This window comes from Salvelinus namaycush, chromosome 6 (genome assembly GCF_016432855.1).
Source record: "Salvelinus namaycush isolate Seneca chromosome 6, SaNama_1.0, whole genome shotgun sequence".
Lineage (NCBI taxonomy): Eukaryota > Metazoa > Chordata > Actinopteri > Salmoniformes > Salmonidae > Salvelinus > Salvelinus namaycush.
The window spans coordinates 43,080,620-43,333,006 of record NC_052312.1 but is presented as its reverse complement, the minus strand read 5'-3'; the positions used below and the strand labels follow the sequence as shown (position 1 = coordinate 43,333,006).

Sequence of the window (252,387 nt, the reverse complement as noted above, 5' to 3'; positions counted from 1 at the left end):
GTTTAACAGTAAGGGGCATTGACTACCAGTGTAGAGCAGAATTATTCGTATTTTATTTTTCCAAAGAATCTATCTCTTGTTATACCACAGACAAATGGAGAGAGAGAAAGAGATATAGAGAGACCTTTCCCATGTCCTACACCATAAGAGTACGTCATAGGACATTTTTCATAACAATAGCATGACTAATGAACAACAGAAGAAATGGATATGAAACTGCCAGCGCAGTACTGTGTTTACGCATGGCATTGGCTGTAGTAGGGGAGTCACACAGACCAGCCTGGCTATCTCTCTTATCTCCTATCTCCGGACTCAGAGACTGACTGGGCTGAACACGCAGGCTGGAGAGAGTGGGAGAACTGGTTTGCATGACTAACAGGCTGACAGGCTGGGCGGAAGACAACTAACAGTCATTTGTACCAGTGATAGAATAGCCTTCTTTCAAGTGTTTTTGTCAAGTAAAAGACAACATTGAAATATATCTAAAACCTCATATTTACACCCCCCCATAACTCCCACTCCACACCCACGTGGTTTAAGTATCTGCATCCAGATATTAGGCATTGTGGATAATGTGTTGTGCTTTCGCCAGACACACCATTTACTCCATAGTCAAGTATCGCCATCTAGTGGATGCAGCTGACATGCACGATATGAGTAGAATTAACACAATTGCAGCTGGGATGGGAATTTGAGCAGTTCAACAGCTGCGGGACAGCTGGATTATAGTCCATCTTCCAATGACCCTTTACTGTTGAACCTTTTCTGGCGTGATAGCCTACCCCTGGTTTTCGGGAATTTTCCTTCCCAATTATAAACTGATCGACGGGGTATGTTTCTACAAACACTGGTAGTAAATCGGACGAGCCTGAGTGGGGGGAGTTCAGGATCTGAAAAGACTCTGACTTTTTGGGATATTCAACCATAGATGCACAACGAATTATTCCGCATTGCGGAAATCAATTCCAGCCTACCTGTGCTTTGCACACCTGTAATACCACTTCCCTCCACATGGGGGCATCATTGAATTCTTCATTAATTAATCCGATTTATAGTAAATGGGCGTTACCTTGATTTCTGCGGTGGTGCTGCTGGTGGTAAAATAGAGGTGCACTTATTCTGATCATTGGTGCCTCCGCAAGGCCACTTCGACACAGTTATTACAAAACTCTGAAGCAGCAAGATCGACATTAGCTTTAAATGAACCGCAACACCAAAGAAGTTGTGTTTTGTAGTTTGACCTTTAAAGGTAGGCATGCATTTATTCCGTTATGCCTATTCATCATTTGCATATGGATTTCCAGTCTGTAATAGAAGAGAACATTGTATATTTATTTTTGATTTATTTGGGTATTTTGATCATTCCACTAGTCTGAAATATAGGCTACTGCATAAATTAAAAGACAATTTAATTTTTTTTAAATCCTGATTGACATGCACTTATAACCTTCCCATCCATGCACCAACTACACCAGAGACTTCAAAAGGAGGTAGGCCTATAGTCAATGGTAGAGAACGATGAATGAAATATGAATGATATGCTGCATCGTAGCCTAATATGCATATGTGTGGAGTAGAGTTGAGTAATAGGATTAGTAGCCTACCATAGGCACTTATTTGCTGACATAATTGTCATGTTTCACGTATTCAGTGCTGTAAAACTTACTATGTTTCTAAATGTAAGCCAGGAATTAGTTAAGTAGTTGTACTTATGGACAAAGCTCTCCTCGGTTTTACTTGTACTCCATTGATGTGATCACTCAATGTTATTATGAGGTACACCTCAAGGGTCAAAGCCACATTCTTAGAATTAGACGTTTATCCATGTTTTTCAATCATCAAATTTCAAAGTTTTTCCAAAAAATGTGTAAGTGTTTACGGTTAAGTTTAAGCATTAACTCCGAATTTTTAAGGTTAGGATTAAGTTAAGGCATTAACTCTGATTGGTTGAGGTAAGGGTTAAGGTTTGGGATAGGATAGGATTAAAACCCACATTTCAAAAACAACTTTCAACCTATCCACCATCCCTGTCCATAACACCCTAGCCAAACAGAAACCTACTTGAAGGTAACAGCGCTAACTGTTGCCCCAGTTGCCAGTTTTAACGTCATCTCCCAACAGCCTCAGACATGGATGGACGTTGAATACTGTCTTATATCATGGGTGACCTGGCTGCGCACGCACGCACGCACGCACGCACGCACGCACGCACGCACGCACGCACGCACGCACGCACGCACGCACGCACGCACGCACGCACGCACGCACGCACGCACGCACGCACGCACGCACACACGCACACGCACACGCACACGCACACGCACACACACACACACACACACACACACACACACACACACACACACACACACACACACACACACTCTCCTCTCTGATGGTGGAGCCTACAGAAGAAGGTTTGATGGGAGGCTCTTTGACCCTCATGAAAGGTCCACTAAAGGTCAAACTGAGGAAAAAGTTGTTCATATGGAATGGTCACTGTGTTTGATCTCCAGTGTGTGTGTGTGTGTGTGTGTGTGTGTGTGTGTGTGTGTGTGTGTGTGTGTGTGTGTGTGTGTGTGTGTGTGTGTGTGTGTGTGTGCGCGCGCGTGCGTGTGTGGCGGTCAGGATGAAAGAGATCGCTAGCCTTTTATGAGGGCTTGTGGGGAGACATGCATACACACACACACACAGTTGAGTAGTTCAGGGAAACAGTATTGAAAGAGTTCATCTTGTGTTAAACCTCTATGACCCTTAAGGTGTCCACAGAGCATCATAGCCAACACATAACTATACAGGACATGAAGTGATTGTGTTTACAACAGAAATACTGGGGTTGCTAATCTGATGTAAGAACATCTGGGTGTAACAAGGCCCATTGTTGTTGTTCCAGCATAAATACATGGGAATTAGGGCCACTTATAACACAGTAGAGAGAGAGAGAGAGGGAGAGATTATTTTGAAACTTGTGAGTGTAATATTTACTGTTCACTTTTTATTGTTTATTTCACTTTTTTTATCCATTTCAGTTAGTTTGGCAATAAAGCCCCTTGAATTGAGAGAGAGAGAGAGAGAGAGAGAGAGAGAGAGAGAGAGAGAGAGACAGACAGACAGACATGCTCAATATGAGCTCCTGATATATTTCATATTTTTTTAGTTTTTAGAATGAGATAAACACTCTAATCGAAAAAGAATTCCAGACAAGTGATCAACAACAACTCTACTCATTCAGACTAGAAAAAAAGTAACTTTGCACCTCAAGTTAAGAAGTTTTGACTCTAGCTAGCTAACGTTAGCTACACAACAAAAACCTAGCCAACAGACTAACAAGCTAGCCAGAAGAAATGAGCTGGAACAAACCTAGCAAGGGGAGCTAATACAATTACATCAAACGACCAAACTGAGTGAGTAAACCAAAAAGGATTACGGACTAACTTTAAACATATCTTCTGTTTTTTTTGGTAAAGATTTGTCACTCTTTTTGCTGTTTTTTAAAAACTAAATTAGAGCTAGCTAGCAACAGCAGCAAACAAACAAACCGGTTGCTATGGCAACAGAGCAGCAAAACAGAGCCCACAGGCACCATGTCCCCACTTCCCCTCAGCACTGAATCCATTCTCTACCCTCCAGAGGTCAAAAATGACACAACGAGGAAAGCTTTTAAACAGAAACTACTAAAGGGGAGGCCAGAAACCCTTTTCACAGACCTCTACAAACACGTGATGTGAGTAATCTCATCTTTCTCACTGACAAGCCAAATGCATGGCGCTCAGCAGTCTGCTCTCACTACCCATCCATAAAGAAAAAGGGAATCTGTAATGGGTGGAAGCTGAAAGTCAAAGAGAAAGACGACCCTGACAGCACCATGATAACAATCAACCTCTACAAGACTGGGACTGTCATGGTGCAAGGTAATCTTAGGCTGTTTGAAACAGACTTTCAGACCATTAAGGAGAGAGCGGAGAGAGAGAAGGACACCACCAGTGACATGCCCTCCCACAAGACAAACTCCACCAGTACCACCCTCACCCCTACTAGCCCCACCCAAAAAGGCACATCCAGCACCTCTCTTCCCACCATAGAGGAGGACACGCCCCAGGAGGAGAGCGACCCCCTCAGTGCAGAGCAGGCTCAGGCCCTCCTCACCCCCATGGCTGCCATGAGGGATGAGTTCACCAAACTGGAGGGGGAGGTGGTCCTGCTCAGGGAGAGCGTGAGCAAACAGCAACCAGACAACCACACCTTAGAGGAGCTCCTAACCAAGGTGCGGATAGAGCAGGACAGCAGCCTTGCAACACAACTGAAAGAGGTTCAGCAAGAGAGAGACGGACTAAAGAGAAAGCTGGCTGATCTAACACAGGAGGTGAAAGAGCTCCAAAAAGACAGGCAGAACAGTAATAACGATCTGACCACACTAAGAGAGGAGCTACAGGAGAGAAAGAGAACAGAGGACAGGCTGCAGGAGCAGCTAGATCACCACCCTATGACCTGCCCTCACACAGCAGAGGAGGTCACCTCAACCAGCCAGGCCTCCCCAGCCCTGCTTGCTGCATGCCTCCTCCCCAGCCCACAGAACAGCCTCCCACTGACAGTGGCACCGGCACAGACCAGCCACACCCCAGCTCCAACACCCACGAGCCCCCCCTCTACCCCCTCCAGTCCAGAATAAACACTGGCTGACATCGTCCTGTTGATGGACTCAAATGGGAAGTTTGTTCAGGAGAAGAAACTTTTCCCTAGACACAAAACGAGAAAGGTGTGGTGCCCAACCAACAACGCAGGAGGACACGCCCCAGGAGGAGAGCGACCCCCTCAGTGCAGAGCAGGCTCAGGCCCTCCTCACCACAGGCCCCACCAATGAAATGAGTGACATTAAACAAATGCTGAGTCTACTATGCTCACATGTGATAGGCCGAGGGTCATGGTAAGATGAGCACAAGATCTCCACCATCCTCACACTACATCCACCCACGTGGCATGACACAAATGCTATCTTAAATGATAAACAAATCACATTTGCATAATAAGAGTTTACGTTAATTGAAAAATCCTATTCTAACAGTTCTTGTTGGATTGTGAGTGTTTGTCTCATTTTTTGAAGGTAAAGAAAAAAAAGTTATGAAATCTTTTTACGTTGCATGTTGGAATTTACAAGGATTGAAGTCCTCTGCTTTTGGGCTAAAGAGCAGAAACCCAGACTTCCTGAAAGAAATTGATGATATTGATATTGTAGTACTACAGGAAACATGGTGCAGAGGTGATGTTTCCACTGGCTGTCCACTAGGTTATAGGGAGATAATCATACAATCCACTAAATTAAACGGAATCAGACAGGGCAGAGACTCAGGGGGAGTGCTAATATGGTATAAATCTGAACTAATTAATTCAATCGAATTGATCAAAACAGGAGAATTCTTTATCTGGTTAAAAATCAACAAGGAGGCTATCTTGACAGACAAAAACGTCTTCCTCTGTGCCACATACATTCCCCTCTCAGTCACCCTACTTCAATGAAGAGAGTTTCTCCATTCTAGAGGGGGAAATTAGTCACTTTCAGGCCCAAGGCAACGTACTGGTCTGTGGAGACCTGAATGCTAGAACAGCAGAAGAACAAGACACTATTAACAGTCATGGGGATAAACACCTACCAGGAAGCAACAACCTTTCCCTCCCCACATACCCCCACAGAAACAACTATGACAAATTGAAAAACAAAAATGGAGTACAGCTCGTGAAGCTCTGTCGAACACTGGGTCTGTACATAGTCAATGGTAGGCTGAACAAAAAAGGAACAGCACATTAGAAATCAGCTGGATGGAATTGAGGAACCCATAGAATCAAACCACTTCTGGGAGAATTGGAATAAATTAAACAAACCTCATCAGGAGGAATTGGCTATCAAAAATGGGGATATATTGAGAAATCACTTTGCAAACCTCTACAGCAATATAACAAAGAGCCCAGAACAAAAAGATATACAAGAAAAATGACAAATCCTTGAATCAGCAGTCAAAGACTATCAGAATCCTGTGGATACCCCAATTGCAGAAGAAGTATTATTGGAAAAACTATGCACTCTCCAACCCAAAAAGGCCTGTGGTGCTGAGGGTATTTTAAATGAAATGATCAAATATACAGACCACAAATTCAAATTGGCTTTACTCAAACTCTTCAACATTATCCTCACTTTATCCTCACAAACATTATCCTCACAAATTATCGTACAACAGGCCACATTTACACCCTCCACACTCAAGTAAACCAAAACAAAGGCAAAATCTACTCGTGTTTTGTATATTTCAAGAAAGCATTTGATTCAATTTGGCACAAAGGTCTTTTTTATAAACTAATAGAAAGTGGTATTGGAGGGAAAACATATGATGTTATTAAATCAATGTACACTAAAAATAAATGTGCGGTTAAAATTGGCAACAAGCAAACAGACTTCTTCTCTCAGGGACGGGGAGTGAAACAGGGCTGCCCAATAAGTCCAACACTATTTAACATCTACATTCATGAATTGGCAAAAACATTAGAAGAATCGGCAGCACCTGGTATCACCCTACACAACACTGAAATCAACAGCATTCTATGCCATTATAAGGATCTGTAACGGTCGTCATATTTTTCCTCCTCCTCAGATGAGGAGAGGCGAGAAGGATTGGACCAAAATGTAGCGTAGGTGGAATACATGATGATTTTAATAATAATAACGAAGACGAAAATATACTTGAGCAAACTACAAAACAATAAACGAAGTCAACAGACCTGAACAAACGAACTTACATAATAACACGAAGAACGCACGAACAGGAACAGACTACATACACGAACGAAAACGAAACAGTCCCGTGTGGTGCGACATACACAGACACGGAAGACAATCACCCACAAACAAACAGTGAGAACAGCCTACCTTAATATGGTTCTCAATCAGAGGAAACGTCAAACACCTGTCTCTAATTGAGAATCATATCAGGCAACACATTAAACCCAACATAGAAACACAATACATAGAATGCCCACCCCAACTCACGCCCTGACCAACTAAACACATACAAAAACAAGGAAAACAGGTCAGGAACGTGACAGAACCCCCCCCCTCAAGGTGCGAACTCCGGGCGCACCACCTAAAGTCTAGGGGAGGGTCTGGGTGGGCATCTGTCCACGGTGGCGGCTCCGGCTCCGGACGTGGTCCCCACCCCACCATAGTCAAACCCCGCTTCCGTAGCCTCCTCCAAATGGCCACCCTCCAAATTAACCCCACTGGATTAAGGGGCAGCACCGGACTAAGGGGCAACACCGGAATGAGGGGCAACACCGGAATGAGGGGCAACACCGGAATGAGGGGCAACACCGGAATGAGGGGCAACACCAGACTGAGGGGCAGATCCTGGCTGGCTGGCTCTGGCGGATCCTGGCTGGCTGGCTCTGGCGGATCCTGGCTGGCTGGCTCTGGCGGATCCTGGCTGGCTGGCTCTGGCGGATCCTGGCTGGCTGGCTCTGGCGGATCCTGGCCGGCTGGCGGCTCTTGCTGCTCATGGCTGGCTGGCGGCTCTTGCTGCTCATGGCTGGCTGGCGGCTCTTGCTGCTCATGGCTGGCTGGCGGCTCTTGCTGCTCATGGCTGGCTGGCGGCTCTTGCTCCTCATGGCTGGCTGGCGGCTCTTGCTGCTCATGGCTGGCTGGCGGCTCTTGCTGCTCATGGCTGGCTGGCGGCTCTGGCTGCTCATGGCTGGCTGGCGGCTCTGGCTGCTCATGGCTGGCTGGCGGCTCTGGCTGCTCATGGCTGGCTGGCGGCTCTGGCTGCTCATGGCTGGCTGGCGGCTCTGGCTGCTCATGGCTGGCTGGCGGCTCTGGCTGCTCATGGCTGGCTGGCGGCTCTGGCTGCTCATGGCTGGCGGAAGGCTCTGGCTGCTCCTGTCTGGCGGAAGGCTCTGGCTGCTCCTGTCTGGCGGAAGGCTCTGGCTGCTCCTGTCTGGCGGAAGGCTCTGGCTGCTCCTGTCTGGCGGAAGGCTCTGGCTGCTCCTGTCTGGCTGGCGGCTCTTGCTGCTCATGGCTGGCTGGCGGCTCTGGCTGCTCATGGCTGGCTGGCGGCTCTGGCTGCTCATGGCTGGCTGGCGGCTCTGGCTGCTCATGGCTGGCTGGCGGCTCTGGCTGCTCATGGCTGGCTGGCGGCTCTGGCTGCTCATGGCTGGCTGGCGGCTCTGGCTGCTCATGGCTGGCGGACGGCTCTGGCTGCTCCTGTCTGGCGGACGGCTCTAGCGGCTCCTGTCTGGCGGACGGCTCTAGCGGCTCCTGTCTGGCGGACGGCTCTAGCGGCTCCTGTCTGGCGGACGGCTCTAGCGGCTCCTGTCTGGCGGACGGCTCTAGCGGCTCCTGTCTGGCGGATGGCTCTGAAGGCTCATGACAGACGGGCGGCTTTGAAGGCTCAGTATAGACGGGCGGCTTTGAAGGCTCAGTACAGACGGGCAGTTCATGCGGCGCTTGGCAGACGGACAGTTCAGACGGCGTTGGGCAGACGGGCAGTTCAGGCGCCGTTGGACAGACGGGCAGTTCAGACGGCGTTGGGCAGACGGGCAGTTCAGGCGCCGCTGGGCAGACGGCAGACTCTGGCCGGCTGAGACGCACTGTAGGCCTGGTGCGTGGTGCCGGAACTGGAGGTACCGGGCTAAGGACACGCACCTTCAGGCTAGTGCGGGGAGCAGCAACAGGACGCACAGGACTCTGGAGGCGCACAGGAGGCTTGGTGCGTGGTGTAGGCACTGGTGGTAATGGGCTGGAGACACGCACCACAGGGCTAGTGCGTGGAGGAGGAACAGGGCTCTGGAGACGCACAGGAAGCCTGGTGCGTGGTGTAAGCACTGGTGGTACTGGGCTGGGGCAAGGAGGTGGCGCCGGATATACCGGACCATGCAGGCGTACTGGCTCCCTTGAGCACTGAGCCTGCCCAACCTTACCTGATTGTATGCTCCCCGTAGCCCGACCAGTGCGGGGAGGTGGAATAACCCGCACTGGGCTATGTAGGCGAACCGGGGACACCATGCGTAAGGCTGGTGCCATGTATGCCGGCCCGAGGAGACGCACTGGTGGCCAGATGCGTTGGGCCGGCTTCATGACATCCGGCTCAATACTCAATCTAGCCCTGCCAGTGCGGGGAGGTGGAATAACCCGCACCTTGGCTAAGCACACGTACAGGAGACACCGTGCGCTCTACCGCATAACACGGTGTCTGCCCGTACTCTCGCTCTCCACGGTAAGCTCGGGGAGTTGGCGCAGGTCTCCTACCTGACTTCGCCACACTCCCTTGTAGCCACCCCCCAAGAAATTTTTGGGCTTGACTCACAGGCTTCCGTGCTAGTCGTGTACCCTCATAACTCCGGTTCCTCTCTCCGGTTGCCTCTGCTCTCCTAATCGCCTCCAGCTGTTCCCATGGGAGGCGATCCCTTCCAGCCAGGATCTCCTCCCATGTGTAGCAACCCTTGCCGTCCAAAACATCCTCCCATGTCCATTCCTCCTTCGTGCGCTGTTGCTTTCTCCCACGCCGCTTGGTCCTTGGTTGGTGGGTGATTCTGTAACGGTCGTCATATTTTTCCTCCTCCTCGAATGAGGAGAGGCGAGAAGGATTGGACCAAAATGCAGCGTAGGTGGAATACATGATGATTTTAATAATAATAACGAAGACGAAAATATACTTGAGCAAACTACAAAACAATAAACGAAGTCAACAGACCTGAACAAACGAACTTACATAATAACACGAAGAACGCACGAACAGGAACAGACTACATACACGAACGAAAACGAAACAGTCCCGTGTGGTGCGACATACACAGACACGGAAGACAATCACCCACAAACAAACAGTGAGAACAGCCTACCTTAATATGGTTCTCAATCAGAGGAAACGTCAAACACCTGCCTCTAATTGAGAACCATATCAGGCAACACATTAAACCCAACATAGAAACACAATACATAGAATGCCCACCCCAACTCACGCCCTGACCAACTAAACACATACAAAAACAAGGAAAACAGGTCAGGAACGTGACAGGATCATTAAATTTCAATTAGAATCTGGCTCAAAATTTTCCAATCAGTTATAGAACCAATTGCTAACAACGAATTTACCAAATGGGACAAACATCCAATTGAAATATTGCATGCAGAGTTTTGCAAGACTGTATTGCAAGTGCAAAGAAAAACTCCAAATAACGCAAGTAGAACAGAATTTGGCCAATACCCCCTTCTCATTCGAATAGAAAAAAAGAGTCATCGAATTTTACAACCATCTAAAAACAAGTGACCCCAAAACATTCCATCACACAGCTCTACAATGTCAAGAGATGAAACAAGAGAAGAGTCCCCTCAGCCAGCTGGTTCTGAGGCTCAGTTCATTAACCCAAACCAACCCCATCGAGCCTCAGGGCAGCACTCAGAAAATCTGGCCAAACCAAATCATCACAAAACAAAAAGAAAAATATATCACCTATTGGAAAGACACCACAAAAAATCAAAGTAAACTTCAATGCTATTTGGCTCTAAACAGACAGTACATGGTGGCAGACTATCTGACCACTGTGACTGATAGAAAACTGAGGAAAACACTGACCAGGTACAGACACAGTGAGCACAGTCTGGCTATAGAGACCGGTCGTCACAGACAAACATGGCTGCCCAGAGAAGACAGGCTGTGCTCACTCTGCTCCAGGGGAGAGGTACAGACAGAGCTACATTTCCTATTACACTGTGACAAATACTCAGACCTAAGAGAACATTTATTTCTCAAAATTATAATTCAATACAAAGAATTTGAAACTATAAAAGATGAAGAAAAAATCTAATATTTATTGGGTGAAAAGCCAAAATGTGCATTTTTGGCAGCCAAATATGTGTCCTCCTGCCACAACCTGAGGGACAGCCAGTGAAAGTGCAATGTAATGTCAATAATATTTCCCATTTTGTTTTGTTTTGTCTTTCATACCATGTCATGTGTCTTCTCAGTCATGCTGACACTGGTCTACTACCATTGCTTTAATGTATTGTTGTTCTCATTAATATTGTTGTTGTAGTTGTTATTAATGGTAATCCCATGTCCACTACTACTATTATTATTATTGCTGTTGGTCCCACCATTTATTTATATATATATATTTTATATATATATAAATAAATATATATTTCTTCTATATGTACTGTATACTTTGACAATGTAAGTAATAATGAACTTGCCATGCCAATTGAATTGAGAGAGAGAGAGAGAGAGAGAGAGAGAGAGAGAGAGAGAGAGAGAGAGAGAGAGAGAGAGAGAGAGAGAGAGAGAGAGACACAGACAGACAGACAGACAGACAGACAGACAGACAGACAGACAGACAGACAGACAGACAGACAGACAGACAGACAGACAGACAGACAGACAGACAGACAGACAGACAGACAGACAGACAGACAGACAGACAGACAGAGAGAGAGAGAGAGAAAGAGGGAGAGAGAAAGAGGGAGAGAGAAAGAGGGAGAGAGATAGATAGATAGAGAATTCAATAGATAGATAGAGAGAAAGAGAGAGTGATGGAGAGAGAAGGAGAGAGAGACAGAAAGAGTGTAACGGCTTTCTTCCTGGGATGAAGGAGAGGACCAAAAGGCAGCGCAGTTAGTGTTCAACATGTTTAATCAGACGATAAACGGTGAACATTAACAAATAACAAAATAACAAAACGTGAAAGCCGAGACAGTCCTAACTGGTGCAGAACACAAACACAGAGACAGGAAACAACCACCCACAATCCCCAACACAAAACAAGCCACCTATATATGATTCTCAATCAGGGACAACGATTGACAGCTGTCTCTGATTGAGAACCATATTAGGCTGAACACAGAAACAGACGCACTAGACACACAACATAGAATTCCCACCCAGCTCACGTCCTGACCAACACTAAACAAGCAAAACACATAAGAACTATGGTCAGGACGTGACAAAGAGAGAGAGAGAGAGAGACAGAAAGAGAGAGAGAGGCAGAGGTAGAGAGACAGACAGAGAGAGAGAGAGGGACAGACAGAGAGAGACGAGAGGGACAGACAGAGGTAGAGAGAGAGGGACAGACAGAGAGAGAGTGGGAGAGAGTCAGAGATATGAGAGAGATGATGGCTAATGAGAGAGATGGGGTGAGGAAGTTGTGTGGATAGATAGGGAAATGTTCATTAGAGTGTAACCGAACGACAATATGCCCTGAGGTGGTCCTCACCTATCGTTCTCTTACTGTTACAGAACAACCAAAGCAGCTGAACTCTCCATGTTCTGACCGTGACTGAACATTTCCCTATCCAACAATCTCTCACACAGGCTCTCTAGTGTCACTTTAAGTCATGTTGGTACATGGTAGGTACATTTCAGTGTTTTTCTCTCTCTTGTTTGTCAGAGAGAGAGACCCACCTGTGTGACTTCACAGAACAGCTCAGAAACAGGAAGTGTGGTTAACGAGTCAGACTACAGGAAGTCCCATCATGTTAACGAGAGCTTTGTGTAACATGCAGAGAGGTGGTGGGTGCTAATGACAGCTACAAGGAGCTTGGTGGTGCAGAATCACAGTTTGGGAGGTATGGCTGTGTGTGTGTGTGTGTGTGTGTGTGTGTGTGTGTGTGTGTGTGTGTGTGTGTGTGTGTGTGTGTGTGTGTGTGTGTGTGTGTGTGTGTGTGTGTGTGTCAATGCTCGTTAATTATTGAGACTGAGCACTTTATATTGTTGTATGGTATTATAGACGTGTTCCTAATAGTTACCGAGAACAGAAGAGCTTTGTATCTATCCTGTAGCACAACTGAACTTTGTGTGTATATCAATAGTTGTGTTGATGCTTATGTACTCCTCAGCCGGAAGTGTCGCCACTTGCTCTGACTGGTTGGTCAGGAGGGCAGTCACGTGTGCTAGCAGGGCAGAGGTCCTAGGTTCGAGCCTCGGTGTGAGACGAATCAAGAAGAAGCAGGCAGCGTGATGTCCAGTATACTTAGTTGTTGATCCTTCTGCACAAATCACACCTGTTAACAGTAATGGGGACATCACACACAACATTTGGCACTGTGTGTGTGTGTGTGTGTGTGCGAGCGCACCTGCGTGGGTATGGGGAGTTTACGGGAGGTATGTTTGTGGGTGACCCAGGCCCGGGTTGGGCTGGAAGTTCTTCCCTGTGTATTCCCGATCAGAGTTTAGCATTACACGTCTATTACTAGGGCCTTCCCAGTCTCCTCTCTGACAACCTGGCCTCAAATATCACTCTGACGCTCAGTCTCTTTCTCCTCCATCAGCACTGCCACCTAGCTAACCACAGACAGCTCACTGGTGTTGGGAGCACCGCAGCTTAGAGCTAGCTGGTAGCACCTGAGTTGTGCAGTGACTGATACTCAGGGATTATACTGGACTCCAAGGTGCCTGGGGAAATAGGCTAGCTGAGGTTTACTAGCCCCTGGAGGTATGAGCTGTTTTTGATACCCAGAGAGTGCTGGTTTGTTCGGTCTTTAGTGCTAAATATATGGTGTTTTGCTTTAGGTACTAAGAGGGCTGATTAGTTTGTTTGTGATGTAAACGAGGGGTACTGGTTTTGTATTTGTTTGGCGTACAATGTACTGGTCTGGTGGAATTCATTCTAGAGAATTGGTATAACTAATGCTGACTTGTGACTTTCTCATCCTTTCTCCCCCTCTCTCTCTCTTTCCCTCTCCCTTTCTCTCTCTTTCTCTCTCTCTCCCTCTCTCTCTTCCTTTCTCAGGGTGACGGACAGCTCTTATCAGTACCAGAGGAGCGAGGCGTCAAGGGCGGAACTGCCGCTGCGAGCCAAAGAGCCCTACTCTCCTCTCTCTCTCCCTCCCTCGCCAACCCATCTCTCATCTGGAGGAAAAGGCCAGTCAGCGTGAGGGGGACTGTGTCAGAGAGGGGGCTGACATCCACACAAAGACTACTCTCCCCACGGCTGTTTCCGTGGCGAGGGAGGTTCTCTGAAGGTTTTCTGGAGGTTGTGTGACTATTGAGTTGAGGTCTTTGTCTGGAGGTCAGTGAGTGAGTGGTACCTGCAGCCATGTCTCCGTTCCTGCGTATCGGCTTCTCCAGCTTCGAGATGGACCCAGGTCTGGCCTACCATGAAGAGATGATCAACCCGTACTGTGCTGTCTACATGAAGGAGGCTATAGACACAGGTCAGTTTGAGCGTGTGCGTACGTGTCGGAGAGATGTGATGGGGGAACCATGGGAACCTCTATGATTTTCTGTAGGACTGTTGTGTCGCATGGAGGAGGAAGGAGGAAGTTGTGCCCAGTGAGTAGGTCCCTGTTTACTCCATCTACAGTGTCTATGCATTAAAGAGGGCAGATCTATTTATAGACAGACATTTAATAGAACAGACCTTTCTTCTCCAGGGGTTCCATTAGTGTAAATGGGCTTATGATTCATGTCAGTATTACCTCTAAATAGCAGTACTTCAGAGTGCTAATGGACAGTTTTGTTTCCTTGCTGACTATATTTAACCGTTGGTAAAGATGACAGTTACAGGGCTAAAAACAGAGAGAGACGTGGGGAGGAAAGAGGAGGGATCTACGTATTTTTCCCCCATTTCTTTCTCACTTCAACCACAGAGCTGTTCTGGTAGCTGGACAGAGATAAAGTGGTAGAGAAACGCTGTGTGTGTGTGTTTGTGCTTGTGCGTGTGTGTGTGTGTGTGTGTGTGTGTGTGTGTGTGTGTGTGTGTGTGTGTGTGTGTGTGTGTGTGTGTGTGTGTGTGTGTGTCTGTGTGTGTGCGTGTGCGTGTGTGTGTGTGCATGTGTGTGTGTGTCTGCATGTGTGTGTCTGCATGTGTCTGCGTGTGTGTGTGTGTGTGCATGTGTGTGTGTGTGTCTGCATGTGGATGTCTGCATGTGTGTGTCTACATGTGTCTGCATGTGTCTGCGTGTGTGTGTGTGTGTGTGTGTGTGTGTGTGTGTGTGTGCGAGAGATGTGTGCGTGGGTGTATTAGTTCACAGGAAGACCTGTGTTATTCAGTTTCATTTCAAATCAATTTGATTTCTGTACTGCTTTTTGCCATGCCATCAAAAGGCCCAGATGAAAGTACATAGCAGTACAGTATGATGTTTACCACTAATATTCCACTGTTGGTCTAGCTAGCCTACAAGCAGCTGCAAACTGATTGCATTCAGTTGTGCCAATAGAGCGATTGGAAATTGAACGGAACACCTTACTGAGGAGGAGTGTTTCGGGTCTGGAGTCAGAGTAGTTTAAGGGAGTCCTTACTACAGAGCTGTGACTGGCTCAGACTCGTTTCTTAACTCCACTGTGGCTGAAGCACCTAACAGAAAAATGAAAGCAACACCTCAGTCAAATGTCACTTAACCGCTACAGAGAGAAAAACAGAGGAACTGATCGTGACTTGGGCCGACAAAAGCCTACTCAGTGCTGCGTGGGACTTCTAAAGCAAAAAGTATCGCCCTCTCATGCCAAAGGCGGATTGGAAACATGATGAAACATATGAGCTGTCTGTCTGGGGAGAATTTGACAGTTTTTCCCTGTCAGAGGGAAATTATTTTCAGTATAGACAACAGCTGGTAGCCTTGTCTCTGTCCAGAGCAGACAGTGATAGAATTAGCATTCTATGGCAGGAACATGCATTTCTGGAATGGAATGCCTGTCAAATGACTAGTTAAATAAAGGTTACATTTAAATGGCAGAAGGAAAATACTTTGCAGTGAAAGTGAAAGTTATACATCACAGGAGGCTGCTGAGGGGAGGACGGCTTATAACAATGTCCCGTAACTGAGCTAATGGTATGGCATCAAACACATGGAAACCAGCCGTTACCACCAGCCTGTCCTCCCAAATTAAGATGCCACCAACCTCCTGTGGTAGAGACAGACCACTCTTTGCTCCTGGTCAGGTCACATGTCAGGAAAAATGTAGGACCAATGACAGATAGACTAATGTCAAAATTCTTGTCTGTTTCTACCTGTCTTTCTCCCCTCTTTACATACACACCCTTACCCCTCCAGAGAAGGGCCAGGTGTACAAGCAGAAGAAGCCCACCATGTACCCCCCCTGGAGCAGCACGTTTGACGCTCATGTCCACCGGGGCCGTGTCATGCATGTGGTGGTGAAGGACAAAACCGCTGAGCTAAAGTCTGAAGCCATGGTGCAGCTGGACACCCTGGCCTCACGCTGCAAAAAGGAGAACGGCAAGCTGGAGATCTGGGTAAGACAACAGGGGGGGAGGTCCACTGCCTTAGGGTTGGAGAGATGGGAATGTGTTGTGTCCACACAATTTGATATGGGGATATATCTGTCTCATATTCTCTGTCTCATATTCTCTCTCTCTCTCTCTCTCTCTCTGTCTCATATTCTCTCTCTCTCTCTCTCTCTCTCTCTCTCTCTCAGGTGGAGCTGAAGCCACAGGGTCGTCTACTCATGGAGGCCAGATACTACTTGGAGAAGAGTGGTGAGGGTTCAGAACCATTGTAGACTTCCTAATGTCTGCGTATGTCTGTTCCTGTGTGGTTACAACCATTCCAGAACCCCATCTTTTCCCCATAGTTTCTGTCAGTGCCCTCTCTTGTTGGGGTCTTATTAACACGCTCTGAAGGGTTATAAAGTCATGTTGTAACAGGCGTGAGGAAACCTCTCAGACGTCTGTCTATATATAAAGTCTACAACTACTAGCCCTTTCAATTACGTTACTCACAAATATAAAGAAATTCACCTTTACCCTTTCTCTCTCTATCTCTCTGTCGTTGCACACACACACACACACACACACACACACACACACACACACTCGCACGCACACAGACTGGCAGAGGGACATTCCTATCATGCGTTCACAGAGGAGCGTGCAAATATTTCTCTTTCTCTTTCTCTTTCTCTTCCTCTGTCTTTTAACTGTGACAAGACTATGCGCTGTACATAACTTTCATGTGTGTGTGCCTGTTTCCCAGACGCCACAGGTTCAGGTGAGGGAGATGGATTTGGAGAGAGAGACAGGGATCCGGGAGTCTTTGCCCTCCATGCACGACGCGGAGCCATTAAACAGGCCAAGGTCCACGAGGTCAAATGTCACGAGTTCAGCGCCACTTTCTTCCCCCAGCCCACCTTCTGCTCCGTCTGTAAAGAGTTTGTCTGGTACGTCCACTGAGCCAAAACACTATACACTGAGTATACCAAACATTAAGAACACCTTCCTAATATTGAGTTGCACCCACTTTTGCCCTCAGAACTGCATCAATTAGTCGGGGCATGGACTCTACAAGGTGTCGAAAGCGTTCCACAGGGAAGCTGGCCCATTTTGACTCCAATGCTTCCCACAGTTGTGTCAAGTTGACTGAATGTCCTTTGGGTGGAGGACCATTCTTGATACACACAGAAAACTGTTGAGGGTGAAAAACCCAGCAGCGTTGCAGTTCTCGACACAAACCGGTGATCCTGGCAACTACTACCATACCTAATTTTTGTCTTGCACACTCACCCTCTGAATGGCACATACCGTACACAATTCACGTCTCAATTGTCTCAAGGCTTAAAAATACTTCTTTATCCTGTCTCCTCCCCTTCATCTACACGGATTGAAGTGGATTTAACGGTTGACATCAATAAGGGATCGTAGCTTTTACCTGGATTCACCTGGTCACCTGGTCAGTCTATACACTACATTACCAAAAGTATGTGGACAACTGAACATCTCATTCCAAAACAATGGGCATTAATATGGAGTTGGTCCCCCCTTTGGTGCTATGACAGCATCCACTTTTCTGGGAAGGCTTTCCACTAGATGTTGGAACATTGCTTCCATTCAGCCACAAGAGCATTAGTGAGGTCGAGCACTGATGTTGGGCGATTAGGCACTGCTCGTAGTCGCCGTTCGAATTCATCCCAAAGGTGTTCGATGGGGTTGAAGTCAGGGCTCTGTGTAGGCCAGTCAAGTTCTTCCACACCAATCTCGACAAACCATTTCTGTATGGACCTCACTTTGTGCACGGGGCACTGTCATGCTGAAACAGGAAAGGGCCTTCCCCAAACTGTTGCCACAAAGTTGGAAGCACAGAATCGTCTAGAATGTAGTTGTATGCTGTAGTGTTGATGCTGCTCGGCCATAGAAACCCATTTCAAAACCTAGTACCTTTTCTGTCTGTACAGGATGTATATCACAACCTAACTTGATTTAAAACCAAGTACACCTTCCGTCTGTACAGTATGTATATCACAACCTAACTTTATTTAAAACCAAGTACACCTTCTGTCTGTACAGTATGTATATCACAACCTAACTTTATTTAAAACCAAGTACACCTTCCGTCTGTACAGGATGTATATCACAACCTAACTTTATTTAAAACCAAGTACACCTTCCGTCTGTACAGGATGTATATCACAACCTAACTTTATTTAAAACCAAGTACACCTTCTGTCTGTACAGGATGTATATCACAACCTAACTTTATTTAAAACCTATTCAATTGGAGTGCAAATAGTATATCGTAATGACATCATTCACATAGATCCTCTCTATTTTTTTCATTGTCCCTCTGAAACAAACACGACAGTATTTCTATTGAAACATTATCCACATCATCCAGTGTTGGTTTCCTGGTTCCTGGTCATGTTGTGTTTCTTTTCCCCACAGGGGTCTGAATAAGCAGGGTTATCAGTGTCGACGTGAGTATCTCTGCTCTCTCTTTCCCCTCATCTTCTACCTATTCCATATTCTATCCCTACACTCCTCCGTCCTCTCTCCTGTCTACACTCTCATCCCCCCATCCTTGGTCTTTCAGAGTGCAACGCAGCCATCCACAAGAAATGCATTGACAAAATCATCGCCAAGTGCACTGGGTCGGCCATCAACAGCAAAGAGACCATGGTAGGCCTGTACATTGTAGTCCGTTTCTATACAACGATGACAATAAGTGATCTTGAGCATTTTGGAGCATCTTGGATTTGTCATTATATTTAGTTGCAAGGGTTCCAATAATAGTGGCAGTAAACTGTGATGTGTCCACTTAGTCTTGTTGTTTGTGACATGAGGAGCCTCAATTTAAATGACTGGAGGTCCTCTTAGACTGCATGCAGACAGACTGGCATGCAGTGTATCTGGGCTTCTGGGCTATCTGGGCTTCTGGTGACTGTGGTTTAGCTCATAGGTAACACACTTGTTTATTGTTGGTTAAAGTCAACCGCATACACACTGACTGTAACTTCTTCTCTCTCACAGTACACATTGACTAACTCACACTCTCTCACAGTACACACTGAGATAGTGGGTTGGTTCTTCGAAGCAGACAGCTCTGTGGTTACCGTACTCACTGTTTACTTGATTTACCAGTACTCACCGATCCTAGACAGAGAAAAAAAGTACAGTTTTATCCCAGGGATTTTACTTCCCTAAAACGTCCAAAGCAGTTGTTGCCTACTTCCTGTGTCATATTTCCGTGGCAACAAAGGGTTGTAGTGCGGCGTGTTCAGGTGACCGAGTGTGTTTGCTGTGTGTTGCAGATCCACAAGGAGCGCTTTAAGATCGACATGCCCCACAGGTTTAAGGTGTACAACTACAAGAGCCCCACGTTCTGTGAACACTGTGGCACGCTGCTGTGGGGGCTGGCCAAGCAGGGACTCAAGTGTGAGGGTGAGAGGACAGTCCACAGGAGGATGCTGAGGGGAGGACGGCTCATAATAATGGCTGGAGCGGAGCAAATGGAATGGCATCAAATACATGGAAAACATGTGTATGATGTATTTGATACCATTCCACCTATTCCGCTCCAGCCATTACCACAAGCCCATCCTCCCCAATTAAGGTTCCACCAACCTCCTGTGGAAGAGACCCTGATCACATTATAACATCACATTACTGTCATTACACAATCACATCATACCATTGCCAACTCAAATTATAACAGTACCCTATCAAACCATTATATTGCACCATACCTTTTCACATAATTCCCTATTTCACTATTACAGGAGCCCACATATCAAAATGTATTGATTTCATCATCCCATTCATCTGTGTCTGTATACTGTGTAACCACGTGTGTTGCCCATGCAGATTGCGGTATGAACGTTCATCACAAGTGCCAGAAAAAGGTGGCCAACCTGTGTGGAGTCAACCAGAAACTGATGGCTGAAGCCCTGGCCACGATCGAGACTAAACAGCAGGTCAGAGTTCAGGGGTCGAGGGGTTAGGAAGTCAGTGCTGTCCGACAGATCCACAATAGCTCCAAAGTGCTTTGCATAAAAAAATATTACAAAAATGTATGTTGATTGTAAATAAGGAATCTATCCCTGCCCGTTATACAGATACTGTAGCATTGTGTTATGTTATTAATTGTTACATGTGTCTATGCATTTACCTATAGGCCAGGGGCTCCAGAGAGAGTGAGATCTATAGTCGAGGCGGGCCGGTAGGTGTGGGCCAGGCAGGGGTGGTGCGGGAACCTTCAGGTTTAGTGGCAGGTCTCCCCCCGATCGCAGCCACCGCTGGGCGAAAAGGTAAGGAGACCACACATGGTCAACCTGGTCATTCATGCAACTGTGAGGACTTTGTAGTCAACTTGAGACTTAATAGGACTAAATTACTATCTCCCCTTCTCCACCTCTCCCCCCCTCTCCAGAGCAGCAGGGGATATCGTGGGACACCCCAGCGGAGGGGGACATGCCTGCCCCTGTGATGGAGGAGCCTGAGACGCTGTACGCCGTCCCCAGAAAAGAACACCTTCACAAGTTCACCCTGGACAACTTCATCCTGCACAAGATGCTTGGCAAAGGCAGCTTCGGCAAGGTACCAGAGAGAGGGAAACCACTGCACCTAGTGAGCCCTGGGGGTATACGTTGTCTATCTGGGCTTAAGACATATCACCAACATGGGTCTAGTGTTTCTATAACATACAATGAGTTTACATTGACGTTTAGATTTTAGTCATTTAGCAGACGCTCTTATCCAGAGCGAGTACATAGATTTTCATTTTTTATTTGACGTACTGGTCCCTCGTGGGAATTGAACCCACAACCAGTTTCTCAGTCCATTGATAACTAGGACATTTATCAAGCCCAAGTCTTGTCTCAGTTTATGGTGATGTGTCTCTAACTGATGGAAACCGTGCAGATGAAAGTGTACTTTATTATTTACAGGGATTGCATTGTGAACAAACATACACTGAGTGTACAAAACATTAGGTGGAGACGGGTTAAATAAGGATTTTTAAGCCTTGATAGAATTGAGACATGGATTGTGTCTGTGTGCCATTCAGAGGGTGAATGGGCAAGAAAAAAGATTGAAGTGCCTTTGAACGGGGTATGGTAGTAGGTGCCAGGCGCACCGGTTTGAGTGTGTCAAGAACTGCAACGCTGCTGGGTTTTTCACGCTCAACAGTTTACCGTGTGTATCAAGAATCGTCCACCACCCAGAGGACATCCAGCCAACTTGACACAACTGTGGGAAGCATTGGAGTCAAAATGGGCCAGCATCCCTGTGGAACGCTTTTGACACGTTGTAGAGTTTCATGACCCGACGAATTGACGCTGTTCTGAGGGCAAAAAGTGGTGCAACTCAATATTAGGAAGGTGTTCTTAATGTTTGTTATACTCAGTGTATATTCTGTTATTATACTCAAGCCTGTGAGCCTGGGTCAGCATGACCTAAGCAGAAGTTTCTAGCAGGGGGAGAGGGCCTGCTTGCCATCTTGACCCTGCTTGTGGGAGTGTATTGTGATAGGAAGAGAGCCTACCCTTGAGGAGTAAGATAACCTTAATACTAATATGTTGGTGTTGTGATGATTATGTTTGGACCTGTAAACATGCTGGTCAGAATGTTCCAGATCCAGAATGTACTAGAACTTTGCTAGAATGGACGCCAATAGGGTAGTGTTTTGGACACTGATTGGCCACTACCTGAGTGTTACCAATAATGTTTAGTCATAGTTAGGGTTACAAAGGGAAACCACCAGAATTTTGAAAATTTTCTGGATTTTAAAATAATCAATTAAGACGATTTGAATAAACAAACTAGAATGACAAAGCTTTAAAACATTATCCTAAATATAACCCATCAACTTAGTGAATACCATTGGTGTTAAATATGAGTGTTTCAGTAGAATATATCCTTTACATTTTTACACACTTTTATTTATTTTACTCTGTCAATATGTTTTTATTGCAAATGTGTTGGTGCCAAACTGTTGGCAATTGTGAAAAAAGTCAATAGTTGGAAGAGTTGCAGAGTCAATTTGAAATTATGTCATTGTTGATTAGATGCTTTTTTCATGAATCAGGCTGTTTTCTCTTGAATCATTCGGTCTATCCACTAGAAACTCATGGACAACATGGACACAGATATTAAGCTAAAGAAAAAACAAATATTGTGAGTGAAAACATTTTAGAAAAATTATTCCGGTGTAAACTACCAAAATTACCATAGATTACCAGCAAATATACTTAGATAAATTAACTGTAGTTTTTCAAATCAAATCAAATCAAGACAAATACAATTTGATTTGATTTGAAAAACTACCGTTAATTTATCTAAGTATATTTGCTGGTAATCTATGGTAATTTTGGTAATTTATACCGGAATAATTTTTCTAAAATGTCATAGTCATGGTGATGTGATGCTATGAAACCGAAAAATATAAAAGTGTGATTTGTGTTGCTTGGTCTTTGAACATGTTCTAGCCATGCTCTGTGTTCCTGGATCCAGTGTACTGAAGAGACTTCTTGATTGTACTTAGACGTTGCCTGACGGATCTTTCACCTCCATTTGACAAGCCTGAATAGCTGAAGACAGTGATTTCCTACATGTACGTATCATCTGTGTGTGTTGCTAGGTGTTTTTGGCCGAGCTGAAGAGCAGTAGAGAGTTCTTTGCGGTGAAGGCTCTGAAGAAGGACGTGGTTCTGCTGGATGATGATGTGGAGTGTACCATGGTGGAGAGGAGAGTACTCTCCCTGGCCTGGGAACACCCCTTCCTCACACACCTCCACTGCACCTTCCAGACCACGGTAACACACACACACACGCACTCAACACACACACACACAAACAAACCACAGGTTTTGTTGATATGACTGTGTTGTGTGTGTGACAGGAGAACCTGTTCTTTGTGATGGAGTATCTGAACGGAGGTGACCTCATGTTCCACATCCAGAACTGTCACAAGTTTGACGTGCAGAGATCTACGTAAGTTAATCCTTACACACAACTAGGCTATGTCTACCACACACACACACACACACACACACACACACACACACACACACACACACACACACACACACACACACCTCCCAATCCCTCTCTCCTCACATCACCTCTCTCCTCCCCCTGGCTGTAGGTTCTATGCTGCTGAGATTATCTGTGGGCTCCAGTTCCTCCACTCCAAAGGCATTGTCTATAGGGATCTGAAGCTGGACAACGTGTTGTTAGACTCAGAAGGCCATATAAAGATAGCAGACTTTGGGATGTGTAAGGAGAACATGGAGGGAGAAACGCGGACCTGCACCTTCTGTGGAACACCTGATTACATCGCCCCAGAGGTGACTGCATGTTCACCATCACTATAGGAATCTACACTCTTACTATCAGCATTGCAACCCTTAAAAGGTGTACAACCAATAGAAATGTTCCCTTAGGGAACTAATGTTTCTCACACTCAATTCTGATCTCATTGATTTGTATCATTAATCAATTACATACCATCTCCGTCTAATGTACTGGTTTTAGATAAACAACATGAAGTGATGATGATGATGATGAAGAGATGTTGTCATGTTGAACTGAACGGTCATGGTTTTATAGATTCTGCTGGGGCAGAAGTACGGCAGCTCAGTGGACTGGTGGTCGTTCGGGGTCTTGCTGTACGAGATGCTGATTGGACAGTCTCCATTCCATGGTCACGATGAGGAGGAACTGTTCCAGTCCATCAGGACAGATGACCCCTGTTACCCCCAATGGCTGGCCAAGGACGCACGAGACATCCTCATCAAGGTCTCACTCAATGCAACAACTTGGTCCACTCACTGCAATACCACAACGAATGAACTACGGCAACGTTGTCCACTATGCACCAGATTACATACATCAACATGAATGATTGACGGTTGGGATGGATGTGACCTGTACTGTGTGTGTCTGCGTGTGATTGGTTACCTTTCATGAGGGTGCTCTGATGTCTTTTTCCCATTGGAGTGGAGGTTGTGACCTATGCGTCCTCTGTCCTGATGTGTGTGTGTGTGTGTGTGTGTGTGTGTGTGTAGTTGAAGTCAGAAGTCTACATACACCTTAACCAAATACATTTAAAATCATTTTTTTCACAATTCCTGACATCTAATCCTAGTAAAAATTATTATCTGTCTTAGGTCAGTTAGGATCACCACTTTATTTTAAGAATGTGAAATGTCAGAATAATAGTAGAGACAATGATTTATTTCAACTTTAATTTCTTTCATCACATTCCCAGTGTGTCAGAAGTTTACATACACTCAATTAGTATTTGGTAGCATTGCCTTTAAATTGTTTAACTTGGGTCAAACGTTTCGGGTAACCTTCCACAAGCTTCCCACAATACGTTGAGTGAATTTTGGCCCATTCCTCCTGACAGAGCTGGTGTAACTGAGTCAGGTTTGTAGGCCTCCTTGCTTGTACACGCTTTTTCAGTTCTGCCCACAAATGTTCTATGGGGTTAAGGTCAGTGCTTTGTAATGGCCACTCCAATACCTTGACTTTGTTGTTCTTAATCCATTTTGCCACAACTTTGGAAATATGCTTGGGGTCATTGTCCATTTGGAAGACCCATTTGCGACCAAGCTTTAACTTCCTGACTGATGTCTTGAGATGTTGCTTCAATATATCCACATAATTTCCCTCCCTTATGATGCCATCTATTTTGTGAAGTGCACCAGTCCCTCCTGCAGCAAAGCACCCCCACAACATGATGCTGCCACCCCCGTGCTTCACAGTTGGGATTGTGTTCTTCGGCTTGCAAGCCTCACCCTTTTTCCTCCAAACATAACGATGGTCATTATGGCCAAACAGTTCTGTTTTTGTTTCATCAGACCAGAGGACATTTCTCCAAAAAGTACGATCTTTGTCCCCATGTGCAATTGCAAACCGTAGTCTGGCTTTTTTATGGCGGTTTTGGAGCAGTGGCTTCTTCCTTGCTGAGCGGCGTTTCAGGTTATGTCGATATAGGACTCATTTTAATGTGGATATAGATACTTTTGTACCTGTTTCCTGCAGCATCTTCACAAGGTCCTTTTCTGTTGTTCTGGAATTGATTTGCACTTTTCGCACCAAAATACGTTCATCTCTAGGAGACAGAACGCGTCTCCTTCCTGAGCAGTATGACGGCTGCGTGGTCCCATGGTGTTTATACTTGCGTACTATTGTTTGTACAGATGAACGTAGTACCTTCAGGCATTTGGAAATTGCTCCCAAGGATGAAACAGACTTGTGGATGTCTACAATTTTTTTTCTGAGGTCTTGGCTGATTTCTTTAGATTTTCCCATGATGTCAAGCAAAGAGGCACTAAGTTTAAAGGTAGGCCTTGAAATACATCCACAGGTACACCTCCAATTGACTCAAATTATGTCAATTAGCCTATCAGAAGCTTCTAAAGCCATGACATCGTTTTCTGGAATTTTCCAAGCTGTTTAAAGGCACAGTCAACTTAGTGTATGTAAACTTCTGACCCACTGGAATTGTGATACAGTGAATTATAGGTGAAATAATGTCTGTAAACAATTGTTGGAGAACTTACTTGTGTCATGCACAAAGTAGATGTCCCTTCCGACTTGCCAAAACTATAGTTTGTTAACAAGAAATATGTAGAGTGGTTGAAAAACGAGTTTTAATGACTCCAACCTAAGTGTATGTAAACTTCCGACTTCAACTTTATGGTGTGTTTGTTTTATAGCTGTTTGTGAGGGAGCCGGAGAGGAGGCTGGGTGTGAAGGGGAACATCCGTCAACACTCCTTCTTCAAAGACACAGACTGGAACGCTCTGGAGAAACGAGAGGTGGCGCCGCCCTTCAGGCCAACTGTGGTACGTACATCCTCAGACTGCGAGTGTGTTTGTTTACGTCTGCATTTGTATGCATGTGTGTGTGCTCGCTGTGTGGGTGTGCGTTGTAACCTCTCCCCTCTCTCCTGTCCATGCAGAAATCCCCAAGTGACGTCAGTAACTTTGACAAGGAGTTTATCAATGAGAAACCCATGTTGTCGTGTGCAGATCGTACCCTCATGAACAGTGTGGACCAAACCATGTTTAACAACTTCTCCTTCGTCAACCCAGCTATGGGCCACATCAAAGGCCCCTGACCTGCAATAAATAACCTTACAACAACCTACCAGCAACATATTCACAATCCATCAACAACCCACTGTACCAGCAACATATTCACAACCCATCTATTACCTTCTGACAACCTATTCACAACGCATCAATGACTCATTACGACAACACATCACAGACAGGAGTCAAGGACACTTACCTAACAGATCAATAACGTATCCACAACCTGTCAATAACATCTCAGCTCTTTTATACAGCCAAGGTGTACAGCAGTGGAGGCTGATGAGGGGAGGACGGCTCATAATAATGGCCGGAACAGAGCAAATGGAATGGCATCAAACACCTGGAAACCATGTGTTTGATGTATTTGATACCATCCCACTGATTCCACTCCAGTCATTCCCACGAGCCCATCCTCCCCAATTAAGGTGCCACCAACCTCCTGTTGGTGTACAGACTACTTTAGGAGTCACTACCCGATTGCCCAGATTGTGTGGAATACTGAGAATGTTGTATTGTACTCATAACCTGTTATTCAATAGTGTCTGTTTTATCCCTGCACATAAGTGTCTGTTCAATCAACTTTAACCATTTACTGAGACATTTTATATTTAATTCTGAGTGTATCTGTAGTTTTATTTAAAAAAGCCACGGTTAGGCAGTTAGCGTAGTATATTAAAATGTGTTGTTTTTCCATTGGTATTGCTCAGATCCAGGTAGATTGTCACACTATCGGACGGTGGAGTGGTTGGTTTCAATGTACATGGATAAATGAATGGTTTATGTTTACATGATACTGTGTTTTATAATTGCACTTCAGAGGCATGTGATCGCTGTGACTAAATTATGATAGATGCCTAGATTCAGCAGTAATTATTTGTTTTTTATCCTGTACATTAAAATAGGATTTTTGTAAATACATGTCCCATTACGTATTTACATTCAAGCATGAGTTTATGTCACAGAGATCGAGGAGAATGAGAATTTAGTTGAAATACTAAAACCGCTATCTTCCTGCCTCTCTCTCCCACTCTTTCCTTCCTGTGCCTTACCCTCTCAGAGACTGACAAACAGGTCAAAGTTACTATTGCTCTTTCCATCTGCAACAGGGATCCTGGTGTTACACTGTGATAGAATGTACTATCATCTCACCAGCTATAAAGGTCATTTATGATTAATCTGTGATTAGATACAGTACTTCCTTGATAGATAGATACAGTACCACAACAGTTCTGTGCATTCACCGGGCAGATCAATAGCAGTGCCTTTTCTCTCCAGTGGAGGGCAGCATAGTGGAAGACTGACTCATTAATTCCCTCACTCACCCACCTGTAACCTACTGTCTATGCATATATGGCTCTATCCTCCCTCCCTTGCTTTCTTCCCCCCCCAGAAGCTGGACTATAAATGTAGATTTGAAATGTTTAGAAAGGTCTGCCCTTTGAAATAGTTTGATAAGATACTGTTTTTATAAAGGTGATCAAACTGTCTGTATCTTCTGGTGCAGTGTTTCACAAACCTCTCCTGGAGTACCCACAGCCTGTCCATGTATTTGACGAATCCCAGAACTAACACAGCTGATTTAACTAATGAGGGGTCTGATGATTAGGTGACCATTTGAATCAGGTGTTTTAGTTCTGGAATACATTAATGAAGTGCACTGGCTGGGGCTACTCGAGGAGAGGTTTGGGCTAGAGGAGACCATTTGACTACGTTCCCTGATAATTAAATCAACACAGATGCATTTACACCCAGTGACCACCGGGGAACAGTGTACTACACCATATCCCCTCATTTCCTTACAGGAAACCCACAAGTCATGCGGCTAGCTGAGCTCACATTATGGATGCTGTGACTCAGTAAGTGACTCATAGCTGGAATGTTTTGAATGTTTGATGTTATCAGTGGACAGGACTACATGCTTTCACTGTCTGACATCATGTATGTAATCTATAAATATGGAGTTATGGAAGTGGACGTCATTATTAGATGGCATTATGAATGATGTATTATTTTGAAGGCATAATGGATTGAGTGTCCTATATCTATAATGTGACTGCCAGTCAGACAGAACGTTTACTGTCTCATCACCACACAGGTCAAAGTTCATCTCTATACATCTGTGTGCACACACACACACACACACACACACACAGCGTTTCACTACACTCACATTAACATCTGCTAACCATGTCTATGTGACCAATTAAATTTGATTTGATACGTACAGGTGGACTCTCACCTCTAGACAGGTGACACTGTCTGTCTGACAGTCTGTCCATCTGTCTGAGTGACAGTCTCTTATCTAAGGTAACCTCATGTGCACCTGCATTATGCCAACAGATTAGATCACTTACAACAGCGTCATTGTGGCAATATAATCTGACCTACATGAGATGGTCATGGCCTATATAAAGCAGGGAATGTCTATAATCGGCAGTGAATCAGACTGTGTTACCCCACCTGAAGATACATGTGTTAAGTAGTAGTGGACCGTGCCTATCTGACTGAATGTGTGAGTTCTGACTCATTCCCGGACTTACTGTAAGCACAGACAGGTCTGCTGCCTGGACGTTTACAGCTAATGGAAGTTAATAATTCAACATACACACCCCAACCACACACACACACACACACGAATATGTGCACACACGTGCTAAACATTGAGCCATTTAAAACTGGATTCCCCTGGTTTACCGTTGAAGCTCCTTGAGTGTGTGTGTGTGTGTGTTCATGTTGTAAACAATGATTGTGCTCTGCTCTCTACAACCTGTTGACCTCCCAGAATGTAAGGCGCTTTAGTGTTACCTAACTTTACATGACAGGAACTGAGGAAGAGGTATTGTGTAGTTAGGAGTTACATGAGTCAGGGTTACTTGGTGGGGGAGACATTTAGAGTCAAGATAAAATGACAGAAGAGAGAGGTGGCACGAACACAGACCCCAAGGGCTAAACGAGAGACAGACAGATGTCCTAACATTTCACTACACTGTCATGAGATGGGTTTGCAAACATGTTTGATCACACACACACACACACACACACACACACACATGCGTACAGGCAGAGGACTTGATATTCTGGGATGATGTAACTTCAGTCCATACGGTAGTAATCAGGCTGTTTGAGAATGTGATGAAACTTCAGGACATCAGTATTGTCTAAATCCCCTCTACTCTAGCTAACACAGCCTCATGGGAACATGGTGAAACAGCACTGCAAACAACACTGAGGGAACAGTCAGAAATTCGGCAAGACCTCAGAACACACACATCAGCGCGCACACGCAAAAACGCTGGCGTCAAATCACATCAAATCAATCAAATGAAATTGTATTTGTCACATGCGCCTAATACAACCAGCCAGGTCACCCGGGACACAAGTCAGTATTCAACGTCCATCCATGTCTGAGAACATCAGGAGATGTGGAAACCGGCCACTAGGGGCAACAGTGAGTGCTTTAAGCTTCAAGTAGGTTTCCGTTTTGCTAGGGTGTTGTGGACGGGGATGGTGGACGGTTGTACGCATCTGGTGGAAAAGGTTGCATGTTCAAATCCCTTGATCGAAAGTTATTTTTGAGATTTTAGTTTTAAGTCTATCCCAAACCTTAACCCTTACCTTAAGCATTCGGAGTTGCCTAACCTTAAGATTTCAGAGTTAATGCCTAAACTTAAGCTTAAACACTTCGAAATATTATGTTTGGAACAACTTCGAAATGTGATGCTTGAGAAACATAGATGAACGTCTAATTCCGACGTGAGACTGTGAGAGCTTGTTGAATACAACGGCTGTAGACTTTACCATGAAATGCTTGCTTACGAGCCCTTCCCAAACGCTGTGGAGTTTAAAAAATAATAATAATACAAATATTAAACACAATATACACACTGTGAAGCTGGATACAGGAAGTACCAGTACCACATCAATGTGCAGAGTTATAAGGTATTTGAGGTAGAGACTGTCTGTACATGAAGGCAGAGTAAAATGACAAGGCAACAGGATAGATAAACAATAATAGTAAAATAAAGAACAGAGTAGCAGCAGCAAAGGATGAGTGTGCAAGTGTGTGTGTGTGTCAGTGGAGACTGGTGGGAGGAGCTATAGGAGGACGGAGTCAAACGTGGCTGGAATGGAATCAAACATCTGTTTTTTAAATGTATTTTTTATTGTAATTGGTCATAAAAATGGTGTATATTCAATACATATATAACAATACTAACCAAACTAACAGAATTACCTATGAGACATGTCTCATGAGTCATACTAGACAGAGAAAATGAATAAATAATAATAATGGAGAAAAGGACAAGGCAGTAATGTCAGCAATAGTTACAATTGAGAAGTAAGTAATAATAATCATCATGATAAAAATGTCATTATAAACTGGGTGGTTCGAGCCCTGAATGCTGATTGGCTGACAGCCGTGGTATATCAGACCGTGTACCACAGGTATGACAAAACATTTATTTTTACTGCTCTAATTACGTTGGTATCCAATTTATAATAAAAATAAGGTACCTCAGGGGTTTGTGATGTATGGTCAATATACCACGTCCAGGCACTCCGTGTGGCGTCGTGCAAAAGAACAGCCCATAGCCGTGGTATATAGGTGTAACGTTCGTCGTTAGGAGAAAGAGAGGAGGACCAAGATGCAGCGTGGTGAGTATTCATAATGCCTTTCAATGAAAACGAATACTCGAACAAAACAACAAAATAACGATAAACGAGAATAACACGAAACAGTCCAGTCTGGTGACATACACAAAGACACAGGAACAATCACCCACAACCCACAATACAAAACAGGCTACCTAAATATGGTTCCCAATCAGAGACAACGAGAAACACCTGCTTCTGATTGAGAAACATATCAGGCCAAACACATAGAAACAGACAAATTAGACATACAACATAGAATGCCCACTCATATCACACCCTGACCAAACAAAACATAGAAACAAACAACGCAAACTATGGTCAGTGCGTGACAATAGGCCATATACCACACCTCTTCGGGCCGTATTGCATAAATGAAGCAGAGACACAGGACAGTAATATAAAAAGGAAGAAGAAAAAAGGAGATGGGGGGGTATCAGAAAAAAGGGGGATTTCTATAGGTGACCATTTATAAATAAATAACAGCTGCGGTTAGCAGAATGTGTAACAAATAAATACTTTTCCTGCCTATGATACCAGCAGGTATAACACCCAATACAGCAGTCTTAAAATCTGGCGGGATTATTGCCTCAAACTTTGCACAGGTCCCCTGTACACCAAGTCCCAGAAGTTGCTCAACCTTGGACAGGCGCAGAATATATGATGGTGGTTACCTTTTTGTTCTCCACACTACCTCGAGCACTCGCTGGTGGTGGTGATTCCAGCTTTTGCTGTAAGTTTGGGGGTTCTGAAAAATCTAGAAGTCACTTTCCACTTAAATTCTCTCCCAGAGTTGTAGTGTTTCCAGGTACTGGATGATAGCCCAATCTTTATGCTTCTCTAGAACGTGTCTGGGTTTGTTAGAATCTATAAAAATCGGTCCTAGGTAGGCCGAACTCTTCTGTAAGCTGCTGGAATGACTTTAATTGGTCTCCATGGAAAAGTTGGTGTATGAAAGACAGATTAAATGCAGACCACAGAGACGGTCCAAGGCGCTGAATAAAACCCATAGAGCTAAGTTGAGACTGATGTGTGTATATGGAATGTTTTCTGAGCCGTTCAAGGAAAAGGCTAATTCTAGGGGGTTTAAGGTTAAGGTTAGATTTAGTGATAGGGTTAGAGTTAAGGGTTAGGTTTAGGGTTAAGTTTTGGGGTTAGGTAAAATATAATTGTGAATGGGAATAAATTGTGTCCCCCCACAAAGTTAGTTAAACAAGACTGTGTGGTTGTGTGTGTGTTGTGTTTGTATGCATGTGTGTGTATGTAGTGTATGTGAATGTGTATGGGTTTTGTGTGAGTGTGTCAGTATAGTGTGTGAGACTGAGTGTATATACTATACACTGTGTATATAAACGTATATAGTCTGGTGAGGGTCCATAGAGTCAGCGCAAGATAGGGTCAATGCAGATAATCTGGGTAACCATTTATTTTACTATTTAGCAGTATTATGGCTATTTTAGCCAGCCAGATCGCTCAAGACTAACTTTGAAATTGGATGTGTAAACACACAGGCACACACATACCAGTAACTATGTTATTCCGTTGTGGTAATGTGAAATCTAGAATTAGGAGGAAGTTGAGTAAGAGGTACGTTTTTTCTTAGAGTGATATAAAGTTACTGTGGCAACATGGGATTTTACTTCACAGTACTGTACCCATCTATGCACTTTGTTGCTTAAATTCATTGCAAAACATGTGTTCTGTTTTAATCTAAGTAACCTGAGATGTGTATGCAATAAAGGGTTAGGTTGATGAATTACACGGTCAATGGAGAGCTTCATGTTAAACATAAGGGCAGGGAGGTGTCTAAATATATACCGAGTGGACCAAACATTAGGTACGCCTGCTCTTTCCATGACATAGACTGACCAGGTGAGCAATATGATCCCTTATGTCACCTGTCAAATCCACTTCAATCAGTGTCGATGAAGGGGAGGAGAAGGTTTAAAGAAGGATTTTTAAGACTTAAGACAACTGAGACATGGATTGCGTATGTATGCCATTCAGTGCCTTTGGACAGGGTATGGTAGTAGGTGCCAGGCACACCGGTTTGAGTGTCAAGAACTGCAACGCCGCTGGGTTTTTCACGTTCAACAGTTTCCCTTGTGTATCAGTAATGGTCCACCACCCAAAGGACATCCAGCCAATGCAGGCCAGTGGTCAAAAACGAGTCATTGATGAAAGAGGACAAAAGAGCCTGACACGAATTGTGCAGAGCAACAGAATGGCTACAGTTAGTCAACTGACAGTCCAGTACAATATTGCTGCCCAAAGACCCATAAAAGAATGCACATCTCGTACCTTGATACGAATGGGGTATGGCAGCCGACGACCTTACAGTGTTCCACTTCTATCAGCATAAAACAAGAAACTGCGGTTGCAGTGGGCTAAGGAATAAAAACACTGGAGAATTGGATATTCGTTTTTCTGGTTTTACTATTTATAAGTATGTGTTTGGGAAAAATGAACATTTTTGTTTTATTCTATAAACTGACAAAATTTCTCCCAAATCAAAATATTGTAATTTGGAGCACTTTTTTGCTTTGGTCAAAATAACAAAAAAGATGCAGTGTTATCAGACCTCGAATAATGCAAAGAAAATAAGTTCATTCATTTGTAAACACAATACTTGATGTTTTAACTTAGGAAGAGTTCAGAAATCAATATTTGATGGCATAACCCTGATTTTCAATCACAGCTTTCATGCGTCTTGGCATGCTCTCCACCAGTCTTTCACATTGTTGGGTGACTTTATGCCACTCCTGGCGCAAAAATTCAAGCAGCTCGGCTTTGTTTGATGGCTTGTGACCATCCGTCTTCCTCTTGATCACATTCCAGAGGTTTTCAGTGGGGTTCAGGTCTGGAGATTAGGCTGGCCATGACAGGGTCTTGATCTGGTGGTCCTCAATCCACACCTTGATTGACCTGGCTGTGTGGCATGGAGCATTGTCCTGCTGGAAAAACCAATCCTCAGTTGGGGAACATTGTCAGAGCAGAAGGAAGCAGGTTTTCTTCCAGGACTACCTTGTACGTGGCTTGATACATTAGTATTGTGTTTAAAAATGAATATTAACTTTTTTTTTGTGCATTATTCTTGGTCTGACAACACTGCATCCTTTTTTGTTATTTTGACCAGTTGTCATTTTCTACAAATAAATGCTCTAAATGACAATATTTTTATTTGGAATTTGGGAGAAATGTCAGTTTATAGAATAAAACATTTCATTTTACCCAACGATACCTATAAATAGTAAAACCAGAGAAACTGATAATTTTGCAGTGGTCTCAATTATTTCCAGAGCTGTATGTGGAACTTCCACAAACGTACTGCAAAGTCATCATCTGAACTGTGTTATTCAGGACAATGTCTGTAAGGTCAAATATGGGTCAAGGAGGACAGAAGGAGACATTTTATTATTGCATATTATAAAAGTGATATAACACCATATTACTTATTGTCCTTGATCATTGTCACTTATAAAACAGATAGTTCAAATTACAGCTGATAGTTTAAATCAATCATCTGAAAACTAGTCACATAACACAGTCAGTCATAATTGTGACCTGGCCCCTCTGGGGCTATCCAAGCATAGATGCCCAGCGCAGAGATCTTGTGATGTCAGTGATGGAAGAGATTCATTTGCTGTTGTCACATTCCTGACCTGTTTTCTCTTGTTTTTGTATGTGTTTAGTTGGTCAGGGCGTGAGTTGGGGTGGGCATTCTATGTTATGTGTTTCTATGTTTAGGTCGTTTGTAATTAGCCTTATATGGTTCTCAATCAGGGACAGGTGTTTGACGTTTCCTCTGATTGAGAACCATATAAAAGGTAGGCTGTTCACACTGTTTGTTTGTGGGTGGTTGTCTTCCGTGTCTGTGTATGTGCACCACACGGGACTGTTTCGTTTTGTCGTTCGTGTATGTAGTCTGTTCCTGTTCGTGCGTTCTTCGTCATTTTGTAAGTTCTCAGGTCCAGGTCTGTCTACATCGTTTATTTGTTTTGTAGTGTGTTACAGAGTTTTCGTGTTTCGTCTTTTCTTTAATAAACGTTATTATGGATTCAACATACGCTGCGCTTTGGTCCAATCCCTACTCCTCCTCTTCTTCCGAAGAGGAGGAGGACGACCGTTACAGCTGTGATCCACTGGGACCAAACCTGCTGGGCACTGATACAGTTGAAGTTGGAAGTTTACATACAACTTAGCCAAATACATTTAAAAACTCAGTTTTTCACAATTCCTGACATTTAATCAAAGTAAAAATTCCCTGTCTTAGGTCAGTTAGGATCAACACTTTGTTTTAAGAATGTGAAATGTCAGAATAAGAGAGAGAATTATTTATTTCAGCTTTTATTTCTTTCATCACATTCCCAGTGGGTCAGAAGTTTACATTTGGTAGCATTGCCTTTAAATTGTTTAACTTGGGTCAAACGTTTCAGGTAGCCTTCCACAAGCTTCCCACAATAAGTTGGGTGAATTTTGGCCCATTCCTCCTGACAGAGCTGGTGTAACCAAGTCAGGTTTGTAGGCCTCCTTGCTCGCACACGCTCTTTCAGTTCTACCCACAAATGTTCTATAGGATTGAGGTCAAAGCTTTGTGTTGGCCACTCCAATACCTTAACTTTGTTGTCCTTAAGCCATTTTGCCACAACTTTGTAAGTGTGCTTGGGGTCATTGTCCATTTGGAAGACCCATTTGCAACCAAGCTTTAACTTCCTGACTGATGTTTTGAGATGTTGCTTCAATATATCCACAATATTTTCTTCCCTCATGATGCCATCTATTTTGTGAAGTGCACCAGTCCCTCCTGCAGAAAAGCACCCCCACAACATGACACTGCCACCCTGTGCTTGACGGTTGGGATTGTGTTCTTCGGCTTGCAAGCCTCCCCCTTTTTCCTCCAAACATAATGATGGTCATTATGGCCAAACAGTTCTGTTTTTGTTTCATCAGACGAGAGAACATTTCTCCAAAAAGTACAATCTTTGTTCCCATGTGCAGTTGCAAACCGTAGTCTGGCTTTTTATGGCGGATTTGGAGCAGTGGCTTCTTCCTTGCTGAGCGGCCTTTCAGGTTGTCGATATAGGACTCATTTTTACTGTGGATATAGATACTTTTGTACCCGTCTCCTGCAGCATCTTCACAAGGTCCTTTACTGTTGTTCTGGGATTGATTTGAACATATTTTGGTACAAAAAGTGCATCTCCAGGAGACAGAATGCGTCTCCTTCTTGAGCAGTATGACGGCTGCGTGGTCCTATGGTGTTTATACTTGCGTACTATTGTTTGTACAGATGAACGTGGTACCTTCAGGCGTTTGGAAATTGCTCCCAAGGATGAACCAGACTTGTGGAGGTCTACCATTTTTTTCTGAGGTCTTGGCTGATTCCTTCTGATTCTCCCATGATGTCAAGCAAAGAGGCACAGAGTTTGAAGGTAGGCCTTGAGATACATCCACAGGTACACCTCCAATTGACTCAAATCAGAAGCTTCTAAAGCCATAACATCATTTTCTGGAATTCTCCAAGCTGTTTAAAAGGCACAGTTAACTTAGTGTATGTAAACTTCTGACCCACTGGAATTGTGATACAGTGAATTATAAGTGAAATAATCTGTCTGTAAACAATTGTTGGAAAAATTACTTGTGTCATGCACAAAGAAGATGTCCTAACCGACTTGCCAAAACTATAGTTTGTTAACAAGACATTTGTGGAGTGGTTGAAAAACGAGTTTTAATGACTCCAACCTAAGTGTATGTAAACTTCCGGCTTCAACTGTATGTTCTCTAGCTGTACTTCCAGTTCAACTCTCGTCAGCTCATCTCCTCTTTCTGAATACTGTCCAGAGGGTCTACACACACTGAAGTTTAGCTCCCACTTATTTCCTCTATCTCCTCCTGCTTTTTAGAAAACAACTCTTCACATTTCTTCCTCTCTCTTTCTTTCTATACTTGGACCACACATGTACAAATAGTCTGTTTTAGTCCCTCTTCCATCCACTTGTTCTGACATAGTGTCTGAGTGAGACACCAAGCTTTGTAGCAGGTAGACAGTGGGTGTGAATTGTGTGTGCGCGCGCATGTTTGGGAGACATGACTCCACACCAGATGCACACAGTACAATGCAGCCTTGTTACCAGAGGACTAAACTCAGGGGAAATCTCCATAGCTGTTACTGCTGGGCCTCTGACCACTGCTGCTGCTATAATCACACACACGCGCTAGAGACCATTCAGAGAGCTCAGAGGAAATTTTATAATTTTTTGCGGGCAACTGGGGACCAGGGTCAGCTATGAGAACACGGTTTTGAAAGGAGAAACAGTGTCCTTCTATGTCTGTCTGTCCCACATGTTCACTGGGAAAATACTCACTCCTACCGCTCTTCTCATATGAAACATTGATTCACAGTGTTGTAACAGTATGGAGCTGTGCCCAATGTTATTATTCTCATTCTGAACCAGAGTCTCGCTGACTGGACAGTATGAAAGCTCACATCCCTACTGGACAGTATGAAAGCTCACATCCCTACTGGACAGTATGAAAGCTCACATCCCTGCTGGACAGTATGAAAGCTCACATCCCTGCTGGACAGTATGAAAGCTCACATCACTGCTGGACAGTATGAAAGCTCACATCCGTAACGGACAGTATGAAAGCTCACATCCGTAACGGACAGTATGAAAGCTCACATCCGTAACGGACAGTATGAAAGCTCACATCCGTAACGGACAGTATGAAAGCTCACATCCCTACTGGACAGTATGAAAGCTCACATCCCTACTGGACAGTATGAAAGCTCACATCCCTACTGGACAGTATGAAAGCTCACATCCCTACTGGACAGTATGAAAGCTCACATCCCTACTGGACAGTATGAAAGCTCACATCCCTACTGGACAGTATGAAAGCTCACATCCCCACTGGACAGTATGAAAGCTCACATCCCCACTGGACAGTATGAAAGCTCACATCCCCACTGGACAGTATGAAAGCTCACATCCCCGCTGGACAGTATGAAAGCTCACATCCCCGCTGGACAGTATGAACGCTCACATCCCTGCTGGACAGTATGAACGCTCACATCCCTACTGGACAGTATGAAAGCTCACATCCCTACTGGACAGTATGAAAGCTCACATCCCTACTGGACAGTATGAAAGCTCACATCCCTACTGGACAGTATGAAAGCTCACATCCCTACTGGACAGTATGAAAGCTCACATCCCTACTGGACAGTATGAAAGCTCACATCCCTACTGGACAGTATGAACGCTCACATCCCTACTGGACAGTATGAACGCTCACATCCCTACTGGACAGTATGAAAGCTCACATCCATACAAGGCCTTGTAGACCCAGCAAAAGGGAGGGTTAACTCTATCGTAACCTTTCTTCTACTCAATCATCTGATCTGTGTAGTTTACCTTAGAAGAGCAATGTAGTTACCTTACAATGGTAATATAATATACCAGAGGTCAGACGATGACGCCACATAGACAGGGTGGATCAGATTCAATGGGTGAAGGTGCAAACACGCCTGCATATTCAACAGATGAGGGTATACAGGTCACCTTACGTGAGTAAGTGTGTCAGTTAACCATTAATGTGGATGAACGGTGACTGTGTGTGTGTACAGTAGGTGTATGTGTGTGAAGGTGCAGGTCACTTATGGGAGATATGGGTCATATGTTGATCCTGTTGCTGGGTAAATGGTAACTGGGGATACTGGTCTCTGTCCACCAACCCCATTCCATATGTCACTGGGGAGTGAAGTGGAACAGAGAGAACGAGAGGCTGGGGGCAGCCTGGATCATGAGTCTGACTGGTTTCTCATGGTACTGAGGCCAGACAGGCTGAAGGAGTCTGAAGCTGTAATGCTCAGATACAGCTGTGAGAGAGAAGATACTACACTGTTAGCCAGCCTATTGGAACAGTAGTGTTGGAACGTGCTTTCACACAGCCATCCTGATTCAAGCCCCTCAATGGGATGTGAATGAACTCACGTCCACCTAAATGACCCCACCCTCCTAATCCTCTGCCTCTCTCCCTCTCTTTCTATGCCCCAATTCTCTTCTTTCCTCATCCTCTCTCTCCCCCTCCCTCGTGACTTTATAATTGATCCCAGAGAGTGATGTGAAGTGATGTGTGGAGGCTCACGTACCCTTGAGTGGGTTAGGCTCAATAGTGGAGAGAGGAGGAAAGAGGGAGAGAGGAGAGAGATGTAAATGAGAATGATTGAGGCTGAAAAGGGGAGTGGTGGAGACTTGAGTGTATTTCCTGGAGAGGAAATGAACATGCACACACAGGGTGATGCCATCTGTACCAGTGCCAGTTGGCATTGCTGTGTCCTCCGCAGCAATCTTGTTAGCCCACAGCAAGCTTTAACCCATTTACTGTAGTCAGGGAGGCCCAGATTTTACCTCCATTTTATAACCCCCTTAAGCTTGTACACCAAATATCTCCGACCGAATGTTACTCTAACTTCCCCTCGACAGCAATCCTTCCCAGCCCATCTGGCAGTTTCAGCTGGGTCATCATGGCTAGAGGCTGTCCTAACTAGAAATACTGTTTTTAGTTTCTTTAGTGGAAATACAAAAACAGTCACAGGAAATACTGAAACAGTTGGAACCAATTCTGGGAACCAATTCTTATACAACAGAAACGCCTGTCTATCTGCCTATTCATCTGTATTTTCTTGTCAACGTTTGGACTCCAATATTGTCCAACGAGGGAAAAAATAAAGTGACACCAGAAAGAGACAATTCCTCAGTTTGCACTTAATAAGCCTATTCGTAGGGCCTCCCGAGTGGCGCAGCGGTCTAAGGCACTGCATCGCTGTGCTTGAGGTATCACTACAGACCCATGTTCGATCCCAGGCTGTGTCACAGCCAGCCGTGACCGGGAGACCCATGAGGTGGTGTACAATTGGCCCAGCATTGTCCAGGTTAGGGGAGAGAGGGATGGAATCTCCCCATCAATGACCCCCAGACAAAGAGAGAGGGATGGAAAGAGGAGTGGCTCTGAAACTGTCTGTCGTTTCATTTCCTTTTAGGGTTACAAACAGGTTTGACAAACACAGGCCTTGTAAGTGAGTGTCTTGTGATTGATGCAGCAGTAATAAAGCCATTTAGGACTGTTTACAACATGATTAATGGTCACAAGGTCGCATCATGATTACATTTTCCAGGTTTGTGTGTGTATATGTGAGTGTACATGTACAGTGCATTCAGAAAGTAATTCATACCCCTTGACTTACTCAACATTTTGTTGTGTTACAGCCTGAAAAATGTTAAAATGTGGCAAAGCAATTTTTGCAGTATTACATTAGTGCCTTGTTCGATGAGTGCGATGGGACAAGGATATCCCAGCCGGCCAAATACTCCCCTAACCCGGACGACACTGGGCCAATTGTGCACAGCCTCATAGGTCTCCCAATCACAGCCGGCTGGGATCGAACCTGGGTCTGTAGTGATGCCTCAAGCACAGTGATGCAGTGCTTTAGACCGCTGCGCCACTCCAGAGGCCCTAAGAATAGACTTGTCTCTTTCTGGTGTCACTGTATTTTCCCCTCATTGGACAATACTGGAGTCCAAACAGGAAAATACAGATGAATAGGCAGATAGATAGACAAGCTGTTCTGTTGTATAATAATTGGTTCTAACTGTTTCAGTATTTCCTGTGACTGTTTTTGTATTTCCACTAAAGAAACTAAAAACAGTATTTCTAGTTAGGACAGCCTCTAGCCATGATGACCCAGCTGAAACTGCCAGATGGGCTGGGAAGGATTGCTGTCGAGGGGAAGTTAGAGTAACATTCGGTCGGAGATATTTGGTGTACAAGCTTAAGGGGGTTATAAAATGGAGGTAAAATCTGGGCCTCCCTGACTACAGTTTTTTCCCCTCATCAATCTACACACAATGTAACGACTTCCGCCGAAGTCGGCTCCTCTCCTTGTTCAGGCGGCGTTCGGCGATCGACGTCACCGGCTTTCTAGCCATCGTCGCCCGAACAAGGAGAGGAGCCGACTTCGGCGGAAGTCGTGACACACAATACCCCATAATGACAGAGCAAAACATTTTATTTTGCAAATGTATTAATATCACTTATTCCACATTTTGTTGTTACAGCCTGAAAAAGTGAATTGCTTTGCCACATTTTTTGCAGTATTACATTAGTGCCTTGTTGCAAACTGTACACATGTTCCAGAATATTTTAATTCTGTACTCTGTCAATGAGGTTGGTATTATGGAATAGCTACAATGTTGATTCATCCTCAGTTTTTACCGATCATAGCCATTAAACTCTAATTGTTTTAAAGTCACCATTGGCCTCATGCTGAAATCCCTGAGCGGTTTCCTTCCTCTCCGGCAACTAAGTTAGGACGGACGCCTGTATCTTTGTAGTAAATGGGTGTATTGATACACCATCCAAAGTGTAATTTCATATTTGACCATGCTCAAAGGGATATTTCATCTATTTTTTTTTTTCATCTACCAATAGATGCACTTCTTTGCGAGGCATTGGAAAACCTCCCTGGTCTTTGTGGTTGAATCTGTGTTTGAAAGTCACTGCTCACCTGAGGGAGCTTACAGATAATTGTATGTGTGGGGTACGGAGATGAGGTAGTCATTCAAAAATCATGTTAAACATTATTATTGCACACAGAGCGAGTCCATGCAACTTCTTATGTGACTTGTTAAGCAAATCTTTGCTCCTGAACTTATTTAGTCTTAACAAATGGGTTGAATGCTTATTGACTCAAGACATTTAAGCTTTATGTTTTATTAATTTGTGAAAAGTTTGAAAAACATCATTCCACTTTGACATTATGGGGTATTGTGTGCAGGTCAGTTACAATCTTCTTTTTTTTTCTTTTTTTTAACATTTAATCAATTTGAAAATTCAGGCTGTGAAACAGCAATATGTGGAAAAAGTTGAGGGGTGTGAATATTTTCTGAAGGAACTGTATGTGTGTGCGTGCATGTACGTGTGTGATTATGCTGGGTAGATCAGAGGGGTCAGTTTAGACTGACAGGATTACTGTGTCCGTCTTATCAGAACATGATCTGTTAATGAGGAAGAGCTCATCACCTTGGAGAGGACAGAGAGCTGAGTCATGACACTGCTGTGTGAGTGAGAGAGAAAGTATGTCAACATTTTTAAATGAACTTCCCTTAACGGGGACATGACACATGAGCAGAAATGAAATTACTTAGCACTGCAACACTAGTTTCCCATACAGAACATGAATGGATAAAGCAGTGATTGGCATCAGTTAGTCAGTGCAGTATTAGGGATCTATTTGTGGTGTGCTGGCTTAGCAGAGAGTTCAGTGCACCCCATAATGACAAAGCGAAAAAAAAAAAAAGCAAATTTGAAAGAGAGAAGAAAGCACACGAGACAACACGTTAAAACTAAATTCCCTTGAACGAGGACATGACAATGACACATGAGGGGAAATGACATGACGCAGCGATGCAACACTAGTTTCCCATACAGAACATGAATAGATAAAGAAGTGATTAGCATCAGTTAGTCAGAGCATAAGGGTTCTATTTGTGGAGTGCTGGCTTAGCAGAGACAGTTACAGTGCATTCAGAAAGTATTCAGACCCCTTGACTTTCACATTTTGTTACGTTACAGCCTTATTCAAATTTTTATTACATTTTTTATAATCCTCATCTATCATAATACACCATAATAATAAAGCAAAAACATGTTTTTAGAAAACAGAAGTACCTTATTTACATTAGTATTCAGACCCTTTGCTATGAGACTCGAAATTGAGCTCAGGTGCATCCTGTTTCCATTGATCAACCTTGAGATGTTTCTACAACCGGATTGGAGTCCACCTGTGGTAAAATTCTATTGATTGGAAATTATTTGGAAAGGCACACACCTGTCTATATAAGGTCCCACAGTTGACAGTGCATGTCAAAGCAAAAGCCAAGCCACGAGGTCGAATGAATTGTCCGTAGAGCTCCGAGACAGGATTGTGTCAAGGCACAGATCTGGGGAAAGATACCAAAAAAGTTCTGCAGCATTGAAGGTCCCCAAGAACACAATGGCCTCCATCATTCTTAAATGGAAGAAGTTTGGAACCACCAAGACTCTTCCTAGAGCTGGCCGCCGGGCAAACTGAGCAATCGGGGGAGAAGGGCCTTTGTCAGGGAGGTGACCAAGAACCTGATGCTCACTGACAGAGCTCCAGAGTTTCTCTGTGGAGATGGGAGAACCTTCCAGAAGGACAACCATCTCTGCAGCACTCCACGGACGCCACTCCTCAGTATAGGCACATGACAGCACCCTTGGAGTTTGCCAAAAGACACCTAAAGGACTCTCAGACCATGAGAAAAAAGATTCTCTGGTCTGATGAAACCAAGATTGAACTCTTTGGTCTGAATGCCAAGCGTCACATCTGGAGTAAACCTTGCACCATCACCATGGTGAAGCATAGTGGTGGCAGCATCATGTTGTGGGGATGTTTTCAGTGGCAGGGACTGGGAGATTAGTCAGTATCGAGGGAAAGATGAACAGAGCAAAGTACAGAGAGATCCTTTATGAAAACCAGCTCCAGAGTACTCAGGACCTCAGACTGGGGCAAAGGTTCACCTTCCAACAGGACAACAACCCTAAGCACACAGCGAAGACAATGCAGGAGTGGCTTCGGGACAAGTCTCTGAATGTCCTTGAGTGGCCCGACCAGAACCCGGACTTGATCACGATCGAACATCTCGGAAGAATCCTGAAATTTAGCTGTGCTGCGACGCTCTCCATCCAACCTGACAGAACTTGAAACGATCTGCAGAGAAGAACGGGAGAAACTCCCCAAATACAGGTGTGCCAAGCATGTAGAGTCACACCCAAGAAGACTCAAGGCTGTAATCACTGCCAAAGGTGCTTCAACAAAGTACTGAGTAAATGGTCTAAATACTTATGGAAATGTGATTTCAGTTTATTTTTAATACAATTGCCCCCATTTTTTTTTTTGCTTTATCATTATGGGGTATTGTGTGTAGATTGATAAATCAAACGATTTAATCAATTTTGAATATGGCTGTAACGTAACAAAATGTGGAAAAAGTCAAGGGGTCTTAACACTTTCCGAATGCACTGTAAACCAGACCCCTGTTCCATTCATGACTCTGACTGCAGCTTCTCTTCTCTCCCACAGAGATTATCACACACGCATACAGTCATGCATATACTGTACACACACAAACACTCACATACACAGGGAGAAAGCCGGTCTGCACCACCACATACAGAACATACAAACACAGACGGAAACATGGCCCAATAGCCTACAGGCAAAACCAGGACTCATTCTTTATGTATAACCATACACAAGCAAGAGTAGATTGTCTATGCAGGTATCTGTCACGTATAGAGACTGAGTCTATCAAACATTAGTTCAACCTGAGCTGGGTATGCAAAATCCAATGCAAATTAACTTTCCTGAAGTTTGCTTGTGTGCGCATGAGGTCATGTGACTGGGTCGAGACAAGTGTACATGAGAGTAGTCACATACACTCTGGCTGCTGTAGACCTAAACCCCAGCCAACGCAGCACAGGCCAACCACACCGGGCCGTGAATCAGACAGCAGTGCCTGCCAGGGTTGGCAAGTAGCAGAAATGTAAGTTTGGCTGGAGTTGAATCACCGCAGCATGCACGCCACAGTTACCCCACGCTCCCTGCACAAACCCCATCTGAATGAATTATACAACGACAACAAAGCAACAACTATCAAGAGCAACATCTTTAACTCTGCCCAGACAACATCATCTGACTATTTGCAAGACAAAACCCCCTCGACCTTGCAATCATGAGTGATTGAGTTACATGTAACTGCAGTCATGTGGCCACTGTAAATAGTACTGTATTGCCATCTGAGCTAGAGTGCTGCTGGCCTGCCCTTGGTTTACACATCAACCCTCTGGCCTCTGCCATATCAACAGCACATGACATGGGCCTGATGGCCTCAGCTGTTTTATGGACACTCTACTGTATCTCACCAGGTCAAAGGCTAGTGGACCACCACATAGAAATAGGTTGTGTCGCAAATGGCACTCTATTCCCTACATAGTACACTTATTTTGAGCCTTACGGGCCTTGGTCAAAAGTAACAGGCTATAGGGAATAGGATGCCATTTGGTATGCAGCCATAGAATAGATAGAGAAGATTGCTTGTCTCAGATATGCTATCACTATCTTTCTTTCCAATAGGGCGATACATGGTAGAGCTGGGTATGGGTTGAGAGCCAGTGGTTTATAGACTGCTGTATTGCTGAGGGCCAGAGGACAGAATGTTAGGCTAATCCTGTCCAGCACAGTACAGCACAGGGATTCCCTGAATGTAGTATACTCTTTACTGCCATGCAGCTCTGTGTGTCTAGACAATAGAGAAACGGACAGAGAAGGCTTGGACCCTGCTATTCTAGGAGGATTAATAATGGACAAATAATGCCCCTGTTATTACACACATTAACCTTCATTCCGGAGCACTGTTTCAGAGCCTTTGTTGCATCATTGACTTCTCCTTTGATGTCCGTCTGACTGAATTCTGACAGCCAAATGAGAGGAGACAGGAATAGGGGTAAATAAAAAGAGGAGTTCGGAGAGAGCTGGACCTACCTCAGCTCAACACAGATTTAATGAATTGTATTGTGTCCAATTACATTACACCAGTGTTTGTTAATCCTGGCCCTGGGGACCCAAAGGGGTGTGTATTTGTTTTTGCCTTAGCACCAAACACCTGATTCAAATCATCAAAGCTTGATGATGAGTTGATCATTTGAATCAGCTGTGTAGCGCTAGGGCAAAAACAAAAATTCACCCCCCTTTAGGTCCCCAGGACTAGGATTAAGAAACACGCATCACTGTTCTTGAGTGTGTGTTCTACTGACCTGTAAAACAGCTACTCCAACATGTTTTACTCCATGAACTGTCTGGGAGAGTATTTTTAACAGAGAATGGTTTCATTCATTCTCAGCACCAGACACATCAAGCTACAGCAGGTAACTGCCAACACTTGAGTAAATGAGGAATACAAAGTATATTGAAAGCAGCTGTGGTTCGCATTAATTAAGCAATTAACATCCCATCATGCTTAGGGTGATGTATAAAAATGCCCAGTTCCCCATTATTTTGGCCACAATAAGAGATCTCAGTCAACAGATCTCAACCCAATTGAACACTTAAGCCGGGAGATCGTTTTCCACCAAAGTCATCAAAACACCAAATGATGGAATTTCTCATGGAAAAATGTGGTTGCATCCCTCTAATAAAGTTTCCAGAAACTTCTATCTATGCCAAGGCGCATTAAAGCTGTTCTGGCTCATGGTGGCCCAACGCCCTATTAAGAAACTTTATGCTGGTGTTTCCTTTATTTTGGCAGTTGCCTATAGGTCAGTATAGATGTTGACAGCTAGTGTTGAGCTGACTCCGGCTCTGTGGTGACACTATTTGAACAGATGTGTTTAAATGTGGCATGGTACAAAAACCTCCAGCTTCCAGTTTAAAAAAAAAAGGTTTCTGGTCTCCCTCTCCAAAGTGAAGCACATTGATTGGGTGTTTGCCTGTCAAGTAGTGTTTCTACAGGCCTCAGCACTCTCAATACACTTCTATATTGTCCTATAGTACCTTTTAGAATCGCAAGTGTTTTGGTGACAATTTAGTTGCTTTAAAGGTTCTAGCATACTTCTCCAAGGGGAAACACATTGTTAGGGTGTTTGCCTTTCAGATAGTGTTCCCAACACACATAAATAATGAAGATATGACATCCACAAGATGGCTTATTTTCCTGGAGATTTATTGGCCCAGCAAATGCAGAATGTACACATGTTGATCTCTCAGACGCTTTGCTTGTCATACACAAGTTATACACAGTACTCAGGCAAGACCAGGTGCCATCCGCTCCAAACGATCATCTAAATCTACATAGGAATAAATAGTTTGAGAAAAAATGTCTTACAAAAAAACAAAATTCAAGTATCAGAAGCAAACAAATGAACAAAAGTAGTACTGCCAATATGATATGCAGAACATATTTGGCCGGCTAACAAAACAACTTCAAAGCCATTTTTCTCAGTTTCACTGTTGGCGTAGTTACTGCGTTTTACCTTTGTAGGGCAGAGTAGTACACGACTTACAATTAAACTTACAATTAAGTATGAATCAGCCAATCAGAGCAGTACAAAAGAGCCTCTACAAAATACCTTTCCACTCAGTTCTAGACTTGAACATTCCAAACGCTGAGCATTCCTTCAAGTCTTATATATTTACATGTCTATTTACAGAACGTATTTTCATAAAGATATAAGTGCTCACACATGTTAGCAGCTGGCTTACAAAGAAAAGTGAATCACGTTATACTGCATGTTCTCTGAAGGTAGCATATGTCTGAATTTCTATGGCCAGCTATATGGGTACAGAAGCAGCATTGGGCTTGCGAGACAAGCACTAGGCACTCTAGGTCCAAATCTCCTTTCGGAGAGAAAGACAGAAAGAGACAATTGTGTCTATGGACACAGTCATACACACCACTCAATAGGAATATCAACTTTGCTGTGCAAAATAATCATTCATTTCATAGCATGAGTACACCGGTTGTTCAGTAACAGTCTGATACTCAAATCTTTAGAAATGAAATCAGAACAAAAAAAGTGAATAACATCAACCAAAGTGACAAACACAATTTGGGTAGTCATTATTTCAGAGGCATTCCTATAGGAACATGTTTACATCGTAAACTAAATGATTCCATCTGTTTTTAAAAAGAGTGATATAACCATGGATACATGACTCATCACTCAGATCTCAGGAGGGTGTCAAGAAAGGGAGATTTCAAATTTTTGGCCTGGTTCCAGCTCTCTGAAGGATGCGTTGCCGAGTGCCAAGAAGTCACTCAAACCAGATATAATAGTTCCTTAGAATCACAGAGCTATTACACTAATTAAACCATAATTCCAGGGTGAGCGGTCACTACAGATTCACTTTGGAGGAACCAGAGAAAGCAGAGTGGTTGAGACATGTTGTACAGTATTGTACAGTAGCATACATTATGTTTTACTGGTAAATAAATATGCTATAGGCTATGCAGAGCCATGGCCGGGTCCAGTCGGGTCTGTCGGCTGTAGTTACATAGACCCAAGACCCGGTTCAGACCGGATGGAAAACTTAGAATTTTGGACCCGGGCCCGCTCGGGTATTTCGGGTGGACCTGTGAAGACCTCTAATGTACAGTGTAATCTCTCTCTTTCCCAGAGGCAAAGTGTTTGTACTACAAGCACTGGCAGATAACACAGACCAGACACTCACTAATATGTCTGTGTGAGAAAAGAAGTGCCCTGGGATCTCCAGAAAGAGGAAGATGGGGGGGGGGGGGGACACAACAATGTCCATTTTGGTGACATTGTTGAATTTTCTTTGCCGGCTTTCACTTCCTGGGGTCTTGGATCAGGTGACGAGGCAGCGCGATCTCATTGGCAGAGCTGCAGGATCTCATGGCGATCGTTGGACATTCTCTTCATGTTCTGAGGGAAACAAAAAGCCTAAAATGGTTAAGAAGACTTGGGGAAACCATCACAATATAACAAACAAACTAAGAGTCGTCTGTGAGACAAGACACATAAAACATAAAGCGAGGGAAAGATCCTGTCCTATAGGCTAAGTGACTCCAGGCTATATATATTCCATGGTAAATTTAAACCATGTGTGGGCTCAAAAACGATGATCCAATCTCCCTATCCCACGTCTAAGTACACCTCAACAACTAACTATAGAGCTACAATAGGTGTGTAAGAGTGTGTGTCTTTACTTGTCTATGGGTGTTACTGTACACTGAGTGGACAAACCACTAACACCTGCTCTTTCCATGACAGACTGACCAGGTGAATCCAGGTGAAAGCTATGATTCCTTACTGATGTCACCTGTTAAATCCACTTCCGGCAGTGTAGATGAAGGGGAGGAGACGGGTTAAATAAGGATTTTTAGCCTTGAGACAATTGAGACATGGATTGTGTATGTGAGCCATTTAGAGGGTGAATGGGCAAGACACAAGATTGAAGTGCCTTTGAACAGGGTATGGTAGTAGGTGCCAGGCGCACCGGTTTGTGTCAAGAACTGCAACGCTGCTGGGTTTTTCACGCTCAACAGTTTCCCATGTGAATCAAGAATGGTCCTTCACCCAAAGGACATCCAGTCAACTTGACACAATTGTGGGAAGCATTGGAGTCAACATGGGCCAGCATCCCTGTGGAACGCTTTCGACACCTTGTAGAGTCCATGCCCCGAGGAATTGAGGCTGTTCTGAGGGCAAAAGTGGGTGCAACTCAATATTAGGAAGGTGTTCTTAATGTTTTGCACACTCAGTGTATAAGTGCCCCTTCTGACTGTGACTTACGTTGACAGGATCTTTCCACACCCTGAATAATTATCACCTGTCAATATGTACCTGCAGAGTCTGAGACACAACAACACTACTACTACAGAATAAGCTGGGAGCTAAATCTAGCTGCTTTCTCACTTTACCTTTGAAACACTAAAAGAGAGACGAGTTTCAGACAGTGAAGGATGGTGCAGATGGGCGGAGGTCTTTAAACAGAACAGAAAATACATTTCAAATATAGACGTTCGAAAGACGTGAGTGACAGAACAGTGTGTAGGGGTTGCCGTGGTAACATGCAGACAGCAAAGCTCGTGCAATGCTCTGACATCAGTTAGAAGGAATGCGAGGCTGGAATGGTACACAGGACGTGAGGCCATAGTGAGCGGGAAGGAAGAAGGCACTTGGCACGTATTCCTGTAGGAGAGGTACTTACAGACAGACTTTGCCAAGCCAGTGCTGCACGGTGAAGAAGAGAAGGAAGAAAGAATGAAAAGAAGAAAAGAATGTTAAGAGAGCGAAGAGACAACAGTGTAGAATGGAAAATTGCTTAGAGCAGGAGAGAGAGAGAGAGAGAGAGAGAGAGAGAGAGAGAGAGAGAGAGAGAGAGAGATGTCCTTCAGTAGATTTGAGGAGTCAAAGATGTGAGAGAGAGAGAGAGAGAGAGACAGAGAGAGAGAGACAGAGAGAGAGAGAGACAGAGAGAGAGAGAGACAGAGAGAGAGAGACAGAGAGAGAGAGACAGAGAGACAGAGAGACAGACTCACCTGTTCGGCCAAGGTGAGGTGGGAAGGAGTGCAGAGGGACATGGGCAGCTCCTGGAGGGGTTCGTCCAGGCCGTCGATGCGGGGTTTCTTGATGTTGGGCTCGGGGCTGGTCAGGGGGGTCACACTGTTCCTCCTGATCAGAGTCCCAGGATACTTCTTCATCTCCTCTGGTCTCTCTCTGTGGGTGTTCACCGCTTCCACGTTGAGCGAGATGGACTCTACCTTGCAGCCTGCACACAGAGTAAAAACAAACACACACCACAGTCAGAACAGATATTTAGACCTCATCTTATTTCTCCTGCCCTAGACAAGCTAGAGAACATACAATTGACCCTAATGCCCAATTCACACTATAGAGCCAATCTGAACTGTACTATTCTGTCTCTGATATTTTCTGGTCACATTGGCTTGGCTCGGTAATGTGAAGGGTGTACACAAGTTCTCACCGTAGGCAATGGGGGTGAGCTTCAGCACCGTGTGGAGGGGACACTTCAGGTAGGGCATCTCTTCTGCACTCTTATCCAGGAAGTAAGCCAGCAGACAGCGCATCACAGCCTGGTGACAGATAACCAGAACGTTCTCCTGTCTCTCCAGCTCCATGATCACTGGCTCCACCCGCTGGACCAGGTCCTGATAGGACTGGAGGGAGGGAGGGAGGGATAAGACAGAGAGAAAGAAGAGAGAAGGGTTAACTTGATATTTTCACAGACACATCGATTCGCAGAATTTGACACACTAGAACTATGTTCATGTGTAACTGTACAGTAGTTGGCAGTAGCAGGTTGATTCTAGTAGTATATTGTACTGTGCTAACCTCTCCTGTGGGGTAGCGGTAGTAATATTTGTCCTGGTCTCTCAGAGCAAACTCCTCAGGGTACTTCTCCTTCACCTCATCGTACGTCATCTCCTCACACACCCCCTGTGCACACAGCACACACCTCACATTAGAGCTGTTTAAATGAAGCACCACACACACAATCCAGTGAGTGGTCTATTCTAGTGTGTGTGACTCACAGCGTCTATCTCGTTGAGGGCCTTCCACTGTTCGTAGGGCACTCCCAGGCTCTCAGCAGTCTGGATGCTGCAACACATCTGATTGGTCCACACCTTCAGATCCGTCAAGTTCTGCTCTTTAACGAACGTTGACAACGCCCCAGAAAACTACACAGAGAGAAAGGGGAAAGAGTAAGAGACCAGAAAGTGTGTGTGTGTGTGTATTCATGTGTCAACTTAGTGTGCGTGTGTGTGTATATGTGTTTCTACTCTCGTACCTTTCTCCCCCTTGGCGACAGCCCTGAGTCTCCCCCCAGGCGTCCCTGTAGGTTGTGCGTGCTCTCTCCATGGCGACACAGGTAGATGGCTCTGGGCTGGACGTGGATGTTCATCAGGTAGTAGACGATCTTACTCTGGACGTGGTCCTGGATCCGGTTCACCAGGAACCGTCTGCCTACATCTACCACCTTGATGAAGGACAGGCTCCTACGTAGGGGGTTAGAACAAGTTTAGTCTAGGGCCTGAATTCACTAAATGTCTCAGAGTTCCATATAATCTTATTTATTATTATTTAAAAGGCCAAACTGATTCTAAATCAGGTTTAAGCCACTCTCAGATCACACATAAACAGTAGCTAGGGTCAACAGGTATGAACAGTGAATAAGCTATATGAGGTTTAGGCTACCTGTCGTACTGGTCTGGGTCCAGGGGTTCGTAGTGAACCCTGTAACACTCTATCCTCTTATGGAAGTCCTCCATGGCGTCTGTCTTGTTGCAGTCCTGGTAGTCTGGGCAGGACACCTTCACTTCCTGTCATGGGAGGAAGTAAAAGGTCAGGTGACAGCGTAAGACACTCATTAAGAATAACATTATAGATATTACAACGTCAGTAGCTAACTTCAGGCTGCAACATTAGAGGAACCTTGCAGGAACATGAGCCAACCAATAACATGTTTCTTCAGATGTTCTGTTCAGATTTCTCACTCACCATGATATTTGTGGCGATGACGCTGGGATCATCACACACCGACTCAATGAAGAAGATCTGCACACACACATTTAGAGTCATTTAGAGTCATTTTATCATCTTTACATTGAAAGACATGACGAGTCATTCGATCACGTATCTGTTTGAGATTGCATCAAGCCGCTCGTAACCATAGAAACACCACTGACCTTGAAGCCGTTCTCACTGCCAAAGTCCAGGATCATGTCTCGTCTCTCACGAGTAGTGTTGGTGGCATCGAAGACTGCAACCTGGCCTCCCTCCTCTGTCAGGTAAGACTCAACGTCTCTCAGAGCTGCTAAGGCACATTGTCTAAGCAAGAAAATAAATCATCTCTGTTAGCCTTGTTTCAAGTACACTCTGATGATCAATGACGTCACATGATGCTCAGAATTTGTCATGGTAAAATACAGAGTAGGATGGGGAGTAGGGGTGGACTCACTGTCTGATTTTCACAGCACTCTCGTTGTCAGCCTTGAAGAAGTCATACGAGCTGTAGTTCTTGACTGCTTCTCTGCGATACTCTCCCACGTTAAAGACTGGAGGCAAAGAACAAACTAACAATGGTAAATAGAATGTTCTGGAGGGAGAAAGTGAGCCCAAGCCCAGTTTGTGGTAAATCTGCAAACTAAAACAGAGGAAAGGAACTAGATGAGATGGCAGGAATTCCGATTCAAGAACAATAATCCAATCTCCGCCCTTTTAACCCCAACGTTCCTCTTAGTGAATAAATACAACAATAAGATCAAATAAACATTTCTAGTGCAGTGTGAGGCACATTACTATGACCAATAACAAAAGTTACTAATTTGTTAGCTACACCTGTTAATGTGTCTCGTCATGTGCTGAGTGTGTGTACTGTGTGCACTGTGTGTGTGCTGTGTACCTTTGGTGGGCATGCCGATCCAATTGAGGTATCGGGTGAGTTTCTTGGACATGTAGGTCTTCCCCCTGGCTGGCAGACCCACCATCACAATCACTGTTGGGGGGTTGGCCAGGTGTGGGGCCCCCGTCACTAGAGACAGAGAGATTACAATATTGTTCAATAGCCATACACACAATCAACCTGATTAATCGTGTACTCTTAATTTATACACAATAATAATGCATCTTCATTCAGTGACAAATGCCTCTCATTCACACGTTCCTACCAGCTCTAATCCACTTTCCAGGACACAGTACCTCCTCGATGGTAAAACAGCTATAAAGCTATTAGGTCATCACTCCCTCCTTTCCTTCCCTCTATCATTCTCCATCTATCTCACTCCCTCCCTCCCTCGTTCAGTGTCAGAGAGCTGTACATCCTCTTATAGACTTTGGGAGACTTCCCCCAGCTAGACCCTTCCCCAGTGGTCAAGATGGTGCGTCTGTCTACCTGCAGACACTGCTGAAGCTGTCTCCCCTCCCCCAACCTGACTGAACAGTCGGCTGATAAACCTCCTACTAGAGAGATGGTTCCAATGTCAGAACCACTGTGCATTAGTCAATGCAAGTCCGTCTTTAAGGCATGAAAATGTTTATGGGTATTAGTTTTCATTGCCTGAATCTCCATGTGATACAGACATCACCAGCTATTGGTGCTTTCAAGACGACTGGGAACTTGAGGGGAAAAACTAGGTCAAATCATAATGTCAGTGATCTTCAGGTCAGAAAGTTGGAGTTCTAGAAATAATTTGTATTTTTTTAACCTTTATTTAACTAGGCAAGTCAGTTAAGAACACATTCTCATTTACAATGATGGCCTACCAAATGGCAAAAGGCTCCTGCGGGGACGGGGGCTGGGATTAAATATAAAAATAAATTAAATATAAATATAAATAGAAGACAAACCACACATCACGACAAGAGAGACAACACTACATAATGAGACCAAAGACAACAACATAGCATGGCAGCAACACATGGTACAAACATTATTGGGCACAGACAACAGCACAAAGGGCAAGAAGGTAGAGACTGTCAGTAAGAGTGTCCATGATTGAGTCTTTGAATGAAGAGATTGAGATAAAACTGTCCAGTTTGAGTGTTTGTTGCAGCTCGTTAAAGTCGCTAGCTGCAGCGAAATGAAAAGAGGAGCGACCCAGGCATGTTCCAGTTTCCGATTTGCATTCCGAGTTGGATGACCGTTCAAAACGATTTTCCAAGTCTGAGCTCGTTTTTTTCCGAAGTCGGAGATTTCTGAGTTGCAAATTCACTGTTGTTATGAACGCGGCATAAACTCATTCACCTGTGTATGACACACAACAGCACAAACAAACTGACGTCAGTGAATTAAGCAGTGGCTATTCAGGCCATTGATATTTATCAGTCGGCTCTTTACAAACTGTCGTCACTAGTTACCACAGCCACAAATTCATAAACCCCGCCTATTTCTGCAATTTCTCAGCCATTATCCAGCTCGCACCATGCAGACACGCACGATAGTTCGTCCAATCCCGATGCGTCTGCATGTGAAATCCCCCCGTCTCTCCCACCCACACAATGGTTCCTGGCTGTCACGAGCAGAGCGGGGAGCCCCCGGGACCACAGCCACAAAGACATACAAGCCGGCTATTTCTACAATTTATCTTATTAAAATGTAATTTTGAACATAACCCTTAAACTAACCACACTGCTAACCTTATGCCTAGCCCTAACCTTAAATTAAGATCAAAAAGTTATAATTTTTTTACTTTGTGGCTGTGGTAACTCGTGGAAACTAGGGACCAGATGGAGACTTGGTTGCTATAGTGAGCACTATCAACCATAACCCTCTATAGCTACTTGTGAATCCTGACCTGGCTGCGTGCCAATGGCCAGTTTGGATAGGCTGGGCTAATAGGGCATATGCTTTTAGCATAATTATAGTAATTACACACATAGTGTACTTTTTAAAAGTCGGTAGGTTCATTTGAAAACTAAGCTGTTTTAAAATTATTCTGTTGAATGGTTTCAAAAAGTAGGCTACCTACTGTATGCCACGCCAATTGAAAATAAAGCCATGCGAGTAAAACATCAAAACATGCAATCACATGTATTTTCTTATTTCAACACATTCTATTCACCCTCGAACTTAAAGTTCAATACACTACATTTTGCAACAACGTTCCCTGTTTTCTGGTGACCTGTCTGGGGTCTCCCCAACCTGGACCGCTAATGTAGCCTAATATTCCAACCAGCTGCTACATTGTAGATATTATTGTAGGCTCAATGAGATGATTATTTATCTGATTATTGTGAATAAATCAATAGCATAATTATCAAAGATAATGCCATGTAATACATTTATCCTATGGACTTTTTCTAAATGAAACCTGAATGAATCAGATGGGTGCTGATACCAGCCGCGGGTTAGGCTACTACTTACATCGCCGGGGGACTGCCGGTTTGTCATCCTTTGAAGGAATCCATATCTTTTGTATCCTGTTCTGAGTAAGCATTCCTAGAGGGTAGTGAAATAAAACACGAAAGAAACCTAGGTTTCCCAATAATATCGGTCCCCCCAAAATACCACCGTTACGTGCTTTCAGATCAGCACGAATTAAATAAAAACAGTAGGATACAATTCAAAATGTTTTGGATCGGTTGTCGTTCTCTCTACCAGACAAGTAGTCTGTAATCAAATATATTGGCGAGCTAAGCAGTCGTTAAGAGCTGCTGTGTTCTATTCTAATACCGTTCAGCCTGTGCCGGTGTATTAATCTACCCCGCTGTGTCCCAGTTCCTTTATTTAAACTGTCCCAGCAGGAAACAACTTGATATCGACGACATCCACCGGGGCGCGCGCTCTCGGGGAGGGTGATGCTGCGCTCCCTTGTGGCTGATGACGGTAATCCACTATTATGGCAAATGGGAGTATCCCGGCGGTGCACGTGCAGATTTGCACCCCAGTAAACCTTCAGACAGGAACAAATATGACCCAAAGAGAGGTTTTTACAGTATTTGCGGTCTCCAAATATTATGTAGTGTCATGCCAATGTCCTATACGGACACTTTCTGGTGCAGATTAATATTTATTTTATGCAATAAAACAGGAAGTGACAAACTTCAGCAAGAATTTTACTTCTGGGTAACAGATTATAGGCTATGTGACTGCCATAGTGGCACTTAGACTTGCCCTGAGCATGGCTACAGCCTGCAGTCATGTAGGACCATTTGAGTTTGTATCATCAATAAACTTAAGATACCAGTGAAAGGATTTGTCCAGTGAATAGAGAGAATAATGGCATTGTGCCATTTGGATCTGATTATTTCTAAGTTCTTCTTGTTCGAAGTGCAAGGTGTATATTTCAGAGTGGGGGAGATACAAAAAGAGTGCATGTGTTTGTATGTGGGCCTGTCAACCTCTCCACACACACACACAACTCTTCATAGCCTAGCCTACTTCTTCACCCCTCTGTTTCTCTCCTGAACCAGGCCAGGTCAGAGCCTGACCCAGACCCCAATCACCCACACTAGGGATACTAGGGAATACCTCCCCTTGACAAGACTGTGACCTAGTCTGGGTGCCAGGGGAGAGACCCCCCCTCCCAAACACACTGTGTCCCCCCCTTCCCTAATACACATACTCTCTACCCTCCTAGACCCGGCACAACTCCACCAGTGGTATTTAGGTGAGGCAAAGAGCACTGTCACTCCTCCACCCAGACACCATCTCACTCCCCCTGCAAGAGCCAAGCATGCTCTCCTTCCACCCTCTGCATGCCCGACCTGAAAACTTTACCCTCATAAATTCCCCCCCACACACACACACACACTTAATCTTAACTTTACCCCAACATATTTGTATTTCTATCACAGGAGGTTGGTGACAGTTTAATTGGGGAGAACGGGTTTGTGGTAATGGCTGGAGCGGAATGATATCAAATACATGGTTTCCGTGTGTTTGTTGCCATTCCATTCACTCGGTTCCAGCCATTATGAGCCGTTCTCCCTCAGCAGCCTCCACTAGTTTCTTTGTATCTAAGCTTCATTTGAGGTTAGTCATAAAATCTGAGAGTAGAGTCCATGTCAATTTAATTCCCTTTCTATGAATGAGCTCATTTCTGTGTACTACCCGATCGGAATTAATTTGTTCTGATTTAATCCTCCACAGAGATTAGTCATTATGACAGTCCTCTAACTCACCTATGACCCCTGTCTGTTTTACATAAGATCTGAATGAGGCTAGAGGGGGGGGGGGGGATGTGTTTCTTTCATAACTGCCCCAGTACCCCCTCAACGTGCCAGGCTATGTAAAGATGGAAAGCTGAGGGTCTGGTCCTCAGAGCCTCTTATGTCAGACAGAAAAAAAACTGGGCTTCCTAGACTACGCTCTGCCCTAGAAGAGAGATTAAAACAAAAGATTTTAAACAAAAGGAACATTTATTTCCAGGTTTCAATTGTACAGGTTCATATCAGGACACAGAAACCAAGACAGTAGTTCATTACCTCACATACAGGATTTTTCTGCTGGCAAAACAGAAAGTACAAGTTAAACTAAATACAGACACATTGTGCTGCTGTTGAGAGTATAAATGTTTGGGCTACTTAGAGACAGAAAGAGCTACTGGTGATTACCAATGTGTGTGTGTGTGTGTGTGTGTGTGAGAGAGCATTTCTTCTGTCCCTGTGAGTATGGATGAGGTGGGTCATAACAGTTCAGGTGGGATGGACCGTGTGTGTCTCACATCTGCTCTCCCAGGTCCAACACTCTGAACTTATCCTGGTTATAGAAGCAGGCTTTTACCACCCGACCACCAAAGAACCTCCCGTTCAGATCCACCACAGCTAGAAGACAGGAAACAAACATTATTACTGTGCAAACATTATTTATTAACACTACTGACTTGACTTTTCTGTCAGCTTAGGCCAGACAGGTCTGTAATATCACTGCCGATGTATCATTGAGTGAAGACTAGTGAGGAATTGTGTCGTTTTGTTCGTTTGGACCGTGAACAAACATACTGTCATCCTAACACGGTCTATGGGATGGTGCTCCTCTTTGATAGTCTACAGTGTTTTCATCATGGACCGTAATTCATTCTTATCAAAGCTTGAAAAAACAAAACGTTGTGGCTATCAAGAGGCTTTGATATTTCCTGGTATTCAAACACTGGAAAACACAGCCGGGACATCACCCAAGTTCCCAGGAGTTTCTCCTTCCCGAGAATGTCACAGATAAACAACAACAAACAGTCCTGGAGGCAGAGTTCAAATACACATCCAGTCTACAGTAGTGAGATGGACACTGTGAGAGTTCCTTATCAACACTAGGCACATAGCCTCATAGGGGCGTGTGTGTTTGAGCAGTGATGACAAGTATCTATTCATCCTAACACCAATGCCGGGACATTCCCAGTAAAACAGGCACATGTGTGGACAAAAGATGGATACATGTGCAGAGCCGTGGCGTATTGGTAACACAACCCGGCATAAGTCACTTCTCCTCACCGGACACCGGGGTTCAAGCCCAGTGCCCACCTTTCCCATGGTTTCTCTACCACTTGCCTGTCTCCCCCTTTGAATTCCTTACTGTCTAAATAAAGTCAAAACACCTGGAAAACAATAGTAACAATGTGTGTGTGTCCAGTCTGGTATTAGTAGCATTATCTATCCTCTACAGAAATGAACAGGGTGTGTGTGTGTCCGGCCCAGTCTAGGGTGTATATATTATGTAGGCCGTGTTTCTGTTCCCTTAGAGGATGTGATGTAACGGCGTGCGTGGAGGGGCAGGGGGTTACTGGGACAGCTGTGATGTATCACCTGGGGGGACAGTCTCACCTGCTTTCTGATCTGGGACAACCCATTTGAACTGGCCCCTGCATTAGCCTTATTACAGACGTAACAGTGATACACACACACACACACACACACAGCAGTTACACACACACAGCAGTTACACACACACCCACCCGTTAGACACACCCACCAGTTAGACACACACACACCCACAATTTACACATACCCACCCGTTACATACCCACACACCCGTTACACACACACACACGCCCCCACCAGTTACACCCACCAGTTACACACACACACAGCAGTTACACACACACACACACACACACACACACCCACCAGTTACACACACACACCCACCAGTTACACACACACCCAACAGTTACACACACACCCAACAGTTACACACACACGTTATATACACACACACACCGTTATACACACACACACCGTTATACACACACACACCGTTATACACACACACCCACCGTTATACACACACACACCGTTATACACACAAACACCGTTATACACACAAACACACACCCACGTTATACACACACCCACGTTATGTTTCACTATATTGGATCACTCCAATATATTGGTATCACTCCACGGCAGAGGGATACATCCAAAGTGAGGACTTACAGATTTACTCCGGTGTCACGGCTGGGGTCTGGTCCTATATATAGACCCCATGGCCGCGACGCACATTCTCTTTCATTTTCTCAGCAGACGTCCGTATGGTTTGAGGTACAAACTTTCTCAAGTTTGCATGGTAAGTCACTAGTAAGTGTAATATCTTGCATGGAAGCATACTTACTGGCTGTCCACATGGCCAGCCCCTCGAGTGCTCCAATCTCTGCACCTGTAGCTTCGCCCGTGGTTTGTCGTACTTGTGTTTTGTTAGTCCTAAAAAGAGACGGAGGGTTTCGACCGATTCTGGACTTCCGCAACCTCAATGTGTACTTGAAGGTACTGAGGTTCCACATGCTGTCCCCAGCCCGCGTGTTACAGGCCATGTCCAGGGACTAGTGGTTAGTGACGCTGGACCTGAGGGATGCGTACTTCCATGTTCCTGTTCACCCAGCTCATTTGCAGTACCTCTGATTTGCTTTCGAAGGGACTGCTTACGAATTCATGGTTCTTCCCTTCAGCCTCTCCTTGGCACCCCGCACTTTCACAAAGTGCATGGACGCCGTCCTGGCTCCTCTCACGTCCCGAGGATTGTTGATCCTCAATTACCTGGACGATTGGCTGATTTGTACCACGACCAGGACCCAGGTCCTGTCAGACAGAGACATGCTCCTGACCCAAATCGGCGGGCTGGGCATTACTGTAAACAACAAGAAGGGTTGTCTGATGCCCACCCACAAGGTGGCCGAACTGGACTCAGTCCTTATGAGAGCACACCTGCCCACCAGAAGTGTTCAGGCGATCTTATCTTGCTTCGACCATATGCTGGGGATGTGCCGCCGGGACCTGGTCAGCACAGACGCCTCCCAGATCGTCTGGGGAGGGGACCCAGGGCAGGTCGGTCAGCGACTGTTGGCTACCCCCTTGGAGCGGCAAGCACATCAATACACTAGAGTTCTGAGCTGTACTGCTGGCTCTGCGGTCTTTCCTTCCGCATCTGATTGGAAGACATGTCCTGGTGAGAACGGACAACACCACAGTGATGGCTTACATCAACCATCGTGGTGGCCTGAGGTCCCACCGCCTCCATCTTATGGCACGGGAGCTCCTTCTCTGGGCTCAGGGATGTCTACGCGCAGCACACATACCTGGCATCCTGAATGTGGCAGCGGATATGCTCTCGAGGGAGGGCCTGCCACCTTGGGACTGGAGCCTACATCACCAGGTCGTGCAGCACCTGTGGGACAAGTTTGAGAGGGCGCAGGTGGACCTGTTCGCCTCCCTGGGCAATGCACACTGCCCCCTGTGGTGCTCCATGTCAGATCCACCAGGGCCTCTGGGCTTGGATGCTCTGGCTCACGATTGGCCAGGGCTGGAGCTTTACGCATTCCCCCCTCTTTTTCCCCTGATCCAGGCTGTGCTGGACAGGACCACGATGGCCGAGCATCGTCTGCTGCAGGGTGGCCCCATACTGGCCCAGACAACCCTGGTTCAGCCTTCTCCTGTCTTTGTCTGGGACACCTTGGCAACTGCCCCTGAGACCCGAACTGCCGGGGAAACTCTGTGTCGTCCGAGACCGCACTGCCTCAGTCTGTGGGCTTGGCCGCTGAACGGCATCAATGGTCCATGTCAGGACTACAGGAGGGCGTAATGAACACCATGCAGAGCGCAAGGGCACCGGCAACAACCGCGGCATACCAGTTGTGCTGGCGGTTGTTCTGCTCTTGGTGCACTGGTATTGAGGTTGTGCCCGAGTCATGCAGGACGCAGTATATCCTCCAATACCTGCAGTCTCGCTTGGATGAGGGCTTGGCAGCCTCTACTCTGAGAGGGTTTTTGGTCGCCATATCTGCCTGCCATGTGGGGTGGATGGACAGGCTGGTGGGGCGATATCCCTTGTTCTCCAGGTTTATGAAGGGGGTTTGTCGCCCATGTCCAGCTAGTACCTGCTCAATGGTGAGCTGGGATCTGGATGTGGTCTTGGCAGCTTTGGCAAAGCCGCCTTTCGAACCGTTTGAGTCTGCATCTCTGAAACACCTCTCTATGGAGGTGGTTTTCTTGGTAGTGATCACTTCCATGAAGAGGGTGGGTGAGCTCCATGAAGAGGGTGGGTGAGCTCCATGAAGAGGATTGGTGAGCTCCATGAAGAGGATTGGTGAGCTCCATGCTCTTTCAGTAAGTTCTGAGTGCTACAGGATGGACCCCGAGGGGAGGAGTATATCTCTCCGCCCCAACCCTTCATTCCTCCCGAAGGTTCTGCTTACAACCCCCCGGCAGTGGTCTGGGCCTCCCTTCGGCATGTTGTGCCCTGTGTGGGCACTGGCTGCCTATGAGAAGCGGACACGGTCAGTGAGAACAACAGACCAGCTCTTTGGGACTAAACCTGTAAATCCTCACCTCGGATGTATCCCTCCGCCGCGGAGTGATACCAATATATTGGAGTGATCCATATAGCTCACATAACCGTGGTTACATACGCAACCTTCGTTATACACACACATACGTTATAGTTATACAGACAAACAAGCACACACACATCTTACAGAAACCTCAAGGAAATAGAAACACATAGAACACGTTAGGTTGTACTGACCTTTGATGGCAGACTCGACTCTCTCAAACTCCAGAAATATCCTCACTGCTTCATCATCTGTCACCTGGGCAATCTGAGGAGAACACATAGTTTAATACATATTATAAACTGGGTGGTTCGAGCCCTGAATGCTGATTGGCTGACAGCCGTGGTATATCAGACAGCCGTATACCACGGGTACGACAAAATATTTATTTTTACTGCTCTAATTAAGTTGGTAACCAGTTTATAATAGCAATAAGGCACCTCGGGGGTTTGTGATATATGGCCAATATACCACGGCTAAGGGCTGTGTCTAGGCTCTCCACGTTACGTCGTGCATAAGAACAGCCCTTAGCCGTGGTATATTGGCCATATACCACACCCCCTCGGGCCTTATTGCTTAATTAGTCAACACAATATGACTCAGCACTTAACCATACACACACAGACAGACTTATTCCTCTCACCTCAAAGATGACACACTTGATGACCTTGCCATATTTCTCACACTCTTCTTTGGTCTCCCCTTCCAAATCTTCATCCACCTCGCCTCTGCCCACCATGTTCTAAAAACACACACACACACACTTTATTGGACCTATGCACATAAACGAGCACACAAGAATTTACAATAAATACTCATGCACAGACAGACACAAAGACACGCATAGCACCCACCCGTAGCAGCACGACTTTGGTGGGGCATTTGAGGATCTCTGTGAGGGGGTTGGCCTCTGACTTCTTGGATGGGTCCACTGATGGGAGAAAGAGAGCAGAACATGTCAACAATAGGTCAAATAACTGAATATATTGGTAAATGTAAACAGGAAGAGACTCAGACTGTAGATTGGACCAGAATGTGGACCACAACTGATGTTTTAACAAAGCTAGTTTATCAATCAGATGATGAGAGGGTTACAGGCACTAACCTTAAACTCAATTAGCACATATTTTCTAGATTATCAACCATCATAATGTAGGCCCAGAATAAATGTGGTTACTAGTTCCATAATGAAACTTGACACACATTGAGATGAGCAAACTGTATAACAAAAAATCTAGAATTTGCCTGCGAAAATTAGACAGTAGGAGATAAGAATAGATGGAACAGCACAGACATGGGACAACAAGACACACGGGGCGAAACCGGATGTGATGCGTCAAGGTAGGGAGAAAGTGATGTAACAGTGCCAAACCTATTGAAGCCGAGCCCCAGCCTAAAGGCTCAGCTGCTGCCGTCTGGCTACTGGATCCTGGTGCTTTAGGAGAGGAACACACACACGCGAACACAAACAAAACAGGGGAAAAAAGAACACACACAAAAGTTCAAATGTTGAAGATTAAAATGATCAATGAATGAAAAATACCAATTAAAAACAGAATCTTGACTGAAGATGACCAAACACACAGCTACAAACAACGTTACAGTAGACAATTTTGGAACTAGAAACCAAGACCATTCATTCTGGGCCTATGTAGTACATGATAAAAATAAAAACATCTGGACAGGCTAATATAACTAGAGGAGACAATGAAAATAAGCTCGTATCCATCTTATGTAGTAGAAAGATCATGAGTATTGGTGTTAAAGAGAAAAGGGGGGGGTAGATGGCGTGTATATATATGATAAGAAAGAAATCTGAGAGAAAGACAGGAGAGCTGAGAGAGACAGGAATGAGTGAGAGAGCGAGACAGGGCAGTGAGACGGCAGAAAGTGAGGTATGAAGCATGGCGTTACTCTTCTCAGTGTTGTCTCCTATGATGATCTTGCCACCCCTCTTGCTGGTCTTCTCTACAGACAGGGCCGTGCTGAGACCCTGCTCGTGTTTGCCCAGCCCCTGGCCCTCCCGGAAGCCATACTTCTGCATGATCTTATGGGCCACGGTCCCTCTGGGGAGACAGGGACACAACATCAGATAACACCACCGAACAGAACACTGAGCGGCTGCACTATACAGGTTGATGCCATTAGAGGGCCAGTGTTCAGGCTATTTCAGTGTGTTGTGTTTTGAGTTGGGTACGTTAGACTACATAGAACTAATAGGGTATCATACTCACCCCATGTTGGCCAGGAATGAGTTGGTGGGACCGCCAGGTGGCGAGCGGGGGCGGTCGGAGTCCTCGTACATGGGGGGAGGGATGGCTGCTTTAGAACCACGGGAGGGACGCATCTCATCGTCATAGGAGTATGACGAGCCTGGAGGGGAGAGACAGACAGTTAACACACTCACCTCATCAAGCATGTTGAATGTCATCCTAACATAAAATAACACTGCTATCTACTGGACAAACTCCCCCACATCCCAAACAGACAGACACCAATCCCTTTGTGAGCCATGACTCACTGTCTCTACTATCCACGAGCGATGAGGGTGGGGCGATGGCTGCTCCACCCATACCTAAAAGAGAGACATGGGTAAGAATCAAGGGACATAGTCTAGTCACCACATACAGTCAGACACATTATCCTGACGTAATCACAACATTATCCTAACTCCTTACGTTAAGAACAAGTCCATCTGCCTAAATAATTGCATATAATAGTGATGATAACTCTGCTGTGAAGGCTCAGTGTGGAGACCAGTGAAACCAGAGGTGGTCTACTCACTCCTTTTCCTCTTCTCCTTCTCATAGTCCTCCTCCTCCTCATCTGACTCTCCTTCTGCCGCGGGGAAGCGGGAGAATCCGCTCGGAGCGCTGCTGCCCTCGTGTCGGTCCTTCCTCTTCCTGGACAGGAAGCACACATGAGGTCAGAACGAAGGACAGAACATGGACTGAAATGATGTGGTCATCGTCAGGTCCATATTCCTACAGTGTGAAAACTTCTATAAACAATACGTCATCCTCAGTTTCCTGAGGGATATAACATTCTAACTTATGTCAACAATAACAACAGAATCCTGTTGAATGTTCTAGAAGTGTAGCTTTGGTGCTGTTCAGTAAGAGGAGGTCGTACTTCTCTCTGTCCTCTATCTCCTTCAGTCGTTCCTGCTCTCTCTGCCTCTGCCTCTCCTCGCGGTGTCTCTTCACCACCTTCTCGTAATCGTTGGGGAACATGGGGTCATACTCATCAGCCAGGGGGATTAGCGCATCCCCCGAGGAGAACCCGCTGGGTGCTGTGTCCTGACACACACACATCACATAAGTCACACATAATTAACACACATTTCACATGGGATACCCTGACAAATACTTGTGTCACAGAAACACACACAGCCCTCACCTTGAGTCCTGCTGCAATGTGTGGGGGTGTGTCTATTATCTGTCTGTCATCAGCGGAACCTCCTCTCTTTAAGTCAATGACTGGAGCCAGGACAGTACCCTGCTTCATCCGCTGACTCTGAGGGGAACACACACACATCATCCATACCTCTGGATGTGGAGACAAGATTCATAGATATGGCTAGGGATGCTTTTGGTAAGCATAGCTTTGAGTCATTCCTGAAACAAGCTTTCATCAACATGCGGTGCCATTGGAACCCACCTTAGCCTGAGTCAGAGCTGCCTTCTTTACTTTCAGCTGTGACTGCAGTAGCTTAAAATTCTTGGACCAGCCCTCGGTCTTGGTGTCACTGGTCGCACTCCCGACGCCCATGTCGTCGTAAAGCGACATGGTTCTCTCAGTTTAAAGACACGGGAAACACTTTGGTCACCCCACTTCGATACCGAAGTAACTTTTTCGTTGCAGGTTAGGAGAACGTACGCAGTAAATTATAATACTTTACTTAGTATGTCAGGAGAATTAACGTAGCAGGTTCAGACACTAGGCTTAATGTTAGGAAAAGGGTTAGGGTTAGCGAAAATGCTCTCCTAACCGGCTAGGGAAATGATTTGTATCGAAGTGGCGTGAAAAGAGTGTGTCCCTTAAAAATAGTCCTGGCAGTGGCAGGATAAATAGACCTGTAAATAAAAGCAGTGTCAACAAAAATATAACGTTAGGTAACTGACATAACGTTAGATAGTTAGAGCTGTCGTTTGGATTGCAACTACACGACCGCACATCACACTGAGCAGACCATTACCAAAGACAGTCCAGTAGGTTTAAAAAAACACATTTCATTTGTAAGGACGTAGCCAGCTAGCTAACGCGTTACTAACGATCAACAACAATTGTATCGGTCTTTTGTCGCAGAGGCACACTAACAATATTTCCCACAAATAAGACTCAAATACTCACCTTATAAAATATAACTAGTAGCCAAATAAATCGTTGTAACGCGTGAATATGTGCCTTTTTATCAGCATATATCGCTACATAGCTTGCTACATGGACTTCCAAATCGATAGAATAAACGTCATCAAAAATGGTCAACTTCTTCTTCTTTAAAATTGTATTAGCGGACCGCAACCAACTGCAAGGTGCATACACTGCCACCTACTATACCGGAGTGTGAGGCCGGTCACAGCCTCCTACTAATCTATTTCCCTTATCTAGCCCTGTGTTTCTGCCTACTGTTCCGAAGTGTGAATTAATTACACTTTGTGACACAAAATGAGAAAGGATAGGGAAAAAGCAAGAAAAATTGCCCTACCGACTATCCCTACACCTATTAAAAACTCACCACTATTCCATCTGATCCTACATCATGCAGGCCCGGCAGCCTGGGAGGACGGGACACTTTTGTTCAACACACCTTGCACATTAATGAGCATGAGATTTCTGAACAGGCCTTGAAACCATGCCAGGACCATCAGAAGCACCAGCCCCAAAAGTAGGTCCATTTACTACAGGTAAGCTCCATCAGTCCGCACTGTAGTTCTACCAATTTGTTTTACGGCCTCTGCGCACGATACATCATGACTAATCCGATATCTTTGAGCCTCTCTCTGTACCTGGCATCCACCAAATGCTGCACTGTGTTCTCCCCCACAATTACAGCACTTAACTTTCACATCGCATCCACATTCACCGTAATTACGTGCCCCTCCACAGCTACATGTCCCATTCAAAACCCTGCAGTGCATATGGGACAGATTCTCTAACATTGAAACTAAGGAATCCTAGGTGTATTTTTCCTGGTACGACTTTCTCAAACCTCAGCATCACTGACAAGCTTTAACTTCTTTGACCCGCTTTCCTGCTGATCAACCTTTTGGCCTTAATCACTCTGCCTCCCTTCACATTTTCTTTAATATAATTTGTGGACATATATATTGGGACCCCAGTGATGACTCCCCTCAATCTAGCATAAGCACCAGGGACATGGCTTTTAATCTTCTTCCCATTAAATTTGTCCATTTTGAGAATCTTCTCTTGATATAGTCTGTATATAGTCTCACTATTGTTATTTTACTGCTGCTCTTTAATTACTTGTTCCTTTTATTTCTTATTAATATATATTTTTAACTGCATTGCTGGTTAAGGGCTTGAATTTAAAACGTTCCACCTTCTCCACTGCTGTCCCTTCGATGTTTCTGTGGTCTATCGTTGGTTAGTTATAAAAATCTATGACATAGTCTTACAATTGGAATTAACGATTGTATATTGGAATTCAACCAACACAAGCCATGTCTAGCAATTCAAAGGTTGTGTGTTCAAATCCCATCATGGACAACTTTGGCATTTTATCTAATTATCAGCTTTGCAACTACTCACTACTTTTTAGCTACTTCGGCATTACTTAGCATGTTAGCTAACCCCAACTCCTAACCTCTAGGTTTTTTATTTAACCTTTATTTAATTGATAACGTTAGCGACCTAGCTATACAAAATGGATGGAAATCAACAAATGAATACATACCATAGGAAACGTAACATATCATACTCATTTTAATATTGAAGATTTACATTTACTATGTTACTTCTAACCCTGAGTCCAGGTTGTAACAGTAGATTGAGAATGAAAGTGAAAGTGCCAAAGTGGACGCTACACATGTCATGTGGATGAAAGGTTTGCGGCGTTAACACAGACCACAACAAAAGGTCGGAGATGCATATTATTTTCCTGTGGCTCAGTTCATCATCAAAGAGACTTGAAAGTGAGTCCTTTATTTAAACATTGGAATAGCAGGCTCCGGGGTCATGCGGCTGCGTCTCCTTTCCCTCCTTCTTATCGTCAAAGTGTGTCGACTCAATACTGTCAGTCGAGGTCAGTACATTTTGCCTGTTACAATTATGTATAGTAAGGGATAAACGTCGTCCCTTTGCGAATTAATTTTTCCAATGTATTTTACAGAACGGCGTTGTTTATCCCGCTTATAGTTGCCAAATAAATCACACATTTACAGGTATAATCATTTTTTATTCCGTTGATTTTTTTTTAAATAAACGAATGTATACTTTCTCATATTTTGGTTGCTAGTTCGATATTTATGCTCATATAAGTAGGTTTGCTAGCAGCAAAACTATTTATCTAGCTAAATAAGCGACCCAGTCGTTCGTTCGATTAGTTCGTTCTTTATGTTCGGTTGCCATGCTCAGTGGCAACGTTCGTATCCCTTGCTTGCTGCTAGCTACGGCTACAAAACTTGTATTCTGTTGCGTTTATTTACGCGGTTTATCCCACTTACCAAATAAAACAATACTATAAGCACACATTTACCGTTAGAAATAACATTTAACCAAATGCTAGTCTAAAAGAAATGGGAGATCATGTCTAGATGCGTTTTACAGTGTAGATCTAGTATAAATACTGAACAAAAATAGCTGTCCGGTTTATATTTTTGTTCAGTATAAATTACCTGTCTGAGCTGATGACAGTGGATTTCGCAGTCAGATGAAACAGAGTAAATACGTATTTCAACGTCATTGATTTAAAAGGTGGTCATTTGTGGACTAGACACCGGCTAGAATGCGGTTTAAACCAATCGGTATACGGGATTAGACCCACTCGTTGTATAATTCCAAGGTAATGTACAGAACGTCTGCGTTTTATCCCTTACTTACTATTTATTGATTAATTTCACACGGAATAATAACCATATTATGTTTTTTTCTTTCTGACATTTATTCATGGAGGTTATTTGGGGTAGCAGGTAGCCTAGTGGTTAGAGTGTTTGGCCAGTAACAGAAAAGCTGCTAGATCGAGTCCCTGAGCTGCCAATGTAAAAACAATATGTTATTCTGCCCCTGAACAAGGCAGTTAACCCGCTGTTCCTAGGCTGTCATTGTAAATAAAAACGTGTTCTTAACTGACTTGCCTAGTTAAATAAAAAACGCGTGTGTGTTGTTGAGGATGCTACTCACCTGTTGGGGGCTGCCATCTGCATAGATTGAACAACACTCTTAAAAGGTGTTATCTAGAATCTAAAAGGGTTCTTTGGCTGTCCCCATAGGATAACCATTTAAAGACCCCTTCTTGGTTCCAGGTAGAACTATCATTCTCTCATACACTCTTTGAAAAAAGGGTTATTTGGCTGTCCCCATAGGAGAACCCTTTTTGGTTCCTGGTAGAACACCTTTTGTTTCCATGTAGAACCCTCTGGCGAAAGGGTTCTACATGGAACCATGACATAGACTGACCAGGTGAAAGCTATGATCCCTTATTGATATCCACTTCCATCAGTGTAGATGAAGGGGAGGAGACGGGTTAAAGAAGGATTTTTAAGCCTTGAGTCAATTGAGACATGTATTGTGTATGTGTGCCATTCAGAGGATGAATGGGCAAGACAAAATATTTAAGTGCCTTTGAACGGGGTATGGTAGTAGGTGCCAGGTGCACCGGTTTTAGTGTGTCAATAATTACAACAATGCTGGATTTTTCACGCTCAACAGTTTCCCATGTGTATCAAGAATGGTCCTCCACCCAAAGGACATCCAGCCAACTTGACACAACTGTGGGAAGCATTCAACATGGGCCAGCTTCCCTGTGGAACGCTTTCAACACCTTGTAGATTTCATGCCCCAACGAATTCAGGCTGTTCTGAGGGTGAAAGGGGGTGCAACTCAATAATGTTCTGTACTCTCAGTGTATTTGTGTGTTATTTAGTGCAGTTTCATCAAATCTGTTTTACACATTTGTTTCAGATACTACCAGGTGACCTAAAATAGAGAATCAAATAGCTTGATTGTCCATGTTATTACTATCTTAAATCAACCATAGCCTATGTGTTAGGGTTGTAGATGTAAAGAAAAATTTATGTTTTTAATTAAAAAGTGATGGTCAATTATTTCTTTCCCAAATGGTCCCCAGAGGAAGAAGGCCTAATCACTATTTCCTGTCTGAGAAATGCTGAAAGAAACCAAGTTTCCTTACCCTGAAAGCAGTCTAAGCAGACAGAGGCCAGTTATGGCCCTAAACTCAAACACTCGTAAAAACATAAAAAAGTTATTGTCTATAATCAAAGAATGTCATTTTGGCCATACATTTTTTGAAATGTAAGTTTTAGAAATTGATAGAAAGATTTTAAAAAATTAAATACATTTTGGAGAGATTTTTGAAATGTAAATACACCTGGAACCACCTCCTTGTGGTTAAAGTGTCCGCCCTGAGATTGGAAGGTTGGGAGTTCTACCGAAGACTATAAATGGGACCTATTTCCTCTCTGCTTGGCACACAGCATTAACGAGTGGATTGGGGGTAAGGCCCTGTGACAGATTCGGGTGTATACTTGTACATTAAGAGGCTTCATGCTACAGAAACAGAATATTCGATGCCTGGGACTTGTTATGAATAAAAGCCTATACAGACAGATTGGTAAAATATATCTGCTTGTTGACAAGATGATAGGGATTCACTGAAGGGAAATATTGACCAACAGAGCATCTTTGAATAGTGCTCTTCATGTACACCTCAAAAACAAACTAGGGGTTTTTATGTTTTGAGCTTCTTTGTTGTATATTGAAGTGTAATATTGGGATGTAAACTCAGACTCCATTTCAACTCAACATGGTGCGCCAATAACCATATGTGTGTGAGATGTATACTTTTGATACCATGAAGATTTTTAAGACTACCAAAAAACACCATGGTTGAACACTATTTGGCAGTGGACACTATTTGACATGACAGGAACCTGCCACATCTGTGGGCCAACCAAATGAAGGCTCTTTTAAAGGCTCTCTGAAATGTAATAGTTAAACATTTTCACACCCATTGTCTTGCTTATATTGTCCTTAAAACATTACTCAAACCTATCTTTCCTCTCGTACTATGTTTTCTACTAACCTTCCAGAGAGACCAGGGCTGCGGTCCAAACGCTTAAAAGACACACCCTATCCCCTCAGCCCTCAAATTATGTGGACACTTCTGAAACGCTTAAAAGACACACCCTATCCCCTCAGCCCTCAAATTATGTGGACACTTCTGATGACGAACCATGACGTTTGACGAGTATACACTTACAGGGCAAGGGGCGAGGGAGGTAGGAATGATTTTTAAATGGACCACCCTTGGCTGGAAATTTGTCACTCGTTCATCCCGCGATGATTGTGTTTTCAGCCACCGGGTGCTTTATATGCGCAACAGTCAATTGAGTGCATGTCTACTTATATTAAATATATAATTATTAATATATGCCTACTGTATGATAGCTAGCAAATTAATTAGCTAACTAACGTTAGCCTGCCTAGCTTATGAAGAAGGAAAATGTTTTATTTCTTCAATTTCTCAAAAGATAACCAAACAAAAACATATTTACTTTTACGAGACGTGTTTGTGTAGTCATGTGCATTAGTAGCACAATTTCTAACTTATATGCATTAGTTTTTACTTACGCTTGTATGTTGACTTCTCCATTGATGTTGTTTTTAAGTTTTCACAGACTTTTCTTAGTGGATGTACAATGGCCGCGAATTGAATTATGGGGGGTTTCAGGCCCTGGAGTGAACATAATTGTACACTCGCAAAGCTGACTAAAAACGAGAGCTGGGGGGCTTAAGTTGCAAACTTCCCTTGCTTGGCTAATCATTTGGACCGCCCTCCAAGATGGCAACAGGGATTCCCCCAAGGGCATAAGGTGAGGATACAGTAAGTGGAAGGGCATAAGGCAAGGGTACAGTAAGTGGACGAAGGTGTGTCTTTTAAGTGTTTGGACGGCAGCCCATGAGTAATGGCAAACATTGTTAAAGCCCCAGTGCAGTCAAAATTAGTTATTTCTTCTTCTGTATTATGTATTATATTATGCTACAACTGAAGAAACTGACACTGTAAAAGTGTGATTTTTTTTGTGATAATGTGAAATGATAATAGTTGCTAGTTGAAAATACAATCCACAAAATCTTCACAGGACCTCCTAATCAGCAAATGTTGCATGGATGGAGTTTAGGCTTGCCTGGTGACATTACCAGATGGTGTAAGTTAGTTGACCAATAACAAAGAGTTTGAAACCTTTCTGCCAATAACAGTTAATTTTCTGATTACATATCCCTCCCATTAGGTCCCTCCGCTCTGGTGGATTGAGCCACATTGTGGTTAACATTGTGGCACTGCTTAGGTGCACTTCCCTCCCCACTCAGACCACTCCCAGACAGTCCTAGCACAATTATTGATTGAAAAATAGTTTTTTGCTAAAAATCTATTTTTGTTTATTTTGGACAATTTGAGTGGACAACTATTACAGTAGGTACTTAATTGTTAAGCAGAATAATCTGATAATAACATATGCAATGGGGCTTTAAAATGCAGAAAATGCAAAATTGGTCCCCCAAAATGTTCAAATCGCGACTGCGCCACTGAGGCTTTGGTTCCACCCCGGTGTTATGGGAACACACCTTATTTACTTAGTCACCTTCTCATCACCCCTCAGACGTGTGCCCACCCGTGTCTGAGTGGAAGCTCACCAAGCCCCTGAACACGAGGGATAATTATCAAGAAAACGATTCTCTGCGCTACCAGTGTGTGGATGGCTATGTGAGGAAGGCGGGGACCTCCAATCTCATCAAGTGCAAACGGATTGGTCAGGTTCTTCAGTGGATACCCCCAACACTGACATGCATACGTAAGTAGACACTCCTATGACACATTGAGACAGACAAGCCACACCTATAAGATCAGGAATTCCAATTATGCAATAACTATAGACTATATCTGTAATGCATATCCTTTACATATAAAGAGCAAGTATGAGACTAGATATTTGGAACAAACGTCTGTATTGTCTGGCTGATTCTCACATGCTTATTCCAGCTGACCCATCCATTCCAACTACGATAAAACGTGAGTATTGCCTGTCTGTATGCCTGCCTGCCTGTCTGTCTCTGCCAGAGAGAGAAAGAGAGATTTAGGAATGTTGTTAATAAATGCCAAAGCCTGATGGCAGGAAAGGGTTGTAGTGCGTTTCATGTCAGGGGAGATCAATGAGATTAAAGCCAGCAGCCAGCAAATCAAACTTCATTTGCCACATGCGCCGAATACAACAAGTGTAGACTTTACCGTGAAATGCTTACTTACAAGCCCTTAACCAACAGTTCAAGAAGAAGAAAATATTTACCAAGTAGGCTAAAATAAAAAGTAATAATAAAAAGTAACACAAGAATAATCTGTACATGTAGGTGGGGGGCGAAGTGACTATGCAGAATCCACAAACTCGGCATCATTCAAGATTGTTGCTTTTGTGAGAAGGTGTTAAAGTTCACAGTTAGCCACTGTTATGTAAATGACAGCTGAAAAGTACCCATGGAACTTAAAACTCTCGACCCGCTCCACTACAGCCCTGTCGATGTTAATGGGGGCCTGTTCGCCTTGGCTCCAAGTCAGAGCAGGTCCACCGGCGCCATAGCCCAGTGAGACACTTCCCCCATACAGGGAAAAAGAAAAGTCCGAGCCTTTTGGGTAAAACACTGGGGTAAATTGTCAGTAGAGAGAGAGAGAGAAAATCATTATCTCTGATATCTGGGAAATGAGCCAATCAGTCAGCTGCACAACGTTTCCATATTGTTACTGTATGGTTTGAACATAAGGCAGTTAAAAAAATAAAGTACAAGTTTGAAAGTACTATGGAAAGCAAATGGGTGCATATTTCTTTTAACACCACAGACTAAAAATAACTGACCGCCGTCTCGAACGCCCCTTAAGTCTACATACCCTCTCTCCTTTCCTCTTCTTGTCATTCAGCACCACTACTTTCACTTTCTCCTATCCTTTTGGGTACCTGATCTGTGTGATACAGTATATGGAAAGATACATTATATGGAACGTTCTGTACATTGCCACGGGACCTAAGGCAGCGTTTCCCAAATTTGGTCCTCGGGAGCCCAAGGGTTGCACGTTTTGGTTTTTGCCCTAACACTACACAGCTGATTCAACACGTGAGGATTAGTTGATTATTTGAATCAGCTGTGTAGTGCTAGGGAAAAACCAAAATGTGCACCCCTTGGTTTGGGAAACGCTGACCTAAGGGAAAGAGTCCACTGACATTGATCAGACTGTGGTTATCAACCGTCTTGAGTATACGATGTGATTCTCTCTGTGATTTGAGCTGTTTCTGTGGCCAACCCCACACTGTGTGCAGGTGTTTGTTTGACTTGGGCTGGGACCTACAGTGCCTTCAGAAAGTATTCACACCCTTTGACTTTTTCCACATTTTGTTCTGTTACAAAGTGGAATTACAATGGATTTAATTGTCATTTTTTGTCAACAGTCATTCAAGGGTTTTTCTTTATTTTTTACTACATTGTAGAATAATAGTGAAGACATCAAACTATGAAATAACACATATGGAATCATGTAGTAACCAAAGAAGGGTTCTATATTTTATATTCTTCAAAGTAGCCACCCTTTGCCTTGATGACAGCTTTGCACACTCTTTGCATTCTCTCAACCAGCTTCACCTGGAATGTAGTCTTGCAGGAGTTCCCACATATGCTGAGCACTTGCTGGCTGCTTTTCCTTCACTCTGCGGTCCAACTCATCCCAAACCATCGCAATTGGGTTGAGGTCGGGTGATTGTGGGGGCCAGGTCATCTGATGCAGCACTACACCACTCTCCTTCTTGGTCAAATAGCCCTTACACAGCCGGGGGTGTATTTTGTGTCATTGTCCTGTTGAAAAACAAGTGATAGTCTCACTAAGTGCAAACCAGATGGGATGGCGTATCACTGCAGAATGCTGTGGTAGCCATGCTGGTTAAGTGTGCCTTGAATTCTAAATAAATCACTGACAGTGTAACCAGCAAAGCACCCCCACACATCACACCACCTCCTCCATGCTTCACGGGGTGAACAAACATATGCGGAGATCATCCGTTCACCTACTCTGCGTCTCACAAAGACATGGCAGTTGGAACCAAAAATCTCAAATTTGGACTCATCAGGCCGAAGGACAGATTTCCACCGGTCTAATGTCCATTGCTCGTGCTTCTTGGCCCAATCAAGTCTCTTCTTATTATTGGTGTCCTTTAGTAATGGTTTCTTTGCAGCAATTCGACCATGAAGGCCTGATTCCCGCAGTCTCCTCTGAACAGTTCATGTTGAGATGTGTCTGTTACTTGAACTCTGAAGCATTTATTTGGGCTCTAATGAACTTGCAATAGATGTAACTCTGGGTCTTCCTTTCCTGTGGTAGTCTTCATGAGAGCCAGTTTCATCATAGCACTTGATGGTTTTTGCAACTGCACTTGAAGAAACATTCAAAGTTCTTGACATTTTCCGCATTGACTGACCTTCATGTCTTAAAGTAACGGTGGACTGTCGTTTCTCTTTGCTTATTTGAGCTGTTCTTGCCATAATATGGACTTGGTCTTTTACCAAATAGGGCTATCTTCTGTATACCAACCCTACCTTGTCACAACACAACTGATTGTCTCAAACGCATTAAGAAGGAAAGAAATTCCACAAATTAACTTTTAACAAGGCACACCTCCTGAAGCTGGTTGAGAGAATGCCAAGAGTGTGCAAAGCTGTCATCAAGGCAAAAGGTGACATTATTCTACCGCGTAGAAAATAGTAAAAATAAAGAAAAACCCTTGAATGAGTAGGTGTGTCCAAACTTTTGACTGGTACTCTATATTTCCACACTAATACTGTGAAAATGATGATAATACCCTTTTAGTGTAGGAGCTATTTGAAAAGCCTGTCTGAAATTTCAGCCTGTTTTGGAGGGATGGCGTTTTGGCCTGCCTGGTGACATCACCATGCAGTAAATTAGTTAATAGACCAATAAGAAAGAGAGTTCTAAACCTCTGCCAATAACAGCTAATTTTCTGTTTCCCCCTCCCGACTCAGACCACTCCAAGACAGTCCTAGCAAAATTGTTGTTATTTTGGTTTCTTTTTAACCAATTCTCAGTAAGTTACTTAATTATTACCCAGAAATGATTTGATATTAAGCTAAACAGCTGCATTGGACATTTTAAACACTGTTATTGCACACAGGGTGAGTCCATGCAACTTATGTGACTTGTTAAACAACATTCAAGAAATTTTAGCTTTTAACAAGGCACACCTCCTGAAGCTGGTTGAGAGAATGCCAAGAGTGTGCAAAGCTGTCATCAAGGCAAAAGGTGACAACTTTGAAGAATCTCAAATATAAAACATATTTTGATTTGTTTAACACTTTTTTGGTTACTACATGATTCCATATTTATTATTTAAAAGTTTTTGTGTCTTCACTATTATTCTACCACGTAGAAAATAGTAAAAAAATAAAGAAAAACCCTTGAATGAGTAGGTGTGTCCAAACTTTTGACTGGTACTCTATATTTCCACACTAATACTGTGAAAATGATGATAATACCCTTTTAGTGTAGGAGCTGTTTGAAAAGCCTGTCTGAAATTTCAGCCTGTTTTGGAGGGATGGCGTTTTGGCCTGCCTGGTGACATCACCATGCGGTAAATTAGTTAATAGACCAATAAGAAAGAGAGTTCTAAACCTCTGCCAATAACAGCTAATTTTCTGTTTCCCCCTCCAAGACAGTCCTAGCAAAATTGTTGTTATTTTGGTTTCTTTTTAACCAATTCTCAGTAAGTTACTTAATTATTACCCAGAAATGATTTGATATTAAGCTAAACAGCTGCATTGGACCTTTTAAACACTATTATTGCACACAGGGTGAGTCCATGAATGTGACTTGTTAAGCAACATTCAAGACATTTTAGCTTTTCGTTTTAAATTAACTTGTAAACATTTCTAAAAACATAATTCCACCTTGATATTATGGGGTATGATGTGTAGATCATTGACACAAAATCTCAATTCAATCAATGTTAAATTCAGGCTGTAATACAACAAAATGTGGAAGAATTCAAGGGGTGTGAATAGTCTCTGGAGGCACTTAAGTCCCTGCCCTGGTTGTATTGATTTCCTGTGACTGACCTCTTTCATCCTCTCTCCCCCAACAGCTTCAACAACCCAGAAGACAACTCCATTTCCTACAACGCACCTCTCAGTGCCCACAGAGAGAGTTAGCCCAAGACCAACCACTATCAGTTCAATTTTATCTCAAACACTGCGTATGTCCCTCCCAATTTTCACCAATTGCTGCCTTGCTTCTCTCCGTATGTTAATGATGAATGTCCCATGTGCCTCTATGAGGTATAGTTGGACAGGTCAGTTAAAACTGTTACTCTGACCTTTCCCCTCTAACCCTAGATCCTGTCACAAAGACCCAAGAGGTCATTAATACGGTTACAGTGACAACCACCATCATCGATGACATCACATCAGTGCCAGTGGATAAGTCCAGTGCGGTGACCTCTGTCTCCACAAAGACCGTTTCTCCATCAGAGAGTTACTGTGTCTCCAACAGAGCCCCAACCTCCAGTCAGTATCCAGTTGACGGTATAAGGAGACTTGTCCCATAGTATATCACTCTACTGAATAGTACAGATATATTTTTGTTGCATTTATTTAAGGATCTGTGTTGGGTAATGGTCCATTCTGGTGTACTGTTCTTTGTTGTTCATGCTAGACCAGGGGTTCCCAAAACTCTTTGGCCCACGACCCCATTTTGATATCTGAAAATTCTCATGGCCCCAACCATGTAATTTTTTTTAAATTAAAATGTAATTAACAGCCAATGTTACTTTTTGTATTTGGGGCTATGACAGTCCATTGCAAATTAGTCTGACAATGTATCTTTTCTCAACACCACTAATGAGATGGGTGTGCTTGATGCATGTAGTGTCGGAGCTTCTCAAAGTCAGGGGCGTGGTCGACAGTGCGCACCTCATCTCTGCTGTCACATCCAACCTCGATCTATATTTGGTTTTAATGCAGACGAGAGCACGGAATCCAGCTTCACACAGATATGAGCTGGCGAAGGGTGGCATGAGTTTTTTTTATTTCCCCACCCAGCATGCTTGTGTTCAGTTCATTCAGTCTCCCAAATGTATCTGTTATGAATTGAACTTTAATTAAATGAGTTGACTCTTCACATGGGATGATTTTACTAAACAACAAAAGAAATGGAATATTGAATGATCCCCAATCTCCCAAAAACGTTTTCAACATACATCTGTAAAATTATAGTCTAGAAACTAAAGCTTTGGTTGTCTTCCTCTCAGGCTTCCATGTCTTCTCCCTGGACCTCCTCAATGTCCACCTCTTGAACATCAGACTCTGAGGCCTCATCTTCACTGTCACTTTCCAACCTTGTTGAGGATGGCTCGTTGTCAGGCTCAAAAAGCCAAACATTTTCCCAGATGGCCACCAAATTTTCAACCCGTGTATTGGTCAGCCTGTTGTGTGCTTTGGTGTGTGTGTTCCCAAACAAGGACCAGTTGCGCTCTGAGGCGGCTGATGTTGGTGGGATTTGGAGAATTTTATATTTTTACATTTTTTATTTAACTAGGCAAGTGAGTTAAGAACAAATTCTTATTTACAATGACAGCCTAGGAACAGTGGGTTAACTGCCTTTGATCAGGGGCAGAACGACAGATTTTTACCTTGTCAGCTCGGGGATTCGACCTAGCAACCTTTTGGTTACTGGCCCAACGCTCTCACCACTAGGTTACCTGCCGCCCGATGATGGAGGCAACAGGGGAAATAGCCTCAGATCCACAAAGTCCATTCCACCAGGTGGCTGATGAGATATTTTGGCATGACTGCCATATTGCATCTCCATCCCAAAGCCCTTGCTTGGAAGTGTACTTCGCCAGACTGCCAAGAACCTTGCCCTCATCCAGGCCAAGGTGGTGAGACACGGTAGTGATGACACCACAGGCCTTGTTGATCTCTGCACCAGACAGGATGCTTTTGCCAGCATACTTGGGGTTCAACATGTACGCTGCGGCGTGTATGGGCTTCAGACAGAAGTCTTCACGCTTTTTGATGCATTTCAGAACTGCAGTTTCCTCTGCTTGGAGCAACAGTGAAGTGGGCAGGGCAGTACAGACTTCTTCTCTTAAACCTGTAAGCAGAGTCTGAACATCAGACAGGATGGCATTGTCTCCCTCAATCCGTGCAATGGCTACTGTTATAGGTTTCAGGAGTTTCAGGCTGCTTACCACGTTCTCCAATAATACATCATCCAGGATGTTCCTCTTGATGGGATGCTGTCCATATCAGCAGACTGTGATATGGACATTTCTTGGAGCGACTCCGTCCCCTCCATGAGACTTTCAAACATGATGACAACACCACCCCAACAGGTGTTGATGGGCAGCTTCAATGTGGTGCTCTTATTCTTCTCACTTTGCTTGGTGAGGTAGATTGCTGCTATAAAACTCAATGACCCTTCAAATACCTAACCATTTCCTTGGCTCTCTTGTAGAGTGTATCCATTGTCTTCAGTGCCTTGATGTCCTTGAGGAGCAGATTCAATGCATGAGCAGCAGAGCCAATGGGTGTGATGTGAGGGTAGGACTCCTCCACTTTAGACCAAGCAGCCTTCATGTTCGCAGCATTGTCTGTCACCAGTGCAAATACCTTCTGTGGTTCAAGGCCATTGATGACTGTCTTCAGCTCACCTGCAATGTACAGACCGGTGTGTGTGTTGTCTCTTGTGTCTGTGCTCTTGTAGAATAGTGGTTGAGGGTTGGAGATGATGTAGTTAATTATTCCTTGCCCACGAACATTCGACCAACCATCAGAGATGATTGCAATACAGTCTGCTTTCTCTATGATTTGCTTGACCTTCACTTGAACTCTGTTGAACTCTGCATCCAGCAAATGAGTAGATAAAGCATGTCTGGTTGGAGGGGTGTATGCTGGGCGAAGAACATTCAGAAATCTCTTCCAATACACATTGCCTGTGAGCATCAGAGGTGAATCAGTTGCATACACAGCTCGAGCAAGACATTCATCAGCATTTCTCTGACTATGTTCCTCCATTGAGTCAAAAAAACTTCTGATTCCAGGAGGACCATGAGCTGTTGCTATCGATAAGCTGTCTGATTAATCATTTTCACCTCGAATAGAAGTAGAGGGATTTTTGTCAGAGGTTGCTTGTTGTGAGCGCTGAGGGAACTTTATGGACTTGGCCAGATGATTCTGCATCTTTGTTGCATTCTTCACATATGATTTGGCACAGTATTTGAAAATGTACACAGCTTTTCCTTCTACATTAGCTGCAGTGAAATGTCTCCACACATCAGATAGTGCCCGTGGCATTTTCCTGTAAAGATTAGAAGAAAAAAAAAATCAAAAAACCCCAAATACAATTCCATGTACAGATAAATAGTTAAGCAGTTAGATTAAACAACTCCTTTGTAAGATAAATGTTTTAAAATTAAACATGTATGGAAACAGGTGAATTAACACTCCTCAGTTAGCAGACTCAAGCAAGCTAAAACCCACATGGTAGCAAAAACTAACTAGCAGAAATTGTTAACAAGTTAGAAATGATTTAAACACACTTTGCTGTAGGCTACTATTTATTAGTTAACAAAAAAATCAGGTATGTCATATAAAATATATTCACCCCACCCAGTATTGTAATCAAAACTTACCAAATTCAAAAGGCATTCGCACATCTGAGCAATCTTATTTGCAGTTGCATGGCAACAGTTGAACAAGATGAAGGAAAAAGGACGAAGGCCGTGAGCTCTGACGAAGGCCGTGAGGCCGATACGTAAGCTTATTAAATATCAGTGATACTATCAAGAGCAGTGTGCGGTTTCCTTTTTCCTTAATCAAAACTTACCAGAAAGTATGTAGTCCTTGGCTCAGACAGTGTAGTAGAGTGGGCTCAATATAATCTCATGAGTGTGCAAGATTTTGCAAATCAGCCATACATGTGATGGAAAAATGCACTGTGCATGCAGAGGGTAGCAATTCCATTGAATTGGGGATAGTTTAACCAGTTATTGGCTTCATAAATAAGTGCATCGATGACGTCATCCCCACAGTGACTGTACATACATACCTCAACCAGAAGCCATGGATTACAGGCAGCATCCGCACTGAGCTAAAGGCTTGAGCTGCCGCTTTCAGGGAGCGGGACTCTAACCCGGAAGCTTATAAGAAATCCCGCTATGCCCTCCAGCAAACCATCAAACAGGCAAAGCATCAAAACAGGACTAAGATCGAATCGTACTATACTGGCTCTGACGCTCGTCGGATGTGGCAGGGCTTGCAAACCATTAGACTACACGGGGAAGAACAGCCGAGAGCTGCCCAGTGACACGAGCCTACCAGACAAGCTAAACTACTTCTATGCTCGCTTCGAGGCAAATAACACTGAAACATGCATGAGAACACCAGCTGTTCCGGAAGACTGTGTGATCATGCTCTCCGCAGCTGATGTGAGTAAGACCTTTAAACAGGTCAACATTCACAAGGCCGCAGGGCCAGATGGATTACCAGGACGTGTACTGCGAGCATGCGCTGACCAACTGCCAATTGTCTTCACTGACATTTTCAACCTCTCCCTGTCTGAGTCTGTAATACCAACATGTTTTAAGCAGACCACCATATTCCCTGTGCCCAAGAACACTAAGGTAACCTGCCTAAATGACTACAGACCCGTAGCACTCACATCTGTAGCCCCGAAGTGCCTTGAAAGGCTGGTCATGGCTCACATCAACACCATCATCCCAAAAACCCTAGACCCACTCTAATTTGCATACCGCCCCAACAGATCCACAGATGATGCAATCTCCATTGCACTCCACACTGCCCTTTCCCACCTGGACAAAAATAACACCTATGTGAGAATGCTATTCATTGACTACAGCTCAGCGTTCAACACCATAGTGCCCTCAAAGCTCATCAATAAGCTAAATACCCTGGGACTAAACACCTCCCTCTGCAACTGGATCCTGGACTTCCTGGCGGGCCGCCCCCAGGTGGTAAGGGTAGGTAACAACACATCCCCCACGCTGATCCTCAACACAGGGGCCCGCCAGGGGTGCGTGCTCAGTCACCTACTGTACTCCCTGTTCACTCATGACTGCACGGTCAGGCACGACTCCAACACCATCATTGAATTTGCTGATGACACAACAGTGGTAGTAGGCCTGATCACCGACAACGACGAGACAGCTTATAGTGAGGAGGTCAGAGACCTGGCCGTGTGGTGCCAAGACAACAACCTCTCCCTCAACGTGATCAAGACAAAGGAGATGATTGTGCACTACAGGAAAAAGAGGGCCGAGCACGCCCCCATTCTCATCGACGGGGCTGCAGTGGAGCAGGTTGAGAGCTTCAAGTTCCTTGGTGTACACATCACCAACAAACTAACATGGTCCAAGCACGCCAAGACAGTCATGAAGAGGGCACAACAAAACCTATTCCCCCTCAGAAGACTGAAAAGATTTGGCATAGGTCCTCAGATCCTCGAAAGGTTCTACAGCTGCACCATCGAGAGCATCCTGACTGGTTGCATCACTGCCTGTTATGGCAACTGCTCGGCCTCCAACCGCAAGGCACTACAGAGGGTAGTGCGAACGGCCCAGTACATTACTGGGGCCAAGCTTCCTGCCTTCCATGACCTCTATATCAGGTGGTATAAGAGGAAGGCCCTAAGAATTGTCAAAGACTCCAGTCACCCTAGTCATAGACTGTTCTCTGTTACCGCACGGCAAGCTGTACCGGAGCGCCACGTCTAGGTCCAAGAGGCTTCTAAAAAACCTCTACCCCCAAGCCATAAGACTCCTGAACATCTAGTCAAATGGCTACCCAGACTATTTGCAGTGCCCCCCCCCACCCCACCCCCTCTTTACACCACTGCTACACTCTGTTGTCATCTATGCATAGTCACTTTAATAACTCTACCTACATGTACATACTACCTCAAATAACCGGTGCCCCCGCACATTGACTCTGTATCGGTACCCCTCTGTATATAGACTCGCTATTGTTATTTTACTGCTGCTCTTTAATTACTTGTTACTTTTATCTCTTATTCTTTTCTGTATTTTACAAAACTGCACTGTTGGTTAGGGGCTCGTAAGTAAGCATTTCACTGTAAGGTCTACACCTGTGGTATTCGGCGCATGTGACGAATAAAATTTGATTTGATTTTTGAACATCCCCTGTGCCGTTTCATGCTCAGGAATCATAAGACAGAACATTATGTCCGACATGTATAACGAACAAAAGTCAACGCATGGGCATCTCGGCCCTCACAGCTAACGTTCATTGGAGATCATATGAGTTTTTGAGTCGTTCAGTCAGTTTCCTCTTGATTGCAAGCAATCACATAAATTATTTGTTTAACAGTGTTATTTGGGCGGAAGGTAGCGGGGCGGCAGGTAGCCTAGTGGTTAGAGCATTGGGCCAGTAACCGAAAGGTTGCTAGATCGAATCCCCGAGCTGACAAGGTAAAAATCTGTTGTTCTGCCCCTGAACAAGGCAGTTAACCCACTTTTCCTAGGCCGTCATTGTAAATAAGAATTTGTTCTTAACTGACTTGCCTAGTTAAATAAAAATATATATCTGACAAAGGTATTGATGTGAGCTTCTTTGCCGGTGCCTCCCCACACATTGAACATTTTCCCGCGACCCCTGGTCACCCCTGGTGACCCCACTTAGGATCGCGACCCCTAGTTTTGGAACCGCTGTGCTAGACAATGCTAGTCTTTAGAGAAAACTGCCTGTGTTCCTCTGCCAGCTGGCTTCACTCCCACTGATCTCCCCTGGCATGGCCATGCTAACTACACACTCACTACAACCATTTCCTGGCATCATTCTTTGACCATTATTACCACACTCATGAATCTGTCTCACTCAAGACTTGTAAGTACTTATGCAGTCTGTCTTTCTCTTTCACTCTCAGGTGAGCCTGAGAAGAGGTCTGCTACAGCCATATATGCGGGTGAGTAGGCTACCACACAGATTACAGGGAGGGAGAGAAGGAGTATAACAGGAAGTAAGTCTGAGTCCTTTCTCCTGATGGTTTTGTTTCTCTCTTGTTCCCATTGAATGGAAATCCTAGGTGTAGGTGGTGTGGTAGTAACCATCTTGCTGGTTGCAGCGTTTGGAGTACTAATGTTTTGGAGAAGGAAACGGTAAGATTGGCTGGTCAACCAGTGTTTCTTGTGGGGAAGGGGGTCTTATTACGTCTCTGTTGAATTCCAAACACTTTCTCTCCCTTATGGCAGGCTGCAGCGGTTTGATCTGTCGCCAACACCAGACGAAATAGTGCAAATGAATGTTGTGACATGAGCCACACTCCTTCCCTGACGGACAACCAGCAGCCACTTAGAAAAGACAAAAAGGTGCATCAGTCTGATGGTGGGGGAACAATGACCTTGGATTGGACAAGAAGTGGACCAAAAATTACAATGGCTTGGACCTCAGTGTCCTCGTGTGGAAAATTAAAATAACTAAAGCACCACCCAAATTGATTAATTTAAGACATATTGATTTATTTCATTGATTAATTAATATTCTTAAACTGGCAAAGATTCTAACTAATCACAACAGCCCAAAATGCATAGGATTACCTTCTCACTGAATTCACAAAGGTATGTGATAAACATGCAACTTTGGAGAACAGTGAAAGTTAGGCCCGACTAACCGGTGCCTGTATATAGCCTCGCTACTGTATATAGCCTCGCTACTGTTATAGCCTCGCTACTGTATATAGCCTCACTACTGTATATAGCCTCGCTACTGTTATAGCCTCGCTACTGTATATAGCCTCGCTACTGTATATAGCCTCGCTACTGTTATAGCCTCGCTACTGTTATAGCCTCGCTACTGTATATAGCCTCGCTACTGTATATAGCCTCGCTACTGTTATAGCCTCGCTACTGTATATAGCCTCACTACTGTATATAGCCTCGCTACTGTTATTGCCTCGCTACTGTATATAGCCTCGCTACTGTATGTAGCCTTGCTACTGTTATTATTCACTGTCTTTTTACTGTTGTTTTTTATTTCCTTATCTATTGTTCACCTAATACCTATTTTTTACTTAGAAATTGCACGGTTGGTTAGGGCCTGTAAGTAAGCATTTCACTAAGGTCTACACCGGTTTTATTCGGCGCACATGACAAATAAACTTTAATTTGATCTGAAGTTAAGGGCCTTCACCTGCCCTGGGTTAGCTCTAACTTAATACAGCTGTTCAGAGAAAGGGATAAAGCCTGGGAAAAGTACAGTAGAAAAAATGGTCACCAAAGATCCAACTGATTTGGAGTCCTATAGAAAATTACGAAACACTAGTAAAACTAAAGCTAGAAAAGCCTCCTATATGGATAGTCTTACAAATAATAAAAACAAAAATCTACAGCAGTTCTGGAAATACACAAATTACCGTTGAAATAATCTGGCTTTAGACCCAACCATTCTACCACCTACAGCGTAATTGAAACTTACTAATGATATATATTCTTAATCTGACCAAGGCCAACTAACTGGTGCCATCTTCATTGATTTATCAAAAGCATTTGGTTTAGTTGATCATTCTATCTTACTATCAAAACGTTAACATTGGTTTCACTAACAGATCACTACTAACAGATCACTAAAGTGGTTCCATGCATATCTTAGCAATAGAAAACAATGTGTTTTCATAGAAGGACACAAATCACAACTTCTTGGACTCAGTAGAGGAGTACATTAATCTCTATAGTCATAAATGAATTGCCTCTAAATGTCAGGATACACATGATCACTTATACGCTGATGATACAGTGCGGTATACATCCAGTTCAAAAATTTTGCAGATACAAGCAAATCTCCAAAATTATTTGAACACTTTACAAAAATGGTTTCTAGCAAATAATGTGGTTTTAAATCAAACAAAGTCCTATATCATGCTGTTTGGTATGACAAAGAATGAACTCCACAGCTGGAAGTGATGGAACAATGCTTGAAAGTGTTGATTGTTTGTTTGAAATATCTGGGTTTGAGGATAGATTCTAAATGACCTTTTGGAAAGCATATTGATTATATTACAAAACAATTGACTACAGTGCATTCGGAAAGTATTCAGACCCCTTGACTTTTTCCACATTTTGTTACAGCCTTATTCTAAAATCGATTAAATAATTGTTTTCCCTTATCAAGACTAGACACTGTACCCCATAATGACGAAGCAAAAACTGTTTTTTAGACATTTTTGCAAATGTATTACCAATAAAGAACTGAAATATCACATTTACATACTGTAAGTATTCAGACCCTTCACTCAGTACATTGTTGAAGCACCTTTGGCAATGATTACAGCCTCGAGTCTTCTTGGTTATGACGCTACTAGCTTGGCACAACTGTATTTGGGGAGTTTCTCCCATTCTTCCCTGCAGATCCTCTCAAGCTCTGTCAGGTTGATGGGGAGCGTTGCTGCACAGCTATTTCCAGGTCTCTCCAGAGATGTTAGATCGGGTTCAAGTCCGGGCTCTGGCTGGGCCACTCAAGGATATTCAGAGACTTGTCCCGAAGCATCTCCTGCGTTATCTTGGCTGTGTGCTTAGGGTCGTTGGCCTATTGGAAGGTGAACCTTCATCCCAGTCAGGTCCTGAGCGCTCTATAGCAGGTTTTCCTCAAGGATCTCTCTGTACTTTGCACCGTTCATCTTTCCCTCGATCCTAACTAGTGTCCCAGTCGCTGCCGCTGAAAAACATCCCCACAGCATGATCCTGCCACCACCATGCTTCACAGTAGGGATGGTATTGGCCAGGTGATGAGCGGTACCTGGTTTCCTCCAGATGTGACGCTTGGCATTTAGGCCAAAGAGTTCAATCTTGGTTTCTTCAGACCAGAGAATCTTGTTTCCCATGGTCTGAGGGTCCTTTAAGTGCCTTTTGGCAAACTCCAAGCAGGCTGCCATGTGCCTATACTGAGGAGTGGCTCCCGTCTGGCCACTCTACCATAAAGGCCTGACTGGTGGAGTGCTGCAGAGATGGTTGTCCTGGAATGTTCTCCCAATCTCCACAGAGGAACTCTGGAGCTCGTTCAGAGTGACCATCGGGTTCTTGGTCACCTCCCTCACCAAGGCCCTTCTCCCCCGATTGCTCAGTTTGGCCGGGCGACCAGCTCTAGTAAGAGTCTTGGTGGTTCCAAACTTCTTCCATTTAAGAATGATGAAGACCACTGTGTTCTTGGGGACCTTCAATGCTACAGACATTTTTTGGTACCCTTCCCTAGATCTGTGCCGACACAATCCTGTCTCTGAGCTCTTCGGACAATTCCTTCGACCTCATGGCTTGGTTTTTGCTCTGACATGCACTGTCAAATGTGGGACCTTATATAGACATGCGTGTTCCTTTTACAAATCATGTCCAATCAATAGAATTTTACCACAGGTGGACTCCAATCAAGTTGTAAAATATCTCGATGATGAATGGAAACAGGATGCACCTGAGCTCAATTTCGAGTCTCATAGCAAATGGTTTGAATACTTATGTAAATAAGGTATCTGTTTTTTTTTTTTTTATAAATTTGCAAAAATGTCTAAACCTGTTTTCGCTTTGTCATTATTGGGTATTGTGTGTAGATTGAGGGGGGAAATGATTTCATCCATTTTAGAATAAGGCTGTAACCTGAATTTAAAAAATGAAGTGAATGCACCGTATAAGCTTGGGTTACTATACATATCTAAGACTTGTTAGAAAGACCTTAGTAACCCAACTGCTACTTTCTATCCTAGATTATGGTGACATCTATCAAAACACAACCAAGACCTTACTTCGTGAATTAAATGTCATTTATAACTATCCTTGCAGATTCATTCTTGAATGTTATTATAAGACACATCATTGCACAATATGTGAATCATTAAATTGTCTGTCACCCCCAAACAGAAGACAACTGCATTGGTACCAAATTATTTTTAAATGTATCAACTTAAATTTCCTAGTATATATAGTCCCAGCCCAAAATTTGGAAACACCTACTCATTCCATGTTTTTTCTTTATTTGCACTATTTTCTACATTGTAGAATAATAGTGAAGACATCAAAACTATGAAATAACACATATGGAATCATGTAGTAACCAAAAAAGTTTTAATCAAAATATATTTTATATTTAAGATCCTGCAAAGTAGTCACCCTTTGCCTTGATGACAGCTTTGCACACTTGGCATTCTCTAACTCTAACACCTAACTTTACAAGACACACGTTACTCCTTTAGACAACAGCGGCAATAAACATGAGGTTGGAGTATCTTTCAGATACAAAGGCCCAACTGACTGGAATAATTTACCTATTGAAATCAGGGCATTAAAATTACACAGTGAATTTAAGAAAGCACTTTTTCAAATGTTAAGAACAAACTGTTTTTAACTAATAGAAACATCACCATGTGAAGATATTTGCATGTTTTTTATTTGTATTATTATGTAAGTTATATGCATGTTTTATTATTATTATTATTACATTATTATTATTAGACAGTAGTTGCCGTATTATTATAGTTGTTAAGTTTCGTTTTTTCATTTGGACACTTGAAAACGAGATGGTTCCACTCAAGATATTTCATCGTGCAAAATGTTGAATAAATAAGATTTGTAGTTACATCCATGTACGTACGTGCAAATGTGTGAGAAATGTACCGTTTGGCCTATATTTGTGTACAGTGCTAAGAGGTTGAAATTGTAAAAATCGGGAAGATTGCACCTTTCCCTAATAAACATGAAGTGGTGCCAATGGCTTCCTACTTGTTTCTGCTGTGTATTCTTGCACACATATGATCACACTGGAACATACCAGACAACCTTGATTTTAAAAGGTATCTGTGACCAACAGATGCATATCTGTATTCCCAGTCATGTGAAATCCATAGATTACGGCCTAATGAATTTATTTCAATTGACTGATTTCCTTATATGAACTGTAACTCAGTCAAATCTTGAAAATGTTGCATTATATGTGTATGTCCTTAACATCACGTTTGGTCTTGCCAGAACCTGACTGCTCTGGGTGAATCTGTCAGACCCGTGAAACAAAGTACCATCGATCTAATGAACAATTCATATTTAGACAGAAGACCGTCCGGAAGATATAGGGTCTGTCTGGGGAATTCTGACTGTCACACAAGCTTACATAGATCATCACACAAATACTCATGACACTAAATAAAGGTAGGGGCGTAGATCAGAAAACCAGTCAGTATCTGGTGTGACCAACATTTGCCTCATGCAGTGCAAAACATCTCCTTCGCATAGAGTTGATCAGGCTGTTGATTGTGGCCTGTGGAATGTTGTCCCACTCCTCTTCAATGACTGTGCGAGGTTGCTGGATATTGGTGGGAACTGGAACATACTGTCGTACGTGTCGATCCAGAGCATCCCAAATATGCTCAATGGGTGACATGTCTGGTGAGTATGCAGGCCATGGAAGAACTGGGACATTTTCAGCTTTCAGGAATTGTGTACAGATCCTTGCGACATGGGGCCGTGCATGATCATGCTGAAACATGAGGTGATGGCGGCGGATGAATGGCTAGACAATGGGACTCAGGATCTCGTCACGGTATCTCTGTACATTCAAATTGCCATCGATAAAATTAAATTGTCTTCGTTGTCCATGGCTTATGCCTGCCCATACCATAACTCCACTGCCACCACGGGGCACTCTGTACACAACGTTGACATCAGCAAACCACTCGCCCCCATCTGCCCGGTACAGTTGAAACAGGGATTCATCCGTGAAGAGCACACTTCTCCAGCGTGCCAGTGTCCATCGAAGTTGAGCATTTTCACACTGAAGTCAGTTACAACGCCAAACTGCAGTCAGGTCAAGACCCTGGTGAAGACGACGAGCATGCAGATGAGCTTCCCTGAGACGGCTTCTGACAGTTTGTGCAGAAATTCTTCAGTTGTGCAAACCCAGTTTCATCAGCTATCCGGGTGTCTGGTCTCAGACGATACCGCAGGTGAAGAAGCCAGATGTGGAGATCCTGGGCTGGCGTGGTTACACTTGGTCTGTGGTTGTGAGGCCGGTTGGACGTACTGCCATCTTCTCTAAAACGACATTGGAGGTTGCTTATGGCAGAGAAATTAACATTAAATTCTGTCAACAGCTCTGGTGGACATTCATCCAGTCAGCAGGCCAATTGAACGCTCTCTCAAAACTTGAGAAATCTGTGGCATTTTGTTGTGAAGAAACTGTACATTTTAGAGTAGCCTATTATTGTCCCTAGCACAAGGTGCACCTGTATAATGATCATGCTGTTTAATCAGCTTCTTGATATGCCATAGTTGTCAGGTGGATGGATCATCTTGGTAGAAGAGAGGATCATCCTGCTCACAACAGGGATGTATACAAATGTGTGCAAAACAATTTAGAGATTTTCTGGGATATTTTATTTCAGCTCATGAAATATGGGACCAACACTTTACATGATGCTTTTCTATTTTTGTTCGGTGTAGAAGGAAAAACCCTCCCATATCCAGGACATGCCTAAATTCATGAATCTTGATTGGAAGCAGAGACGGTATACTTTTTCCCAGGACCAAATGTAAAACAAAACACGACGCCACCCACCCAGTGATCAAACATCTGCTCTTGGTAAACCCCTTCTCTCCAACTCTTTAAAACACAGTTGTGAGTGTGTGTAAGGATGCAGCTGTGCATGGAGAGACAGACTGTTCGAGAGCATCAAAACGACTGCAGGCGACTGATCTACAAATCCCCTTGCGTCATAAATAACGAATCATTATTATGTGTAGATCTGTTACTCAGTCAATTTACCCATGATACATTGCGGTTTTGATCCTCTCGAACACGGCCACAGGCCTCATCCCAAAAGGCACTCTATTCCTTATATGGCAGTTTGTTGGTGGGTGTGAAGTCAACTTATTCGATCCAAACACTAATGCACTTTAAATTGCATTCCAAACTAACCACAAATACTTGTTTACCGTTTCCGTTAGAGTATTGGCAACTGTGTCTTTATGGAAACAATGGACATGACTTATGATGATGCTTATGTTGTTAACCTTAAAGTACTCAAACTGAAGACACATCTGTTTCTTTTGTGCACTTTGACCGACTGACTAGCTATTGCAGTTGACTAACAGGTCTGACTGGTCTGACTGGAATGTGGGCAATTTTTCTAGACATCCTGCACCCCCCCATCTGAAATGATCAGGTCTGGTTGAGAGACATTGCAAATCAGAATGTGGTATGGTGGTAGGGAGGAGGAAGCGAGGCCTTACGTATTGGAGTGGCAGCTTGCACATGGCGAGGGGCCAGTCGGGCATGATGTGGTTATGACACTCCCGCACGGAGCAGCAGGGTGGCTGGCCCTCGGTCAGCAGGGCGCTGGTCAACTCTGTCCTCAGGAAGTACTCCTGGGGAACAACAGGAAGTTAAAGTGTTAACCATGGGAGGAGTTAGCCTGGTCCCGTATTCACAAAGAGTCTCAGAGCAGGAGTGCTGATCTAGGATCAGTTTTGCCTTTTAGATCACAAGGAAAATAATTATATGGACAGGTGGATCTGGCCCAAGATCAGCACTCCTGCTCTGAGAAGCTTTTTGAGCCTTGGTCCCATACTGTAGTGCTTCCTACTCTCCAATCACTGTCAAGCCATACACACAGAGGGTTGGCTAACAACACAGACTAGACCACCAGGCTATGGGAGGAGGCTTTCACAGAACACAAATTCAATTGGAACACATTCACTTGCCAGAGGAGGTTGCTGAGGGGAGGACGACTCATAACAATGGCCTGAATGGAATCAAACATGGTTACCATATGTTTAATACCATTCCATTCACTCCTTTCCAGCCATTATTATGAGCCATCCTCCACTCACCAGCCTCCAGTGATCAGTGCTCTCACCCCAGCCAGTGTGAGGATGTTGGTGATGTTCTTGGTGATGACCAGAGAGCTCTTGGCCCGAGTCACCGCCACATACAGCAGGTTCCACTCATCGTCTGGGATGTCACCTAGAGGACGAGGGAGAAAACAGTGGAGTCAGCCACTAATAAACATTGGTACTATAATCTGGACTGTAATACATTCAATTAACCAATGTTGATTTTGCGTAGGCCGTGGACCAATGCAAACAGTCCTTGGCCTTAGATAAGAGTTGGTATTTGGATAGGTTTGATTGCCTAATGATTGCACACACACACACCTCCTGAGCAGCTGGAAAGTCTGGGTAAGTTGTGGGCGGCACAGGGCACCTTAGCAAAGTCATCAGTGATAACCACCGTGTCAAACTCCAGACCCTTTGACTTATGTACTGTCCCCAGGATAAAATCTAAGAGATAAGAGACAGACAGCAGGGGAGGGTTGATACAAATGAGAAAGATCAGACTCTCAAATACAAATACAGCAATTCACAACTCTGTGTGTCTGTACAGTGGTGAGTGTGTGTGTGTCTATGTGTGTGCAGTATGTACCTGTGTGCATGTGTCTCTGTACAGTGTGTGTACAGTATGTAACTGTGTGTGTACCTGCGTGTTGGGCCTCTCTCTCTGTGCAGCCGTAGAGGCGTTCCACCAGCTCAGGGATTGAGCTGTTGTATTTCTCCACCATGGAGAGTTGTGCAGCTGTAGAGGCGTTCCACCAGCTCAGGGATTGAGCTGTTGTATTTCTCCACCATGGAGAGTTTGCCCTCCAACTCACGGTCCTCTGTTTTTTTAGCGTAACTCTTCAGCCCAAAGTAGCCCCCCAGACTCTGCTGGGTGAACCTACGGATGAAGCTGTCCTTGATGCCTAGCGAACAGGGAGAAAAGGAGAAGGGAGCACTTTTAAAAAGGGAGAGAGCTAGTTACACTGCAGAGTAGAGCTAAACCTATTGACACAAAAGACCCAACCAATAAAACAATGAGCATTGAGAGAGCCAAGGCAGGATACTGTCTAACCAAAAACAGATGTCACATAGGTACAACATACTAATTCACTTGTATTAGAATTGCAGAACTGAGGCAAGGGGCAGTGTGTGTACCACTCACCTCGAGAGCGGTTGTTTTCTGGCTGCATCAGAACCCAAATGTCTATGATTCTTTTCAGCCCAAAATTCTCCACCCACTGGAGTGGAAAATGGAAAACACATGTCTTACACAAGACCCAAACACGTGTGTGTGTGTGTGTTTGGGGGGTGAGGGGGTGTATGGAGACTCACCCCTACAATGTGCAGCCTACAGCGGGGGTTGGCGTCGGTGAGTCTGACTGCTTGGTCGAACACGGAGACGTTAGAGGGAGACAGCACTGCTAACTTGCCCCGACCAAGACTCGACCCTGTAGTCAGGGGACACAGTGAGTCCACAGCCTTACCCTGCACACAGCCTGTGGATGGACAGACAGACACGCACGCACATTAAAGAGCAGGTTGCACTATATATTTCCACAGATCTAACAAAGTAGAATGATGATATTCCACCCAAAACGTATTACATTTTTAAAATATATATATATATATATATTGTAGCGAACCGCACAGGCAGCTGTGTGTTTAAAAAAAATAATAATTATTAACAACAAATCAATACAGAAAGTACATGAGGGAACATGTACTTTCTGGACAATTGAGCTAGGGGGTACAATATCACATTACACAAGGACCTTAAGGGTCATACATACACTTATAATTCTAACAGCTTTTTTGTTAGTAGAGTATTTCATTGTCTTAAAATACAGTTCAATTTCTTTTTGTAGGGTAAGAAAATTCGATTTTTTGTTTGGAAATTTACATTCGAATATGAAATTTGGCCAAATGAATAATGAATTACATAAAAATGTTTCAGATTATTCCTATCGTAGGTAAAGAATCCAAGCAGTACATCTCTCCACAATAGTGTTAAACCTTAATAAAAGTGTTCAATTATAAATCTAATGATGTCTTGCCAGTTTTCTTACATGAATACAATGCCAAAGTAAGATGCAACACTGTTTCTGGGTGGTCATTACAAAAGGTGCAATTTGAGTTGATGTTTTCCTTAAACCTCTTCATATAGTGATTGGCAGGATAATCTTTATTACTAATTTTAAAGGAAACTTCCTTAATTTTGTTAGAAGTAGGTATGTGTGTGGCAACATCCAAACTTTTTTCCAACAGATATTATTAATAAATCCATTCCAATTGTCACAACCTCTAGGATTACTGGGTGGAGGAGTCAAGCGCAGAGAGCAGGTTAGTTCAGAACGTGGATCTTTATTCCTGACGACAGTGAAAACGGTCATGCCCAACACACAGGCGCATGAAAAATACCAGTCCAAACACACAGGACTAAACTGTCCGGAAAAATAGCATCCACCTAAATTCCAACACCAACGAACAGAAAAACAAGCCCGCAGGCCTACTGCCCTTAAATAGCCTACCCACAAAACTAAACTCAAAACAGGTGTACCCAATCAGCCCAAACTAACAGAAACAAAAAGAAGGGAATCGATGGCAGCTAGTAGGCCGGTGACGACGACCGCCGAGCGCCGCCCGAACAGGAAGAGGCACCATCTTCGACGGGATTCGTGACACCAATAAGGCATGACATAAGGTATAGATACAACATCCTGCTGAAACAAGGTTCGTATCGCTCTGTTGTTGAAAGGACCAAAAGAGAAACAAATATTTCCTACTGATGAGTCAACAGGGTCAACGGAAGGTAGGTTCTGAGGGTCAGGTCTTGACACGTTCCTGAATAATAAAGCAACACCTGAGGGAATGGTATCTAAAACAATAGCAAAATCTTTAGGTGTTACAGGGACCTTGTAAAGTGATAAGAATTCCTTATAACTAAGTAAAATACACTCTCCATTTACTAGTTGGCTCACCAATAGGATATTATTTCAGAACCAATATTCTAAAAACAAAGAAGTATTTTTATACAATATATCCCAATTATTCCATATATAATATCTGTGTGGAGAAAAATGATGCTTATAAATTAAGGACCATGACAAGAAAACTTTCTGCTTTTCATCAGCAGGTTTCACTGGAACTTTGTCAATATTATAATTGCAAACCAACATGAAGTTAAGGCCACCAAAAGTAGAGAAGACATGAGGAATAAAATTCCACATAGAAGTGGGTCTTCTTAGGAATTGTTTTATCCAATTGATCTTAAAAGCCCACCATTCTCATAAGTGTTCATTACAACAGTTTTCCTAATGGGTACGGTTTCTCCACAGAAAGTTGAAAAGCATCTGGTCTATCTCCTTGCTTATTTTACTGTCAAGATATAAAGATAGAGCGCCATATGATAGTCTAGAGATACCTTCAGCCTTGGTTATTAGGACTCTACCTTTTAAAGATAAGTCCCTCTGTAGCCATTGATTTAGCTTCTTCTGGGGTTTTTTAATAAGAGGGTTAAAATTTTGTAAGCCTCTAGACTTCTGATCCTTTGTAATGGTTATGCCTAAATATGTAAGTTCTTCTTTTACTGGAATACCATAATATGAAGGTGTCACACAATCTTTGACAGCCATGAGTTCACATTTATTAATGTTAAGATATAGACCAGACGCTTTGGAAAAGGATTGTATCACATTGATCGATATGGGAATTTGGTTAGCATCTTTCAGAAAAAGTGTAGTATCGTCAGCCAGCTGGCTTATAATCATTTCTTTACCGGCTATGGAAATACCTTGTACAGGACTATTATTTAAAGAATTTGCAAGAAGTTGGGTGATTAATAAAAACAGGTACGGAGAGATAGGACAACCTTGCCTAATTCCTCTCTTTAACTCAAATCTAGGTGAGTGCCATATTTCAATTTGATAGAGCTGTTAACATTTGCACAAAGTCTTAATAGCCTTACAGAAAAAATCCCCAAAGCCAAGTCTCTCAAGGGAGTGGAAGAGGAACTGATGCTCTACTGTGTCAAATGCTTTATAAAAATCTAAAAATAATATGAAGCTATTAGGTCTGAGTAGTCAAGTATGTCTAATACTAGTCTGACATAGTTAGAAATATGTCTGTTCCTCATGAAGCCAGACTGTGTTTCATCAATGATTGCATCCAGGACTTCTTTAATTATTTTTGCAAGTAGTAAGGCTAATATCTTATAGTCATTATTAAGAAGACACATTGGACGCCAGTTATCGATGAGCAGCACTTATTTTTTAGGCTTAGGTATCAGTGTTATTAACCCCTGACTCATTGTAGGAGGGAGGAGATGTGTGTTATGTGTTAGGCTATTAGTAGGTTGTGTTGTACTTACCAGTACCCAGTGTTCGCGGGGTCCGACATGCCAATCAACCTGCTATCTGCCAATCATGGGAATGCCTGGAATGTTCTGATCTCTCTTTTGACGAACATAGCAAGACTGTTACAAGGACAGCTTTTTTCCATCTACGTAACATTGCAAAAATCAGAAACTTTCTGTCCAAAAATGATGCAGAAAAATTAATCCATGCTTTTGTTACTTCTAGGTTAGACTACTGCAATGCTCTACTTTCCGGCTACCCGGATAAAGCACTAAATAAACTTCAGTTAGTGCTAAATACGGCTGCTAGAATCCTGACTAGAACCAAAAAAATGGATCATATTACTCCAGTGCTAGCCTCCCTACACTGGCTTCCTGTTAAGGCAAGGGCTGATTTCAAGGTTTTACTGCTAACCTACAAAGCATTACATGGGCTTGCTCCTACCTATCTTTCCGATTTGGTCCTGCCGTACATACCTGCCGTACGCTACGGTCACAAGACCTCCTAATTGTCCCTAGAATTTCTAAGCAAACACCTGGAGGCAGGGCTTTCTCCTATAGAGCTCAATTTTTATGGAATGGTCTGCCTACCCATGTGAGAGACGCAGACTCGGTCTCAACTTTTCTTTTGTGTTTAAATTTTACCCCCTTTTTCTCCCCAATTTCGTGGTATCCAATTGTTAGTAATTACTATCTTGTCTCATCGCTACGACTCCCGTACGGGCTCGGGAGAGACGAAGGTCGAAAGCCATGCGTCCTCCGAAACACAACCCAACCAAGCTGCACTGCTTCTTAACACAGCGCGCATCCAACCCGGAAGCCAGCCGCACCAATGTGTCGGAGAAAACACCGTGCACCTGGCGACCTTGGTTAGCGCGCACTGCGCCCAGCCCGCCACAGGAGTCACTGGTGAGCGATGAGACAAGGATATCCCTACCGGCCAAACCCTCCCTAACCCGGACGACGCTAGGCCAATTGTGCGTCGCCCCACGGACCTCCCGGTCGCGGCCGGCTGCGACAGAGCCTGGGCGCGAACCCAGAGTCTCTGGTGGCACAGCTAGCGCTGCGATGCAGTGCCCTAGACCACTGCGCCACCCGGGAGGCCCCCGACTCGGTCTCAACTTTTCAGTCTTTACTGAAGACTCATCTCTTCAGTGGGTCATATGATTGAGTGTAGTCTGGCCCAGGAGTGTGAAGGTGAACTGAAAGGCTCTGGAGCAATGAATCGCCCTTGCTGTCTCTGCCTGGCCGGTCCCCCTCTCTCCACTGGGATTCTCTGCCTCTAACCCTATTACAGGGGCTGAGTCACTGGCTTACTGGTGCTCTTTCATGCCGTCCCTAGGAGGGGTGCGTCACTTGAGTGGGTTGAGTCACTGACGTGATCTTCCTGTCTGGGTTGGCGCCCCCCCTTGGGTTGTGCCGTGGCGGAGATCTTTGTGGGCTATACTCGGCCTTGTCTCAGGATGGTAAGTTGGTGGTTGAAGATATCCCTCTAGTGGTGTGGGGGCTGTGCTTTGGCAAAGTGGGTGGGGTTATATCCTTCCTGTTTGGCCCTGTCCGGGGGTATCATCGGATGGGGCCACAGTGTCCCCTGACCCCTCCTGTCTCAGCCTCCAGTATTTATTTTTATTTATTTATTTTATTTCACCTTTATTTAACCAGGTAGGCTAGTTGAGAACAAGTTCTAATTTGCAACTGCGACCTGGCCAAGATAAAGCATAGCAGTGTGAACAGACAACAACACAGAGTTACACATGGAGTAAACAATAAACAAGTCAATAACATAGTAGAAAAGAAAAAAAAGAAGAAAAAAAAGAATCTATATACATTGTGTGCAAAAGGCATGAGGAGGTAGGCAATAAATAGGCCATAGGAGCGAATAATTACAATTTAGCAGATTAACACTGGAGTGATAAATCATCAGATGATCATGTGCAAGTAGAGATACTGGTGTGCAAAAGAGCAGAAAAGTAAATAAATAAAAACAGTATGGGGATGAGGTAGGTAAATTGGGTGGGCTATATACCGATGGACTATGTACAGCTGCAGCGATCGGTTAGCTGCTCAGATAGCAGATGTTTAAAGTTGTTGAGGGAGATAAAAGTCTCCAACTTCAGAGATTTTTGCAATTCGTTCCAGTCGCAGGCAGCAGAGAACTGGAAGGAAAGGCGGCCAAATGAGGTTTTGGCTTTAGGGATGATCAGTGAGATACACCTGCTGGAGCGCGTGCTACGGGTGGGTGTTGCCATCGTGACCAGTGAACTGAGATAAGGCGGCGCTTTACCTAGCATAGCCTTGTAGATGACCTGGAGCCAGTGGGTCTGACGACGAACATGTAGCGAGGGCCAGCCGACTAGAGCATACAGGTCGCAGTGGTGGGTGGTATAAAGTGCTTTAGTAACAAAACGGATGGCACTGTGATAAACTGCATCCAGTTTGCTGAGTAGAGTATTGGAAGCTATTTTGTAGATGACATCGCCGAAGTCGAGGATCGGTAGGATAGTCAGTTTTACTAGGGTAAGTTTTGCGGCGTGAGTGAAGGAGGCTTTGTTGCGAAATAGAAAGCCGACTCTAGATTTGATTTTGGATTGGAGATGTTTGATATGAGTCTGGAAGGAGAGTTTGCAGTCTAGCCAGACACCTAGGTACTTATAGATGTCCACATATTCTAGGTCGGAACCATCCAGGGTGGTAATGCTAGTCGGGCGTGCGGGTGCAGGCAGCGAATGGTTGAAAAGCATGCATTTGGTTTTCCTAGCGTTTAAGAGCAGTTGGAGGCCACGGAAGGAGTGTTGTATGGCATTGAAGCTCGTTTGGAGGTTAGATAGCACAGTGTCCAAGGAAGGGCCAGAAGTATACAGAATGGTGTCGTCTGCGTAGAGGTGGATCAGGGAATCGCCCGCAGCAAGAGCAACATCATTGATATATACAGAGAAAAGAGTCGGCCCGACAATTGAACCCTGTGGTACCCCCATAGAGACTGCCAGAGGACCGGACAACATGCCCTCCGATTTGACACACTGAACTCTGTCTGCAAAGTAGTTGGTGAACCAGGCAAGGCAATCATTAGAAAAACCGAGGCTACTGAGTCTGCCGATAAGAATATGGTGATTGACAGAGTCGAAAGCCTTGGCCAGGTCGATGAAGACGGCTGCACAGTACTGTCTTTTATCGATGGCGGTTATGATATCGTTTAGTACCTTGAGCGTGGCTGAGGTGCACCCGTGACCGGCTCGGAAACCGGATTGCACAGCGGAGAAGGTACGGTGGGATTCGAGATGGTCAGTGATCTGTTTGTTGACTTGGCTTTCGAAGACCTTAGATAGGCAGGGCAGGATGGATATAGGTCTGTAACAGTTTGGGTCCAGGGTGTCTCCCCCTTTGAAGAGGGGGATGACCGCGGCAGCTTTCCAAGCCTTGGGGATCTCAGATGATACGAAGGAGAGGTTGAACAGGCTGGTAATAGGGGCTGCGACAATGGCGGCGGACAGTTTCAGAAATATAGGGTCCAGATTATCAAGCCCAGCTGATTTGTATGGGTCCAGGTTTTGCAGCTCTTTCAGAACATCTGCTATCTGGATTTGGGTAAAGGAGAAGCTGGGGAGGCTTGGGCGAGTAGCAGCGGGGGGGACGGAGCTGTTGGCCAAGGTTGGAGTAGCCAGGAGGAAGGCATGGCCAGCCGTTGAGAAATGCTTGTTGAAGTTTTCGATTATCACGAATTTATCGGTGGTGACCGTGTTACCTAGCCTCAGTGCAGTGGGCAGCTGGGAGGAGGTGCTCTTGTTCTCCATGGACTTTACAGTGTCCCAGAACTTTTTGGAATTAGAGCTACAGGATGCAAATTTCTGCTTGAAAAAGCTGGCCTTTGCTTTCCTGACTGACTGCGTGTATTGGTTCCTGACTTCCCTGAAAAGTTGCATATCGCGGGGACTATTCGATGCTATTGCAGTTCGCCACAGGATGTTTTTGTGCTGGTCGAGGGCAGTCAGGTCTGGAGTGAACCAAGGGCTATATCTGTTCTTAGTTCTGCATTTTTTGAATGGAGCATGCTTGTCTAAGATGGTGAGGAAGTTACTTTTAAAGAATGACCAGGCATCCTCAACTGACGGGATGAGATCAATATCCTTCCAGGATACCCGGGCCAGGTCGATTAGAAAGGCCTGCTCGCAGAAGTGTTTGACAGTGATGAGGGGTGGTCGTTTGACCGCGGACCCGTAGCGGATACAGGCAATAAGGCAGTGATCGCTGAGATCCTGATTGAAGACAGCAGAGGTGTATTTGGAGGGCAAGTTGGTCAGGATAATGTCTATTAGGGTGCCCATGTTTACGGATTTAGGGTTGTACCTGGTGGGTTCCTTGATGATTTGTGTGAGATGCTGCAGTAGTTTGTGTCGGGGGGCTAGGGTCAGTTTGTTATCTGGAGTACTTCTCCTGTCTTATCCGGTGTCCTGTGTGAATTTAAGTATGCTCTCTCCAATTCTCTCTTTCTTTCTCTCGGATGACCTTAGCTCTAGGACCATGCCTCAGGACTACCTAGCATGATGACTCCTTGCTGTCCCCAGTCCACCTGGCCGTGCTGCTGCTCCAGTTTCAACTGTTCTGCCTGCGGCTATGGAACCCTGACCTGTTTTCCGGACGTGCTACCTGTCCCAGACCTGCTGCTTTCAACTCTCTAGAGACAGCAGGAGCGGTAGAGATACTCTTAATGATCGGCTATGAAAAGCCAACTGACATTTACTCCTGAGGTGCTGACTTGCTGCACCCTCGACAACTACTGTGATTATTATTATTTGACCATGCTGGTCATTTATGAACATTTGAACATCTTGGCCATGTTCTGTTATAATCTCCACCCGGCACAGCCAGAAGAGGACTGGCCACCCCCATAGCCTGGTTCCTCTCTAGGTTTCTTCCTAGGTTTTGGCCTTTCTAGGGAGTTTTTCCTAGCCACCGTGCTTCTACACCTGCATTGCTTGCTGTTTGGGGTTTTAGGCTGGGTTTCTGTACAGCACTTTGAGATATCAGCTGATGTAAGAAGGGCTATATAAATAAATTTGATTTGATTCTGATGACCGCCATCCTGGTGGTTGGCGGAGTGGTGTGGAGGGGGGTTGGGCAGGGGGATGGAGCATTGGAAGTTAAGACCGGGTTTAGCCATTGTTCTTCCTGTCTTACGTCTGGGCTTCACAAGAGAAGGTCACGGTTGCTTTGTGGGGTATCTTTCATTTATTTGGCGTGGGCTACAGCCAAACAGTAGTCTGTGTAAAGTTGGGTTAATAAACCGTCAATTCGTAAACTCAATCCTCTGTCTGGACAATTGTTCCTTTATGATCTAGTCCGGTCATTACAATATATATATACACACACACACACTATTTTCTCCATTTGAATTACATTGATCAAAAACTCATACCAACAATATATTGCATCTTTGATGTCACGAACGGAACAGCCTGGTGGTGGCGGCAGTGAACTACAACTTCTGTTTACCGGCATGCACGTTGTCGAAATGCGAGAAGATGGGAAGAAGCCGTTTCGTGAGGATACGGCGGGTAGACTGGGCAAGGGGAACACCTGGCGTTTCAGTCATATGCGGGGCTCAATTTCCCCTAAACGATTGCTACCAACAGTGGAAGAGTGATAAAAACAATGCTAGCCAGCTAAGTGCACCGGGCCATGCAAAACAAACTGGCCCACTTACACGTATATAGCATGGTGTTTGGGGGTGGAATAAGCTCGCTAACGTTATCTAGCAAGCAAGCTACAACAACTCCAACAGAATACTGCACGTTTTACAGAAACATTTTTCGTCAAATACCAATCTGATTCATGTAATTGTTTATTTCAAGGTATGACTAATTTTGCTGAACTGCCCGACCTTTATTTCCCGATATAACCTGCAGGATATCATGGTAGCTAATGATTGTGTTAGCCATTATACCTAGATTGACTGCTGCTAGTGGTAGCACTCAGGTTAGCATGTGGATAGCTATAATACCATCTGCCAACAAGAGTTTTAACCGGTTTGGTTAAAGACGTTCAATATCTACTGTGATGGTGAAGGTTTATCTTGATTTTGTTTAACAGTAGGAGAAATACTGATGTGCTGAACTGCTTATAAGTTATGTGTTTCAAGGCTGCTAGTAGGGGTAAATCAGGGGTGTAAAAGGAGCTATGCTAAAAGCTGTATTTATTTTTTATTTAAATAGGCAAGTTAAGAACAAATTCTTATTTACAATGACGGCCTACCGGGGAACAGTGCCTTGTTCAGAGGCAGAACGACAGATTTTTACCTTGTCAGCTCGGGGATTCGAGCCAACAACTTTTCGGTCACTTGCCCAACACTCTAAACACTAGGCTACCTGCCACCCCTGTATAAGTGACACATTTTTTTTTTTTAGCTGAGTGACCACTCATCGATATGATGTCGGTCTTCACCGTCTTATGTGAACAGTGGCTTCACTCCTCGTGTAGTGCTCCCCTTTAGGTCACTTCGGTCAAGTAAAATATAAAATTCTCCCAAAATAGAAATGTAAAGTGATGTCGTATTGGGACTTTGTTTGAAGGATGAAACAAATCAGAATGTTGAATAGCAACCTAATTCTGCAATCTTCCCTTTACAACAAACTGATCTAATCAGAACCAAATAAGAGCATAGTAGTCATGGAACACCATGGATATTTTACCGGCATGTTTACACAATTCAGAAAATCTACTTCAGACCTAGAAATATGAAGTAGGTGGACAAAGTAAACAACATAGTGGGTCACTTTCAGTGACAACTAAGAGCGATGAAGCGTGAGGCTAAACTCCTTTGTTTTGGTCCCATACCTACCCGCTCTAAGAGCAAAAATTGAACCCATGCGAAGATGCTGTGTGTGAAGTTGTGAGAGCATAGTCAACCTTCAAAAGGCCCAGTGCAGCCGTTCTTATATATCCTTTCTGGGTAACAATTAAGTCCTTTACTGTCATAGTTTTACATTAAAATGGTCACATCCGCTACAAGACCATGGTGCTTGCCTACGGAGCTGTGAGGGGAACGGCACCTCCGTACCTTCAGGCTCTGATCAGGCCCTACACCCAAACAAGGGCACTGCGTTCATCCACCTCTGGCCTGCTCGCCTCCCTACCTCTGAGGAAGTACAGTTCCCGCTCAGCCCAGTCAAAACTGTTCGCTGCTCTGGCACCCCAATGGTGGAACAAACTCCCTCACGACGCCAGGTCAGCGGAGTCAATCACCACCTTCCGGAGACACCTGAAACCCCACCTCTTTAAGGAATACCTAGGATAGGATAAAGTAACCCTTCTAACCCCCCCCCCCCCCCCCCCCCCTTAAAAGATTTAGATGCACTATTGTAAAGTGGTTGTTCCACTGGATATCATAAGGTGAATGCACCAATTTGTAAGTCGCTCTGGATAAGAGCGTCTGCTAAATGACTTAAATGTAAATGTCACAAAGAAAAATAGATTTTTAGCAAAAAAACTATTTTTCAAGCAAGAATGTTGCTGTCTGAGTAGGGAGGGAAGGGCACCAAAGCGGTGCATTAACCACAGAGTGGTCTAATGGGAGGGATATGTAATCTGAAAAGTAGCTGTTATTAGCCGAGAGGTTTGGAACTCTATTTGTTATTATATTAATGTATACGGCCTGGTGATGTTACCAGGCAAGCCAAAACTCCACCCGGGAAAGTGACATTATGAACAAAAATCACAGAAGCAATCTTTCCCCATTGAAAGCAGTGCAGCCAAGCCTGAATTCAAGCAATATGGACACACATAGTTTAAATTTGGATTATAGCTCCTGTCCAAATGTTGTGAATCATATACTCATTGGTCAGTTTATTAGGTACACCACCTCGTTCACAAAAATGGTTCACTCCTACAGACAGTGAGATGAGTGGCCTTGGCTTGCTACATAAAACAGTTAGACAGTCATTGCGGCACTCAGTTACGATTGAATGTTAGAATATGCAAAACGAGTGACCTAAGAGACTGAGCGTATACAAGTATCTCAGAAACAAGAAGCTGCTTTAGTAGGCACGCAATCACCAACAGTGGACAATTGAGTGGGGAAACATCACATGGTCTGACGAATCCAGGTTCCTGTTGTGTCATGCTTATGGCTGAGTCAGGATTTGGCGTAAGCAGCATGTGTCCATGGCCCCATAGTGCCTGGTATCAACAGTACAGGCTGGTGGCGGTGGTATAATGGTGTGGGGAATGTTTTCCTTGCACACGTTAGGTCCTTTGATACCAAGTGAGCAATGTTTCCACGCCCCAAATAATTTAGGCTGTTCTGGAGACAAAGGGGGGCCCGACCAGGTACTAGATGGGTGTACCTAATAAACTAAGTGTATATTCATGTCATAGTCACCAGTCAACTCCATTACAATCAAAGGTTACTTAAACTTCAACCAGTGAATGCTAGCTCTTCTACCAGTCTGTTTTAATGAGTTTTTGCATGCTAATAGAACACTTTTATATTTTAAAGGGGTATGCAGTAGGTTGATAACAATATCACCAAAGTATGTTGCATTGAACATTTCAAACAACATTCCCAGCTAATGAGAAAACATGGCATTTATTTTAGAGAATGAACAAGATTGGACTAGGCAACTTTAGGAATAATTTGAATGGGCGTCAATGGCAGATTGAGGAATTTTTTAATCCGTACCCCAGTACGACCCACGTTAACATAGTGGGCCAGGAAATAACACTGATTGCCACTTTTACAGTGTTAACTGTAAAATATCAGCTGTTGTACAATCTGATTACAAACACAGGAAAACAATGTAGACATGAAACATAGCGGTATTGATCCTCTCAAACACAGACACAGGTCTCATTCCAAAAGGCACCTATTCCTTATATGGTAGTTTGCACTTTATATTGCATTCCAAATTAACCACAAATACTTGTCTTTACCATTTCCATTAGAGTATTGGCAACTGTGTCTTTATGGAAACAATGGACATGACTTATGATAATGCTTATGTTGTTAACCTCAAAGTACTCAAACTGAAGACAAATGTTTCTTTTGTTATAATTTTAAAAGACATCACAAATAAAAACAGATTTTAAAAAGTAAAGTAGAAAATGAGACGTACTTAAAGACAGGACTGAACTTGTGCATTTTCTTCGCAGCAAAATATAACCACTAAAAAACAAGACATATAGATTTCACAATGGCATTGTGCCCCAAACATTTATCCAAATTAGCAAGGAACACACCTTTAGACTAACAGAGATCATGGGGGGCAGCTCTAGGCCAATCATCATCAAGGGTACCACATTGTCAGTGTCTCTAGGAGATTGGCTGAGTAACTCTGTTCCACACTGTTACCTTCTGGTCCATAATTGGCTAGTTCAAATGCCTATTTCGCAGACTGATTTTTTCCCCAAGACAACATCAGTGGAGAGGTTCATGTCTCATGTTGTGTGGGTGTGTTTTCAGAACAGCTCAAGCAGCATGTTAAGTGTGTGAGTACGTGAGCGTGTCCCCTCAGAAGAGAGCCATCAGCAAAGCGTAGTTGATGGGCAGGTTCAGGCGCTCCTCCGTCACTGGCAGGACCTTGAGCAGTTCTGGGGAGGCTAGGAGACTGGCCGTGGGGCCGATACGCTGCAACACACACGCCCCACACATAGGACCTCCATCGTCTGCACTATCCATCTACAACACACAGAGAGTCAGTCAGTCACACACAATGTCACACCCTGATCTGTTTGAGTTGAGTTTCTTGAGTTGAGTTTATTTTTACAGGGACAGTGCACATTAATCAACGTTTCAGTAAAAGTGCCAGTTTTAGCCAGCTGGCTATTTTTCAACCGCAGTCCCTGGGCAGGTTATTAAAAACAATTACAATATAGACAATCATTGAGCAGTGAGCACACGCAGAGCAACATAGGACAAGCAAGACGTAGCATACAGACAGAGCAACATAGAACAAAAAGCAGCAAGACAAAATTCATAAAAGCAACAAAGTGTTTCCACACCTCACAAGCTACAGACGACAACATGGAAAGCGGCAACACACAGCTAGGGATTATGTTCACAAATCTGATTGACCTTTAGCCATGTCTAAATGCATTTTGTGAAAGTGTGATATGTGGTGCAGTTATGTGTGTCTGATGGCAGTGTATTCCAGACATGGGAAGCTCTCACAGAGAAAGCGGATTTACTAAAGGTGCTTTTCCATAAGGGAACTATACAGTCACCTCTCATGGCAGACCTTGTGGATCTGCCGCCATATGTTTGGGTTTTCTGTTTAACAAAAATACTGAGTGGAGGGGGAGCCAGGCCATTTAGGATCTTGAATACAAGACATGCGTCAGTGTATTGCACAAGATTTTCCCAACTCAGGAGCTCATGCTTTCTGAGGATGTAACAGTGATGATGGCTATTGGGCTTCCTATCAAGCACTTTGAGAGCCTGTTTGTAGACCAACTGAATAGGTTTTAACGTTGTACAGCAAGCTTGGGCCCAACTAGTCAAGCAGTGTGTTAAGTGGGGGAGTATCGTAGATTTGAAGTACAGTTTTGCTACCTCTGTAGTCAAACAATTTCGTATAAATCGGAAATTAGCTAGGTTGAATTTGGTTATCTGAATTACCTTTTTCACCTGCTTTTTAAAAGAGAGGTTGGAATCAATTATGATGCCAAGGTACTTAAAATCAGATACCACCTGGAGCTTCTACCCTGATACACAGACATCTGGCTCAGTAGCATCTGTTGCCCTCTTTGTGAAGAACATGCAAACAGTTTTTTTCACATTGAGATGCAAACACGAGTCACTGAGACACTTTGTAACCTGGACCATTACAGTAGTGAGTTCTTGTGCAGCTTGTTGTTTGCTCTTTGCATGCACATATATCACTGTATCATCTGCATACACTTGAACTTCAGACCCAGTACAGACAGAAGGCAGATCATTAATGTACAGGCTGAACAGGAGGGGCCCCAGTATTGACCCTTGGGGCACGCCCACATCATAGCTAAGAGTGGGCGACAGCTCATTGCTCACTCTGACACACTGAGTTTTGCCTTCAAGGTATGATTTCATCCATCTCAAGGCATCGGGGGAAAAGTTGAACTTGGACAATTTTGTGATGAGAATCTCATGGTTAACAGTATCAAAAGTCTTCCTTAGGTCCAGAAACACAGCCCCAACAACTCCCCCTTTGTCCATCTTGGACTTCACATTTTCCAGAAGAAAGCAGTTGGCCGTTTCTGTGGAGTGTAATGTGAAGGGGCTGTTGTTGAGGTGGGCAATCAGTTGTTCTGCTACACACTTTTCAACAACCTTTGACACCACAGGTAGTATACTAATGGGCCTGTAGTTACTCACGTCAGCAGGGTCGCCTGATTTAAAGATGTCCGTTATTATGGCCGATTTCCATACCCTTGGAAACACCCCGAGACCAATAGATGTGTTGGTGACCTTAGTAATGGGGCCAATGAGTGACTCTTTGTAGTTTTTAAGAAAAGGTAGAGTCCAGCCCAAACACATCTTTGGCTTTAGAGTTCTTTAGTGAGCGAATCACCTTGTTCACCTTTGACTCAGAAACCTCCCTTATGATGAAGACAGGTTGAGCGTCATTCACTAGCACTGAGCCCAAGAAACCAGTATACCAATAAAGTAGGAATTGAAGGCTATTGCCATTTCGACTGCATCCTGTGTTAGATTGTTATTCACCAAGATTTCTAGTCTTTTTTGCAGTGTTACTATGGTCTTTCCCTGTTAACTTTTTTAGATTCTCCCAGATCAATTTAGAATTTCCCTTTGCTTCACCAATTATGTTAATAAAAAAAGTTTGCCTTGGCCTGTCTGATTTCTTTCATCACCTTATTTCTCAACATGGTAAACCTACGTCTGTCATGCTCTAATTTGGATGTTAGGGCTATTTTTAGAGCGGAATCTCGTTCTTTCATCAATTTCCAGATTTCTCCATTTAGCCAAGGAAGAGTGCTCTTTTGGCCAGGTTTGGATTTTATTTTCTTTAGGAAACCATTTATTGTAGTCTGGATTGTGGATAGAAAAACCTGACTATCAGCTTCCACGTATGTATAGGACAAGAGATCATTCCAGTTAATTCCCTTAATTGCGTTTTCAAAATAGTTTAATTCACTCTTAGGTATTCTTAGTTGATCCGGCTTTCTAACAGTAGAGAGGTTAAACCTGCTCTTAGACAGCTTTCTGGCTATACGTGTCAGATTATGATCAGATAGCCCAGTAACCATATTGAATGATTTAGTCACTCTCTCTGGTTTATTACTGAACACCAAATCAATCTGTGTTTTAGAGCAACAAGTCACCCTGGTTGGCCCTTTAACTAGCTGTGTAAGGTAAAAGGTATTAGTGATCCGTTTGAGGGTTTTCCTACAAGACTTGTCATCATATTAATATTAAAATCTCCCATTAAGATGACCTCTTTCCCAAAGTCACATTCCCTAAGCATGTTATTAAACTGATCAAAAAACACACTTTTGGTGGAAGGTGGCCTATACATACCAATGTTGGCCTATACATACCAAGGGTAAAAGACATTTGGGGAGACAGTGTAACGTTCAGGCCAATACATTCTAGTTCATTATCACATGACCACTCAATTTGTTTACATCGGATATGTTCTTTAATGTAAATCATCACACCCCCTCCTCCTCCTTCAATCCTGTCTCTCCTGAAAACATTGTAGCCAGGCACAATCAAAGCAGCATATGGAGAGTTTTTAAGGAGCCATATCTCTGAGAGGCAGAGGAAGTCAAGGTTGGAGTCTGAGTAAATGTTGAATTTGATCACTTTTTGGAATGACACTACAAATGTTCAAGTGCCCCCCTAGTAGTCCCTTGGGCTTAGCTCGTGGGTCCCAGATGACTCGAGAGTGATTGACACATTGAAAAAAAAGTTTAATTTTCGGTGTTTTCTGGCGGCTGGGTTTAGGCCGTTTTGTTTCGTTTTGATTAGGGGCAGTTCGGTAGCGCAATTAACAATCCCTCTCGCCTGCACTGGATGCGGGGAACTAATTAAAACAGCTTGCGTACCAGAAGCATAATCAGGGATCGCATATAGCGACTTGGGTATGTTTGAAGAGTCAAAATCTATCCTGGAGCCGGGTGAGTCGAGAGAAACCATGGGACCATAGCACTCACCCACTTCCACAGCGGCGACGATCAGTGGACGAGGCCATCCACTGCTTTCCACTCCGGTGAGTATCGCTGGCTCGGTGATGTTAGGCCCAGGATTGAGTTGCACATCCCCGGAGAGTAGGAGGGTAGTGAACAGGTAGTTTAAAAGTTTCCGATAAATGTTGGACTTGTGTTTGTTACGCCTAAGCGGTTCAGTGGAATAGGGAGCGAGGTAGACTTGGCCATTATTCAGAACATTATGGTATGCTGTGTACTGTCCACTCCCGTGGAACCAATGTGTTTGGTGTTGATATTCTCCGGTAGTAGACTGATTGTGTCATCCCAGCAAGGACGCACTGAGATTATCAGTAGAGCAGCTACATAACTGACAATCATGGCAAAGTACTGGAGATAAAACATATAATTGCGCTATAACTCTTTGCATGAGTTACTTAGCTGCGGTCGGCGTACACCTGATGTTTTAGATAAAATAACAGCATTTGTATGAGAAGCGGCACCCGCCATTATCCTGTTAATTGACATCGTGTTGCAGCCAATTGTCAAAAGCACTGGCACCGAGTAAGCACCCGAAATCTTGGGAAGATTTGCATTGTCTGGTCAGAGGACAATAGGATTGTTGCTTTCGATAAGGTCACAAAGGAAGTCAAAGGTGTGCACGGTTTCACCTGTCTTTGTGATTGTCTCCAACCCCCCTCTTCAGGTGTCGCCCATCTTCCCCTGTGTATTTACACCTGTGTTCTGTCTGTTGCCAGTTCGTCTTGTTAAGTCTACCAGCATTTTTTGTCTCAGCTCCTGCTTTTCCCAGTCTCTCTTTTTCTCACCCTCCTGGTTTTGACCCTTGCCTGTCCTGTCTCTGAGCCCGCCTGCCTGACCACTTTGCCTGATCCTGAGCCTGCCGTCCTGTACCTTTGCCCCACTACTCTGCTAATTAAACCCCTGCCTGCCTTGACATGTTGTTTGCCTGCCCTGTTGCTGTAATTAAAATTGTTACTTCGACACAGTCTGCATCTGGGTCTTACCTTCAAACCTGATAGTGCAAACGGGCACTGACTGAAGCAGCAGACCTGGGCCAGCTGCGCGACACCATCTCCTCCCAAGGAGCCACCAGCGGAAGGCACGAGGAACTGCTTCAAGGCCTTATGGAGGGGGTTCAAACGTTGCCTGAATGCCATGACCGGGCATTGGACATTTTGCTGGAGCAATTCCGCAGATTGTTTGGGAGGCAACCTACCACGGTGGTAACCCCACAGACCCTCAGTAACCCAGCTGCTAGCAGCGCCGTCTCATCGGTCACTCCACCTTCTCTGGAGCCCCGCTTACCTCCCTCGGAACGCTTCAATGGAGAGCCGAGCACCTGTCAGACGTTTCTAGCTCAGTGTGCCCTCATTTTCGAGCTTCAGCCCTCCTCCTTCCCCTCGGATCGCTCCAAGATAGCCTATCACGCGGATGTCCGGGAGGGGTCTTACCTGGGCTACTGCTGTAACAGCCGGCCATATGCGTTAGTCTGGAGGGGTTCATGGGGGAGGTGAAGAAGGTTTTTGAAGCCCCATTCTCCGGGAGAGAAGCTGCACAGGACTCCCGCAGTGTGGCAGACTATGCGGTGGATTTCTGAACGTTGGCAGCGGAGAGTGCTTGGAACTAGGAAGCACTGTTTGATATGTTCCTGCACGTCGTCTCGGAGGAGGTCAAGGACGAACATGCAGCTCAGAAGTTACCTATGGATCTCGATTCCCTCATCTCTTTGACCAAATGAATCGATTGGCGACTACGGGAACGACGGAGGGAGAGGTAATTCAACTTCGCTCGCACGTCCAGGGATTTCAATTTGCCTCCGAGTCATCCCGGAAGTCCCCGACGATTCCGTTGCCGAAAGAACCCGAGGCTTACCGACCTTCCCCGAAAGTCGCCGAAGACGGCTGAGGGACCGCTTCCCGATCCTATGCAACTAGGTAGAGCTGGGGTATCGCCTGCGGAACGGCAATACAGGATCAACACGAAGAATTGTCTATATTGCAGGACACTTGGTCATTTTGTGTTCTCTTGTCCTTTAAAAAGACCAGGCACACTGGTAGGAGCGAGTACTCTGGTGGGACATATAGAGAACTTTCCTGCTTCCCTTGCTCGCCACCTTGTTAATGCCATTCTGCTGTGGGGAAACCAGTCTAAATCTCTCCAGGACCTCATTGACTCTGGTGCCGATGAAAGTTTTTTGGACGCTACCCTAGCTTCAGAGCTGAACATCCCCTCAACATTCCCATGGATGTTAGAGCGCTGGTCGGGCGCGCTATAGGCTGGGTCACTCATATTACCACTACCATCAACCTACGGGTGTCAGGGAATCACAGCGAGACTATTCAATTCCTGCTCATCAAGTCTCCTCAGATTCCCGTGGTATTGGGATTCTCCTGGCTCCAGCGACACAATCCCCTCATGAACTGGTCGACTGGTGCCATCATGGGCTGGAGCCGTTTTTGCCACGCCCAGTGTCTGAAGTCAGCGCAACCTACCCCGGGATGTTTTCCTGGGGGCTCTGACGGTGCCCCGGACCTCTCCGCCATTCCCGCGGAGTACCAGGACCTTCAGGAGGTGTTCAACAAGGCCCGGGCCACTTCGCTTCCACTGCACCGACCATATGACTGCGGGATTGACCTCCTTAGCACTACTCCGCCCCAGAGACGACTGTACTCACTGTCATGACCGGAGACCAAAGCTATGGACACCTACATTGGGGACTCCCTAGCTGCAGGATTTATTGCGTCATTCGTCCTCTCCCGCCGACACAGGGTTCTTCTTTGTGGAGAAGAAGGAAAAGACCCTGCACCCGTGCATCGACTACCGGGGACTCAATGACATAACGGTGAAGAACCGCTACCCGGTACCACTCATCTCCTCAGCCTTCGAGCCGGTCCAGGGTGCCACCATGTTTTCCAAGCTGGATCTATGGAACGTCTATCACCTCGTGCGGAGGGGGATGAGTGGAAGACCACCAGCAACACGGCCAGCGGCCACGATGAGTATTTGGTCATGCCATTTGGCCTCACCAACACCCCTGCTGTGTTCCAGGCTCAGGTAAATGATGTTCTCCGCGATATGTTGAACCGGTTCGTCTTCGTCTACATTGATGACATCGTCTTCTCACGCTCCCCCCAAAAACATGTGCTCTACGTCTGACAGGTTCTTCAACGCCTCCTGGAGAACCAGCTGTTTGTTAAGGCAGAGAAGTGAGGGTTCCATCGCTCCACCATCCCCTTTCTGGGGCACATCATCTCTGCTGGGAGTGTCCAGATGGATCCCGGGAAGGTGAACGGTGGTGGATTGGCCCCAGATAACCAGATGTTCTTGCCTGCCACCCGGGCTCCTGCCGGACCCTGGCTTTTGGTGGCCCACCATGGTCCCTGACGTCTCCGCATTTGCACAAAACAAGACTCGGACAAGCTCCGGCTGGTCTCCTCCAACCTCTGCCTGTCCTTCACGTCCCTGGTCCCACATCTCCCTGGACTTTGTCACGGGTCATCCCCCATCTGATGGCATCACTGCCATCCTGACTGTGTTGGATCGGTTTTCCAAAGCCGCCCACTTCATTCCTCTCCCTAAACTACCCTCTGCCAAGGAAACGGCACAGCTCATGGTGCAGCACGTCTTCCGGATCCATGGACACCGGTCGACATGGTGTCCATGGATCATTCTGCACCCTCATTGGGTCATTGGCCAGCCTGTCCTCCGGATTCCACCACAAGTCCAACAGCCAGACGGAGCGAGCCAACCAGGATCTGGAGACTACTATACGCTGCCTGGTCTCCGCCAACGCCACCTCCTGGAGCCAGCAGCTGGGGTGGGTCGGATACGCCTGCAACACCTTTCCCTGGAATCAGCCCTCGCTTTTCCCCAAGCAGCCCCCGCTTTTCTGCCCAGATGTTAGTCCGCCACTGTCGTCGTACCTGGAAGAGAGCCCGGTCGGCCCTCAAGACCACCTCCAGGTATCGACGTCAAGCAGATCACCATTGGACCACGGCTCCCCGGTAATCGTCTCAGGCAGAAGGTATGGCTATCCACCTGGGATGTGCGCCTCCGGGCAGAATCCCACAAACTCTCCCCCCGGTTTATAGGGCCATTTCCCATCTCCAAAATGATTATCCCCTCTGCTGTTTGTCTTCTGTTGCCCCGTACCCTTCATATACATCCCACCTTTCATGTGTCCAGAGTTAAACCCATGTCTCACAGCCCTTTGTCTCCTGTTTCCATCTTTTCCATTATCCCCTGTGTATTTATACCTGTGTTCTCTGTTCGTCTTGTTTGTCAAGTCCACCAGCGTTTGTCTCATCTCCTGCTTTTCACCAGTCTCTTTTTCTCGCCCTCCTGGTTTTGACCCTTGCCTGACCCATCTGAGCCCGCCTGCCTGACAATTCTGCCTGCCATACTGTAACTTTACCCCAACTCTGGATTACCGACCTGTGCCTGACACGACTATGAAGTCTTGTACCTTTACCCCACTACTCGACCCCTGCCTGCCTTGACCTGTCGTTTGCCTGCCCTGTGCTGTAATAGACAGGAGTTCACCATCTCAACTACAACTGCTGTATGTACTAAATCCCTTTCATGACTTAACATTCACTGCCTCAGCACAGCTCAGGCACACTAAATGTAATAGTGATAACATGATTTCCCCGTAGGGGCCCTCTGACCGACTGACAGTTGGCTAACAGGTCTAACTGGTTAGCTGTTAGTGGAATGTGGGCAATTTTTCTAGACCTCCTGCACCCACACCTGTCTGAAATGATCAGGTCTGGTTGAGAGACATTGCAAATCAGAATGTGGTATGGTGGTAGGGAGGAGGAAGCGGGGCCTTACGTATTGGAGTGGCAGCTTGCACATGGCGAGGGGCCAGTCGGGCATGATGTGGTTATGACACTCCCGCACGGAGCAGCAGGGTGGCTGGCCCTCGGTCAGCAGGGCGCTGGTCAACTCTGTCCTCAGGAAGTACTCCTGGGGAACAACAGGAAGTTAAAGTGTTAACCATGGGAGGAGTTAGCCTGGTCCCGTATTCACAAAGAGTCTCAGAGCAGGAGTGCTGATCTAGGATCAGTTTTGCCTTTTAGATCACAAGGAAAATAATTATATGGACAGGTGGATCTGGCCCAAGATCAGCACTCCTGCTCTGAGAAGCTTTTTGAGCCTTGGTCCCATACTGTAGTGCTTCCTACTCTCCAATCACTGTCAAGCCATACACACAGAGGGTTGGCTAACAACACAGACTAGACCACCAGGCTATGGGAGGAGGCTTTCACAGAACACAAATTCAATTGGAACACATTTACTTGCACAGTGACGTGCTCATTTGCGTCACATAAATGTCACCCAAAGAGGAATGAGGCTCTCAGAATTACATTACCACAACATCCTGCTTCAATGAACAGCTTGTACATTTCTCTGAGACGGTGTTTGAGAAATAACACACATGAAGGAAAAAGGAAACCGCACACTGCTCTTGATAGTATCACCGATATTTAATAAGCTTTACGTATCTGCCACACGGCCTTCGTCAGAGCTTTTGGGATTTTTTGAAAGTTGCACCCTTATGTAGACCTGGCCCCACCCACATCCGTTCTACATATCGAAGGGGGTTGGAGGCAAAGGAAAAAACAAATAAGTGCTACCAAATATAACAATATGCATTTCATAAATATTACACAAGTGTATAAATAAGACATATTGAACACTTCTGTATAATCTCAATGAGGACATAGCAAGCTTTCATTAGTCATTGGGTACATCATATGAAAAACGTCAGAATAATCTACAAGAGACACATATTTCATGTTCCAATTCACAGCATAACATACATAGGGATTTCATCATTAAGTCCTTTTGGAAATAATGTCTGGAGGGTGAAAATCTTCAGAGCGTCACATAAATGTCACCCAAAGAGGAATGAGGCTCTCAGAATTACATTACCACAACATCCTGCTTCAATGAACAGCTTGTACATTTCTCTGAGACGGTGTTTGAGAAATAACACACAGATAGAAAGACTGGGAACAGGAGAAAGTTAAGTAGAGCGAAGGAGTGTGTTAGAGAGTGATGGAGGGGTAGAGGGTGGAGTAGACGAATAGAGAGAGAGAAGTGAAGAGGGATGAGTGTAGTGGAGGGGGTCAGTGCCAGAGGAGGTTGCTGAGGGGAGGACGACTCATAACAATGGCCTGAATGGAATCAAACATGGTTACCATGTGTTTAATATCATTCCATTCACTCCTTTCCAGCCATTATTATGAGCCATCCTCCACTCACCAGCCTCCAGTGATCAGTGCTCTCACCCCAGCCAGCGTGAGGATGTTGGTGATGTTCTTGGTGATGACCAGAGAGCTCTTGGCCCGAGTCACCGCCACATACAGCAGGTTCCACTCATCGTCTGGGATGTCACCTAGAGGACGAGGGAGAAAACAGTGGAGTCAGCCACTAACAAACATTGGTACTATAATCTGGACTGTATACATTAAATTAACCAATGTTGATTTTGCGTAGGCCGTGGACCAATGCAAACAGTCCTTGGCCTTAGATAAGAGTTGGTATTTGGATAGGTTTGATTGCCTAATGATTGCACACACACACACACCTCCTGAGCAGCTGGAAAGTCTGGGTAAGTTGTGGGCGGCACAGGGCACCTTAGCAAAGTCATCAGTGATAACCACCGTGTCAAACTCCAGACCCTTTGACTTATGTACTGTCCCCAGGATAAAATCTAAGAGATAAGAGACAGACAGCAGGGGAGGGTTGATACAAATGAGAAAGATCAGACTCTCAAATACAAATACAGCAATTCACAACTCTGTGTGTCTGTACAGTGGTGAGTGTGTGTGTGTCTATGTGTGTGCAGTATGTACCTGTGTGCATGTGTCTCTGTACAGTGTGTGTACAGTATGTAACTGTGTGTGTACCTGCGTGTTGGGCCTCTCTCTCTGTGCAGCCGTAGAGGCGTTCCACCAGCTCAGGGATTGAGCTGTTGTATTTCTCCACCATGGAGAGTTGTGCAGCTGTAGAGGCGTTCCACCAGCTCAGGGATTGAGCTGTTGTATTTCTCCACCATGGAGAGTTTGCCCTCCAACTCACGGTCCTCTGTTTTTTTAGCGTAACTCTTCAGCCCAAAGTAGCCCCCCAGACTCTGCTGGGTGAACCTACGGATGAAGCTGTCCTTGATGCCTAGCGAACAGGGAGAAAAGGAGAAGGGAGCACTTTTAAAAAGGGAGAGAGCTAGTTACACTGCAGAGTAGAGCTAAACCTATTGACACAAAAGACCCAACCAATAAAACAATGAGCATTGAGAGAGCCAAGGCAGGATACTGTCTAACCAAAAACAGATGTCACATAGGTACAACATACTAATTCACTTGTATTAGAATTGCAGAACTGAGGCAAGGGGCAGTGTGTGTACCACTCACCTCGAGAGCGGTTGTTTTCTGGCTGCATCAGAACCCAAATGTCTATGATTCTTTTCAGCCCAAAATTCTCCACCCATTGGAGTGGAAAATGGAAAACACATGTCTTACACAAGACCCAAACACGTGTGTGTGTGTGTGTTTGGGGGGTGAGGGGGTGTATGGAGACTCACCCCTACAATGTGCAGCCTACAGCGGGGGTTGGCGTCGGTGAGTCTGACTGCTTGGTCGAACACGGAGACGTTAGAGGGAGACAGCACTGCTAACTTGCCCCGACCAAGACTCGACCCTGTAGTCAGGGGACACAGTGAGTCCACAGCCTTACCCTGCACACAGCCTGTGGATGGACAGACAGACACGCACGCACATTAAAGAGCAGGTTGCACTATATATTTCCACAGATCTAACAAAGTAGAATGATGATATTCCACCCAAAACGTATTACATTTTTAAAATATATATATATATATATATTGTAGCGAACCGCACAGGCAGCTGTGTGTTTAAAAAAATAAATAATTATTAACAACAAATCAATACAGAAAGTACATGAGGGAACATGTACTTTCTGGACAATTGAGCTAGGGGGTACAATATCACATTACACAAGGACCTTAAGGATCATACATACACTTATAATTCTAACAGCTTTTTTGTTAGTAGAGTATTTCATTGTCTTAAAATACAGTTCAATTTCTTTTTGTAGGGTAAGAAAATTAGATTTTTTGTTTGGAAATTTACATTCGAATATGAAATTTGGCCAAATGAATAATGAATTACATAAAAATGTTTCAGCTTATTCCTATCGTAGGTAAAGAATCCAAGCAGTACATCTCTCCACAATAGTGTTAAACCTTAATAAAAGTGTTCAATTATAAATCTAATGATGTCTTGCCACAGTTTTCTTACATGAATACAATGCCAAAGTAAGATGCAACACTGTTTCTGGGTGGTCATTACAAAAGGTGCAATTTGAGTTGATGTTTTCCTTAAACCTCTTCATATAGTGATTGGCAGGATAATCTTTATTACTAATTTTAAAGGAAACTTCCTTAATTTTGTTAGAAGTAGGTATGTGTGTGGCAACATCCAAACTTTTTTCCAACAGATATTATTAATAAATCCATTCCAATTGTCACAACCTCTAGGATTACTGGGTGGAGGAGTCAAGCGCAGAGAGCAGGTTAGTTCAGAACGTGGATCTTTATTCCTGACGACAGTGAAAACGGTCATGCCCAACACACAGGCGCATGAAAAATACCAGTCCAAACACACAGGACTAAACTGTCCGGAAAAATAGCATCCACCTAAATTCCAACACCAACGAACAGAAAAACAAGCCCGCAGGCCTACTGCCCTTAAATAGCCTACCCACAAAACTAAACTCAAAACAGGTGTACCCAATCAGCCCAAACTAACAGAAACAAAAAGAAGGGAATCGATGGCAGCTAGTAGGCCGGTGACGACGACCGCCGAGCGCCGCCCGAACAGGAAGAGGCACCATCTTCGACGGGATTCGTGACACCAATAAGGCATGACATAAGGTATAGATACAACATCCTGCTGAAACAAGGTTCGTATCGCTCTGTTGTTGAAAGGACCAAAAGAGAAACAAATATTTCCTACTGATGAGTCAACAGGGTCAACGGAAGGTAGGTTCTGAGGGTCAGGTCTTGACACGTTCCTGAATAATAAAGCAACACCTGAGGGAATGGTATCTAAAACAATAGCAAAATCTTTAGGTGTTACAGGGACCTTGTAAAGTGATAAGAATTCCTTATAACTAAGTAAAATACACTCTCCATTTACTAGTTGGCTCACCAATAGGATATTATTTCAGAACCAATATTCTAAAAACAAAGAAGTATTTTTATACAATATATCCCAATTATTCCATATATAATATCTGTGTGGAGAAAAATGATGCTTATAAATTAAGGACCATGACAAGAAAACTTTCTGCTTTTCATCAGCAGGTTTCACTGGAACTTTGTCAATATTATAATTGCAAACCAACATGAAGTTAAGGCCACCAAAAGTAGAGAAGACATGAGGAATAAAATTTCACATAGAAGTGGGTCTTCTTAGGAATTGTTTTATCCAATTGATCTTAAAAGCCCACCATTCTCATAAGTGTTCATTACAACAGTTTTCCTAATGGGTACGGTTTCTCCACAGAAAGTTGAAAAGCATCTGGTCTATCTCCTTGCTTATTTTACTGTCAAGATATAAAGATAGAGCGCCATATGATAGTCTAGAGATACCTTCAGCCTTGGTTATTAGGACTCTACCTTTTAAAGATAAGTCCCTCTGTAGCCATTGATTTAGCTTCTTCTGGGGTTTTTTAATAAGAGGGTTAAAATTTTGTAAGCCTCTAGACTTCTGATCCTTTGTAATGGTTATGCCTAAATATGTAAGTTCTTCTTTTACTGGAATACCATAATATGAAGGTGTCACACAATCTTTGACAGCCATGAGTTCACATTTATTAATGTTAAGATATAGACCAGACGCTTTGGAAAAGGATTGTATCACATTGATCGATATGGGAATTTGGTTAGCATCTTTCAGAAAAAGTGTAGTATCGTCAGCCAGCTGGCTTATAATCATTTCTTTACCGGCTATGGAAATACCTTGTACAGGACTATTATTTAAAGAATTTGCAAGAAGTTGGGTGATTAATAAAAACAGGTACGGAGAGATAGGACAACCTTGCCTAATTCCTCTCTTTAACTCAAATCTAGGTGAGTGCCATATTTCAATTTGATAGAGCTGTTAACATTTGCACAAAGTCTTAATAGCCTTACAGAAAAAATCCCCAAAGCCAAGTCTCTCAAGGGAGTGGAAGAGGAACTGATGCTCTACTGTGTCAAATGCTTTATAAAAATCTAAAAATAATATGAAGCTATTAGGTCTGAGTAGTCAAGTATGTCTAATACTAGTCTGACATAGTTAGAAATATGTCTGTTCCTCATGAAGCCAGACTGTGTTTCATCAATGATTGCATCCAGGACTTCTTTAATTATTTTTGCAAGTAGTAAGGCTAATATCTTATAGTCATTATTAAGAAGACACATTGGACGCCAGTTATCGATGAGCAGCACTTATTTTTTAGGCTTAGGTATCAGTGTTATTAACCCCTGACTCATTGTAGGAGGGAGGAGATGTGTGTTATGTGTTAGGCTATTAGTAGGTTGTGTTGTACTTACCAGTACCCAGTGTTCGCGGGGTCCGACATGCCAATCAACCTGCTATCTGCCAATCATGGGAATGCCTGGAATGTTCTGATCTCTCTTTTGACGAACATAGCAAGACTGTTACAAGGACAGCTTTTTTCCATCTACGTAACATTGCAAAAATCAGAAACTTTCTGTCCAAAAATGATGCAGAAAAATTAATCCATGCTTTTGTTACTTCTAGGTTAGACTACTGCAATGCTCTACTTTCCGGCTACCCGGATAAAGCACTAAATAAACTTCAGTTAGTGCTAAATACGGCTGCTAGAATCCTGACTAGAACCAAAAAAATGGATCATATTACTCCAGTGCTAGCCTCCCTACACTGGCTTCCTGTTAAGGCAAGGGCTGATTTCAAGGTTTTACTGCTAACCTACAAAGCATTACATGGGCTTGCTCCTACCTATCTTTCCGATTTGGTCCTGCCGTACATACCTGCCGTACGCTACGGTCACAAGACCTCCTAATTGTCCCTAGAATTTCTAAGCAAACACCTGGAGGCAGGGCTTTCTCCTATAGAGCTCAATTTTTATGGAATGGTCTGCCTACCCATGTGAGAGACGCAGACTCGGTCTCAACTTTTCTTTTGTGTTTAAATTTTACCCCCTTTTTCTCCCCAATTTCGTGGTATCCAATTGTTAGTAATTACTATCTTGTCTCATCGCTACGACTCCCGTACGGGCTCGGGAGAGATGAAGGTCGAAAGCCATGCGTCCTCCGAAACACAACCCAACCAAGCTGCACTGCTTCTTAACACAGCGCGCATCCAACCCGGAAGCCAGCCGCACCAATGTGTCGGAGAAAACACCGTGCACCTGGCGACCTTGGTTAGCGCGCACTGCGCCCAGCCCGCCACAGGAGTCACTGGTGAGCGATGAGACAAGGATATCCCTACCGGCCAAACCCTCCCTAACCCGGACGACGCTAGGCCAATTGTGCGTCGCCCCACGGACCTCCCGGTCGCGGCCGGCTGCGACAGAGCCTGGGCGCGAACCCAGAGTCTCTGGTGGCACAGCTAGCGCTGCGATGCAGTGCCCTAGACCACTGCGCCACCCGGGAGGCCCCCGACTCGGTCTCAACTTTTCAGTCTTTACTGAAGACTCATCTCTTCAGTGGGTCATATGATTGAGTGTAGTCTGGCCCAGGAGTGTGAAGGTGAACTGAAAGGCTCTGGAGCAATGAATCGCCCTTGCTGTCTCTGCCTGGCCGGTCCCCCTCTCTCCACTGGGATTCTCTGCCTCTAACCCTATTACAGGGGCTGAGTCACTGGCTTACTGGTGCTCTTTCATGCCGTCCCTAGGAGGGGTGCGTCACTTGAGTGGGTTGAGTCACTGACGTGATCTTCCTGTCTGGGTTGGCGCCCCCCCTTGGGTTGTGCCGTGGCGGAGATCTTTGTGGGCTATACTCGGCCTTGTCTCAGGATGGTAAGTTGGTGGTTGAAGATATCCCTCTAGTGGTGTGGGGGCTGTGCTTTGGCAAAGTGGGTGGGGTTATATCCTTCCTGTTTGGCCCTGTCCGGGGGTATCATCGGATGGGGCCACAGTGTCCCCTGACCCCTCCTGTCTCAGCCTCCAGTATTTATTTTTATTTATTTATTTTATTTCACCTTTATTTAACCAGGTAGGCTAGTTGAGAACAAGTTCTAATTTGCAACTGCGACCTGGCCAAGATAAAGCATAGCAGTGTGAACAGACAACAACACAGAGTTACACATGGAGTAAACAATAAACAAGTCAATAACATAGTAGAAAAGAAAAAAAAGAAGAAAAAAAAGAATCTATATACATTGTGTGCAAAAGGCATGAGGAGGTAGGCAATAAATAGGCCATAGGAGCGAATAATTACAATTTAGCAGATTAACACTGGAGTGATAAATCATCAGATGATCATGTGCAAGTAGAGATACTGGTGTGCAAAAGAGCAGAAAAGTAAATAAATAAAAACAGTATGGGGATGAGGTAGGTAAATTGGGTGGGCTATATACCGATGGACTATGTACAGCTGCAGCGATCGGTTAGCTGCTCAGATAGCAGATGTTTAAAGTTGTTGAGGGAGATAAAAGTCTCCAACTTCAGAGATTTTTGCAATTCGTTCCAGTCGCAGGCAGCAGAGAACTGGAAGGAAAGGCGGCCAAATGAGGTTTTGGCTTTAGGGATGATCAGTGAGATACACCTGCTGGAGCGCGTGCTACGGGTGGGTGTTGCCATCGTGACCAGTGAACTGAGATATGGCGGCGCTTTACCTAGCATAGCCTTGTAGATGACCTGGAGCCAGTGGGTCTGACGACGAACATGTAGCGAGGGCCAGCCGACTAGAGCATACAGGTCGCAGTGGTGGGTGGTATAAAGTGCTTTAGTAACAAAACGGATGGCACTGTGATAAACTGCATCCAGTTTGCTGAGTAGAGTATTGGAAGCTATTTTGTAGATGACATCGCCGAAGTCGAGGATCGGTAGGATAGTCAGTTTTACTAGGGTAAGTTTTGCGGCGTGAGTGAAGGAGGCTTTGTTGCGAAATAGAAAGCCGACTCTAGATTTGATTTTGGATTGGAGATGTTTGATATGAGTCTGGAAGGAGAGTTTGCAGTCTAGCCAGACACCTAGGTACTTATAGATGTCCACATATTCTAGGTCGGAACCATCCAGGGTGGTAATGCTAGTCGGGCGTGCGGGTGCAGGCAGCGAATGGTTGAAAAGCATGCATTTGGTTTTCCTAGCGTTTAAGAGCAGTTGGAGGCCACGGAAGGAGTGTTGTATGGCATTGAAGCTCGTTTGGAGGTTAGATAGCACAGTGTCCAAGGAAGGGCCAGAAGTATACAGAATGGTGTCGTCTGCGTAGAGGTGGATCAGGGAATCGCCCGCAGCAAGAGCAACATCATTGATATATACAGAGAAAAGAGTCGGCCCGACAATTGAACCCTGTGGTACCCCCATAGAGACTGCCAGAGGACCGGACAACATGCCCTCCGATTTGACACACTGAACTCTGTCTGCAAAGTAGTTGGTGAACCAGGCAAGGCAATCATTAGAAAAACCGAGGCTACTGAGTCTGCCGATAAGAATATGGTGATTGACAGAGTCGAAAGCCTTGGCCAGGTCGATGAAGACGGCTGCACAGTACTGTCTTTTATCGATGGCGGTTATGATATCGTTTAGTACCTTGAGCGTGGCTGAGGTGCACCCGTGACCGGCTCGGAAACCGGATTGCACAGCGGAGAAGGTACGGTGGGATTCGAGATGGTCAGTGATCTGTTTGTTGACTTGGCTTTCGAAGACCTTAGATAGGCAGGGCAGGATGGATATAGGTCTGTAACAGTTTGGGTCCAGGGTGTCTCCCCCTTTGAAGAGGGGGATGACCGCGGCAGCTTTCCAAGCCTTGGGGATCTCAGATGATACGAAGGAGAGGTTGAACAGGCTGGTAATAGGGGCTGCGACAATGGCGGCGGACAGTTTCAGAAATATAGGGTCCAGATTATCAAGCCCAGCTGATTTGTATGGGTCCAGGTTTTGCAGCTCTTTCAGAACATCTGCTATCTGGATTTGGGTAAAGGAGAAGCTGGGGAGGCTTGGGCGAGTAGCAGCGGGGGGGACGGAGCTGTTGGCCAAGGTTGGAGTAGCCAGGAGGAAGGCATGGCCAGCCGTTGAGAAATGCTTGTTGAAGTTTTCGATTATCACGAATTTATCGGTGGTGACCGTGTTACCTAGCCTCAGTGCAGTGGGCAGCTGGGAGGAGGTGCTCTTGTTCTCCATGGACTTTACAGTGTCCCAGAACTTTTTGGAATTAGAGCTACAGGATGCAAATTTCTGCTTGAAAAAGCTGGCCTTTGCTTTCCTGACTGACTGCGTGTATTGGTTCCTGACTTCCCTGAAAAGTTGCATATCGCGGGGACTATTCGATGCTATTGCAGTTCGCCACAGGATGTTTTTGTGCTGGTCGAGGGCAGTCAGGTCTGGAGTGAACCAAGGGCTATATCTGTTCTTAGTTCTGCATTTTTTGAATGGAGCATGCTTGTCTAAGATGGTGAGGAAGTTACTTTTAAAGAATGACCAGGCATCCTCAACTGACGGGATGAGGTCAATATCCTTCCAGGATACCCGGGCCAGGTCGATTAGAAAGGCCTGCTCGCAGAAGTGTTTGACAGTGATGAGGGGTGGTCGTTTGACCGCGGACCCGTAGCGGATACAGGCAATAAGGCAGTGATCGCTGAGATCCTGATTGAAGACAGCAGAGGTGTATTTGGAGGGCAAGTTGGTCAGGATAATGTCTATTAGGGTGCCCATGTTTACGGATTTAGGGTTGTACCTGGTGGGTTCCTTGATGATTTGTGTGAGATGCTGCAGTAGTTTGTGTCGGGGGGCTAGGGTCAGTTTGTTATCTGGAGTACTTCTCCTGTCTTATCCGGTGTCCTGTGTGAATTTAAGTATGCTCTCTCCAATTCTCTCTTTCTTTCTCTCGGATGACCTTAGCTCTAGGACCATGCCTCAGGACTACCTAGCATGATGACTCCTTGCTGTCCCCAGTCCACCTGGCCGTGCTGCTGCTCCAGTTTCAACTGTTCTGCCTGCGGCTATGGAACCCTGACCTGTTTTCCGGACGTGCTACCTGTCCCAGACCTGCTGCTTTCAACTCTCTAGAGACAGCAGGAGCGGTAGAGATACTCTTAATGATCGGCTATGAAAAGCCAACTGACATTTACTCCTGAGGTGCTGACTTGCTGCACCCTCGACAACTACTGTGATTATTATTATTTGACCATGCTGGTCATTTATGAACATTTGAACATCTTGGCCATGTTCTGTTATAATCTCCACCCGGCACAGCCAGAAGAGGACTGGCCACCCCCATAGCCTGGTTCCTCTCTAGGTTTCTTCCTAGGTTTTGGCCTTTCTAGGGAGTTTTTCCTAGCCACCGTGCTTCTACACCTGCATTGCTTGCTGTTTGGGGTTTTAGGCTGGGTTTCTGTACAGCACTTTGAGATATCAGCTGATGTAAGAAGGGCTATATAAATAAATTTGATTTGATTCTGATGACCGCCATCCTGGTGGTTGGCGGAGTGGTGTGGAGGGGGGTTGGGCAGGGGGATGGAGCATTGGAAGTTAAGACCGGGTTTAGCCATTGTTCTTCCTGTCTTACGTCTGGGCTTCACAAGAGAAGGTCACGGTTGCTTTGTGGGGTATCTTTCATTTATTTGGCGTGGGCTACAGCCAAACAGTAGTCTGTGTAAAGTTGGGTTAATAAACCGTCAATTCGTAAACTCAATCCTCTGTCTGGACAATTGTTCCTTTATGATCTAGTCCGGTCATTACAATATATATATACACACACACACACTATTTTCTCCATTTGAATTACATTGATCAAAAACTCATACCAACAATATATTGCATCTTTGATGTCACGAACGGAACAGCCTGGTGGTGGCGGCAGTGAACTACAACTTCTGTTTACCGGCATGCACGTTGTCGAAATGCGAGAAGATGGGAAGAAGCCGTTTCGTGAGGATACGGCGGGTAGACTGGGCAAGGGGAACACCTGGCGTTTCAGTCATATGCGGGGCTCAATTTCCCCTAAACGATTGCTACCAACAGTGGAAGAGTGATAAAAACAATGCTAGCCAGCTAAGTGCACCGGGCCATGCAAAACAAACTGGCCCACTTACACGTATATAGCATCGTGTTTGGGGGTGGAATAAGCTCGCTAACGTTATCTAGCAAGCAAGCTACAACAACTCCAACAGAATACTGCACGTTTTACAGAAACATTTTTCGTCAAATACCAATCTGATTCATGTAATTGTTTATTTCAAGGTATGACTAATTTTGCTGAACTGCCCGACCTTTATTTCCCGATATAACCTGCAGGATATCATGGTAGCTAATGATTGTGTTAGCCATTATACCTAGATTGACTGCTGCTAGTGGTAGCACTCAGGTTAGCATGTGGATAGCTATAATACCATCTGCCAACAAGAGTTTTAACCGGTTTGGTTAAAGACGTTCAATATCTACTGTGATGGTGAAGGTTTATCTTGATTTTGTTTAACAGTAGGAGAAATACTGATGTGCTGAACTGCTTATAAGTTATGTGTTTCAAGGCTGCTAGTAGGGGTAAATCAGGGGTGTAAAAGGAGCTATGCTAAAAGCTGTATTTATTTTTTATTTAAATAGGCAAGTTAAGAACAAATTCTTATTTACAATGACGGCCTACCGGGGAACAGTGCCTTGTTCAGAGGCAGAACGACAGATTTTTACCTTGTCAGCTCGGGGATTCGAGCCAACAACTTTTCGGTCACTTGCCCAACACTCTAAACACTAGGCTACCTGCCACCCCTGTATAAGTGACACATTATTTTTTTTTTAGCTGAGTGACCACTCATCGATATGATGTCGGTCTTCACCGTCTTATGTGAACAGTGGCTTCACTCCTCGTGTAGTGCTCCCCTTTAGGTCACTTCGGTCAAGTAAAATATAAAATTCTCCCAAAATAGAAATGTAAAGTGATGTCGTATTGGGACTTTGTTTGAAGGATGAAACAAATCAGAATGTTGAATAGCAACCTAATTCTGCAATCTTCCCTTTACAACAAACTGATCTAATCAGAACCAAATAAGAGCATAGTAGTCATGGAACACCATGGATATTTTACCGGCATGTTTACACAATTCAGAAAATCTACTTCAGACCTAGAAATATGAAGTAGGTGGACAAAGTAAACAACATAGTGGGTCACTTTCAGTGACAACTAAGAGCGATGAAGCGTGAGGCTAAACTCCTTTGTTTTGGTCCCATACCTACCCGCTCTAAGAGCAAAAATTGAACCCATGCGAAGATGCTGTGTGTGAAGTTGTGAGAGCATAGTCAACCTTCAAAAGGCCCAGTGCAGCCGTTCTTATATATCCTTTCTGGGTAACAATTAAGTCCTTTACTGTCATAGTTTTACATTAAAATGGTCACATCCGCTACAAGACCATGGTGCTTGCCTACGGAGCTGTGAGGGGAACGGCACCTCCGTACCTTCAGGCTCTGATCAGGCCCTACACCCAAACAAGGGCACTGCGTTCATCCACCTCTGGCCTGCTCGCCTCCCTACCTCTGAGGAAGTACAGTTCCCGCTCAGCCCAGTCAAAACTGTTCGCTGCTCTGGCACCCCAATGGTGGAACAAACTCCCTCACGACGCCAGGTCAGCGGAGTCAATCACCACCTTCCGGAGACACCTGAAACCCCACCTCTTTAAGGAATACCTAGGATAGGATAAAGTAACCCTTCTAACCCCCCCCCCCCCCCCCCCCTTAAAAGATTTAGATGCACTATTGTAAAGTGGTTGTTCCACTGGATATCATAAGGTGAATGCACCAATTTGTAAGTCGCTCTGGATAAGAGCGTCTGCTAAATGACTTAAATGTAAATGTCACAAAGAAAAATAGATTTTTAGCAAAAAAACTATTTTTCAAGCAAGAATGTTGCTGTCTGAGTAGGGAGGGAAGGGCACCAAAGCGGTGCATTAACCACAGAGTGGTCTAATGGGAGGGATATGTAATCTGAAAAGTAGCTGTTATTAGCCGAGAGGTTTGGAACTCTATTTGTTATTATATTAATGTATACGGCCTGGTGATGTTACCAGGCAAGCCAAAACTCCACCCGGGAAAGTGACATTATGAACAAAAATCACAGAAGCAATCTTTCCCCATTGAAAGCAGTGCAGCCAAGCCTGAATTCAAGCAATATGGACACACATAGTTTAAATTTGGATTATAGCTCCTGTCCAAATGTTGTGAATCATATACTCATTGGTCAGTTTATTAGGTACACCACCTCGTTCACAAAAATGGTTCACTCCTACAGACAGTGAGATGAGTGGCCTTGGCTTGCTACATAAAACAGTTAGACAGTCATTGCGGCACTCAGTTACGATTGAATGTTAGAATATGCAAAACGAGTGACCTAAGAGACTGAGCGTATACAAGTATCTCAGAAACAAGAAGCTGCTTTAGTAGGCACGCAATCACCAACAGTGGACAATTGAGTGGGGAAACATCACATGGTCTGACGAATCCAGGTTCCTGTTGTGTCATGCTTATGGCTGAGTCAGGATTTGGCGTAAGCAGCATGTGTCCATGGCCCCATAGTGCCTGGTATCAACAGTACAGGCTGGTGGCGGTGGTATAATGGTGTGGGGAATGTTTTCCTTGCACACGTTAGGTCCTTTGATACCAAGTGAGCAATGTTTCCACGCCCCAAATAATTTAGGCTGTTCTGGAGACAAAGGGGGGCCCGACCAGGTACTAGATGGGTGTACCTAATAAACTAAGTGTATATTCATGTCATAGTCACCAGTCAACTCCATTACAATCAAAGGTTACTTAAACTTCAACCAGTGAATGCTAGCTCTTCTACCAGTCTGTTTTAATGAGTTTTTGCATGCTAATAGAACACTTTTATATTTTAAAGGGGTATGCAGTAGGTTGATAACAATATCACCAAAGTATGTTGCATTGAACATTTCAAACAACATTCCCAGCTAATGAGAAAACATGGCATTTATTTTAGAGAATGAACAAGATTGGACTAGGCAACTTTAGGAATAATTTGAATGGGCGTCAATGGCAGATTGAGGAATTTTTTAATCCGTACCCCAGTACGACCCACGTTAACATAGTGGGCCAGGAAATAACACTGATTGCCACTTTTACAGTGTTAACTGTAAAATATCAGCTGTTGTACAATCTGATTACAAACACAGGAAAACAATGTAGACATGAAACATAGCGGTATTGATCCTCTCAAACACAGACACAGGTCTCATTCCAAAAGGCACCTATTCCTTATATGGTAGTTTGCACTTTATATTGCATTCCAAATTAACCACAAATACTTGTCTTTACCATTTCCATTAGAGTATTGGCAACTGTGTCTTTATGGAAACAATGGACATGACTTATGATAATGCTTATGTTGTTAACCTCAAAGTACTCAAACTGAAGACAAATGTTTCTTTTGTTATAATTTTAAAAGACATCACAAATAAAAACAGATTTTAAAAAGTAAAGTAGAAAATGAGACGTACTTAAAGACAGGACTGAACTTGTGCATTTTCTTCGCAGCAAAATATAACCACTAAAAAACAAGACATATAGATTTCACAATGGCATTGTGCCCCAAACATTTATCCAAATTAGCAAGGAACACACCTTTAGACTAACAGAGATCATGGGGGGCAGCTCTAGGCCAATCATCATCAAGGGTACCACATTGTCAGTGTCTCTAGGAGATTGGCTGAGTAACTCTGTTCCACACTGTTACCTTCTGGTCCATAATTGGCTAGTTCAAATGCCTATTTCGCAGACTGATTTTTTCCCCAAGACAACATCAGTGGAGAGGTTCATGTCTCATGTTGTGTGGGTGTGTTTTCAGAACAGCTCAAGCAGCATGTTAAGTGTGTGAGTACGTGAGCGTGTCCCCTCAGAAGAGAGCCATCAGCAAAGCGTAGTTGATGGGCAGGTTCAGGCGCTCCTCCGTCACTGGCAGGACCTTGAGCAGTTCTGGGGAGGCTAGGAGACTGGCCGTGGGGCCGATACGCTGCAACACACACGCCCCACACATAGGACCTCCATCGTCTGCACTATCCATCTACAACACACAGAGAGTCAGTCAGTCACACACAATGTCACACCCTGATCTGTTTGAGTTGAGTTTCTTGAGTTGAGTTTATTTTTACAGGGACAGTGCACATTAATCAACGTTTCAGTAAAAGTGCCAGTTTTAGCCAGCTGGCTATTTTTCAACCGCAGTCCCTGGGCAGGTTATTAAAAACAATTACAATATAGACAATCATTGAGCAGTGAGCACACGCAGAGCAACATAGGACAAGCAAGACGTAGCATACAGACAGAGCAACATAGAACAAAAAGCAGCAAGACAAAATTCATAAAAGCAACAAAGTGTTTCCACACCTCACAAGCTACAGACGACAACATGGAAAGCGGCAACACACAGCTAGGGATTATGTTCACAAATCTGATTGACCTTTAGCCATGTCTAAATGCATTTTGTGAAAGTGTGATATGTGGTGCAGTTATGTGTGTCTGATGGCAGTGTATTCCAGACATGGGAAGCTCTCACAGAGAAAGCGGATTTACTAAAGGTGCTTTTCCATAAGGGAACTATACAGTCACCTCTCATGGCAGACCTTGTGGATCTGCCGCCATATGTTTGGGTTTTCTGTTTAACAAAAATACTGAGTGGAGGGGGAGCCAGGCCATTTAGGATCTTGAATACAAGACATGCGTCAGTGTATTGCACAAGATTTTCCCAACTCAGGAGCTCATGCTTTCTGAGGATGTAACAGTGATGATGGCTATTGGGCTTCCTATCAAGCACTTTGAGAGCCTGTTTGTAGACCAACTGAATAGGTTTTAACGTTGTACAGCAAGCTTGGGCCCAACTAGTCAAGCAGTGTGTTAAGTGGGGGAGTATCGTAGATTTGAAGTACAGTTTTGCTACCTCTGTAGTCAAACAATTTCGTATAAATCGGAAATTAGCTAGGTTGAATTTGGTTATCTGAATTACCTTTTTCACCTGCTTTTTAAAAGAGAGGTTGGAATCAATTATGATGCCAAGGTACTTAAAATCAGATACCACCTGGAGCTTCTACCCTGATACACAGACATCTGGCTCAGTAGCATCTGTTGCCCTCTTTGTGAAGAACATGCAAACAGTTTTTTTCACATTGAGATGCAAACACGAGTCACTGAGACACTTTGTAACCTGGACCATTACAGTAGTGAGTTCTTGTGCAGCTTGTTGTTTGCTCTTTGCATGCACATATATCACTGTATCATCTGCATACACTTGAACTTCAGACCCAGTACAGACAGAAGGCAGATCATTAATGTACAGGCTGAACAGGAGGGGCCCCAGTATTGACCCTTGGGGCACGCCCACATCATAGCTAAGAGTGGGCGACAGCTCATTGCTCACTCTGACACACTGAGTTTTGCCTTCAAGGTATGATTTCATCCATCTCAAGGCATCGGGGGAAAAGTTGAACTTGGACAATTTTGTGATGAGAATCTCATGGTTAACAGTATCAAAAGTCTTCCTTAGGTCCAGAAACACAGCCCCAACAACTCCCCCTTTGTCCATCTTGGACTTCACATTTTCCAGAAGAAAGCAGTTGGCCGTTTCTGTGGAGTGTAATGTGAAGGGGCTGTTGTTGAGGTGGGCAATCAGTTGTTCTGCTACACACTTTTCAACAACCTTTGACACCACAGGTAGTATACTAATGGGCCTGTAGTTACTCACGTCAGCAGGGTCGCCTGATTTAAAGATGTCCGTTATTATGGCCGATTTCCATACCCTTGGAAACACCCCGAGACCAATAGATGTGTTGGTGACCTTAGTAATGGGGCCAATGAGTGACTCTTTGTAGTTTTTAAGAAAAGGTAGAGTCCAGCCCAAACACATCTTTGGCTTTAGAGTTCTTTAGTGAGCGAATCACCTTGTTCACCTTTGACTCAGAAACCTCCCTTATGATGAAGACAGGTTGAGCGTCATTCACTAGCACTGAGCCCAAGAAACCAGTATACCAATAAAGTAGGAATTGAAGGCTATTGCCATTTCGACTGCATCCTGTGTTAGATTGTTATTCACCAAGATTTCTAGTCTTTTTTGCAGTGTTACTATGGTCTTTCCCTGTTAACTTTTTTAGATTCTCCCAGATCAATTTAGAATTTCCCTTTGCTTCACCAATTATGTTAATAAAAAAAGTTTGCCTTGGCCTGTCTGATTTCTTTCATCACCTTATTTCTCAACATGGTAAACCTACGTCTGTCATGCTCTAATTTGGATGTTAGGGCTATTTTTAGAGCGGAATCTCGTTCTTTCATCAATTTCCAGATTTCTCCATTTAGCCAAGGAAGAGTGCTCTTTTGGCCAGGTTTGGATTTTATTTTCTTTAGGAAACCATTTATTGTAGTCTGGATTGTGGATAGAAAAACCTGACTATCAGCTTCCACGTATGTATAGGACAAGAGATCATTCCAGTTAATTCCCTTAATTGCGTTTTCAAAATAGTTTAATTCACTCTTAGGTATTCTTAGTTGATCCGGCTTTCTAACAGTAGAGAGGTTAAACCTGCTCTTAGACAGCTTTCTGGCTATACGTGTCAGATTATGATCAGATAGCCCAGTAACCATATTGAATGATTTAGTCACTCTCTCTGGTTTATTACTGAACACCAAATCAATCTGTGTTTTAGAGCAACAAGTCACCCTGGTTGGCCCTTTAACTAGCTGTGTAAGGTAAAAGGTATTAGTGATCCGTTTGAGGGTTTTCCTACAAGACTTGTCATCATATTAATATTAAAATCTCCCATTAAGATGACCTCTTTCCCAAAGTCACATTCCCTAAGCATGTTATTAAACTGATCAAAAAACACACTTTTGGTGGAAGGTGGCCTATACATACCAATGTTGGCCTATACATACCAAGGGTAAAAGACATTTGGGGAGACAGTGTAACGTTCAGGCCAATACATTCTAGTTCATTATCACATGACCACTCAATTTGTTTACATCGGATATGTTCTTTAATGTAAATCATCACACCCCCTCCTCCTCCTTCAATCCTGTCTCTCCTGAAAACATTGTAGCCAGGCACAATCAAAGCAGCATATGGAGAGTTTTTAAGGAGCCATATCTCTGAGAGGCAGAGGAAGTCAAGGTTGGAGTCTGAGTAAATGTTGAATTTGATCACTTTTTGGAATGACACTACAAATGTTCAAGTGCCCCCCTAGTAGTCCCTTGGGCTTAGCTCGTGGGTCCCAGATGACTCGAGAGTGATTGACACATTGAAAAAAAAGTTTAATTTTCGGTGTTTTCTGGCGGCTGGGTTTATGCCGTTTTGTTTCGTTTTGATTAGGGGCAGTTCGGTAGCGCAATTAACAATCCCTCTCGCCTGCACTGGATGCGGGGAACTAATTAAAACAGCTTGCGTACCAGAAGCATAATCAGGGATCGCATATAGCGACTTGGGTATGTTTGAAGAGTCAAAATCTATCCTGGAGCCGGGTGAGTCGAGAGAAACCATGGGACCATAGCACTCACCCACTTCCACAGCGGCGACGATCAGTGGACGAGGCCATCCACTGCTTTCCACTCCGGTGAGTATCGCTGGCTCGGTGATGTTAAGCCCAGGATTGAGTTGCACATCCCCGGAGAGTAGGAGGGTAGTGAACAGGTAGTTTAAAAGTTTCCGATAAATGTTGGACTTGTGTTTGTTACGCCTAAGCGGTTCAGTGGAATAGGGAGCGAGGTAGACTTGGCCATTATTCAGAACATTATGGTATGCTGTGTACTGTCCACTCCCGTGGAACCAATGTGTTTGGTGTTGATATTCTCCGGTAGTAGACTGATTGTGTCATCCCAGCAAGGACGCACTGAGATTATCAGTAGAGCAGCTACATAACTGACAATCATGGCAAAGTACTGGAGATAAAACATATAATTGCGCTATAACTCTTTGCATGAGTTACTTAGCTGCGGTCGGCGTACACCTGATGTTTTAGATAAAATAACAGCATTTGTATGAGAAGCGGCACCCGCCATTATCCTGTTAATTGACATCGTGTTGCAGCCAATTGTCAAAAGCACTGGCACCGAGTAAGCACCCGAAATCTTGGGAAGATTTGCATTGTCTGGTCAGAGGACAATAGGATTGTTGCTTTCGATAAGGTCACAAAGGAAGTCAAAGGTGTGCACGGTTTCACCTGTCTTTGTGATTGTCTCCAACCCCCCTCTTCAGGTGTCGCCCATCTTCCCCTGTGTATTTACACCTGTGTTCTGTCTGTTGCCAGTTCGTCTTGTTAAGTCTACCAGCATTTTTTGTCTCAGCTCCTGCTTTTCCCAGTCTCTCTTTTTCTCACCCTCCTGGTTTTGACCCTTGCCTGTCCTGTCTCTGAGCCCGCCTGCCTGACCACTTTGCCTGATCCTGAGCCTGCCGTCCTGTACCTTTGCCCCACTACTCTGCTAATTAAACCCCTGCCTGCCTTGACATGTTGTTTGCCTGCCCTGTTGCTGTAATTAAAATTGTTACTTCGACACAGTCTGCATCTGGGTCTTACCTTCAAACCTGATAGTGCAAACGGGCACTGACTGAAGCAGCAGACCTGGGCCAGCTGCGCGACACCATCTCCTCCCAAGGAGCCACCAGCGGAAGGCACGAGGAACTGCTTCAAGGCCTTATGGAGGGGGTTCAAACGTTGCCTGAATGCCATGACCGGGCATTGGACATTTTGCTGGAGCAATTCCGCAGATTGTTTGGGAGGCAACCTACCACGGTGGTAACCCCACAGACCCTCAGTAACCCAGCTGCTAGCAGCGCCGTCTCATCGGTCACTCCACCTTCTCTGGAGCCCCGCTTACCTCCCTCGGAACGCTTCAATGGAGAGCCGAGCACCTGTCAGACGTTTCTAGCTCAGTGTGCCCTCATTTTCGAGCTTCAGCCCTCCTCCTTCCCCTCGGATCGCTCCAAGATAGCCTATCACGCGGATGTCCGGGAGGGGTCTTACCTGGGCTACTGCTGTAACAGCCGGCCATATGCGTTAGTCTGGAGGGGTTCATGGGGGAGGTGAAGAAGGTTTTTGAAGCCCCATTCTCCGGGAGAGAAGCTGCACAGGACTCCCGCAGTGTGGCAGACTATGCGGTGGATTTCTGAACGTTGGCAGCGGAGAGTGCTTGGAACTAGGAAGCACTGTTTGATATGTTCCTGCACGTCGTCTCGGAGGAGGTCAAGGACGAACATGCAGCTCAGAAGTTACCTATGGATCTCGATTCCCTCATCTCTTTGACCAAATGAATCGATTGGCGACTACGGGAACGACGGAGGGAGAGGTAATTCAACTTCGCTCGCACGTCCAGGGATTTCAATTTGCCTCCGAGTCATCCCGGAAGTCCCCGACGATTCCGTTGCCGAAAGAACCCGAGGCTTACCGACCTTCCCCGAAAGTCGCCGAAGACGGCTGAGGGACCGCTTCCCGATCCTATGCAACTAGGTAGAGCTGGGGTATCGCCTGCGGAACGGCAATACAGGATCAACACGAAGAATTGTCTATATTGCAGGACACTTGGTCATTTTGTGTTCTCTTGTCCTTTAAAAAGACCAGGCACACTGGTAGGAGCGAGTACTCTGGTGGGACATATAGAGAACTTTCCTGCTTCCCTTGCTCGCCACCTTGTTAATGCCATTCTGCTGTGGGGAAACCAGTCTAAATCTCTCCAGGACCTCATTGACTCTGGTGCCGATGAAAGTTTTTTGGACGCTACCCTAGCTTCAGAGCTGAACATCCCCTCAACATTCCCATGGATGTTAGAGCGCTGGTCGGGCGCGCTATAGGCTGGGTCACTCATATTACCACTACCATCAACCTACGGGTGTCAGGGAATCACAGCGAGACTATTCAATTCCTGCTCATCAAGTCTCCTCAGATTCCCGTGGTATTGGGATTCTCCTGGCTCCAGCGACACAATCCCCTCATGAACTGGTCGACTGGTGCCATCATGGGCTGGAGCCGTTTTTGCCACGCCCAGTGTCTGAAGTCAGCGCAACCTACCCCGGGATGTTTTCCTGGGGGCTCTGACGGTGCCCCGGACCTCTCCGCCATTCCCGCGGAGTACCAGGACCTTCAGGAGGTGTTCAACAAGGCCCGGGCCACTTCGCTTCCACTGCACCGACCATATGACTGCGGGATTGACCTCCTTAGCACTACTCCGCCCCAGAGACGACTGTACTCACTGTCATGACCGGAGACCAAAGCTATGGACACCTACATTGGGGACTCCCTAGCTGCAGGATTTATTGCGTCATTCGTCCTCTCCCGCCGACACAGGGTTCTTCTTTGTGGAGAAGAAGGAAAAGACCCTGCACCCGTGCATCGACTACCGGGGACTCAATGACATAACGGTGAAGAACCGCTACCCGGTACCACTCATCTCCTCAGCCTTCGAGCCGCTCCAGGGTGCCACCATGTTTTCCAAGCTGGATCTATGGAACGTCTATCACCTCGTGCGGAGGGGGATGAGTGGAAGACCACCAGCAACACGGCCAGCGGCCACGATGAGTATTTGGTCATGCCATTTGGCCTCACCAACACCCCTGCTGTGTTCCAGGCTCAGGTAAATGATGTTCTCCGCGATATGTTGAACCGGTTCGTCTTCGTCTACATTGATGACATCGTCTTCTCACGCTCCCCCCAAAAACATGTGCTCTACGTCTGACAGGTTCTTCAACGCCTCCTGGAGAACCAGCTGTTTGTTAAGGCAGAGAAGTGAGGGTTCCATCGCTCCACCATCCCCTTTCTGGGGCACATCATCTCTGCTGGGAGTGTCCAGATGGATCCCGGGAAGGTGAACGGTGGTGGATTGGCCCCAGATAACCAGATGTTCTTGCCTGCCACCCGGGCTCCTGCCGGACCCTGGCTTTTGGTGGCCCACCATGGTCCCTGACGTCTCCGCATTTGCACAAAACAAGACTCGGACAAGCTCCGGCTGGTCTCCTCCAACCTCTGCCTGTCCTTCACGTCCCTGGTCCCACATCTCCCTGGACTTTGTCACGGGTCATCCCCCATCTGATGGCATCACTGCCATCCTGACTGTGTTGGATCGGTTTTCCAAAGCCGCCCACTTCATTCCTCTCCCTAAACTACCCTCTGCCAAGGAAACGGCACAGCTCATGGTGCAGCACGTCTTCCGGATCCATGGACACCGGTCGACATGGTGTCCATGGATCATTCTGCACCCTCATTGGGTCATTGGCCAGCCTGTCCTCCGGATTCCACCACAAGTCCAACAGCCAGACGGAGCGAGCCAACCAGGATCTGAAGACTACTATACGCTGCCTGGTCTCCGCCAACGCCACCTCCTGGAGCCAGCAGCTGGGGTGGGTCGGATACGCCTGCAACACCTTTCCCTGGAATCAGCCCTCGCTTTTCCCCAAGCAGCCCCCGCTTTTCTGCCCAGATGTTAGTCCGCCACTGTCGTCGTACCTGGAAGAGAGCCCGGTCGGCCCTCAAGACCACCTCCAGGTATCGACGTCAAGCAGATCACCATTGGACCACGGCTCCCCGGTAATCGTCTCAGGCAGAAGGTATGGCTATCCACCTGGGATGTGCGCCTCCGGGCAGAATCCCACAAACTCTCCCCCCGGTTTATAGGGCCATTTCCCATCTCCAAAATGATTATCCCCTCTGCTGTTTGTCTTCTGTTGCCCCGTACCCTTCATATACATCCCACCTTTCATGTGTCCAGAGTTAAACCCATGTCTCACAGCCCTTTGTCTCCTGTTTCCATCTTTTCCATTATCCCCTGTGTATTTATACCTGTGTTCTCTGTTCGTCTTGTTTGTCAAGTCCACCAGCGTTTGTCTCATCTCCTGCTTTTCACCAGTCTCTTTTTCTCGCCCTCCTGGTTTTGACCCTTGCCTGACCCATCTGAGCCCGCCTGCCTGACAATTCTGCCTGCCATACTGTAACTTTACCCCAACTCTGGATTACCGACCTGTGCCTGACACGACTATGAAGTCTTGTACCTTTACCCCACTACTCGACCCCTGCCTGCCTTGACCTGTCGTTTGCCTGCCCTGTGCTGTAATAGACAGGAGTTCACCATCTCAACTACAACTGCTGTATGTACCAAATCCCTTTCATGACTTAACATTCACTGCCTCAGCACAGCTCAGGCACACTAAATGTAATAGTGATAACATGATTTCCCCGTAGGGGCCCTCTGACCGACTGACAGTTGGCTAACAGGTCTAACTGGTTAGCTGTTAGTGGAATGTGGGCAATTTTTCTAGACCTCCTGCACCCACACCTGTCTGAAATGATCAGGTCTGGTTGAGAGACATTGCAAATCAGAATGTGGTATGGTGGTAGGGAGGAGGAAGCGGGGCCTTACGTATTGGAGTGGCAGCTTGCACATGGCGAGGGGCCAGTCGGGCATGATGTGGTTATGACACTCCCGCACGGAGCAGCAGGGTGGCTGGCCCTCGGTCAGCAGGGCGCTGGTCAACTCTGTCCTCAGGAAGTACTCCTGGGGAACAACAGGAAGTTAAAGTGTTAACCATGGGAGGAGTTAGCCTGGTCCCGTATTCACAAAGAGTCTCAGAGCAGGAGTGCTGATCTAGGATCAGTTTTGCCTTTTAGATCACAAGGAAAATAATTATATGGACAGGTGGATCTGGCCCAAGATCAGCACTCCTGCTCTGAGAAGCTTTTTGAGCCTTGGTCCCATACTGTAGTGCTTCCTACTCTCCAATCACTGTCAAGCCATACACACAGAGGGTTGGCTAACAACACAGACTAGACCACCAGGCTATGGGAGGAGGCTTTCACAGAACACAAATTCAATTGGAACACATTTACTTGCACAGTGACGTGCTCATTTGCGTCACATAAATGTCACCCAAAGAGGAATGAGGCTCTCAGAATTACATTACCACAACATCCTGCTTCAATGAACAGCTTGTACATTTCTCTGAGACGGTGTTTGAGAAATAACACACATGAAGGAAAAAGGAAACCGCACACTGCTCTTGATAGTATCACCGATATTTAATAAGCTTTACGTATCTGCCACACGGCCTTCGTCAGAGCTTTTGGGATTTTTTGAAAGTTGCACCCTTATGTAGACCTGGCCCCACCCACATCCGTTCTACATATCGAAGGGGGTTGGAGGCAAAGGAAAAAACAAATAAGTGCTACCAAATATAACAATATGCATTTCATAAATATTACACAAGTGTATAAATAAGACATATTGAACACTTCTGTATAATCTCAATGAGGACATAGCAAGCTTTCATTAGTCATTGGGTACATCATATGAAAAACGTCAGAATAATCTACAAGAGACACATATTTCATGTTCCAATTCACAGCATAACATACATAGGGATTTCATCATTAAGTCCTTTTGGAAATAATGTCTGGAGGGTGAAAATCTTCAGAGCGTCACATAAATGTCACCCAAAGAGGAATGAGGCTCTCAGAATTACATTACCACAACATCCTGCTTCAATGAACAGCTTGTACATTTCTCTGAGACGGTGTTTGAGAAATAACACACAGATAGAAAGACTGGGAACAGGAGAAAGTTAAGTAGAGCGAAGGAGTGTGTTAGAGAGTGATGGAGGGGTAGAGGGTGGAGTAGACGAATAGAGAGAGAGAAGTGAAGAGGGATGAGTGTAGTGGAGGGGGTCAGTGCCAGAGGAGGTTGCTGAGGGGAGGACGACTCATAACAATGGCCTGAATGGAATCAAACATGGTTACCATATGTTTAATACCATTCCATTCACTCCTTTCCAGCCATTATTATGAGCCATCCTCCACTCACCAGCCTCCAGTGATCAGTGCTCTCACCCCAGCCAGCGTGAGGATGTTGGTGATGTTCTTGGTGATGACCAGAGAGCTCTTGGCCCGAGTCACCGCCACATACAGCAGGTTCCACTCATCGTCTGGGATGTCACCTAGAGGACGAGGGAGAAAACAGTGGAGTCAGCCACTAACAAACATTGGTACTATAATCTGGACTGTATACATTAAATTAACCAATGTTGATTTTGCGTAGGCCGTGGACCAATGCAAACAGTCCTTGGCCTTAGATAAGAGTTGGTATTTGGATAGGTTTGATTGCCTAATGATTGCACACACACACACCTCCTGAGCAGCTGGAAAGTCTGGGTAAGTTGTGGGCGGCACAGGGCACCTTATCAAAGTCATCAGTGATAACCACCGTGTCAAACTCCAGACCCTTTGACTTATGGACTGTCCCCAGGATAAAATCTAAGAGATAAGAGACAGACAGCAGGGGAGGGTTGATACAAATGAGAAAGATCAGACTCTCAAATACAAATACAGCAATTCACAACTCTGTGTGTCTGTACAGTGGTGAGTGTGTGTGTGTCTATGTGTGTGCAGTATGTACCTGTGTGCATGTGTCTCTGTACAGTGTGTGTACAGTATGTAACTGTGTGTGTACCTGCGTGTTGGGCCTCTCTCTCTGTGCAGCCGTAGAGGCGTTCCACCAGCTCAGGGATGCGGCTGTTGTATTTCTCCACCATGGAGAGTTTGCCCTCCAACTCACGGTCCTCTGTTTTTTTAGCGTAACTCTTCAGCCCAAAGTAGCCCCCCAGACTCTGCTGGGTGAACCTACGGATGAAGCTGTCCTTGATGCCTAGAGAACAGGGAGAGAAGGAGAAGGGAGCACTTTTAAAAAGGGAGAGAGCTAGTTACACTGCAGAGTAGAGCTAAACCTATTGACACAAAAGACCCAACCAATAAAACAATGAGCATTGAGAGAGCCAAGGCAGGATACTGTCTAACCAAAAACAGATGTCACATAGGTACAACATACTAATTCACTTGTATTAGAATTGCAGAACTGAGGCAAGGGGCAGTGTGTGTACCACTCACCTCGAGAGCGGTTGTTTTCTGGCTGCATCAGAACCCAAATGTCTATGATTCTTTTCAGCCCAAAATTCTCCACCCACTGGAGTGGAAAATGGAAAACACATGTCTTACACAAGACCCAAACACGTGTGTGTGTGTGTGTTTGGGGGGTGAGGGGGTGTATGGAGACTCACCCCTACAATGTGCAGCCTACAGCGGGGGTTGGCGTCGGTGAGTCTGACTGCTTGGTCGAACACGGAGACGTTAGAGGGAGACAGCACTGCTAACTTGCCCCGACCAAGACTCGACCCTGTAGTCAGGGGACACAGTGAGTCCACAGCCTTACCCTGCACACAGCCTGTGGATGGACAGACAGACACGCACGCACATTAAAGAGCAGGTTGCACTATATATTTCCACAGATCTAACAAAGTAGAATGATGATATTCCACCCAAAACGTATTACATTTTTAAAATATATATATATATATATATTGTAGCGAACCGCACAGGCAGCTGTGTGTTAAAAAAAAAAAAAAATTATTAACAACAAATCAATACAGAAAGTACATGAGGGAACATGTACTTTCTGGACAATTGAGCTAGGGAGTACAATATCACATTACACAAGGACCTTAAGGGTCATACATACACTTATAATTCTAACAGCTTTTTTGTTAGTAGAGTATTTCATTGTCTTAAAATACAGTTCAATTTCTTTTTGTAGGGTAAGAAAATTAGATTTTTTGTTTGGAAATTTACATTCGAATATGAAATTTGGCCAAATGAATAATGAATTACATAAAAATGTTTCAGATTATTCCTATCGTAGGTAAAGAATCCAAGCAGTACATCTCTCCACAATAGTGTTAAACCTTAATAAAAGTGTTCAATTATAAATCTAATGATGTCTTGCCACAGTTTTCTTACATGAATACAATGCCAAAGTAAGATGCAACACTGTTTCTGGGTGGTCATTACAAAAGGTGCAATTTGAGTTGATGTTTTCCTTAAACCTCTTCATATAGTGATTGGCAGGATAATCTTTATTACTAATTTTAAAGGAAACTTCCTTAATTTTGTTAGAAGTAGGTATGTGTGTGGCAACATCCAAACTTTTTTCCAACAGATATTATTAATAAATCCATTCCAATTGTCACAACCTCTAGGATTACTGGGTGGAGGAGTCAAGCGCAGAGAGCAGGTTAGTTCAGAACGTGGATCTTTATTCCTGACGACAGTGAAAACGGTCATGCCCAACACACAGGCGCATGAAAAATACCAGTCCAAACACACAGGACTAAACTGTCCGGAAAAATAGCATCCACCTAAATTCCAACACCAACGAACAGAAAAACAAGCCCGCAGGCCTACTGCCCTTAAATAGCCTACCCACAAAACTAAACTCAAAACAGGTGTACCCAATCAGCCCAAACTAACAGAAACAAAAAGAAGGGAATCGATGGCAGCTAGTAGGCCGGTGACGACGACCGCCGAGCGCCGCCCGAACAGGAAGAGGCACCATCTTCGACGGGATTCGTGACACCAATAAGGCATGACATAAGGTATAGATACAACATCCTGCTGAAACAAGGTTCGTATCGCTCTGTTGTTGAAAGGACCAAAAGAGAAACAAATATTTCCTACTGATGAGTCAACAGGGTCAACGGAAGGTAGGTTCTGAGGGTCAGGTCTTGACACGTTCCTGAATAATAAAGCAACACCTGAGGGAATGGTATCTAAAACAATAGCAAAATCTTTAGGTGTTACAGGGACCTTGTAAAGTGATAAGAATTCCTTATAACTAAGTAAAATACACTCTCCATTTACTAGTTGGCTCACCAATAGGATATTATTTCAGAACCAATATTCTAAAAACAAAGAAGTATTTTTATACAATATATCCCAATTATTCCATATATAATATCTGTGTGGAGAAAAATGATGCTTATAAATTAAGGACCATGACAAGAAAACTTTCTGCTTTTCATCAGCAGGTTTCACTGGAACTTTGTCAATATTATAATTGCAAACCAACATGAAGTTAAGGCCACCAAAAGTAGAGAAGACATGAGGAATAAAATTCCACATAGAAGTGGGTCTTCTTGGGAATTGTTTTATCCAATTGATCTTAAAAGCCCACCATTCTCATGTGTTCATTACAACAGTTTTCCTAATGGGTACGGTTTCTCCACAGAAAGTTGAAAAGCATCTGGTCTATCTCCTTGCTTATTTTACTGTCAAGATATAAAGATAGAGCGCCATATGATAGTCTAGAGATACCTTCAGCCTTGGTTATTAGGACTCTACCTTTTAAAGATAAGTCCCTCTGTAGCCATTGATTTAGCTTCTTCTGGGGTTTTTTAATAAGAGGGTTAAAATTTTGTAAGCCTCTAGACTTCTGATCCTTTGTAATGGTTATGCCTAAATATGTAAGTTCTTCTTTTACTGGAATACCATAATATGAAGGTGTCACACAATCTTTGACAGCCATGAGTTCACATTTATTAATGTTAAGATATAGACCAGACGCTTTGGAAAAGGATTGTATCACATTGATCGATATGGGAATTTGGTTAGCATCTTTCAGAAAAAGTGTAGTATCGTCAGCCAGCTGGCTTATAATCATTTCTTTACCGGCTATGGAAATAGCTTGTACAGGACTATTATTTAAAGAATTTGCAAGAAGTTGGGTGATTAATAAAAACAGGTACGGAGAGATAGGACAACCTTGCCTAATTCCTCTCTTTAACTCAAATCTAGGTGAGTGCCATATTTCAATTTGATAGAGCTGTTAACATTTGCACAAAGTCTTAATAGCCTTACAGAAAAAATCCCCAAAGCCAAGTCTCTCAAGGGAGTGGAAGAGGAACTGATGCTCTACTGTGTCAAATGCTTTATAAAAATCTAAAAATAATATGAAGCTATTAGGTCTGAGTAGTCAAGTATGTCTAATACTAGTCTGACATAGTTAGAAATATGTCTGTTCCTCATGAAGCCAGACTGTGTTTCATCAATGATTGCATCCAGGACTTCTTTAATTATTTTTGCAAGTAGTAAGGCTAATATCTTATAGTCATTATTAAGAAGACACATTGGACGCCAGTTATCGATGAGCAGCACTTATTTTTTAGGCTTAGGTATCAGTGTTATTAACCCCTGACTCATTGTAGGAGGGAGGAGATGTGTGTTATGTGTTAGGCTATTAGTAGGTTGTGTTGTACTTACCAGTACCCAGTGTTCGCGGGGTCCGACATGCCAATCAACCTGCTATCTGCCAATCATGGGAATGCCTGGAATGTTCTGATCTCTCTTTTGACGAACATAGCAAGACTGTTACAAGGACAGCTTTTTTCCATCTACGTAACATTGCAAAAATCAGAAACTTTCTGTCCAAAAATGATGCAGAAAAATTAATCCATGCTTTTGTTACTTCTAGGTTAGACTACTGCAATGCTCTACTTTCCGGCTACCCGGATAAAGCACTAAATAAACTAAAGTTAGTGCTAAATACGGCTGCTAGAATCCTGACTAGAACCAAAAAAATGGATCATATTACTCCAGTGCTAGCCTCCCTACACTGGCTTCCTGTTAAGGCAAGGGCTGATTTCAAGGTTTTACTGCTAACCTACAAAGCATTACATGGGCTTGCTCCTACCTATCTTTCCGATTTGGTCCTGCCGTACATACCTGCCGTACGCTACGGTCACAAGACCTCCTAATTGTCCCTAGAATTTCTAAGCAAACACCTGGAGGCAGGGCTTTCTCCTATAGAGCTCAATTTTTATGGAATGGTCTGCCTACCCATGTGAGAGACGCAGACTCGGTCTCAACTTTTCTTTTGTGTTTAAATTTTACCCCCTTTTTCTCCCCAATTTCGTGGTATCCAATTGTTAGTAATTACTATCTTGTCTCATCGCTACGACTCCCGTACGGGCTCGGGAGAGACGAAGGTCGAAAGCCATGCGTCCTCCGAAACACAACCCAACCAAGCTGCACTGCTTCTTAACACAGCGCGCATCCAACCCGGAAGCCAGCCGCACCAATGTGTCGGAGAAAACACCGTGCACCTGGCGACCTTGGTTAGCGCGCACTGCGCCCAGCCCGCCACAGGAGTCACTGGTGAGCGATGAGACAAGGATATCCCTACCGGCCAAACCCTCCCTAACCCGGACGACGCTAGGCCAATTGTGCGTCGCCCCACGGACCTCCCGGTCGCGGCCGGCTGCGACAGAGCCTGGGCGCGAACCCAGAGTCTCTGGTGGCACAGCTAGCGCTGCGATGCAGTGCCCTAGACCACTGCGCCACCCGGGAGGCCCCCGACTCGGTCTCAACTTTTCAGTCTTTACTGAAGACTCATCTCTTCAGTGGGTCATATGATTGAGTGTAGTCTGGCCCAGGAGTGTGAAGGTGAACTGAAAGGCTCTGGAGCAATGAATCGCCCTTGCTGTCTCTGCCTGGCCGGTTCCCCTCTCTCCACTGGGATTCTCTGCCTCTAACCCTATTACAGGGGCTGAGTCACTGGCTTACTGGTGCTCTTTCATGCCGTCCCTAGGAGGGGTGCGTCACTTGAGTGGGTTGAGTCACTGACGTGATCTTCCTGTCTGGGTTGGCGCCCCCCCTTGGGTTGTGCCGTGGCGGAGATCTTTGTGGGCTATACTCGGCCTTGTCTCAGGATGGTAAGTTGGTGGTTGAAGATATCCCTCTAGTGGTGTGGGGGCTGTGCTTTGGCAAAGTGGGTGGGGTTATATCCTTCCTGTTTGGCCCTGTCCGGGGGTATCATCGGATGGGGCCACAGTGTCCCCTGACCCCTCCTGTCTCAGCCTCCAGTATTTATTTTTATTTATTTATTTTATTTCACCTTTATTTAACCAGGTAGGCTAGTTGAGAACAAGTTCTAATTTGCAACTGCGACCTGGCCAAGATAAAGCATAGCAGTGTGAACAGACAACAACACAGAGTTACACATGGAGTAAACAATAAACAAGTCAATAACATAGTAGAAAAGAAAAAAAAGAAGAAAAAAAAGAATCTATATACATTGTGTGCAAAAGGCATGAGGAGGTAGGCAATAAATAGGCCATAGGAGCGAATAATTACAATTTAGCAGATTAACACTGGAGTGATAAATCATCAGATGATCATGTGCAAGTAGAGATACTGGTGTGCAAAAGAGCAGAAAAGTAAATAAATAAAAACAGTATGGGGATGAGGTAGGTAAATTGGGTGGGCTATATACCGATGGACTATGTACAGCTGCAGCGATCGGTTAGCTGCTCAGATAGCAGATGTTTAAAGTTGTTGAGGGAGATAAAAGTCTCCAACTTCAGAGATTTTTGCAATTCGTTCCAGTCGCAGGCAGCAGAGAACTGGAAGGAAAGGCGGCCAAATGAGGTTTTGGCTTTAGGGATGATCAGTGAGATACACCTGCTGGAGCGCGTGCTACGGGTGGGTGTTGCCATCGTGACCAGTGAACTGAGATAAGGCGGCGCTTTACCTAGCATAGCCTTGTAGATGACCTGGAGCCAGTGGGTCTGACGACGAACATGTAGCGAGGGCCAGCCGACTAGAGCATACAGGTCGCAGTGGTGGGTGGTATAAAGTGCTTTAGTAACAAAACGGATGGCACTGTGATAAACTGCATCCAGTTTGCTGAGTAGAGTATTGGAAGCTATTTTGTAGATGACATCGCCGAAGTCGAGGATTGGTAGGATAGTCAGTTTTACTAGGGTAAGTTTTGCGGCGTGAGTGAAGGAGGCTTTGTTGCGAAATAGAAAGCCGACTCTAGATTTGATTTTGGATTGGAGATGTTTGATATGAGTCTGGAAGGAGAGTTTGCAGTCTAGCCAGACACCTAGGTACTTATAGATGTCCACATATTCTAGGTCGGAACCATCCAGGGTGGTAATGCTAGTCGGGCGTGCGGGTGCAGGCAGCGAATGGTTGAAAAGCATGCATTTGGTTTTCCTAGCGTTTAAGAGCAGTTGGAGGCCACGGAAGGAGTGTTGTATGGCATTGAAGCTCGTTTGGAGGTTAGATAGCACAGTGTCCAAGGAAGGGCCAGAAGTATACAGAATGGTGTCGTCTGCGTAGAGGTGGATCAGGGAATCGCCCGCAGCAAGAGCAACATCATTGATATATACAGAGAAAAGAGTCGGCCCGACAATTGAACCCTGTGGTACCCCCATAGAGACTGCCAGAGGACCGGACAACATGCCCTCCGATTTGACACACTGAACTCTGTCTGCAAAGTAGTTGGTGAACCAGGCAAGGCAATCATTAGAAAAACCGAGGCTACTGAGTCTGCCGATAAGAATATGGTGATTGACAGAGTCGAAAGCCTTGGCCAGGTCGATGAAGACGGCTGCACAGTACTGTCTTTTATCGATGGCGGTTATGATATCGTTTAGTACCTTGAGCGTGGCTGAGGTGCACCCGTGACCGGCTCGGAAACCGGATTGCACAGCGGAGAAGGTACGGTGGGATTCGAGATGGTCAGTGATCTGTTTGTTGACTTGGCTTTCGAAGACCTTAGATAGGCAGGGCAGGATGGATATAGGTCTGTAACAGTTTGGGTCCAGGGTGTCTCCCCCTTTGAAGAGGGGGATGACCGCGGCAGCTTTCCAAGCCTTGGGGATCTCAGATGATACGAAGGAGAGGTTGAACAGGCTGGTAATAGGGGCTGCGACAATGGCGGCGGACAGTTTCAGAAATATAGGGTCCAGATTATCAAGCCCAGCTGATTTGTATGGGTCCAGGTTTTGCAGCTCTTTCAGAACATCTGCTATCTGGATTTGGGTAAAGGAGAAGCTGGGGAGGCTTGGGCGAGTAGCAGCGGGGGGGACGGAGCTGTTGGCCAAGGTTGGAGTAGCCAGGAGGAAGGCATGGCCAGCCGTTGAGAAATGCTTGTTGAAGTTTTCGATTATCACGAATTTATCGGTGGTGACCGTGTTACCTAGCCTCAGTGCAGTGGGCAGCTGGGAGGAGGTGCTCTTGTTCTCCATGGACTTTACAGTGTCCCAGAACTTTTTGGAATTAGAGCTACAGGATGCAAATTTCTGCTTGAAAAAGCTGGCCTTTGCTTTCCTGACTGACTGCGTGTATTGGTTCCTGACTTCCCTGAAAAGTTGCATATCGCGGGGACTATTCGATGCTATTGCAGTTCGCCACAGGATGTTTTTGTGCTGGTCGAGGGCAGTCAGGTCTGGAGTGAACCAAGGGCTATATCTGTTCTTAGTTCTGCATTTTTTGAATGGAGCATGCTTGTCTAAGATGGTGAGGAAGTTACTTTTAAAGAATGACCAGGCATCCTCAACTGACGGGATGAGGTCAATATCCTTCCAGGATACCCGGGCCAGGTCGATTAGAAAGGCCTGCTCGCAGAAGTGTTTGACAGTGATGAGGGGTGGTCGTTTGACCGCGGACCCGTAGCGGATACAGGCAATAAGGCAGTGATCGCTGAGATCCTGATTGAAGACAGCAGAGGTGTATTTGGAGGGCAAGTTGGTCAGGATAATGTCTATTAGGGTGCCCATGTTTACGGATTTAGGGTTGTACCTGGTGGGTTCCTTGATGATTTGTGTGAGATGCTGCAGTAGTTTGTGTCGGGGGGCTAGGGTCAGTTTGTTATCTGGAGTACTTCTCCTGTCTTATCCGGTGTCCTGTGTGAATTTAAGTATGCTCTCTCCAATTCTCTCTTTCTTTCTCTCGGATGACCTTAGCTCTAGGACCATGCCTCAGGACTACCTAGCATGATGACTCCTTGCTGTCCCCAGTCCACCTGGCCGTGCTGCTGCTCCAGTTTCAACTGTTCTGCCTGCGGCTATGGAACCCTGACCTGTTTTCCGGACGTGCTACCTGTCCCAGACCTGCTGCTTTCAACTCTCTAGAGACAGCAGGAGCGGTAGAGATACTCTTAATGATCGGCTATGAAAAGCCAACTGACATTTACTCCTGAGGTGCTGACTTGCTGCACCCTCGACAACTACTGTGATTATTATTATTTGACCATGCTGGTCATTTATGAACATTTGAACATCTTGGCCATGTTCTGTTATAATCTCCACCCGGCACAGCCAGAAGAGGACTGGCCACCCCCATAGCCTGGTTCCTCTCTAGGTTTCTTCCTAGGTTTTGGCCTTTCTAGGGAGTTTTTCCTAGCCACCGTGCTTCTACACCTGCATTGCTTGCTGTTTGGGGTTTTAGGCTGGGTTTCTGTACAGCACTTTGAGATATCAGCTGATGTAAGAAGGGCTATATAAATAAATTTGATTTGATTCTGATGACCGCCATCCTGGTGGTTGGCGGAGTGGTGTGGAGGGGGGTTGGGCAGGGGGATGGAGCATTGGAAGTTAAGACCGGGTTTAGCCATTGTTCTTCCTGTCTTACGTCTGGGCTTCACAAGAGAAGGTCACGGTTGCTTTGTGGGGTATCTTTCATTTATTTGGCGTGGGCTACAGCCAAACAGTAGTCTGTGTAAAGTTGGGTTAATAAACCGTCAATTCGTAAACTCAATCCTCTGTCTGGACAATTGTTCCTTTATGATCTAGTCCGGTCATTACAATATATATATACACACACACACACTATTTTCTCCATTTGAATTACATTGATCAAAAACTCATACCAACAATATATTGCATCTTTGATGTCACGAACGGAACAGCCTGGTGGTGGCGGCAGTGAACTACAACTTCTGTTTACCGGCATGCACGTTGTCGAAATGCGAGAAGATGGGAAGAAGCCGTTTCGTGAGGATACGGCGGGTAGACTGGGCAAGGGGAACACCTGGCGTTTCAGTCATATGCGGGGCTCAATTTCCCCTAAACGATTGCTACCAACAGTGGAAGAGTGATAAAAACAATGCTAGCCAGCTAAGTGCACCGGGCCATGCAAAACAAACTGGCCCACTTACACGTATATAGCATGGTGTTTGGGGGTGGAATAAGCTCGCTAACGTTATCTAGCAAGCAAGCTACAACAACTCCAACAGAATACTGCACGTTTTACAGAAACATTTTTCGTCAAATACCAATCTGATTAATGTAATTGTTTATTTCAAGGTATGACTAATTTTGCTGAACTGCCCGACCTTTATTTCCCGATATAACCTGCAGGATATCATGGTAGCTAATGATTGTGTTAGCCATTATACCTAGATTGACTGCTGCTAGTGGTAGCACTCAGGTTAGCATGTGGATAGCTATAATACCATCTGCCAACAAGAGTTTTAACCGGTTTGGTTAAAAACGTTCAATATCTACTGTGATGGTGAAGGTTTATCTTGATTTTGTTTAACAGTAGGAGAAATACTGATGTGCTGAACTGCTTATAAGTTATGTGTTTCAAGGCTGCTAGTAGGGGTAAATCAGGGGTGTAAAAGGAGCTATGCTAAAAGCTGTATTTATTTTTTATTTAAATAGGCAAGTTAAGAACAAATTCTTATTTACAATGACGGCCTACCGGGGAACAGTGCCTTGTTCAGAGGCAGAACGACAGATTTTTACCTTGTCAGCTCGGGGATTCGAGCCAACAACTTTTCGGTCACTTGCCCAACACTCTAAACACTAGGCTACCTGCCACCCCTGTATAAGTGACACATTTTTTTTTTTTTTAGCTGAGTGACCACTCATCGATATGATGTCGGTCTTCACCGTCTTATGTGAACAGTGGCTTCACTCCTCGTGTAGTGCTCCCCTTTAGGTCACTTCGGTCAAGTAAAATATAAAATTCTCCCAAAATAGAAATGTAAAGTGATGTCGTATTGGGACTTTGTTTGAAGGATGAAACAAATCAGAATGTTGAATAGCAACCTAATTCTGCAATCTTCCCTTTACAACAAACTGATCTAATCAGAACCAAATAAGAGCATAGTAGTCATGGAACACCATGGATATTTTACCGGCATGTTTACACAATTCAGAAAATCTACTTTAGACCTAGAAATATGAAGTAGGTGGACAAAGTAAACAACATAGTGGGTCACTTTCAGTGACAACTAAGAGCGATGAAGCGTGAGGCTAAACTCCTTTGTTTTGGTCCCATACCTACCCGCTCTAAGAGCAAAAATTGAACCCATGCGAAGATGCTGTGTGTGAAGTTGTGAGAGCATAGTCAACCTTCAAAAGGCCCAGTGCAGCCGTTCTTATATATCCTTTCTGGGTAACAATTAAGTCCTTTACTGTCATAGTTTTACATTAAAATGGTCACATCCGCTACAAGACCATGGTGCTTGCCTACGGAGCTGTGAGGGGAACGGCACCTCCGTACCTTCAGGCTCTGATCAGGCCCTACACCCAAACAAGGGCACTGCGTTCATCCACCTCTGGCCTGCTCGCCTCCCTACCTCTGAGGAAGTACAGTTCCCGCTCAGCCCAGTCAAAACTGTTCGCTGCTCTGGCACCCCAATGGTGGAACAAACTCCCTCACGACGCCAGGTCAGCGGAGTCAATCACCACCTTCCGGAGACACCTGAAACCCCACCTCTTTAAGGAATACCTAGGATAGGATAAAGTAACCCTTCTAACCCCCCCCCCCCCCCCCCCCTTAAAAGATTTAGATGCACTATTGTAAAGTGGTTGTTCCACTGGATATCATAAGGTGAATGCACCAATTTGTAAGTCGCTCTGGATAAGAGCGTCTGCTAAATGACTTAAATGTAAATGTCACAAAGAAAAATAGATTTTTAGCAAAAAAACTATTTTTCAAGCAAGAATGTTGCTGTCTGAGTAGGGAGGGAAGGGCACCAAAGCGGTGCATTAACCACAGAGTGGTCTAATGGGAGGGATATGTAATCTGAAAAGTAGCTGTTATTAGCCGAGAGGTTTGGAACTCTATTTGTTATTATATTAATGTATACGGCCTGGTGATGTTACCAGGCAAGCCAAAACTCCACCCGGGAAAGTGACATTATGAACAAAAATCACAGAAGCAATCTTTCCCCATTGAAAGCAGTGCAGCCAAGCCTGAATTCAAGCAATATGGACACACATAGTTTAAATTTGGATTATAGCTCCTGTCCAAATGTTGTGAATCATATACTCATTGGTCAGTTTATTAGGTACACCACCTCGTTCACAAAAATGGTTCACTCCTACAGACAGTGAGATGAGTGGCCTTGGCTTGCTACATAAAACAGTTAGACAGTCATTGCGGCACTCAGTTACGATTGAATGTTAGAATATGCAAAACGAGTGACCTAAGAGACTGAGCGTATACAAGTATCTCAGAAACAAGAAGCTGCTTTAGTAGGCACGCAATCACCAACAGTGGACAATTGAGTGGGGAAACATCACATGGTCTGACGAATCCAGGTTCCTGTTGTGTCATGCTTATGGCTGAGTCAGGATTTGGCGTAAGCAGCATGTGTCCATGGCCCCATAGTGCCTGGTATCAACAGTACAGGCTGGTGGCGGTGGTATAATGGTGTGGGGAATGTTTTCCTTGCACACGTTAGGTCCTTTGATACCAAGTGAGCAATGTTTCCACGCCCCAAATAATTTAGGCTGTTCTGGAGACAAAGGGGGGCCCGACCAGGTACTAGATGGGTGTACCTAATAAACTAAGTGTATATTCATGTCATAGTCACCAGTCAACTCCATTACAATCAAAGGTTACTTAAACTTCAACCAGTGAATGCTAGCTCTTCTACCAGTCTGTTTTAATGAGTTTTTGCATGCTAATAGAACACTTTTATATTTTAAAGGGGTATGCAGTAGGTTGATAACAATATCACCAAAGTATGTTGCATTGAACATTTCAAACAACATTCCCAGCTAATGAGAAAACATGGCATTTATTTTAGAGAATGAACAAGATTGGACTAGGCAACTTTAGGAATAATTTGAATGGGCGTCAATGGCAGATTGAGGAATTTTTTAATCCGTACCCCAGTACGACCCACGTTAACATAGTGGGCCAGGAAATAACACTGATTGCCACTTTTACAGTGTTAACTGTAAAATATCAGCTGTTGTACAATCTGATTACAAACACAGGAAAACAATGTAGACATGAAACATAGCGGTATTGATCCTCTCAAACACAGACACAGGTCTCATTCCAAAAGGCACCTATTCCTTATATGGTAGTTTGCACTTTATATTGCATTCCAAATTAACCACAAATACTTGTCTTTACCATTTCCATTAGAGTATTGGCAACTGTGTCTTTATGGAAACAATGGACATGACTTATGATAATGCTTATGTTGTTAACCTCAAAGTACTCAAACTGAAGACAAATGTTTCTTTTGTTATAATTTTAAAAGACATCACAAATAAAAACAGATTTTAAAAAGTAAAGTAGAAAATGAGACGTACTTAAAGACAGGACTGAACTTGTGCATTTTCTTCGCAGCAAAATATAACCACTAAAAAACAAGACATATAGATTTCACAATGGCATTGTGCCCCAAACATTTATCCAAATTAGCAAGGAACACACCTTTAGACTAACAGAGATCATGGGGGGCAGCTCTAGGCCAATCATCATCAAGGGTACCACATTGTCAGTGTCTCTAGGAGATTGGCTGAGTAACTCTGTTCCACACTGTTACCTTCTGGTCCATAATTGGCTAGTTCAAATGCCTATTTCGCAGACTGATTTTTTCCCCCAAGACAACATCAGTGGAGAGGTTCATGTCTCATGTTGTGTGGGTGTGTTTTCAGAACAGCTCAAGCAGCATGTTAAGTGTGTGAGTACGTGAGCGTGTCCCCTCAGAAGAGAGCCATCAGCAAAGCGTAGTTGATGGGCAGGTTCAGGCGCTCCTCCGTCACTGGCAGGACCTTGAGCAGTTCTGGGGAGGCTAGGAGACTGGCCGTGGGGCCGATACGCTGCAACACACACGCCCCACACATAGGACCTCCATCGTCTGCACTATCCATCTACAACACACAGAGAGTCAGTCAGTCACACACAATGTCACACCCTGATCTGTTTGAGTTGAGTTTCTTGAGTTGAGTTTATTTTTACAGGGACAGTGCACATTAATCAACGTTTTAGTAAAAGTGCCAGTTTTAGCCAGCTGGCTATTTTTCAACCGCAGTCCCTGGGCAGGTTATTAAAAACAATTACAATATAGACAATCATTGAGCAGTGAGCACACGCAGAGCAACATAGGACAAGCAAGACGTAGCATACAGACAGAGCAACATAGAACAAAAAGCAGCAAGACAAAATTCATAAAAGCAACAAAGTGTTTCCACACCTCACAAGCTACAGACGACAACATGGAAAGCGGCAACACACAGCTAGGGATTATGTTCACAAATCTGATTGACCTTTAGCCATGTCTAAATGCATTTTGTGAAAGTGTGATATGTGGTGCAGTTATGTGTGTCTGATGGCAGTGTATTCCAGACATGGGAAGCTCTCACAGAGAAAGCGGATTTACTAAAGGTGCTTTTCCATAAGGGAACTATACAGTCACCTCTCATGGCAGACCTTGTGGATCTGCCGCCATATGTTTGGGTTTTCTGTTTAACAAAAATACTGAGTGGAGGGGGAGCCAGGCCATTTAGGATCTTGAATACAAGACATGCGTCAGTGTATTGCACAAGATTTTCCCAACTCAGGAGCTCATGCTTTCTGAGGATGTAACAGTGATGATGGCTATTGGGCTTCCTATCAAGCACTTTGAGAGCCTGTTTGTAGACCAACTGAGGTCTACAAACCTCAGTTGGTTTTAACGTTGTACAGCAAGCTTGGGCCCAACTAGTCAAGCAGTGTGTTAAGTGGGGGAGTATCGTAGATTTGAAGTACAGTTTTGCTACCTCTGTAGTCAAACAATTTCGTATAAATCGGAAATTAGCTAGGTTGAATTTGGTTATCTGAATTACCTTTTTCACCTGCTTTTTAAAAGAGAGGTTGGAATCAATTATGATGCCAAGGTACTTAAAATCAGATACCACCTGGAGCTTCTACCCTGATACACAGACATCTGGCTCAGTAGCATCTGTTGCCCTCTTTGTGAAGAACATGCAAACAGTTTTTTTCACATTGAGATGCAAACACGAGTCACTGAGACACTTTGTAACCTGGACCATTACAGTAGTGAGTTCTTGTGCAGCTTGTTGTTTGCTCTTTGCATGCACATATATCACTGTATCATCTGCATACACTTGAACTTCAGACCCAGTACAGACAGAAGGCAGATCATTAATGTACAGGCTGAACAGGAGGGGCCCCAGTATTGACCCTTGGGGCACGCCCACATCATAGCTAAGAGTGGGCGACAGCTCATTGCTCACTCTGACACACTGAGTTTTGCCTTCAAGGTATGATTTCATCCATCTCAAGGCATCGGAGGAAAAGTTGAACTTGGACAATTTTGTGATGAGAATCTCATGGTTAACAGTATCAAAAGTCTTCCTTAGGTCCAGAAACACAGCCCCAACAACTCCCCCTTTGTCCATCTTGGACTTCACATTTTCCAGAAGAAAGCAGTTGGCCGTTTCTGTGGAGTGTAATGTGAAGGGGCTGTTGTTGAGGTGGGCAATCAGTTGTTCTGCTACACACTTTTCAACAACCTTTGACACCACAGGTAGTATACTAATGGGCCTGTAGTTACTCACGTCAGCAGGGTCGCCTGATTTAAAGATGTCCGTTATTATGGCCGATTTCCATACCCTTGGAAACACCCCGAGACCAATAGATGTGTTGGTGACCTTAGTAATGGGGCCAATGAGTGACTCTTTGTAGTTTTTAAGAAAAGGTAGAGTCCAGCCCAAACACATCTTTGGCTTTAGAGTTCTTTAGTGAGCGAATCACCTTGTTCACCTTTGACTCAGAAACCTCCCTTATGATGAAGACAGGTTGAGCGTCATTCACTAGCACTGAGCCCAAGAAACCAGTATACCAATAAAGTAGGAATTGAAGGCTATTGCCATTTCGACTGCATCCTGTGTTAGATTGTTATTCACCAAGATTTCTAGTCTTTTTTGCAGTGTTACTATGGTCTTTCCCTGTTAACTTTTTTAGATTCTCCCAGATCAATTTAGAATTTCCCTTTGCTTCACCAATTATGTTAATAAAAAAGTTTGCCTTGGCCTGTCTGATTTCTTTCATCACCTTATTTCTCAACATGGTAAACCTACGTCTGTCATGCTCTAATTTGGATGTTAGGGCTATTTTTAGAGCGGAATCTCGTTCTTTCATCAATTTCCAGATTTCTCCATTTAGCCAAGGAAGAGTGCTCTTTTGGCCAGGTTTGGATTTTATTTTCTTTAGGAAACCATTTATTGTAGTCTGGATTGTGGATAGAAAAACCTGACTATCAGCTTCCACGTATGTATAGGACAAGAGATCATTCCAGTTAATTCCCTTAATTGCGTTTTCAAAATAGTTTAATTCACTCTTAGGTATTCTTAGTTGATCCGGCTTTCTAACAGTAGAGAGGTTAAACCTGCTCTTAGACAGCTTTCTGGCTATACGTGTCAGATTATGATCAGATAGCCCAGTAACCATATTGAATGATTTAGTCACTCTCTCTGGTTTATTACTGAACACCAAATCAATCTGTGTTTTAGAGCAACAAGTCACCCTGGTTGGCCCTTTAACTAGCTGTGTAAGGTAAAAGGTATTAGTGATCCGTTTGAGGGTTTTCCTACAAGACTTGTCATCATATTAATATTAAAATCTCCCATTAAGATGACCTCTTTCCCAAAATCACATTCCCTAAGCATGTTATTAAACTGATCAAAAAACACACTTTTGGTGGAAGGTGGCCTATACATACCAATGTTGGCCTATACATACCAAGGGTAAAAGACATTTGGGGAGACAGTGTAACGTTCAGGCCAATACATTCTAGTTCATTATCACATGACCACTCAATTTGTTTACATCGGATATGTTCTTTAATGTAAATCATCACACCCCCTCCTCCTCCTTCAATCCTGTCTCTCCTGAAAACATTGTAGCCAGGCACAATCAAAGCAGCATATGGAGAGTTTTTAAGGAGCCATATCTCTGAGAGGCAGAGGAAGTCAAGGTTGGAGTCTGAGTAAATGTTGAATTTGATCACTTTTTGGAATGACACTACAAATGTTCAAGTGCCCCCCTAGTAGTCCCTTGGGCTTAGCTCGTGGGTCCCAGATGACTCGAGAGTGATTGACACATTGAAAAAAGTTTAATTTTCGGTGTTTTCTGGCGGCTGGGTTTAGGCCGTTTTGTTTCGTTTTGATTAGGGGCAGTTCGGTAGCGCAATTAACAATCCCTCTCGCCTGCACTGGATGCGGGGAACTAATTAAAACAGCTTGCGTACCAGAAGCATAATCAGGGATCGCATATAGCGACTTGGGTATGTTTGAAGAGTCAAAATCTATCCTGGAGCCGGGTGAGTCGAGAGAAACCATGGGACCATAGCACTCACCCACTTCCACAGCGGCGACGATCAGTGGACGAGGCCATCCACTGCTTTCCACTCCGGTGAGTATCGCTGGCTCGGTGATGTTAGGCCCAGGATTGAGTTGCACATCCCCGGAGAGTAGGAGGGTAGTGAACAGGTAGTTTAAAAGTTTCCGATAAATGTTGGACTTGTGTTTGTTACGCCTAAGCGGTTCAGTGGAATAGGGAGCGAGGTAGACTTGGCCATTATTCAGAACATTATGGTATGCTGTGTACTGTCCACTCCCGTGGAACCAATGTGTTTGGTGTTGATATTCTCCGGTAGTAGACTGATTGTGTCATCCCAGCAAGGACGCACTGAGATTATCAGTAGAGCAGCTACATAACTGACAATCATGGCAAAGTACTGGAGATAAAACATATAATTGCGCTATAACTCTTTGCATGAGTTACTTAGCTGCGGTCGGCGTACACCTGATGTTTTAGATAAAATAACAGCATTTGTATGAGAAGCGGCACCCGCCATTATCCTGTTAATTGACATCGTGTTGCAGCCAATTGTCAAAAGCACTGGCACCGAGTAAGCACCCGAAATCTTGGGAAGATTTGCATTGTCTGGTCAGAGGACAATAGGATTGTTGCTTTCGATAAGGTCACAAAGGAAGTCAAAGGTGTGCACGGTTTCACCTGTCTTTGTGATTGTCTCCAACCCCCCTCTTCAGGTGTCGCCCATCTTCCCCTGTGTATTTACACCTGTGTTCTGTCTGTTGCCAGTTCGTCTTGTTAAGTCTACCAGCATTTTTTGTCTCAGCTCCTGCTTTTCCCAGTCTCTCTTTTTCTCACCCTCCTGGTTTTGACCCTTGCCTGTCCTGTCTCTGAGCCCGCCTGCCTGACCACTTTGCCTGATCCTGAGCCTGCCGTCCTGTACCTTTGCCCCACTACTCTGCTAATTAAACCCCTGCCTGCCTTGACATGTTGTTTGCCTGCCCTGTTGCTGTAATTAAAATTGTTACTTCGACACAGTCTGCATCTGGGTCTTACCTTCAAACCTGATAGTGCAAACGGGCACTGACTGAAGCAGCAGACCTGGGCCAGCTGCGCGACACCATCTCCTCCCAAGGAGCCACCAGCGGAAGGCACGAGGAACTGCTTCAAGGCCTTATGGAGGGGGTTCAAACGTTGCCTGAATGCCATGACCGGGCATTGGACATTTTGCTGGAGCAATTCCGCAGATTGTTTGGGAGGCAACCTACCACGGTGGTAACCCCACAGACCCTCAGTAACCCAGCTGCTAGCAGCGCCGTCTCATCGGTCACTCCACCTTCTCTGGAGCCCCGCTTACCTCCCTCGGAACGCTTCAATGGAGAGCCGAGCACCTGTCAGACGTTTCTAGCTCAGTGTGCCCTCATTTTCGAGCTTCAGCCCTCCTCCTTCCCCTCGGATCGCTCCAAGATAGCCTATCACGCGGATGTCCGGGAGGGGTCTTACCTGGGCTACTGCTGTAACAGCCGGCCATATGCGTTAGTCTGGAGGGGTTCATGGGGGAGGTGAAGAAGGTTTTTGAAGCCCCATTCTCCGGGAGAGAAGCTGCACAGGACTCCCGCAGTGTGGCAGACTATGCGGTGGATTTCTGAACGTTGGCAGCGGAGAGTGCTTGGAACTAGGAAGCACTGTTTGATATGTTCCTGCACGTCGTCTCGGAGGAGGTCAAGGACGAACATGCAGCTCAGAAGTTACCTATGGATCTCGATTCCCTCATCTCTTTGACCAAATGAATCGATTGGCGACTACGGGAACGACGGAGGGAGAGGTAATTCAACTTCGCTCGCACGTCCAGGGATTTCAATTTGCCTCCGAGTCATCCCGGAAGTCCCCGACGATTCCGTTGCCGAAAGAACCCGAGGCTTACCGACCTTCCCCGAAAGTCGCCGAAGACGGCTGAGGGACCGCTTCCCGATCCTATGCAACTAGGTAGAGCTGGGGTATCGCCTGCGGAACGGCAATACAGGATCAACACGAAGAATTGTCTATATTGCAGGACACTTGGTCATTTTGTGTTCTCTTGTCCTTTAAAAAGACCAGGCACACTGGTAGGAGCGAGTACTCTGGTGGGACATATAGAGAACTTTCCTGCTTCCCTTGCTCGCCACCTTGTTAATGCCATTCTGCTGTGGGGAAACCAGTCTAAATCTCTCCAGGACCTCATTGACTCTGGTGCCGATGAAAGTTTTTTGGACGCTACCCTAGCTTCAGAGCTGAACATCCCCTCAACATTCCCATGGATGTTAGAGCGCTGGTCGGGCGCGCTATAGGCTGGGTCACTCATATTACCACTACCATCAACCTACGGGTGTCAGGGAATCACAGCGAGACTATTCAATTCCTGCTCATCAAGTCTCCTCAGATTCCCGTGGTATTGGGATTCTCCTGGCTCCAGCGACACAATCCCCTCATGAACTGGTCGACTGGTGCCATCATGGGCTGGAGCCGTTTTTGCCACGCCCAGTGTCTGAAGTCAGCGCAACCTACCCCGGGATGTTTTCCTGGGGGCTCTGACGGTGCCCCGGACCTCTCCGCCATTCCCGCGGAGTACCAGGACCTTCAGGAGGTGTTCAACAAGGCCCGGGCCACTTCGCTTCCACTGCACCGACCATATGACTGCGGGATTGACCTCCTTAGCACTACTCCGCCCCAGAGACGACTGTACTCACTGTCATGACCGGAGACCAAAGCTATGGACACCTACATTGGGGACTCCCTAGCTGCAGGATTTATTGCGTCATTCGTCCTCTCCCGCCGACACAGGGTTCTTCTTTGTGGAGAAGAAGGAAAAGACCCTGCACCCGTGCATCGACTACCGGGGACTCAATGACATAACGGTGAAGAACCGCTACCCGGTACCACTCATCTCCTCAGCCTTCGAGCCGCTCCAGGGTGCCACCATGTTTTCCAAGCTGGATCTATGGAACGTCTATCACCTCGTGCGGAGGGGGATGAGTGGAAGACCACCAGCAACACGGCCAGCGGCCACGATGAGTATTTGGTCATGCCATTTGGCCTCACCAACACCCCTGCTGTGTTCCAGGCTCAGGTAAATGATGTTCTCCGCGATATGTTGAACCGGTTCGTCTTCGTCTACATTGATGACATCGTCTTCTCACGCTCCCCCCAAAAACATGTGCTCTACGTCTGACAGGTTCTTCAACGCCTCCTGGAGAACCAGCTGTTTGTTAAGGCAGAGAAGTGAGGGTTCCATCGCTCCACCATCCCCTTTCTGGGGCACATCATCTCTGCTGGGAGTGTCCAGATGGATCCCGGGAAGGTGAACGGTGGTGGATTGGCCCCAGATAACCAGATGTTCTTGCCTGCCACCCGGGCTCCTGCCGGACCCTGGCTTTTGGTGGCCCACCATGGTCCCTGACGTCTCCGCATTTGCACAAAACAAGACTCGGACAAGCTCCGGCTGGTCTCCTCCAACCTCTGCCTGTCCTTCACGTCCCTGGTCCCACATCTCCCTGGACTTTGTCACGGGTCATCCCCCATCTGATGGCATCACTGCCATCCTGACTGTGTTGGATCGGTTTTCCAAAGCCGCCCACTTCATTCCTCTCCCTAAACTACCCTCTGCCAAGGAAACGGCACAGCTCATGGTGCAGCACGTCTTCCGGATCCATGGACACCGGTCGACATGGTGTCCATGGATCATTCTGCACCCTCATTGGGTCATTGGCCAGCCTGTCCTCCGGATTCCACCACAAGTCCAACAGCCAGACGGAGCGAGCCAACCAGGATCTGGAGACTACTATACGCTGCCTGGTCTCCGCCAACGCCACCTCCTGGAGCCAGCAGCTGGGGTGGGTCGGATACGCCTGCAACACCTTTCCCTGGAATCAGCCCTCGCTTTTCCCCAAGCAGCCCCCGCTTTTCTGCCCAGATGTTAGTCCGCCACTGTCGTCGTACCTGGAAGAGAGCCCGGTCGGCCCTCAAGACCACCTCCAGGTATCGACGTCAAGCAGATCACCATTGGACCACGGCTCCCCGGTAATCGTCTCAGGCAGAAGGTATGGCTATCCACCTGGGATGTGCGCCTCCGGGCAGAATCCCACAAACTCTCCCCCCGGTTTATAGGGCCATTTCCCATCTCCAAAATGATTATCCCCTCTGCTGTTTGTCTTCTGTTGCCCCGTACCCTTCATATACATCCCACCTTTCATGTGTCCAGAGTTAAACCCATGTCTCACAGCCCTTTGTCTCCTGTTTCCATCTTTTCCATTATCCCCTGTGTATTTATACCTGTGTTCTCTGTTCGTCTTGTTTGTCAAGTCCACCAGCGTTTGTCTCATCTCCTGCTTTTCACCAGTCTCTTTTTCTCGCCCTCCTGGTTTTGACCCTTGCCTGACCCATCTGAGCCCGCCTGCCTGACAATTCTGCCTGCCATACTGTAACTTTACCCCAACTCTGGATTACCGACCTGTGCCTGACACGACTATGAAGTCTTGTACCTTTACCCCACTACTCGACCCCTGCCTGCCTTGACCTGTCGTTTGCCTGCCCTGTGCTGTAATAGACAGGAGTTCACCATCTCAACTACAACTGCTGTATGTACTAAATCCCTTTCATGACTTAACATTCACTGCCTCAGCACAGCTCAGGCACACTAAATGTAATAGTGATAACATGATTTCCCCGTAGGGGCCCTCTGACCGACTGACAGTTGGCTAACAGGTCTAACTGGTTAGCTGTTAGTGGAATGTGGGCAATTTTTCTAGACCTCCTGCACCCACACCTGTCTGAAATGATCAGGTCTGGTTGAGAGACATTGCAAATCAGAATGTGCTATGGTGGTAGGGAGGAGGAAGCGGGGCCTTACGTATTGGAGTGGCAGCTTGCACATGGCGAGGGGCCAGTCGGGCATGATGTGGTTATGACACTCCCGCACGGAGCAGCAGGGTGGCTGGCCCTCGGTCAGCAGGGCGCTGGTCAACTCTGTCCTCAGGAAGTACTCCTGGGGAACAACAGGAAGTTAAAGTGTTAACCATGGGAGGAGTTAGCCTGGTCCCGTATTCACAAAGAGTCTCAGAGCAGGAGTGCTGATCTAGGATCAGTTTTGCCTTTTAGATCACAAGGAAAATAATTATATGGACAGGTGGATCTGGCCCAAGATCAGCACTCCTGCTCTGAGAAGCTTTTTGAGCCTTGGTCCCATACTGTAGTGCTTCCTACTCTCCAATCACTGTCAAGCCATACACACAGAGGGTTGGCTAACAACACAGACTAGACCACCAGGCTATGGGAGGAGGCTTTCACAGAACACAAATTCAATTGGAACACATTTACTTGCACAGTGACGTGCTCATTTGCGTCACATAAATGTCACCCAAAGAGGAATGAGGCTCTCAGAATTACATTACCACAACATCCTGCTTCAATGAACAGCTTGTACATTTCTCTGAGACGGTGTTTGAGAAATAACACACATGAAGGAAAAAGGAAACCGCACACTGCTCTTGATAGTATCACCGATATTTAATAAGCTTTACGTATCTGCCACACGGCCTTCGTCAGAGCTTTTGGGATTTTTTGAAAGTTGCACCCTTATGTAGACCTGGCCCCACCCACATCCGTTCTACATATCGAAGGGGGTTGGAGGCAAAGGAAAAAACAAATAAGTGCTACCAAATATAACAATATGCATTTCATAAATATTACACAAGTGTATAAATAAGACATATTGAACACTTCTGTATAATCTCAATGAGGACATAGCAAGCTTTCATTAGTCATTGGGTACATCATATGAAAAACGTCAGAATAATCTACAAGAGACACATATTTCATGTTCCAATTCACAGCATAACATACATAGGGATTTCATCATTAAGTCCTTTTGGAAATAATGTCTGGAGGGTGAAAATCTTCAGAGCGTCACATAAATGTCACCCAAAGAGGAATGAGGCTCTCAGAATTACATTACCACAACATCCTGCTTCAATGAACAGCTTGTACATTTCTCTGAGACGGTGTTTGAGAAATAACACACAGATAGAAAGACTGGGAACAGGAGAAAGTTAAGTAGAGCGAAGGAGTGTGTTAGAGAGTGATGGAGGGGTAGAGGGTGGAGTAGACGAATAGAGAGAGAGAAGTGAAGAGGGATGAGTGTAGTGGAGGGGGTCAGTGCCAGAGGAGGTTGCTGAGGGGAGGACGACTCATAACAATGGCCTGAATGGAATCAAACATGGTTACCATATGTTTAATACCATTCCATTCACTCCTTTCCAGCCATTATTATGAGCCATCCTCCACTCACCAGCCTCCAGTGATCAGTGCTCTCACCCCAGCCAGCGTGAGGATGTTGGTGATGTTCTTGGTGATGACCAGAGAGCTCTTGGCCCGAGTCACCGCCACATACAGCAGGTTCCACTCATCGTCTGGGATGTCACCTAGAGGACGAGGGAGAAAACAGTGGAGTCAGCCACTAACAAACATTGGTACTATAATCTGGACTGTATACATTAAATTAACCAATGTTGATTTTGCGTAGGCCGTGGACCAATGCAAACAGTCCTTGGCCTTAGATAAGAGTTGGTATTTGGATAGGTTTGATTGCCTAATGATTGCACACACACACACACCTCCTGAGCAGCTGGAAAGTCTGGGTAAGTTGTGGGCGGCACAGGGCACCTTAGCAAAGTCATCAGTGATAACCACCGTGTCAAACTCCAGACCCTTTGACTTATGGACTGTCCCCAGGATAAAATCTAAGAGATAAGAGACAGACAGCAGGGGAGGGTTGATACAAATGAGAAAGATCAGACTCTCAAATACAAATACAGCAATTCACAACTCTGTGTGTCTGTACAGTGGCGAGTGTGTGTGTGACATCTGTTTATGTGTCTATGTGTGTGCAGTATGTACCTGTGTGCATGTGTCTCTGTACAGTGTGTGTACAGTATGTAACTGTGTGTGTACCTGCGTGTTGGGCCTCTCTCTCTGTGCAGCCGTAGAGGCGTTCCACCAGCTCAGGGATGCGGCTGTTGTATTTCTCCACCATGGAGAGTTTGCCCTCCAACTCACGGTCCTCTGTTTTTTTAGCGTAACTCTTCAGCCCAAAGTAGCCCCCCAGACTCTGCTGGGTGAACCTACGGATGAAGCTGTCCTTGATGCCTAGCGAACAGGGAGAAAAGGAGAAGGGAGCACTTTTAAAAAGGGAGAGAGCTAGTTACACTGCAGAGTAGAGCTAAACCTATTGACACAAAAGACCCAACCAATAAAACAATGAGCATTGAGAGAGCCAAGGCAGGATACTGTCTAACCAAAAACAGATGTCACATAGGTACAACATACTAATTCACTTGTATTAGAATTGCAGAACTGAGGCAAGGGGCAGTGTGTGTACCACTCACCTCGAGAGCGGTTGTTTTCTGGCTGCATCAGAACCCAAATGTCCATGATTCTTTTCAGCCCAAAATTCTCCACACCCTGGAGTGGAAAATGGAAAACACATGTCTTACACAAGACCCAAACACGTGTGTGTGTGTGTGTTTGGGGGGTGAGGGGGTGTATGGAGACTCACCCCTACAATGTGCAGCCTACAGCGGGGGTTGGCGTCGGTGAGTCTGACTGCTTGGTCGAACACGGAGACGTTAGAGCGAGACAGCACTGCTAACTTGCCCCGGCCAGGACTCGACCCTGTAGTCAGGGGACACAGTGAGTCCACAGCCTTACCCTGCACACAGCCTGTGGATGGACAGACAGACACGCACGCACATTAAAGAGCAGGTTGCACTATATATTTCCACAAATCTAACAACGTAGAATGATGATATTCCACCCAAAACATATTACATTTTTAAAATATCGATTTATATATATATTGTAGCGAACCGCACAGGCAGCTGTGTGTTTTTATTTTATTAACAACAAATCAATACAGAAAGTACATGAGGGAACATGTACTTTCTGGACAATTGAGCTAGGGGGTACAATATCACATTACACAAGGACCTTAAGGATCATACATACACTTATAATTCTAACAGCTTTTTTGTTAGTAGAGTATTTCATTGTCTTAAAATACAGTTCAATTTCTTTTTGTAGGGTAAGAAAATTAGATTTTTTGTTTGGAAATTTACATTCGAATATGAAATTTGGCCAAATGAATAATGAATTACATAAAAATGTTTCAGCTTATTCCTATCGTAGGTAAAGAATCCAAGCAGTACATCTCTCCACAATAGTGTTCAACCTTAATAAAAGTGTTCAATTATAAATCTAATGATGTCTTGCCACAGTTTTCTTACATGAATACAATGTCAAAAAAGATGCAACACTGTTTCTGGGTGGTCATTACAAAAGGTGCAATTTGAGTTGATGTTTTCCTTAAACCTCTTCATAGTGATTGGCAGGATAATATTTATTAATAATTTTAAAGGAAACTTCCTTAATTTTGTTAGAAGTAGGTATGTGTGTGGCAACATCCAAACTTTTTTCCAACAGATATTATTAATAAATCCATTCCAATAAGGCATGACATAAGGTATAGATACAACATCCTGCTGAAACAAGGTTCGTATCGCTCTGTTGTTGAAAGGACCAAAAGAGAAACAAATCTTTCCTACTGATGAGTCAACAGGGTCAACGGAAGGTAGGTTCTGAGGGTCAGGTCTTGACACGTTCCTGAATAATAAAGCAACACCTGAGGGAATGGTATCTAAAACAATAGCAAAATCTTTAGGTGTTACAGGGACCTTGTAAAGTGATAAGAATTCCTTATAACTAAGTAAAATACACTCTCCATTTACTAGTTGGATCACCAATAGGATATTATTTCAGAACCAATATTCTAAAAACAAAGAAGTATTTTTATACAATATATCCCAATTATTCCATATATAATATCTGTGTGGAGAAAAATGATGCTTATAAATTAAGGACCATGACAAGAAAACTTTCTGCTTTTCATCAGCAGGTTTCACTGGAACTTTGTCAATATTATAATTGCAAACCAACATGAAGTTAAGGCCACCAAAAGTAGAGAAGACATGAGGAATAAAATTCCACATAGAAGTGGGTCTTCTTAGGAATTGTTTTATCCAATTGATCTTAAAAGCCCATCATTCTCATAAGTGTTCATTACAACAGTTTTCCTAATGGGTACGGTTTCTCCAAAGAAAGATGAAAAGCATCTGGTCTATCTCCTTGCTTATTTTACTGTCAAGATATAAAGATAGAGCGCCATATGATAGTCTAGAGATACCTTCAGCCTTGGTTATTAGGACTCTACCTTTTAAAGATAAGTCCCTCTGTAGCAATTGATTTAGCTTCTTCTGGGTTTTTTTTAATAAGAGGGTTAAAATTTTGTAAGCCTCTAGACTTCTGATCCTTTGTAATGGTTATGCCTAAATATGTAAGTTCTTCTTTTACTGGAATACCATAATATGAAGGTGTCACACAATCTTTGACAGCCATGAGTTCACATTTATTAATGTTAAGATATCGACCAGACGCTTTGGAAAAGGATTGTATCACATTGATCGATATGGGAATTTGGTTAGCATCTTTCAGAAAAAGTGTAGTATTGTCAGCCAGCTGGCTTATAATCATTTCTTTACCGGCTATGGAAATACCTTGTACAGGACTATTATTTAAAGAATTTGCAAAAAGTTGGGTGATTAATAAAAACAGGTACGGAGAGATAGGACAACCTTGCCTAATTCCTCTCTTTAACTCAAATCTAGGTGAGGTGCCATATTTCAATTTGATAGAGCTGTTAACATTTGCACAAAGTCTTAATAGCCTTACAGAAAAAATCCCCAAAGCCAAGTCTCAAGGGAGTGGAAGAGGAACGGATGCTCTACTGTGTCAAATGCTTTATAAAAATCTAAAAATAATATGAAGCTATCCTCGGGGTATTAGGTCTGAGTAGTCAAGTATGTCTAATACTAGTCTGACATAGTTAGAAATATGTCTGTTCCTCATGAAGCCAGACTGTTTCATCAATGATTGCATCCAGGACTTCTTTAATTATTTTTGCAAGTAGTAAGGCTAATATCTTATAGTCATTATTAAGAAGACAAATTGGACGCCAGTTATCGATGAGCAGCACCTCTTTTTTAGGCTTAGGTATCAGTGTTATTAACCCCTGACTCATTGTCGGAGGGAGGAGATGTGTGTTATGTGTTAGGCTATTAGTAGGTTGTGTTGTACTTACCAGTACCCAGTGTTCGCGGGGACCGACATGCCAATCAACCTGCTATCTGCCAATCACGGGAATGCCTGGAATGTTCTGATCTCTCTTTTGACGAACATAGCAAGACTGTTACAAGGATAGCTTTTTTCCATCTACGTAACATTGCAAAAATCAGAAACTTTCTGTCCAAAAATGATGCAGAAAAATTAATCCATGCTTTTGTTACTTCTAGGTTAGACTACTGCAATGCTCTACTTTCCGGCTACCCGGATAAAGCACTAAATAAACTTTAGTTAGTGCTAAATACGGCTGCTAGAATCCTGACTAGAACCAAAAAATTTGATCATATTACTCCAGTGCTAGCCTCCCTACACTGGCTTCCTGTTAAGGCAAGGGCTGATTTCAAGGTTTTACTGCTAACCTACAAAGCATTACATGGGCTTGCTCCTACCTATCTTTCCGATTTGGTCCTGCCGTACATACCTACACGTACGCTACGGTCACAAGACCTCCTAATTGTCCCTAGAATTTCTAAGCAAACAGCTGGAGGCAGGGCTTTCTCCTATAGAGCTCCATTTTTATGGAATGGTCTGCCTACCCATGTGAGAGACGCAGACTCGGTCTCAACCTTTAAGTCTTTACTGAAGACTCATCTCTTCAGTGGGTCATATGATTGAGTGTAGTCTGGCCCAGGAGTGTGAAGGTGAACGGAAAGGCTCTGGAGCAATGAACCGCCCTTGCTGTCTCTGCCTGGCCGGTTCCCCTCTCTCCACTGGGATTCTCTGCCTCTAACCCTATTACAGGGGCTGAGTCACTGGCTTACTGGTGCTCTTCCATGCCGTCCCTTGGAGGGGTGCGTCACTTGAGTGGGTTGAGTCACTGACGTGATCTTCCTGTCTGGGTTGGCGCCCCCCCCTTGGGTTGTGCCGTGGCGGAGATCTTTGTGGGCTATACTCGGCCTTGTCTCAGGATGGTAAGTTGGTGGTTGAAGATATCCCTCTAGTGGTGTGGGGGCTGTGCTTTGGCAAAGTGGGTGGGGTTATATCCTTCCTGTTTGGCCCTGCCCGGGGGTATCATCGGATAGGGCCACAGTGTCCCCTGACCCCTCCTGTCTCAGCCTCCAGTATTTATGCTGCAGTAATTTGTGTCGGGGGGCTAGGGTCAGTTTGTTATATCTGGAGTACTTCTCCTGTCTTATCCGGTGTCCTGTGTGAATTTAAGTGTGCTCTCTCTAATTCTCTCTTTCTGTCTCTCGGAGGCCTTGAGCCCTAGGACCATGCCTCAGCACTACCTAGCATGATGACTCCTTGCTGTCCCCAGTCCACCTGGCCGTGCTGCTGCTCCAGTTTCAACTGTTCTGCCTGCGGCTATGGAACCCTGACCTGTTCACCGGACGTGCTACCTGTCCCAGACCTAGTGTTTTCAACTCTCTAGAGACAGCAGGAGCGGTAGAGATACTCTTAATGATCGGCTATGAAAAGCCAACTGACATTTACTCCTGAGGTGCTGACTTGCTGCACCCTCGACAACTACTGTGATTATTATTATTTGACCATGCTGGTCATTTATGAACATTTGAACATCTTGGCCATGTTCTGTTATAATCTCCACCCGGCACAGCCAGAAGAGGACTGGCCACCCCCATAGCCTGGTTCCTCTCTAGGTTTCTTCCTAGGTTTTGGCCTTTCTAGGGAGTTTTTCCTAGCCACCGTGCTTCTACACCTGCATTGCTTGCTGTTTGGGGTTTTAGGCTGGGTTTCTGTACAGCACTTTGAGATATCAGCTGATGTAAGAAGAGCTATATAAATAAATTTGATTTGATTCTGATGACCGAGTGGTGTGGAGGGGGGTTGGGCAGGGGGATGGAGCATTGGAAGTTAAGACCGGGTTTAGCCATTGTTCTTCCTGTCTTACGTCTGGGCTTCACAAGAGAAGGTCACGGTTGCTTTGTGGGGTATCTTTCATTTATTTGGCGTGGGCTACAGCCAAACAGTAGTCTGTGTAAAGTTGGGTTAATAAACCGTCAATTCGTAAACTCAATCCTCTGTCTGGACAATTGTTCCTTTATGATCTAGTCCGGTCATTACAATATATATATACACACACACACATTATTTTCTCCATTTGAATTACATTAATCAAAAACTCATACCAACAATATATTGCGTCTTTGATGTCACGAACGGAACAGCCTGGTGGTGGCGGCAGTGAACTACAACCTCTGTTTACCGGCATGCACGTTGTCGAAATGCGAGAAGATGGGAAGAAGCCGTTTCGTGAGGATACGGCGGGTAGACTGGGCAAGGGGAACACCTGGCGTTTCAGTCATATGCGGGGCTCAATTTCCCCTAAACGATTGCTACCAACAGTGGAAGAGTGATAAAAACAATGCTAGCCAGCTAAGTGCACCGGGCCATGCAAAACAAACTGGCCCACTTACACGTATATAGCATGGTGTTTGGGGATGGAATAAACTCGCTAACGTTATCTAGCAAGCAAGCTACAACAACTCCAACAGAATACTGCACGTTTTACAGTAGAAAAAAATTGTAAAATACCAATCTGATTAATGTAATTGTTTATTTCAAGGTATGACTAATTTTGCTGACCTGCCCGACCTTTATTTCCCGATATAACCTGCAGGATATCATGGTAGCTAATGATTGTGTTAGCCATTATACCTAGATTGACTGCTGCTAGTGGTAGCACTCAGGTTAGCATGTGGATAGCTATAATACCATCTGCCAACAAGAGTTTTAACCGGTTTGGTTAAAGACGTTCAATATCTACTGTGATGGTGAAGGTTTATCTTGATTTTGTTTAACAGTAGGAGAAATACTGATGTGCTGAACTGCTTATAAGTTATGTGTTTCAAGGCTGCTAGTAGGGGTAAATCAGGGGTGTAAAAGGAGCTATGCTAAAAGCTGTATTTATTTTTTATTTAAATAGGCAAGTTAAGAACAAATTCTTATTTACAATGACGGCCTACCGGGGAACAGTGCCTTGTTCAGAGGCAGAACGACAGATTTTTACCTTGTCAGCTCGGGGATTCGAGCCAACAACTTTTCGGTTACTTGCCCAACACTCTAACCACTAGGCTACCTGCCACCCTGTATAAGTGACAAAAAGATGTTTGTCTGAGTAACCAATTTTTTGTTGTTGTAAAAAAATTGTACTCATCGATATGTCGGTCTTCACCGTCTTATGTAGACAGTGGCTTCACTCCTCGTGTAGTGCTCCCCTTTAGGTCACTTTTCCGAATCTTCGGTCAAGTAAAATATAAAATTCTCCCAAAATAGAAATGTAAAGTGATGTCGTATTGGGACTTTGTTTGAAGGATGAAACAAATCAGAATGTTGAATAGCAACCTAATTCTGCAATCTTCCCTTTACAACAAACTGATCTAATCAGAACCAAATAAGAGCATAGTAGTCATGGAACACCATGGATATTTTACCGGCATGTTTACACACTTCAGAAAATCTACTTTAGACCTAGAAATATGAAGTAGGTGGACAAAGTAAACAACATAGTGGGTCACTTTCAGTGACAACTAAGAGCGATGAAGCGTGAGGCTAAACTCCTTTGTTTTGGTCCCATACCTACCCGCTCTAAGAGCAAAAATTGAACCCATGCGAAGATGCTGTGTGTGAAGGTGTGAGAGCGAAGTCTTGCATCTTGCTTAACGCAACGTAATTTTGCTGAGTCAACCTTCAAAAGGCCCAGTGCAGCCGTTCTTATATATCCTTTCTGGGTAACAATTAAGTCCTTTACTGTCATAGTTTTACATTAAAATGGTCACAAAGAAAAATAGATTTTTAGCAAAAAACGATTTTTCAAGCAAGAATGTTGCTGTCTGAGTAGGGAGGGAAGGGCACCAAAGCGGTGCATTAACCACAGAGTGGTCTAATGGGAGGGATATGTAATCTGAAAAGTAGCTGTTATTAGCCGAGAGGTTTGGAACTCTATTTGTTATTATATTAATGTATACGGCCTGGTGATGTTACCAGGCAAGCCAAAACTCCACCCGGGAAAGTGACATTATGAACAAAAATCACAGAAGCAATCTTTCCCCATTGAAAGCAGTGCAGCCAAGCCTGAATTCAAGCAATATGGACACACATAGTTTAAATTTGGATTATAGCTCCTGTCCAAATGTTGTGAATCATATACTCGTTGGTCAGTTTATTAGGTACACCACCTCGTTCACAAAAATGGTTCACTCCTACAGACAGTGAGATGAGTGGCCTTGGCTTGCTACATAAAACAGGCAGACAAGTCATTGCAGGATTCAGAGAATAGAATCTGCAAAACGAGTGACCTAAGAGACTGAGCGTGGTATGATCATCGGTGCCAGGCGTGCCGGTTCCAGTATCTCAGAAACAAGAAGCGGCTTTCGTAGGTACGCAATCACCAACAGTGGACAATTGAGTGGGGAAACATCACCTGGTCTGACGAATCCAGGTTCCTGTTGTGTCATGCTGATGGCTGAGTCAGGATTTGGCGTAAGCAGCATGTGTCCATGGCCCCATAGTGCCTGGTATCAACAGTACAGGCTGGTGGCGGTGGTATGATGGTGTGGGGAATGTTTTCCTTGCATACAATAGGTCCCTTGATACCAAGTGAGCAATGTTTCCATGCCCCGAAGAATTCAGGTTGTTCGTGGATGTAAAGGGGGGTCCGACCAGGTACTAGATGGGTGTACCTAATAAACTAGCTACTAAGTTTATATTCATGTCATAGTCACCAGTCAACTCCATTACAATCAAAGGTTACTTAAACTTCAACCAGTGAATGCTTGCGATGGCTAGCTATGCTAGCTCTTCTACCAGTCTGTCTTAATGAGTTTTAGCATGCTAATAGAACACTTTTATATTTTTAAGGGGTATGCAGTAGGTTGATAACAATATCACCAAAGTATGTTGCATTGGACATTTCAAACAACATTGCCAGCTAATGAGAAAACAGGCATGCCATTTAATTTAGAAAATTAATAAGATTGGACTAGGCAACCTTGGGGATAATTTGAATGGGTGCCAACGGCAGATTGAGGAATTTTTTAATCCGTACCCAAGTACAAATCCACGTTAACATAGTGGGCCAGGAAATAACACTGACTTGTGTTAACTGAGTGTTAACTGTAAAATATCAGCTGTTTGTTGTACAATATGATACAAAACACAGGAAAACAGATTTGACTGCACCAGGCCTTTAACTGTCATTAGAGTCCTGTGTTCCTTCACTCACCGTCTTGTTTTCCTCCTACCAGAATCTTCTTCACTTTCTTACACACTTGGAGAATCGTGGCTCCAATGTATGCAATCTCCGAACCAAACCGAAAGCTCTGAGAAGAGAAAGAATACATATTCAATACACACACTGAGCTTTTGTGTAGTGAGTATATACCTGAGCGAGGGAGAAGTGTGTGTACCTGGGTGAGGTAGTAGAGGTGTGTGTGTTCCACCAGGTTCAGGGCATTGACTGCTCCTCTGAAGGTATAGATCTGCTGGTGAGGGTCTCCCACCAAGATCTTCCCACAGTGCTGAGGTAGCATGATGTCCATGATGGCTAAGACACACACACACACACACTTATCATGGACCTGCTAACAGACATGCTATCAGGTGAGTGGTGCCTGGTGCAGGTGTAATGTAGACCCAGGTTTGGTCCAGGTGTGGTACAGTGGTGTAGTTGAGTCGTGTACCTGGAGTACAGTCCTGTGCCTCGTCTATAAAGATGACATCATACTTGTCCAGAGTCGGCCTCTGCAACTGCCACAGCTTCAGATACCCTGAAAGACATTCATTAATGGACCCAATCCTAATGACATATTATTATGGAGTGAAAAAGCAAACAGATAGTTTTTGGGATTACCATCGTGGGTCATGTGGTGTGCATACTCCCTGGTCTCTTCTAAGGCAACCATTTTGTCCCAGATCCTCTGGGCATCCCTCGCAAACATCTGAAAAATAAAGGCCAGTTTGTTCAATTGTGGAGATGACCGGTGTGTGACATGTTTGTGTGAATATCAGACCAAAACAGAGGAGAAGTTTGTGTTCTGGTGTGTGAATGTGTGGGGGATGTTTCTTTGGGAGGAGAGGTGTTTGTGGATTTGGGTATAACACTTACCCTTTTTGCATTGCGGTCAGGCACGGTCAATTTGCCATGTGTGTTTTTGTACGTGTTTGGGACGTGGTTGGGGGTGATGTGTGTGTCGACCGAGGCCATGTAGGTATTGAGAGTCAGGGTGACCACCTTGGCGTTGACGAAGCCCCCGCTGCCCTTAGGCAGCACCCAGGCCACAGAGAAGGGCTTCACGTTACTAGACAACTTCTTCAGCTCCTGGTACCTGGGAGAGAGAGGGGACTGGATGACTGATTGAACGGCTTTACTGAAAGACTGACGACAACCAGACATACGGAACAAAACTGTTCTAGACCGACAGACAAGCAGACCTCTTGCCGACGGCCCCGAAGGCCATGGAGTGGACCGTCCTGCAGTCCACGTTGCTGGGGAAACAGCGCTGGGCCTGGGTAGCCACAGACTTGTTGAAGGCCATGTAGAGGAAGTGGAGGTGTGGCCTCTGCTGGGCGTACCGAATCAGGGTGGTGGTCTTCCCTGTGCCTGGAACACAACAACAACCTTTAAACCCTACACTACATCACAGCAGGAACATTCACATATAGGGCACAATCAACAGCTCACAATGTGGGCTTTTCTTGTGAAGTGGGGTGGACCATTCATGTGTGTGTGTGTATCCACTTGAACTACTCTGCAATTGTCACGATATAGAAAGAGTACTCTCATCCTGAACTGATGAATCAGACTGAGCTGAACTGACAGGGTGAGGGTGCCCTCTAGCAACAATTCAGAGAATGCTAGCAAAAGTACCAACTCTATATCTAACTTGTTTTCTGTTAAAAAAACAGCTGTGGCATGATGTTGGTAGCAGCGATCTGGTGGTACCTGCGAAGGCCATGATCTTGACCACGTGGTCTCTATGGATGTCGTGGTTGAGGATCTGCTGCTGTTCGTGGGTGACCTGAACCTGGGCTCTCCTGGGAGAAAGAGGACTGGGCATGAGACTCAGGTTATTACTGATTCATTCAAAATACTTCCTTCCAGAAAGATATCAGTCCTCACCCACTCTGATTGGTTATTGCTGTGGGTAAAGCGTTCTCCATCAGGTGAAGGACATAGAAGATGTTGTAGTGCCACCTGGAGTGGAGGAAGGAGAACCGTCAATGTCCGCCTGTCTATCCATCTGTTTGTGCATGTCTATCTTTCATATCTATATAACTTCCATCTTGACCTGTTGCTGATGTTGATGTCGTTCCTCCTCATGGCGAGCAGCATGGTTGCCATGGCGCTGAGGTACTCCGTGATGGCACTGGCTGAAGGGAGGCAGCCTCTGAGACAGACCACCAGGTCCAGAACATCTCCCACCCCGTCACACAGCACCAGCATAAGGGCCATGGCTGCCCACGGGTTAGGGCCCTGACAAACACACACTGTCCAATCAGATATGCTCAGAAGTATAAAGTAGTTCCAACCGTGTGTGTGTGTGGCTACATACCCCTTCGATACCCTCCAGTTTGGGGAGTCTGTGTTTAATGCAGGCCTCAGCCTGAAGAAACAGACAATGTGTCCTTACACTCTGTAACACTGCCTCCGGCTTCACCTTCTGACTGGGCTTATACTGGGCCATGAACCTGGAGAAAAATAAAATAAAAAAATAAGAAAAAAAACACACACACACACACACACACACACACACACACACACACACACACACACAGAATAGATCAGAAATGGCCCAAAGGAACAGTTTACAGTAGAGTCCTTACTCGACTATATGGAGGATGCTCTCCTGGTCGTCCTTTATGATTCTATGGGTTTCTAGGATGGCATTGATCTCCTTCACGGCGTCGATCTCCTTCTTCGTGTAGCGGTAATACAGCTTTTTCCAGGGCACAAACTACACACAGGGCCCAAAGACACAACTTAGACAAAAAAAATGTATACAGCACATCTATTAACATTCTTACACTAGCTTATCTTCATAACTTTAACCCTAACTTCCTCCCCCTGTCCCAGGCTCTCACCAGTGACTGGGTGACAATGTCCCTCCAGCGTTGGCAGACCAGGCTGACATTACAGTAGAGGTCCTCAGCTGGCAGAAGGCTCAACACCAGCATCAGCACCTCCTCTGGGAGGTCGTCCACGTGACCCTGGGGATGGGCCAGGCCCCTGCTGCTTCCCAAGAGGCCGTAGAGGGCGTCAGGCAGGGCCTCCACCTCCTCCTCATGGTGATTCATAAAGGCTGGGGCTGGATCTGACCAACAGCGCTCAAACTCCTTGTCGTCCCCAAACATGTCCGTTGTCAGCCCCTCCAGATAGTCCACCTTCTCATCCTCAGGTTCCTCCTTCATAGAGGTGGCTAGTGCCTCCTCCTCTTCCTCAATTGTCTCATTTTTGGGGATGAGCTCTCCATTGAGTCCCTCTGTCTTTATGGAACCTGAGTCCTGGGACAGGGCTGCTTTCTGAGGACTGAACACCTTGACCACACTGATCACAGGGAAAAACTTTGTGATCCCCTGCTGCTGCTTGTCATCACGTGCATCTGAGATCCAGGGAAGAGGAGAAGAGGGAGCAATGGGGGGGATGACAAGGTAAATGATATGTGTACAAAATGCTACATCATCCCTTAAGGTCTCAAGAGTTTAAAAAAACTAGACACACAAATGTGCAGTACCTCTCTTTCTCTTTGTGGGTGTTCTGGGGTACAACCCACGGTTGGAGTTGCTGTGCCTGCGAGTGACGGAGTGGGGCTGTGTGAGGGGTTGGCTGCCCTCTGGTCTCCTACTGATTTCACGACACTCCTCTGAGTTCAGGTGCCTTCGCTTGGCTTTTCCTGCAACATCATCAGGGCTGTGATTACATCTCTACTACACGCTCTCACACACCTTCATGACACCAGTCCTGTGTTATGGGTCAGTACTGAGGAGAATGCGTACCGATTAACGTCGTAGAGTTAAGCTTACAGATGGGTGAGATGCATTAGAAAGTTACAGTAGTTGGCTAGCTAGCAATTGCCATTTACCATCCTCTGCCAAGCAGCATTACCTTTAGCGGACGTCTCCATCATGTTGTTTCAAGAACACCTGCCGAAGGTCCAATCATTCGTTTCCTGCTTTTTCGAAATAAACAAGTAATCTAAACGTTAGCGTATATGCTACATGCTAGCTAGTGTGAGCAGCCAAACAACCCTAGCCGGTATTTGGCTATCCCGTGTTCATATCAGCTAATGCAAAGTAAAGTTCGCTTGTGGATTTAGCCTGTTAGACATTCACCTTTTTAAATAATATGGAATATTACTGATATAATGTCGAGCATTCGTTGTCGTTAACACAGCTAGCTAAGCGTATATTGGCTACTTGGTTCTTCTTTGGGGAATTTACGGAGGATAAAGTTCAAAGTGTTGCTTGCACAGCGCCACCCATTAGTCAGTTGGAGAATAGCAAAAGGCAAAAGAGGCTGAAAAGAAAAGTAGGCCTACATGTTGCTATAAGAATAACATGTTTATTGACATCAAGTTAATTCAATTACTGATAATTGCTAAATAAAATGTGAGGCTCATCTGCATGTCAGCCTTATACCAGTAAGGAGACATCTACACCTATACCTTGGTCTAACAGAGCATTGGTGTGAACTAATGGATGTCAACATAAATGCACAAAAGTATTGCCGTTGCGAGTAACATCTTTCAAGGCACATTATTATAACAGTACCTTTTAAAATGTATTTTACAGTGAAGCTCAGTCAGTCAAGTTAGTGAAAGTTAGGAATGTTCTAGTATGTACTCACAGTTATCATTTAGCAATTATATTCCTATCAGTGTAAGAATTTGTATTATCAGACAGCATGTAATATCACATTAATCACAAATATGGTATCTAATTATGACTATCCCCACAGGTAAAGGTGCATAGACGTATGGCGCATACCTCAATATAAAGAGAGAATAATACCGATAAAAGCGGTTGGTCTTGGATAATACAAGCTGTAGGGTAACACTCCATGAATCTCATGGACTGATCCCCAAGACAACAGCTTAAAGCCACAAAATGGCCACCCTGTTGACAGTTTCATCCCTGGCTTAGTCCATATTCGTAGTGTAACAGAGAGACTACAACAAAAGGAGTCGGAAGCCTAATACCCTCTCCCTCTATTCCCATCCATCTAGTCTACTCTCTCCACCCTTCTCTCACTGTTTGAGCACTCGGAGTTCATTAGGTTTAAAGAAGGCCTGGGACATCCCCATGCCGTAGATGTAAACCTTAGAGTCCACCACAATATTCTCCTTCTTGATCAGGTCTGTAGGAGGGGGGGATCATGCAAATATTATCTCTTCAGGTAATCACAAGCAGAATATAATAACAGTAATAATATGCTTTTCTGTCTCAAATTGGATTCCATTATGACTTAAGAATTGTGTTATTGTGAAGAAGAAACTTCAAATTGTTGCTCACCATCAATTTCCCTCTGGAATTCATCAAGAGGTAGAAGGAGAACTTCAACAAATTCTGGAAGTAAAACAGAGGCCAGAATAAGATTTAGTTCAATGTTATTCTAATAGTGGAAAAATAACTAAAAGTGTGATTATAAAGAAAATAATAATTACCTCCATCACCTGGAAATGAGTAAAAGAGGGAGGAAAGCAGAGAAATAAGTACACATTTAGGACAACATGTACAATACATATCAGCTTGACAATAAATTTAAATTAAAAAAATTCATAACAGATTCATAACATTCCAAGAGTGTGACCCCTAACTTACCCAGCTGCTGTGTGGGGTTGGTGTTTTCAAGGTCGTCTCCATTGATGTTAACCATGACGATCTGTGTGGTGCAGTTAGAGAGGCCAGGGTCCAAGCAAGTCACTGCGAGGTTAGGACAAGAGGGAGAGGAAAGGGGGGATGAAGGGGAGTTCAAACTTGTAATCTGCTGTGTGTTACTGCCCCACTAGTCACTGACATCACACTGCACTCTCACATGCCCAATGGTAAAACTGGCAACTCAGAAGATCACAGGCATATTGAATTTGTCTTCGCTGATGGAACTGGTACATGGACATAATCTGCCCTGTGTTTTGAGCGTGTGTGTGTTCATAAGACCTTACCTGGGGTGACTCCTATCACCTCCCCCTTGTAACCAGTCTCCTCCTTCAGCTCTCGCAGAGCAGCAATCTCTGCACTCTCACCCTCGTCAATCAGACCTGAGCAACAGCAAAAACACCCATAGACAGCAAACACGGATATCAGAACACAACAGGCAAAATACAGCAATGACAGGCCTACATACACTGCGTCTGAACAGAGTTTTGAGATGTGACTGTAAACCCATGTCACCTGCAGGGAACTCTAGGGTACAGCACCCTATTGGTGGACGGAATTGCTTCACCATGACAACGCAGTCTTTGTGGAGGGTCCTCTTCAGAAGGGCGATGATCCCCACACCTGGAATAAAACACAGGAATAAATTTCTATAATGTCACTGCTTATCCATCAGTATGAAATGTATGTACACACACCATCTGCTGCATTGGCCTGTCTGGTTGTCCTTTTCGTAGTCTCCCAAATTCTATTGAAAGACAAAAATGAATTGTAAAATGGAGAAGGGAAAAAAAGGTGTTTATCAAAAGTCGCTTATGGAACTCATTGAGCTGTTCCATACCTTGTGTTTCCAACAGGGTCCACATAGGTGGTCTTCTCAAGTTTCAACCATTTCCCAGATGCAATGACCTGAAGAGAATACCGTTGAGTAATGTGATATTACTAAACTTAGAGACTCTTGTGAGAGGCATTTACACCACACAATGTGCATGTTATTGTATCATATCTACCTCCTCTTTTACAATGTGAGGTATGGTTGTCGATTTGGGAGGGTTGCTCATATTTCCAGTACTGTTCTCAGGGAAATGGATGGAGGATTTCGTTTGTCTGCCCAAATCCAGAAATGTTTTTGATTACATGCATGAGTTGATAATTAATAGAGGTATATGCAATGCAGATAGTTATACATAAACTTCATGGCAGGCCAGTTTTACCAACTTTTATTGTCCAACACAAGAAAGTTGATAGCAGCATGGCTGAAGAAGCTATCTAGCTAGCTTGTCTGATTAGGGGCGGCAGGTAGCCTAGTGGTTAGAGCATTGGGCCAATAACCAAAGGGTTGCTAGATCAAATCCCCGAGCTGACAAGGTATAAATCTGTCATTCTACCCCTCAACAAGGCAGTTGTTCCTAGGCTGTCATTGTAAATAAGAATTCATTCTTAACTGACTTTCCTAGTTAAATAAAGGTAAAAATATATAATTTGTTAAAAAAAATATATAAAATTGGTATATACAAACTGAAACAAATGCCTGCAAAATCATATAAAAAATGTTCCTTACAAGCCAGAACGTTCCAATCATTTTTCCACCATTCATTTTTCCCCATATGGGATTTTAGAATCCCTTAAAATAAGGCCTGGCATGACATTTTGATCAACATGTATCTCACTTTTGTTTATGTATTCGGCTTTATTTACTCTGATTCAAAAATGCTAGTTAACGTCAAAGTAGACATCTTGCAAGACGTCATCTTGTCTTAGAGAGATTTACACGGTTATCAAAACACAGCCTACCCGAAACACAGCCCTTATTTTAAATGTTTCTAAAATCCCTTAGGGGGAAAATGAATGGTAGAAAACCTATTGGAACCATTTCCCTGTTTGACAGCTAGGTTTTATGGGTATTACGACTCATACTGTGGTACTCTATGATTCGGTTTGGCACCTAGGTAATTGTATATTGGCCATGACAATGAAAATTGTCTATTCTGAATCAGGGGTGGATGGAGACTATTTACACCCTTTTTAATGGGTGAAGTTTTCATTGTTTAATTTTTTTAATTCGGGTTTTCAATTTTTTAGATTAAGAATATAAAATTTTCATGGCATGCTTGGTTAAATAGTTATTGACGAGAGAACCTAATATCCCACATAAAACGAAATTTACCTCGATGCTGAACTGAACCATTTAACTACCAGCTCACTAAAATGTTGGGTAAACAACGTTAGTTTTGACAAACCGCACAGAAAACCGGTAGAGCAAGTTGATGTAATTGGATTCAACATTCTGGCTTGAAAAGAACATTCACGCTATTTTGTAGGCATTAGTTTGAGGCTGTAACTTTGCTAACTAGTTAGCTATTTACTATACCAAGTAAATGTCTATTACAGCCTGATTAATCAGACTACTAAATTAGCTAGCTACCAAGCTAATTTCTCCGCACCATTGTGAGGGAAGTTTCTGATGAACTTTAAACATCCTTCACCATGGAGAGGAATTTAGTCCGCTAACTCATTCCTAGCAAGCCCCACATGCTGTTATGTAAATATTCTTAAAACATATCAATATATATTTTTTAAAGCATAGTTACTTCTAACTTGGATACATGTGCAGTACTCACATGAAGATTAAGTGGTTTTAGTCACAAGTCAAGTTAAAGAAGTGAAAACTCCCTGAGGAAAAAAAATTCAAGCCCCCAACATTGATCACGCCTACGTGTGCAATGCAAAAATAATCTCCCTCTCCTGAAAAATATTATAATACATTAGAGACGGCCAACAACCATTCCAGATAACCTAACCTGAATTATAATTCAATTAAATATTGGTAATAATTACAAGCCATTATAATTGTGTTGTTGTGGAAAGGTTGTAAACTACATGGAAACCAATGTCAATCGCCTTTTTCTTAGGGGAACTATATGTGGCTGGACTCACTTCCGGTAAATCATTTGCAGTATGAAGAAGGAGCAAGTTGTAAATTGTCAGTTTTCGGTCTGGTATCCGATATTTAAGAAGCATACTATCAAAAGGTGAACTCCTTAACTTGACCAGCACAGTCTCAGATATGTTGTTGATCTCGTCACTCTCAAAAAACACTGGTTGTGCTATAATTTGGGTAGCTAACGTATAGTTTTCTGTTTAGCTAGCAAGCTGTGTTAGCCAATTTTGTGTGTGTGTGTGTGTGTGTGTGTGTGTGTGTGTGTGTGTGTGTGTGTGTGTGTGTGTGTGTGTGTGTGTGTGTGTGTGTGTGTGTGTGTGTGTGTGTGTGTGTGTGTGTGTGTGTGTGTGTGTGTGTGTGTGTGTGTGTGTGTGTGTGTGTGTGTGTGTGTGTGTGAGTGAGAGAGAGAGAGATATACCCATACCCGTGTGCGTCTGATATTTTAACACAGCCAAACTACTTTTATTAGCTAATTGTGAATTCTCACAAACCACACCTGTCCTTTACTGTTAAAACATTTTAATCTTTTAGAAGTGCCAGGTGTAAATGCTTGTGTGATGTTGTCATTTGTCATATTGTCATTGATATTGCATCAGCTCAATCTCTACCTTTGAGACTGTTTGTTTTCTCTTATCTTTGGTCAATACTAGTCTGATAGTTTGTGTTGTGTAGGCCTAATGTTTGGTGTTATCTTTCTTTCAGTTTGATTCTCCCACTGCCTCAGAATGTAATAGATTATTTGCTGGACGATGGAACACTAGTAGTATCTGGAGGGTAAGCGTAACTTTACTTACTCCTAAAGCACATACATCTAGTGTCCTGTATTCCCATACACGGTCACTTGTGGGCAATTCCACGGTAACAGAATTACTCTTAGACACAAATTTTAAAATGCAGTTCAAATTTAAAAAAACATTGATTTCAAAGTTTAACATACCATAAAACGTTATGCACAATGACTACTTTGAAAAATTTACACAGTAAAAAAAAAACATACTGGAAAAAAATTGTGCAGATGCAAAGTGATAACATAATTATGGTAAAATCTCCCTCAGTTTTATTCTTTTGCCAAACTTTATCTGCGCAGTTCTTCCTGTAAATGCGTTTTTGTATAAGTTTCTGTGGAATTTGTTGAAAGTAGTCCTTGTGCATTGAGTTCTATGGATTTTAAAAACTTTGAAATCAATGGTTTTTTTTGGCATACATTTTAAAGTGAAAAATCTGACTGTATTCTGTTACCGTAATTCTGTTGGAATTGCCCTTGGAATACTCACTGATAAAATCTCGCCTCATTCCAGGGACAACAACACTCAGCAAAACCAGACCAACGACAGTGACTCAGAGGAGGAAGACGTTCAGGTAATTTTGCTCCAGACAGAGGTGCACTCCATTTCGCTCTCTAGTAAAGTTGAGACTGAAAAAGCAGACTTTATGCTCAATGCTTGGCTGTTTGATTTACTGATCGATTAAATTTTCTTCTCTCAACAAAATTAGTGGTCAGATGATGAGACAACCACCACTGTAACAGTAAGTAATGTAGATAATGTTAAATATGATCAATCCATCTGCATATAACTTTTGTCAAGTTTGTAATATGATATGCATACAGTGAATAGGTGGAGATTTGTTGTGATGCTTTGTGTTCCAGGCTCCAGAGTTCCCAGAATTCAACTCTAAAGTGCTGGAGGCCATCAACACCCTAGGTGGGTGTGTCTTTCCCAAACTGAACTGGAGTGCACCGCGGGTGAGACACGCAACCCTCTAACACCATCAATATAAGGTTAAAATACTGTCCACAGTGTGTCTGTCTGAGTGTTGATTTTGAGTGAATAAGTGTGTGTGTGTTTCCTTCTCTCCTGCAGGATGCTAACTGGATTGCTCTGAACAGCTCCCTGCAGTGTCAGAGTCTGAGCGATATCTTCCTGCTCTTCAAGAGCTCTGACTTCATCACCCACGACCTCACACAGCCGTAAGAATCCCCTCCACGCACTCACATTCTCACTAGGGCTGTTGCATTGACTGTATTACCGCCACACCGACAGTCATGGGTCATGACTGCAGTCAAATTCCAGGTGACCGTTGAGTCACGTAATCTCCTATTATGCACTCTGGACATACGTTGATAGTACCCAACTCACTAACGACCTTCAGCTCGCTAATGGCCTGGTACTCAGCATTCTATTGTCCCTCCATCAGGTCCTAATGGTCTGGTACTCAGGGCTCTATTGTTCCTCCATCAGGTCCTAATGGCCTGGTACTCAGGACTCTATTTTTCCTCCATCAGGTTCTAATGGTCTGGTACTCAGCTCTCTATTGTTCCTCCATCAGGTTCTAATGGCCTGGTACTCAGGGCTCTATTGTCCCTCCATCAGGTCCTAATGGTCTGGTACTCGGGGCTCTATTGTTCCTCCATCAGGTCCTAATGGCCTGGTACTCAGGACTCTATTGTTCCTCCATCAGGTTCTAATGGTCTGGTACTCAGCTCTCTATTGTTCCTCTGTCAGGTTCTAATGGCCTGGTACTCAGGGCTCTATTGTCCCTCCATCAGGTCCTAATGGTCTGGTACTCGGGGCTCTATTGTTTCTCCATCAGGTCCTAAAGGCCTGGTACTCAGGGCTCTGTTGTCCCTCCATCAGGTCCTAATGGCCTGGTACTCAGGGCTCTGTTGTCCCTACATCAGGTCCTAATGGTCTGGTACACAGGGCTCTATTGTTCCTCTAACCACTCTGACATCAATGCAAATGCAATGGAAAATCACATCAAACATATCATGTTTTTAAAACTCACCTCACTGTGATGATCAATTTGGAGAAAGTTCAACAACAGGTTGAAACTGAGGGAAAAACATGGTTGTGGATGTTGTTTCAAACAAAATACAACAAAATGGACAGCGCTTTCTAAGGTGATGATTCATTCAAAACACCCATACCCATATATTAGCCCAAGCCCGGAAAAGAAAAAATGTTTTAAAATGATTGTGCCTTTTTACAATACATAGCCTACCGCATATTAAGCCACGGTAAACAATTCAAATGTCTTTGGGACATAATTGGTCTAGCCTATAAAATTAAACAAATTCTAGTTATCCCTTTGAATGTGGACTGGATTATTATGACTACTGAATGGACTGGTTACCTTATGCTACGCTCCAAACTTTTAGTAAAGACATGATTAAATTGAGAATAATTGTTTACACACTGTTTTACCCACTTCGTATGTGTGTATATACTGTATTCTAGTTAAGGCTCATCTTACATACAGTGTATTCAGAGCCCTTGACTTTTTCAACATTTTGTCAAGTTACAGCCTTATTCTAAAATTGATTAAATAAATATGAATACTCATCAATCTATACACAGTACTCCATAATGACGAAGTGAAAACAGGTTTTTAGACATTTTTGCAAATGTATTTACGTAAGTTTTCAGACCCTATGCTATGAGACTCAAAATTAAGCTCAGATGCATCCTGTATCCATTGATCATCCTTGATGTTTCTACAACTTGATTTGGAGTCCACCTGTGGTAAATTCAATTGATTGGACATGATTTGGAAAGGCACACACCTGTCTACATAAGTTCCCACAGTTGACAGTGCATGTCAGAGGAAAAACCAAGCCCTGAGGTCGAAAGGAATTGTCGTTAGAGCTCTGAGACAGGATTGTGTCGAGGCACAGATCTGGGGATGCGTACCAAAAAATATCTGCAGCATTGAAGGTCCCCAAGAACACAGTGGCCTCCATCATTCTTAAATGGAAGAAGTTGGAACCACCAAGACTCTTCCTAGAGCTGGCTGCTCGGCCACTGAGCAATCGGGGGAGAAGAGCCTTGGTCAGGGAGGTGACCAAGAACCCGATGGTCACTCTGACAGAGCTCCAGAGTTCCTCTGTGGAGATGGGAGAACCCTCCAGAAGGACAACCATCTCTGCAGCACTCCACCAATCAGGCCTTTATGGTAGCTTTAGACAGACGGAAGCCACTCCTCAGCGACAGGGACTGGGAGACTAGTCAGGATCGACGGAAAGATGAATGGAGCAAAGTACAGAGAGATCCTTGATGAAAACCTGACCCAGAGTGCTCAGGATCTAAGGACTGGGGCGAAGGTTCACCTTCCAACAGGACAACAACCTTAAGCACACATCCAAGACAATGCAGGAGTGGCTTTGGGACAAGTCTCTGAATGTCCTTGAGTGGCCCAGCCAGAACCCGGAATGAACCCAATCGAACATCTCTGGAGAGACCTGAAATTAGCTGTGCAGTGACGCTCCCCATCCAACCTGACAGAGCTTGAGAGGATCTGCAGAGAAGAATGAGAGAACCTCCCCAAATACAGGTGTGCCAAGCTGGTAGCGTCGTACCCAAGACGACTTGAGGCTGTAATCGATGCCAAAGGTGCTTTAACAAAGTACTGAGTAAGGGTCTGAATACTTGTAAATGTGCTATTTCCGTTTTTGCTTTGTCATTATGTGGTATTGTGTGTAGATTGATGAGTGAAAAAAACAATACATTTTAAAATAAGCCTGTAACTTAACAAAATGTGGAAAAAGTCAAGGTGTCTGAATATTTTCCGAATGCACTGTAAACAGACAATGAAAGCTCTTACAACATTCAATGATGACATTTTTCTAAAACAGGCTATAGGCTACATGTGCACCACCAAGTCAGAACAGTAGGCTAAGTAAGTTATGAGGGGGAAAGGGACCAAATTGTTAGGGTGAGGCACATGGGCTACTAACAGCTTACTACACAGCATACACTTATGTGTACTGTAGCAAAGAAAGTAATACTTTCTCCCTAGCATATTACATAATTTATGCAGCAGCAGCATATAAGACATTTTGGGACTCACCTTGTTGTGCTGTGCTCACTTGAACAGGAAGGTGGCGCGACTGTGGGCACATTTTGTCATCAAACTCTGCATTTATGGTGCGTTCAAGACAACTGGGAACTCTGGGGGGGCGGGGGGGACCACGACAAGGTTGAATCATAACGTCAGTGATTTTCAGGTCAGAGCTCTAGAAAGAGGCCCAAGTTCCCGACTTGGAATCCCAGTGCCTATTTTCCAGTTGTTTTGAGTGCGCCAGAAATCATGCTGGATTGACAGTATGGCCAATGTATTCAACCTTTTGCTGTCCTTTTTAAGCATGGAAAAGAGACCTTTAAACCCAGACTTGGACCATACACCCTCTCCACTGAATAGCTGGCTAGTGATGGCTGCAACGCTTGCAGTTAGCCACTGATTAGTCCTGATTAGTGCAGTTAGTCCTTCCAAACCACTCATTGTTGAATTTGCGATTTCGAACTTGTTGTGTTATGTTTATGGCTGATGAGTACCGATACGTTTTATCTTTAATTTCTCTTCATATGACAGTAGATTGTCAGTAGATTGTTGACTTGATTCATGATGATGACTGCTTGTCTAGCTTGCTAGCTAAGATTTTGAAAGTATGATGTTGACATGATCAGTCCAATCAAAGCTACAGTAGATATAACTTGATTTGATGTAATTTTATCTTTGGCCAATGACCTTGAGCCTTCCTGTATGGGTGCTTCTAATGTAAATATATGGCAGCACCCAAGGGGCTTGAATTTTAGAGCTATCCCTGTAGATTTTCTGGTGATGTAGTGTCCCGATGAGTGACAGAACACTGAGCCAATCACGGCGCAACTAGAGAACATTACCAACCCCTACGCTCTGTATTTTCCGCTGGCTGCTCCTTCACCACAGAAAGCAGTCGCATCATGGAGCCCATATATGTTTTGATTTCTAAGACATTTAAGGTTTGTGTCATTCACAACTAAAGTTGCCAAATAACTCTAAATCAAGCATATAGGGCCTGTTTCAAATGTTCACTTTTACTCTCAACATAGCCACTTTATATGCGCCCTTGCTCCGAATTGGTAAAAATGTTGTTTTTATTTTATTCAGTTAAATTATATTCTTCTTACTATAAAATAATGACACAAGACTTATAAGCATATCTTGTCTGCTAAATGAACTTGCCTACAGCCTATGTCATGGTGTATAGCTAGATAACATACAGTAGGCCAACTCATATTCTGTTCTTCTAAAATACATTTTATTCATATCATAATGTTTCTTTAGACCTGCCTAAAATATATAATGGATTTATTGTGATGGTGTTTATTAAATTAATTTGGTCTACTTTTTTTAAATGTAGATCAGCGGCTTGTATGAGTGGAGGCCTGGAGATGCTAAACGTGTTTATGTTCGTTAACGGTCAATTACCGTTATAAAAATAAAAGATCCCAGAAATGTTCCATGTGCACAAAAAGCTTATTTCTCTCAAATTGTTTGTACAAATGTGTTTACTTCCCAGTTAGTGAGCATTTTATTCTTTGTCAAGATAATCCATCCACCTGACAGATGTGGCATATCAAGAAGCTGATTAAACAGCATGATCATTACACAGGTGCGCCTTGTGCTGGGGGACAATAAAAGGCTGCTCTTAAATGTGCAGTTTTGTCACACAACACAATGCCACAGATGTCTCAAGTTTTGAGGGAGTATGAAATTGGCATGCTGCTTGCAGGAATGTTCATTTATCTACCATAAGCCGCCTCCAACGTCGTATTAGAGAATTTGGCAGTACGCCCAATCGGCTTCACAACCGCAGACCATGTGTAACCACGCCAGCCCAGGACCTCCACATCCTATGCTATCCCATGCCCACCCATGGATGCGCCCTTGCCTGGTCATGTGAAATCCATAGATTAGGGCCTAATGAATTTATTTCAATGCTTATATGAACTGTAACTCAACAAAACCTTTGAAATTGTTGCGTGTTGCGTTTGTATTTTTGTTAAGTATAGATGGGTTTTCTACCCGCCGTGGGAAAACACTGCAGGCAGTGAGTCAGCCTTTCTGACACCAGTGGGCTGGGAAGAGGTTTGGTGAGATTGCTTCATCGTTGATTTACTGCTCCCATTAGGGCGTTCTGATAATGGGCCCAGTTGGCAGACAGCTCTGGCATGGTGGAGGACTTACAGCACCGTCCAGCACTTGATTTGGTACGAAGCTTTCAAGCGTGAAGGGGCCAATGAGGAGCATTTGTGCATGTGTGTGAAGCTTACTACTCTTGTATTTGTGTGAATGCAAGTGTGAGTTTAATGTGAGTCTAGAACCGAATGGTCACTGTAACAATCTCCCTCTACAGATTCCTTCACAGCAGTGACGAGGATTCTCCGAATCCAGCCATAAACTATGAGGTATTTAACACGTACTCACCTGCTTACACTCCCTTTTCCACACACACACACACACACACACACACACACACACACACACACACACACCTTTTCTTCCCACTGTTTAATAGTGTTGTATTATACCCCTGAGTTCAGCTGGTCCTGAGGAAGTGGAGTGAGCTGCTACCTGGTGGGGAGTTCAGGTGTTTCATCAAAGAGAACAAGCTGATCGGTAAGTACTGTATGAAGAGGTTAACACACCATTCACCTTTACTCTCACCCTCCCTCAGCCACATTCAGAGAGCCTGTGTTCACTTGCACTGTTCCCAAGACAGTGTGGCAAGCGTTAGGGCTGTTGTGTGGACTGAAGATCTGTTCTGAGAGCTGTGTGTGTGTTCTTTAGGGATCTCCCAGAGAGACTATACCCAGTACTACCACCACATCTCTAAGCAGGAAGCCCAGATCTGCCACTCCATCCAGGAGTTCTTCAGCCAACACGTCCAGTATCAGTTCCTGGATGAGGACTGTGAGTGGGATTCAGTGTGGTTGATAATTAGAATATATTGTAATAAGAGTAATGCAGTATGTTTTCTGTTTTACAGTTGTGTTGGATGTCTACAGAGATAGCTGGGTAAGTCTTGTCATTTATATTTCCAGCCATTTCCAGCCATTCCTGCCTCTGTTTGGTTGTAGCCCAGGCTTTTCTACGAGTATGTGCATCTTTGACGCTGTGTGTCTTCGACAGGGGAAGGTGTGGCTGATCGATCTCAACCCCTTTGGTGAGGTGACAGATTCACTGCTGTTCACGTGGGTGGAGCTTACCTCCGGGAACAGCCTGTCAGCCAATCAAGAAGAGGGTGACACAGCCCAGCAGGTCAGTGACAAATATGTGACACAGGCTGTGGCTTTGTTGTACATATGCATGTGTATGTTTGTTCATGTGTGCAAGTCTTTCTGTGCTTATTATCCCGTTAACACCAGTTTGTGGTACGTCTGTAGGACGTAGAGGTCGACCGATTATGATTTTTCAACGCCGATACCAATTATTGGAGGACCAAAAAAAGCCGACACCAATTAATCGTCCGATTTAAAAATAAAAAAAATATTTGTAATAATGACAATTACAACAATACTGAATGAACACTTATTTTAACTTAATATAATACATAAATAAAATCAATTTAGCCTCAAATAAATAATGAAACATGTTCAATTTGGTTTAAATAATGCAAAAACAAAGTGTTGGAGAAGAAAGTAAAAGTGCAATATGTGCCATGTAAGAAAGCTAACGTTTAAGTTCCTTGCTCAGAACATGAGAACATATGAAAGCTGGTGGTTCCTTTTAACATGAGTCTTCAATATTCCCAGGTAAGAAGTTTTAGGTTGTAGTTATTATAGGAATTATAGGACTATTTCACTCTGTACGATTTGTATTTCATATACCTTTTGACTATTGGATGTTCTTATAGGCACTTTAGTATTGCCAGTGTAACAGTATAGCTTCCATCCCTCTCCTCGCCGCTACTTGGGCTCGAACCAGGAACACATCGACAACAGCCACCCTCGAAGCAGCGTTACCCATGCAGAGCAAGGGGAACAACTACTCCAAGTCTCAGAGCGAGTGACGTTTGAAACGCTATTAGTGCGCACCCCGCTAACTAGCTAGCCATTTCACATCGGTTACACCAGCCTAATCTTGGGAGTTGATAGGCTTGAATTCATAAACAGCAGAGCTGCTGGCAAAACGCACGAAAGTGCTGTTTGAATGAATGCTTACGAGCCTGCTGGTGCCCACCATCGCTCAGTCAGACTGCTCTATCAAATCATAGACTTAATTATAACATAATAACACACAGAAATACGAGCCGTAGGTCATTAATATGGTCGAATCCGGAAACTCATCTCGAAAACAAAACATTTATTCTTTCAGTGAAATACGGAACCGTTCCGTATTTTATCTAACGGGTGGCATCCATCAGTCTAAATATTCCTGTTACATTGCACAACCTTCAATGATATGTCATAATTACGTAAAATTCTGGCAAATTAGTTCGCAATGAGCCAGGCGGCCCAAACTGTTGCATATACCCTGACTCTGCGTGCAATGAACGCAAGAGAAGTGACACAATTTCACCTGGTTAATATTGCCTGCTAACCTGGATTTCTTTTAGCTAAATATGCAGGTTTAAAAATATATATTTCTGTGTATTGATTTTAAGAAAGGCATTGACGTTTATGGTTAGGTACACGTTGGAGCAACGACAGTCCTTTTTCGCGAATGCGCACTGCATCGATTATATGCAATGTTTTTTATAAGATAAGTTTAATGCTAGCTAGCAACTTACCTTGGCTTCTTACTGCATTCGCGTAACAGGCGGGCTCCTCGTGAGGCAGGTGGTTAGAGCGTTGGACTAGTTAACCGTAAGGTTGCAAGATTGAATCCCTGAGCTGACAAGGTAAAAATGTGTCGTTCTGCCCCTGAACAAGGCAGTTAACCCATCGTTCCTAGGCCGTCATTGAAAATAAGAATGTGTTCTTAACTGACTTGCCTAGTTAAATAAAGGTGTAAAAAAATAAAACGGGAAAATCGGCGTCCAAAATTACCGATTTCCGATTATTATGAAAACTTGATATCGGCCCTAATTAATCGGCCATTCCGATTAATCGGTCGACCTCTAGTAGGAAGGCCCTGTGTTAACACCAGTTTTTGGTACATCTGTAGGAAGGCCCTGTGGTATGTCTGTAGGAAGGCCCTGTGTTAACACCAGTTTGTGGTACGTCTGTATCTGTAGGAAGGCCCTGTGTTCCGCTACACCACCAGTGATGTGACGGTGCAGCCCAGTCCCTGTCTGAGCTACCGGATCCCTAGGGACTTTGTGGACCTCTCCACCGGCGAGGACGCATACAAACTTATCGACTTCCTCAAACTGGTGAGAACTAAGGCAGTGGTGGTTCACACAGTTTAAGATCATCTTAAAACAACCCTTTGGCAATCTCCACGACTGTCTTACAATTTCATTTTCCGGCATCAGTTTTTATAATCTCACTCTTTCCCTCATTTCGCTGCAGAAGAAACGCCAGCAAGAGGACTCTGAGGAAGAGGTGGAGGAAGAGGTACGACAGTGATAGCCCCTGAGGAGCAGGGTCTCTATACGGTGACGGTTCCCTCAGACTGTTAGCCTAGCATAACAGTAACCCTAAAACTGTTAGGTTAGCGGTTAGCACAGAGACTACTAGACACATGGAGGTTTGTCCTTATTAGCTCTTGAATCTTCTGATGGAATCCATACACTTTTGGTCATCACCTTAGGCCTATCCAGAATGCTGCAGATAGAAATGTATTGAATAGAACGAACACAACAAACCATAATGAGGAGAAAAGTATACCTGCAACACTGTAAAAGTCCCATTAAATCTCATGTTTGTGTGTATTTAAGAGGGGAGTTCTAAGCAGTGCTCCTGTTCTATTGGCCCGGTGTGTCTAATGTAAATATAAATGCTGTAACTTAGCGCTGTGTAAAGGTAAGGGGGAGTCTGTTACAGGAGTCTGTGTATAGGAATCAAGAATGCTCAACTTTTATAATACAGCGCTGGGGAAGAGACGTGTCATGGGTTTGTGTGTGTATAGCAGGTACATCATGGGATTGCAATTTCTGAGGGAGATACCCAAAGGGTCAGAGTTTTCTGACTTAATCTACTGGACTTTCTCTCTTCACACACCAAATAAACATTTTTCCATGTGCTTTCTAATGGTTTCGTTAAACATCTGTATGTAATACCAATACAAAGGTTTACTCATGAAGTCTCTGTGCAACTTTTTCAAACATTCCAGTTCCTTACTTACTCTTTCTGGTCATTATAGTTCTGTCTGTGTTATTGTAGAATTCATTTTGTTTCTTGTCATTGGTTTATTTTCTATGTGCTGGCAAAGAAAGGTGTTCTGATTGGGTAATAAATTGCTGGTGTGTGCCCTTTGTCAGTCTGTTTTTGGGTAGACTAAAATAGAAGGCATACTACTTTCACTGGTAGATTATACAATTTCTCTACAATGGATGGGATAAAAAGTGGAATGTAATTTGGCACCAATGACTAGACTGGCTAGTTGAGAAAGAGAGTAGGGCATTTTTATTAGCGTCCACTTGGGGGAGCTGTTTACCTATAATGAGAACCATCAGAGATGGTGAGCTGTCCTGGGCTGAGACAGAGGTCTGGGATAACAACGCCACCATTCACGTGAAACGTATTTACATTAGGATGAATGCCTGGATGTTCTGTTTTGTCTTGAATAGTTATCATTAGTGTAGCCTAGTGAGTAAAATGCGATAGCAATGCGCTGTTGGGGTAGGATATTGCTGGTTAACCAATAGATCCTAGCCTGTATACAGATGCAGTGCATTGTTCAGAGAGCTGCAGTGTTGTATTATCTGAGCCTGGAGGCAGGGGCTTGTGTTTTCAGCACACTGCCCCTGGGGTGGGGTGCAAAAAGATGTCAATGATGCCACAGCCATCTGAGGAAAGGTGGGTGCCAGACTGCTGATAGAAAGAGAGACTACACGTCTATCATCCTCCTACCCCCCTTTTCAATTCTCGCTCTCTTCTCTTCAGTTTGCCAAGATGGACATAAATCATAGCCTACATCTCAGCCTGGGTTGACTAATCATCCTTCTGTGAGGGAAGAAGGCAGATATGTGCAAAGTCTAACTTGAGAGACTTGCTGAATCAGAGCTGGAGATCAAGGGAGGGAGAAAGGGAGAGGTAGGGTAAGTGGAGAATAGGTTTTCTTGAGCTGAGAGGGACCTGCAGTAGTTTGCAGCTGGAATACTCATGAGCGTCTAGAGCACACGCGCAGGCACACTCTCTCACACTCTATTTTATCCTGTACACAAGCTCTGGCAGGCCTGTCAGATGAGAACAGTCTGCAGTAATTCTCTTCACGACTGGAAGATACTATCCTGTGTGTTTTTTTAAAGGTGGATTACAGCACCTTCAGATAAGACACTGCAGTCAAGACTGCTTTGCTGGAGATGGGAGTATTTAACCATCTAAATATTAACACCCAAACTCAAATGTATTTAGTACATCAGATTATAATATGACAATTATAGTGTCTAACATATTAAACCTTTGTAGGGCCCATGAATTTCATTTAATTGGGTCAACTGTCTCTCATTCATGTCAGCACTCATTTGATCAAGATATAGTAATATGGCATGTTTTCACATTTTATCTGGAGACACCCTTTCTCAAACTTCACAGCAAGTTGCATGGGTCCCAATGTAGACTCCATCATCTGACCTGGTATAGCCTAATATCCATCATAATAAACATAAGCCAATACAAAATAATTTACTTATTTTTAAACACGTTTTTGATGGTTTGCAAATACTCTGCTTTCTTGAACGTATCTTTGGTGCAATGCGAATTATCTCTAGACATCCAGTCACACACACACTTGTGCGCAACGCTGTCAAGTCGAGCGATGAGCAGCATCCTACCCGCCCTCATTGCCATAACAACCGATGGCACAATCAGCATGGTTAGATTAAATAATACTCCTCGCATTACGCACCACACGGCTCAACAGAGGACTTAATTAAAACAGAATACTTTTTGGGGAGAGAGAGACAAGGCGATCGCGCAAAGGTGACACGTAGCCCCAAACAATTTACGTCAAGATCATCTAGACCAGCTGAACCCTGCAGGTGCAACCGCAGACGGCTAACGCTCGTTGTCGGTCAAACGGAACGCTGTAGACAGAAAAATAAGCGAAGAATACAGGAGACCTTTTTCGAGAGCTTCGGTGACATTTATACAGCGGGAAAACCACGAGCTCGAAAACCTGCCTAGCTCATTCTATGCGCGTGGGTCTGCTCCCCACGAGCAGGAAGTGTAACTCGAAGCGTGGGAAAGCTGCATTATCTCGAGGGGCTGCTGAAACTCACTGGCATCGTTTGCCCCGGGTTTCCCCTGTTCCACCATGGCTCGGGAGAATGGAGAGTCCGGGAAAGGGACGTGGAAAAAGCAAGTCGACGACATCAAGAAAATATTTGAATTGAAAGAGATCCTCGGAACGTGAGTGTGTTATTTCTTAATAACATTTTCAAATTGCCCTATTGTGGTCAATGCTAATTGGGCATGAATTTACATCTGGTAGGCCTTTGAAACTTTGTTGCAGAATGTAGCGGGACTCTCGCGCTGGATACTTTGTATCCGTTTCGGTTTAGGGACCGTTCAGCTCCCGGTTTAACTGGAAGCCAGCAGAGATGTTAGGTTATCTATGACGAGCTATTTAACGCTGTGGGCTAGCGTTAGCCCATATTTATTTGGATGAGAACGAGTGTTCGTTGGGTACGCTATGATAGAGAAATATCGAATATCACTTTTTGTAGGCTAGCCTATGTCATTACATATTATGCGTGACAGGCTACCCACTTTGAAATTAAGGAAAGCTATGAGGCCTATGTAGGAACTGTTTTAGAAAAACCTAGACAGTAGCCTATGCCTAAATAAAGGGGTCTCGTGCGTTTTAGTCCATGATTTTACAACCGGTTACGCATGTCTTGTTCAGTTGGCTCTGTTGGTTTTATGCAGTCTTGGCTATTGTTTAGGTTAACCTACTACATTCATCCTCCTTCTCTTCCCGGCCCACCGATCTGACAGCTCCAGTTGTGCTGCTATCTATCGTAGAAATGACCTTTTGGAGACGCAGGCAGTTAAACACTGATATCAATTGAGTCGACCTTATGAAAATATATTTGACCATTGGTGAGTGGTTATCATGGTTTTCTGTGTTTATCTAACCCAGAATGATTTATCGGCCACGGTTTAATACTATTTATCGCTAGGTTTATAAGGCCTGCAGTGTTACTAACCTCATACATGAAAGATTGGTTTTGATTTGACAGCATCATAACGGTTAATTTGCAACCCATGTGAACAGCTTGTTCAGATGAAATGCTTGGCAAAATACCCCAGCCTCTTCTTGAAGACCCTATAGCAAATTTTCTCTCTGGCCTGTTACCTCAGTCCCCCTGGCACAGAGGAACAGTTTGTTGACTGTACAGGCAGAATCGAGGGAGGATGGTTGGATTTAAGCGGATTAGCGGGCCAGGGAAAACCTCCTGGTCCTGGAATAGGCCACTGTAACAGTTCAGACATGTTGCATAACAGTGATGGTAATAAATGATGAAAATTATTACAAGTTTTCAACAGGTAATTTCCGTGGGCAATGTGTCATGGTTATTGAGTATATAAATACGGTTGTGGAGTGTTGAACCATGGTTCTGCACTGTGTGCACGATGGCCTTTGCAGAATTCCAGGTATGCCAATTTGGAGCAGAGAGTGCATAAATTAGGCTCGAAGGTCATGTCTGATCCTTGTTCTTCATAACTCCGTCAGTTTCACTGAACTCAACAAAGAGGAGATCGGAATTTCTACTGTGTGCCTGGAATTCACATAACAGATGGAAGTATGAACAGGTGCGTTTTGGGTGTGTGCGTCTTACTGACGAACTATTGAGGGGCCACTCAGTTTCTATGCTTATAGCTAAAGTCTCTCCTGTGTTGCCATGGTGTCTATGTGTACTAGCACCATTCCGTGGACTCGAGTGGCGTAGCGGTCTAAGGCACTGCATCTCAGTGCCAGAGGCGTCACTACAGACCCTGGTTAGATTCCGGGCTGTATCACAACCGGCCGTGATTGGCCCAGCGTCGTCTGGGTTAGGGTTTGGCTGGGGTAGGACGTCATTGTAAATAAGAATTTGTTCTTAACTGACATGCCTAGTTAAATAAAGGTTACATTTTTAAAAAATCACAGCATGACAAAGACACTGATTGGGGCTATTTACAAAGGATTTCCAGAGGTTCTGTTCATCTCCTTCACACGCGCACCACACTGGTACTGAAGACAGGTTTTCTTGTGTATGCTGGTGTTTTGTCTGCACAACTCTGTGGGTTGTTCACTAGCTCTTGATCTTCTAGCTACCTTACTGGAGGAGACATCTTTCTCTGTGACCGTTGACTTTTGTTTCCGCAGTGGTGGGGCTTAGGGATCTGTCCTCCCATCTGGTCTTTGGCCAGCGCTCTGTGCTTGGACAAAAGGACCATCTGGGCAGGCACACACACACATACACTTGGCCTCAGGTTCCACCTGGAATTTTTCTTGGTCAGGAAAAAATTCTCTGCCCTAAAAATATTACTCAGACGTTTCATGTTAACGCCATAGCAACACATTAACCAGAGTTCTGCTCAGCCTCAGCCTTTGAACTCCCTCCTGCTGATGTCTGGTGTTTTCCCCTTTTAATTCTCTGTCAGCGGAAAAAGAAGGGGAGAGGAGGGAGGGATGAAGAGAGAGGAAAGGAAGAAACACAGCGGGGAGTCGGGGACATTGCCTGTATAGTCTATTAACTTGCTCCGGTCTCTTGACCATTGGAGTCTTGTTTTCAACACTACAAGAGAGGAAATGGAAAGAGGCGTGAGAGAGTGGATGAGAGGAGGAGGAGAGGGAATTGGAAGAGGAATGGTAAGAGATGAGGACAGAAGTGAAGAGGAGAGCTGGGAGGAGAAATACTGTTAAATAGAATAGTGGTTAGGGCTGGGCTAACACAACATTTTGCTCTGACACACACTATGAGCTAGTCTTTAGAAATTGGATGAGAGATTAATGTTTTTATTCACCTCGTAAAAAGATGGACAGATGATGTGCCACAGAGGCTACTGGGTCCTTCACATGACTGACCGCAAAATAAGGGCATGGCAGCAGTCTCATTGGTCTTTTGTGCCTTATTGCTTTGCTATACAGTTTCATAATGTTCTATGACTGCATTTCTAAGCTGTATGCATGTTTATAAGGCGATATTAACACTTCATAAAACGGTGCTTCAAGTCAAGCAGAATGTCACGTCTTTTGACTCCTTTTGACATGTTAGTTATTCAGCAGATGCTCTTATCCAGAGTGACTTACAGTTGGTGCATTCATCTTAAGATAGCTAGGTAGGACAACCACATATCTCAGTCATAGTAAGTGCATTTTTTCTCTAAAGTATTCATCAGCAAAGTCAGAGCTAGTGAGAGGAAAAAGTCAAATGCAAGTTTTAGATTTATTTTTTGATTTTTTATGTGTGTGTGTGTGTGGGGGGGGGTGATAGGGGGTGCTGTGGGATTATTTAAGAGACTCTTTAAAGAGGTAGGGTTTCAGATGTTTTCGGAAGATGGGCAGGGACAGATCTTGAACTGGGTTAAGCGGTAGCTGCCGTCCCGTAGGGGTGGGAGGGCTAAGAGACCAGAGGAGGCAGAACAGAGTACTCAGGTTGGGGTGTAGGGTTTGAGCATAGCCTTAATGTAGGGAGGGGTAGTTCCTCTTGCTGCTCCGTAGGTAAGCACCATGGTCTTGTAGTGGACGCAAGCTTCGACTGGAAGCCAGCGCAGTGTGCGGGGGGACATGGGAGAATTTAGGAAGGTTGAACACCAGGCGGGAGCCCAGCCAACAGCGAGTCGCAGTAGTCCAGATGGGAGATGACAAGTGCCTGGATTAGGACCTGCGCAGCTTCCTGTGTCATGTAGAAGAAACAGAGTCTTTTAATCTCAGTCCATAAAGTCAAATGGGCTGATTGCTGCTGCCGGTTTTAAAATGTCAGTCCGGAGACTTTTCTCTATCACTTGGATCAGTCTCACAAGCCAGTCTGTAGGCTATAGCTTGGATCTATAGAGCTACTATTAGTAGTTAATGTAAGTCATGTAAGGCAGCTGCTGGGAGTTAAGCACTATAGAGGCCATAGTAGAGCCACAGGGCTCTGTCTGGCCTGGTGTCCTGTGTTCCAGCTTTACCCGAACACTGACACAACACTTTCTGAGCCCCAGAGTAATGTCTCCAAGCGGCGCGTAGGGAAGCCTTAGTCAGTGTGCGTGTGTTGATCCCTGGTGTCCTGTTTCCCTGTGCGTGTGTGTGTTCCTGCAGCATTCTGTTGTTGAATTATTAAACACTGTGAGTGCCTGGGGGGGCCAAGGTGTTCATATGATGCTGCAGACGGGTGTGTTTCAGGTATGCCACACCTCACTGCTGAACTGAGACACACTCGGAAAGAGAGAGGGGTAAATAAGAGAGGGACAGAGGGCAAAGCAGAGCTGCATTGTGGGAGTGTGTACCATCTAGGCCACGATGCCCTTAATTGAATGCTCTACTTCCTGGCTCCTGGCATTGTCCTCTTTCTGGGACTGCAGTTATCTCTCTCTCTGCCTAGCTCTCTCTTTTTCTCTCTCTCTCTCTGCCTAGCTCTCTCTTTTTCTCTCTCTCTCTGCCTAGCTCGCTCTCTCTTTCTCTCTGCGTAGCTGCCCCTATTATCCGACCTTGCTGCCTCAGATGAAGTGTATGCAGCGTTGAAAGCCAGCCTTGATAGTTTAGCACTGGGTCTCAGGAGTAGAACAAGTGTACAGAAAGCATACAGCGTTTTTGTATTGGGATCATTCAGTGTGTGTGTGTGCGCGTGCGCATTTGGGCCTAAAGGATTAAGGGTAGACTGTAATCGGGCATCTTCATTATAGGAAGAGACACGGATTATCCCTCCACCCCCCCGATCCCTTGGTCTCTCTATCCCTCATCCCTCTACCTCATCCCCTCATCACTTCTTTTCCCCAATCATTATCTCTCCGCTCTTTCAATCTGTCCCTCTTCCATCAGCTGCTCCCTCTCTTCTTTTCTTCAGGTTTTTCTTCAGTGATGGTTATTTTTGCTCATTGTTATTTGTGACCCCCGGTGTGTGGCCTCATTTAGTTCCTGGGATTCAATCCTAAATGAAGTCTGAGTGGACTCCTCTGTTTGTCTTGACAGTATTGTTATACCACAGTGAGCTCATTCTGATCTAGATGACACACACACACACTGTATAGAGAGGGCCTGAGAAACATCCATCCAAAACAGGGGTCCCTGGCTACAGCAATGGGTAAAATTAAGTCACTTTTTCCACACCATGTTTTTGTCATTAATATTTTTAAAAATCTATTAAATTAAAATGTCTTGTCTTTGCAGATGGCAAAACAGAGCCAACCTTTTTGAGCGGGAGTGTATCCAGACTTGAATACACACTTGTTTGTATTATCCAGACATATAAAACATGTTCAGAAGTGCTCTAGTAAACTTAAGGGTGTTTTCACATAGTCCTCTTTAAAATAACTGATCTCATTCCTCTTCAAAGTGAACTCTGGGGTAAAAAAAGAAAAAGCAACTGTTGTCTTTGTATTCGTACTGCCCTTGCCTTTGAATGAGGACTCAACTATTTTGCCAGTTCACTTCGCCTATGTTGTGGTCCGAGTCTTCTTTGCGTTCACATTGCTATGTTTAGAAAGGAACCAAGATCTTTTTCCAACATTTACTCAATGCACTCTGGGTTTTTACAAAGTGCAGGGCAAGCCAATCCATGAGATCTTGTAATCGGCAGTGTTGGGTTAGCGAAGTACAGGTAGTTCAACTAGAACTGTGTCACGCCCTGACCATAGTTTGCTTTGTTTGTTTCTATGTTTTGTTTGGTCAGGGTGTGATGTGGGTGGGGATTCTATGTTGTATGTCTAGGTTGTCTATTTCTGTGTTTGGCCTAGTATGGTTCCCAATCAGAGGCAGGTGTCAGTCGTTGTCTCTGATTGGGAGCCATATTTAGGTAGCTTGTTTTCCTTTGGGTTTTGTGGGTGGTTGTATCCTATGTTAGTGTTTTCACCATACGGGACTGTTTCGGGTTGTTTGTTTTGGATTTTTGTTATTTCGTTCAGTGTTCTGTTTGATTGATTAAATATATCATTATGGGCCTCCCGGGTGGCGCAGTGGTCTAGGGCACTGCATCGCAGTGCTAACTGCGCCACCAGAGTCTCTGGGTTCGCGCCCAGGCTCTGTCGCAGCCGGCCGCGACCGGGAGGTCCGTGGGGCGACGCACAATTGGCATAGCGTCGTCCGGGTTAGGGAGGGTTTGGCCGGTAGGGATATCCTTGTCTCATCGCGCTCCAGCGACTCCTGTGGCGGGCCGGGCACAGTGCGCGCTAACCAAGGGGGCCAGGTACACGGTGTTTCCTCCGACACATTGGTGCGGCTGGCTTCCGGGTTGGAGGCGCGCTGTGTTAAGAAGCAGTGCGGCTTGGTTGGGTTGTGCTTCGGAGGACGCATGGCTTTCGACCTTCGTCTCTCCCGAGCCCGTACGGGAGTTGTAGCGATGAGACAAGATAGTAATTACTAGCGATTGGATACCACGAAAAATTGGGGAGAAAATGGGATAAAATTAAAATATATATATATTTTTTTAAATAAATCATTATGGACACTTACCACGCTGCGTATTGGTCCGATCCTTGCTACTCCTCCTCAGACGAAGAGGACGAAACCCGTTACAAAATGTAACTACATTTTACAGTAGCTTGGTGGTAGTATAACTCAATTCCAATTTTGTTAATGTTTTCAGTAGTTAATTACTTATTTTTTTGTCATGTAACAGTGTAGCTAACTACTGGAACTACACACTTTTTTTTCTCAAATAAAAATGTGTTAAGTTGGTAAGAATGTCCTTTCTTTTTTTGACAGCAGACCTACCTAATTCCTAATTTGTATTTTAATAGGCTAAATTACACATTCTGTTAGCATCTGACTCCAGGGTGATCTGTTCTTGCAATTTGTAGTCTGACATTTCATATTTAGATATAATAATTTTTCCCGTAGTAGTTTGGATATAGTGAACTACTATATTTTTCTTAAGGGTAGCTTCAGTGTAGTTTAACTTCTTCCAGTGTGAAGTAATTGGTAGCTTGGTAATCTACTGTATACAGTGGGCTCCAAAATTACTGGCACCCCCGACTGGCAATGCACAAACAATACTTAAAAATATATAATTATGGAGAGAAACTCAAAATAACATGAGAAATACTGTACTTTATGAATTTTTCAATGGAACCCACCAAAATAATTTATTGATTTAATTAAACATCAATGTCCTCCAAATCAAGGTTTCACAATTAATGGTACCCTTACAGATTATTGGAAATAACATCAACAAAAATTAAACCAGGAATTAAATCCACTTAGATAAACGTAAATATGTCTTAAGGAAATATATTGAGCCATTACATCACTTCCTGTTTCACTTGGGTATAAAAATGAGGTAACACGCATGCGATATCCCTTTGTCATCCAACACCATGAATAAAATAAAAGAACTGGCAGTTCAAAAGAGACAGATGGTCATAGACCTTCATAAATCTGGTAATGGCTACAAGAAAATCCACAAACGATTGAATATACCACTGAGCACTGTCAGGGTGATTATTAAAAAAGTAAAAAGATATGGAACAGTTGAAAACCTCACGTGAAGAGGACGCAAATACATTTTGCCCCCCAGGATAGGGAGGAGGATGGTGAGAGAAGCAACAAAATCTCCAAGAATCACTGTGAAAAAATTGCAGGCCTTGGTGGCGTCTTGGGGTCACCAGGTTTCAAAAAGCACCATCAGACGCCACCTCCACAATCACAGGCTCTTTGGAAGGGTTGCCAGAAGAAAGCCCTTTCTGACTCCAAGACACGGATGCAAGCGCTTGGAGTTTGCCAAATGTCATTTAAATTATGACTGGAAGAAGGTGCTCTGGTCAGATGAGACCAAAATTGAACGTTTTGGTCAGATACAGCATCAGCATGTTTGGCATCGAAACAGAGATGCATACAAGGAGAGGCACCTCGTACCCACAGTGAAATATGGTGGTGCGTCAGTGATGTTTTGGGACTGTTTTAATTCCAGAGGTCCAGGGGCACTGGTGAAGATTGATGGCGTAATGAATTCCACCAAGTATCAGGCAATTTTGGCTGACAATCTGGTTGTCTCTGCCAGAAGGCTGGGACTTGGCCGTAAGTGGACTTTCCAACAAGACAATGACCCAAAACATACCTCAAGATCCACACAGAAATGGTTCTGTGACAAAAAAAATCTATGTTCTGCCATGGCCATCTCAGTCGCCGGACCTAAATCCAATCGAAAACCTGTGGGCTGAGTTGAAGAGTGCAGTTGATAAGCGCAAACCCAAGAATGTGAAGGATCTTGAAAGGATCTGCATAGAGGAATGGTCCAAAATCCCTCCAAATGTGTTCCTTAACCTTGTCAAACATTACAGGAAAAGACTCCATGCTGTTATCCTTGCCAAGAGGTGGTTGCACTAAGTACTAAATGAGTAGTGCCAATAATTATGAAACCTTGATTTTGGTGAAATGTATTTTGTATAAAATGATTGTATGATTTTGGTTGGTTCCATTGAAACATTAATAAAGTACTGAATTTCTCACGTTGGTATTATGAGTTTATCTTTATAGTTATATTGTTTATATATTTTTAACAAATAATCGGAACATCTTGTCTGAACAAAACTCCACACATTTTGGAATTTCTAATCGTCCTTGACAACCACTAATCAATATCAAAAGATGGCACATGTTTTGTCCACAAAATGGACCGCTGAATTCAAGCGAACCGAACTCAACCACCACTTGATGTCCTCAGTTCGATTCAGTTGTTTATTTTTTGAGGGGTGTGTTAGTTGGGAGTGTTTACTCTGCCCATAAAGTAAGCGACCCGCACTGGGTTCACAACAATTGGCTGAAACGGACAATGTGTGAAAACACCATAAAGGTGTGTGCATCAGTTCATGTGTACAACACTCCCCCTTGGGGAGGTTCCATGATGTGTGAATGTACAGTCTATTGAGTATTAATGATCATCAACATCAGTCCATTATCGGATCAGAGCCCTATTTAGAGACTCCAAACGGCCATTGGGTGGGAATGGGATTGGTATCAGGCGAGGGAGACCTACTTTTTACCGTAAACTGTTTTTGATAGTAGCTAGTTTAATCCAGCTAGGCCTATACAGATTAGTCTCGATGATTCTGTTTAGATTTGTATAGACCAGTCATGCCGAATGACTTTGGTTACATACACCTCATGGCTTAGTTCCTATACGACTCTGTTTCATAGTTGGTCAGGCACAGAGCATGTTTGTGTGAGAGTGTGTGTGCTTGCAGATTGCAAGCACTTCCTCAACTCCATGTTAGCATCTCCGGTCTCATCTGCTGCTCGTGCTCTGCAATCGGAGACTGATGAGACACATGAGAGGAGCTCGCGGGGAGAAACTCTAATTGGCCACCAAATTAATGTCACGGCCGCATCAGATCTGGAGCATGACACGAAGCTACATGTTAAGTGGTTCCTCTGTGTCTTCAGGGGTGTTTTAATGCTGCGCCACTACTGAAGCCCACCCTCCTAAAGCAGCCCAGTTTTCAAGGCCATACAGGATGTGGGAACAGTCTTGTTGCGAACACACAATAAAAAGGCCTCCGTAACAGACATTTCACAAGAAGAGGTTTAAGTGGTGGTACGGTGTATATAGAAAGATCGCTAGATTTTACACACACACACCACACACATTCTTACATGGCAATCCCATGGCATTTACGGCAGATTGCATCACCGGTTCCCACCATATCAAATAAAGCAGAGCTAATAATATTAATATCACTGTTTTTAAACTGTCAGCGTATCAGTGAGATAAGCAAGGCTGGGTCTGGCTGGAGTCCGGCTGCCTATGATCTGATCTGTGTAGAGGATCTGTCAGGAATGTCTGTGCGTTCCCTGGAGATCCACTGGATCTGTTGGATCAAGCCGTCCCACCGAGGATTAACAGGCCCTCTATTGACTAGGCTCTGCTCACACACAGCCTATCAGAGGCTTGTTAGAGGAGGATCCTGTATGGATATTGGAACCATACCTGTAACCTGATGCTATGGGACGAATTCATCATACATTTTGAGAAATGACAATGGCTGTTAAAAGTAGGGAAAAGTGAAAGAGGGAGAGGTGCACGATGATGGCATGTGGCAGCCTGGCTGAGTCAGACTGAGATTGTGTGTACACATACACACATAAATAAATATGAATGTATTTGTAACCAGCTTAGCTGCCATGGAAGGTCTGTCAAACCCCACTGCCATTATTTCAGATGGAGCCCAACAGCTGCAGACTATGACAGATCTACCCTGTGATATCTATGTCCTTTATTCTATTTTATTCCCCTTTAATCCTTACTCGCAGTCAATATGACAATATGTGGGGTCAGATTTGATCAGTGGAGGTGACCTTATAGTCACAGTATGTGGTTGGGCAGATGTGTGTGTGTCAGAGAGTGTGTGTACAGCAACCCTTTGGGTCACAGGAGATGAGGGGCACACACACTTCTCAAAATGGAGGAGTGAGCTGTTAGTGATGCCATCAATTAGAATGTACAACAACATACAGTACCAGTTAAGTTTGGACACACCTACTCATTTATTTGTACTATTTTCTATGTAGAATATTAGTGAAGACATCAAAACTATGAAATAACACATGGAATCATGTAGTAACCAAAAGAGTGTTAAACTAATCTAAATATATATTATATTTGAGATTCTTCAAAGTAGCCACCCTTTGCCTTGATGACAGCTTTGCACACTCTTGGCATTCTCTCAACCAGCTTCATGAGGTAGTCACCTGGAATGCATTTCAATTAACAGGTGTGCGTTGTTAAAAGTTAATTTGTGGAATTGCTTTCCTTAATGCGTTTGAGCCAATCAGTTGTGTTGTGACAAGGTAGAGTTGGTATACAGAAGATAGCGCTATTTGGTAAAAGACCAAGTCCATATTATGGCAAGAACAGCTCAAATAAGCAAAGAGAAACGATAGTCCATCATTACTTTAAGACATGAAGGCCAGTCAATGCGGAAAATGTCAAGAACTTTGAATGTTTCTTCAAGTGCAGTTGCAAAAACCATCAAGTGCTATGATGAAACTGGCTCTCATGAGGACTACCACAGGAAATGAAGACCCAGAGTTACCTCTTCTGCAGAGGATAAGTTCATTAGAGTTACCAGCCTCAGAAATTTCAGCCCAAATAAATGCTTCACAGAGTTCAAGTAACAGACACATCTCAACATCTACTGATCACATGAGACTGTGTGAATCATGCCTTCATGGTCGAATTGCAGCAAAGAAACCACTACTAAAGGACACCAATAAAAATAAGAGACTTGCTTGGGCCAAGAAACACGAGCATTTTGGTTCCAACCGCTGTGTCTGTGTGAGACGCAGAATAGGTGAACGGATGATCTCCGCATGTGTGTTTCCCACTGTGAAGCATGGAGGTGGGGGTGCTTTGCTGGTGACAGTGTCTGTGATTTATTTAGAATTCAAGGCACACTTAACCAGCATGGCGACCACAGCATTCTGCAGCGATACGTCATCCCATCTGGTTTGGGCTTAGTCCCACTATCATTTGTTTTTCAACAGGACAATGACCCAACACACCTCCATGCTGTGTAAGGGTTATTTGACCAACAAGGAGAGTGGTGGAGTGCTGCATCAGATGACCTGGCCTCCACAATCACCCAACCTCAAACCAGTTGAGATGGTTTGGGATTAGTTGGACCGCAGAGTGAAGGAAAAGCAGCCAACAAGTGGTCAGCATATGTGGGAACTCCTTCAAGGCTGTTGGAAAAGCATTCCAGGTGAAGCTGGTTGGGAGAATGCCAAGCGCGTGCAAAGCTGTCATCAAGGCAAAGGGTGGCTACTTTGAAGATTCTGAAATCTACAACATATTTTGATTTGTTAAACACTTTTTTGGTTAATAGATGATTCCATATGTGTTATTTCATAGTTTTGATGTCTTCACTAATATTCGACGTAGAAAATAGTCAAAATAAAGAAAAACCTTGCATGGGTAGATGTGTCCAAACTTTTGACTGTATAACAACTCCTCAAAGGGTTAACAGCATTGGTGGGACTCTAGATGCACTCTATATACAAAAGTATGTGGACACCCTTTCAAATTAGTGGATTCGGCTATTTCAACCACACCCGAGCACACAGCCATGCAATCTCTGGAAGCAACGTCAGCATAAAAAACTGTTCGTCGGGAGCTTCATGAAATGGGTTTCCATGGCCGAGCAGCACACAAGCCTAAGATCACCATGCGCAATTCCAAGTGTCAGCTGGAGTGGTGTAAAGCTCACCGCCATTGGACTCTGGAGCAGTGGAAACGCGTTCTCTGGAGTGATGAATAACGCTTCACCATCTGACAGTCCAAGCAGGCGAATCTGAGTTTAGTGGATGCCAGGAGAACACTATCTGCCCCAATACATAGGAGGAATAATGGTCTGGGGCTGTTTTTCATGGTTTTGTCCCATTAGTTCCAGTGAAGGGAACAGTTTGGGAAAGGCCCTTTCCTGTTTCAGCATGACAATGCCTTCGTACACAAAGTAAGTGAGGTCCATACAGAAATGGTTTGTCGAGATCGGTGTGGAAGAACTTGACTGGCCTGCACAGAGCCCTGACCTCAACCCAATCGAACACATTTGTGATGAATTGGAACGTTGACTGCGAGCCAGGCCTAATCGCCCAACATCCGTGCCCGACCTCACTAATGCTCTTGTGGCTGAATGGAAGCAAGTCCCTGCAGCAATGTTCCATCATCTAGTGGAAAGGCTTCTCAGAAGAGTGGAGCCTGTTATAGCAGCAAAGGGAGGATCAACTCCATATTAATGCCCATGATCTTGGTCTGAGATGTTTGACCAGCAGGTGTCCACATACTTTTGGTCATGTAGTGTATCTACAGGCTATGTATTGATGGCTTTGAGCCAAGGAACCTTCCCTCAGTTACACGGGGTTAAACGCTATAGCCTTGATAGGAAGGGACCTGACTGCCGTTACCATGGATCCTGTTTCTCCCTGCCCTGTCACAACTTATCATCGGTGTGTTCCTCTCACCTGCACTTCCTGCTCTCTGAGAGCCAATCATATCACTCCAACTGACCAAGGTAGGTGGGGATTTAAGGAAAGGAGAATAGGTGAAGGAGAGGAGGATAATATAGGCCTAGAGAGGGTGAGTGGAGGGATGAGAGGACGTGAAAGAGATTTCACTTGTCATTCTCTATTGTTGCCAAGTGACTCTGTCACAATGGCATGGCTGATGGTAAACCTTCAGACTGGCGGGATGAAATGTCTCATCCAAGCAAAAAAAAAACTTTTGCAGCTTCTTACCTCTGACCCCTAACCCTGCCAGCTTTAAATCTTTAGCTCAAGCATCTCTAACATCCTTCTTCTTTCCTATCATCTCTTCTGTTCTGTCTCTCTCTTGTGCTATAGTTAGGTAGCAGCTACAGTTTCTCTCCAGTTCTCATTACAGTGAACCTCTCGCTCTCCCGAGTCACCACTACTGTCACACCTTACTGTGGGAAAGCAATCGTATGTAATATGTGCAAATCGTAAGAGATTCATCTGAAGATATCAGCCATTGTCTTGGTAATAAAAGAATGGTATATCCAGTAGTAAATGATTAGAGGTAATGGAATCAGTGCTTTGGCAAACTCGTATAGAGAAAGAGGCACATTGGCATAATATCTCATCTCCAGACAGGCCAAAGTCTAAATACTGTTTGGCCGTAAACAGTAGGAACATTTGTCTTCCAGGCAGGCAATTTAAGCCCACACAAGCAGAAAGGCACACATGCATGGAAGCTCACACCCACACACACACACTCACACACACATTGCACATGTATAGAACCTCTACAAACATATTCACAGTACACACACTATATACACACACACACCTTTCTCTGTTTTATAGGTGACACTTACAGAAAGGTCCATTACCTTATTTCTCTTCAGAAGCAGTGTGTGTATGTGAGTCACATTTCAAAGCCCCGGCTGTGTTGTACTGTATCTTGATTTATGATCTGTTAGTGTGTGTGTGTTTTGTTATAGCTTGGCTAGCGTTGTCCTTAAACGGCACTCAAGGCTGCGCTCAGACTGGCTCTGTCTGGCCAGCCAGCAACCGCTGCTATTACACACACGCACTTGCACATAATGCGGTCTTGGTCACCACCATGGTTTCAGTAATGCTCACAATGTACACATACACGCACTATTCAGTAGGTATCCTCATCCAGGATTTTCCATACACTGTGCTCCATCCCTCACTCCCTAAGGGCTCTCTCTCTCTCTTTCCATCTCCCCCTCCCTCCATATCTCTCTCTCTCCCCGCCCCCCCTGCCTCCTCCTGTCAGAATGGTGTTTGTAGAGTAAGCTCAGATCCCAGAGCCAGACTCTATAACTAGCCTTGACAGTTTTAACACCGTTATAATACTGCCTATCCATGTCTGTATGAAAGAGGAAAGAGAGAGGTGAGGGAGGGGGAGAGAGAGAGGTGAGGGAGGGGGAGAGAGAGAGGTGAGGGAGGGGGAGAGAGAGAGGTGAGGGAGGGGGAGAGGTGTGGGGGAGAGAGAGAGCGAGAGGTAGGGGAGATGGGGAGTCTATACCCTGATACATGCCCTTGTATGTACATATTACCTTGACACCGGTGCACCCGCACATTGACTCTGTACCGGTACTCCCTGTATATAGCCCCGCTATTGTTATTTACTGCTGCACTTTAAGCATTTGTTATTATAACTTTTTTTGGGGGGATGGTATTTTCTTAAAACTGCACTGTTGGTTTAAGGGCTTGTAAGTAAGCATTTCACTGTAAGGTCGTATTTCGGCTCACGTGACAAATGCGATTTGATTTGTAGCCCCAAAACCACTCTATATGAGAGAGTGAAGTGTGGAGGTGGGATGACGGTTGCTCGTCTAGTTGGTGTACGTGCACGTGTCCCTGTGTCTGAGGAGCACTCTCATCATGCCTGGTGTTTGATGTGGGCCACTGATCACATTTCCCCCGCTGCCTGTCCTTTTGATTAGCTTGAAGCCAGACACTGAGTCTCCACACACACACACACACACACGGAAATGCAGTGTACCCAGAAAGACAGGACTCAAAGCGAGACTGCCTCATGTACTTCTTACTACATTGGCGTCTCATGTTCCCATATCACAGACATCAGTGTGTATCTGTGTGCATGAAGGCAGACTCTGAGAATCACATCAAGATCTCACGGTTTTACCAATTTGACTTCAGATTCTCTGAAAAACATTAAGGTTTTGGATAGGGTTCAAATGTCAAGTTTAGGCATTCATTCTGAATTGTTCAGTTAAGGGTTAAGGTTTGGGATAGGGTTGAAACCATACAATTTAAAAACGAGTGTCTACCACTGGTATTGAACACGCGACCTTTGGATCCAGAGTCATGGGATTACCATCCACAACGCCTTTGCAAAACCCAAGCCTACTTCATGGTAATAGCGCTCACTGTTGCCCCTAGTGGCCGGTTTTGAAGGCTTTCCCCGACGTCCTCGGGACATTTCAAAGTTGATCCTGGCTGCATCCCTCCCCCTCCTCTTAACACACTGTGTCCCCCGGTACAGTGTGACAACAGAGAGCGGAAATCAAACAGCAGCTCCTGAGCATCTCCATAATGGCCTTGTTAGCATAATTGCCAGCTGTTATTAGCTACGTCAGAGCAACAGGACTCTGTTTGTTATTAATTGGGGCTTTTGCTGGCGCTGCAGGTACAAAGCACATGACCGTGTCCTACTACACCCACCCCCAAGCCGCCCCCTCTCTCTTCCCATCCCTCTAGAGTCTACAATGCCCCTCCTCTCCCTCTCTTTTTCCATCCCCTCCCTCACACGTTCTTGTCGTTTGATGAGGCAGTGCTGGAGATACTGTAGCTAATCAATGACTATGCTAACAAGCTTGCTGACAAACAGTTGTTGTAAGAGCTGTTGGAGCAGCCTTACCAATCAGCTTCTACTATGACTCATAAGGTTAGGCAACACCCAAACAAGGCACAATCATGCAATCTTCTGTGTGTGTGCGTGTGTGTGTGTGTGCGCGTTGTTCTTGTGCTATGAAAGAGGAGGAGCACTGAAGGGAAGGGGAACATCTCTCTCAATGTCTATCTCTAATTGCAGATGTGAGCGGTATGAGACGATCAGGCTAACAAGCTAACTGGAAGCTGTGTCTGTGGGATTGACGTGGAGTCTCCGTTTAGCCCCAGCCTTCCTCTGACACCATGTGGTGCGCTAGCAGGAGTTGGTGTAGCGGCATTCACTCTCTTTGTTAGCAGACTGCGAGGGTGTGTCTGACCACGTGCCTCTCAGCAGGTGTATGTATAGCCAGAAAGCTGAGCATAATGCCCAGTGGTCCATCAGGTGTGCGTGTTTTGTGAGGCCTCCTATCAAGGGAACACACAGTACAGTACAGAGTTTGCTGTTGCTGGGCTATCTCTCTTCTCTCCAAGCGGGAATAGGAAAGCTGCAAGGTCATGATAAAATATGAACTGCTGAGTCGCCTACCTGCTCAACTCCGCTGGCATCAGAGGGGCTCTGGTCTGTCATCACAACAGCTCTCTCTCTCTCACCTCTCAACATACAGAGCAGAGAGCTGCTGTTGGCGTTATAGATAAACCACACACATACACACACAGAGAGAGAGAGGTCATATTGATTTTTGCGCTGTGGTTGACTGACTTAAGTTCTTAACAGCACTGAGCCAGTCCTCTGCTGGCTGCGGCCCATAGGTTAACCAGTGGTTGCCATGGTAGTTATGTAAATACAGGGGAAAGCCTCATAGCTGATGTACTGTATTCAGGGCCCTTGCCATTCTGCCTCGCTAGACGAGACCAAAAAATGCCCCCTCCCCCCACAAAACTAGAATAGTCCCAGTAAAATGATGTCAAAAACGTATGCTTTCCAGGCGTTGAAGTTAGGTTCAATTTAGGTTCTGAATGAAAGGTGAACATGTATTTTCTGTATGTTTTTAAAATACATATTTTCCAGGAAGTTGAAAACGCATCTTTTCTGGATGTTGAAAAAAAAGTCAGGCTAATTTTTGGTTCTGAATGAAAGTTGAAAACAAGTCATTTATAGATGTCTCTGTTTGGGACAAATCAAGGCTGGTCCAGACCGGACAAAATCTGAACCAAACATAGACGTCTATGATTGGTTCAGAATTGGTCAGGACGGGACAAAAAAACTATGTCCGTGGATGTGGAAATCAAGGCTGGTCGGGATGGCACCAAAAGAATACTTCCAAAAGGTGTCGGTCCATGCTTACTGAGGGGTAGCCTACAGTGTTGCCTGAAATGGAATTTGATGAATGCCCATCATGTGGTAGGTCCACAGTTTGTTAAATAGGTCATTGTGACGAATCAATTTGGCTATTTCAGCTCTGAATATCAGCTACCCAACTTTATCAGGAGTTATCGTGAGCCTATTTGCAATGTGTTTACACAGCGGGAGACGCTGAAGTATTTAATTTTTTCCCCGCTATGATCAGCTTGTCAATAATGTACAGATGCAAACTTGAAGCCACTGATCATGACAATGGGGTGACACTCCTGAACAACGGTGACTGTCCATTCTACATGTTTGTTACCATGACAGCATGTTTGTTGTTGTTGTTGACTTAGCACATTTTAGGTTAGGCTATGTGATGGGAGAAACGTGCATGATGTAAAAAGTGTCTGTCTCATTATATTGTCATACATTTTATCTCCAGCCTGTAAGCTACAGAGAAGACCACATACTCTTTCTACCATAGACTAGATCTGCTACATGATTTATGTTGGATGACATTTTTTTGATGGAATGTTGGTGGAGTGCCGCAGCGACGCGTCCCAACAGCACCCTGGAGAGGCACGCTGGCAATGGACAAGCAAAATATTTTTGCACCCCTGCCTGTGAAAGTGGGCACTGCTTATCACAGGGTGGCATCAGCGCTCACCTAAAAATCCCACTGGTTGAGAGAGATTGTCATTGTTTCTGGGTAGAACAATGTGAGGTTTTAAGTGCTGTTGTTGGAAGTGCGTCTTGGTCAGTTTAGCTCAGAAAATTACGCCTTTCGTCAATCTGCCACCCTCGGCGGCTGCCTAATGAGCGGGCCGGCCGTGACAGTCCCAGCTCCTAATGGTCTCTAGCCGTTACCATGGTGAATGTATGTCTTTGTGGTTTGAAAACCTCTACACCTCCCAGTTTGTATATATACGTTATAGATGTAAGAGAGAGAGGGATATATCCATGTTCACTTCTGATTTCCACCCATTCAACAATAGGCTGTAGCATTTTGAAGGCAGATTGCAGAGGAAAAATAGGAGAAAACGCAGTTCGGATCCCAGTTCATTTTGTGATGTGGTGGTAGACACGAAAGGATGCGTGTCCTCTCCTCTCTACATTACTGCTCAAACAGAGGCCCCTTTTCATTGAATTAAATCTCCACATGTTATCCTTATGACTATGAACCCTCATCACTATCCCTCGCTCTCATAATTTCCCTCCTGTTTCTCTTTCTCTCCCTCCCTCACCCTCTCTCCTGAACATCTCTTTTTCTGGTCTGTCTACCTTTTTCCATAATCTCTCTCGCTCTTTTCCTTTCTTTTTCTCTCTCTCGCCATCCCTTTTCTCTCGCTCTTTTTTTTCTCTCCCTCGCTGTCTGTTCTGCTCGTCTGCGTTGAATAGTCTGTGTTTGCTGGAATGGAAAGAGTCAGGATGAGGGAAGCTGAGGTAATAAGACAGTATGACTGTCCTTTTGGGCTGTAGAAAGAGCTGACTGCTCCCCCCCCCCCTTCTCTCTGTGTGAGGGTGTATCTCGTGGCCCATGCTGTTGGAAAAGGCAGCTTCAAGCCGCTGTATCTAATCATCAATAAGACATTACTCACTCCGTTAGGCTGGTAAGCTCCTTAGCAACACCACCGCTCTGTTGCTAACATCAGGAACAGGGGAATGCAAAACACAGGCTTGTTTTTGCCAGAGTTTATAGCATGATGTTGGCGATAGAGATTGATATGTGAGCCACCACCTGGATTCTGTTCTATGTAGCAACGTTTGAAATTGTGTTTTTTACATTGGTTAAAAGTAGAGACTCAGAGCTAGAAAAATGGTATATCATACACTACAGTTGGGGGAACAATGGGAAAGTAATTCTGCTTTGGAAGTTGATAAACTTGTAACCCCACTTTTGAGAATGTGCTGTGAATGTTTTGGTACACTTACTGGAGCGCTCTTTGTCTAAACCCATTCAGCATCGTTCACACCCTCTTAAGCCTTAGCCCCACCCATCTCTTTAAGGATTCACATGTGAAGTTATGTGCTAAACAGAGTGATTTAAGGTAGTATAGTGAACAACCACAGATTTCAAGGCTAAAAGTGGTGAAATTAGTAGCAAAAAGTAGTATTAAAAATACATTATATCTAGGCCTTGGCCTATATCATAATCTGACTTTGATGCAGGTCATGTTCTTCACATTACCATCTCTGGTAAACGCACACTACAAATAAAATCTTTATTTGTCTCATGCACAGGATACAGAAGGTGTAAACGGTACAGTGAAATGGTTACTTGTAAAGTTAAGTATTTTGTTTAGACATGTAGCTAGCTAAACAATGCACCATAATCCCAACTCATACTACCATGCATGAATGTGCAGGTAGCTAAAGCTAACCAACTAGGTTCAATATTAGCTATCTAGCTAACATTAGTCTATAATTAGCAATGCATATAGTTTCTGAGATACGTTTATAATCTGTAATATTATTAGTAACGTTAGTTTGCGAGCCAGCCAGTTAACGTCAGCTAGCTAGCTAACAGTACACTTTAATTTATGAACAGGGGGGCTGAACAGGCCCCCATTAACATTGACAGGGCTGAAGTGCTACTGGTCGAGGGTTTCAAGTTCCTTGGTGTCCACATCACCAACCAACTATCATAGTCCAAACACACCAAGACAGTTGTGAAGAGGGCACAACTACACCTTTTCCCCCTCAAGGGAGTTGGCATGGGTCCCCAGATCCTCAAAAGGTTCTACAGCTGCACCATCGAGAGCATCCTGACCGGTTGCATCACCGCCTAGTATGCCAATTGCTCGGTATCTGACCGTAAGGCACTGCAGAGGGTTGTGCGTACGGCCCAGTACATCACTGGGGTCAAGCTTCCTGACATCCAATGACCTATATACTAGGCGGTGTCAGAGGAAGGCCCAAAAAATTGTAAAAGACTCCAGTCTCCCAAGTCATAGACTGTTCTCTCTGCTACTGCACGGCAAGCGGTAACGGAGCGCCAAGTCTAGGACCAAAAGGCACCTTAACAGCTTCTACCCCCAAGCCATAAGAAGGCTGAACAATTATTCCGGACTACTTACACTGACCCCCCCCCCCACCCCCCTCCATTTTCAATTTTCTTGTTACTTTTAGATACTTTTTATTTGGTAAATATTTTCTCAACTCTGTTTCTTGAACTGCATTGTTGGTTAAGTGCTCGTAAGTAAGCATTTCACGGTAAGGTCTACACCTGTTGTATTCGGCGCATGTGACAAATAAAATTAGATTTGAACTTGCAATGAAAACGACTTTCTGACAAAATTTGAAATGTATAATATCTGAAAATGTAGCTAGACTCTTACCCGTATACATAAATGAATGCTTCTCCCTCTATGTCATGGATGCCATGGTTGCCCTTAGTTTGAATATGTAATCAAGAGACGGGTGTTTTATACAACAGCCTTATGTGTTTTTCTTCTAGACTCGCTCCGCATTCGGCAATCATCTCTCTGCTTCCACCGGTCATTACACTGATTTCAAAACTCAGTCATCTTCCGTGACAACACTGTTGATCGTAATTTCTTCCCCATCACACCAGAAGACCATTACAATGTCTGGTTCAATTTAAAATGCTTTTACCTAAATCAGGGATTTCCTCATCGTCTGATTCATTTTCAGTCAGAGAGAGTCAGCATGGCACGATCGTTTTCCAGAAAGTATCACAACTTTCCACTGATCTTTGTTGATAGCTCTACTAACTTCCGGGTAGCATTGTTGAGAGCAGTAGCAACACTTTTTCAGTTCTTCATGATATCTTTTAAAAAAAAGAAACGGTAGAACATCCAGCCCATTATCTCAGCCAATCATGGCAATTGGGAAGGTCCCTGTATTTCTCTGTGGCTAAACCAATTAAAATCATAATTTTATCAAGTTTATTCGTATTTATAGATGGCATACAAGTTTGTTATTAAGGCACCCGAAGGGCATTTCTGCCAAAAACCGGATTTGGAAAAAAATGACTTTTCAAATGCCACTCCTGTGAGGTAGTGACATACGGGTCACACATTCCCTGATCTGTATCCGTACATATCCACCTGGTGCCTGTGGTGATTTAGCTGTATTTGAACAGCGATGTTGATTGAGAAGATGTAGTCGTTTACTCCCACACACACACGCGCGCACACACACAAACATACCCATGCATGAATGCCCGCATACACTCACTCACACACACAGACAAACGCTCGCGCACACACCGACACTGACACGCATATATTCAAGTCTCTCACTCTCTCAAACACTGACAGCGCAGACAGGTCATCCATAGTCATAATTAGTGGAGCCCATTGTCACCTCCGGGACAGTCAGTGATCACGTTGTTCAGTCACCCGTCACTACTGTCACTAGGCTACAGATAGGCACAGGGCCCAATGACCACAGAGACCAGGCTGGAATAGGAGAACGAGTGTCACGTTCCTGACCTTATTTCCTTTGTTCTGTATTGTTTAGTTGGTCAGGATGTGAGCTGGGTGGGCATTCTATGTTATATGTTTCTATGTTGGGTTCATTGTATTAGCCTGATATTGTTCTCAATCAGGGGCAGGTGTTTTACGTTTCCTCTGATTGAGAACTATATTAAGGTAGGCTGTTCTCACTGTTTGTTTGTGGCTGATTGTTGCTGTGTCTGTGTTTGTTTCACCACACGGTACGGTTTCGTTTCGTTCGTTCGTTTGTTTGTTCCTACCTGTTTGTGCGTTCATGTTTTATGTGTTCTCAAGTTCAGGTCTGTTAACGTCGTTTATTATTTTGTAGTTTGTTCAAGTGTTTTTTTCGTCTTCGTTATTATTATTAAAATTATTATGTATTCAACCCACGCTGCGTTTTGGTCCGATCCTTGCTCCTCTTCAGACGAGGAGGAAGACGAGCGTTACAGAATCACCCACCAACCAAGGACCAAGCAGCGTGGTAACGGGCAGCAGCGACAGCAGCGGCAGCATACACAGGACTTCTGGACATGGGAGGAAATTCTGGACGGTAAGGGACCCTGGGCACAACCTGGAGAATATCGCCGCCCTCGTGAAGAGCTGGAGGCAGCTAAAGCCGAGAGGCGGTGGTATGAGGAGGCAGCACGGAAGCGAGGCTGGAAGCCTGAGAGTCAAGCCCAAAAATTTCTTGGGGGGGGGGGGGGGGGGGGCTACAAGGGAGTGTGGCGAAGTCAGGTAGGAGACCTGCGCCAACTCCCCGAGCTTACCGTGGAGAGCGAAAGTACGGGCAGACACCGTGTTATGCGGTAAAGTGCACGTTGTCTCCTCTACGTGGGCTTAGCCCGGTGCGGTACATCCCAGCTCCTCGTATCGGCCGGGCTAGATTGGGCATTGAGCCAGGTGCCATGAAGCCGGCTCAACGCGTCTGGTCTCCAGTGCGTCTCCTCGGGCCGGCATACATGGCACCAGCCTTACGCATGGTGTCCCCGGTTCGCCAACACAGCCCAGTGCGGGTTATTCCACCTCCCCGCACTGGTCGGGCTACGGGGAGCATTCAACCAGGTAAGGTTGGGCAGGCTCGGTGCTCAAGGGAGCCAGTACGCCTGCATGGTCCGGTATATCCGGCGCCACCTCCCCGCCCCAGCCCAGTACTACCAGTGCCTACACCACGCACCAGGCTTCCAGTGCGTCTCCAGAGCCCTGTTCCTCCTCCACGCACTCGCCCTGTGGTGTCTGTCTCTAGCCCGGTACCACCAGTTCCGGCACCACGCACCAGGCCTACTGTGCGCCTCAGCCGGCCAGAGTCTGCCGTCTGCCCAGCGCCGTCTGCGCTGTCCGTCTGTCCTGAGCCTTCAAAGCCGCCCGTCTATCCTGAGCCTTCAAAGCCGCCCGTCTGTCCTGAGCCTTCAAAGCCGCCCGTCTGTCCTGAGCCTTCAAAGCCGCCCGTCTGTCCTGAGCCTTCAAAGCCGCCCGTCTATCCTGAGCCGCCAGAGCCGTCCGTCAGTCAGGAGCCGCCAGAGCCGTCCGTCAGTCAGGAGCCGCCAGAGCCGTCCGTCAGTCAGGAGCCGCCAGACAGGAGCCGCCAGAGCTGCCCGCCAGACAGGAGCCGCCAGAGCCGCCCGCCAGACAGGAGCCGCCAGAGCCGCCCGCCAGACAGGAGCCGCCAGAGCCGCCCGCCAGCCAGGAGCCGCCAGAGCCGCCCGCCAGCCAGGAGCCGCCAGAGCCGCCAGCCAGCCATGACCTGCCGATGGTCGATGGTCCAACGTCCATGTCTGTTCGGTGCTTTCCCGGGTAAGGGGGCAGTAGCTCTTCGGCTTAATCAGTTTCACAACTGTCAGTGTCCATGCTAGCTGGGCTAACAACACATGTAGAATTACTGATGCTAGCATTGGATGTGCTTGTGGAAGCAGAACAACTTGTGTCGTCGACAGGTGCAGGTTTAGTACTGCTGGTAGTAGCAGTACTACCAGTAGAGCTGGTATGTGTCTCTATGGACACGGGCCTTACTTTTTTTTAATACCATTTATCCATTTTCGAGCAAACGGAATGAGCAGCAGCTACGTTTGGCTACATACAGACCATTAGTGGAATTCCCACGAGAGAGTGATGGTTAATGTGTTTGGATGTTAATTATTTGACTAGGCTGCCTGTATTTGACATTGGGGTGTTATTTCGCTGAACAATAGTTGCATTTTATTTTTGGCAGTGAAACGAGGCTACTCAGGCGATTACTTTTTATTTTATTTTTTTTACTCACCCAAATGTATAGCCCTGTTGGAAAATATAAATGGACTGTTTGAAAATGTGAAGAAATTTACACGGTTATCAAAATGTCACGCCTGGGTAAGCCTACACTAAACACAGCCCTTATTTTAAATGTTTGTAAAATCCTTTATAGGGAAAATGAATTGTGGAAAAACGATTGGTACCATTTACCTGTTTGACCTCTAGGTTTTATGGGTATTGTGACTCATACTGTGGTACTCTATCGAGACATGGATTGTGTGTGTGTGTCATTGAGGGTGAATTGGCAAGACAAAATATTTAAGTGCCTTTGAACGAGGTATGGTAGTAGGTGCCAGACGTACTGGTTTGAATGTGTCAAGAACTGCAACGCTGCTGGGTTTTTCATGCTCAACATTTACCCGTGTGTATCAAGAATGGTCCACCACCCAAATGACATTCAGCCAATTTCACACAACTGTGGGAAGCATTGGCGTCAACCTGGGCCAGCATCCCTGTGGAACACTTTCGACACCTTTGTAGAGTCCACGCCCCAATGAATTGAGGCTGTTCTGAGGGCAAAAGGGGGTGCAACTCAATATTAGGAAGGTGTTCCTAATGTTTTGTACACTCAGTGTATAGGCTCACAGGACTTGACCGCTCAGAATTGAATAGGCTCATCCGTTCATCCCCCCACAACCTATGTCTTACGAACTGTTAACATCACATGTGCCCAGGCCAGTCTTCATGATTGCACACCATTTTCAATGCAACTGTTGTAGATAATATTGTATTGTGAGGTATAGTGATATTTTCTGGTGGGGCTGTAATTGAGATATGAGGATAGGGATTTGTGTTAGAGCTGATCGTGGGTATCTTGATGGAGGGATGTTTTGAGTGTGCAGAGGTCAGAGCAGAGAGATTTGTGCATGGGGACATTGGGAACAGAACTGTTTCTGCTGGGAGGACAATGCAGGCCAGGGATCAGCCAGGGAGATTGGAGATTAATTTTATATGAGAGGCCCTGGTAATCTGGGCTGTGTTTAATCTCAGTTTTGGGGATTGGAGTGATCATGCTGGCTCCTTGCTGTTTCTGGGTATTTTAGAGAACCAAATGTGTGTGCGTGAGTGTGTGTGTGGTGGGTTTGTGCATGCCTTTGTGGTGCATTTGTTTTCTCCTAGTAGAACACACAATCTGCATTTCGATTTGAGACCTTTTTTATTCACACTTTAGTTGATCAGTTTGCTAATTCTGAGATGGTTTGTCCTGAATGCTAAATAGCTGTTAAGCTCCATTCAAAATGAAGATGCTACATCAACCTCATAGCGAAGTTAATGACTAGAGGAAAGTTAAGAGGAGAGAGGGAGCAAGAGGGAGAGAGAGAAGGAGAGTGAAAGGGCGAAAGAAAGAGAAACTCTAGAGTCTCAGTGGCTGATAGTCTCCATCCTGTAAATCCTAAAACATGGCACATTTAATCAGCTCTAATGATAGCAGCTTTGTAGATGAGCTTCTCCTTCTTTTTTAAGTCATTTAATCACATGCCGTTCCTCTCCATACCCCCCCTCCTCCTCCTCCTCTCCAGCACCTGTTCTAACTCCCACCTCCTATCTGAGCAACGCCTGTATATTGATACGTCTCTATCTGAGCAGTGTGTGAAACAATTAGCCAGTTAGCTTCTTGAGACCATATAGGAGCGTTTCTTTCCCATACCGGCCAAAAGCTCCATCTCATCTGCATTCAATCTCATCCTCCTCTTTTTCTATCTCTTTTTCTCTCTCTCACTGCCGTAATACTAGCACATGCACGTACGCACGCACACACGCTCGTTCTTGGCCGCTTCATCTCTGTTTCTCTCTCACTGCGTCCCTCTCTCTTGCCTACCTCTCTCACTCTCCACCCCAGCTCTCTTTGAATTTGTGTGTGTGTGTGTGGCGTTAGTGTGGAGCTCGGCAGGGATGACGGTAGTTCAGTGATGTATAATTGTCCTTGCTCTGGTGTGTGTCGTTATCTCTCTCCCTCGTTCTCTGCTTCACTCACTCACTCACTCACTCGTGTGGAACAGTGAGTCCAGTCACAGTCAGCCTTACCCAGTAACACAAAAGGGAAGGCGTTCAGTCTAAATGTCATTATTGCACCCAGCCTCTCTATTCAGACACCAGCATTATTCAGAGCCTCTTTATTCTCAACACCTCGAAGGCCTTTACAGAGAATACATAAACATATGTGTAAGAATGGGCCCACCTTACATCTGCAGCAGTGGTTGGTCCTTTGTCACACTGCGGGGTTGGTGGTTCTCTAGATGGATCTGAAGTCTACACGTCAGGTATGTTGTGGTGCGTACAGGGGTAGAGTAATGGCAGGCAAACATCAGGCAAAATCAAAGATGCACTTCTGAAGTGCAGCAGCGCTTTCCATAAAGGCTCTTCACGTTCGTACTCCCAGTACCTCATGGGAAACGTTAGAATCGAACAAATATGATTCTGGCTTTTTGAAGTTGTCTCATGTGAATGTGTTTCAGCAGCAGTTGTCATCAGCATGCCTCCCCTGCAATCAGGTTTAATTGTAGACGGTTGTTTTGTCAGGGCCATTTCCGTCGAAAAGGACCCATGAGCACCAACGTTTATAGGAGCTTGTCATGTGAAAGCTAAGAGTCTATTTTTGGGAAATGAAGGCATAGATACATTTTTCAACCATTTTCCATCTTAACATTTTGGCAAAAGTACTGTCTTTTGATTTGTGGTCAAACAGATGGAAAAGGGTCTTAGTAAACATCTACCAGATAAAGTCTTAAAAGGCATCATAAATACACAGTAATATTGAGGTAAAGAGTCCTGCCAACTAATATCCACACTTGTATTTCATTTTGGAGGAACCCTGGGCTAAATGACTCCAATGTAAAATAACTTTTCTTTTGTCTTTCTGTTGTCTGGTGGTCAAACCAAGTGTGTTAAAAGTCTGCATCTGGACAACCCCTCCCTCTCTCTCCAGTTAATGTCACCTCTCCCAGCTCTTACCCATGACCCCCCCCCCCCCCCCCCCACCCCCTCTCTTTCCATTTACTGTAACCAGCATCCTCACCCACTGAGCACCGACACTGTACGCTGAAAAGTATGTGAAATTTGTTCAGGCCACCTTGGTCTTGATGTTAACGTCCACAGACTGACAGGACTGGAACAAATTTAAACCTCTCGTAGACGTACTGTATGGATAGTACAGTACAGTGATTAGAACACAGTACAATACAGCACTGAATATAGTCCAGCACAGTACTATACAGTCAGTAGAGTGCATTGCAATACAGTGCAACACAATGCGGTAAAGAAAAGTACAGTAGAATACAGTGTACTGTACTGTACTGTACTCTACTGTACTGCACTCTACTGTGCTGTGATGTCCAAACTTGTGAAACATGAGGAGAATGACATTCATATCCATCATTATGAATTTACAGATCAGGAACCCATGATGTATTTAGTAGGGATCCCCATTTAGTTCCTGCCAAGGCAGCAGCTACTCTTCCTGGGGTCCATTAGTTCCTGCCAAGGTAGCAGCTACTTTTCCTGGGGTCCATTAGTTCCTGCCAATGAAGCAGCTACTCTTCCTGGGGTCCATTAGTTCCTGCCAAGGCAGCAGCTGCTCTTCCTGGGGTCCATTAGTTCCTGCCAAGGCAGCAGCTAATCTTCCTGGGGTCCATTAGTTCCTGCCAAGGCAGCAGCTACTCTTCCTGGGGTCCATTAGTTCCTGCCAAGGCAGCAGCTACTCTTCCTGGGGTCCATTAGTTCCTGCCAAGGCAGCAGCTACTCTTCCTGGCGTCCATTAGTTCCTGCCAAGGCAGCAGCTACTCTTCCTGGCGTCCATTAGTTCCTGCCAAGGCAGCAGCTACTCTTCCTGGGGTCCATTAGTTCCTGCCAAGGCAGCAGCTACTCTTCCTGGGGTCCATTAGTTCCTGCCAAGGCAGCAGCTACTCTTCCTGGGGTCCATTAGTTCCTGCCAAGGCAGCAGCTACTCTTCCTGGTGTCCAAACACATTGAGGCACTTACATCACACATTAAAACAAAATATAAAACAGTACATCATATAACATTATTACACCACTATATATCTACAATACAAAATGTATAATACCACCATACAACAATATTACAGTGTACGTGTGTGTAGAGTGCGCACTCTAGCACACACATGAATAAAATGCATGTAAACCTCTCGTGGCTTACAAAAACAAGTAGTGATGAAGTTGATCTCCACTTTGAGTCATGAGAGATTTACATGCATATTATTCATGTTAGCTCTCCATGTACAATTAAGGGCCAGCTGTGCTGCACTGTTCTAAGCCAATTGTAATTTTCCGAGGTCCCGCTGGGTCACCTGACCACACGACTGAACAGTAGTCCAGGTGCGACCAAAACTAAGGCCTATAGGACCTGCCTTGTTGATAGTGTTTTTAAGAAGGCAGAGCAGCGCTTTATTATGGACAGACTTCTCCCCATCTTAGCTACTGTTGTGTCAACATGTTTTGACCTCGACAGTTTACAATCCAGGGTTACTCCAAGTAGTTTTGTCACCTTAACTTTCTCAATTTCCACATTATTCATTAGAAGATTTAGTTGAGGTTTAGTGAATGATTTGTCCCAAATACAATGCTTTTAGTTTTTGTAATATTTAGGAGTTAATCCTTGCCTCCCATTCTGAAACTAACTGCAGCTCTTTGTTAAGTGTTGCAGTGGTTTTACTTGCTGGAGTGAATATTGTTGAGTCATCTGTGTACATAGACACACTGGCTTTACTCTGAAGTGTAACAAAACAGCCCCACAATCTTTTTATCATTTCTCTCAGCCAATCATCAGTCATTTGTGTAAGTGCTGTGCTTGTTGAATGTCCTTCCCTGTAAGCGGGCTGAAAGTCTGTTGTCAATTTGTTTACAGTAAATAGTATTGTATCTGGTCAAACACCATTTTTCCCAGAAGTTTACTAAGGGTTGGTAACAGGCTGACTTTTGCTACCCTCCAGGCCTGAGGTCACACACCTAGTAGGCTTAAATTGAAGATATGGCAAATAGGAGTGGCAATATCATCCGCTATTATCCTCAGTAATTTTCCATCCAAGCTGTCAGACCCCGTGGCTTGTCATTGTTGATAGACAACAATCCTTTTTTTCACCTTTTCCACACTCACTTTACGGAATTCAAAATGACAACGCTTGTCTTTCATCATTTTATCAGTTCTACTTGGATGTGAAGTGTTAGCGTTTGTTGCTGGCATGTCATCCCTGTGTTTGCTAATCTTGCCAAGGAAAAAATTATGAAAGTAATTGTCAATATCAGTGGGTTTTGTGATTAATGAGCCATCTGAATGATGGAGCTGAGTTTGTCTTTATGTCCATCATTTCATTTAAGGTGCTCCAAAGCTTTTTACTATTATTCTTTTTATCTTTTTATCTTTTTTCTTTGTTTCATAGTATAGTTTCTTATTTTTATTCAGTTTAGTCAAATGATTTCTCAATTTGCAGTATGTTTGCCCAACGGTTGTGCAGACAGATTTATTTGACATTTATTTTAGCGTCATCTCTCTCAACCATAACATTTTTCAATTCCTCATCAATCCACAGGGATTTCAGTTTTTACAGTCATTTTCTTAATGGGTGCATGTTTATTAGTAACTGGAATAAGCAATTTCATAAATGTGTGAAGTGCAGCTTCTGGTTGCTCCTCATTACACACCACAGACCAGCAAATATTCTTTACGTCATCAACATAGGAATCACTACAAAACATATTGTATGATCTCTTATACACTATATTAGGTCCAGCCTTTGGAACTTTGGTTTTCCTAGATATGGCTAGTGTATTGTGATCACTACAATTTCTGCAACATTAGTAAGGATGTGATCAATACATGTTGACGATTTCATTCCTGTGCTGTTTGTAACTACCCTGGTAGGTTGACTGATAACCAGGTTGCTGGGACTGGTTACAGTTTGACGTTTTTTCTTTCGCGGGCAGCTTGATGAAATCCAGTCAATATTTAAAATCACCCAGAAAATATACTTCTCTGTTGATATCACATACATTATCAAGCATTTCACACATATTATCCAGATACTGACTGTTAGCAGTTGGTGGTCTATAGCAGCTTCCCACAAGAATGGACTTATGTGTTATTCCGTTACCGGGTGTAAATCTACTTCACTTACTATAGTTCAATAACCAAAAGAGGTTTGTTCAAATTCAAGGTGGCATGTCATATCTGACAGCCCATTCTTTCTGCAGACATCTTTGAATCTTCATTCGGAGCAAGCGTTTTCGTTTTTGATTGAATAGAAACCGAAGATAGATTCTGTTACCAAAGTGAGCATCTGCACAGTTCTTCCAATAAATGAGTTTTTGTCAAACTTTCAGTGGAAACTGTTAGAAGTCGTCCTTGTACATAGATGTGTATGGTTTGTTCAACTTTGAAATCAATGGTTATTGTTGGGCATACATTTGAAAGTGAAAAAACGGAGTGAAAGTGTCATTCTGTTGTCCACTAACAATTGAACCTTTCAACTGAAGAACCATGTATCGCCGTTTTGGAAAATCTTAGTGATATGATATATTTCTCGATTTGTATAGTGGATATGAATCATAAAATGTATTGATATTCCATACAGACTATAAATAGACAACATGTACAATACATGTCCATGTTAGTTGCCAACTCTGGACATTACAGTGAACTTATAGTAAGATTCAAAATCAATAATCATCTGTAAATGCAAACTGACACTTGCTCAGAGGAAGCCAAGCATTACAGCTTGCAGCGGAGTATAGGCATGGAATGGAATGACAATGGAGGCTTCTAGGTAGTGTAGTCAGAGGAGGGTTAAAGCAGCCGCTCAATCGGCCCCCCTAATGCCACTATTTAGTGGGGAAGCCACTAATCCTGCATGTCAGTATCAGTGTTATTGTGTCACTGTCACCTTGTGAGTCTATTATAGTAATCTCTCTCCCTCTCAGCCACAGTCTCTCTCTCTCTCTCTCTCTCTCTCTCTCTTTCTCTCTCTTTCTCTCTCAGCCTGTCTCTCTCGTAGCCTCTTCTCTCAGCCTCTCTCTCAGCCACACTCTCTCTTTCAGCCACACTCTCTCACTCTCTCTCTCTCTCTCTCTCTCTCTCTCTCTCTCTCTCTCTCTCTCTCACTCTCTCTCTCTCTCTCTCTCAGCCACACTCTTCCTCTCTCAGCCACACTCTTCCTCTCTCAGCCACACTCTTCCTCTCTCAGCTACACTCTTTCTCTCTCTCTCAGCTACACTCTTTCTTTCTTTCTCTCTCTCTCTCTCTCAGCTACACTCTTTCTTTCTTTCTCGCTCTCTCTCTCAGCTACACTCTTTCTTTCTTTCTCGCTCTCTCTCTCAGCTACACTCTTTCTCTCTCTCTCTCTCTCTCTCTCAGCTACACTCTTTCTCTCTCTCTCTCTCAGCTACACTCTTTCTCTCTCTCTCTCTCTCTCTCAGCCACACTCTTTCTCTTTCTCTCTCTCTCTCTCTCTCTCTCTCTCTCTCTCTCTCTCTCTCTCTCTCTCTCTCTCTCTCTCTCTCTCTCTCTCTCTCAGCCACTCCCTCTCTCTCTCTCTCTCTCTCTCTCTCAGCCACTCTCTCTCTCTCTCTCTCTCAGCCACGCTCTCTCTCTCTCTCTCTCAGCCACTCTCTCTCTTTCTCTCTCTCTCTTTCTCTCTCTCTCTCTCAGCCACTCTCTTTCTCTCTCTCTCAGCTACACTCTTTCCCTCTCTCTCTCTCTCTCTCTCTCTCTCTCTCTCTCTCTCTCTCTCTCTCTCTCTCTCTCTCAGCTACACTCTTTCTCTCTCTCTCTCTCTCTCTCTCTCTCTCAGCTACACTCTTTCTCTCTCTCTCTCTCTCTCTCTCTCAGCTACACTCTTTCTCTCTCTCTCTCTCTCTCTTTCTTTCTTTCGAGGAGAAACCCAGGATGTGTTTCTAATTTGACAACTCTTCCTTGGGGAAAGATGTATACATTCACACACATACATCATACAGCTGTGTGCATGTCTGTCTGTGTGTGCTTCTCCCATGTGAGAGCCCATCTTTGTCTCTGTAGGAGAGATCACTTTGCGCCAGCATTATTCAATTGGGCCCCGTTAACCAAGAGGACCTGTCACAATGGTTATCTGTCTGAGAGTGACACACTCACACACTCTACACTGGCTGCAGGCTGCCCATGTAGTTTCCATTCAATGCAATCATACCCACTGGAGCCTCGCTGAGACAATTACCCAGGTTTATGCACACGAGGAAACGGTATCGCCCAATGTCGCCGGCAACTGCAATAGCAGAAGGGACAAACTTGAACTGCAAAACACCTAGTCAACCCCCAATAACCATACATACACACACACACACACACACTCAAAGCCACTTCGTGTGTGAACACAGCTGGGGAGATACTGTATTACATAATCCCTCTGCTCCCTGTCAACAAAAAATAAAAAAAGATTGATTTCCAGCCAATCGACGGGGTTGATACTGTACTGTATGTACCCTGTGGTGGCTCTATCTCTGTTCTTTGTGAATGCTTTAAAGGTTGTCTTTGTTGTACTGCAGCGCCGCCGTTCAGCTTTTCTCTTATGGGTCTCATTCACACATACAGCGCTTCTCTGTCTCAAACCCACACACAGGATTCTCTCTCTCTATCAATTACAGGATTCACCCACGCTTGCCTCCCTCTCTTCTCTCCCATTTCTACTGTATATGTCTATCTCCTGTTACCTCTTCTCTCTCCTTCCCTGTCTTTTGTGGCGTTTTGGTTTCATGGTATGTGGTCAGTCTCTTTCCTTCTCCCTGGGCAGAGACTAAACCACATTCGTAGTCTATAGAGTGTAGAGATGGAGACCCAGTCCAAGCCTTCCTAATGGGCGTGCTGCTTACACAGACCAGCGAGGGTGGGTGGGTGGGGGACCAGCTGGCTCTCGTAGCCGAGGGAGATGGGTGGAGGCTGGGTGACTTCGCCATGGTTAAGAGGGGTTGCCTGTGTGTGTGTGTGTGTGTGTGTGTGTGTGTGTGTGTGTGTGTGTGTGTGTGTGTGTGTGTGTGTGTGTGTGTGTGTGTGTGTGTGTGTGTGTGTGTGTGTGTGTGTGTGTGTGTGTGTAGCATAGCGACAGGCCTGCATTTCTGTTTTATCTCTGCATCAGTGTTTTTAGAGCTTTTCAGTGAAGTGTCAGATGGTGATGTCTTGGAGTCATCAGCAAATGGGGGCTTCTAAATGTCTCTAGTGCTATCTGGACTATAGCACTACACACACACACACACACAGACACACACACACACACACTAATAAGATGTGTTGAATATTACTAAGGTTATATTAATGGGGCGGCAGGTAGCCTAGTGGTTAGAGCGTTGGACTAGTAACCGGAAGGTTGCAAGATCAAATTCCCGAGCTGACAAGGTAAAAATCTGTCGTTCTGCCCCTGAACAAGGCAGTTAACCCACTGTTCCTAGGTAGGCCGTCATTGAAAATAAGAATTTGTTCTTAACTGACTTGCCTAGTTCAATAAAGGTTAAATAAAAATAAAATAATGTATTACTCAGGTTTTACTGAAATTGTACACTTTCCAAAATGATGATGTCATGCTTGATATGCCTTATGTCACTCCCATCAGCAGAGTGAAATAGGAGGACAGAAAGGAGGGAGGAGATGATGAGAACGAGGAAAGGAAGTATGAATGAATTCATAACCAGCACCATGTCCCAAAGGCAGGAGAGACAAGAGCGGGATGAGGAGAGGCGGGGAACGGAAGAATAGAATAAGAGTGGAGAGGAAGAGGGTAGAGAGGAAGAGGGTAGAGAGTAGAGAGGAAGAGGGAGAACGTGTTCCCTGTCTCCCCTCGTTCCTTCATTGCTGATTGGCACAGCAGCATGCACCATTAGTCAGCTTATGAATGAAAGCAAACCAGATAGGAAATTTGATTTCCTACTGAGCTAACAAGAAGAACGCAGCAGGAAAGTGAGGTGAGGGAGGGAAATGGAGAGAAAGAGAGGAACGGGGAAGAAGGGAACCGATATCTGGAGGAGAGAACATAGTGAGAATAAACATGAACTGTGGAGAAAGGGAGAGAGGGAGACCGAGGGAACTGGGACAAAGGATAAGGAGGAGATCAAGCATATTGTAGAGCAAATTGAACATGAAACAATAACTACAGGACAACAAGTGGGAGTGATAGAGAGAGGGGGGAGACGGTGAGGGAGAGAGCGATAGAGTGAGTGCTGAGGGGCTGTGAAGTGTGTTAGTGATGGGGATATAGTGAGTGAGTGGTTTGGAGGGTTTCAGATGAGCTGGACAGAGAACAGTGAGATTCATGGAGCGCGAGTCTGCATTAATGAACTCTGCTTCATAAATATCTGAAACCTTGTTAAGTTTTTTTGCTGTTTCATGTCTGTGTTTAGTATCTGCACTTGTGTTGAACAGTCTTTTACACAATTGCTAATTTGATGAATCAAATATTTTCTCTTCCTCCATCTCTCTCTCCCAGCGGGGCGTTCTCTGAGGTGGTGTTGGCCCAGGAGAGGTCTACGGGGAAGATGTTTGCTGTGAAGTGTATCCCCAAGAAGGCCCTGAAGGGGAAAGAGAGCAGCATCGAGAACGAGATCACCGTGCTCCGCAAGTAAGTCTCCCACCTACCTTCTCCTCCCTAACACCTGTTACCCTGGCGACCGAACTGAAAACACTGCCGCCCCTCACCATCACGCTCACTTCCCTCCCACTCCTCCCCATTCACTGTTGTCTTTAGGTCACGATCCACAGTCTCACACTGACAGAAGAGGAGATCAGGGTAGGTAGCAACGATTGAAAATGTCCTCCGTCTCCTATTTCTTTCCTTAGTGACCTTGTCTCCTAAGCACTGATACTTTACTGAATGTTCATTCTAATCTTTTCTCCCAGTGAGGAACACATGATGTATTTTACACTTATTATTCATACATATTTTCAGGTAGCTGAGTAGAGATCTGTATGAACACACACACACACACACACCTACGGGATGAAACCAAAGACATTCATCTCCACGTCACTAGATAATACAGTAATCCCTCTCCACAGCTTGGACTTGGCTGTGCTTGTGAGTGTGAGTGTGAGTGTGAGTGTGAGTGTGAGTGTGAGTGTGTGTGTGTGTGTGTGTGTGTGTGTGTGTGTGTGTGTGTGTGTGTGTGTGTGTGTGTGTGTGTGTGTGTGTGGTCAGATATCACCTTGGATCTGGCCCAGTGCTCAGTAGTTCCACAAGGTCTCACTCACTCACTCTCTCGCACACTCACTCAGTCACTCACTGTCCAGAAGTAGGCGGCTACAGTATGTGTTGGTGTTATTATTGCAGAATACCATGCGTGTTCCCTAGGGACAGGCGAGACACCACTTTACCCTGGCAATATTTATGGGGGATAGGTGTTGTCACGGTGATCCAGTCAGTGGAGGGGGGTGTGGCCTAGCCTCTGACGCCTTCCATGTTTGACCTTCGGCTTTCTGCCACTCTCAGCATCTCCTGGCAACCAGCTGATTGACAGGCTAATATGGCCTGAGGTCACAAGACACACCTCCTCAGGGTCAGTGCTTCATACCCAAACAGTGTCATTCACATGTACATTATATATACAAAGTATGTGGACGCCCTTCAAATTACTGGATTTGGCTATTTCAGCCACACCGTTGCTGACAGGTGTATAAAATCGAGCACACAGCCATGCAATCTCCATAGACAAACATTGGCAGTAGAATGGCCTTACTGAATAGCTCAGTGAAGTTCAACTTGGCACCGTCATAGGATGCCACCTTTCCAACAAGTCAGTTCGTCAAATTTCTGCCCTGCTAGAGCTGCCCCGGTCAACTGTAAGTGCTGTAATTGTGAAGTGGAAGCGTCTAGGAGCAACAACGTCTCAGCCGTGAAGTGGTAGGCCACACAAGCTTACAGAATGGGACCACCGAGTGCTGAAGCGTGTAGCGCGTAAAAACCGTCAGTCCTCGGTTGCAACACTCACTACCGAGTTCCAAACTCCCTCTGGAAGCAACGTCAGCACAATAACTGTTTGTTGGGAGCTTCATGAAATGGGTTTCCTTGGCCGAGCAGCCGCACACAAGCCTAACATCACCATTCGCAAAGCCAACCGTTGGCTGGAGTGGTGTAAAGCTCACCACCATTGGACTCTGGAGCTGTGGAAAGACGTTCTCTGGAGTGATGAATCATGCTTCACCATCTGGCAGTCCGATGGACTAATCTGGGATTGGTGGATTGCCAGGAGAACGCCACCTGCCCCAATGCACAGTGCCAACTGTAAAGTTTGGTGGAGGAGGAATAATGGTCTGGGGCTGTTTTTCATGGTTAGTTCCCATGAAGGGAAATCTTAACGCTACAGCATACAATGACATTCTAGACGATTCTGTGCTTCCAACTTTGTGGCAACGGTTTTGGGAAGGCCCTTTCCTGTTTCAGCATGACAATGCCCCCGTGCACAAAGAGAGTTCCATACAGAAATGGTTTGTCGAGATCGGTGTGGAAGAACTTGACTGGCCTGCACAGAGCCCTGACCTCAACCCCATCGAACACCTTTGGGATGAATTGGAATGCCTAATGCGAGCCAGGCCTAATCGCCCAACATCAGTGCCCGACCTCACTAATGCTCTTGTGGCTGAATGGAAGCAATATTCCAACATCTCGTGGAAAGGCTTCCCAGAAGAGTGGAGGCTGTCATAGCACCAAAGGGGGGACCAACTAGATATTAATGCCCATGGTTTTAGAAGGAAATGTTTGACGAGCAGGCGTCCACATACTTTTGGATATGTAGTATATATGTACAGTATACACTTCAAGTGGTCACGTGTGAACACACATTCAGAAACACACACGCGTCAAAAATAGAGAACTGGCGCACACACACATTCACAAAGAAATGATCAGGTTCTCCCTCTCTTGCTCTGTGAAGTTAGGGTATAGTGTCGTGCCACAGTCTCTGCCCACTCTGTCGCCTACTAGTTTATTTGGATCCTGCAGCTCGACAGGGATTCACACACACACGCACACACACACACACGGCCTTCTCTAAGAGACAGAGAATCAGTTGCCAAAAAGTAAGGCATTAACTGTGGAAGGATTTGTCATGTAATGACTGGAGATCAGGAATCCTCTGTCTCTACTCTGAGGTTCCCATCTGCTTTACCCTTCCATGATCCCAGGGAGAGTTTAAACACACATCATTCTCCCTGGTGTTCTCATCTCAGCCATCTCTCCTCAGACTATTTATGACTCATATCTCTACGCTCCACCGCTCGCTACGAGCTCAGAGATCACACACTCCTAATGCATGTACTGAACTCCCCACCTGCTCACGCTTCCTGTGTGTGTACAGTATTATTCCCCCCTTGCAATAACATCATCGGCAAATGGGTCACGAGGCACGAAGACAAGCACACAGACCACCACCACAGCAGCACAAGCACACAGACCACCACCACAGCAGCACAAGCACACAGACCAGCAGCACAAGCACACAGACCACCACCACAGCAGCACAAGCACACATACCAGCAGCACAAGCACACAGACCACCACCACAGCAGCACAAGCACACAGACCACCACCACAGACCACCACCACAGCAGCACAAGCACACAGACCAGCAGCACAAGCACACAGACCACCACCACAGCAGCACAAGCACACAGACCAGCAGCACAAGCACACAGACCACCACCACAGCAGCACAAGCATGTACCATGTGTACACATTATACACTTTCACCATGGAGCAGTTACTATGGCGAGGCCTGAGTGTGGTGTTGACTGTATCAATAGAGACCGAAAGGAGGGAAAGGGTTAGGATAAGGCTTGGGCTTATGTTTATGTTCAGGTTTAGTAGGTGTTTGAGATGACTCTACAGCTGAGGTAAAGGTGGTGTAGATGGGGGTTGAGACAGTCTGGGATCTGATCATCTGTTTGAAGGGTTATAGTTATACATGACTAATAGACTAACGTTATCTGTGTTTTCTGTCCCTCCAGAATCAAGCATGAGAACATAGTGGCTTTGGAGGACATCTATGAGAGTTCCAACCACCTCTACCTGATCATGCAGCTGTAAGTTTTCTCTCTCTCTCTCTGTCTGTCTCTCTCTTCTCCATTCATCTAGTCTTATTTCTTGATCTTAATTTCTGTCATTGTCTCTCTCTCCCCTTCTACTTCTTACTGAATCTCCTTATCACCCTCTTTCTCTGTCTCTGTGTCTGTCTCTGTGTCTCTCTCTGTCTCTGTGTCTCTCTCTGTCTCTGTGTCTCTCTCTGTCTCTGTGTCTCTCTCTGTCTCTGTGTCTCTCTCTGTCTCTGTGTCTCTCTCTGTCTCTGTGTCTCTCTCTGTCTCTGTCTCTGTGTGTCTCTCTGTCTCTGTGTCTCTGTGTCTCTCTCCTGTCTTTGTTGCTGTGTCTGTCGCTGTCTCTGTCGCTCTCTCTCTCTCTCTCCCTCTGTCTGTCTCTCTCTCTGCCTCTTCTGTCTCTGTCGCTGTGTGTCTCTCTCTCTGTCCCTCTCTCTCTGTCTCTCTGTCTGTCTCTGTCGCTGTGTCTGTCTCTGTCTGCCTCTCCCTCTGTCTCTTCTGTCTCTCTGTCTGCCTCTGTCTCTGTCTCTTCTGTCTCTGTCTGTCTCTCCTGTCTCTGTCTGTCGCTGTCTCTCTCTGTCTGCCTCTCACTCTGTCTCTGTCTGTCTCTCTCTGCCTCTTCTCTCTCTGTCTCTGTGTCTCTCTCTCTCTGTCTCTGTGTCTCTCTCTCTCTGTCTCTCTCTTTGTCTCTGTCTGTTTCTCTCTGCCTCTCCTGTCTCTCTCTCCTTCTGTCTGTCTCTCTCCTTCTGTCTGTCTCTCTGTCTCTCCTTCTGTCTCTGTCTCACTCAGCACCCAGGAATGGGGCAGGGGGTGACTGTTTTAGCTTTACACACACACACACACACACACACACACACACACACACACACACACACACACACACACACACTGTATAAGCCCTCATTACTCCAATTAGACGTCCATTAAGACTGTCTACAGGAAAGGGAATGGGACCTGGCTCGTAGCGCTCAGCTAACGTTTACGTAACGTTACTCTAACGTTACAGCAAGGCTAACGTGCCACTATGCACTCCTGGCCACATTAATCAGCTGGAGTTATATCAGTCTGTCGAGGAGGGCGTGTGAGTTATGGATTAAAGTGTGTTGTCAGTTATGTAAGTGTGTGTGTGTGTGTGCAGGAAAGTAGAGCAGTTCTTAACTTTGATCATTTCATTTTGTTTATTGCTGAGTCACGGCACACTTTAATGTTATTAGTTTCAGTGCTAACAGGCCACCCTTCTGAACTGTCTTTCACTTCACTCTTCTTCCAGTCTTCTGCCTCTCTCACCCTTCCCTTGTCTGTCTCTCTTCTCCTTTCTTCCTTCTCACCCCTGTTCTCCTCCCCCCTCACACCTCATCTGTCCTCCCTCACCTCTCACCTTTTCCCCTTACCTCTCCCCTCACCTGTAGCAGGTGTGAAATGATTCTCACCTGTCTCCTCTGCAGCAAGGCACCTTCTCATATCAGGCTCTGTCACCATGGATGCAGAGGTGAAAGGTCACCTCACTCCACTTATGACAGGGCTTAACTTGGTAGAAGCAGGAATAACACCTCAGCAGGTAGGAATCTCAGTACTCATCTGAGATTTGAGTCGGTACACATCTGAGTCCATGTATCAAGCATCACCTCCGAGTATTTATTTATTTATTTCAACTTTATTTAACTAGGCAAGTCAGTTCAGAACAAATTCTTATTTACAATGACGGCCTACCCCGGCCAAACCCGGATGACGCTGGGCTAATTGTGCGCCGCCCTATGGGACTCCCAATCACGTCCGGATGTGATACAGCCTGGATATGAATCATCCTCAGAGGTTGACAGGTGTGGTCTAATTCAATTTTTGTCTGAGTTTGACACGTCTGGTCTGATATACAGTACCTGTGCTCTGAGTTTGATTTAACTTTGCTCTGAGTTTAACACATCAGGTCTGATATACCTGTACTCTGAGTTTGACAGATTGGGTTTGATTTAACAGCTTCTGTGCTCGGAGTTTGACATGTCATGTCTGATCTAGCTGTGATTAGTTAGTTGGGTCTGGTGTGATGCTTCCATCTCTGGTTGGATGAAGAGCTGCTGTCTACAGCGATCTACAACCATGTCATCACCACATGGCTGATACATCCAATCCTGTTCAAATAAGAGAGAGAGAGATGGATGGAGAGGGAAAGGTATGCCAGGCAGATGGAAGTGTGATGAGAGAGGGAAGAAGAGAGAGAGAGAGAGAGGGAAGAAGAGATAGAGAGGGAATGAGATTGGATTCAGAATCTACTCAGTGGAACAATGTATCAAGGAGATTGCTTTAGGATGAATTTGTTATATGATTGAAAGCCAAAACGGAGCAATTGAAGCCAAGAACAAGAGGAGGGGATTTGAAGGGGGAGACAAAGAGAAAGCAAGCAGGCAGAAGACGGAGAGCGGAAAAAACAAGTCTAAAAGTATCTGGAGTAGAGCAAAGCTTGAACCTTTTCCACTCAGTCAGTGGCTATTTAATGATGAATGGAAAGGGTTGTAAAAGTGTGTGGTGTTTTTTAGAAAATACAAACACGGCTGTGGTTTTTCTCTTTTCTCCCCAACAACACAAACCATGTGAGTTAAACAAACCCAACTGTTGTACAGTCAGATCTGTTCTACGGAAGCAGCAGGCTCAGCCACAGGCTTGTGAGTGTTACTGTTAAAACACCTTCACACCACTACCTTACTGTAGGAACCACTACAGCAGGGTCAGTAACACCTTCACACCACTACTTTACTGTAGGAACCACTACAGCAGGGTCAGTAACACCTTCACACCACTACCTTACTGTAGGAACCACTACAGCAGGGTCAGTAACACCTTCACACCACTACCTTACTGTAGGAACCACTACAGCAGGGTCAGTAACACCTTCACACCACTACCTTACTGTAGGAACCACTACAGCAGGGTCAGTAACACCTTCACACCACTACCTTACTGTAGGAACCACTACAGCAGGGTCAGTAACACCTTCACACCACTACCTTACTGTAGGAACCACTACAGCAGGGTCAGCAACACCTTCACACCACTACCTTACTGTAGGAACCACTACAGCAGGGTCAGCAACACCTTCACACCACTACCTTACTGTAGGAACCACTACAGCAGGGTCAGTAACACCTTCACACCACTACCTTACTGTAGGAACCACTACAGCAGGGTCAGTAACACCTTCACACCACTACCTTACTGTAGGAACCACTACAGCAGGGTCAGCAACACCTTCACACCACTACCTTACTGTAGGAACCACTACAGCAGGGTCAGTAACACCTTCACACCACTACCTTACTGTAGGAACCACTACAGCAGGGTCAGCAACACCTTCACACCACTACCTTACTGTAGGAACCACTACAGCAGGGTCAGTAACACCTTCACACCACTACCTTACTGTAGGAACCACTACAGCAGGGTCAGCAACACCTTCACACCACTACCTTACTGTAGGAACCACTACAGCAGGGTCAGTAACACCTTCACACCACTACCTTACTGTAGGAACCACTACAGCAGGGTCAGCAACACCTTCACACCACTACCTTACTGTAGGAACCACTACAGCAGGGTCAGTAACACCTTCACACCACTACCTTACTGTAGGAACCACTACAGCAGGGTCAGCAACACCTTCACACCACTACCTTACTGTAGGAACCACTACAGCAGGGTCAGTAACACCTTCACACCACTACCTTACTGTAGGAACCACTACAGCAGGGTCAGTAACACCTTCACACCACTACCTTACTGTAGGAACCACTACAGCAGGGTCAGCAACACCTTCACACCACTACCTTACTGTAGGAACCACTACAGCAGGGTCAGTAACACCTTCACACCACTACCTTACTGTAGGAACCACTACAGCAGGGTCAGTAACACCTTCACACCACTACCTTACTGTAGGAACCACTACAGCAGGGTCAGTAACACCTTCACACCACTACCTTACTGTAGGAACCACTACAGCAGGGTCAGCAACACCTTCACACCACTACCTTACTGTAGGAACCACTACAGCAGGGTCAGCAACACCTTCACACCACTACCTTACTGTAGGAACCACTACAGCAGGGTCAGTAACACCTTCACACCACTACCTTACTGTAGGAACCACTACAGCAGGGTCAGCAACACCTTCACACCACTACCTTACTGTAGGAACCACTACAGCAGGGTCAGTAACACCTTCACACCACTACCTTACTGTAGGAACCACTACAGCAGGGTCAGCAACACCTTCACACCACTACCTTACTGTAGGAACCACTACAGCAGGGTCAGCAACACCTTCACACCACTACCTTACTGTAGGAACCACTACAGCAGGGTCAGTAACACCTTCACACCACTACCTTACTGTAGGAACCACTACAGCAGGGTCAGTAACACCTTCACACCACTACCTTACTGTAGGAACCACTACAGCAGGGTCAGCAACACCTTCACACCACTACCTTACTGTAGGAACCACTACAGCAGGGTCAGTAACACCTTCACACCACTACCTTACTGTAGGAACCACTACAGCAGGGTCAGCAACACCTTCACACCACTACCTTACTGTAGGAACCACTACAGCAGGGTCAGTAACACCTTCACACCACTACCTTACTGTAGGAACCACTACAGCAGGGTCAGTAACACCTTCACACCACTACCTTACTGTAGGAACCACTACAGCAGGGTCAGTAACACCTTCACACCACTACCTTACTGTAGGAACCACTACAGCAGGGTCAGCAACACCTTCACACCACTACCTTACTGTAGGAACCACTACAGCAGGGTCAGCAACACCTTCACACCACTACCTTACTGTAGGAACCACTACAGCAGGGTCAGCAACAGGCGACCCGCGGCATTTTAGTTTTTGGGGGAAAAAACTACTGTAAAATCACCAGGAATTTAGGTTTCATTTAGGAAGTCTTTCCCCAAGTATTCCCCCTAATAAATGTAATCAAGGTATGAAATTATTGTTATTTTAAAGTAATAATATCTTTTTGGGGCTTAGTTGTGGTCAATTTGCAGTGTATCAATTATTATAATTATGTTCCAGCCCCCCGACCATCCTCTTCGACAAAAATCATCACACGGTTGAATCTAGTTGCCTACCACTGCACTGCAGTGTCTGGCACTGCTGAGCCAGACAACTACACAGGAGCACACAGGGCCACTGTACAGCTCAGATTACACTCAGATAAAGGGACAACTTGATACTGTTCTGACAGAGAGGGAGAGAGAGAGTGGGGGGGGGTGAAGGAAGAGAAAGGGATGGAGGAAGGGACAGAGATAGCAAGAAAGAGAGAGTGAGACCGAATGGAAAGATGATTGAGTGTGTGTGTGCCTGCAGTATGGCGTGTGTGTATTGAAAGGGAAGTCGATTTGGCTCCTGTCTGATTGCCATGGTCTCCCTACGCAAATGGTTACGCAATCCTGCAGGATGGTGGCCCATCTCCTCCGTCACTACCACACCGTTATGTCCAGCCAACGTGTGTGTGTGTGTGTGGCTTAGCCTTTTGCTTGTCATCCCCTGCCACGCTCATCTCGGCTGGGATAAAAGTCACTGTTGGCAGAGGAGAGAGAGCGAGAGAAGAGAAAGGGAGAGATGGAGCGTGGAGATATAGAGGGAGAGAGGACAGAAAGGGTGAGAGAGAGCGGAGCAGATGAGCAATTAATTTCTTATCTCCTTTTTTTCAGAAACTTCATTAGAATGTAACTTTCTTCCTGCTCTTATTTGGTCTGTCACTGTAACGATGCTCCCAGATTCACACACTCGTGTGTGTGTGTGTGTGTGTGTGTGTGTGTGTGTGTGTGTGTGTGTGTGTGTGTGTGTGTGTGTGTGTGTGTGTGTGTGTGTGTATTCAATGCAAATCTCTGCGGTTTTAGAGAAAAACAAACGCAGCAAAAAAAATCCTCACTGTCAACTGCATATATTTTCAGCAAACTTAACGTGTAAATATTTGTATGAACATAAGATTCAACAACTGAGACATAAACTGAACAAGTTCCACAGAAATTGAATAATGTGTCCCTGAACAAAGGGGGTGTCAAAATCAAAAGTAACAGTCAGTATCTGGTGTGGCCACCAGCTGCATTAAGTACTGCAGTGCATCCTCCTCATGGACTGCACCAGATTTGCCAGTTCTTGCTGTGAAATGTTACCTCACTCTTCCACCAAGGCACCTGCAAGTTCCCGGACATTTCTGGGGGGAATGGCCCTAGCCCTCACCCTCCGATCCAACAGGTCCCAGACGTGCTCAATGGGATTGAGATCCGGGCTCTTCGCTGGACATGGCACAACACTGACATTCCTGTCTTGCAGGAAATCACTCACAGGACGAGCAGTATGGCTGGTGGCATTGTCATGCTGGAGGGTCATGTCAGGATGAGCCTGCAGGAAGGGTACCACATGAGGGAGGAGGATGTCTTCCCTGTTACGCACAGCGTTGAGATTGCCTGCAATAACAAGCTCAGTCCGATGATGCTGTGACACACCGCCCCAGACTATGACGGACCCTCCACTTCCAAATCGATCCCGCTCCAGAGTACAGGCCTCGGTGTAACGCTCATTCCTTCGCCGATAAACGCAAATCCGACCATCACCCCTGGTGAGACAAAACCGTGACTCGTCAGTGAAGATAACTTTTTGCCAGTCCTGTCTGATCCAGCGATGGTGGGTTTGTGCCCATAGGTGACGTTGTTGCTGGTAATGTCTGGTGAGGACCTGCCTTACAACAGGCCTACAAGCCGTCAGTCCAGCCTCTCTCAACTGCGGACAGTCTGAGGACTGATGGAGGGATTGTGCATTTCTGGTGTAACTCGGGCAGTTGTTGTTGCCATCCTTTACCTTTCTCGCAGGTGTGAGGTTAGGATGTACTGATCCTGTGCAGGTGTTGTTACACGTGGTCTGCCACTGCGAGGACGATCAGCTGTCCGTCCTGTCTCCCTGTAGCGCTGTCTTAGGCGTCTCACAGTACGGACATTGCAATTTATTGCCCTGGCCACATCTGGAGTCCTCATGCCTCCTTGCAGCATGCCTAAGGCACGTTCACACAGATGAGCAGGGACCCTGGGCATCTTTCTTTTGGTGTTTATCCGTAAGTAGAAAGGCCTCTTTAGTGTCCTAAGTTTTCATAACTGTGACCTTAATTGCCTAGCGTCTGTAAGCTGTTAGTGTCTTAACGACCGTTCCACAGGTGCATGTTCATTAATTGTTTATGGTTCATTGAACACGCATGGGAAACCGTGTTTAAACCCTTTACAATGAAGATCTGTGAAGTTATTTGGATTTTTACGAATTATCTTTGAAAGACAAGTTCCTGAAAAGGGCAGTTTCTTTTTTTGCTGAGTTTATTTAACCCTATGCTCATTCTCCATCAATCTCCCTCAGTGCAGTAACGAGAGGTGCAGTGAAACTGGTCGATCTTGTGTAGTATAGGTTGTTATTGTAGATTGACAGTTATGTTTGTATCTTATGGCGGTTAAGGTTAGAATTATGATTGATTTAAGCTGATCCAAGATCAGTATTTAGTTCTAGTTGAGGCTGTTTACGGTTCAGTGTGTGGGTTAATAGGAATACCAGTAAGGATCATGGTTACAGCGCCCCCATGGGGATCAGAGGAGAGGAGCAGCCCCTCAGGCTCCTGCTGCACCGTCTGTCAACTCAGTACTGAGGAAGAAGGTACAGTACATTTGCTTCCCAAACGCCATACACAGGGACACCGAGAGAGAGACTTTATTGGGTCAATATGAAAGTACTAACATCAGTGGATCAAAACAGTACTTCCTGGTAGTCCTTGGCGTGACATTACTTTCCATTAAAGGTCAGCTGTCTGTTTATCAATAGAGAGTTTATACGAGGACTGCAGCCAGCTGCCTTCAGGGGACATGTCATACATGAGAGCGCGAGACAACAGAAACAGTCGGTGGTGTCAATACAGGAACCAGGAGAGGGAGCTGTGTACCTGTGGAAATGCAAAATGTCCTTCCTCCGTTGTTTCCATATTGTGCTTGTCAATACCAACAGAGACCAGTCATAAGAGACAGATTCTACCTCATTAATCTTCTTACCGTACATACTAGGCATTTTAATTTCTCTCCTGGTTCTAAAGCATGTTAAACCTAATATAGAGTCATTTGACTTAAAGTAAATAAATGTATCCCTTCCTCCCTCAGAACTAGTCTTTACGGACTGTGGGACTATTAGAGATGAGTGGTTGGCTACTCCCCCTTGTGGTGGAATGTGACAGAAAGATGCTTTACCCCGACAGACCTACAGTGTTACATAGGTTCTCTGCAGTGCTACGCAGGGACGACTCCCTGCTCACATACAGCGGAGTGCCACTAAGCTAATGACCAGTGCACTGGGCTTTTCTGCTAGTGGCAGACCCAGGATCAGTTTACCCTTTCCATAACCATAAGGGATGGCCGGACAGACTACAAATCTGTCCTTAGATCAGTGCTTAGCAGCCATCTATACTGCCTTGTGCCAGCTAGCTGTTGAGGACTGAGGAAAGTTCTGGGATGTTCAGCTTCTGGCCTGTGGCTGTTCTGGCGCTTTAAAAAAAACATAATCTGGCTAAGAGTCTTAAAACAAACCTGTAAAACAGCAAGGGCACCGTCTGACACACACACACACACACACAGTCTGAAGCTTAACTATCCTCCGTTGTGTGAATCTATGATCTGAGAAAAATGAGGCACCTTTTTTCTCAGTTTCTTTGTTTTAGATTTTGTTTCCCTCCCATCTCCTGTCCTGTCTCTCTCTGCTACAGTTCTCCCTATACAGTTAGTTTTAGACTGTATGGTGCACTTTGAGTGGTCGTGATAGTATGGAGCATGAAGGGTTAGGTTTAGTGGAGCAGAGGGTTAGAATGGGTCAAAGCATACCCCCACTGTGGGGTAAACACGTGTGTCAAAAACGCACACACACACACACACACGCGCGCATACGGTTGAATGGAGGCAGATTCGTACAGCTCATAAATGAAGTCTCAGTGGATCTGTCTCATGATAACAGGTTCCCTCCAGATGTGTGTTTGTGTCTGCATGTGTGCACATCTGTTTTACTTACCTCGTTTACTGACCCCCTCTCTGTCTGTGTCACAGAGTCTCGGGAGGTGAGTTGTTTGACCGTATCGTGGAGAAGGGGTTCTACACAGAGAAAGATGCCAGTACTCTCATCAAACAGGTGCTAGACGCTGTCGACTACCTCCACAAGTTGGGCATCGTCCACAGAGACCTGAAGGTGATGGTGACTCACACACTTGCACACACTGAAACACACACACACACACACACACAAAAACCCTGTCTACTCCCCCCTGCATCTTGACATGAGCAGATCACTTGTGTTTTATGGACCGTGATTCATTGCGGTGGTGAGGTGCAGCATGTGTTTGTAATTTAGGCCACTCAGCGGGTCACAACACGCAGTGGCTTCTGGGAAATATACCACATACCGGACTCCACTGAGAGAGAGGAGTACGGTCATACGGCCTCATAAAACAGACGGCAACATAACTGCATTGTGTTGAAGGGTTATATATAGACTGCCTTTGACAAATGATTACGGTTTTATATCTAAAGTACGTTCAGGGTAAGTAGAGAGATCCAAGGATGGGAGAGCTCCGTTTGTGGTTAACACGCTCCATCTTTCTCTCCCTCTGTCCTCTCTCTCCCTCTGTCCTCTCTCTCCCTCTGTCCTCTCTCTCCCTCTGTCCTCTCTCCTCCTCTGTCCTCTCTCTCCAGCCAGAGAACCTGCTGTATTTTAACCCCCAGGACGAGTCTAAGATCATGATCAGTGACTTTGGTCTGTCCAAGATGGAGGGCAGCGGGGATGTCATGTCGACCGCGTGTGGCACGCCGGGATACGTGGGTAAGAAGGGATGCCTCCCCCCACCCCATAACCTTAAATGTCCTTACTTAGAAGTTAATGCCACTTGTTAATATGCCTTGTGTCGTCAGCTACTGAAATGTTAATACTGGAAGCAAATTAAGTCTTTTTGGGGTTTTAGGCTACCGTCCTTTCCAAAGTCGAATGCTACATTGTCTAAGTGCTCACTATTACTGAGTGTGATGCCATCACTTTGCTTTACATAAATGAGACACTGCATAATACAGTATACTGTAGGTGAAATCCCACTGCTTTAATTATATGTCTGCAATGGGGGAGGGCGCATCTGTGTGCCGCTCAAACACACAGACATCCTGCCTCTGGAGTAAGAAGGTCTTATCACACGCTGACAGACCCTGCCCCCAGTCGCCTGCTTTCCCCTTTTTAACAGAGCGACTGAGTCAGACGGCCAACATGGCGGGGCGCTCTACTGCAGTTCACTACACGCTAGAGGGCTGTCATCTCTGTGCCACACATGGGGATGTGTATACTGCAGCCCTGGCTGTGTGTGTGTCAACTCTGTGCCACACATGGGGATTTGTATACTGCAGCCCTGGCTGTGTGTTTTTGCATGTGTGTGTCTTTGAGTGTTTGTTTGTGTGTGTGCTTTTTCATCTCAGCAGAGTGTGTGAGAGAAACAGATGTTTTACATTATTTCCATGACAGAACCTTTCATGTTGACGTGTAGGACGGTGCCTCTGGTAGTCAGACACTCTGAAGACTCATCATGTTGACGTGTAGGACGGTGCCTCTGGTAGTCAGACACTCTGAAGACTCATCATGTTGACGTGTAGGACGGTGCCTCTGGTAGTCAGACACTCTGAAGACTCATCATGTTGACGTGTAGGACGGTGCCTCTGGTAGTCAGACACTCTGAAGACTCATCATGTTGACGTGTAGGACGGTGCCTCTGGTAGTCAGACACTCTGAAGACTCATCATGTTGACGTGTAGGACGGTGCCTCTGGTAGTCAGACACTCTGAAGACTCATCATGTTGACGTGTAGGACGGTGCCTCTGGTAGTCAGACACTCTGAAGACTCATCATGTTGACGTGTAGGACGGTGCCTCTGGTAGTCAGACACTCTGAAGACTCATCATGTTGACGTGTAGGACGGTGCCTCTGGTAGTCAGACACACTGAAGACTCATCATGTTGACGTGTAGGACGGTGCCTCTGGTAGTCAGACACTCTGAAGACTCATCATGTTGACGTGTAGGACGGTGCCTCTGGTAGTCAGACACTCTGAAGACTCATCATGTTGACGTGTAGGACGGTGCCTCTGGTAGTCAGACACTCTGAAGACTCATCATGTTGACGTGTAGGACGGTGCCTCTGGTAGTCAGACACTCTGAAGACTCATCATGTTGACGTGTAGGACGGTGCCTCTGGTAGTCAGACACTCTGAAGACTCATCATGTTGACGTGTAGGACGGTGCCTCTGGTAGTCAGACACTCTGAAGACTCATCATGTTGACGTGTAGGACGGTGCCTCTGGTAGTCAGACACTCTGAAGACTCATCATGTTGACGTGTAGGACGGTGCCTCTGGTAGTCAGACACACTGAAGACTCATCATGTTGATGTCTTTCAGCTGCCGGCTCCTGTCCACACCCCTACATCCACATGCAAGTCAGTTAGCAGACACTTGTTTAAGTTTATCCATCGGGAACTATAGTCGGTATACTGTAGGCCAGCTAAACAACACCTTACTAGTTAATGACATTGGAAGTGTCTCGTCCTTCCTCCTCCCTCTATCCCACAATCTCTTCAGATGAGGCCACTGCAGTTTTTGTCCCTCCCTCCCCATCTGCTGTAGGGCTTTTCCATTCTAAAAGGCTGTAATGTGACGGTTGCTGCATTAGAAATGCTGCTAAATATAGCAGGTCCTGGATGATGGCATTGAGAAGCCTGCATTCCTGAGGTATGAATAGCCCAGGGTTAGCGCCTGGCTGAATTAAGACCAGACTCTGTGGTTTGGAAAGGCCCACCTTCAGAGAGCGGACACACGCATACACATACTGTGTACAAACACACACACACACGTCGGCCATATTGTTAGAGGAGATACGCAACACATGCTCAGCCCAGCAAAAGTGAAGAAAGTATAACATTTGAGCCTCTGTGTGCACACACACGTCTGCGCACATGCGTGTGTCTGACTGTCTGTGTAAGTCTATGCGCGTGACTGTGTGTGTGTGCGCGTGTTTCCTGTGATCTGTATTTACCTCAGTCTTCGATATTGTTCTGTTTGTCGACCGTTGTTTGGGTGAGCTCAGTTCTATTTTGGCTGGGCTGTTATCATTGATTAGTCTGGACAGGCTTCTCTCAGTCTCGATAATCGCCTATGGGGGGGGGGGGGGGGGGGGGGGGGGGGGTCACGGCCTCTGATAGGATGAGCTCCAGCTCTGGGCTCGACAGCAGGGTAATCCAGGGGGGAGAACATGACTCTGTGTCCGTCTCTCTCCATCTCTGACTGTCTCCAGTTGTCATCAACGTTTCATCCCCCTCTCTCTACATCTCTCCCTTCGTCTCTCTCTCCTCTCTCCTTTCTCTCTCTCTCCTTTCTCTCTCTCTCCTTTCTCTCTCTCTCAGCTCCAGAGGTTCTTGCTCAGAAGCCCTACAGTAAGGCAGTGGACTGCTGGTCCATCGGAGTCATTGCATACATCCTGTAAGTTTCTACAGTCTATTGTACAACTCCTACAGACATGCTATGTGTTCCCATACCCAATCAATGCCATGAGGGCATAATTCACAGCTTCATATTGAGGGCCTTGGTTTGGATCCTTCTAGAGTGCAGCTGCATTTCACAAGTTCGCACACACGTTTGACTTATTGCGCGTGTGTGTGTGTGTGTGTGTGTGCGGGCGTGTGTTTGTCTGTGTGCGTGGATGTTTGTGTGTTTTGTAATGGAGAATGACACAACATCATGCCTCTCTCTTTCCTTTCATCAGAGCCAGATGTTGGTCTGCTACACTCTGCTCTGCTCAGTCACCATGTATGGACATAGTGCTTCTGAGGAGAAAAAACTGACTTTTCAACATGTCTCTTTTGTTTTTCACCACTCTGTCTGTGTGTGGACAACCTCTGAGTCAGAGGGCAGTTTCAGCGCTGTGTGTGTTCCAGCTCTCGCTGACTGAGTTCCAGGCGTGTGTGTGTGTGTGTGTGTGTTTTAGGGGTTAGAGTTCAGGGTTAGGGACAGGGAGAATAGGGGTTAGAGTTCAGGGTCAGGGACAGGGTGAATAGGGGTTGGAGTTCAGGGTTAGGGACAGGGTCAATAGGGGTTAGAGTTCATTGTTAGGGACAGGGTGAATAGGGGTTAGAGTTCATTGTTAGGGACAGGGTGAATAGGGGTTAGAGTTCATTGTTAGGGACAGGGTGAATAGGGGTTAGAGTTCATTGTTAGGGACAGGGTGAATAGGGGTTGGAGTTCAGGGTTAGGGACAGGGTCAATAGGGGTTAGAGTTCATTGTTAGGGACAGGGTGAATAGGGGTTAGAGTTCATTGTTAGGGACAGGGTGAATAGGGGTTGGAGTTCAGGGTTAGGGACAGGGTGAATAGGGGTTAGAGTTCATTGTTAGGGACAGGGTGAATAGGGGTTAGAGTTCATTGTTAGGGACAGGGTGAATAGGGGTTGGAGTTCAGGGTTAGGGACAGGGTGAATAGGGGTTAGAGTTCAGGGTTAGGGACAGGGTGAATAGGGGTTAGAGTTCAGGGTTAGGGACAGGGTGAATAGGGGTTAGAGTTCAGGGTTAGGGACAGGGTGAATAGGGGTTAGAGTTCAGGGTTAGGGACAGGGTGAATAGGGGTTAGAGTTCAGGGTTAGGGACAGGGTGAATAGGGGTTAGAGTTCAGGGTTAGGGACAGGGTGAATAGGGGTTAGAGTTCAGGGTTAGGGACAGGGTGAATAGGGGTTAGAGTTCAGGGTTAGGGACAGGGTGAATAGGGGTTAGAGTTCAGGGTTAGGGACAGGGTGAATAGGGGTTAGAGTTCAGGGTTAGGGACAGGGTGAATAGGGGTTAGAGTTCAGGGTTAGGGACAGGGTGAATAGGGGTTAGAGTTCAGGGTTAGGGACAGGGTGAATAGGGGCAATGGAACAATAAAGGCTGTGAGAGCGAGAGAAAGATGTGAGTTACCTCGGTCGTTAGAGCATCAGGGCAAACTTTCTCATCTGCTGAAAACGTTCCTCATTTTTGCTCCTCTCTCCCTTTCTGTGTTGTTCTTGGCTCTCGATGGTTTGTCGCTCTGTGATGTGCAAAGCAGGCTCTGCCCTCTGGTTCTCTCTCTCACCCTTCTCCTCTTCCCTTGTTCTTTCTCCCGCCCAAATAGCTCAGACATCCTTCTGTTCTCTATTTTCACCTGTTTATCCATCTCTGTTCGTTTATTGATGTAGTTGTTATGTAACTCTCCATGCTTACACAGCTTTGGATATAAGGATCACTAGGTGTCACTGGGTCATTAGAGGGGTGTGTGTGTGTGTGTGTGTGTGTGTGTGTGTGTGTGTGTGTGTGTGTGTGTGTGTGTGTGTGTGTGTGTGTGTGTGTGTGTGTGCGCGTGCGCGTGCGCGTGCGCACTCCTGTCACCTCTACTGTACACATGTGAGGGAGGAGAAATAAATGTCTGAGAAACAGCGTTCACACAGTCAGTCAGTCCAGCTGGCGGATTAAACTGTGAATGTTTGTGTATGTTCAATAAGTAGTCCTTAAACATCCTTGGGAATAGCCTAGGCAATATTAAATTAGACAAAATATGTGTTTAGAGTTCAAGTAAATAGATAAAATCCAAGAATATCCAGTTGTGGATGGTAGTGTTGGGTTGAGGCCTGATGTTGGACCCCTTGATGTTTCCTCAGTGAGTTCCCAGTGATCAGTGAGCTACTCCCGTCTTGTCATTTAGCCATTAGCACCATTAGAACGGACCTCGTTAGCCGATTTCCGAGCGCCTCCACACAATCCGGCTCGGCATGCCTGGTTGGGTCTCTCCTCAGGTGTGAAGCGATCGCATCAGGTAATCGGGTGGAATAATCGCTCCGGCTCCTGCGGAGGAATGGCGCGCAAGTCTTTAACCAAATGGGAAAGCACAAAAACAAAAAGCTCATTGCGGCCACATCAGGCAGAACAGCTTCTCGATGGAGAAAGGCATTTTAATGAGGTTCGATCATAATGGCGGCTCATGTTTTCTATGGAAATCGTTTTGCCACTTGAAGAAGTTCAATTAGTCCAGGATGAGGTTAGGAGAGCAGACAGAGAAAAGGTTTAGGATACATTACATTCACCTTGTCAGTTTATTCTTATCAATTGAATAGTTGTTCAAGCATTTGTCTCATTCGTCATCATGTTATTCTATTATCATCTTAAAAGTAAACGATTCCCTGAAGTAGGAAGTGAATGCATGTGTTAACTTTTTTATTTTTTTATTATGAGCTCACTTCCTGTCTGTGTCTGCAGGTTGTGTGGCTATCCTCCATTCTACGATGAGAACGACTCCAAGCTCTTTGAGCAGATCCTCAAAGCAGACTACGAGTTTGACGCACCATACTGGGACGACATATCTGATTCAGGTCAGCTGTGTGTGTGTGCGTGTCTAATGGAGTGAGGATCCCCTTCAGACAGAGCACCTTCCTCCTCTTCTTCCTCCCATCTGGCAAATATGGACACCACGCCACCATAGCTACTTTCTCTATGCTGTGACGTCGTCCTCTTGGAATTTGTGTGTGTTTTTAAGAGGTCATCACAGACCAGATCTGAAAACCCTATATTCTCCAGTTTGGCACCAGTCTAACCAGTAAACCATAAAACAACAGTAGTTATTACAGGAAGAGAGCGGAGGCTTCGTCCAGCTATTCGGTACACTGGCCAGGGAGTGTGGGAAACCATGTGCCTTGAACTGTTTACTGTTTGTGTATGTTGTGATGAGTGTGAGTTACTGTTCTCTAATGGTTTCCCACAGCCAAAGACTTTATCGGTAGTCTGATGGAGAAAGACCCGGCGAAGCGCTTCACCTGTGACCAGGCTCTCAGACACCCATGGTGAGAGACAACACACACTGATCATAAACGCACACACACACACACACACTCATGTGGATCTGAAATTATGGCATGTTAAAGTGGCTGTGTGTGTGTTCAGGATCGCTGGGGACACGGCCCTCTGCAAGAACATCCATGAGTCTGTGAGCAGGCAGATCAGGAAAAACTTTGCCAAGAGCAAATGGAGGGTACGTTTGAATACATGGTAATAAATGTCTGAGTGTCATTCAAGTGTCCGAGTGTGTCTGAATGATTGCTTATTTAATGTAGTGTTTATAAATCATACACTGGTCTCTTCCTTTCTCTCCTCCTCCCTCTCTCCTCTCTCTCTTCCTCCCTCTCTCCTCTCTCTCTCTCTCTCTCTCTCTCTCTCTCTCTCTCTCTCTCTCTCTCTCTCTCTCTCTCTCTCTCTCTCTCTCTCTCGCTCTCTCTTGCTCTCTCTCTCTCTTGCTCTCTTCTTCTCTCTTGCGCTCTTCTTCTCTTCTCTCTCGCTCTCTTCCTCTCTCTCGCGCTCTTCTTCTCTTCTCTCTCGCTCTCTTTCTTCTCTCTCTTCCCCTCTCTCTTCCTCTCTCTCTCCCTCTCCAGCAAGCCTTCAATGCCACTGCAGTGGTGCGACACATGAGGAGACTGCAGTTGAGCAGCAGTATGGGCCAGAGCATGGACAGCTCTCACCCTCACCCTCCTAACAGCCGGGCCGCACAGATGCAGAACCAACGGAACCAGGCCAACCAGAACCAGGCCAACCAGACTCCCAACCAGACCCCTAGCCAGAGCTCTACTCAACCCTCTCCGAGTCCAAGCCAGACTCGGAGCCAGAGCCAGAACCCTAATGCAGCCATTATGAAGAGCTTTTCTGTGGACTCACCTCACAAGGACTGTAAGTGGACATGTATGCATCCACACACACACACACACACACACACACACACACACACACACACACACACACACACACACACACACACACACACACACACACACACACACACACACACAAACCATGAACTAGTAAACACCAACTACCAGTTTGTTAGTTCTGACTGTGTGTTCATAGCCTCTGTTCTCCCCCCAGGTGCCCCAGCCACTCCCACCCCCTGCAGCCTGGCGTCTGCAGCCTCCTCTGTCCCCTCTGGGGGGGCAGAGCTCGCCCGGCCCCACCCCTCCACTGTTGCCACGGTACTAACAGAGACTAAGTGACGCCAGGTCCCGCGGGGGACCAGCTGGGAGGCTACGGCGCTGTGAGAGAGAGAGGGGCGAAAACCGCACCCTCCCCTTCCTTACCGTGCCCCTACTACCCCCACCCAGCCTGCCCCCCGCCCTGCCCCTCCCCCACGCTGCATCTGGGAGGACTGGGAGAGCAGAGGACTCTAAACCCATTGCACCAATCACAACACGCCATACTCACCTTGGACACGCCCATTGTGTCGACTCTGTGGAACCACACCCACTCCAAGAGCATTATTAATTGGTTTACCTTTTGAGTGTTTGTTTCTGTCCGAGACCATGATGAGTGAAGTGGGTGTGTTTTCAGAAGCTGCCGTCGGATTGGGCGTTGTCTACGTCAGTAAAACTCAATTTCCCTCTAGTCTTTCCCACATCTTCTAGATGGTCCAACTTGTGAGTTTTTAAATTCTGTTTATTTTTCTTGAATTCATCCTCTGGGTTAACAGTTACCAACTGGATTATTTTTCATTTGTATTTTCTTGCGCTTTTTTCCCCATGTTTATGTTCGCGCCCGTGTTTAAGACGTGCTTTAAAAGTACCATAAGACTGTTGAGTGATGTTTCATGAGTAAGCGCTTTATCTATTTGCACATGAGGTTTGGATGCGGTTTCAGACGTAGATAATGTGTGTACAGCTACCAAGTTAGACTCTTCATCTACGTGAATTTCATCAGACAGAGAATAGAGATTGTAAACAGTTTTAAAATACCCAAAATGGGGTCAGAGCATTGTGCAACTTATTTGTTAAGGTAAACATGCACTATGTTTAATTATTGTCTTACTTTATAAGACTTTTATAACGATCACCCTATATGGGACGCATATACAGTATATTATGAAACACACTGCAGGTTTAGGATCGAGTTGGAGAGTGCTGGACAGGGATGCCCCCAGTTAAAGTTTTAACCATCACATGTTAGTTACCTGTGGGGTTTCCCATCCTAAAGATCAGGGGCTACAGGTGGGAAACCAGGCACTTCCAAATGGGCCTCAGAAAAAGCCCATGAAAAAGAGCAGCCATCTCTGTAGTGTAGTGTAGTGTAAGCATGGGAAACCCTGACCTAGTGTATCAGTTTCCCAGGATCCAAGACAGTGGAGCTGTTGTCTCTACCCCCATCCCTTTTACAAAGCCATGACCTCACCACAAGAGCCATCATCATGATGACATCATCAACCGGCACCCAGTACACAAGTTCTCAGGGATTTGGCCTGGGCGCCGTGGTGACCCTTGTTGCTGTAGAAAACGGTCGCGAGCATAGATTTGTCTACACAGTTAGATGCAAGTCCAACAATCCCTTTATGTCATTGTAATGTCTAGCCAAAGCACTGTTGAAACAGAGAATATGTGGACACACTGATTATACCTGATTAAACACTGATGGTTAGCTATGAGCTAGACCTATAACCCTGGCCGATCCCCACTGAGAAATGGATTGTTTTGAAACGAAGGGCTGAACTCTGAAAATCTGGAGAAAGATGACAAGATGTTTTCTATTTTTCTCCCCCTTGCCTTCTCCTTTCCTCTCTGTCCCACCCCTCCCTCCCTCTTTTTCTTTCTAGTTTCTTTAAGACCAGTTCACTGTATTCTGTAGAAGTTTCACCCAACACTGGGACTGTTACGCTCACGACACCAGGGTCCCCTAACCAGACTATGGCCAGACACAGCCCTGCAAATAGCCTACATATAGAGGTCAAAGTGCAGTATTATTACCTGGCTTCGTGGTGCTGGGTCAACCATTAAGTGTGATGTCATCGACTGGATTATTTTAGGGGGTGGGTGGGCTTTACTTTAGGGCTCTGTTTTTGTTTATTTATTTATTTTTATCGAGGCAAGCATGTATTGTTTTCTGATATGAATGAATATATTTGTTGGAAACGTCTTGTGAATATGAATGCTAATTCGTAAGATAACCTATGCGAATGTTGTGCAGTGCGGGCGTGTGTGTGTTTGTGTGTGGGGGGGGGGGGGGGGGGTTGATTTGTATTCCCTTTGGAATGTTTAATGTGTTTAAATTAGCTACAGCCCCCCACACCTCTCCATCCCACACCATACTGAGCTTTGATACCACGATATTCAGAGCATACCGTACTGAACACTCAGTAACTGCCATCTAGGGAGTTACCATGGAGATGACGCCATCAGTATTCTAAACAATATCCGACTATAGAAAATACAAATAAAAACATTTTAAATTTAAAAGCAAACTCAGGCTTTAGTTTGCAATGTGTATAAATGTTGAAGCTTTGACTGATACGACATCCACTGTTATGGAGCTGTGCTGTTTTTACACATGTATCTGCCTAAGTCATCAGTCGTCCACTTTACCCCCTTGCTCACTGACACTACGGCAACAGGCGTCCCAACACACCTAAACACATGCCCATGATCAACTGTCATGAGAGAAAAAATCCCACAATGCATCACAACGCTTTTTTTCTAAAGATTAAATGCGAAGCATGTTGAAAGTGCTTAAAGAAATCCAACTCCACAAGTGTTTGCATTAACTTTTATATACCATTGTATGATGTGTGTATCTGTATCTAAAGAAGATCAATGTGTCCATAGAGAGAAGAGTATTGTTGGGAACCACTGCATCTCCCTGTGGGTCCCTGTGGGGTCCAGAGCCCGGGGAATGGGCCATATTTACTCTGCATGTGACCAAAATAAACCTCCATCTTGTGTGGCGGTCTCTCACTAACGACTCCTGGTAGATGTTCCCCTTAACCATAGATCTCGGCTCAGAATATCCTCCCTCAATCTGAACCCTAACCAATAGATACTAACAACCATAGATCTAGGATCAGCACATCCTCCTTCGATCTGAACCTAAACCATTAGGGGGAAGAGAAAATATCTGACGTTGTATCAGTGGTAAGGGGCAACTTTCTTCCTACTTCGTTAAGCAGACACCACCTTCCATTTTGTGTGGCAGAGTGAGTTGCCCTGCCACTCTTACTGTGCTGTGATGACCTTCTGTTATGGGGCTTGTATATCCAATGCCTTCGACAATCATGTGCACATATCAGTTACCATGACGACGACAGAGGCCAGAATGACTGATTTTAGTTTTTTTCTCTCCTGAAATAAACCCTGAACGATCATAAAGCAACCGTCTCCCTGTGTCTGTGTGTGCAGGGATTACTACACTTTAAGCCATTCAAAGTTTGTTTTTGCACTTAGATTGATTTCCACTTCTAATTGGCTTGTTTGTTGACCCCTGACCTT

General features: G+C 44.8%; 11 protein-coding genes across 13 annotated transcripts; 4 read left to right on the top strand and 7 right to left on the bottom strand.

Moving 5' to 3' along the window:
- Positions 1 to 14,070: 14,070 nt before the first annotated feature.
- Positions 14,071 to 26,621, top strand: LOC120049408 (protein kinase C theta type-like). Its single transcript, XM_038995675.1, is given in 16 exon segments — positions 14,071 to 14,188; positions 16,028 to 16,227; positions 16,410 to 16,467; positions 16,982 to 17,150; positions 18,649 to 18,680; positions 18,797 to 18,882; positions 19,515 to 19,644; positions 20,068 to 20,177; positions 20,378 to 20,470; positions 20,587 to 20,799; positions 22,841 to 23,014; positions 23,101 to 23,192; positions 23,347 to 23,548; positions 23,811 to 23,999; positions 25,928 to 26,056; positions 26,173 to 26,621. Coding segments are annotated over 16 exon segments (2,154 nt in total). The 3' UTR covers positions 26,332 to 26,621.
- A 20,129-nt stretch (positions 26,622 to 46,750) lies between these two features.
- On the bottom strand, positions 46,751 to 55,778 carry LOC120050066 (6-phosphofructo-2-kinase/fructose-2,6-bisphosphatase 3-like). Its single transcript, XM_038996691.1, has 12 exons — positions 55,455 to 55,778; positions 52,995 to 53,123; positions 52,551 to 52,647; positions 52,279 to 52,420; positions 52,091 to 52,147; positions 51,788 to 51,912; positions 51,381 to 51,588; positions 51,124 to 51,270; positions 50,924 to 51,028; positions 50,556 to 50,748; positions 50,110 to 50,339; positions 46,751 to 48,490 (listed from the first exon to the last, which is right to left on the bottom strand). Exons 1-12 carry the CDS (start codon positions 55,525 to 55,527, stop codon positions 48,437 to 48,439), a joined length of 1,560 nt encoding a protein of 519 aa, XP_038852619.1. The 5' UTR covers positions 55,528 to 55,778; the 3' UTR covers positions 46,751 to 48,436.
- A 1,654-nt stretch (positions 55,779 to 57,432) lies between these two features.
- On the bottom strand, positions 57,433 to 66,318 carry rbm17 (RNA binding motif protein 17). 2 transcript variants are annotated; one of them, XM_038996689.1, is made up of 13 exons: positions 66,202 to 66,318; positions 65,509 to 65,924; positions 65,248 to 65,364; positions 64,981 to 65,147; positions 64,633 to 64,751; positions 64,370 to 64,423; positions 64,083 to 64,221; positions 63,763 to 63,914; positions 63,221 to 63,283; positions 62,703 to 62,779; positions 62,492 to 62,590; positions 62,043 to 62,115; positions 57,433 to 57,856 (listed from the first exon to the last, which is right to left on the bottom strand). In XM_038996689.1, exons 2-13 carry the CDS (start codon positions 65,635 to 65,637, stop codon positions 57,753 to 57,755), a joined length of 1,293 nt encoding a protein of 430 aa, XP_038852617.1. In that variant the 5' UTR covers positions 65,638 to 65,924; positions 66,202 to 66,318; the 3' UTR covers positions 57,433 to 57,752. The 2 variants fall into 2 exon arrangements, with proteins under 2 accessions (XP_038852617.1, XP_038852618.1); XM_038996690.1 differs by lacking the exon at positions 63,221 to 63,283.
- A 1,566-nt stretch (positions 66,319 to 67,884) lies between these two features.
- il15ra (interleukin 15 receptor subunit alpha) lies at positions 67,885 to 84,866 on the top strand. The gene is made up of 8 exons (XM_038995674.1): positions 67,885 to 68,113; positions 72,711 to 72,902; positions 73,091 to 73,120; positions 77,241 to 77,351; positions 77,491 to 77,661; positions 84,059 to 84,097; positions 84,218 to 84,290; positions 84,384 to 84,866. The coding sequence occupies exons 1-8, from the start codon at positions 68,047 to 68,049 to the stop codon at positions 84,445 to 84,447; spliced, it is 747 nt and encodes a 248-aa protein (XP_038851602.1). The 5' UTR covers positions 67,885 to 68,046; the 3' UTR covers positions 84,448 to 84,866.
- Positions 84,867 to 91,397: 6,531 nt separating this feature from the next.
- Positions 91,398 to 93,213, bottom strand: LOC120049405 (F-box DNA helicase 1-like). Its single transcript, XM_038995673.1, has 4 exons — positions 93,139 to 93,213; positions 92,638 to 92,899; positions 92,316 to 92,441; positions 91,398 to 92,124 (listed from the first exon to the last, which is right to left on the bottom strand). The coding sequence occupies exons 2-4, from the start codon at positions 92,717 to 92,719 to the stop codon at positions 91,988 to 91,990; spliced, it is 345 nt and encodes a 114-aa protein (XP_038851601.1). The 5' UTR covers positions 92,720 to 92,899; positions 93,139 to 93,213; the 3' UTR covers positions 91,398 to 91,987.
- An 11,679-nt stretch (positions 93,214 to 104,892) lies between these two features.
- Positions 104,893 to 116,978, bottom strand: LOC120050064 (F-box DNA helicase 1-like). Its single transcript, XM_038996688.1, has 6 exons — positions 116,904 to 116,978; positions 116,403 to 116,664; positions 116,081 to 116,206; positions 115,782 to 115,888; positions 114,319 to 114,453; positions 104,893 to 105,997 (listed from the first exon to the last, which is right to left on the bottom strand). Exons 2-6 carry the CDS (start codon positions 116,482 to 116,484, stop codon positions 105,830 to 105,832), a joined length of 618 nt encoding a protein of 205 aa, XP_038852616.1. The 5' UTR covers positions 116,485 to 116,664; positions 116,904 to 116,978; the 3' UTR covers positions 104,893 to 105,829.
- An 11,680-nt stretch (positions 116,979 to 128,658) lies between these two features.
- LOC120050063 (F-box DNA helicase 1-like) lies at positions 128,659 to 140,669 on the bottom strand. The gene is made up of 6 exons (XM_038996687.1): positions 140,601 to 140,669; positions 140,167 to 140,361; positions 139,845 to 139,970; positions 139,548 to 139,654; positions 138,085 to 138,219; positions 128,659 to 129,763 (listed from the first exon to the last, which is right to left on the bottom strand). The coding sequence occupies exons 1-6, from the start codon at positions 140,626 to 140,628 to the stop codon at positions 129,596 to 129,598; spliced, it is 759 nt and encodes a 252-aa protein (XP_038852615.1). The 5' UTR covers positions 140,629 to 140,669; the 3' UTR covers positions 128,659 to 129,595.
- An 11,685-nt stretch (positions 140,670 to 152,354) lies between these two features.
- On the bottom strand, positions 152,355 to 176,577 carry fbxo18 (F-box DNA helicase 1). 2 transcript variants are annotated; one of them, XM_038996683.1, is made up of 22 exons: positions 176,466 to 176,577; positions 176,239 to 176,302; positions 175,868 to 176,026; positions 175,218 to 175,735; positions 174,960 to 175,090; positions 174,689 to 174,824; positions 174,425 to 174,609; positions 174,256 to 174,330; positions 174,079 to 174,170; positions 173,568 to 173,736; positions 173,242 to 173,461; positions 172,987 to 173,074; positions 172,817 to 172,903; positions 172,544 to 172,680; positions 172,360 to 172,456; positions 164,497 to 164,660; positions 164,327 to 164,402; positions 163,893 to 164,087; positions 163,556 to 163,681; positions 163,257 to 163,363; positions 161,794 to 161,928; positions 152,355 to 153,460 (listed from the first exon to the last, which is right to left on the bottom strand). In XM_038996683.1, exons 2-22 carry the CDS (start codon positions 176,258 to 176,260, stop codon positions 153,293 to 153,295), a joined length of 3,087 nt encoding a protein of 1,028 aa, XP_038852611.1. In that variant the 5' UTR covers positions 176,261 to 176,302; positions 176,466 to 176,577; the 3' UTR covers positions 152,355 to 153,292. The 2 variants fall into 2 exon arrangements, with proteins under 2 accessions (XP_038852611.1, XP_038852612.1); XM_038996684.1 differs by having other exon boundaries at positions 176,239 to 176,305; positions 176,466 to 176,490.
- Positions 176,578 to 176,672: 95 nt separating this feature from the next.
- LOC120050062 (ADP-sugar pyrophosphatase-like) lies at positions 176,673 to 180,760 on the bottom strand. Its single transcript, XM_038996685.1, has 10 exons — positions 180,629 to 180,760; positions 179,018 to 179,114; positions 178,849 to 178,916; positions 178,706 to 178,755; positions 178,524 to 178,631; positions 178,295 to 178,390; positions 177,954 to 178,055; positions 177,797 to 177,805; positions 177,645 to 177,698; positions 176,673 to 177,489 (listed from the first exon to the last, which is right to left on the bottom strand). The coding sequence occupies exons 2-10, from the start codon at positions 179,066 to 179,068 to the stop codon at positions 177,380 to 177,382; spliced, it is 648 nt and encodes a 215-aa protein (XP_038852613.1). The 5' UTR covers positions 179,069 to 179,114; positions 180,629 to 180,760; the 3' UTR covers positions 176,673 to 177,379.
- Positions 180,761 to 180,934: 174 nt separating this feature from the next.
- LOC120050060 (cell division cycle protein 123 homolog) lies at positions 180,935 to 192,130 on the top strand. Its single transcript, XM_038996682.1, has 13 exons — positions 180,935 to 181,039; positions 181,651 to 181,722; positions 182,247 to 182,307; positions 182,443 to 182,475; positions 182,597 to 182,692; positions 182,811 to 182,917; positions 188,126 to 188,177; positions 188,313 to 188,388; positions 188,560 to 188,682; positions 188,759 to 188,787; positions 188,902 to 189,030; positions 190,949 to 191,086; positions 191,226 to 192,130. The coding sequence occupies exons 1-13, from the start codon at positions 180,966 to 180,968 to the stop codon at positions 191,280 to 191,282; spliced, it is 1,047 nt and encodes a 348-aa protein (XP_038852610.1). The 5' UTR covers positions 180,935 to 180,965; the 3' UTR covers positions 191,283 to 192,130.
- Positions 192,131 to 194,066: 1,936 nt separating this feature from the next.
- Positions 194,067 to 250,915, top strand: LOC120049404 (calcium/calmodulin-dependent protein kinase type 1D-like). The gene is made up of 11 exons (XM_038995672.1): positions 194,067 to 194,228; positions 228,398 to 228,529; positions 231,910 to 231,984; positions 241,126 to 241,264; positions 241,768 to 241,894; positions 244,506 to 244,581; positions 247,358 to 247,470; positions 247,860 to 247,938; positions 248,039 to 248,126; positions 248,524 to 248,815; positions 249,011 to 250,915. Exons 1-11 carry the CDS (start codon positions 194,134 to 194,136, stop codon positions 249,133 to 249,135), a joined length of 1,341 nt encoding a protein of 446 aa, XP_038851600.1. The 5' UTR covers positions 194,067 to 194,133; the 3' UTR covers positions 249,136 to 250,915.
- The last annotated feature ends 1,472 nt before the right edge of the window (positions 250,916 to 252,387 follow it).

Bases quoted from the DNA above. Each gene is read 5' to 3' on its own strand.
- LOC120049404 (XM_038995672.1), top strand. From the start codon at position 194,134: ATGGCTCGGGAGAATGGAGAGTCCGGGAAAGGGACGTGGAAAAAGCAA. The intron at 241,895-244,505 runs GTAAGAAGGGAT...TCTCTCTCTCAG, and splicing joins TGGCACGCCGGGATACGTGG to CTCCAGAGGTTCTTGCTCAG. The intron at 247,939-248,038 runs GTGAGAGACAAC...GTGTGTGTTCAG, and splicing joins CAGGCTCTCAGACACCCATG to GATCGCTGGGGACACGGCCC.
- LOC120050062 (XM_038996685.1), bottom strand. From the start codon at position 179,068: ATGAGCAACCCTCCCAAATCGACAACCATACCTCACATTGTAAAAGAG. The intron at 178,917-179,017 runs GTAGATATGATA...TATTCTCTTCAG, and splicing joins CTCACATTGTAAAAGAGGAG to GTCATTGCATCTGGGAAATG. The intron at 178,632-178,705 runs GTGTGTGTACAT...GTTTTATTCCAG, and splicing joins ACAGGCCAATGCAGCAGATG to GTGTGGGGATCATCGCCCTT.
- rbm17 (XM_038996689.1), bottom strand. From the start codon at position 65,637: ATGTCGCTTTACGACGACATGGGCGTCGGGAGTGCGACCAGTGACACC. The intron at 64,424-64,632 runs GTGAGTAGACCA...TCTCTCTTTTAG, and splicing joins GAAGGAGAAGAGGAAAAGGA to GTATGGGTGGAGCAGCCATC. The intron at 62,116-62,491 runs GTGAGAGGAATA...TGTTCTCCTCAG, and splicing joins TCAAGTGTGTCATCTTTGAG to ATTGCCCAGGTGACAGATGA.
- LOC120050064 (XM_038996688.1), bottom strand. From the start codon at position 116,484: ATGGTGGAGAAATACAACAGCTCAATCCCTGAGCTGGTGGAACGCCTC. The intron at 114,454-115,781 runs GTGAGAGCACTG...GTTGTTCCCCAG, and splicing joins ACATCCTCACGCTGGCTGGG to GAGTACTTCCTGAGGACAGA. The intron at 105,998-114,318 runs GTAAGGCCCCGC...TGTGTGTTGTAG, and splicing joins GCAAGCTGCCACTCCAATAC to ATGGATAGTGCAGACGATGG.
- LOC120050063 (XM_038996687.1), bottom strand. From the start codon at position 140,628: ATGCAGCCAGAAAACAACCGCTCTCGAG. The intron at 139,655-139,844 runs GTGTGTGTGTGT...CTCGTCCTCTAG, and splicing joins ACTTTCCAGCTGCTCAGGAG to GTGACATCCCAGACGATGAG. The intron at 138,220-139,547 runs GTGAGAGCACTG...GTTGTTCCCCAG, and splicing joins ACATCCTCACGCTGGCTGGG to GAGTACTTCCTGAGGACAGA.
- LOC120050060 (XM_038996682.1), top strand. From the start codon at position 180,966: ATGAAGAAGGAGCAAGTTGTAAATTGTCAGTTTTCGGTCTGGTATCCG. The intron at 182,693-182,810 runs GTGAGACACGCA...TCTCTCCTGCAG, and splicing joins TGAACTGGAGTGCACCGCGG to GATGCTAACTGGATTGCTCT. The intron at 182,918-188,125 runs GTAAGAATCCCC...CTCCCTCTACAG, and splicing joins ACCCACGACCTCACACAGCC to ATTCCTTCACAGCAGTGACG.
- il15ra (XM_038995674.1), top strand. From the start codon at position 68,047: ATGCGGCTGCGTCTCCTTTCCCTCCTTCTTATCGTCAAAGTGTGTCGA. The intron at 72,903-73,090 runs GTAAGTAGACAC...TGCTTATTCCAG, and splicing joins CCCAACACTGACATGCATAC to CTGACCCATCCATTCCAACT. The intron at 77,352-77,490 runs GTATGTCCCTCC...CTCTAACCCTAG, and splicing joins AATTTTATCTCAAACACTGC to ATCCTGTCACAAAGACCCAA.
- fbxo18 (XM_038996683.1), bottom strand. From the start codon at position 176,260: ATGATGGAGACGTCCGCTAAAG. The intron at 176,027-176,238 runs GTAATGCTGCTT...ATGATGTTGCAG, and splicing joins GATGGAGACGTCCGCTAAAG to GAAAAGCCAAGCGAAGGCAC. The intron at 173,462-173,567 runs GTCTGCTTGTCT...TCTCTCTCCCAG, and splicing joins TTCGGGGCCGTCGGCAAGAG to GTACCAGGAGCTGAAGAAGT.
- LOC120050066 (XM_038996691.1), bottom strand. From the start codon at position 55,527: ATGCTTACTCAGAACAGGATACAAAAGATATGGATTCCTTCAAAGGAT. The intron at 51,589-51,787 runs GTAGCCTAAACC...CCCCCTACGTAG, and splicing joins GACCCAGACCAGTACGACAG to GAGCCTGTCCTTCATCAAGG. The intron at 50,749-50,923 runs GTTAGCACAGTA...CCCTCCCTCCAG, and splicing joins ACCGCTACCCCACAGGAGAG to TCCTATCAGGACCTGGTCCA.
- LOC120049405 (XM_038995673.1), bottom strand. From the start codon at position 92,719: ATGGTGGAGAAATACAACAGCTCAATCCCTGAGCTGGTGGAACGCCTC. The intron at 92,442-92,637 runs GTACACACACAG...CTTATCTCTTAG, and splicing joins GAGAGAGGCCCAACACGCAG to ATTTTATCCTGGGGACAGTA. The intron at 92,125-92,315 runs GTGTGTGTGTGT...CTCGTCCTCTAG, and splicing joins ACTTTCCAGCTGCTCAGGAG to GTGACATCCCAGACGATGAG.